This window comes from Solenopsis invicta, chromosome 7 (assembly GCF_016802725.1).
Source record: "Solenopsis invicta isolate M01_SB chromosome 7, UNIL_Sinv_3.0, whole genome shotgun sequence".
Taxonomy (NCBI): Eukaryota; Metazoa; Arthropoda; class Insecta; order Hymenoptera; family Formicidae; genus Solenopsis; species Solenopsis invicta.
Genome location: NC_052670.1, coordinates 17,983,696 through 18,272,053, shown reverse-complemented (window position 1 = coordinate 18,272,053; position 288,358 = coordinate 17,983,696). Strand labels below are relative to the sequence as shown.

The window sequence follows — 288,358 nt, the reverse complement described above, 5'->3', positions numbered from 1 at the left end:
AGGTAAACACCGTATTTAATGGTGAATATGTTAATAATCATGATGAACGTAATATTAAAAATATCGCTACGAGGAACAATGAACTTTATCGATCGTCAAATTTGCGCGAGTGGTATCAGCAGAGTGTCATCGATGTCACGTTGGCGATGCTCGACGAGTTCCAAGAACGCGATAGTGGTTGGGCTCTTACGCGAATACTGAATTTAACGGTAAACATTAATAAACATAATCCCATGCACGCGGGATGTTGCATCGAATTGCCGCAGGGAATAAAGAATAAACGTGCCGTGATTAATGTGCAATCGAAAGACAATGCGTGTTTCGCGTGGTCGGTAGTGGCCGCTCTGTACCCTGTTGAAAGACATGCAGACCGGGAGTCGTCATATCCGCATTATTCGACTGTTTTAAATGTTAGTGACATAACATTTCTAATGAACATAAAAGACATTGGAAAATTTGAACGATTAAACGACGTGTCGGTAAATGTGTACGGTACCGAATTCGACAGAAAAGAAAAGAAACTAGGCGTATTCCCGATAAGGCTCACCAAGGATAAGAAGGAGAAGCATGCCAATCTACTGTACTTGGAAGATGAACGTGATAACAGCCTCGGCCACTTTGCGTGGATTAAGAACCTGTCACGACTAATCAGTTTACAGCTGAGCAAAAACGAACACAAGAAATTCATCTGTGATCGGTAAGTGTAATAATAAAATCTGTTAAAAAAAATATTTATCACTTATAAAAATTGTTTTAATTTTAAAAAATCGTCTTCTATTTTTTATAGTCGTCTGCATTACTTCAGCTCAGAAGAAAAGTTGCAGTCACACAAAGTGGATTGTCAGCAATTAAACGACTGCGCCGTTCTACTACCGAGCGAGGATAACAAGTGGCTTGAATTCGATAATTACAACAACAAGGAGCGTGTACCCTTTGTTGTTTATTCAGATTTGGAGTGCATACTGCGGAAGATTGACCCAGGAACAGAGAACACTTCAAATTTCCCGTATCAGCATCACGAGGTATTTAGTATAGCATATTATGTTAAGTGCGATGACGCGTTGTCAGAGTATCACTTTCGTCGCGATAACGATTGCGTCGTGTGGTTCGCGAAAGAACTCGAAAACCTGGCGCATAGCGTGAAAGCTAGAATATCCGCCAATGTTCCTATGGAATCATTAACTAAAGAGCAGCAAGAGGCATACAGTAACGCGAGGAATTGTCATATCTGTGAAAAACCGTTCGCACCGAATAGTATACGTGTGCGCGATCATTGCCATTTGACAGGGTCTTACCGTGGTCCAGCTCATTCAGATTGTAATTTAAATTACAAAAATTCATACGTTATTCCGATCGTATTTCATAATTTATCTGGTTACGATGCACATTTCATCATAAAAGAAATTGCCACTACGTTCGAAGGCAAAATCGATTTACTACCGATAAATAAAGAAAAATATATATCTTTTACCAAATATGTTGAAAATACTTGTGATAAAGACATAATTTTCAAAAATGCACGAAATTGTATACGGCTACGGTTCATCGATTCGTACAAGTTTTTAAGTTCAAGTCTTGACAAATTGGCATTGTTTTTAAGTCTTGATAAATTAAAAATTTTTCATTCGGAATTTTCCTCGTTATCAAACGAAGACTTTGAATTGTTGACACGCAAAGGTGTCTTTCCATACGAATACGTGGATAATGTTGACAAACTGTATGAAACGCAACTGCCACCGCGTGAATCATTTTATAGTTCTCTTACCAAGCAGACGGTATCACAGACAGATTATGCTCATGCTCAGAAAGTTTGGCAGCGGTTCTCAATCAAAACCCTGGGTGAATACAGCGATCTATATCTCAAGACCGATGTCTTATTATTGGCTGATATTTTTCAAAACTTCCGCGAAAGTAGCATTAATAGTTATGGTCTTGATCCCGTGCATTATTACACATTGCCAGGCTACACTTGGGATGCAATGTTGAAACTAACACGCGTAAGATTTGAGTTGCTCACCGATATAGACATGATCTTATTTATAGAACGCGGTATACGCGGTGGTTTGAGTCAATGCTCCGGTAGATATGCTAAAGCCAATAATAAGTACATGCGTTCTTACGATCCATCGAAACCATTGTCTTATCTAATGTATTTTGACATAAACAATATGTATGGTTTTGCGATGTGTCAACCATTACCATACGGTGAGTTTCAATGGATCGAAAACGTTGACAATTTTGACGTGAACGCGATCGCTTCGGATTCGCCCACTGGCTATGTGCTAGAAGTCGATCTCACATACGAGGTGTGTTCAAAAAGTATCGCGAATTTTGAATTTTCGCGGGTTACGTATATTCGAATTTCGATCTTTTTGTGGCGTTATGTTGGTACTCATGTCTCTCACTTATGCCGACAAGCTCGGCCATTTTGAATGTTCACTTAATTGTTGACAGCTGCTTTGCTTGCACGTGTTTTGGATCGTCTTCGATTTTTACCTATTCAAAAAAATGGATCAAAGAACCTGTATCAAATTTTGTGTGAAAAACGAAATTAAGTGCGCGGATGCATTCCGAATGTTGACTGTGGCATACGGAGAAGCTACCTTGGACCGAAGCAACGTTTATCGGTGGTACAAAATGTTCTCAGAAGGCCGAGAAGATGTGAACGACGAAGAGCGTGCCGGACGCCCGAGCACTTCAACAACAGACGAAAAAATTAATGAAGTGGAGAAAATGGTATTGGCCAATCGTCGAATCACCGTTAAAGAAGTTGCTGAGGACCTAAACATATCGATTGGCTCGTGCCATTCGATTTTTATCAATGATTTGGGCATGAGACGGGTCGCCGCGAAATTCGTACCAAAATTGCTCAATTGCGACCAAAAACAGCATCGCATGAACATTGCTAATGAGATGTTGGACTCTGTCCGCGACGACCCAAATTTGCTCCAGAGGGTCATAACTGGTGACGAATCGTGGGTTTATGGTTATGACGTGGAAACCAAAGCTCAATCATCTCAATGGAAGCTGCCGCACGAACCAAGACCGAAAAAAGCACGCCAAGTTCGGTCGAATGTGAAAGTTTTGCTGACAGTTTTCTTCGATTGCAGGGGCGTGATGCATCATGAGTTCTTGCCACAGGGTAGAACGGTCAATAAGGAATATTACCTGCAAGTTATGCGCAATTTGCGCGAAGCAATCCGCCAGAAACGCCCGGATTTGTGGAAGAACAAAAATTGGCTTTTGCACCACGATAACGCCCCTGCTCACACATCGTTGCTTGTGCGCGACTTTTTGGCCAAAAACAACACACTAATGATGCCGCAGCCACCGTATTCCCCAGATCTGGCCCCCTGTGACTTTTTCTTGTTCCGTAAACTGAAGAGGCCCATGAAAGGACGACGTTACGCTACGCTTGACGAGATAAAGATGGCATCGAAGGAGGAGCTGAACAAGATAAAAAAAAATGATTTTTTGAAGTGCTTCGAAGATTGGAAAAACCGTTGGCACAAGTGTATAATATCTCATGGGGATTACTTTGAAGGGGACAAAATAGATATTCATGAATAAATAAATAATTTTTGAAAAAACACAAAATTCGCGATACATTTTGAACACACCTCGTATCCACAATGTCTGCACGATCGACACACTGACTTACCTTTCTGTCCTACACACGATAAACCGCCAAGATCACGGCAGAAAAAACTTCTCGCAACGTTGTACGATAAAAAGCGGTATGTGATACATTACCGTTATTTGCAACAATGCACGCGCAATGGGCTTCGCGTAACAAAAATTCATCGCGTATTACAGTTTGCTCAATCTCCATGGCTTCGCGATTATATAGAATTGAACACAAAATTTAGAATGAATGCAAAAAATGATTTCGAAAAGAATTTGTACAAATTGATGAACAACGCCGTGTTTGGAAAAACTATGGAAAACGTACGTAATCACGTAGACGTAAAATTATTGACAACATGGGAAGGACGTTACGGTGCAGAGGCAATAATCGCTAAACCAAATTTTCACAGCCGCAGCGTCTTTGCGGAAAATTTAGTTGCCGTCGAACTGCGTAAACTCGAGGTGAAGTTTAACTATCGGCTAAGTAAGCCGATTTATGTGGGTATGTGCATACTTGACATATCAAAAATCTGCTTGTACGAATTTCATCACGAATATATGTTTCCGCTATATAAAGACAAGTGCAAATTGTTATATTCAGATACTGATAGTCTTGTTTATTTCCTCGAGTGCGATGATATTTATTCAACGATGAAACGTGATATAGCGAGATATGATACAAGCGATTATCCCGCAGACAACCCGTACGGTATGCCTCTCGCGAATAAAAAAGTCCTCGGTCTAATGAAAGATGAAAACAACGGTGCGATCATGACCGAATTTGTAGGGCTTAGAGCAAAGATGTACGCGATCAAAGTAGATGGTAAAAAGGATACCAAAAAAGCGAAAGGTGTGAAAAACAATGTAGTAGCGCGAACTATTACTTTTGAAGATTATATGCGATGTTTGAACGATGAAATAGAATTAACTCGTAGCCAATCGTGTATACGTTCGAAGCTGCATCAAGTGTTTACGGTTTCAGAATCCAAAGTGGCGCTCTTGCCATATGATGATAAAAGATACCTTGTTCCATCATCATTAACAAATACATTACCATGGGGACATTGGCAGATACAGTTATAATCATAAAATGTTCTCACATTTTTACAAATATTATGCATTTTAATCTTTTATTGTATTACATTTTTTTTATATTTCTTACACGTTTAATATACTAGTAATATTTTATATAACTACGTTATTTATACTTTATACTTTGTATACGTTTTATATTCTGTATGCTTCATTTTATACATCTTATGTATTGTTTCATATATGTTACACGCTTAATATATATTTGACGTTTTATGAATAAGATATTTTGATATTTTTTCAAATTTTAGATATACGTTTTTTAATAAAAATTTTTATATGACATTTTGTATTAATAAGGATAGAAGAAGAATAAAGACCTAAAAAATTGTTTGTATTCATTTTATATATTTTGTAAACGCTTATATGATATAAAATATACATACGAGGTGTGTTCAAAAAGTATCGCGAATTTTGTGTTTTTTCAAAAATTATTTATTTATTCATGAATATCTATTTTGTCCCCTTCAAAGTAATCCCCATGAGATATTATACACTTGTGCCAACGGTTTTTCCAATCTTCGAAGCACTTCAAAAAATCATTTTTTTTTTATCTTGTTCAGCTCCTCCTTCGATGCCGTCTTTATCTCGTCAAGCGTAGCGTAACGTCGTCCTTTCATGGGCCTCTTCAGTTTAGGGAACAAGAAAAAGTCACAGGGGGCCAGATCTGGGGAATACGGTGGCTGCGGCATCATTAGTGTGTTGTTTTTGGCCAAAAAGTCGCGCACAAGCAACGATGTGTGAGCAGGGGCGTTATCGTGGTGCAAAAGCCAATTTTTGTTCTTCCACAAATCCGGGCGTTTCTGGCGGATTGCTTCGCGCAAATTGCGCATAACTTGCAGGTAATATTCCTTATTGACCGTTCTACCCTGTGGCAAGAACTCATGATGCACCACGCCCCTGCAATCGAAGAAAACTGTCAGCAAAACTTTCACATTCGACCGAACTTGGCGCGCTTTTTTCGGTCTTGGTTCGTGCGGCAGCTTCCATTGAGATGATTGAGCTTTGGTTTCCACGTCATAACCATAAACCCACGATTCGTCACCAGTTATGACCCTCTGGAGCAAATTTGGGTCGTCGCGGACAGAGTCCAACATCTCATTAGCAATGTTCATGCGATGCTGTTTTTGGTCGCAATTGAGCAATTTTGGTACGAATTTCGCGGCGACCCGTCTCATGCCCAAATCATTGATAAAAATCGAATGGCACGAGCCAATCGATATGTTTAGGTCCTCAGCAACTTCTCTAACGGTGATTCGACGATTGGCCAATACCATTTTCTCCACTTCATTAATTTTTTCGTCTGTTGTTGAAGTGCTCGGGCGTCCGGCACGCTCTTCGTCGTTCACATCTTCTCGGCCTTCTGAGAACATTTTGTACCACCGATAAACGTTGCTTCGGTCCAAGGTAGCTTCTCCGTATGCCACAGTCAACATTCGGAATGCATCCGCGCACTTAATTTCGTTTTTCACACAAAATTTGATACAGGTTCTTTGATCCATTTTTTTGAATAGGTAAAAATCGAAGACGATCCAAAACACGTGCAAGCAAAGCAGCTGTCAACAATTAAGTGAACATTCAAAATGGCCGAGCTTGTCGGCATAAGTGAGAGACATGAGTACCAACATAACGCCACAAAAAGATCGAAATTCGAATATACGTAACCCGCGAAAATTCAAAATTCGCGATACTTTTTGAACACACCTCGTATACATATTTAATTGAAATAAATCAAATAACATCTTTTTTATTTATCTATGAGTTGTGCGAATCATCGAATCCCAGCCACTTGACGTAAACCTTGTTTCCTTTCTTCTTTATTATCTTCTCTACCAGGTATACATTTGGATGAGTCGTGCGATGCAACTCGTACTCATAGAAGGCACCCGCTATTTGTTTACCGCGATAATCTTCCAGGAGATAAGTTACGGGATTAGTGCTACTTTAACGATCTTAAACACCTCGGTGGTCCAATTGGGGGTGTACTCCTTAGAGAATGTCGTTTTGTGCTTGCTCACGCGCACCGAATCGTTTACTTTGAATTTCGCGGGTCCCATGATTTTTATGTGAGAGTATACAGTGCCCATGAGTTTTTCAGCAACTTCCGAATTAACGTCGACTGGTCGCATGCCGATAGTACGATGCCTGCGTTTGTTGTAATCCGACACCAGACGCGGCAGCTCGTTGACCCACTTGTGCGACCCGTTAAGTGTAAACATACGCCACATATCCTTCTTAAGTGTGCGATTCCATTTCTCTATTATCGATGCTTTTAAAACCGAATATGTAGAATAATGATTAATGTCATACTTTTTCAAGACTTTTTGCACATCGGCGTTATAAAATTCCTTTCTCATATCCGTTTGCAAATTTTTCGGACATCTTCCGCTCTCTCGAATTATCTTGGCGATTGCGTCAGCCGTCTCGCGCCCGGCCTTGCTCTTGAGCGGTACTGCCCAGGCGTATTTACTCAACGCATCGATGACGGTAAGTATGTAATTATGACCTCTATTGTACTTTGAATAGGGACGCATCTCGACGATATCAGCTTGCCAAAGATCGTTGAATCCTTTGATTATAACACGTCTTCTAGGAAAATTGCGTCTAGCTGACGCGTGTAATTCTTCGACGATTCGTTGCCTCTCGGAGCTTATTGTTTTCTTCGATGAACTCATATTTCGGCGCGTAAACGAATTGCATTACGACTGACTCGTTTAGCGGTTACACGATGTAATTTATAATGTCGGCATTGCAAAGTTCCTCTACTTTGTTTAAAAAAAAACGTTTTTTCTCCATTTATCAGTATTTTCTGTCTTCCTTTAATAACTTTTCTTTGTCTTCCGGTTGTCTGTCGATTAGATAATTTTTCATACTCATTCTTGACTCGATCTACAGCCATTCGATAACCATCTTTCACTCGTTCTTGTGTCTTTTCATAGCGATCCTGAGCCGATCGATAATTGTCTGACAACCGTTCTTGAAACGTCCGATTTTTATTTAAGAATCGTTCAAAGTCATTCGTTAAACGTTCGTAACCGTCTTTTCGACGTTCATTGCTGCTCATTTTTTGTCGTCTATCGCACATCCTTCTCAAACAAAATCAACCTCTCGTCTGACTCGTTTCGTGGGTATACGATTTAATTTATAATTATGCCAGCTTCACGAAGTTCTTCCACGATGGACAACATCTCGTTGCCGTGAGCGTCGTTGCCCGCTCGATGTGAAGCGTCTAGCAATCGTAGACGATCTACTAATTCGTTGGGATCGTCCCAGTGCACATAATTAATCGCGTTGTCGTTTAGTATCATAGCGCGAGGTAATCCCTTTCCGGATTTATTCGTTCTCTTTAGTGTAGATTTGATTGACATCAATGGTGCGATCACGTATCTATACTTGTATCCTTTGTTGCCTCGTAGTCGACTCTCCGCGGTGTAATTACGTCTATGTACGTTTGTAGTCAACAATATGCTCTTGTACTTTTGCAAATCGTCCTCCTTATAGAGAAAATCATCGGGGAGTCTCTCAAAAATCAACTCGTAAAGACCAGGTGTGCCAGCGTATCGCACGCCATCGATAATTATGTTATCATTGATGTCCACGTCAAACTTTTTATTACCAAGCATCATTCCATCCTTGTCGAGACGAACACCATACACGGTGTCTATAATTTTCTCTTTTCCACCACCGCTGAAGAAATCTCCGATGTACTTTTGACCGAGCGGGCCTAAATGCTCAGACAACGTTTTTCGACCTTCCAACGTTTGCATCTGATGTTGAACAGACGTTCCAAACGAATCGTCTGTGGTTTCGAAAACGTTCTCGAGAGCCTTGTTAGTTAATGTTGCAGGACCAATCATCGTACGCGGTGTTGACGTTATCGCTGGTGAATCCATTGCATCGTACGCTTGTTCAAAACGTTGCTTTTTGCTCGATGTTGCTTTCGACAATTCGTAAGATGCACCATCGTCGTCATCGTCGTCGCTCGGTCTTTTCTTAATTATTCTTTCTTCCTTGATTTCTTCTTTTCTTTTAATCGGCTGAGATTCCTCGACAATCTGTTTCAGAGGTGCGACGATGGGCTTGAAACGTCTCTCCATTGCAATTTCCTCCTCGATCCTGCCGGTTTTTCAAGCGCGATGTTTCTTGCGGATCGCATCGCTCGTTTTTTCAATCTCCCTCGCGAGTTGCTCACGCTTGCGTATATCTTTGTTATTTTCCGCCATGTTAACGTTCAACGTTGACGTATCGATAATGACTAATCGTTTTGCGGTACCGCGAACTCGTTAAATCCTTTTCTGTATCGTCCGTTACTAAGCGCGCTGTCCTTGTCTATCACTAGAAATCCATACTTTTGTTGCCAACAAGCACGGCACAAAGCACAAAATTCGTCGTACGACATGTCGGTGTTTACGTGATCGTTGTAAACGTGTTTGAGGTTGGTACCATCCTGTTTAAACAGAATTAGGAGATTGGCGTTATCACGTATCAGATGTTTAGGTATCCTCGCGTACGTTTGACAAAGATAAAAGCAGTCGACATTCGAGTGGCGGCCCATTGAAAAGTATTCTCTCACCGCATCCTGCTTATTGCACGCAACGTCGTCGAAGACGAAGATTGAATTCGGAAGCGCCTCGCTCGGTGGAATAACGTCGCTATTATTGGAGAACGTAAAGTAGCCGATTTCATCGATCGATTTCAACAGATTTTCGAGATATTGATATTTAGGCTGCTGCAGCGACTTGGAATAAATATAAACATTCTCGAAACGTACACCATGCGGACTCTCGAGCAGGCTTATCAGAACATTAGTTTTGCCGCACGAAGATGGTCCCGCAATTATTGCGCGGATGATACTCGGTAGCATTTCACCGTGTTTCCGCAACTGCGCGTTGTCCCCCATCATTCGCAATTTCTCGTCGCAGTTTGTGACGCGTATCGTCAGCGACTGCCGCACGAATTTCATGTTTCACACTAAACTCGCGTGACGCGTCGAGGGCCTATTTATAGATGTGTGAAATCTTGAGTAGCTCAGTATCAAAAATGTTTCTCGCGCTGTCACATCCCAGCGATATTCTGGACCTAAGCGCTGAGCAGTTGCAATATATACCTAAAGTCGTACTGTTACGCGTGTACGGTAATTACATCGACCACGTTTGGGAACGGCTTCCGAAACATATACAGGTGGACCCGGTAGTTCAAACTTATCGTCGCTGCGACGAGCATTATAATCAACCTTGGCAACGTACGCACATCGACGGCCCTGCACCGAGGATAAAAGATTGCAGCGAATGTCAGCGTCGAACAAAACCGGAAGTTTGCTGAATCGAGCGATAAACGCGCTTCCTTTCGAGTTACATATCCCCGGTTACCAGTTTTGCGGTCCGGGCACTCGGCTGAAGAAACGATTAGCCAGAGGCGACACGGGCGTAAATCCATTGGACGCAGCGTGCCGCGAACACGATATTGCGTATTCTAAGAGTAACGAACTCGTCGATAGACACGCTGCTGACGATATACTCGCAGCGTCAGCACGGAAACGCATTACCGCGAGAGACTCGACTTTGGGCGAGAGAGCCGCCGCTGCAGCCATCTGGGCAGCGATGAAGGCCAAGACCAAGATCGGCATGGGTATGAATGCAAAGACGAGAAAAAGGAAAATGACGACGACGAAAAAAAAAAAACGAGTACTTCCGTCGGCAAAACGAAGCGGCATGTTACCGATTCTACCAATGTTGGGCGTTCTAGGATCTTTGATCGGTGGAGCTGCAAATGTAGCGAAAGCGGTAAGCGCAAAGATGCGCGACGTCAACTTGAAGAACTGCAACGTCACAATCGCGCGATGGAACAAGGTCGCGGTCTATACTTGGCACCTTATAAATACGGACGAGGAATTTATCTCGGGCCGTATAAACGCGGACAGGGCGTATCAACTAAGAGAAAAAAAAAACGTCGAAAAGACGATAAAAATGCCTGCGGGCGTGACCACCGACGTGCAATTGAACCAGCTGGCGAGACGTATGCGCATACCGTATTTTAGAGGTGTGTACATGCGTAATGCTTTACCGACGAGTGGCGTACGTCGAAACGAGAGCGGTATCGTTAATTTGGACGATACCACGGGCCCTGGCACGCACTGGGTGGCTTACGCAAAGAGGGGCAACCGCGTTGTGTATTTCGACAGCTTTGGCAATCTTCGACCGCCTCGAGAGTTGGTGCGATATTTCGGAAGCAATGTTACGATAGAGTACAATCAAACGTCCTATCAGACGTACAATCAAAATTTCTGCGGACAAATGTGCCTGAGATTTTTACAAACTGTTGACTTTTAAAAAGATCGATGAGGTGTCGAAGAGTCTCAGTATTCGTTGAACGCTTTTTCCATCATGTCGTTTACGCTAACGCTAAGCGGAAAGAGCAGCGTTCTCGCTGCAAATTACTCTCCGGCGATAGATTTGACCGATGCCGAATACGAACTCGGTTTAACGCTTTTTGAAACTTACAACACGATACCGAACGTGAACGCCTCAAACAATAAATTTTATTTCGGCAAAGACGATGTGGAGATTACGATACCCGAGGGATCGTACGAGTTGCCGGCCATTAACGAATTTTTGAAACGCGCAATCTCGCAGAAACGTCCACGACGCAACGCGCCAGATGCCGGTGACACGCTAGTTGTCCGCGGCGATATCGGCATGATCAATGATGACAGCGAGGAAGCGATAGTGATTCGAGCTAATCATAACACGATGAAATGTGAAATTAAATGCGCTTACAAAATAAACTTTAACAAAGCCAACAGCATTGGATCGCTGCTGGGATTCTCGAAGCGTATACTGCATCCACGTAGATGGCACGAATCGGACAATTCAATTAATATTATGAACGTAAATATTATCCGCGTCGAATGTAGTATCACCGCAGGTGCATACAATAACGGTGCGCGTGTGCATACGATTCATGAATTTTCTTCGAGCGTGCCTTCAGGATATAAGCTCAGTGAAAGGCCTGCAACAGTCATTTACTTGCCAGTGATCATACGAAGCGTTACGGATCTTACCATACGCATTGTCGATCAAAACGGACGATTGCTGGATTTTCGAGGGGAGGAAATTACCGTCAGGTTGCACGTTTGAAAACGATAACGCGACACATGAGATGCTTGTGTTGAGTGGAGCTGAGCGAGCAAAGAGAGATAACGCATTCTTTACAAGACCGGTGACATCATCATCATCATCGATTGATAATCCGACTCGATCAACTGAGAAGCGAAAGAAGCTCAGTGTATCAAACGTTAAATTTTTACAATCACTGGGATTCGCGGTACGACAATCTTGATTAAAAAAGAAAAATGACTGATATTCTAAATATCGGAGACGAGCCAATCTTTGACGATCGAATTGTCAAGATTGAGACTCATGCTTATTCGCCGTATGCAAACACAACGTACGGGCACAGCGACGAGATAAGAATATCCATACAGCAACAGGATTTGTATACATTGCCGTACGAGAGCTTTCTATATGTCGAAGGGAGGCTGACAAAAAAGAAGAAACCTGAGGAGGTCAACGGTGACGTGGTTTTGGGAAATAATTGTGTTGCGTTTATGTTTGATGAGATAAGATATGAACTCGACGGTGTCGAGATTGATCGTAATAGAAACGTGGGTATAACTAGCTCACTCAAAAACTATGTAACGCTGTCATCCGACAAAAGCGTGATTTTGCGAAATGCTGGCTGGGAAGAACAGTTGACTACCGCTGATGGCTACTTCAACTTTTGCATTCCGCTTTACGTGCTGTTGGGATTCTGCGAGGATTACCGTCGAGTAGTGATCAACGCTCGTCACGAATTGATCTTGATACGAGCGCGCAACGATAACAATTGCCTAAAGGGCAATTCAGCGGTAGAGCCTGTGATAGAATTGTTTAAGATTCAGTGGCGAATGCCGCACGTAATACTGAATGAAATAAATAAACTTTCGATGCTGCGCACATTGGAGAGCGGACGATACCTCAGCATGGCTTTTCGCTCGTGGGATCTTTACGAGTATCCGCTTTTGCAACGTACGACTTGATAGCCCAAGCACTCGTAGGCTATCAAGACCGCTACTCAACTCGAGAAGCCGCGATATGTCATCTTTGCTCTGCAAACTGGTCGAAAAAACGTCATGTCCGAGGACACGAGCCGATTTGATCATTGCAATTTAATCAACGTGAAACTGTACTTGAACTCTGATAGTTATCCTTATGAAGATATGAATTTAGATATTAGTAAAAATAGATGGGCTATTCTGTACGACATGTATGCACGTTTCTGCAAAACTTATCTCGGATACGAGTATCTCGAGCCGAATCTCACAGTGACAAATTTTATACGTCACGGTCCTTTCGTAATAATAGATTGTAGTCGGCAAGTTGAATCAATCAAGAGCGCAACCGTTGACGTGCGATTGGAATTTGAGACAAAGGATAACGTACCAGAAAATACTAGTGCCTATTGCTTGATAATACACGATCGCGTGATTCAGTACAACCCGTTGACAAACATTGTGCGCAAAATCACTTAATTCCACGCATATATATATTATACGATACATCGACGTAGACCACAGTCTTCGTTTCGACCGCGACATGTCCGTGCCGACGTTCGTGGATCTGCAAGGTTTCCCCCTTGGACGATTGAGAGGTTTCGTCGTAAAAGAATTTGCTGCTCTTAGAGGGGGAAACGTTCTCGCGCATTATATCTTTGACAGCCCCGAGCCATGGGATTGGCTGATGAAATCCGAAAGATCTTGCGCCTCTTGGCTCACTGCCATGCATCATGGGCTAAGATGGGGCACCGACGGGGTGGTTCCGTACCGGAAAGCGAGACAAGTGATTACAACTGCAGTATTGGGTACTGAAAATTCTGACAACAAGGAGATTGTATACGTCAAAGGACATGAGAAACGAGAATGGCTGGGAGAATTGATTCTGGACAGTCGGCGAGAATACGCATACATCGAGAGCCTGGATGTGGATTACGAAGACGTGGATAATCTGAATAATCTAGATGATGCTAATACTTTTCAATGTGGGCAACACCGTACGAATAAACATTGTGCTTTACAAAATGTATTCAAACTTTACAATTGGTGGACACAATTGCAAAAATAAACATACGTAATATACGAGATACATTTTTTTTTTCCCCCTCCATTACATCTACGTTTCTCCAACGTTTTTTTCATGTTTCTCACGTTTAGTTTAACGTTTTTCATGTTTAATTTAACGTTATTTCATGTTTTTTTCACGTTTAGTTTAACGTTTTTCATGTTTAGATTAACGTTTTTTCATATTTCACGTTTCATGTACGTCATGTTTCATGTATGTCATGTTTTACGTTTCATGTACGTCACGTTTCATGTACGTCATGTTTCACGTTTCATGTACGTAACGTTTCACGTTTCATGTACGTAACGTTTCACGTTTCATGTTTCTCACGTTTAGTTTAACGTTTTTCACGTTTAGTTTAACGTTTTTCATGTTTTTTCACATTTAGTTTAACGTTTTTCATGTTTTTTCACGTTTAGTTTAACGTTTTTCATGTTTTTCACGTTTAGTTTAACGTTTTTCATGTTTAGATTAACGTTTTTTTTTCATGTTTCACGTTTCATGTACGTCATGTTTCATGTATGTCATGTTTTACGTTTCATGTACGTCATGTTTCATGTATGTCATGTTTCACGTTTCATGTACGTCATGTTTCATGTACGTCATGTTTCACGTTTCATGTACGTCACGTTTCATGTACGTCATGTTTCACGTTTCATGTACGTAACGTTTCATGTACGTCATGTTTCACGTTTCATGTACGTCATGTTTCACGTTTCATGTACGTCATGTTTCACGTTTCATGTATGTCATGTTTCACGTTTCATGTACGTCGTGTTTCACGTTTCATGTACGTCATGTTTCACGTTTCATGTACAACGTTGCCAGACCGCGAAAACGTGTCGTGACACGTTCGAGCGATAACGATGATGATGAAATTGTTTGATAGAGGGGAAAAGTATCCCCCACTTCTTTACAATTGCAGAAGCTTTAATCCTCCTACAAACGTCGCAATTTATAATCAGTTTTGAATCAGTCGCTCGTTTGAACGGTTCTGAGACAACGCATCTCTCTCTCGGTATAAACAATGGCAAACTATTACGTTCCAATCCAGACTGAAGCGTGCGAGAGATCGTAAGTATCTTTATATTTAAATTACGTTTTATACATTTATTGTACGTTTTACTTATCTCTCCGTTTTTTTCAGCACGTCTTTAGAATCGCGGTATACGCCGCGTATTTTGGGTAGAAGATTTGCGCTAACATCAACTTCCTACAAATGGATTGATGTAGCGATCAACGTTGGATCTGTTTCCTGCTCCGTGGAGATATCGCTCGGCGATACACGCGGCAACCGGATCGTTCTACCTTATAAAACGTGGAGAGCTCTGTTAGATAAACGTGCGGATTTCGAGCGATTCGTCCAGTCAACCGAAGCACCATCGTTACCGATTCGTGACCTTATCGTGCAACTCGTGAAACTGCGCGATGAAAATATTGTTAAATTATCGTTGCGCGATGCTTGTATTTACCTAAAACCTGCAACTATGTTATTTATATTCAACCTGGAACATTGTGTCGAGCACATGTATTATATGCTGCATCAAAGCATTGCAACTGCGACTGAGAAATTTAAACATTTTGTAACATTTTTGCGTCAAAACTTTGCCATGAACAAACCAGACGCGACAGAATTATTGCGCAAATTTTACGATAAGAGTTCGCAAATTGAGTGTGAATTAATAGCTTACGCTATTGATATTATTGTGAACGAAGCATTACATGAACAATAAAAAAGGATTTTAAAAAACTCTTTAAAATGTATTTGAAAATCTATCCTTATCCATTGTTTCCTATTTTCTTAGTAAATAATATGCGAGATAGTAGACATTAAGGAGGCGAAAGAAACAAGCGTGGCGAGGTGGGGGAGACTAAACGCGCAAGCACACGCTTGACCATGTACGAGAAAATTGAGCGCCAGCGGGTGGCAGCGGCGGCGGCGGCGGCGGCGGCGGGCCCCGCGGAAATAGCCGCGCACACCCCACAAAATATTCGCCATTATATCGCTTATCCCCCTCGTGATGACAGACATTTCCGATTTCAAAGTACAGTCATACACACCTCCTCGCGGTGTGATTTATTATGTTTATGTAAACAGAGTGACAAGTACATGGTCCATGTTTACATTAAATGGTCAGTAGTTGCCTCCACGCGACACATTTCAAAGGTGTCGGTCAAGAACATGGTCCTCGAATCGTTATCTCTGTTTAAATAAACATTGATTACGCAGAACCATTTCCGATTTCGAAGTACTGTCATACCCACCTCCTCGCGGTGTGATTTATTATGTTTATGTAAACAGAGTGACAAGTACATGGTCCATATTTACATTAAATGGCCAGTTGCCTCCACGCGACACATTTCAAAGGTGTCAAATTTATTTAAACATTGGCCAAGAACATGGTCCTCGAATCGTTATCACTGTTTATAAACATTGAATACGGAGAACTACCGGTTAGGTTTACACGTGTGACCCCGTTTTAAGCCCCCCCTCCTCCACCCGGTTTGGTCCACCCGCGGGATCTTATCGCCGGTTAGGTCCCCCCGCGCGACCCGAAATATTCCCCCCCCTTCCCCGCACCCCCCTGAGATCCCTGGGTTTGAACCGGCCTATACATTCTACTACTATGTAATAATAATATTAAAAAAGTGAGTAAAAACATTTTTTTATAGTATTTTTATATGCAACAGGATGAATCTCAATTCCTGTGTCAACGTTTTATCAAAAGATGACTTACTGACTTAATTTCAAGGTGATCAATTTGTATATATACAAACAAATTATAGCCGGTAAGTCATTTCTTATGGTTAAACATTGAGAAGGAATTCAGACTCACCCTGTATGTCGCGAAAATTTTTACATAAAGGCAAAGTGGAGAATAAATTAATATTTTACCTAATTGTTCAGATATTTTCTTCTCTTTTCTTAAATAGTTTGACGGAGGCAAAGTCTTCAACTTTTGTTTATTGCGTTTATCTTAAAAATATAAATACTTTATAATCAATCAATATTTGATATTTACTTTATTAATTAATTACGTAATTATTAATAATATTAATATTATACAATAAAAATATTATAAATATTTCTATATAACAATTTGGTCGATGTTGCACAAGTATACATGCATTCAGAAAAGTTGTATTCATATTAAAAAATGTGTACTTGAAGAAGATAAAAGAAATATTACGGAAATTATGAATTATTTATAGTTTTAAATTACATTATATTGTCAAATTGTATAATTGTTAGAATAAAATATTTATTTGTAACCAATAAATATTTTTTTCATATTTAAGTATATACACAGTTTTTTAAAGTAGTAGAGATAAATATTTTGACCGTTGCTGTATCAATACAAATTGAACAAGAATGCCATCTACAGTCGTAACTAGGTCTTCATGCTTGTATTGTTTGTGTGATTTTATATACTTTCCTCAAGTTCAATGAACTGCGCGCCGAATTAATTTTCAGTTATAACACAATTCTAAATTGAACAAGATTAAGTAATATCACGTATTATTAAATATTAATTCTTTTCCCCCTTGAAAAAACTGTAAAGAAATTATTGCGAAAAATATCATCTCAGTCACGGTTCAACCTGGGACCTCCCGAATCTCCGGTACGGGTGTCTTAGCCAACTCGACCACTGAGGCTGTGATGATATTTCTCGCAATAGTCGACTATAAGTTAGAACGCTTTCCAAGGCAACATGACTTTAAAGTAATAAAGAGAGAGATTTTGACCGTTGCTGTATCGGTACAAATTGAACAAGAATGCCTTCTACGGTCGCAGCTAAGTCTTCATGCTTGTATTGTTTATGTAATTTTATATACTTTCAGTTTTTTAATTTGTTATTAGGAGTATAAATAAGTTTCCGCCGTTTTTTATCAAAAATTGGGCATTTATTGTGAAAGAACGGTGCCTAATGTTTTATTCAAAGTATTGTCCATCGCTAGCCACTACTTTTTCCCATCTTTCTGGCAGCATACGGATACCGCGTAGGAAGAATGCTTCATCTTTTGAAGTTATCCACAAATCGACCCAATTTTTTGTATCTTCATATGATGTGAAGTGTTGCTCAGACAGGCCATGCGCCATCGATCGAAACAGGTAGTAATCAGAAAGAGCAATGTCTGGTGAATACGGCGGGTGGGGTAAAACTTCCCAATTGAGTGTTTCCAGGTAGGTTTTGACCGGCGCCGCAACATGTGGACGAGCATTATCATGCAGAAGAATAACTTTGTCGTGTCTGGAGTAGTAGTGGGCACATTTTTCCTTGAGTACTCGGCTCAATCTCATCAATTGTGTTCGGTAGAGAGCCCCAGTAATGGTTTCATTCGGTTTGAGCAACTCATAATACACGACACAAAGCTGATCCCACCAAATACACAACATGAGCTTTTTTCCATGAATGTTCGGCTTGGCTGTTGATGTTGAAGCATGGCCAGGTGGTCCCCATGATTTCCTCTTCTTTGGGTTATCGTAGTGGATCCATTTTTTATCAGTGACTATACGATGCAAAAAACCCTGTCGTTTATGCCTAGCAAGCAGCATTTCACATGTGAAAAATCGGCGTTGACCGTTTCTCGGCTTCAGTTCATATGGAACTCAGTTTCCTTGTTTTTGAGTCATTCCCAATGATTTTAAGCGATGTGAAATTGCTGGTTGAGTCACTCCTAATGTAAGTGCAAGTGCTTCTTGCGTTTGGCACGAATCTTCATCTAATAATGTTTCCAATTCCTTCGTACACTTTCGGCCTTCCGCTACGTTCTTTGTCTTCGACGTCAAATTCACCGTTCTTAAACTTGTGAAACCACTCACGGCAACTTCTCTCACTTAAGGCAGCCTCACCATATGCTTCTACAAGCAATCGATGCGCTTCGGCTGCAGATTTATTCAATTTAAAGAAGTAAATCAAAAGCTCCCGCAAATGACGCTTATTCTGCTCAAAACTCGACATTTTCGCATGAAAAAAGATATATGATGCTGATACAAAATCGCTAATATTTTAAGGTTATGTTGTTGCCAGATATCCAACCTTACGATATAACGTTTTACAACAGACAATTTCAACCATAACATACTAGTGGCGCCATTTTTTGTGAAACGGCGGAAACTTATTTATACTCCTAATATTTTTTTTAACGTTATACAGTTTAGGAATATAAGGAGCTGATAAGAAATGTTTGTAAGGAAATAGATAAAAACAAGGATATATAAAAATACCTGAGCTACAACTTTCTTCATCGCTACTTTCATTGGACAAAACTTTGCGAGATTGCTCACTCTTTTTACTAAAACTTTTGTACTAATATTTTCATCTGCCGTCGACCATTCTACGGAATCTCTCTCCGCTTGTTTTGCAGCAGCATAATTATCTACATAATTATATAATTAAGTTTAAAATATATGTTAACATCAATAAGGTGCACGTTTATTATACGTAATTTTATCCACTTTTTATCTCTATCTTACGAATAATGATATTAATTAATTTATTTTATTAATTGTTGCCAATAAAATAAATTAATCGATAATAATGCAAACTTCACGACTCTTATCATTGAAATCAGATATTAAATTTCTGTATGAAGACGGTCTACCCATACAGCACTAATGACTGTTTGTCGACTAGTAGTCGATTTTTTTCAGTCTACTCAACTTACACGACCTTCTAATTTTTGAAAACACGATATAAACGAAGTGCCGTAACAGTCGTGCTACGTGCTATAATATTTATTGTATGATTGTATATACTTTTTTAAGAGCGTTCACTAAACTGCACGCCAAATATATTTCTCATAACAGCTCTAAGTTGAATTAACAATATTATTACCTTATTTATTTGAAAATCAATTTAATAATTAATGATGCTCACTTGCATTAAAATTCAAAAACCTTTTCTCCGCCCTAAAAAGAAAACTGTAAAGAAATTATTGCAAAAAATAATATCTCAGTCAGGGGAAAAATCTATTCACGTCGCAAAAATCTATTCATCGCAGTTTAATGAATTTGAAAAGATATATAAACTCACACAATAAATATTTAGAAGCGCTGTCGCGTTTTGCGCTTATATTTTTCTCTCTCTGAATGAACGAAACAAGAGAGCCTCTTTTACGCGAGTCAGCGAGTTGATATTACGTCGAATATTTTGTATTTCTCAATGTATTTTTTAATGATCACATCAGACCTGATTTAACGAAAATTGTTCATGGATGTATTGGGTAGGACTAAAACTCGTGATTTTTAATTTTTACTCGGAAGTAGTAATCGTCGAAAAAATAGTTTTTAGTAACAGTCTATATAAATCGACTTACCATATGGTCCCCACAATTAATAAAATGAATACGTTGTCCAGTGCTCTTCGTACGGTGTACATTTAGCAATGGCTTTAGATAGATTTATAGTTTTTGGTGGCCACCAACACAGGCCTTCTTTTTTCCGTACCCATGAAGCAGGCACGGCAGACGTAGACTTTTCGAAAAAAAGTACAGAATACATCTAAAACGTTTTATAATACTAATTAAAACGTATTATAAAAAAAATTAAAACGTGTTACAAAGGAGTATTGTAGTTACTAACTCGTATTTAAACATATTTCATTAATTATGAATGTAATGTAGTAAAGGCATTATTACGAATTTGTCGCCAAAAGGAATGCGAAATGCCTTGTCTTTGACATATTTAATGGGCCATACGCATACGTCTGAGAAATCATTTTTGTTGACAACAAAAATGTTTAAATTTGCAAATTCGCATGGATAGTGTGGGAGTAAAGCCTTATGACGAAAATATTGACCTATGACAACAGGTTCATTATTTTCGTATGCAAAATGGTGCATGATAATAATACTCTCGTCTTTTAGGAAACCGCAATTATCGCTGTTATGAAGGTTGAAAGTGAAGTTTAAAAATAATAGTTTAGATTGTGGTCTCGTACAAGATAATGGCAATTCTTTATCAGGAAGTGGATTTGTCATATACGGAAAGTGAACATTGCTCTCTGGAGATGGACCCACATTCTCTTTATACTTGGAAATTCTACGATGAATTTGTTGCAATGGAAATTGAGATTTTCTTATCATTTTTTTTTTAGTTTTTGCATGTAATTCTCAAACGGGAATGCACTAAATGTGTCTAAAGAACCATATGTCAGAACATCATTAGAAAGATGAATTAAATTGTAAACGTTGTAGATCAAATTCTCTTCTCCGTATAAAGTTTTAAATTCTCGAACAAAGTATTTTAAGAGATTTTGTGCGTATTGATTGTTATGAAAACAGTTTACAGGATGGCACAAAATTCTCATAGTGCAGTTTAATGCATTAAAATGAACATAATAATGCAATGGCAAAATTGTTTTTAATGCTGCTGGTCCTATATACAACAAAAAAAGCCGAAATTCTGTTGCTTTTCAGCGCTCAAACTCTTCCAAACTTCTACATTTTCTTTGAAATTCTTGTGGTACCCATGTTGATAAAGTCACCAAAAAGTCTGATAGTTGTTTAATTTTTATTGCTGTTAGTCTGCAATCTTGTCGTCCACGTAACCACAATATGAACAACTTTTTCATTACCTCTAATCAACATAAATGCATATAGTCTAAGGGAAATTGCGTCACCATTTTTAAACCAATTAATTCAAATGGAGAGTTTTCAACATGATGTTCTTCATAGGTTCTTGAGCGAAAATGATCATCAGTCCGTTTAAAACTGTCTAGATCCATGAAAAGAACTCGATTGTGTAAATATTCGCCTTCTTGAATGCATAATCCACAACAAAAATGTGCATTATGACTTTTCACGCATTTTACGTACGATCGAGCTGGGGTATCGCAAATTACTGCATTTATTACAACTTTGTAATGTTTTTGTGCATATTGAAATCCTTCTTTTATCAATTTGTTACTTTCTGTAATGAAATTCTTCAAATATTCGCTAACTGAAGAAGGTTTCGCATTTCCATGATAAACACCTATAACAATAATGCGCGCATATAGTATTCCTTTTAATAGCTAGTAATATTAGACAGTAAAAAACGCAAAAGATCTCCGGTTAACAAAAATGCAGAAAAAGTACGTCTTACAAACTTTATGTTTATTTTATGCATTTTACGTATATATAATGAATTATGAAATATGTTAACATGTAAGATTAACATGTAAGCTGAATGTAAGGAAACGAAAGATTTGTAACCTTAAGGGGAATAAATAAAGCAATTATTATCTATTAAGTAATTAATTGTTAATTAATTATTAATATTAGCTTTTTTTAATGAATACAGGACTCAGCATAAGAAAAAAGGTGTTTTGAATAGACCCAGTCTCCCCTACCTTTTCAAGTTCACGAAATTGCGCACCGAATAACTTTCCAATCTTAAAACAGTTCTAAGTTGGACAAGAAATAATATTATTACGTTATTAAATTAAACATTAATTTAATAATAATTGATTTTCAATTTGATAACGTGATATTACTATTTCTTGTTCAACTTACAACTTAAAAAGAACTAAAATTATACAATATATATACAATATATATCAGCACTAAGATCTAGATATAACCGTCAGGGATTTTTGTTTAAATATAGAAAATATTGTGTAAATATATATAATACCTATGACAAATGGATTCCATTTAATAACTGTATTACTGATTCTCCCAAGAATAGGCCATAACTGGCTTTTTGAACCTTTTGCTGTAGGTAATCCATTAATTCCAATGTCTATATAAATTTTATCGAGAATTCCCGAATGATCCGTATGACTTCTCAATTGATCCATAATACTTTTTAATAAACCGTAATGAAAATAATTTCCCGGTGAAACCTTCCGTATTACGGTTTTTCGAGGAGTGCACAGTAAAGTGCGTGCATTCTTCGGTAATTGTTCATCAGGTAAATAAATTCCTAATATTATCAGCAAAGCCGATAAAGCTACATGGCTTATTCCAAATAAAAGTGCCCAATCGCACAGTTTTGCGGCTAAATTTTTTTCGTTACTAATATTAATAATGTTTTTCTCTATATTCATAATGTTGTCTATATCTACTCGTATATTAACATCTGTTCTGATTGGACGTTGATTATAATTTTGTTAGTGAGAAAAATGTTCCTAGCGAGCGTGGCGCTGTTAGCGTAACTTAGGGTACTATACTCTTAATGGTTCATGACCGATCTCTCTCTCTTCGCCTAGCTACGGACGTGTGTGCCACGAAAGAGCAAGCTCTCCTGTAAACTATAATAAAGCAAGTTGTAATCAACCCAAGAAGCCTACAAGATTAATTCGTCTAATCCCACGGCTTCACTACAGTCAAACACAATTAATTTACATGGTCCTTCGAGCCGGATCCCGGAAAAATAAAGCCGGGAAGAAGAAATCAACGAAACGTGCCGGGCGCAAAATGGGAAAAGCCCCGTGAAGAGACAAGCTTCGGACTTTCGTGCAAACCGCACAAGGCAGATACGCAGCAGTGGCCAAGGTATCAAGGAAGAGAGCTAGAAGGCACGGGTAGTGTTTCCAGCATTATTACAAGGAAAGAGAAGCGGTCTCCAAGCGGGCGAGTCCACCATTCCAAGCGACGAGTCCACCATTCCAAGCGGACGAGTCCATTATTCGCTGGAGGAAATCCGCCATCTTGAGCGTGAGTTCAACATTCACAAACGAGGCGACGAGCCTTCGTACAAGAAGGAACGCTCGGAAAACGAGGCGGCGAGTCCTCACATTGGAGGTTATTGGTTCTACCTGGCATAAGGCGGTGAGCAATATCCATAACAAATACGTAAGTGACGACGAGAGCACATACATACGTAGCAACGTACACACGTACGTGAAGGCGAGTGCGCATACATACGTAGCGGTGCGCACACGCATGCCTGACGACGAGTGCGCATACACAAGTAGCGACGTACACACGTACGTGACGACGAGTGCGCACACACACGTAGCGGCGAGCACACGCATGCGTGACGGCGAGTGCACATACAAGCGTGGCGGCATAGCTCTACACACGCAGCAGAGCAGCAAACATACAAGCGTGGCGGCGTAGCTCTACACACGCATACATCAGGAACAGCGAGTTCTTCACACAGAGCAGCGAGCATACACGTGGCGGCGAAGCTCTACGCACGTGACAGCAAGTCCTTCACACACGAGGCGGAGCCTTACTACAAGGGAGACGAGTTTCTTTTCTACAAACGAGGCGGCGAGTCTTCGTAAATAGCGATTAATTCGAATTTATTGAAGTAAGCGAGCAAATAGTCACAAAAAACGTAAGACACATAACCTCTTCCAGGTTAGGCACACGCAAATGCAAGTTTGTAAATTTCTTAATAATTGGTTGCGACAAAATATTTCTACGATATTCGGTAGTACTAGCGTTATTACAAATCTTAAGGTTACGCGAAAATTAAAGGTAAAATGGCCGAAAACGCCGACATACAAAGGCTAAAGGTAAAAAGAAGGATAGCGAAGGCTGGGTTCACGCGCACCGAAAATTTCATAAAATCAATGCAGCCTGATACAGTAGATATAGATGAATTAAGAATAAAATTGGACAAATTAGCAGAATTACGAAAATCAATAGAAGAATGCGTAATAGAGTTAGCAGTTTATGATATTGAGGCAACTGATGAACAAATTGATCAGCAAATAGCAAGTTATGAAGAAAAATATATAGGTTTAAAGTTAATGGGTGAGAGAGTGATAAAAGCGCGCGAGAAACCAGCTGCTGCATCAGATAGCAATCATCTCGAGCAAGTGATCGCGGGACCATCTCCGTTTGCATATAATACGAGAAATAGAACACAAGAAACGCATATTAGATTGCCAAAAATTGAGTTGCCTAACTTTAGCGGAGCTTACGAAGAATGGCATTCGTTTTTTGGTATTTTTGATTCACTGATTCATTCAAATGACTCGTTAAATAATATCCAAAAATTTCATTACCTAAAATCAGCTCTAAAAGGTGAGGCCGCGGAGATCATAGACTCATTAGAAATTACGGATGCGAATTACCGCGACGCTTGGTCGAGATTAAAAAACAGATATGATAATGAAAGAATCGCAATTCAAAATCATATCAAGGCTATATTTGAATTACCTGTAACAAAAAGAGAAAACGGCAATACGTTAAGAAACATATTAGATAGCACTTTAAAACACACTCGAGCTTTAGCAGCATTAAATCGTCCAGTAAACGAATGGGATGACTTGTTAATATATATAATAAGAAGTAGGTTAGATTATCTTACAATCAAGGAGTGGGAAAACAGTTTAGAAAGCAAACAAATGCTAAAGTTTAAGGAGTTCGTAGATTTTTTAACTAAAAGATGCGAAACTCTAGAAGCGGTAGCGAGACGGAGTCCAGCCATAGAATTTAATAGAACTCGTCAAAATTTCGGAAAAGTGACGACGGTTCACGCGGCAATAACAGGTGTTAAATGCGCTCATTGTAAGGGAGACCATCAGATTTATCAATGTAGGGAATTTAAAGAGTTACCAGTAGCGGATCGTTTAAGCAAGGTCAAATCCTTAAGATTATGTTTAAATTGTTTAAAAGGTAAACATACAGTAAAAGATTGCATTGCCAGTACTTGCAGAAAATGTACAAAAAGGCATAGCACGTTGCTTCACGACGATCGTTACTCTACAAAAGACGACAAAGAGGAAACGGTTAAATCGAATCGGGAAGACGAGACAAATAAAAAAGACAACACAATATGCATACATGCTCAATTAACAAGATTAAAAAATGCTACTCAGGCAATATTATCTACAGCAACAGTATTAGTTAAAGATAATAAAGGAAAATATATAGAAGGAAAGGCTCTGTTGGATAGCGGATCCCAATCCCACTTTGTCACGGAAGAATTTATCAAGAAATTAGGGCTAAAAACTAAAAATGATCTAATTAAAGTAAACGGTATAAATAAACAGGCGTCGCATGCCTTGAAATCTGTAGATTTACATGTAACCTCTCGTTTTGGTACGTTCAGTATGGACATGTCATATATAATATTGCCTAACATAGTAGAAAATTTACCCACAATCGAGTCAAGAGTAGCAGACTGGGATATTCCTAAAAATATTAAATTGGCCGACCCACAGTTCTATCGCTCAAGTAAAATAGACATATTATTAGGAACAGAAAAGTTCTGGGAGTTATTGTGTATAGGTCAAATCAAATTAGGAAAAAACAAGCCTATTATTCAAAAAACACTACTAGGATGGGTGGTTTCAGGTACTGTTGACATAAGTAATTCAGATAGAAATGGTCAAACTAGCTGTAATCTCAGTACAATGGAAATTTTAAATCAAACGGTTCAAAAATTTTGGGAGATAGAGGGTTTTCAAAATGATAAGAAGCTCACCTCAGAAGAGAAATATTGCGAGGAATTATTTAATTCTAGTTATAAACGGCAAACAGATGGCAGATTTATAGTTAAATATAAAAAAGAAGTGCTACCTTTATTAAATGACTCAAGAGAAATAGCGTTAAAGCGTTTTTTATCACTAGAGCGAAAACTCAGTAAACAACCTACATTCAAAGAAGAATACGTTGCATTCATGAGAGAATATCAGCAATTAGGACATATGACACGAGTAAATACAAATAAAGAAAACAAGTTTAGAGTTTTTCTTCCGCATCACGCGGTAATAAAAGAAACTAGCACAACGACCAAGACCAGAGTGGTCTTTGATGCTTCTAGCCAATCTTCTCAAGGCCGATCGCTAAATGATGCTATGTATAAAGGTCCTGTATTACAATCGGATTTATTCTCTTTAATAATTCAATTCAGATGTTTCAAATACGTGTTATGTGCTGACATTGAAAAAATGTACAGACAAATATTAATAAGTGATGAACAAAGAGCACTGCATAGCATCCTTTGGCGTGAAGATCCAAAAGAAGAAATACAGGAATTTGAGTTGAATACTGTAACTTATGGCACTAAATCAGCTTCTTTTCTAGCAGTTAGATGTTTAATACAATTAGCAGAATCTGAAAGTGATAATTTTCCGAAAGCTGCGGAAGTCATTCGTAACCAGTTCTACATGGATGATTTGCTAACAGGGGGTAATACTGAAACAGAAATTATAAAACTAAAAGAGGATTTAACTAAATTATTAGCTAAAGGAGGTTTTAGATTGCACAAATGGAAAACCAACTATCATAAGTCCTACGAAAATAATCAGTCAGTAGACAGCACAGACAGTAACAAGGATTGCGTAGATATTGTTAAAGAGAAAGAATCAAAATTGCTTGGCGTATTATGGAATCCACATCATGACACATTTCACTACGAAATAACTCAAGGGGACCACGAGCCTCGGGTAACAAAGCGAGTAGTACTGTCGCAGGTGTGCAAGTTATTTGATCCGTTGGGTTTGGTAGGGCCAGTGGTGACATCTGCCAAAATATTGATGCAGGAATTATGGAGTTTAAAAATTAACTGGGATGAATCGATACCTATGCACTTATACAAAAGTTGGTGTCAAATAAGATCACAATTAACTTTGCTAAACGAATTACGAATACCGAGACTAATAATTTCCAAAAAGAATGAGTCAGTAATACAATTACACGGTTTTTGTGACGCAAGTCAGAAAGCATATGGCGCCTGTGTTTACATTCGCGAAAGAGATAAACAGGGAAATATTAAGGTTACATTAATTTGCTCTAAATCACGTGTAGCGCCAATGAAAATCTTGTCATTACCAAGGTTAGAATTGTGTGGGGCAGTCCTATTGGTAAATCTGATGAGTCGTGTACTAGGCAGTCTAAAATTTGAATTAGAACAAAGATTTTACTGGACCGATTCAAAGATAGTACTTGCATGGATAGGCTCCCTCTCACGAAGATGGCATGTGTTTGTCGCGAATCGCGTTAGCGAGATACACAGCAATTCGTCACCTTCTCAGTGGAAACATGTGGGATCTAAAGATAATCCTGCTGACCTTATATCAAGGGGTACAACCCCAGAACAATTAATAAACTGTGACATTTGGTGGAATGGACCACACTGGTTGAGGCAAGAGGTTGAAGTTTGGCCGCGGGAAGGTGAAGAGTTGTTAAAAGACATTCCCGAAGAAAAGAAACAATCGATTGTAGCATCGGCTACTAATTGCGAAACAATCATAGAATATAACCGATTTTCTTCTCTTTACAAATTGTTTAGAGTAAGCGCGTACGTTTTAAGATTCATTTATAACATTAGAAATAATAAGAAAGATCGAATAGAAGGCGCGATAAATGCGAAGGATCTCAAAAGGGCAAAATTAACAATAGTTAAATTAGTGCAAGCGGAAGAGTTCAAAGAAGACATAAGAAGACTAAAAACGGATAATAAACTGCAACGAAGTTCAAGACTGATATCACTCTTACCGTTCCTCGATGACAAAGGAATACTACGAGTAGGTGGCAGATTGAGGCATGCTACCATACCAGAAGAGGCTAAACATCCTGCCATACTCCCCTCTCGTCATCATGTTACCAGACTGCTGATAGTGCATTATCACGAGAAGCTTTTTCATGCAGGAGTGCAAACTACTTTAAACTCGATACGAGAGGAATTCTGGCCAATCTTAGCGAGAAACAGCGTTAAGGAAATTATACATAAATGTGTTCAATGTCGAAAGGCGAGCCCGAAGGCTAGTTGGCAGTTGATGGGACAACTGCCGGATGTTTGAGTAAATGCTGCCAGACCATTCTACAATACAGGAGTAGACTACTGCGGACCCTTTTATGTAAGAGACCGTATCCGCCGTAATAGTAAGCAATACAAAGCTTATGTGTCAATCTTCGTGTGTATGGCAGTTAAGGCCGTACATATCGAACTGGTAGAGGACCTAACGACGGACTCATTTATTGCGGCTTTAAAGCGATTTGTGGCAAGAAGAGGTAAAGTAAAAAACATATATTCCGACAATGGAACAAACTTTGTTGGAGCGGATCGAGTATTGCAAAATACCCTGAAAGACAAGGAATTCAAGAAGGAGATCCAAGATTTTGCAACCAGAGAAATGATAAATTGGCACTTCATACCGGCCAGGTGTCCACACTATGGAGGTCTTTGGGAATCAGCAGTGCGGTTACTAAAGCTACATTTAAGACGCACTATAGGCGAATCATGTCTAACTGTTTCTGAAATGACGACTGTATTGGTACAAGTCGAAGCAGTTCTAAATTCCAGACCATTAACTCCGTTGTCAGAGGACCCAAATGATCTACATGCATTAACACCAGGTCATTTTTTAATTGGAGAAAATTCGCAAGTGTATCCTGACATTGACTTAAGAGATGTTCCAGAAAATCGATTAAGCAGACGGCAACATGTGGAGCAACTTAAGTAGCGATTTTGGTACAGATGGCAACGGGAATACCTAAATACATGTCAACAGAGAACCAAGTGGAAGTCTAAGGCCAAGGAGTCGTTCAAGGTTGGTCAGTTGGTTATGCTGAAGGAGGGTGAAAATAAACCATTAAAATGGATGTTAGCAAGGATCTTGGAGATACACCCTGGTTCAGACAATTTAGTGCGAACAGTTACCTTAAAAACCGAACGTGAAATTTATAAAAGATCTGTCGTTAACATAGCCCCACTACGCGATTAAACGATGCAATGTCATACGTTATATTAGTTATGTAAGAGTTTATAGTATATTTGTTTCAATTTTGGTGTTTAATTTAGAATAGATAGCGATCTCATAAATGGTAGAGTTACTTGAAGAATTTTATGTTGAAAATAAAAACAATTTTTTTATTTGTCAAGGGGGGCGGCGTGTTCTGATTGGACGTTGATTATAATTTTGTTAGTGAGAAAAATGTTCCTAGCGAGCGTGGCGCTGTTAGCGTAACTTAGGGTACTATACTCTTAATGGTTCATGACCGATCTCTCTCTCTTCGCCTAGCTACGGACGTGTGTGCCACGAAAGAGCAAGCTCTCCTGTAAACTATAATAAAGCAAGTTGTAATCAACCCAAGAAGCCTACAAGATTAATTCGTCTAATCCCACGGCTTCACTACAGTCAAACACAATTAATTTACAACATCGTTATCTTTTATCTCATCCAATCTTTCTTGTGACAAGCAACTTGCAGATGTTTCTCTAATACTTTCATACTCCGATTCTTCTGCAACTAATTCATCTTCGACATTACGGCTTTCAACATCAATGCCATCATTTGTTACATCGACATTAATGTCATGGTTTATTACATCGACCTCAGATAAAGAAGTAGAACTATCAGCATATGCTATGGCTGCAAGTCGTCTACGTTTCTGTCTCTCAGACAATTGCAGAAAAGGTTTACGCTTGTCCATTTTTTCTATTGTTTTCTAAATGTTTATTAAAAAGTTTTTAGATTTTATATTTGTTAATTATTTCAATCATATATGTAACAAATATTATAAATATTACAAATATTACGACGATACGACAAACCAATCAAACAAAAAAAAAACTATGTAATCCTTTCTTTGATTGCAGCGTGATAACATTATAATAATTATATTCTATGTGTGTATACATACATACATACATACATACATACATACATACATATATATATATATATATATATATATATATAGATAGATGGATAGATAGTTAGATATACAGGGTGTCCGTCCATAAATGTCCGAGCAAATATCTCGTAACTGGTTGAAGTTAGAAGAAAGTTTAATAAGGAAAATTTACATGGTTTTTAGTCGGCTACAAAATGCACGTAAAGAAATTTTTTTTACTCGTCACCTTTTTGAGTTATGAAGGTCAATGTAGGTTTTTTAAATGGGTACCTATAATTTTTTTTGCATATTTACATAGTAGAGGTAATTTTCAATCAAAATTATATTAGGAAAAAAATTGCTACGACGCATCGTTTACGAGATAATCGGCATGCAAAGTATTAAAGTAATAATTTGGATCGAGTATTGTTGAACAAATTTGGAATATCAAATAGGTTGAGAAAGTAAACATTGTTTTTTCATGAAATATTTATTAACAAATTAATTAAGAAATGGTTCGAAATTGTTACCATCATGATCGATACAGCATTCAACGCGTTTTATAATGTTTCTTATTGTTAACTGCAGCATTTCTGTTGTAATACTTTCAACAGCTCTAGTGATTTTATGTCGTAAATCTTCTTCATTTTCAGGAATAGTTGCATAAACAATATCCTTAATATACCCCCAACTTCTGTTGTAATACCACATCTCGAGCATATCACACTTTTCCGTAATTGTAAACATTGTTCTCACGCGCTCGTATGAAGTCTGTTATATCGAACAGGATCGCTGACCTTCAACTTTTCAAAATACACGACTGTTTGATTTGTAAATAAAGTATTTGTATAGCACGTAATATGAATTACAGGGTAGTATGAGTCTGTTAGTCAATCGTCTACATACGAGCGCGTGAGAACAATGTTTACAATTACGGAAAAGTGTGATATGCTCGAGATCTGGTATTTAAGTATGCGTAATGAAAATGAAGCACGATTACTTTGTCAACAAAAATATCCAGAACGAAGAATACCAAATAATCGTACATTTCGACGAATTGAAGATCAATTGCGTCAAACAGGATCGCTAACAAGACAACGACGTACAATCAAAACAGATGAAGAAAAAGAGACAGTCGTGTATTTTGAAAAGTTGAAGGTCAGCGATCCTGTTCGATATAACAGACTTCATACGAGCGCGTGAGAACAATGTTTACAATTACGGAAAAGTGTGATATGCTCGAGATGTGGTATTACAACAGAAGTTGGGGGTATATTAAGGATATTGTTTATGCAACTATTCCTGAAAATGAAGAAGATTTACGACATAAAATCACTAGAGCTGTTGAAAGTATTACAACAGAAATGCTGCAGTTAACAATAAGAAACATTATAAAACGCGTTGAATGCTGTATCGATCATGATGGTAACAATTTCGAACCATTTCTTAATTAATTTGTTAATAAATATTTCATGAAAAAACAATGTTTACTTTCTCAACCTATTTGATATTCCAAATTTGTTCAACAATACTCGATCCAAATTATTACTTTAATACTTTGCATGCCGATTATCTCGTAAACGATGCGTCGTAGCAATTTTTTTCCTAATATAATTTTGATTGAAAATTACCTCTACTATGTAAATATGCAAAAAAAATTATAGGTACCCATTTAAAAAACCTACATTGACCTTCATAACTCAAAAAGGTGACGAGTAAAAAAAATTTCTTTACGTGCATTTTGTAGCCGACTAAAAACCATGTAAATTTTCCTTATTAAACTTTCTTCTAACTTCAACCAGTTACGAGATATTTGCTCGGACATTTATGGACGGACACCCTGTATATTACTCAACAGCAAAATTAAAGGATTACCTATTTTGACTCCGGAAAATAGGTAATTCAAGAGAGTGTAACTTTGTCAAAAATAATCGTAAATAAATGTTAAAAAAAAATTATTTAAATCTTGAAATTTCTAACTTTGAGATTGATAAATTATTAAATGATTTACAGATTGTTTATGAAATAGTGCTGATTTAACTAGGGCTGCGACAAATCTTAAAATTTTTTACAAACTTTGCAAATCCCCACCACGTAAAATGAAAATTCCACAAAAATGTGGCTTACAACATTGAAAAGCTTGAACCTTTACCTTTAATTTGCGTGCTTGTTGACCGTTGTACGATTTTTATTCACTGAATTATTTAACATTGAAGCAAAAAAGGCCATTTTTGCTCCAGTGTTGCACAACTCAGTGAAAAAAAATCGCTCAACACTCAGCAAATACGCAAATTAAAGGTAATGATTTACTCTTTTAAATGCTGTAAATCGCATTTGTATGCAATTTTTATTTCACGTCGTGGAGCTTTGCAAAGTTTGTAAAAAATTTTGAGATTTGACGCAGCCCTATTTAAATCCGCGTAACTTCGTAAACAATCTGTAAATCCTATAATAACTTATCAATCTCAAAATTAGAGATTTCAAATTTTAAAATGTTTTTTTAACATTTTTTTACAATTATTTTTTATAAAGTTACACTGTCTTTAATTACGCCTATTTTTCGGAGTCAGAATAGGTGATCCTTTAATTTTGTTATTGTGTGTGTGTGTGTGTGTGCGTGTGCGCGCGCGCGCGTGTGTGTGTATACATATATACAGAGATTGCATTTCTACTAAATAATATCTATTTATTGTGATTATCAATTTTCAACTGAAGTGTGAAGTTAGTACTTCAACTTTACTTCTTAAGAATTATAATTAAAGTTTCCTATTTATTTCAAAAAGAGTAAGAGTTTCCTGTAGTTTATACTAAGAATTCTGTTCAAGAACGATATCAAATTTTAATTTGAAATATGTGTTGCTAACTTCTTTTCCAATTTAAAGACCAAATATTTTTGAGCTTAATAATTTATTTTTTATGAATGTCTGGAGTTTTTAATACGTAAAAATGTTTGTTTTAATAATACATAAAAAATTTGTAACAAAAATTTTAGATACAATAAGTTTCTTGTATTTTGATTGTTAATTTACTTATTTTGAAGAGTTATCGATTATTTAAAAAAAATTTCAAAGAACAGAAAAGTTCTGTCTTTTGTTTGGTCTTTAATTTCAAAAAGAAGTTAGCACCTCCTATTTTTTATATTTTAATTTGAAATAGTTACACAGCACGGGAAACTCCTAGAGAGCTCCTGGGGAGCTCATTAAATTTCTTTTATTGAACTTCAAAAGAACTCGCACAGAGTTCCCCGGGAACTCCTACGTATTTTATTCTATTAACATTGTTGTTATGCAACTATGTTTGTTGAGAAGTTACTTCTGATTATTAAAAAAATAAATAAATTCTCTAATGCATTAATGCTTCAAGGCACTGCAATCAGATATGACATCTGTTAAATCATAAATATTGAAGTGAAAATTGACAATAAAATTAAGATTTACTTACATTTACTTCTTCTAATTTTTCTTTATATGGATCGTTGGATTTTCAACTCCTCCGGAATTATGTTCCTTTGTGGGAAATGAACTTTGACCACATTCACTTCCATGGACCAGAAGACAATTCAAATGTTACCGGTTACCATGCACTGTTACTATGCTGGCTTGTCTCACACGCGCATGCGTGGAGTTCGCAAAAAAATGCGTTATGGCTCCTGCATACTGGCGCGATGCACGTAATACATGACGAGGAGTATCCAATAAGCGTATAGCTTTTCCGGAATACTAACACAATCATTGTACATCAAATAATAAGAACTGTATAAAATTGTAAAACGCGCAATACAGTGATTTAATATTGACCATTTTTTACTCTGTTACGTTGTAAAAGCAAAATAATTGCATTAGTACATACACGTGTGCGTATCACACATGCGGGTAACCTGAAGTTTTACCATGCAAACAATCATCGTGATAAATACACAATATATAACAATACTCGACGATAGAGTACAAAAAATGTTCTTTTCAAGTACTCATATATTTTTTCACGCATGTCATAGTCCCACGTTCACATACTACACAATATACATGTGTATATACATATATACTTACATGTGTGTGACTTACAAGCGAATTAGAGAATTGATAGGCTACAATGAGATTTTCGCGTCAAACATTTTTGAATACATATATATACATATATGTCTATATATAATTTTTATTGTATAAAAATCGTACAGTCCAAAGCAAAACAGGGAGTCATCACGACGTCAAAATAATGTCAAAGTTACTGCAAAATGATCATTAAAAGTCACTTTTCGATCAATTACGATTCACTTTGATGTCATTTTAATATAATTGTGTAACACTTTGATATCATGTAACGACCTGACTTTTTCCGCGCACGGGGCGGCGTGAATTCGGCGGACTAGGACGCGAATTGAGGTCGCCAAGAGAATTAGACAGTTCGTTGGGTGGTATGAAAGCAGCGAGTTTATTTCGCGTAATGTAACGTACAATGGAGTAGCGTGGTGTTTTAGCCACGGCGCGCGGACGGACGGATGGTGGTGACGCTCGGACGGACGTAACACAACTTAGACATTACGTGCGGACGGACAGACGGAAATCGGAGCGCGCGGACGGACGAACGGTATTTACACGCGAATTTCTTGACGCAGTATTGTACACGGATCTATTTACAATGTTTCGCGGGATTTCCGAGCCGAGATTCTCGGAACTCGGAATCCTTGTTGACGCGCGGGTACCTTGCCGAAGGCCGCGGCCACGGCCGTAGACGACGCGCGCGCGGTACAGCTGTACTGGGTCCCGATTCCGACGCGAGGCGGTTAATACCGCGATGTTCGGCGGTGGTGATCGACTCACACCAAGAGCTCTTGGTAGAGGCGCGGAACTCCACACCCCAGGTCGTGAGTCGATACCTAAACAGGACGGCGGATCGGGAAGTGCCGATTACTAGGATCTCCTGGTGGAGCCCAAGATGGACTTGAGCCCGTGAACCGGCGGTCTAGGAAGGCGGATGGCTCGGGTCAAGATCACTTGACGGAAGCTAAGGCGCTTAACTCCTTGTGAGCACTCGGGAGGCTTTCTTCTGCGGACGGGAGATCGGACGGAGAAGAAGAGAGCCACGACTCTCGGAGCGGCGGCGCTTATATACCCGAATCTCGATGGCAGGGATACGGAACGGTACGGAATCGGTGGGGGGGCCTCCCCGCCGCTCGAGATCGGTCCAGCGGTCGCCACTCCGGTCGAGCGCGTGCGCGCGGAGATCTGTCACGAAGATCTCACGTGCGGATGCGTCAACGCGCGCTACGCCGGTGTTATGTGTCTTATTGGCGCTACGCGCCGTGTTTTTCGCTGTCCGGCGGTTGTTCGGCCGGACAGCCCGGAACAGTGGACGATCCGAGGGGGGAGCGGAAAGGCGGTTTGTTACAGTCATTTTGACTTGTTGTTCTGCTTAGAGGTATTCCAACTCATATTTTGTCGAATTTTGGAAGTTTCCTGTGAGTTCAGCAATTTAAACTCCCTGGGAGCTTCTTTCGTCGAATTTTGGAAGTTCCCTGTAAGCTCAGTAATTTGAACTCCCTGGGAGCTTCTTTCGTCGAATTTTGGAAGTTCCTGTGAGCTCAGTAATTTGAACTCCCTGAGAACTTCTTTCGTCAAATTTTGGAAGCTTCCTGTGAGCTCAGCAATCTGAACTCCCTAGAAGCTTATTTCATAGAATTTTGGAAGCTTCCTGTGAGCTCAGCAATCTGAACTCCCTGGGAGCTTATTTCATCGAATTTTGGAAGTTCCCTGTGAGCTCAGCAATCTGAACTCCCTGGGAACTTAATCGGAGCTTTGTGCTGTGTGGGTATGTAATCTATAAATATAGAGGTCATATAACTTAATATCCGTGAAGGACCCTTACGGAAATGGACTATTGTAACTATTAGTAAAGCTATTAATAAAACTATTGTATTATTCATCATAGTTTTTTTGCGGATTATTGGGACAAACTATTACACAAAATTATTGAAAAATTATTTGAGCCCAATAGTCACTACAGTTTATATAGTCATATAAAATATGTATTGATAACTCAATAATTAAACGTAATAATTATAGTTTCTAAAAAAATAATTCTTCTTTTTTGTTCAAAAGGATTAAATAAAGATAAAATTAGAATTAAACATTTATATACAAGATTTAATAACAATACAAATTTTTATCTTTACATGTAAAAACATAAAATTTTATGTGGAACAGCGAACATACGCATCACATTTGAAAAAAAATGAGAGTGAAATTCGTCTCGAGGTTACAACAATTAGTTTACAAAAGTTTCACTGAAGTGCGATTTAGAAAGACGGTCACGGTGGCGCCTAGATATAATGCCTGTGGCCGCACTTGACACACGAGAAAATCCCCCGCGGCATGGCCACCTAGTGGAAGCCACGCAAGCCGCGAAAGCGCGAAGACTGGCGTCGCAAAAAAAGTTTTGAGACCATAGACATAGTACAAAGTCTATGTTTGAGACTCAAAACCAAAGCAAATTGCTCGATTTTTGAGAGCACCGTAATGTGTTTTTATGTGTAAAATAATTATTAATAATTGAATGTCTTGGATTTTAACCGTATTTGGTATTTCTGAAATGATTTATAAATGTTTTTCATTTGATAAATAATCCTGATAGCCATGCATGTTTTGCAAAATCAGGCAACTTAATGCTGAGCATGAATTTTCGACTAGTTGCTGTGTATTTGCTGAAAACGTAACGCATAGACCTACATATTCAACAACATGAGAGCAGATTTGAGACATTTTATGTCAGCAGATTCAAAGCAAACGGAGAGCAACTGTTGCTTATTCTGTTGCCAACAAAATGACTTCTATTCGTGGAAAACATTTTGCTTTATCAATCATTTTCAACAACATAAGAGCAACGTGATAATAAAAAAAAAGTCAATGATGCCGTGCTTTTTTTGTGTATTTGTTAAAAACATTAAATATATTAATTATTGTTTTATAGCCAAATAAAACGTCGAAAATGATTTGTGTATGTGTGCGCGCGTGTGCGTATGTGATTGTGTGTTTGCGCGAGCGTGTGTAACGTAATAAATAAACAAGAGTAAATTAATTATTTACTTGGCTATCAGATCGGATTGAAATGGATTTAACAAGTGAGTGCTGGCGTCACCGTTAGGCGGCCACGCCGCGGGAGATTTTCTCGTGAGTCGAGTGCGGCCACAGGCGTTATATCCCAAATAGCCAAACGTGAATATTCAATCTAAATAAAATAATTGCAGAAATTAAGTCGCTCGTCAATTGCTATTATGTTGCCTATAATTTAATGAAACAAAAATGTTTTTGTTAATTCAGTATTAATATGCTGAGTTTTATTGTCAAACAATGGTAGAACAATTGTTGCAACCAATGTTTATAGCAAGCTGATAGCAATATGTGAACAACGATTATCATTCATGAGTTGTGAGCAACGTGTCGGCAACCGAATGGTAATATAAAGTTAACAGAAACATGCGAGTATTACTTTTATTCATAAGTTGTGAGCAACATGTCGGCAAGCGAATAGCAACTCTACTATAATAATAATTGCTGAAAAGTTTTCAGCATTTAGTTGATAATAATGTGCATTATTATTAAGTGAGAGAAGTGCACGTAAACGCCAGTACCTAAGCGACCAACTGAAGCGAAGCATCCCAGATAACATTTCTTGCTGGCAAGTTTTGCGCGCGATGTGCATGCGAACTTTGTAACAGATTTGCGTTTTGTTCGTAGAACGTGTTACATCGTGTATATTGCTTACAAGTGGCTAGCTCATGTATTGTCCCATGTACTGGCAAATTACATGCAGATGGCTAACATATTGCTAGTCGTTTGCTCCCGAGATAACATTTTTTGCGCGCAAAGTTTGCGTGTCTTATGCATGTAAACTGTGCACGCGGTTTGCGTGAGTTTTGCCCCTCAAGTTGGTTAAGCTCATGTATTGTCCGATACACCAGCATATCACATGCAAATGGATACCATGTATCGGATAATTATATTTGCTTGTAAGTTGCTTGCACCCAAATAACATTTTTTGCGCGCAAAGTTTGCGCGTCTTATGCATGTAAACTGTGTACGCGGTTTGCGTGAGTTTTGCCCGCAAGCAGTGTTCTCAGATGGGACGGGATTTTTGCGCATGCGCGAGAATGTTTATGCGAAAACATCACTTAATTTCACTATTAAAAGATTCTAAAATTATGCGACATATTAAATTGATTAGACCACTTAACAAGGATACTCATACTACTCATTAATATATTTACTTAATGAAAATAAATACTTTACTGATGCTGAATCCACCGCGCATGCGCTAAAATCCCGTCCCATCTGAGAACACTGCCCGCAAGTTGAAATTCTGTAATTTCAGATTAAAATGGATTTAACAAGTGAGTGCTAACGCTACCGCTAGGCGGCCACGCCGCAGAAGATTTTCTCGTGAGTTGAGTGCAGCCACAGGCGTTATATCTAGGAACTACCGCCGCCGACTCGTCAGCTCATACTTCAGTGACACTTTTAGGACCTGTTTTTTGTAACCTCGAGGCGAATACTCGTTCTCATTTTTTTGAAACATGGCGTGTGTGTGAAACGTTGTTCCACATAAAATTTTATATTTTTACATGTAAATAACAATTTGTATTGTTATTTAATTTTGTACATAAATTAAATGTTTAATTCAAATTTAATTTTTTTTTAAATCTTTTTTAACAAAAAGAATACAAGAAATATTTTTTTTTTGTAAACTAAACATTTATTACGTTTACATTAATGTATTCTGTTTTAATAAATCTATCTGAGTTTGGATCTTATTTTTCAATCGATCTTAATACCGTATTTTCGGTGCAGAAATCCCGATTGATTCGAATTACCGATCTGCTCTATCTGTTGAACATAAGTCTTGATATGACACAGATTTTGTAACAAGATCTATACGGTATTTATAGAAGGGATATGAAAAGGATTAAAAATCTTTTTACCTGTTATTTATAACATGATGGCAATTTAAAAACACAATATGTTGCACGTCAGTTGTTCACAAATTGTTGAAAATCGTTGTCATCAGATTGCCGACAAGTTTTTTGCATTGTCTGCAATCTGAGGGCAACCTAACAGCAACACTTGTTTCCTACCCATTGTTTAGATTTTAAGGATTTCTGACGTGTTGTGCGCCAGTTGCCAGCAAGTTGCTGAAAACTGAGTTTAAAGTCTATTGCCAATAGATTGTTGGAAACTTGCCATTATTATATTTTGAAAATTGTTACTGACAAAAACATACAGAAAAGAGGATACCCTCTTCTGTTGCTTTGCTGACAACTTATGAGCGATATTTGTGACAAGTTGCCGACAATTTACAATCATTTGGCTATCTGGGATCTAGGTGCCACCGCGTCGGACACCCCAGCTCATACTTCCATAAGCTTTTAGGACTTGCTTGTTGTAAGTTCGAGACGAATACTCGCTCTCATTCTTTTCAAACGTGATGTGTGTGTAGAACATTGGTCCACATAAAATTTTATATTTTTATATGTAAATAACAATTTGTATTGTTATTTAATCTTGTACATAAATTAAATGTTTAATTTAAATTTAATTCTTTTTAATGAAAACGATACAAGAAATACTTTTTTGTAAACTAAACATTTATTACGTTTACATTAAGGGGATGCTAAAGTCGTCTTGTTTTACCGACCAAACGTTAATTTTCGGGCATGCCGTTCTTCTAATTGCATTTACAGATTTAAAAATCCTTTTCCACAGTTAAAGTATAGACAGTAATGTATAATGGACGCTATATAAGGATAATGAAAACGAAAAAAATTGGAAAATTATTCTCAATTTTTTTTGTTTTCCTTATCCTTATATAGTGTCCATTATACATTACTGTCTATACTTTTACTGTGGAAAAGGATTTTTAAATCTGTAAATGCAATTAGAAGAACAGCATGCCCGAAAATTAACGTTCGGTCGATAAAAAAGAACGACTTTAGCATCACCTTAATGTATTCTGTTTTAATACATCTATCTGAATTCCGATTTTATTTTCAATCGGTATTAACCCTTAAACATACCGATCCTGTAAAATACGGAAACACATTTTTGGGTCTGGGAGACTTTTTCAACTTTGAGAAGCTACCTATATCTTTGATTACAATCAATACTTTTCTACGATTTTTTTTTAAACAAAAGTTCGAAATCTCAGCAGTGTGACTGCACAATCGGCATTGGCGAAAAATAATTATTGTGAAGTTATAAAAGAAAAACCATTAAGCAAAAATGAGAAATTGGTCAAAAATCCACTTTTCCTTCAAAAAATCATATTTTTGCAACAAAAAACATTTAAGGACTTTCAAATACGGCGTTTTAAAACTAAAGAGTCACACTTTCAAAATAAAATTTAGCAAAGTCATTTCTTTTAAAAAGTATAATTATGTAACATGGAGAATATTTTGGGTATGTAAAAATCTACTTTTTTAAAAAAAATTATATCTTTGCAACAAAAAACTTTGAAGAACTTTACAATATGGCGTTTTAAAGCTAAAGATTCATACTTTCAAAAAGAAATTATATCATTGTCATTTCTATTAAAAAATGTACTTATGTTGTAATATTGTCGTTTTTCTCTCGCGCGGACTAGCTCGTCGGAGCGGTGCGATCAAAAGGGCTCGCACGGGAAGAGAGGAAAGAGTCGAGCGTGTATGAATGATGAGTCGGCGGTATGTGTATGATACAATCTACGTGGGTTTTTATTTATTAAGTTTGAACGAGTACAGACATTCGGTGCGCGCGGACGGACAAGAGACACGAATTCGGAACGGCGCGCGGACGGACAGATCTTTGTGAACGCGGCTATTTACAGTTCGGTATATACAGGTGATTCGCGAGGTGTCGCCAGGCGACGGAACGCGAGCGATGCTCGGATGCGGGCGCGGCTTTCCCGCGGTACGCGAAGGGCGGAGTTTCGCGACGCGATGTGGCGATGCGCGATTCGGTAGGGCGACTGCGGCCGCGTGCGTGCCGATGATGATGGCGGTTAGGACGCTCGGGCTCGCGAGGATGCGGAGGATGAGGAGCGGTGCGGAAATTGCGGAGTACCTCCGCCGTGGCCAAGCAAACTTCGACAACTTTTATTCCCAGGATTGTCAGACGCAGCGGATCAGCGGGTGATGCTGGCTGACGGGAAACAGGTGCCTCTATCGGAGCACGCGGCCCTATATATACCCGGCGACTCCGTTTGCCTCCGTCATTTTCGGCGCTTGACGGCGGGGTCGCCGGAGTGGGACGAACGCGTGCTCCTTCGTGTGCGCGTGCGCGCCGACTTGACGCGTGCGATGGCTCGACACGGTTTTACCGCGCGAGATTTTCATTATCTTTTACATTTGGGTGCTCGAGGCACCCCCGGTTATAGCCCGGCGGCTCTCTTTCTCCGGCTGTCGGTGGCCGGAGACGATGCATAACATTTTTCGGGGGTGTGCATCGTTACAATGTAACAAGGCAAATATGAGGTATTTTTGATTAAATTGTGTCTAAAATTGAAAATTGATGTGTTTCATGATATATTTCGGAAAAACTTCCTTTTCTACAGCATTTTATAGTATTCCAACTTTAAACAAAGTATATGCGAGTAACATTCGCAAACCGACCTGTTCGAACGTATTTTGTCCAGCTTTTTTATATAAAATACTTACAAAAAAAGTTTCACTTACACACTATATGGGTCGCATTGACCCTAACAAAACTTTGCTGACATGCCGTTCGAATTCTAGTTCACCAAAAAAGTTGATCAACCATATCAATCAAAAGAGGAGATTTCAAACTTTTTTTACGTCTTGGTCCGAACTTCCTATCTCATTCCGCTTCACATAGCAAGCGTTCAAAACTTCATTTAGGGTCTCTCAGACCCACTTACGTGTTTAAGGGTTAATATCGTATTTTTGGTGTAGAAATCTTCATCGATTCGGATTACTTTTTTTTAATCGGTTTTAACGCACATTTTTGGCTGGTGATAATTCAGCAGAAAGAAGAATTAACTTATTTATTTTTTATATATTTAAAAAAAATACAAAACATATATATAACCGTTTTTGACATGTTGTTGAATTTTTGCTGAAATTTATGACTCAGCACATATTGTTAGCAACTTGCTTTTACGTTGCTCTTTATGTATAGCGATAAACCGTTAACAGCAAATACACAGCATATTGGCAGCAAAACGTGCTGAATTCGTATGATGTCAAACCAAAGGCAATGAGACACTTTGTTCTAAATTTGCTGAAAACTAATGCCCTTTGTTTTCGGCAACATTACAGCAACAACACAGACAGATGGCTATCAGGGAATATACGTTTTCAATAAACCTTTAATTAGCTATACCAAATGTGTATAAAATACGTTTATTATTCGTTTAAACATTGCTGCAATAAAAACGTATAAATATAATTTACGCTTAAACTTTTATTAACATATTTAAAAAGTATATCATACCTAGATATTAAATCATATTTTTGATATATTATTTAAAGGGACAACTTTTACAAATCATAAACGTATTTAAGAAACGTTTAATTAGTATATGATAGTATTTTATAGTATTTTTATACGTGTTATAAACGTAAATACATTTCTGGCATTTTATAAATCATTTTTCAACGTATAAAATACGTTCCGTATTATATATACTTAATAATAAGAACGATTATTATAAACGTATATTGCACTAACGTATAAAAACCGTTTTACCTATATACATATCTGCCACATACCTATACCTGTTTTATATCATACTTGCGTTTAATAAACGTATAAAACAATTCAGTTTTTATTGGGTTTATTGTGAATAGTCGATTAATAATCATTTATATATTAACTATTAAAAGTAGTGCGCTGGTAATTATTCCAAATAACCTGATTATGAAATCAATAATTATTCCATAAAAGAACTATTGGGGAATGATTATTGCAAATAATCTCATTATAAAATCAATAATCACTCATTCAAAAACTATTAGGAAATGATTATTGAGAATAATTTAATCATTAGATGCTACATAATCACTATTGTAAGTTAATAGTGATTATAGCCTTTCCAATAGTTCATTTCCGTAAGGGAGGTTTACGACGATATTTGATTTTGTCAATCTCAAAAAAGCGTGGTCTACAATATACATTAATACTTACACGATTTGATGTATCCATTATTTTAATTTACGCCGAGAATCTAGCCTTCTCAATGTATCAGCACACACACAAATACATCTATAATAACGCGTAATACGCCAAAAGTAGAATTTGGCGCACCGTCTGGCGTAACGCGTACCGCGTAACGCCTCTGATTAGTTACGCGATACGCGTTATGCGAAAAATATCGTCCATGAGACCGCACCACTATACAAACGCATTAGCATAAAGTGTTCACAGATCATCACGAAGGATCCAGTTCGCAGCACTCGTAAAAGTTAAGTATCGTCCACCGCAGTCACAATTTGGATGGGTGACCGCTTGGGAAATTCCGAAAGAAAATTGCCAAATTCTTTTTTTTGCGAAAAATGTTTTTTAAAATGTTACAAAAATATTGTTTTGTTGATTGGAATTATATGATGTAATAATATTTATGTGAACATTTTGGAAAAATTCATAGAATTAAAAAGTCCTAAAAGCTATTTTAAGACATCCATCGGACATTCTCAAGATCAAATTTGATTATCCAAAGACATTCTGGGGATGTCTGAATTACGATACCTTAGAGCTCTACATAGCGGACATTCAGACATCCACAAGATATCCTTAGGACCTCTTAAGGTTATCTAAGCACATCCTCAGGATATTAGAAATCCCTTGTCATACATCCGCAGGATATCCCTGGGATCAATTTTTGTTATGTGAGATAGTTTGTTATGGCACAGTGAATGTTCCAGGATCGATAAAGTTGATTGGCTCAAGACAAAAAAACAACAAGCAACAATTAATAAGATTAGGCACATAAAATATGTAGCTAAGACACCTCACCTTTCTCAGGCTGCTTTAATTAACAATAACGTTTCTGAAACAACCTTTTTGTTTCAACAATTGGCACTTTGTGTTAATAAAGTTGTGCATAGCATTCAATTGATCCTTTGTGAGTTTAGTCATGAATCGCGTTTGAATACGTTACATATAACAACTGGCTCGTCAATTTGAGTGGTGCGGACATTCCTAAGTATCTGTTGCAATTAAGCGACCGCGTCGGTTTACCGATGTCGGATTCAAACAAGGAAAAGACACTATTAGAATTTATTACTTAGACCATATATAACTATAGACACGGCTGCAGATAACTGTCTTGAAGCAAAGATAAAAGTACATAGATTATCTACACAAAAGTACATAGATTATCTGACGACGTCACATGTGGACAAAATAAGATGGAAGATAAATGGATAAGTTTTACTTTCAAAACAATGTACAAATATGTAAACGCAATTTAATCAATAAGTTTGAAATATATATTTTATTTTATTAGTTTTTAAGTTTATTTATGCTTATAATTTTAATAATACTTATAACTTCCCTTACGGAAATGAACTATTGGAAAGGCAATAATCACTGTATTGACTTACGATAGTGATTATTCATTCTCTAATAGTGATTATGTAGCATCTAATGATTAGATTATTCGCAATAATCATTTCCTAATAGTTTTTGAATGAGTAATTATTAATTTCATAATCAGGTTATTTGGAATAATCACCAGCACACTACTTTTAATAGTTAATATATAAATGATTATTAGTCGACTATTCACAATAAACCTAATAAGAACTAAATTATTTTATATGTTTATTAAACGCAAGTATGGTATAAAACAGATATAGGTATGTGGCAGATATGTATATAGGTAAAACGGTTTTTATACGTTAGTGCAATATACGTTTATAATAATTGTTTTTATTACGTATATATAATACGGAAAGTATTTTATACGTTGAAAAATGGTTTATAAAATGCCAGAAATGTATTTACGTTTATAACACGTATAAAAATACTATAAAATACTATCATATACTAATTAAACGTTTCTTAAATACGTTTATGATTTGTCAAAGTTGTCCCTTTAAATAACCTATCAAAAATAGGATTTAATATTCAGGTATGATATACTTTTTAAATATGTTAATAAAAGTTTAAGCGTAAATTATATTTATAAGTTTTTATTGCAACAATATTTAAACAAATAATAAACGTATTTTATACACATTTTGTATAGCTAATTAAAGGTTTATTGAAAACGTATATATTATTTATGAAATGAAAAACATTTATAAATCATTTCAGAAATACCGAATACGGTTAAAATCCAAGACATTCAATTATTAATAGTTATTTTACACGTAAAAACATATTACGGTGCTTTCAAAAATCGAGCGATTTGCTTTGGTTTTGATTCTCAAACATAGACTTTGTACTATGTCTATGGTTTCAAAGCTTTTTCGCGACGCCAGTCTTCGCGCCTTCGCGGCTTGCGCGGCTTCCACTAGGTGGCCATGCCGCGGGGGATTTTCTTGTGAGTCGAGTGCGGCCACAGGCATTATATCTAGGCGCCACCGCGACCATCATTCTAAATCGCACTTCAGTGAAACTTTTAGGAACTAGTTGTTATAACCTCAAGACGAATTTTGCTCTCGTTTTTTTTCAAATGTGATGTGTATGTGGTTTGCTGTTCGACATAAAATTTTATATTTTTACATGTAAAAATAATAATTTGTATTATTATTAAATCTTATACATAAATGTTTAATTCAGCTTTAATCTTTATTTAATCCTTTTGAACGAAAAAAAAGAAATATTTTTTTGGAAACTATAATTTATTACGTTTAATTTATTGATTTATCAATACATATTTTATATAACTATATAAATTGCAGTGACTATTGGGCTCAAATAATTTTTCAATAGTTCTGTGTAATAGTTTGTCCCAATAATCCGCGAAAAAACTATGACGAATAATCCAATAGTTTTATTAATAGCTTTACTAATAGTTACAATAGTCCATTTCCGTAAGGGCTTAGACAGCACATATATCTAAAATACGTTCACATTACATCCTGAAGACATCCTATCTTTCCAAAAACATTTGCGGGATATTCTGTGAAAATCTGTGAATATGCTGTGCTGTCTTGGGCATATTTTAAATATTAATTAATATTATAAAATTGTAAATTAACAAAAACTTATTTAATTTAATAATATTCAAATTGTAATTATTTCTTTATATATCACTTTATTATAGTTTTTAATTAGATAAGTAAAATAAAAAGGACATGTCTACAGAAATATTAATTTATTAATAATTATTGATTGCAAAATAAAATAGTTTTGCTAAGCTTATTTCTTATTCTATTATGATTTGTTAAACAATTTCCTTTATAATATAATCGCATTACAATAATGAAAACTCATGAGTTTGATTAAATATATAATGTGATTAGACTCTATATTGTTATTATACAGATGTTCATGATATTCATTAAATACTGATGGACGAACATTGTTCATAATTGTTACAATTAACTTATATAATATATTTTTTGCAATAGTTTATCCATTCTCTCTCAAAGTCGTATTTCGGCTTTGGCAATTTTGCAAATGTGTATAACGTCAGTAGAAGGTATCGTTAGAGCTTGTTTTATATTCCTATATCTTTTTATATTTATAAAATTATTACATAAGTTATTTGACTGTATCGCTCTTAGACATATTTCACACAGTGCTTTTTACTCTTCGGACTACAAAGCCAGCAATATATTCAACAATATTTGATATATACAATGATAGATCTTTAGAATAACTTGCACTTGTAATACAATAATTATGCTCATTATTTTCATGAAACATTGCATTATTTTCAAAAGTTTCTGTTAACAGATTATCAATTGTCTTCATCTTATTTCCTTTTGAAGTACTTGTTGCTAAAATAATTGTTGGAACTTGTTCAATGCAATTAGCTTGTAAGGAACCAGAAACGCCAGTATGCATTAATAATTTTTTATAAGCAGCTTGAAAAAGTCTTGCAGTAGGATTATTATTATGTCTTCCCATACTTCTAATGGCACTGAAAAAAACTTCAAGGTCTTGAGAAAGTTTATATGACAGTAAGTATTTTAATTTACCATCAATTTGACTGTCAACATATTGATTGAATATCTGCATAAGTGATTGTAAACTAATGATAAATCCTAAAAATCCAATTTTTCTTTTACCTAAATGTAGTGGTTCTCTATGTGGCTCGCATGTTAAAGAAATAATGTATTTGATCACTTCATTGATTTTGTTAAATACACTTTCTTTATTGTACTGTTGTAAACCAGCTTTAAAATCCTTAGTTAACATGTTTCTGCTATTAAAAGTATCAAAAGCATCGTTCATGAAAATAATGAATCGCTCCGTTGCTTGACAATCTTCAAAATCTGGAGAATAGTTGGTTTCTCTTAAATATTGCAAGGTTTTCGCAATACTTAAACTAAAAGTTTGAGCAGCTAGCTTTACTTTCATTTTTTCTTTGAACCAATTAATATGCCGCTTTGTTATTATTGTTCCTAAATGTAATCCTTCTCTTTTTTGTACATCTACCAAGTGTGCAAAATGTTCCCATTTAATTGCGTTGTTATTATCATCATATAAAACTTTATAAGTTCCCAAAGTATTTCAAATAAGTTTCAACATATGCGGTAGGTCTAAAAGCAAATAAATAGGCTTCTCTGTACTTGGATGTAGAAAACATGGTGTTAAACAAGTGGAAGATAGTTGAACTCCAAGACACATTGCCATTACCATATTTGATGCAGCGCCATCGAAAGTTAAGCTACAAACTTTAACTCCAACTTCATTAAGTAATCTCAAGCACATCTGTACTAAGTTACATTATTGACTGCCTGATAACTCATCGATAAAAAAGTAGCCTACTGACAGTTTCCATCGGTCATTTACGCAGTTAATTAAAAATACAATTGCTTCTTTTGTTTCCAGTGTAGTATTACTTTCAATTTGTTTGTCGATGTCCACATAACTGCAACATATGTATTAATAGTTAAAAATTTATTTTGCAAGAAATCTTTTGTATATATTTTATATATATATATATATATATATACAGGGTGTTTCAGACCACCCGTACACCCCTTTTCTCTTCGCAGGATTAGGACCAATCAAAAATATGTTCAGACGAAAGTTGTAAGGTTTCAAAAGATCTATTCAACGATCTTATCAGTTTGACCTTGGATGGCGTCGCCAAGGTCAGATCGAAATCACATTAAGTTTTCTAAATGAAACACCCTATTTTTGATTCCAGAATCTAATAGCTGGTGTCAAGACCTTTCCAAAACACTACAAGAAAGTTTATTTTCGTTGACTACTTTCCGAGTTGTGCGGCTTGAAAGTTACACTACCGCCAACACCATGTAAATAACAATATAAAATCACGCGTTACGCAGAAAGCCGTGCAGCCGACACAAAGAAAGTAAACACGCGAGCCGGGCCAACAAAAACAGATCATGAAAAATCGTGAAAGTTAGCTGTCGCGACCGTAGATAGTCACATACATATGTATGTCATAATATTATGTAATTACATTATTACTTTAACGGTAGCACACGAGCAATAACGAGCGCGGCTTTCTGCGTAACGATGTCTAACTCGTGATTTTATACATATTGTTATTTGCATAGGATGTAGTAGAGATGTATTCACCACAACGCTATTGTGACTCAACTCAACACGAGTGACAATAACTCTCTCAAACTTGTCACCTACGTCTTCAATAACCGTCATATCAGTATCAATCGCGCAACAAAAATCCGACCCTCTCTATTTGTCTAGGTTTATTTAGCCATGTCCTATTCCAATGAAGAAGCATATGATATGCTGCTAATTTTAGGTGAGTGTCGAGGTACATTCATTGCAGCGGAAAGATTGTGGCGGGAACGTTATCCTGATCGGACTCCTCACTCGCGAAATGTTTTTTCACGTTTGGCTAAACGAATCAAAATTAAAGGTGTCGTTCAGCCTTAACATAACAAAGGTACACAAATTCGTCGTCCGATTATGGATGAAAGAACAGTGAAAATTCTTGCATCGACAGAATTGAACCCTTATGATTCTTTAAGACGATGAGAACAAGATTCTGGTGTTAGTAAAATCAGTGTTTGGCGCATTCTAAAAAATAACAAATTTCACCCTTACATAATGTCTGTTCATCAAGCGTTGAATTATAACGATATTAGACAGAGACTTGTATTTTGCAACTTTATAAGACAGCAACCACTTGATTTCCACTTGAAAATTTTATTTTCTGACGAATGTACACTTAAAAGTGATGGATCTGTTAATACTTGGAACTCTCGTTATTGGGCACAAAATAATCCTCACTGGTTGAGAGAAGTAGATCATCAAACCATTTGGAAAGTCAATGTTTGGTGTGGAATTATTGGAAGTCAAATCATAGGTCCTGTTTTCTTTGACGAAAATCTAAACGGTGATAGATATTCCGCCTTGATAATGACAGATCTTCCTGTCTTACTAGAAAATATTCCTCTGCAATTGCGCCTGAACATGTGGTTCCAACAAGATGCATGTCCGTCTCATACATCGAGAGTTGCTCGTGCGGCATTAAATACTATGTTCCCCGACAAGTGGATAGGCAAATACGGTCCAATCAATTATCTACCCCGATCACCAGATCTCACCGTCCTTGATTATTATTTCTGGGGAAGGATAAAAAACTTGGTCTATCATGAATGTCCGACTACGAGGGATAATATGATTCGTAGAATAAGTGAAGCAATTCGATCCTTACGTGCCGAGGAAATTCTTCGAGCAACCAATGATTTTCAAAATAGAGTTGATCCTTCATCGCAGAGATTGGTGCTCACTTTGAACATTTAGTCGCTTAACAAAACATACACTCATTCATTCCCGAACGTGAGAGGCAAGGGGACTCACGTGAATCAAGCACCCCAAACGTGAGAGGCAAGGGGACTCACGTGAATCAAGCACCCCAATGGGATGAAATTCTCGTCACGTCCACGTCGTTCATTCTGGATAATGCTAAGCACGGGAAAATGCATACAGTCAATCTGGACATGATTGATCATCAAACATAATCAATCCAGTTAATAAACAAAAGCAGAGTACATAAAACTTTGACTCCCCTTTTTCTCCCCCATACACATACGCATGCACGTATGCACACACCCACACACAAGATTAAATCCGACTAAGTAACCACCACATGGTACATCTTGAGTAATGCTGATGCTGACGGTAGTGTAACTTTCAAGCCGCACAACTCGGAAAGTAGTCAACGAAAATAAACATTCTTATAGTGTTTTGGAAAGGTCTTGACACCAGCTATTAGATTCTGGAATCAAAAATAGGGTGTTCCATTTAAAAAACTTAATGTGATTTCGATCTGACCTTGGCGACGCTATCCAAGGTCAAACTGATAAGATCATTGAATAGATCTTTTGAAACCCTACAACTTTCGTCTGAACATATTTTTGATTGGTCCTAATCCTGCGAAGAGAAAAGGGATGTACGGGTCTGAAACACCCTGTATATATATTTTTTTTTATATATTTTATAATTAACTTGTAAACCTACATGCGCTGCTGAAACATATTTGTGTTTTCCATTTAGCGATATAAACTGACACAAGCATCATATCTTTTATAGTTATAGGCTATTCAGACAAACTTGCATCGTCGCATCGTATGTATAAAAAAATTGATTCGTTCATTTTCTTATGCATTGGCTTATAGACCAATCAATTTATTTATGCACACGTTTATGCAATTATGCAAGTTTGTCTGGACAGGCCCTTACTGGCCTGGATGTTGGACAAAGATACACTGACGCTTGTGTCGACTTGTGTTGTTAAATAGAAAGCACCCTTCTTAAAACACACCCCATAAACTTTTTGCCATTCTACTCTATTTTCTTATGAATTGCCATTTCATCAATCATTAAAACACAGGCACAAGCTTTACCTTTACTTTTACACTCAGAAACCTTTATTTTAAAAGTATTTATGGATTCAGTATGAAAACCTGATTCACATGCAACTGATGTATATCACTTTTGCAAGGTTCGAGGATGAGGTAGAATATTATGAAATGTGTCTCTGATATAATTATATGCTCTTGGTGAATAAAAGTTTAAAGTGCAAAGCTTTTCAGCTCAGTAGGATATGTTATGGATTTAGATTGCATCATCTGTTTAAATAATGTTTTGGTGCCCAGATAGCACACAATATATATGATAAATATTAATAAACATTTATTATAAATATTTTTTATAAAGAAAATATATAGAAATATTTTATAAATATTTTATATATATGATGGAAAAGATTATAAAAATCTTTATCTAAAATATTGTTAAAATATTTATTAAATATTTTCCAAAATATTTATGATAAATGAAGAATAAATATTTACAAAAAATATTTATGTAAATATTTATGATAAATAAAAAATAAATATTTATAGTAATATTTTGTAAACATTTTTATAAATATTTTGTTCATTTATAATAAATATAAAAATTTATTCCGTTTTAATAATATGTTAATAATTTAATGATTTGTTGATTGGACTGTCACGTATTAATTCTTATAATAGAATGCAAAATAGTACTTTTGGCTGTGTATTTAACATATGTACATGTATATACATGTGCTGATATACACACAAATAAAATAATTAGTGGTATCGTTGCATAGCTTTTCTTATTCTTTTTTATACTGTTTCGATGTATGTATGTACTATCGGTTTCTCTTTACTGTTTCCTAGTTTACACCAACCACGCGTACTAACTATTATAGTAATTTTCTATTGAATTATCTTAATTTCGGCAATGAATCTAAAGAATAGTATACTAAACTGGTACAATATGAATCAAGATTATTAAATATATGTATCATGTATACACGCATGAAAGTAAGACTTAATAGAAAGAATTTAATAGAAAGTTACGATTTATAATATGCGTATCAAGTGCTCGATGTAAACTAGGCCACCATCGTAAGTTCCTGATCTGTTCTTTTCAACTGCATTTGAAGTGAAACTGAAAAGAACATACCAACAGCGTCACATGAACAATCTATGGTCGACCGACGACCGGCGACTGAGCAGCTACTTCCTGTTTTGAACCACATTAAGCGAGTCATGCCGAGGTGTGTGCAGTTGCGGGAAATTTTGAATTGGAGTAACTTTTGAGTAACCGATATAATATCCTAATATATAATTTTGTATTTTTACATTTGCTACATCTATATAATGATTTACAAATAAGCTAAAAATATTATTAAACTTGATCAAATTGTTTTCTTAGATTAAAAAGTGTGATCATCTTAAATATAAAAAAGAGTTATATTTTCTAGTAAATATTTTCTGCAAAAATAGATTAGTTAATTGAATTTTTTTTTTATTTACATTTTATTTAAAATTATTAAAATAAATAAATATATATTTCAAAAAATTTTTAACCCGACTGGAAGTAAATAAACTCTTGAATAGGGAAAGTTGACAGGTTAGAAGAAAGACGAGATGGAGGAAGGAAAGGAGGGAGGGAAGAAAAGGGATAGGGAAGTAGAGGAGGGGAAAGGGGAGGAGAAGAGGAAGGTGGGAAGACCGAGCAAAGCAGAAGGGATGAGGGATAGAGTATATAGTCTGTCGCTGATAGATGCGTTTAAGAGAGGAGAGAAAAGGAAGGAGATAAATGCATTACAGGCAGATATCTTTAAGAAAAGTATAAAGGTATTGAGATCGCCGGAAAAACAGCTGGAAAAGTAGCCGAAAAAGCAAGAAGAAGGGGGGTTGGATGAGATATTAAGGGAGGTGAGGGAGGAAAAGGAAATTTTTTTTTAATTTAATTTAATTTTATGGAAATTAAAGCGGAATTAAGAGAGGTAAAGGAGGGGAAAGCAGAGATGAGGGAATGGATGGAAGATATGAGGAAAAGATTAGACAGCTTAGAGAAAAGAGTGGAAGATATCGAGAAAGAGAGAGGGAGGAGAAAGAGGAAGGGGATGAGAAAGAGAAGCAGGAGGAAAAGGTAAAGCAGATAGAGAGAAGGAGGAAGGGAGAGATGAAGGAATTAAAAGAAAGGATGAAGAAAATAGAGTTAGAGGGGGAAAAGAGGAAAGGGGAAGAGAGGAAGAGAAATATAATAATAAAAGGAGTAATAGCAAAGGAGAAAGGGATAGAGGGGTTAAGAAAAGAGTGAGAAGAGATAGTGGGGGCAACGGGGGTGACAGCGAGAATGGAAGGGATAAGGAGTATAGGAAAGAAAGATAAGGAGGGAAGGGAAATGGTATGGGTAAGATTGACGAGTGTAGGAGAGAAAATTGAAGTGATGAAAGGAAAAGCGAAGCTGATGGAAAGAAGGGAGTGGATAGTAAATGATCTGACAGAAAAGGAGAGAAGGATAGAGTGGTGGATAAGGAAGGAAGCGGAAAGGATAAGGAAGGAAGGTAGAAAGATAAGAGTAGGATATATGAAAATATGGGTTGAGGAGAAATCGTGGGTATGGGATGAGATTAAGGATAAGTTGAGGGAATGGCAGGGAAAAAAGTAAGAGAATGGAAGGGGGGATAGAGGAGGGTAGAGGGGTGGAAAAAGAGAAAGAGGATTTTTAGTAGGGTGGTGGACGGAGAGAGAGGAAGAAGGGAAAAAAGAAGGAAATATAAAAAATAAGAAACATGGGAATAAGAGGAGAAATAAGAAAAAAAAAGATGATAAAAAGTATAACATAGGTTTTTGGAATGTGGCAGGCATGGAAAACAAAGAGAAAGATTTCAGGGAGGAATAAAAGAATGGGATGTGATGTTCCTGAGTAGACTTGGTTACAGAAGAAGAGATAGGAAAGAGTTCGAAAATGGTTGCCAAAAAGATACGTGTGGTAAGTGCAAAAGGCGGCAAAGAAGAATAAGAAAGGGAGGGCAATGGGAGGAATAATTATAGGGATAAGGGAAGGGATAAGGAGAGAAAAGGATGATAAGGAAAAAAAAGAGGAGAGATTACAAGCATTAAAAGTAAATTTAGGGGGAGAGTGGAGGCTAATAGGAGTGTATGTGAATGAAGATTTGGAGAAAAAAATGGGGCAGCTGAGAGAGTGGCTGGAAGATAGAGAGGAAGGGGTGAGGGTGTTAATAGGGGGGATTTCAATGCTAGGACGGGGAAAGAAAGGGGAAGAGTAAGTGAGGATAAAAAGGGAGGGGTAGAGCAGGGTAAGAGGAGCTCGAAGGATGAAAAAGTGAATAGAGAAGGAAAGAAACTATGTGGTTAATAGGAGAATTGGGATGGTCAATATTGAATGGGAGCGTAAAGGGGGAGGGAGAATGGACGTATACAGGAGGGAAGAGAGGGACCGTAATAGATTACGTGATTGGAAATGAGGAGACAAGAAGGAAGGTGAAAAAGACGAAGGTGGCGGATTGGGTGGACTCCGATCATCAGCCGATAACGGTATGGGTGGAGAGAGAAGGGCGGAGGGAAAAGAGGACCGGGAAAAGAAAAGGGAGAGGAAGAAGGGGGTTTGGACGGAGAAAGGAAAAAAGAAATTTGAGGAATACTTTGGGAAGAGGGATAGTAATGGTGAGGGGTAGGAGAGGTTTGGAGGAAAATGAAGAGAAAAGTAGAAGTGGCATTAGAGAGAGTAGAGAAGGAAGAGAAGAAGGAACGGAGAGGATGGTGGGATGAGGAATGTAGGGATAGGAAAAAAGAGGTTATGAAGGAATTAAGAAAGTGGAGGAAAAGAGGGGGGGAGGGGAAAAAATATAAAAAAATGAGAAGGAAGTACAGGGAACATTGTGAAGAGAAGAAGAAAAGGGAGAGGGAAAGATGGGAGAGGGAAATAGAAGGAATAAGATCCGAAAAGGATGTGTGGAAGGTAGTGAATAAAGGAAGGAGGAAGAGAAAGAGAGTCAGGGAAGGGATTAAAATGGGGGAGTGGGATAAACATTCTAGAGAGGTACTGGGGGGAGTGGAGTGGAGGATAAGAGGGGCGGTAATGGGGAGAGGGGTAAAGGAGAAAGAAGAGATTAGTAGAGAGGAAATTGGTAGGGCGATAATAAAATTAAAGGACAGAAAAGCGGCAGGAGGGGTTGGAATAATGAATGAAGTATGGAAATATGGGGGAAAAGAAAGAAGAGAATGGCTTTGGGAAATATGCAATAGAGTGTGGAAGGGAGAGGGATAGCCGGAAGAATGGAAAGAAGGGATAGTGGTACCGGTGGTGAAGAAGGGGGAGGGGAAAAGGTAGAAGACTATAGGGGGGTTACGCTTACGCAAACGGCGTATAAAGTGTACGCGGCGGTTTTGGCGGAGAGATTGAAGGAAGAAGTGGAAAATAAAGGGATATTACCATCCAGTCAAACAGGGTTTAGGAGAGGGGTAGGAACGATAGACCACATATACGTGTTAAATTATATAATAAATAAGAAAATAGCGGAAACAAAAGGCAAAATAGTAGTTATGTTTGTGGATATGAAAGCAGCGATTGACTTGGTGGGTAGGGAGATACTGGTACAAACAATGAGGAGGAAGGGAGTAAGAGAGAGTCTGGTGGTTAGATGTGAGGAAGTTTTGGAAGAGACAATAAGTAGAGTAAGGGTGGGGGAAAGGGAGAGGGACAACTTTTGGACAAGTAGAATAGTGAGACAGGGATGTCCGTTGAGCCCATGCATGTTCACACTACTGCTAGCGGATTTGGATGTGGAGTTAGAAAAGGGGGGATGGCGGGCAGTAAAGGTGAAGGGAAAAAGAATCTATTCCCTGGCGTAAGCGGATGATGTGGCGGTGGTGACAGAGGATGAAGCAGAAATGAAAGGGTTAATAAAAACCTTAGAAGGATATGTAGAACAGACAAGATGAGAGGTAAATGTGGAGAAAACAAAAGTGACGAGGTGTAGAAGAGGGGGTGGGAAACAGAAAAAGATAATATAGAAATAGAAAGGAAATGAAATAGAGGAAGTGAAAAGGTATAAATATCTGGGGTACATGATGATGGCAAATGGGGGACAGAAAGAGCATATAGAGGAGAGAATCAAAGAAGGAACGGTGGTGATGAGAGAGGTATGGGGAATAGGAAAGAGGAAATTCGGAAAGGACTGGGCTAGAAGGCTGTGGTTATTTGATTGGTTGTTGTAGACGGTGGTTGGTGCAAATTTGGGGGTGGAAAGAAAGGGAAGGGTAGGAAGGATACAGGACAGGTATTTGAAATAGGTAATAGGGGTGGGAAGGTACACACCGGGGTACATGGTAAGGGAGGCCGTGCAAAGGGAAACATTAAGGGGAAGGGCAGGAATGAGGGCATGGAGCTATGAAAAGAAACTGGGAGAAAGAGGAGGGGGGGAGTTGGCAAGGTTGTGTTGGGAAGAGGTAAGAGGTAGAGCAAGGAGGGAAAAGTGATGGAAAAATGGGAGGAAGAAAAGAGGTTTCTATGAAGAAAAAAGCTGGAATATCAAGGTAATAGAAAAGTTGTGAGAAGAGGGAGGGTTAAGGGGGGAAGAGTTGGTAGCAAGGGAAAGGAGGCGGCAGGAAGAGGAAAGGTGGGAAAGAATTAGGAGCTCGTGGTTCAACAGTTGGTATAATAGAGTGAAGGGGAAGATAGTGCCGGAATACTTGAAGAGGGATTGGAAGGAAGAAAGATGGAAAAAGTAAGCGAGGTTTAGGTTAAGAGACGGTACGAAAGGAGGTAGATACTGTGAAGAGAAAGAGAAAAGAAAGTGTAGGATATGTGGATGGGGAGAGGAAACATGGGAACGTATATGGGAGGAATGCACGGATGGGGGGACGGAAAGGGATGGCAAGAGATGGTGGATGAGGTTTTAGATGAGAGGGGGGAGGGAGAGGTTTGAATGAAGAAACTGGAGGAGATGAGGGAAGGAGGCTGACTATGAATGAGAGTGTGGAAGGAAGAGAGGAAAATGCGGCGAAAACGAAGGTCCAGAGAATGAGTGTGGAGGTATGAATGGATGAGTGATCTTTCTCTCTTTCTCTCTCTCCTTGTAAAGGATGCAAGAAATAAAATGTTGAAACTATGTAAGCGGAGCGGAGGTCCGCAGTGTACTCCACAAAGAATAAAGTACCTTTATATATATATATATTTAATAAAAAAAGAAAGTTTTACAAATCTTTATTATAATAATTAATAAACATTTTCAAAATATTTACCATAATATTTTTTATAATAATTAATAAACATTTTCAAAATATTTACCATAATATTTTTTATAATAATTAATAAACATTTTTAAAATATTTATCATACTATTTATGATAATAATTAATAAACGTGTTCAAAACATTTACCATATTATTTATCATAAATATTTTTGAAACGTTGATGATAAATATTATAATCAGTCCAATCTATGGCCATAAAAATATTTATTAAATGTTTATGATAAATGTTTATAAAATATTAAAATAAATATTATAAATATTTACTAAATACTTTATAAATATTTTGTGCTATTTGGGTGGAAACAGTTAAATTGTCCTACAGTGTGGACAAACAGGAAAAAATAAACAGTAAATTTACTATATATAAAAAATAGTAGGAAAAAAAAGTAATATTTACTAACATGTAACTAAATATGAAACATTCATGCGCATACCAAAAGTATACATACAGAAATATACATGCATAAGTATACATACAGAAAGTATTACAGATTCATCTTTAGTAATCATACGAGGTGTGTTCAAAAAGTATCGCGAATTTTGAATTTTCGCGGGTTACGTATATTCGAATTTCGATCTTTTTGTGGCGTTATGTTGGTACTCATGTCTCTCACTTATGCCGACAAGCTCGGCCATTTTGAATGTTCACTTAATTGTTGACAGCTGCTTTGCTTGCACGTGTTTTGGATCGTCTTCGATTTTTACCTATTCAAAAAAATGGATCAAAGGACTTGTATCAAATTTTGTGTGAAAAACGAAATTAAGTGCGCGGATGCATTCCGAATGTTGACTGTGGCATACGGAGAAGCTACCTTGGACCGAAGCAACGTTTATCGGTGGTACAAAATGTTCTCAGAAGGCCGAGAAGATGTGAACGACGAAGAGCGTGCCGGACGCCCGAGCACTTCAACAACAGACGAAAAAATTAATGAAATGGAGAAAATGGTATTGGCCAATCGTCGAATCACCGTTAGAGAAGTTGCTGAGGACCTAAACATATCGATTGGCTCGTGCCATTCGATTTTTATCAATGATTTGGGCATGAGACGGGTCGCCGCGAAATTCGTACCAAAATTGCTCAATTGCGACCAAAAACAGCATCGCATGAACATTGCTAATGAGATGTTGGACTCTGTCCGCGACGACCCAAATTTGCTCCAGAGGGTCATAACTGGTAACGAATCGTGGGTTTATGGTTATGACGTGGAAACCAAAGCTCAATCATCTCAATGGAAGCTGCCGCACGAACCAAGACCGAAAAAAGCGCGCCAAGTTCGGTCGAATGTGAAAGTTTTGCTGACAGTTTTCTTCGATTGCAGGGGCGTGGTGCATCATGAGTTCTTGCCACAGGGTAGAACGGTCAATAAGGAATATTACCTGCAAGTTATGCGCAATTTGCGCGAAGCAATCCGCCAGAAACGCCCGGATTTGTGGAAGAACAAAAATTGGCTTTTGCACCACGATAACGCCCCTGCTCACACATCGTTGCTTGTGCGCGACTTTTTGGCCAAAAACAACACACTAATGATGCCGCAGCCACCGTATTCCCCAGATCTGGCCCCCTGTGACTTTTTCTTGTTCCCTAAACTGAAGAGGCCCATGAAAGGACGACGTTACGCTACGCTTGACGAGATAAAGACGGCATCGAAGGAGGAGCTGAACAAGATAAAAAAAAATGATTTTTTGAAGTGCTTCGAAGATTGGAAAAACCGTTGGCACAAGTGTATAATATCTCATGGGGATTACTTTGAAGGGGACAAAATAGATATTCATGAATAAATAAATAATTTTTGAAAAAACACAAAATTCGCGATACTTTTTGAACACACCTCGTACGTTTGTTTTTCAAGTCATCCATTAACGAATGTAAATCTTCAATTTTTTTGTTAAGCCTTTTGTTTTTTTGCAATATTTTAATTTGTTTATTTCTTTTGCTATTGTTTTGTTAACAATCTGTACATAGTTTTCTTTCTTATTTATCCCATCTCATTCTTTGAAATCATCAACATAAACTTTTTTGCTTCTTTTTTAAAGGTTCCTCCAGTGTTATATTTTCTTTGTCAGTGATAGTGTGTAAACTGTAGTCATTTTAAAATTCATTGTTAAAGCTGAAAAAAATTATAGTAAAGTATATAATATAATTGTAGACTAAGTTTTAGCATTGATCATAAAAAGAGTTATACTCTGCAATTTTATCTTCCATTTCAATGCATGGAACATTGAGAATATCCGTTTCATGAATATGTTGCGTTTCAGATACATCAGATACAGTGAGTACAGCATCAGCTTTCAATATTCGCTTTGAATTCCAAGGACTTTTAACAAAACAATCACTTGCAAAATGTTTTGAACATTCTTGAATGAAGCAAAGGCTTAAAATTTTCACATTTTATTGCATTTATCCATTCTTGTCTTAAGTTTAGATTTTTTGGAAATCTGTAAATAAATTCTTTTAGAACTGTTACAAATAACTTTATCTGAGATGTATATTGATTATATCGATTATACGATATTATATTTAGCAAATACTAAATATTGAAAATAATTACTTACCGATGAAACGATATTTTAGTACCACTCTTTTGTCGTTCTTTGCATTTCTTAATGCAACATGTTTGCAGCATTTTAATAATATTCCAAAACACTTCCACATATATAGCGTAACATATTCTGCACTGCAGTCAGCCACTGTCTGCCATTTTAAATTATCTTATGACGTCACATGTGGGCAAAGATTCTCTGTTATCTTTGCTTCACTTTGACTCGTGGATTCAGAGCCGTGTCTATAGTTATATATGGTCTAAGATTTATTAAACATATTGAGCACATTTCTAAATACAGAGAAAACATACACGGAGCAATTAGAAACCAGTCGATATCGATCTTGGGTGATCTGTTCCGCAACGGACGTCCGGTAAGCCCTAACAACCAACTCATTTCCAATTAGTAGCGCACCACAAGAAAATTTATTAAAGAGCATCCGGATATCCTTTTCACCAGAGCTGATAAAGGGAATATAACTGTAGCCCTTGATAAAAAAGATTACATTTTGAGAATGGAAGGAATGCTCTCTGACGAATCTACTTACACACGCGTACAAAAAGATCCCGTCGCAAAATTAACCATAGAAGCGCGTTCTTTCCTCTCCAATTGGTTGAAAAATAATTATATTGAACAACAAACATATAGGAGTATTTTAACAATCGATAGAATGTTGCTGAGAGCCTACGGTTTACCAAAGATTACGGTTTACACAAGCAGGATAACTCACTTAGAATATCATCAATAAATAGTCCATTATATTCAATACCTAATTTTTTGCACTAAATTATTTACAATAGTATACCGGAAGCCCCTAGTTTTACAAAAAACAGCTGCCATTTAGTTAACAACTCAATGGTTTTAACTTGGAATCAGGTCATGTATTAGCATCTCTGGACGTCGTGTCTCTCTTCACTAATGTTTCAAAAGACTTAGCGGTGGAAAGCGTCACGTCGAGATGGGACTTGATTTCACAAAAGACTCTTATTTCTTTTGCTGAATTCCTTAAGGTACTTAATTTAAAATTAGACTCTACTTTCTTTAAGTTTAATAATGTTGTTTATAAACAGTTCTTTGGTTTACCAATGGGTTCTCTATTATCCCCCATTTTAGCAGATTTGGTCATGTAGGATTTGGAGTGTACTGCGATAAAAAACCTTCCGTTCCATCTATCGTTTTATTTTAGATACGTAGATGATATTATACTGGCAGCGTCCAAATATTCCTTATCCTGTATTCTTGATACTTTCAATTCCGTGCATGACCGCCTACAATTCATAATGGAAACAGAGAGAGAGAGGATAAAATCAGTTTTTTTGATGTATTATTAATAAAACGCAACAATGTGATTATTTTTGATCAGTATCATAAATCCACCTTTTCGGGAAGATACCTTAATTTCCTTTCGCATCACCCTTTGTGTCATAAAAAAGGTGTTGTTTTTGGTATGGTGGACAGAATAATTTCATTATCAAATCTACAGTTTTATCAAAAAAATTTCACATGAATCTAAGTAAGCCCGTACAAATCTTATGATTAATATCTTACTTGACACTAACTATCCTTTAAATTTTATCTTTGTCATAATTCATTTTAGATTAAAACACCTTTTTCATAAAAATAACACCGATGTGCCGGAAGGAGGTGCAAAAAGGTATTTCACGATCCCTTATATCAAATCGGTATCTGTTTATAAATTTTTGTCTTTTCTCAATAAGTATGACTGCAACGTAGCGTTTACAATCCCCTTTAAAGTTAATAAATTTATAACCGTGGGAAAAGACCACATTGACCGATTATCGTGCAATGATGTTTACAAAATTAATTGTAGAGATTATGAGTCTTCTTATGTGGGACAGACAAAACGTCAGCTTAAAACAAAAGTCACTGAAAGGATATCAGGAAATCCAGTTCTTCTTCCGTCATTACAAAACATTGCATCAATAATCATGGTTTTGATTGGGACGTAGAAATTTTAAATAAAGAACCATCCTTTTAAAAAAAAATCGATATCTGAAATGTTACACATAAAAAGACAACAAAAAAACAGCGATACCGAACTGCTTTCTGACGCGTATTTTCCTATTCTCCATCGTATTTCCCCTTCTTACGTCCGATCCTTTTACCCCCCACTCCCCTTTCCTACTTATATCGTTCTGTTTTCACAATTCTCTCACCTCATTATTTGTTTCACAACACTCTGTGATGTATATTTACATCAGCATCATATAGGATATAGTTTTCGGGATTCATAGGTATAATCTATACTATTCTTTTCATGATATCTATTTTATTTTACAATTTTATTATTGAACTTGTACAGCTTCTTATTTATTATTTTTTGTTGTTATATTTTGACTTTACATTAGTTTATTCCTTCTTACAATTTTATTATCTTGACTTGTACAGCTCTTTATCTATTATATTTATTACTATTTTTGTCTGTATTTATTTATTTTTTACATTCTGGCGTTGAATATTGTCTTTTTTCTCCTTTTTTTTGTATGGACTTACTTAGACTCATGTTCCGAAAACGATGTCCCTTTGCTTGTTTTTCAAAGATACATCTCGAACTAAGACGCTTTTCGATACATTTTGTTAAGCACGTTTCAATGTGGTACGTTTACGTAAGCTGATATCGCAGATATATCCGGTAAGATTTTAATTTATTGATTAATGTTGCGTTAAAATTGTGATATGATTTGCTATTTAATTGTTTCGATTTTATAGATTCAAACATTGTACTGAAGATGATTAGTTATTAAATAGTCGAAACGTTTACTTTATAATATTTATTTTGTATTGGCGCACAACACCCTGCACGGCCCTGAAGCTCTTCTTATCTCATTTGAGTTGTTATTCTTTAGGAGTGTTGCGGAACGCCGCAATTTCCAGCTTTTTTCCAAGTCATTGATTTTAAAGCCAAGAATGTTACAAAGGGCTGAAATATTTTTCAGTTTCAGGTAATCAATTCTTGGCTTTGGAATTAACGTGTTATTGTTTGCCGATCGGAGCGAAGCGGTGAACTCGGTCTACCGTCCGCGTAATCGCGCGCGTGGTCGAGCGATGCGCGCTGTAACCGACCAATTGGCATTCGGTGCGCGACGAACTCGCGTATTTGAACGGCTAAGCCCGGCACGATTTGTTTCCTGCGAAACCGCGAAAAGTTTCACGTGAAACCCTTGGGAACAGATTGTGTCGCAAGCTATATAGGCTGCCGCAAACAGCGGAAGCGCGCTTTTTTGCAGTCAGAGTTTGAGGAGCAAGCGTGTCATAGTTACTACTGAAAGCGAGTATCTTTGTTCAAAAATTAAAGTTCTATTTTTTTAAACGCCACAAGCACATTTAGTCAAATTTAACCGGCATCTTTATCCCGTCAAGTAGCATCAATGCAAATTCGCGCATCAGTGCCGCGCAACGAACATTCTGGTCCTTCGAGCCGGATCATTCCGCCGACGCGTGCAGTGCATCAGTGACACTCGTGGTGACTCCGTTCCTCAGTGCCTTTCGGAGTGTGACTACCTGTGAACTATACAGAAGAGATGAGCATGGATTTTGAGAGTGCCGTTCGACTGCAAGTCGAACTGCGTGGCCGTATGGCCAACACGGCGGAGAACGTGCGAAAACTCGGTGCTGCGAACATTACGGTCGATGTGATCGAGAACTGCCTCCAGTTCCTCGACAAAAACTGGGAAAGGTTCGAGGCCAGGCACGCAGAATTAAATAGCAAGTACTGGAATGATCACGAGGACAGCGATTATTTTTGCGACGGTTACGAAACCGAGGAAGTTTATTTGTCGCAACGCATCGCGCTTACCACGTTACGACGCTCGCTCGTCGGGAACACCGCGGGAATAGAATCGCGACCGCCCACGAACGAGCCTCCTCAGCTACCTTCGTACGCTCCTCAAACTACCTTGCCCAAGATTACCGTGCTGCATTTCTCGGGCAAGTTTGAGGATTGGCCGTCATTTCGCGATCTTTTTCGCTTGATCATCGGGAACGATCGGCACCTTTTCGATGTCGAGAAACACTATTTGCGGACGTGCATAGAGAGGGAGGCTGCTTCGTTCATTAAACCGCTGCCTATCGTCGGCGAAAACTCAACGCGCTTGGACTTGGCTTCAGGAGTACTACGAAAATAAGTGTCTGTTGGTTGGCTTGTGTTTTGCGAATTTTTCTTCACTCGGCAAGATGAAGAACGGTTCGGCGGGTGAGTTGCGAAGGCTTTATCTGGGAGTCACCAGAACGATTGACAATCTCGAGTGCATCGGCCGACCAATAACTAATTGCGAGGACCTTTTTGTTCACTCCGTGGTCGACCGATTCGAGCCGAGTTCGCGTCTCGATTGGAAGGAGCTGCTCCGAGATCGTACAGATCCGCCGTCATACGCGGAGTTGAAATTGTTTCTTGAGCAACGGTTACGAGTGCTGGAGGCCGTGCAACCGTCAAAGCCAGAAAGCGGCGGGACGAAGGCCGCTTCTGGCAAGGCAAAGGCGACACGCGTTCACCACGTGAAGGGCCAAGAGCAGAAGCGGAGCCGTTGTCTACTGTGTAAAATCGAGCATTTCCTGATGCAATGCGAGGCGTACCAGAAGAAGACTTCTCCAGAGCGCATGCAGTATGTGCAGGAGGGGAGCCTTTGTCGCAATTGCCTCAGGTCGCATCAGGCAAGCAAATGCCCATCAAAGAGATCATGCGCGGTGTGCGGGGAGCGTCATTATTCTTCATTGCACGATGCCTCTTGCGAAGTCGCGCTCGGAAGCACGTTGCATTACGCCGGCCGGCCGGCTAGCTCGTGGCTCACCCGCTGTGATGGTCGGGCCCTGACTGGCTGACAAAGGAGATGATTGGCCTCCCTCCGCCTTTCCTACGGACCTGGAGCTGCCCGAAGTGCGCCTTCGGTCCCATCACGTGGAGGTTGATCCTGAGGAGCCGGCCTGGGTGACCCGATTCTCCAGGCTAAATCGGCTGATCCGCGTCGCTACTTGGTGCCGACAGTGGCTGAGTGGCGTTCGGTCGGCTGCTGGGAATGGAGGGGCGTCACTCAACATGGATGAACTAGACACTGCTCGCCTGTCCTTAATACGGCTGACGCAGTCAGTCTGGTGGGGAAGGCAGCTGGGTGCGTTTGAGCGTGGTTAGGCGCTGCCAGGAAAGGGCTTTATGGTCAGGTTGAGCCCGTTCCTTGACGACCAGGGCATTCTGCAAATTGGCGGACGATTGAGACACTCGCTGTTGTCATACGACGAGAAGCATCCCGTGATTCTACCAAGGAAAACTCATTTGACGCGGCTCGTCATCGAGGACTGTCACCGCGCAGCGTTGCACGGTGGAATTCAGGCAACTTTGGGCCTGATCCGACAGCGGTATTGGATCTCTGGAGGGAGAGCGGCAGTTAAAGGCGCCATTGATTGTTGCCTGGTGGGACTGTGCGATGGTGGGCGGCGACGCCGACGCCGAGAAATGGCGATCTTTCGCGGCCTCGCGTGATTCTATCTTGACCCTTTCTACACACAGGGGTCGACTACGTGGGGCCAGTGATGCTGCGGATGAGCTGGGGACGGGGGCATAAGACGTACAAGACCTTCGTGGCCGTGTTTGTCTGCCTGAGCTCTCGCGCTGTTCACTTGAAAGTCGTTTTCGACTACTTGTCAGAGGCGTTCCTCGCAGCTTTGAAGCGCTTCACTTCTCGGCGAGGACTGTGCCATACCTTGTATTCTGACCGCGGTACTAATTTTGTAGGTGCCGATCGTCAATTGCGCAACCTCTTTGCAGACGGCACCATGGAAGATAGGCGAGTGGCGGACGGTTTGAGCAGCAAGTGAATACGGTGGCGCTTTAATTCATTTGCGACGCCTCACTTTGGTGGCCTCTGGAAGGTCGCTGTCAAATCTATGAAGCACCACCTCCGGCGGGTGCTAGGTGAGGCCACTCTCACCTTTGAAGAGATGACGACGCTTCTCGCACAGGTGGAGGCCTGCATAAATTCGAGGCCGTTGTAGGCCCTCTCGGATGACCCGGAAGACTTCGCGGCACTCACATGACCCCGGGCCACTTCCTCGTGTGATCGGCCATTAGCGCCGTGCGCCGTGCTGGAGCCATCCTTGCGGGACGAGCCCGCTGGCCGCCTTGGGGAATGGCAATTGGTACAACGTATGCGGGATCAGCTGTGGGATAGATGGTTCCAAGAGTACCTCTACACTCTCAGTCATCGACCAAAATGGTGGACGACCAACTCCGACATCGAAGTGGGTCGCCTGTGCCTGCTGAGGAGCGAGATTAACCCTCCGACAAAGTGGTTTCTTGCGCGAGTCATTAGCGTACGTCCGGGCGATGATGGCCGAAGCGCGTTGTAACAGTGCGTACGGCGACTTCCGAGCTGACTCGCCCCTGTCGCTAAGCTAGTACTCCTACCGCTGTCGTCCTCCGGCGATTGTGAGGCCGCCGCGGAGACCGGTTCCAACCACGCAAAGTGACCGGTGAAAAACTTGCAGTTAGACTTATAGAGTTAAGACTTGTGGAGTTCCGATCGTTGGTCGACGATCAACGCGCTTCTAAGATTAAACGTTTTTCCTAATTTTGTTGTTATTCATGTAGATTCCTAAGATTCCCTTACCTTTTAGTTGCATAATTCGTGCACTTGTAGTCTAGCCTTTCTGGCTGTAGTTCTTCGCTTGGCTACGCCGTCGGGGTTCATTGCCGCGGTTCTCAGTTTGCTTCACATCCGCCACTCGAAGAGACAACGCGTACTCAGGGGCGCAACTCGTCGCGCGACAGTTATGCGGACTTGTACGGACCAAATCAGTCGTTGACCACATCAACGACGGCGGGCGGAATGTTGCGGAACGCCGCAATTTCCAGCTTCTTTCCGAGTCATTGATTCTAAAGCCAAAAATGTTACGAAACGTTGAAATTATTATTTTTCAGTTTCAGGCGATCGATTCTTGGCTTTAGAATTAACGTGTTATTGTTTGCTGATCGGAGCGAAGCGGTAAGGTCCAACGCAAACAAGTGAGTGCTGGCGCCACCGCTAGGCGGCTACGCCGCGGAAAATCTTTTTGTGAATCGAATGCGTCCACAGGATGTGTTATATCTAGGCGCCACCGCGACCGACTCACCAGCTCAGTGAAAATAATCTTAATTAGGAGCTGTTCGATATAACCTCGAGATAAATACTCGCTCTCACTTTTTTTCAAATGTGAAGTTTATGTGGAATAGTGTTCCACATAAAATTTTACATTTTTACATCGTCAATATGCTGTTAAACGCGCAAACAGCAAATCGATGGCAACAGTTACTATCATACGTATCCCTGTCGCAAATTTACTTTAAAACATTATATAATAGAAAAAATGTCTATAGTTTTCGTATGTTCATTATCTTATTAAAAATTATAAAACTTGTATAAAGAGATTCCGTATATCCCCATTCCGTATATGCAATGTCTGTTTCCAAAAACACATTCAGAACTAAAGACATTTTTTCTATAGTGTTCTAAAGTAATTAAATTTGCGGCAGGAATAAAATTGTGATTTCTTTTATTACGATTTCCTTTAGTACGTAGTTGAAAAATCACTTAAAAATCATTTTATTATATCAAGAATTCATCACAAAATCATTATAAAAAGTGTATCGAATGACGTCATAATGATTTTTTCCAAAATGACTTATATTTGATGATATATTTGATCATGATCTTATAATGATTTTGTGTTCTGCCTGGGTTCAGTACGTTCAGTACGACCTAGAGGCATTCTGTAATAAGAGTCGCAACACAAGCCAACTTTTGTAGGCAGAGTAGTAGTTTATTCAAAAATCCATGAGGAGAGAAGGAAAATATATTAGACAGAGGGAAATATGTTGTATTTCTATGTTTAATATACACATCTCAGTCTATATTTACATCTCTTGCTCAAATATGTCGGACCAATCAAATGTAGTCCCCTTGTGTCGCGACGCTCATTAGAGGGTCTCTAATACGACCTAAGAATAAACGCGCATGAAAGGAAATAGAATGATACTATAAGTGATGTTCTAGCGATGGTCTTCGTATGCTTCGAATGAGACATATCAAAATGGAATGATGCGCAGAATATCATGTACTGTTAGAATATGTACTGTATGAATCTAAAATGGAACATTTTTTAAATAAAAATATTCTTTAACTTTAATTTCTTTTTTGTATCAATTTTCTATGATTTTTAAGAAAGTTATTATAGTTTTCAAAAATTACCCGCACTTGTCGTAACTTTGTTCACGTATTTGTCAAAATTACATTGTTTTACCAATTATTACTGACATTTCAAATTTTAATCGTATGCTAGAAAGTTGAAAATAAGTAAATTTACTATTGAAAAACATTGCATTACGGTGTACTTTTTAATAGAAGCGTTAAATGCGTCGTACGTACGTTAGTCTTTTTTTTCAGTCGTTAATGATACCTATTTCCTTTTCAAAATAGGGATGATACGACCATACTTGCAGTATGATTATTGCAATATATTTTCAGAATATATGCGAAATGCTAAGTCTTAATGATAAATTCTCGAAGTATACGCGGAATACAAAGTCTTGTAACAAATAAAAACTTGGATTGCGTCAGCAATCTCAACCGTGCTTTATTATGTTATTCAACATCACCTTTACTGACACACGGCTAGCGAATCTATACTACTGTCATAAATCCTGCTTGCTAAAAATGTCGTACATCCTATACAAGTGAGATGTATAATATCAAACTAAACAAAGAATATTAGAGATGTATCTTACTTGTATTCTATTCCTTTACTATTTCTCTACATTTACGTATCATAAATTAATCATTAAAAGGATGCTAAAGTAACACAAGAACTTCCTCGACGTCGGTCCTACTGCAGATTATTTTTCGAGTAAGACCAGGCTATTGCTCTTTGTCCATTGCATAGATCTGTCTTCGTTTTTTGATTATTTCGCCATCTACGAAAAGTCCTATTAACTACTGTTGACTACCATATTGCTCTATTTGTGACAGTTTAGCTTCGCTGAACGAAATACGCATGTGGTAAAAGCAAATTAATATATTTTTTTTTGTTAGGTGTTTAATCGTAATTTCACGCGGTCAGTGTTATTCGTGCATGTTTTCTAAAGTGCGCTCTACTATTATTTTGTATGTACAAGCTACACAACTTCTCTGTTAAAGTAAAGTTAATCTCAAGTGATGGCTATAGTGAATTTTTAATGATTTATAAACTTTTGTTCGATTTTCTTGTAAAATTAACTTCAGCGCACTTTCTTTTTACGCGTATTTTAATTCTAAAAAAAATTTTTGTGATTCTGTAACGCCAATTTGAAGATATTTAGTGCACTGTAAATGTCGATAATTCATGGTACTTTAGCATCCTCTTAAGGCTTTTACATTTCCTACAGTAATCATTTTATATAGCTCGTAATACAGATTGTGCTACTTACTACATGGAGAAATCAATTTAATTCATTATATTTTCGTTAATATTAATAATAATAAACTAAAATCACAACACAATACTAATATAGCATAAAAGCACATAACAAAATGGTTTCGAGCAAATTACTTTTACTATTTTTTCTGACTTTTTTGGTATAAATCACAGCGCAGTATAAATACCGACTTTACATATATATGAACGACTAGGATGTCTCCATATAAGTGATCTTCTTTTATCTCGTAAATTAAAAGCGATAGACTCAATAAAAATAATATCAAATTATACAATTTGGACTAAACTATATTGTGAGTAAAGTGGTCACTTAAATAAATTATTTATGTTAAGGAATAAAGAGACATGTATAACTTTTGCATAAAAAAGTTCTATCTTTATTAGTTTACGAGATAAAAGGGAGTGGTCACTTATACGGGAACATCCTGTATATACAAGAAAAGTTGTCAGGAAAAGTTTGCCCGTGCTCTCGTGGGTTAAAAGAGCAAGTCAAACTGAACAGAAAAGTCCTGTATCACTTTTCAAAATTCGCATTAGTTATCAAAATAAAAATTAGTGAATTCGGCGAATGAGCGCATACTTTTCCTACCTACCGCGCGCGGATACAGCCTAGCGGTCGCCTAGCCAGGAGTAGGCGGCGTGGCAAGGGAACAAGCAGCTCAGAGCGGGAATCTTACGCTGCTGGCCGGTAGATGCTTCTTTCTCTTCACCGCGCCGTCTGCCGCGGCTGCCGCTGGTTTGGCGACCGACAGGCGGTCCCCACATGCAGTAGGTAAGAGAAGTACGCGCTCATTCGCAGACTTTATTAATTTTTATCTTGTTAATTATTACGAATTTTGAAAAGTGTTATAGGCCCAAGCAGAACAATAAGTCAAAATGACATCAAAGTGATTTACAATTATGTCAAAATGACATCAAAGTGATTTACAGTTATGTCAAAATGACATCAAAGTGAATCAGAATTGATCAAAAAGTAACTTTTAATGATCATTTTGCAGTCACTTTAACATCATTTTAACGTCATGATAACTCCCTGTTCTGCTTGGAGAACTTTTCTGCTCAGTTTGACTTACTCTATCAATCCATGAGAACACGGGCAAACTTTTCCTGACACCTTATATTATTAAAGCGCCAAAGATATGAGTATTCCTACGGTCCGTCACTTTTAGTCTATCCTCCCTCTCTCCGCCTCCTCACTCTTTGCTTTCTCGCTGCCTCGAAGCGAATGCAAGAAGTGAGGAGGCAGGGGAAAGGACTAAAAATGGCGAACCATAGGAGTACATCTTTAGTACCTTAATATTATAGGTAGAGTGACCAACTCCAAAATTGAAAAGGGAGGGAATTTTTCGTTAAAAGGGTGGAAAATAGGTGAACATCAATTTTATTAGGTGATAACCGAAGGAAGACATTAAAACATTTTTTTACATTTTTTTTTAAATTATATTTAACAATTTAACTGAAAATAATATTTAATCACATATTTAATGTACTTTTTCGCAGTCTTTTAAACAAAAAATTAATTTAAAAAAAACATTTTTAAAATATCTTTTAAAATAAAAAGTCTTTTCAATATTTGTTTTCTTTCTTGTCTTTATATTTCGCTTTTGTCTTCCAAAGTCTAACAATGTTTTATTATTTACAACATTGCTGTAAAAGTCCTAACATTGCACATCCTTAAAATTGTATTGCATTATCAACACAGCCTTTACAGTATCAAGAAATTTCAATATTTCTTCATCCTAATTAGTCACTCAAAGTAACTCTACCCGACAAATACAATTTTTAAATGCAGCCCATCTAGATAAAAGAAAGCTATGACCGTGAGGCATCTATCTTTGTCACAACATTTTTGCTTGGTTAGCAAGGATTTTTATGTATTACAAAGCTAAACTAAAAAGATTTTCTCTGTTCTTTATTCTCAATTCATTGTTTTCATTTAATAATTTTGAAAAGAAAGGAATTTCTACGATTTTTATGGCAAATAGGAGGAAGAAAGTAATATGATTGAAAAGGAGGAATTTCCTTCCTTTTTCCTTTAGTTAGTCATCTTAATTATAGGACCTTATTTTTTCATAAATCTAATATTATTAGTCAACACATATTGGTAAATTAACAATAAAAAATGTGTTAAGTTCTACGATAGATGCAAATATCAAAAATATGGCGTACATAACGAGACAGATAATTCCAACTGTGCGATTTAATATGAATTTGTTAATAAATAAAGCCCCATATAAGATAATTAACGTAGAGAAAAGAGATACTGAGCTATAAACTAGACCTTGAGAATTAATCTGAATATAATACTGTCCAGCTACTTTTGGCAGTAGTGCTGCCTTGATGAACCATGGAAATCCGAGACACAGTAACACATCAAATACATTTGATCCGATCGAATTACTTATCCCCATAGCTCCATAACCTGGAAAATTATATAATTCTTATTCAGTGTACATTATAAAGCAAAGATGGGATTTAATTGTACATTTTGGACCGATTTCGTTGTCGACGCCTATTGTCTACAGAATATCATGTAAACCCATATAGCACAGAAGGCTGCAGAAATATTGTTGCAATATTGCTGCAATGTTGCAACAATATTGTTGCAAATTTTGTACTGTATGAGAATATTGTAATGCCTCTTATGTCGGACAAACTTGCAGATTATTAAAAACTAAAATTTCGAAATATAAAAATGACATCTGAAGAAACACAGTAAGTACTTAGTTATTTCGGAACATAGGATACATTATAATCATGACTTCAACGTTGAGATCCTGGATACGGAAAGGTTTCTCAGCAAAAGATTGATTTCTGAAATGTTATTTATCAAACTGCAGATCAACTCTTACAAAAAAGAACTATTGCCGGCCGTGTAATAATTACACGCGGCTGTGTGATTGTTATACGCGGTTGTGTGATTATTATTGGTGGCTCTGTAATTATAAAGGCGAATATTTCCAGCAAACATTTTTGTACGCAAAAGGATATCAAATTGGCACCAAATTCCGGCGGAATTTTGTACCAAAACCGTATCCTACTATGTCCGCATTAGGATGCCCAATGTAAATCAAATCTGACGATCATATCTGAAGTCAAATTGAAACCAATACCAAAACAAATTTGATAATAATAATGTGATGACAAAATGGCATCAAACACAAACCAAATCTGTTATCAAATGCGTTGACAAAATAATGTCAAATACAAACCAAATTTATTTTCAAACGTGCTGACAGAATGACACCAAATAAAGATCAAATCTGATGTTTCCGAGATCAACAAAAAAATTTATTTTTTTTAAACAGATTTTGTTATTCTTATAGCTTAATTTGTATCCATTGTTTCATATATAACATTTTAATTCACTTTTTACAATTATGCATTATTTTATAAATTTTTGAAAACGCATGTCGGTGCCGGCGGAATTCGAACTAAGATTTTGGAATAACAACCTAACACGCTAACACTGAGCTAATCGTATACATGTGATATCGTTAATAAAAAGTTATATTTGAAGTAAAGCTGAATTAAACCGAAAGAAACTTGCGTTTTGAATATTGCGCGAACACTATCACTAACCCTATGATTATTTAGCCTCAGATATTTTTAATATAAACTATATAAATAATTAAAATCTTTTCCTGGCCAGATCAGTCACAAAATAACAATTTAAAGTAGTATCAAAGCATAATAAAACATTATTGACGTAAAGAGCATGTTGCAAAAGTCAATTTTGCAATTAATTGTTATAAACAAATTGTTAAAAATGACTGTATAGGAAAACTGATTTCACCAATTGATTTACCGAAAAAAATTACTAAAGAAACATATATAACGCTTTCTTAATTGTTATAGTTGTTATAATTATTATAAACAAATTAGTCGCATAATTGTTTTGACAAAAAGATAATGGCCGAATTTCGCAAAGAGAGCATGATGTGTGTAATGTAACATTTTATCCTTGTTTAATCTTTGGTGATCAACAAGAATTAAGTCATGTGCATTATGCGTTTTACGGAACTCAACTAATGTTGCATTCTTATGTGATAAATGCTGACATTTTCGTAATAGCAAGCTTGCTTACTATCTGCCATCAATTTGTCAATCACACATACAACAGATCTGTCTACAATCAACTTCCAATCTATTGTGTATTTTGACAAAGGAATAATATTGCATTCTTGGGTGAAAATTGCTAACATTTTTGCAATAGCAAACTTGTTTAATATTTGTTATAAATTTTTCGTCAAAACTTTCAACAGATTTGCTTGCTTTTCAACGCCAATTTGTCATATACTCTGCCAACAAGGTTGTAGTATATTTGGTACAAATCTGCTAACAGTACCAAAAATACCAATGTATGCGGACCATATGCAGACCAAAATCTGTTATCAACCTTAGCAATTACAGAAATGGTTATAGGGGTTATTGCTTCTAAAATAATTACTAGCGACGGAATATAGACGGATATTATTTGGGTATCACTAAAAAGACTACTGCATATGTAAAAACTACTGCGACTTGGTTAGGTGGTGCGATGGCGTGCGGATGTGTACATGGAAATAGAGTGAGGCTGAGTATGAATGTTGTAGTATATTAGGAAGAATTAGGAAAGTAAAGAGGTATGGACTAGAGAAGTAGGAGGGTAGAAAAGACGAATTGGAAGCAGAATTAGAGGAAAAGGATTTGTGGTAATATTGGAAGATATAGGAGGAAGGAACAGGAATAGGTTAGGGCGGACAATGAGGCGGAAGACTCCAGGAGAACCGGTCATAAGATAGGAAAGTAACGGAATGAAACGAGGAAGGTATTAGGGAAAACGAAAAGGGTGACGGTGTGCAAATAGAAAGAGTGTTAGGAAAAATGTTAGAGAAATAAGATGGTAAAAAGAAAAGCAGAAACAGTTATAGAAAGAATAATGTGACAGGTAATGCACGGAATCTAGCAGAATGGTTAATGGAGAAAGGAGGACATATTGTAATTGAGAGAATAAATGAATGGAAGAAGATTGGAAGGAATGTATAGAGGTACGGAGACGATGAAAAAAATAATAGCATAGGAAAGAAACAGCGAAGGCAAATGTACGAGGTATGATCAAAAAGTAAGGTGACTTTTTGAACTTTGCGCGCTCTGTACACTCTAATTTCAAAATTTTTTTTTTGTGTTGGTACACTCGTCACGATCATATGTTCACAGTTTTGACTATATAGCATGTGTTGTTTTTATGTGAGAGGTACATATAAAGGTTAGACTCGTGTTTGCGTGCTCGGCGATTTTTTGTTGTTGAAAATAATGGAGCAGAGAGTTTGTATTAATTTTTGTTTAAAAAATGGTATTAAGTGTTCAAAAACTCTTGAAATGTTGACAGTGGCGTACGGTGAGTCAACTTTGAGCAAAAAAAATGTTTATAAATGGTATAAGTTATTCCAAGAGGGTCGAGAAAATGTTAACGATGAACCTCGCTCTGGACGCCCCAGCACGTCAAAAACCGACGAAAATGTTCAGGAAGTGAAAGAAATTGTGTTGAAAAATCGTCGAATCACGATTAGAGAAATAGCTGATGATCTTAACATATCGTTTGGCTCATGCCAATCAATTTTAACGGATGTTTTGGGTATGACACGTGTGTCAGCGAAATTCGTTCCAAAAGTGCTTAATTTTGATCAGAAGCAGCGTCGCATGAACAAGACATGTTGAACGACGTCAATGATGATCCTGATCTGCTCAAAAGGGTTATAACTGGTGACGAAACATGGGTATATGGTTCCTCAGGAGACCTCAATGCACACGCTGTGGATTGGGGCTGCCCCCGCACCGACACCATGGGCCGCCTGGCCCGGGACTTTGCGGCGGGGCTTGGCCTGGTACTTCTAAACCGGGGCCGGGTCAGCACGGGGTGCGCACGATTGGACACCGCACGATTGGACACCACCACTCACAGCGGCCGATACCTAGAGTCTTTCCGTTGGTTTGGTTAGATAAGTCAAGATCATTGGTTGGTGTCCAATCGTGCTGTGTCCAAAAGAGTGTCACCCGATTAAAGGATTGAAACTGGAGACCGGCTCCTTGAAAGTTGTCTCATCATAGACTTATCTCCATGGAGCTGGTCTCCTCCCCCCCCTCCCTCGCGGAGGAGCGTGAGCAATGCCGCCGCAGACAAGCTGAAAGACAATGGGTCCTGAAGAAACTCGACCCCGAAGCCCTCAAGGTCAGCCTCCTTGCCTCCACTTGGCCGGAGGGAAGAGCTGACCTTGGAGCCGAGGAGGAGGCGGAGCGCCTATGCGAGAAGATGTCGCAGGCGTGCGACGCCTCCATGCCCCGCAGCAGATCGATCGCGCGTCGTGCTGCCTACTGGTGGTCCGCGGAACTCGCCGAACTAAGGCAGGCTACCGTGGCTGCCAGGAGGGCGCACACGCGCGCCAAGCGGCGGGGCATTCGGAGGATGCGCTAAACAATGCTGCGGCGGTCCTCAGAGAAGCCAGGAAGGACCTGAGGACCGCCATAGCACGGGCAAAAGCCGCGCCATGGGATGACCTACTCTCCGAACTGGATTGCGACTCATGGGGGAGACCGTATCAAATTGTGACGAAGAGGCTCCGCCCCCAGTCTCGGAGACGCTGGACCCCCAGTTCCTCGGAGAGGTGGTGGACACCCTGTTCCCCACCAGGGGGGGGGACATTCCGGAGAAGACCGGCCCTCCTCCCGGATGGACCGAGGAGCTGGAGGTATCCAATCACGAGATGGCCGCGGTCTTTGCCCGAATAAGAGGCAGAGCAAAAGCGCTCGGGCCGGACGGAATACACACAAAAGTCTGGGCTCGGGCGTCTTCAATCGTTCGGGAGGTACTTCGTGTCACCTACACAAAGTGCCTTCGGGACGTTCCCCAGGAGGTGGAAGAGGTCCAGGCTTGTCCGCCTCAAAAAGGAGGGCAAGCCAGCGGAGAGTCCCTCCGCGTATAGGCCCTTGTGTATGCTGGATGATGCGGGCAAAATCTTTGAGCGAATCATCGCCAACCGCATCATCCGGCATGTGTCTCGGAAGGATCCCGATTTGTCCCCCGGACAATATGGATTCCGAGAGGCGAGATCGACTATAGATGGCATTAGGCAGGTCAGATCCCTCTCGGAGTCCATCACGGGGGACGGGGAGGTGGCGTTGGTGATATCCCTGGATATCGCCAACGCCTTCAACAGTATCCCATGGGGCGTGGTAGTGGCGGCGCTTAGCGAGCATTATCGCGTGCCGCCCTACCTCGTCGCCATCATACGGAACTACTTCCGAGACAGGGTGCTGGAGTTCCGGGATAAAACCGGACTCCAGGAGCGGAGGGACATGTCGTGCGGCGTTTCATAGGGGTCCGTGTTGGGCTCCTTGTTGTGGAACGCAGCGTACGACACCGTGCTCTGCGAAGTTCTCTCCTCTGGCTGCCACGTCGTCTGCTACGCAGACGACACGTTTGTGGTAGTCAGGGGCGCCTCTTAGGGAAGAGCAGTGGCCATTGGCAACTGGGCCGTGCCTTGTGTCCTCGGCTCCATCAAGAGCCTGGGTCTGAGGGTGGCCCAGAAGAAAACGGAAGCCATTTTCTTCCATGGCTGCTCCAGAATACCGCCAGAGGCCTTCGTCCTGATGGACAACATCCGAGTTTGAGTGGGGGCAACCCTAAAATATCTAGGGTTGCTATTGGACGGTCGCTGGTCCTTTGTCGAACACTTCGACAAACTGGCCCAGCGGTTGGGCTTGAGGACAAACACCCTCTTGGGGTTGATGCCCAACCTCCGGGGTCCGAGGATCAGTGCGAGGCGCGCGTATGCCTACGCGGTGATGGCTGGGGCTCTGTACGAAGACCCAGTCTGGTTCCGCGAGGCGCTGGCCAGCCGCCGCATACACGAAACGTTGCACGCTGTGCAGCGGCGGCTAGCACGTAGAATAGTGCGTATCGTACCGCTCCCAGCGCGGCGACAATGGTTTTGGCGGGACTTCCTCCGGCAGAATTCTGGCCTGGTGCTACGCCAGAGTGAAGGCCGTCCGCCTGCAGAGGGGAGTCGTCACCCCCAGGGTCGCCGCACTGCTACGGAAAAGAGTACGCCGGCGGGTGATGGACGCTTGGCGAGAGAGCCTCGCCAACGACCCGCCGGCGGCAGGATCTCGGATCTTGGAGGCCGTCCTACTCCACTTGGACGAATAGGTGGGACGCCCCTGGAGCGGCTTGTCCTACCGGACGACACAGGTGCTTACCGGACATGGGTGTTTCGGTGAGGGGAGGTTTCCAATAGCGCACATGCCGATAGCGCACCAACCAATCATCTTGATTTACCTAACCTAACCTATGGAAAATCTCTAGGCATCTGCCATTGTGAGTGGTTTGTGTGCTATCGGGATGTGCGCTATTGGGACCCACCGTTCGGTGAGTACCTGTGCAGGATAAGGAAGGAGCCGACACAGTGCCATTATTGTGACGGAGAACGGGACTTCGCGCAGCACACGCTGGAGGTCTGTTCAGCGTGGGAGGAGCTGCGCGGAGTTCTGAAAGAGGAGGTTGGAGACGACCTCTCCCTGCGGGCCATCATCACGCTGATGGTCCGCAGGGAGAGCGCATGGGTCGCGGTCTCCTTCTTCTGCGAGCAGGTTATGCGGCAGAAGGAGGAAGCCAAAAAGCAACGGAAAAAGAGGCCGGGGGGACGCATGCCTCCCGGCGACGACAACAACGACGACAGGGGCGGCAGGAGCGGGGGCCACGATCCACCTTGGCTCCCGCCCCAGCCGCCCAGAGGAAAAAGAAGAAAGTTTGCCCCCCGTTCCCCGGGCCTCTGTGGCCCGGTGGCCAAAAGGCGGAGGGGCAACAAAGCCGCAATCGCCCCCTCACTCCCCACCATACGGAGGAGGGGAGCGAGAACGAGGAGAGGATGTGTCCCTCCTTCCCCACGGCTGCTGCTGGTCTCGCTTTTGGGACGCGCCACGAGAGGAGGACCCCTCACTAGTGAGCCCAGCGAGGCAGATCCCACCTGACGGTCCGGGGGGAGCGACTCTGTGACATAACATTCAACCGCCGGGGGGGGGAGAGGGAAGGAATATTCTCTCTCTCCCCCAGGGTAGTAAGGTGGGCCGCGCCGCCGTCAGCGCGGCGCGAAGAGGCCCGGGCTTACGGTGGGGGCCGGATACCCCGGGCTTTACCCCCAAACATCAGAGGAAGAGGCGGGGGGGGGACGGTGTCCCCTTCTTCCGACCTGAGGCTGACCAGGCCAAAAGCCCTGCCAGGAGCGCCTAACGCTAAGGCGCCTCTGGCGAGTCGAATCGGCCATAGGCCGACCGTGTCCGGGGGGGCTCCGAAAGTATGCTGCACGCGTTCCCGGAGCTCCCCCCGCTAAGGACCAGGGTAAGACACCCGGGGGGAGGGGTTTTAGTGGGTAGGCCTCCGCCGGCACGTCGTCGGCGGGGGAAAGCACCACATAACCACCAGGCCTTTCCCAAGGCTTGGTATATGCGGTAACGCATTTCCCTTCCGTTACCAAAAAAAGAGTGTCCCAGTATAAGTGGCCACCCCTTTTTATCTCGTAAACTAACAGAGATAGACTCAATAAATATAATATCAAATTAAATGGTTCGAACTTTATTGTGAGCACAGTTACTTAAAGAAATTATCTATGTTAAAGAACAAAGAGACATGCACAACTTTTGCATGGTAAAGTGAATATTTTTATATGATAAAAGTTGTAGCGTTTTCTCTAATGAATACAATGATGTATGATTTATCAAAATTATATTATAAATTATAAAAGTGTCGGTTTAAAGTTTCGTGGGCGACTAATACCATTTCAGTTTTGCTTTTGCGGTGTGGCTAACTTCCAACTTCCGCTTTGGCGATTGACGTGTAACAAGTTAACATCTAATTATAATATTCGATGTACGTAAAATGTAAGTAATAAGAATACAAAAATCTACAGGTTATAATTAGATATCAATGTGTTACACGTCAATCGCCAAAACGGGAGTCGGAAGTTAGCCACACCGCAGAGGCAAAACTGAAATGGTATTAGTTGCCCGCAAAACTTGAAACCGACATAACTTCTATAATTTGTAAAATAATTTTATAAATCATACATTATTGTATTCATTAGAAAAAACGCTACAACTTTTATCATATAAAAATATTCACTTTACCATGCAAAAGTTGTGCGTGTCTCTTCGTTTTTTAACATAGATCATTTCTTTAAGTAACCACTGTGCTCACAATAAAGTTTAGTTCAAACCATTTAATTTAATATTATATTTATTGGGTCTATCTCTGCTAGTTTACGAGATAAAGGGGGATGGCCACTTATATTGGGACACCTTGTGTATATATATATACAAGGTGGGGGAAAAAGTACCGGAACAATAAAATATCTCGAAAACTAAGCATTTTAGAAAAAAGTGTAGGGTTTCAAAAGATCTATTTATTAATATTATTAGTTTGACCTTGGATAACGTCGCCAAGGTCAGATTAAAATTACATTAACTTTTTAAATGGAATACCCTATTTTTGATTCCAGAATCTAATAGTTGCTGTCAAGATCTTTCCAAAACTCTATAAGAAATTTTATTTTTGTTGAGTACTTTCCGAATTGTGAGGCTTGAAAGCTACAGTACACTGTAGATTTCAAGCTTTACAACTCGGAAAGTACTTAATAAAAAATAACTTTTTTATAGTGTTTTGAAAAAGTTTTTGAATCGACTACAAGAAAATGCAATAAAAAGTAGAGAATATTAAGGAAATACCGATATCTTTTAATTAGGGAACCGATACTAATATTGTATTTTGTATTACATTCTTATAGCTTATCTCGAGACTTTTCTGAAACACTACAAGAAAATTTATTTTTGGCTACGCTATCCAAGATCAACTGATAATATTAGTAAATAGATCTTTTGAAACTCTACAACTTTTATCTGAAACACTTTTTTCTAAAATGCTTAGTTTTTGAGATATTTTGCTGTTTCGGTACTTTTCCCCCATCCTGTATATTCATTTATTATTTTTGACTTGTATAAGTGACATTAAGACATTATACAGGAGAGACTTTTTGGTATAATTTCATTAGTTACTGATAAGACAACAATATTGTAGTAATATAATTTTCGGTTAATTTTTAAACAAAAATTATTGGACATAATCACTAATATATTTACCATTATTTCAGTGGTGAAAAAATAGCAATAATATATTTTGATCATTGTGTTTACTGATTTTTTATTTTAATTAACTGGAAATTATTATTAAAATATTGTTGTCTTATCAGTAACTACTAAAATTATTCCAAAAAATTTCTTTTATTTAGGCAGCAATATTTGGGCAGTAATATTTTGGTAGTAATATATTTCGGCAGTGGTACGAAATAATTATTGACTTCTATGTAATTGCTAATAATATTTTTTGTGATATTCTATAATATTTCCTGTGATATTCAGTAATATTTTTTGTAATATCCAATAATATTTTCTGTAATATCTAGTAATATACCTATGTAATTATCAGTAATATCCCAGTGAAAAAAATGTTATCAAAAAGAGTTCTTAAAGTATTCATGTTTGAGAGGTGGACGTCTTCTAACACTATCAGAATGATAACATAATGATATCATTATCTACTGCCCCGATTTTAGAGGAAAAAAAGACATCATATACAGGGTGATTCAGAACGACCCATGTGTCCCTGTAAAGACGTGTTCTTGGATAAATTCTGAGACAATTTTTCCTGTACGAAAATTTTGTCCGACGCTTACTTTTTGAATAATAAGAAGATAAAGTTAGCAAATCACGGGCCGTGTACACATGGTAGACAAAGGCGGCGCAACTCACCGTCCGACGCGGGCGCTTACCCGTATCGGACGGTGAGTTGTGCCGCCTTTGTCTACCATGTGTACACGGCTCGTGATTTGCTAACTTTATCTTCTTATTATTCAAAAAGTAAGCGTCGGACAAAATTTTCGTACAGGAAAAATCGACTCAGAATTTATCCAAGAACACGTCTTTACAGGGACACATGGGTCGTTCTGAATCACCCTGTATATGACATCTGAAAGAATACGGCAATCTGACTTCTTATAAATGTCATCTAAAGGAGCACTGCATTTTGACTTCTTTTAAATGCCAAGAAAATGTTACTATTAAAAATTTTTTACACTGAACAAATATTCTACTTTTTAATGGTACCATCTTGATGCTGAAGGATTTGCCTTTTATATACCACCTCGCCTTGAGAAATCTAAGTCTAAATATAAAGTCTAAAATGTAGAAGAATATCGAATAAGCATGGGAGGCTAGATTTAAGACAGTTCTCTTAATGCTAAAAAAAAATTCTTCTTTTAGCAAATAATGTGCAATAAAAATAATTTTTTTCAGTTTTTTAACAATTTATTATTTTTATAGCTTAATTCTGTATTGACTGTTTTGTATATAAGATTCCTCTATTTCACTAATTACAATTACGTATTATTTTACAATTTTTAAAAATGCGTTAGCGCCGGCGGGATTCAGATCTACGATTTTGGAATACTTAATACGCTAACACTGAGCTAATTGTACACTTGTAATATCTTGAATAAACAGTTATATTTAAAGTAAGGCTGATTTGAATAGGAAAGAACTTGCGTAATGAGTACTGCCCGAACACTAGTTTTTTGTGTATTATATTACCTGTAATTCTTTTTATGTTCTAATGATATTCGCCACATGTGATCAAACTAAGTTATGTTTTGTGAGAAATATCTTGCGAAAAGATATATCATTTTTAAGAAAACTTAATGAGATCTTTAAAAAGTCCTCTTAAAGATCTCTTTCCTCTGAGACTTCAGAGACATCTGTAAATAGACATCATAAAGAGCTCTTTTGAAAGACTTGAAAAAAGAGAATTTATTGATGTCATTTTGAAGAAAATTTAATAAAGTCTTAAAAAAGTTCTCTTAAAGAGATCTTTTGAAAAACATCAATACAAAGATAACTTATTGATATCATTTTCAAGAAAAATTAATGAAATCTTGGAAAAAAAACTCTTAAAGAACTCTTCCTCTCAATGATGCTCACTGGGATCTATGTGTAATCGGCAATAGTTCTTTTTCGTAAAGGAACAGCGTGCATTTACAGACAAATACGGAATTTTTACACAATGGTTATCTAGCGTTGTTAAATAAATTCAAGGACCAAGGTTAACGATACAAGCCCATAGTTTTGAAACATGATTCTGATATTGTCACATAAGATACCGATTATACATATATTGTTGTTTACTGTTGGGCGCAGGGCGAATTGCTTCTGCATGCTCAATACAGTTCGGTCTTTCAACCTGACATGTCATTGCGCGGAAGTATGACCGTTATAAATCAAATAATTTGTGTAATTCAAGTAGAATGAATATGACTAGTTTTTGTCAATTTTCTTCTCTGGTGAGTAATTTTACGATGGCGGGAGCGGTGGACACAATGTTTGACAAAAATTTCTAACCACAGACTAAACAGTCAACGTTAATGCTCTATACAATGGTCGGAAATTAATCTTCCCATGAAAATTGTTCGTGGCTCCTAACCGGTGAATTGCCCAGCCGAGGAGCATCTCTTAAAAACAAATGCATGTAACTGCGTTTAAGAAAAAAAGAACTGTGGTTGAAGATGACTCGAAGCTGAATCAAAACGTTTGTTTTTAAATTAATAAAATTGTCAATTCTACGCACCAACAACCGCAGTTACTCTTATTAGTCCATTAATAGTTGATTGCGTGACAATTTGAGAGTACTACACTTTGATACATGGTGGAAATATAACATAGTGTGCTTAATTTGGCTAAACCACGCCCCTTTTCACAGCAAAATATCTTTTATTTTAGAAGACTGCCAACTGTGAAAAAAATGAAATATTTAAAGTCGGAAAGAGTGCATTGCGTTCTTTTCTATTGTGATGTCAGCTGATGTGAACACCATTGCTCCAATTTTATGTGTTTTGAGGTTATTTTTTAAAAAGGTATTTTAAAATAAAGTGAAAATGGTACGTTACGTGGTGAAATCGTATATGAACTACAGCAAAAAGTACTTGCCGGATGAGCAAGCAAGCTTTTAGTGATTTCCGGAAAACGCAGCAATGCGTAAAGGCTGAATTCGGCGAATCGGAAAGTTATATGCCAAAAAATATTAAGACTGGTAAGTCTTATTAAATATTATTAGCTAATCTTTTGTAATGATGTTATTTCCATTACAACAAGAGATTAAGAGTTTTGTTTGCAAAATATGAACATTGCATAAGAACTTTTGTACGGCTTGTCTAGTCTTTCTTTCTTTAATTATAATAACTATTAAATAACTATACAGGGTGTCTCGTAACAAATATTTCAGAGAGCCAAAAAGGATGAAATTTTGAACTAAAAGTTTCTTTGCCAATTTTGGCTCAGATCATTATTTATTGATTTATTAACGGTTTTTGATCAATCAGATTGCGCTCAGCCGGAATGCCCAGAAGCGTAGCGTGCCGTGGGGCACCTCGCGCTTATTGTAAACATTCCCCCAATTAAAATTTCATTCTAATTCTTTATATTAATCAATCGATCAATCAATCAGTCAATTAATCAATTAATCAATATAAATAATCAAATAAATGTGTTGTTATGTTTAGCGCAAGATAACAATAATCACTCGCGTCGTCTATCTTTCACATGACAAAGAAGACTGGTTTATTGTGTAGAAAATGCAGAGACTGCCTTGGGCGCAGCTCTGTTACAAACTTCGAATTCGGCCATTACGGTCGAGAGAGAAGAAAGCAGTGAGAACAGATTACTAGAGAGAAAGAAAGAGAGGGGAAGAGTCCCTTGCCGGTAAGTCCGCGCCATCTCTCGGCCTCCTTAGCGTTGAATTTAGCTAGTGAGATTTCGTTGGGCGCCCGAATTCAAATCATAGTCTTAACATGCCGGCCGCCTTGGAAAGCTCAGCTTTTCAATGTATAAACAATCCTTGGAGTCTTATCAATAACTGAAACAAAACTAAAATAATAACGTTGTTCGTAAGCAGCTTAGCCTAACGATGATTAGCCAAATGATGAGAAACCAAAAATTGAAATCAAATGATTATTGCTTCAGAGGCAATAAACTTAATCGATTGCATGGCCGTTTAAAAACTCCCTTGGCCGTTTTAATTGTCACAGCTCGGACGACACCATCCGCGCCGGGATGACTTTCCTGAACCCGACCAAGAGGCCAACACAGGGGTGAGATATTGTCCTCTCGAATGAGTACCATGTCCCCGGGGGAAACATTGGTATCTTTGATTCGCCACTTTGTCCGCTGCTGTAGTTGATTTAGATAATCCTTGGACCATCTTTTCCATAGATGCTGACGCATCTGCTCTACTCGCTGCCATCTGGAAAGCTTATTTTCTTGTACGTCTAGCAACGTCGGTTCCGGGATGCTGGTAAGTGTGTCTCCGATGAGGAAATGCCCGGGAGATAGAAAGGATAAATCGTTGGGATCATTGGACATAACAGTGAGAGGACGAGAATTTAATATGGCCTCTATCTGTATAGCTAGGGTTTGCATTTCGTCTATTGTCAGCAAGGCTGTGCCGACTACTCTTTTGAAGTGAAATTTGAAAGATCGCACGGCGGCTTCCCAAATGCCACCAAAATTTGGAGCTCTTGGAGGTATAAAATGCCATTGAGTACCTTGGCTAGTTATACGAGGTGTGTTCAAAAAGTATCGCGAATTTTGAATTTTCGCGGGTTACGTATATTCGAATTTCGATCTTTTTGTGGCGTTATGTTGGTACTCATGTCTCTCACTTATGCCGACAAGCTCGGCCATTTTGAATGTTCACTTAATTGTTGACAGCTGCTTTGCTTGCACGTGTTTTGGATCGTCTTCGATTTTTACCTATTCAAAAAAATGGATCAAAGAACCTGTATCAAATTTTGTGTGAAAAACGAAATTAAGTGCGCGGATGCATTCCGAATGTTGACTGTGGCATACGGAGAAGCTACCTTGGACCGAAGCAACGTTTATCGGTGGTACAAAATGTTCTCAGAAGGCCGAGAAGATGTGAACGACGAAGAGCGTGCCGGGCGCCCGAGCACTTCAACAACAGACGAAAAAATTAATGAAGTGGAGAAAATGGTATTGGCCAATCGTCGAATCACCGTTAGAGAAGTTGCTGAGGACCTAAACATATCGATTGGCTCGTGCCATTCGATTTTTATCAATGATTTGGACATGAGACGGGTCGCCGCGAAATTCGTACCAAAATTGCTCAATTGCGACCAAAAACAGCATCGCATGAACATTGCTAATGAGATGTTGGACTCTGTCCGCGACGACCCAAATTTGCTCCAGAGGGTCATAACTGGTGACGAATCGTGGGTTTATGGTTATGACGTGGAAACCAAAGCTCAATCATCTCAATGGAAGCTGCCGCACGAACCAAAACCGAAAAAAGCGCGCCAAGTTCGGTCGAATGTGAAAGTTTTGCTGACAGTTTTCTTCGATTGCAGGGGCGTGGTGCATCATGAGTTCTTGCCACAGGGTAGAACGGTCAATAAGGAATATTACCTGCAAGTTATGCGCAATTTGCGCGAAGCAATCCGCCAGAAACGCCCGGATTTGTGGAAGAACAAAAATTGGCTTTTGCACCACGATAACGCCCCTGCTCACACATCGTTGCTTGTGCGCGACTTTTTGGCCAAAAACAACACACTAATGATGCCGCAGCCACCGTATTCCCCAGATCTGGCCCCCTGTGACTTTTTCTTGTTCCCTAAACTGAAGAGGCCCATGAAAGGACGACGTTACGCTACGCTTGACGAGATAAAGACGGCATCGAAGGAGGAGCTGAACAAGATAAAAAAAAATGATTTTTTGAAGTGCTTCGAAGATTGGAAAAACCGTTGGCACAAGTGTATAATATCTCATGGGGATTACTTTGAAGGGGACAAATAAAATAGATATTCATGAATAAATAAATAATTTTTGAAAAAACACAAAATTCGCGATACTTTTTGAACACACCTCGTATCATGAATTATTTTGTGTTTTTCCTTGATGAACATGTCCCGCAATTCCTTTAATTCTCGCTCCGCTCCCACGAAGTTAGTTGCGTTGTCAGAAAAAATGTTGCTGGGTATGCCTCTTCGTCCTATCAGGCGCTTAAGAACATGTATGAAACCTTCGGCGGATAAATCAAAAGCAATCTCTACGTGAACGGCCCTTGTAACCAAACATACAAAAATTGCAGCGTACGATTTCACAATTTTAGCGTTTCGTCGTTTAGATTCACGAAGTTGAAATGGGCCGCAAAAGTCGACTCCTACGTTCGCGAAAGCTCGTGCGACTTGGACTCTGTGTAATAGGAGATTGCCCATAATTGGCTGAGTAGCTACAGGCGCTGTGCGAAAGCATTTGATGCATCTTCTTATGATGTGGCGAACCGTGTTTCTTCCATCTAACGGCCAAAACTTCTGACGTATGGCTGCTAAAGTAGTTTGCGAGCCAGCGTGAAGTAATCTGGAGTGCTCATATTCTACTAACAATTTTGTGAAAGAATGCTTGGAAGGTAGCACCATTTGATGCTTTGCTGAATATGGTAGCTTGGCATTCTGAAGCCTTCCGCCTACTCGTAAAATTTCTTGCTCATCAAGAAACGGGCTGAGAGATAGGAGTTTGCTGTTTCTGGGTACTTGCTGTTGATTGCGCAGGCATTTGAGTTCATTCGTGAACGCAGACGATTGGATAATCTTAACTAAAGATTGTACAGAACCATTTATTTCTTTATTGGATAACCTTCCTTTGAACTTAGGCTTTCTGGAAAGACAATTGTTGATAATACGTAAAATATATGCATGTATTCGAATTAATTTATTAAAATTTGAGTATCTGTCGAACAACCATGGTGATTTTAGCTCGGTAGTCGTGATTGTCATCGTTTTTCGTTGCTTCGGAATTTCTTGATTTAGAGGCAATGCCTTGACAGGCCATTCAGCAGTGTCTCGTGAGAGCCACGGGGGACCCTTCCACCATAATTCCGACTTAAGTAGCAACGCTGGTGCCATCCCTTTTGAAATAATGTCTGCAGGATTGTGCAATGAGTCGACATGATACCAATCGTTTGGATCGGACGTATCCTGAATCGCACTGACGCGATTGGCAACAAAGGTGCTCCATTTTCTAGGAGGTGACTTTATCCAAGCAAGTGTTATGGTTGAATCTGACCAATAGCGTTTTCGCGCAAATTTGAAATCTACAGATTCCGTGACCTTGTGCATTAATTGAAACAGAAGTACTGCTCCACATAATTCCAGACGAGGCAATGACAGATTTTTTAACGGAGTTACCCTTGATTTTGCACACAATAAAGTTACCTCGTACTGAGTTTCTGCTAATTTGCTGCGAACATATACACAAGCGCCATATGCCCTTTCGCTGGCGTCTGAGAATCCGCATAGTTCCATGACCTCTGATTGCTGAGAAGCAACCGGTATCTGCGTGGTATCTGAAGATGATTCAAGGTGTGAAGTTCCGATTCGTAACGAGACCATTGAGTTTGTATATTGCTGGGAACAGTCTCGTCCCAATCAAACTTTAATTGCCACAGTCGTTGCATAATAATTTTTGCTGTGATTATAATTGGTCCCAAAATTCCTAAGGGATCGAAAATGCGTGCTATGGTAGATAATATGCTTCTCTTTGAGATTTTAGCATGCCTAAAGATCGTGATTTGGAATTGAAATGTATCGCTTGAAGAATTCCATTGTAAGCCAAGTGTAGGTGAGTTTGCATCCTCATTTATGTTCAAAATGCAACTGGAATGTGATCCTGATAAATCTTCTAATACCGCTTGCTCATTTGAAGCCCACTTGTGTAGAGAAAATCCCGCTTTATTCAGTATAGTATTGACTTCGTTTCGTATTGTTATGAGTTCCTGAATCGTGTTGGCACCTGTCAGAAGATCATCCACGTAGAAGTCAGTCAAGATTCTTGAAGCTCCTATCGGCATGTTATGTCGCTCTAGATTTGCAATCTCCTGTAAGGCGCGTACTGCAAGAAATGATGCGGATGCAGTACCGTATGTCACGGTAGCCAGTTCGAAGATCTTCACTTTTTTGTCATCATTGTCTCCCCACAAAATTCTCTGCAAGCTTTGTTGTGATTCGTCGACCAACACCTGTCTGTACATCTTGGCCACGTCCGCCGTAAGGACGAGCTGCCAGATGCGAAATTTGATTAAAATGAAAATGAGATCTTGCTGTAAGGTTGGTCCTACCATCAGAATGTCATTGAGTGATGTTCCTGTGTCCGTCTTACATGACGCGTCAAAGACGACATGGATCCTTGTAGTAGAACTGGTGGCCTTGAAGACGGCATGATGCGGCATGTAATATGCAGGGAATGTTCCCTTGGTTTCCAATGTGGCAAGATGCATGTGCTTGAGCTGACGGTATTCGTGTATGAATTGTGTGTATTCCCTTTTCATTTCAGGATTGCGATTTAATTTACGCTCTAGCGAATGGAAACGTTCAAAGCGGTTTCGTAGGAATGCCCTAATGTATTTAGCTTGTCTTCTTTAATCGGCAACTGTACGACAAATCTACCTAGTTCCGTTCGGCGATAGGTTTGCTTGAATTGCTTCTCACATTGCCGCTCCTCTGCGGTGAGCACTGGTTTGAGAGAAACCTGTTTTTGGAATTAATGCGTATACTTGGAATTAGGAAAACAAGAACGACTCCCTTACATCCTCAGTCTGATGGATAGGTAGAGCGCCAACATCAGACTATAATTAGTTATTTATCAAAATTTATTTCCGAGAATCAACAGGATTGGGATCATTGGGTTCCAATGTTTCTTCTAGCGTACAGATCTTCAAAACATGAAACCACTGGTGTAACTCCTGCTGAGTTATATTTTGCCCGGGTTCCGTTTGCCAGAACCTCTCAACTGCTTGTTCCAAATTATCATGACATGTTGAAAGATTGCATTGTACTGCCGTTTGATGAGGAGAGTTAATCGGATATCTACCACCTATTATCCATCCGAACAAGGTTTTTTGGAGCAGAGGATGATCTGATGCTTCCTTTATCTGTCCGACGCACAAAATCTTCCAAAACACCTCAGCGCCTAAAAGTATGTCCACGTCCGTAGAACAATAAAATGCTGGATCCGCTAATGCCAAATTCGATTGAATCTTGAAATGATTCTTGTCCATTGTGACGGTGGGTAGAGGATCTATGATTCGTTTTGAGACCAGACAGTCGATGGTGACCTTGTATTTGTAATGCCTTGAGCTGATCTGAATTTGAACTTGCTTCTGTGCTTTACTGAGTGTTTGATTGACTCCAGAGATAGAGATGTTAACTGATTTTGTTGTAAGGCCCAAACGTCGTACCAAATTCTCTGTTACGAGGTGAGACTGCGATCCTGGATCCAGAAGTATGTGACACGTTTGTCTCCTTCCTTGACAGTCTTTCGCGTCTGCCAAAACCGTTGACAAGAAAATTTGTGATGGTGAATTTGACATTGTTGCATGCGCGACGTTCGTCACAGAGGGATCTGCTTGTTGACGTGTTGGCTGCGCTGTGGATGCCGTTTCTGATTCATCCTTGTGCAATAATGTATTATGTCGCTTGCCGCAAGTCTTGCAGTTGGTTGATTTGCAAGTTCTCGCCGTGTGTGATGAGGCAATTCCAGCATAATTTGTTTTCCTTGACAACCTTTTGTCGCTCCTCTGGGGATAGCTTCAAAAATTGTTCGCATGCGTAGATTGGATGATTTCCCTTACACTTCTGACATGACGCCGTGTTAGAACTTACTAAAGATGAAACCCTTGCTTGAGTCAGTTTAACTTGTGAGTATGATGACGGCTGAATCTTCCTATTGATTGCCTGGAGCATATGACACCTGTGCTCTAAAAATTCTGTTAAGCGTTGCAAATTGGGAATGTCTGATTCTGTAATGCTATTTTCCCACTCTTTGTTTGTGATATGATCTAACTTACCCGTTATCAAATGTATAATAAGATCATACCATGACTCGGTCGGTCGACCGATAGCCTTTAAGGCCCTTATGTGTTTCAGTACGCCATCCAGTAAATGACGAAGACCCGCGTGATTCTCTTTGGTGACCGGTTGCAACTCGAATAAAGCCTTAATGTGTTTTTGTATGATGAGACGCTTGTTATCGTACCGCCTTTTTAACATCTGCCACGCTTCATTGTAATTTTCGGATGAAATCTCGAGCGATTGAATTATTTCAGCGGCTTCCCCCTTGAGAGAAGATTTTAAGTAGTGAAATTTCTGAATTTCGTTTATCGAAGTATCGCGATGAATGAGAGATTGAAATGTGTCGTGAAATGGATACCATTCTTCGTACACTCCCGAAAAGGACGGTAAATCGATTTTAGGAAGCCTTAGATTCCTAGCGGGCGTTTGATTATGATTTACTGCTACCGACTGTGCTTGAATTAACGGAACGTTAACCGCGTTATTGACAATAATCAAATCTTGAAATTTAGCCATAATATCATAATACGCCTCTTCAAAGTCTTTTCTTTCGTTCTCATGCGTGTCTGCGAATTCTGCGGAATCTTGCAATACTTCGATCTCTGATTGGACTTGATCAAATTGCGACCACGTTAATTGGACCTTTGCCTTACGTTCCGACAATTGCGTTAGGGACATATCATGCACCGCGTCCGATGTGAGAGTGCTAAGAGCTCTTGTGCATTGCGCTTTAATCTGACCTCTGCGCACTCTTAACCTTCTTAACTTGTCCTCGACACTCATTGTTACTAAATTATTGAGAGAAATGCAAAAGGTAAAATGGATAAGGAAATGGGCACTTCCGGAGACTTACCAAATCGTTGCCAGAAGTTTCGATAGGTTATGCAGCTCACTCACACTTATTATGGCGCGCTTTGTCGGCGACGCCCCCTTGAGCTGTAACGGCTGCTGTGACTTGCGAAATTCTGATTTTTCGCTGCTTCCTTGCATAGGTCTTGTTGCCTGGCGTTGGTGCGCGCCAGCCTCAAACCAGCCAGCCTTGTTTCGTGCTGGCCCACTGCGATATGCACGAGAACGTTCTCGACGTTCACGCGATCGCCACGTTGCAGAGAGACCTTGTGTCTCGTGTACTCACGAATCCGCGTATCCGGCCGATTCCACGGATCCGGTTCGAAGGACCAAAATTTATGTTATGTTTAGCGCAAGGTAACAATAATCACTCGCGTCGTCTATCTTTCACATGACAAAGAAGACTGGTTTATTGTGTAGAAAATGCAGAGACTGCCTTGGGCGCAGCTCTGTTACAAACTTCGAATTCGGCCATTACGGTCGAGAGAGAAGAAAGCAGTGAGAACAGATTACCAGAGAGAAAGAAAGAGAGGGGAAGAGTCCCTTGCCGGTAGGTCCGCGCCATCTCTCGGCCTCCTTAGCGTTGAATTTAGCTAGTGAGATTTCGTTGGGCGCCCGAATTCAAATCATAGTCTTAACATGTGTAAATGAGTAAGAATAAATTACAATTGAAAACTTATCCACTTTTTGATTATTTTTGATTCTTATTTATTATTTATTTATTTATTTATTTGTTTAATTCAATTATTTAATCTATTTGTTCATTCAGTTATTTAATTTCCATAGCTAATCTTATAGCGATGGGAAAAAATTAACTACGAGATGTTTGTCATGGGTATAAAAGAAGACTATTGGAAAAAAACATTATCAAAATAAATTGTATAATAATTGTAAATAATTTGTTAAACATCTTCAAAAAATGTTTTGTATCACGCGTGATTATTTTGTTTTATTGTCGTAGAAACTGAAGAAATGTGTTTCTACAATTTGTTTCCAAATTATGTCATTGCTATATTTTCTGTGTATTAATTTTTTACATAATATTTGTATTACTTTTTAACATATGTATTTATCTTTAATTTAATTTACAGAAAAATTTGGATGAACTGATACATAATAAAATATATATGTTAAATTTAACAAAAAATTGTTTACTGTGTAACGAAAAGATGAAAGTGACAATTACGAATTTAATTAATTGCGCATTTATAAATTTTAATTTCGATTTAAAATAATAACGTGATTGTAAGGAAAAAAGATAGAATTGTACGTTACATACCGATATTAAGATGCTAACAAGAAGTAATCAAAATAAATTGTTTACAAGCAATTTGTTGAATAGTTTCTCTTCAAACAAATTAAACAGTTTCTTAAAAAACTGATTTTAAATAAAAACGGATAGCTTTATCGGTTTCTACAGCAATAAAACGAAATAATCATGTGTGATACGTGTCAAAACATTTTTTGAGAAAGATGTTTAATAAATTATTTATTATATAATTTATTTTGATAATGTTTTTTTCCAATAATTTTCTTTTATACCCAAAACATCTTGTAGTTAATTTTTCCCTATCGCTACGAGGTTAATCATGGAAATTATATAATTGAATTAAACAAACAAATAAATAAATAAATAATAAATAAGAATTAAAAATAATCAGAAATTGGATAAATTTCCAATTGTAATTTATTCTTACTCATTTACTTATTTATTTGATTATTTATCTACATTTATTGATTGATTGATTGATTAATTTATTAATATGAAGAATTAGAATAAAATTTTAATCGGGAGAATGTTTACAGTAAGCGCAAGGAGCCCCACGGCACGCTATGCTTCTAGGCGCTCCGGGTGAGCGCAATCTGATTGATCAATTTTAACTGTTAATAACTCGGTAAATAATGATCTGAGCCCAAATTAGCAAAGAAACTTTGAGTTCAAAATTTTATCCTCTTTCGCTCCCTGAAATACTTGAAGCGTTACGGGACACCCTGTATACTTATATTATTTTGAAAATTATTTGTTTTACAGAATATCAACGAGATATTTGATGTAGTCAAGTAACAACTACCAGAAATATTATCTGCAATTGTGAAGGAACACCAAAGCAACCAAGCTGCAAAAAAAAAGAAAGGCAAGGTAATATGTTTATGTATATGTATATAAACTTTTTAATTCCGCACAAAATATAATTATTACAATCTCTGTAACATGTAAAATGATTTAACAGAGCAAAAACGAAAGGATGCAGTTCAGGTTGTGAGCAACTTGACACAACCTCTTGTTGATCATCTAAATGTTGGGTAAATAAAACTTTCGTTCATAATTTACTATAATTTATACGTATATTAATATAAGACTGTCGTTAATATTGTTTTTACAATGTAGCTCAAGCGTATACTTGAACGAGAAGAAACTAGATGGGGAAGCGAACTCCAGCATGGTACGATTAATTTTGCAAAAGCAGACGCAATTATGATTGAATTTGGTAGAACCCTTCTCAAATTCTTTAAAAGAAATTGGGAATACAAAAAAATTGAGCGTGGAGTATAGGAGACATAATTATAATAGCTACTTCCTTGGAATATTTATACAAAGGTAAAATACTTACATATTGCTATATACAGAGATTGGACAAAATAATATAAACACCTATTCTGACTCCGAAAAATAGGCGTAATTCAAGTGAGTGTAACTATGTTAAAAATGATCGTAAAAAAATTTAAAAAAAAGCATTTTAAACCTTGAAATCTTTAGTTTTGAAATTGATAAGTCATTAAACGATTTACAGATTGTTTACAAAATTACGCAAATTTAAATGGGGATGCGTCAAATCTCAAAATATTTTACAAACTTTGCAAAGCTCCACGACGCGAAATAAAAATTGTACGTAAATGCAGTTTACAGCATTTGAAAGCGTGGATCTTTACCTTTAATTTGCGTTTTTGATGAGCGTTGTATGATTTTTTTTCACTGAGTTAGGGATCACTAAAGCAAAAATGTCCTCTTTTTTTTTTATTTCTTCCTTTACTTCCTAGTGTAAAAGAATTTTGAGGACTTAAATCAACTTGAATAATCAAAAGATTTTGCCTTTTAAAATGAACCCTGGAAGATCGTTTTACACTTTTTTTTTTACGAAGTTCAAATATTGACTTCAGCAAAGATTAAGTGAGCGTTCAACAGCAAAATTAAAAAACCACCTACAGTTACTCTCCAAAAAAATGTATAAACTGATAAATCAACAAAAATAATAAATCAAATGTTTTAAAACGCATTTTACAGCTTAACGTTTCTACATACAATTTTAATATCAACTTTCAAAACGTATATTGATTTTTTACGGAGTTATATGGATAAAAATAAAGATGCGGCAAAATTTATTATGTATTTTGCGAGTTTATTTGACATGAATTAAAAATCGCACACAAATGCAGTTTACAGCATTCGAAAGCGTGAATTTTTACTTTAATTTACGTTTTTGTTTAGCGTTGTACGATTTTTATTCATTGAATTACAACATTGAAGCAAAAGAGGCCATTTTTGCTTCAGTGTTACCTAACTCAGTGAAAAAAAATCGAACAACGCTCATCAAAAACGTAAATTAAAGGTAAAGATCCACGCTTTTGAATGCTGTAAACCACATTTGCGTGCACTTTTTATTTTGCGACGTGGAGCTTTACAAAGTTTGTAAAATATTTTGAGATTTTATGCATCCCTATTTAAATCGGCGGAACTTCGTAAACAATCTGCAAATCGTTTAATGACTTATCAATTTCAAACTAGAGAATTCAAGCTTTAAAATAATTTAAAAAAAATTTTTTTTTACGATCATTTTTAACAAAGTTACACTCTCTTGAATTACGCCTATTTTTCGGAGTCAGAATAGGTGTTCATATTATTTTGTCCAACCCCTGTATATCTTTGTGTAACAAAATGTATCTAATATATTGTGTATTATTTTCAGCCACGCAAGAAAATCAAACGTGCTGACAATATTTAAAGGCATAAATGGGTAGAATGTCTACTGTTGTGAGTATAATCTGGTTATTGTCACAAACATTGTAAAAATTTTTTGTTTACAGTTTCATTATGTGAAAGAGAATGTGATTAAAATGTAGGAATAATGTAATTTAAATTATCAAAGAAAAATATTTTGTACATAATTTTTCATAAAGTTAAATGTATGATTTAATGTCTTGTTTTAATTAAAAAGAATTATTAAAATATTAGATATTTTATTTATTCCAAAATACATATTTATTTATTTTATTTTACATTTGTGTGTGTGTGTGTGTGGGTGTGAGTGTGGGTGTGGGTGTGAGTGTGGGTGTGGGTGTGAGTGTGGATGTGAGTGTGGGTGTGGGTGTGAGTGTGGGTGTGGGTGTGGGTGTGGGTGTGGGTGTGGGTGTGTGTGTGTGCGTGTGTGTGTGTGTGTGTGTGTGTGTGTGTGCGCATGCGTGCGTGCGTGCAAGTATATTGTTACGTCTAGCGACGTAACGATTCTTTTCTTTTGACAACGGATACACTATAAGACGGAAGCCGAGCAACGATGACCCATTTAATCTCACTTCGATTTCCGGGAATACAGTGAGACATAAAGTACGCCACTGAGGCGAGTGAGAAATGTCACAAAAATCAAAGCACCATAAATTATAAAGAAATGTCAAATAATAACGTCATCGCAAATCATCATATTAGCTGGACGAATAACTTGTTGACACAAAAAGTAATTTATGGGAGCCCTTCGAGGTTACACGTTGCTCGACCCCGGAAATGTATAAAACTCCATCGGCAAACATTAAAATCAGGAAGCCGAAAGGCACAAGTATACATCACTTTTGGCTTCCGGAAACTCAGCGCCCATAGAACATTAAATCAAAATCTGTCACAATTCTTAGTAATTAGATGACGGGTCACGCACGTTCTCATAACAATAATTACCGGGAAATATGGAAAAGAAGTGACGAGACCCGTTGAATGGACGGCGTAATTCGATGCCGGACACGTGTCCCGTAGGCAAAGGGTTAAGCCGCGCGTAGGCGTTTAGATAAATAAAATCGGTCCGCACGACCCCAAGAATCATTGGCCAAAACTAGTATAAATAAGCAGCTTTCCTAAGCAGGAGGGTCATTCTTTCATTTCATTTCATCCGTCGCACAGTTCGTGGCATCTTACATGCTTGAGTCTGTGTGATCGGATCTTCATTAACATTCATTGTCAGTTATTTGGTTGGCAACAAGTTCTACCAGTGCTAAGTGCCAAGACATTTAGTAGAAATTTTTACAAGTAACTTCTTCTCGCAAGTATCATGGCTAGACATCCTCCACATGATGGGCAATCAGCAATTCGTTGATCACTACCACCAAGCAGTAAGTCTACACTCTGCTTTTTCTCTTTATTTACTCTTTTATATAAGCGCCTACCTTTTCTCTCTCGCGAAGGTTTTTCTTCCATATATTAGTACATTTATAAGTATTAAGAATTAGTACTCTCTCCCCTTAATCCACTTCCTTTACTATTCTTTTTCTTTATTCTTTTTCTTATCCTAATTGAATTGAATTTATTTCAATTCGATTCTTAAAAGTTTCTACTTCTATTTTTTCTCTTATCCTGATTGAATTGAATTTATTTTAATTTGATTCCTAAACGTTCCTGTTTCTATTTCTCTTTCTATCCAGATTGAATTGAATTTATTCGAATTATTTTGATCCGATTTAAACGAATTTTTTCCACTCCTTTCTCTTCTCAGGTAAACCTTAAAATTTTAATTATACTGTTTCATCCAAACAACCAAAGAGAAACGGTTTCTCATTTATTGGACATTTTAGTGGACAAGGTTTTTCCGCTACACGAAAGATAGTAATTCACCATTCATTCATTTATTCTTTCTTTCTTTCTCCCCTCCCCTTTTTTCTAATAACTAAAAATTTATTAGAAGAAAAGAATTATTACAGAAGTTAATATCCCGTTTCTTTCCGATATATGAAATTAATAATAATCTAGCCAAATCGCCCTCGAAAATGTGTCATAATTATACATACGCTTACTTATATATATTTGGTAACAATTGTTTAATAATCTCTAAATTATAATTATTTGAGGAATGATGTAATAATCGAATAATATTATTTAGATTATATGCTTAGATTATGAACTGTCAAATATATAACGTTTGTGTTCTGTAGCATAACATTTTAAGTCGTGCACGACATAGGATCGCACAGGATCAAACAGGTCCAAACAAGTCAGGCACATGCACATACACACATACACTCACGCGCACACGCATTTACACAGCCGCCGATCCTTCACGGAGGATCGCGGCGAGACGGAAGCAACGCGATACGTTGCGTCTCTCGACGTTGCACCCAATCACGCGGCACGCAGACGGACTCGCCAAGGGATTCGCTATCAGCGAAGTGGTGGGATTTTGTAGCCCTTCGTGGGTATATAAGCGAGCGTTTATCGACCGATTAGCTCTCTCTTGATTCGTGATCTCTTGATCAGTTCATATCAAAAATTGTTCTGTGTGCGTGCGTTAAAACCGATCCTTGGCTCAGGGCGTACGATCGACCCTTAGGCGTTGCCATATCGATTTAGATCTAGACTCAGGGCATATGACAGCCCCCAGGCGTTTTCTAGATAAATTCGTATACGCGAAATTACTTTTATAAACATTTATATAATTTTCTTTAAGAAAATAAATTTATTTTAAATCGGAAACACGGAGTGACATTAACGTTGATCCCTTCGACTAAACAGTTTGCAATTAATCATCTCTTTTATTTACAATTTAATGAAAAAATTAATATTAAACCAATACATTCCTAGTAATAAATAAATGCGGCAAATTGTCAAATGTAAAATCTTTTTTTCTCTTTTATTGATATATAATAATTATACCATTATGTACGTTAGTTTTAAATATAAGTTATACTAGTTTTTATAAAGAATTGTAATTGTTAAAATTTATTTCGTTTCCTTCTCAAGTTAACCCGGCTCGTTGAACCCCTCCTCCTAGTAAAAGATCACGCGCAGTCCGATCCCTAGTTAAAGAGATTCGATTCTCTGACTCAAATAAGGACTGACAATTGCACGACTCTTGGAAGGGTGTCAAAACATGTCGTGCCACGGTGACCCAATTTCCAGAGTCATAAAAGTGCGTTCGCCTTCGTGCGTCCGTCCAGTACGACCACGAGTTTACAGATTCTGTTGCGTCCTTCCCTGTCTACCATAAATTGCAGATGGCCTTTCCTTAACCATCTTTCTTTAAAGGCTGAACGTAACAATATTTTATATAATAAATAGTTATTATTGTAAAATTAAATTTTAATAATAATAATTTCTATATAAATTTAATTTCATGTAAAGAGCTATAAAACAATAATTTAGAAAAATTTTTATAGCAAATTAAAAAAAAGTGTGGTTGAGTTCGGAGAAGTATATAAAATCACATAAATAAAAATAAAAGCACTAAGACCTAGCTACGACCGATGAAGGCTTTCTTACTATTATTGTGTTGTTACACTATTGGTCCAATAACATATTTGTAGTAAAAAAAAAGTCTTTAATCATTTTTATGTTATCACTTTTATAAAAATTCAATACTAAAATATAATAAAACATTAAAATATTACATTTCATTTTTTTAGGAAAGTAAAAAAAATTGTAAGAATGGAAAAAATCTAAAATATTTATTTTGACATTTTAAATTATTAAAATTACCGAAAAATTTATTACGATATTTATATTTGTAGTATTATTACAAATATTATTTTATTATTAAATACTATTAATCTTTATATTTTACACAAACTATTTATCTTTTATTAATTTTTAACAGTGAGCGCAGTTAGTCTCTCGTCATTTTTATTTAATGACATTCATTTTCGGCTCTATCCACAAGACAAAAGTTAGATTGAAAATAGAGAACGTTTGACAAGGACAGTTATATCAGTTGTACAGACTTTAGAAAATAAAGTAACTGTTCAACTGTTCACAGTTGGCAGCTCTCTGGAATAAGAGGCAAAAAAACGACAGAGAGCGCAGATTTCAGAGAAAGAAGGCTGCAAATTGAGCACACCATGCTATCCCTTCACCATGCTTCGGTGTCGTTTATTGCTATTTTTTTATTTTGGGAAATATTGATATAAACTATTAGGAACTATAGAACTATTGCGGGTGCAAACAGAATTTGTACAAAACCTTCTGGTGCAGAAAGTTGAAGTGCCAACTTCACACACACCGAAACATGGACCAAAGAATTAATTGGAAGCAGCATATGCTGGGCAAGAGGAATGACGAATTTGTCGTAAGGTGGAAGTCTTTTCAAGGTAGGTGCAGATCGAGTCACTTTATTTGAATTTGGTCATTCGTCTGTGATGTATTATTTGCATAACATTCAAGTAAAACAATGATGACGGCGGCAAACAGCTTTAACCCATAAAACCGATTTTATACGAAGATGAGCAAATGTAGTCGAAGTTAGTATTAAATCTCCTCTTATTATGATTTACCACCACCTCTGGGAAACATTTCGTGTAGTTAATTCCTTGGTGCATGAACCAAAATGTACAACCATGATGGAAATAAACATGATGTGCTTGTAACCATGGTATAAATACAAGTTTATACTCAAGTGTATTATAAAGCCTGACAACCAGTGAGAATAGAATTGCAGCCTGTCTACGCTATCATTACGCGACAAATTCGAAACGCAATTGATGAAATTAGTAATTACATGATGTATTGGAACTACTAATTATTTTGGTTTTTGTTACAAATGTAATTGGTAATTAGTAATGAAATGTTTTAAATACTTTAAAAAATGTAATTGATAATTAAATATTATTTAAATATTGGGTGATTTAAAAAGTATCCGCGGTTTTTTGTCATTAAATGTTGTTGATGGTCATATATCGGGCAACACTAATCCGATTGTATCAAACGAACGCGCGTCTGAAAGATGACATTTTAGGTTATATTTTTTGTAAACAAAGTTTTGTAATTCATCGATCATGTCAAAAGTTATATTGGTTTGACAATGAGTGAAATTTCTGAAGAAATACATTATATGATGCTTTTTTACAAAAAAGACACAAAAGGCAAAAACACAACTCAAACATGCAGAAAAATTTGTGAAGTTTACGGTGCTGATGCTGTGAATGAACATAGGACGCAGGAGTGGTTTGTTCGATTTCGTTCTAGAAATTTTGATGTCAAAGGTCGATCTCGCTCTGCTCGGCCAGTCACTGAAAAAGTTGATGAAGTTTTCTAACTGGTCGAGCAAGACCGGCATGCAATCTGTCAGGACATAGCCTAAAGGCAATGCACTAAGAATCAACCATGTGACAGTTGGAATCATTTGAAAAAGACTACGCAAAGAAACTCGATGTTTGGGTGCCACGCAGAAAAATGATAAGGTAAGTTCTTGTTTTATGATTGAACATAAAATTCTCAATAATAAAATTAAATGATGTTAGAACTATTGTTTTAAAGTAGGGGCGTGATTTGTAAAATCTCATGTAGAGACTATAATGTTTTCATACGTCGAGCAGACTAAATTAGGTACAAGATTAAACAATATAAAAACAATATAAAAATGGACCAATCAAGATCTAATGTAGTCACTAAATACACGATAGAATGCAATCATGTGTTTGAGAATAGTGGAAGAATAATATTAAAGTCTTGGAAACAAAAAATTATTTCCACATAAGACTAATTGCGAAGATGATACATATTAAAGAGCAGAACAACGATATCAATTATATGAAAAACACTGAATTGTTAGATAATTTATAATGGAACATTCTTGAGGAAATAAATTATAAACAATGTATGTATTATATAAATTCATTTCGCCGCTACGTGAAACAAATCAGTCGTGCCTTGACAGTCGGTCGAATTGGTACAAAATTTCTATTAATATTAAAGAAAACAAATAGAAGCATCTAGAATTCGTTAAGATTACCGGTGAATATCCATGCGGATTTTTCTACTTTTTTTTAATTTTTGTGAATCAGCCAAATGTTTTTACAGATTAAGTATTAAAAATGATTCTACAAGCTAATTTTTATTAGCACGTCAAATTTCAAAAATAATTGCTGTTAATATCTAAGAAATAACTTTTTTGCAATATTGAAGTTTTATGGAGAAAAAATTAATGTTATATCTTTAAATTCTTAGCTGGATAAAATATGGTTATCAGACTTTTGGAGTCACTTGGTATTCATGGTTGCCAAACATTGTGAACATTCTAAGTGTTCTTTCGCGAATTCGCAATTTCTTGTAGGTACCCCGTTGAAAATTCCAGTAAGGATTTCGTAAAAATCGTATCAGAGTTGTATGTAATCGTATAAGAATACTAGATGAACCTACATGACTATATGGGAACCTCATACAATTTGTACTTGAATCTTACACAATTTGAATATTAGGAATCTGGCATGAATCGTATACGACGATTGATATTGCGATGAAAAAAATCTTGTCTTAGCCTTGTAAAAAATTATGAACCATATGTGATTATGGTGAATTTCATATAGGATTATGTATGAGTCTTAAAAGACATAATTATAAAATAATTTATCTTACAAGATGGTACAGGAATCTAGCATGAATCATATACCTACGACGATAGCAATACCTTGTCTTAGTTTTGTAAGAAATTATAAATTATATATGATTCTGGTGTGTTTCATATAAAATCATGTATGAATCTTAAAAGTCATAGTTATAAAATAATTTATCTTGCAAGTTGGTGCAAGAATTTGGCATAAATCGTACACGCCGCGACGATTAATATCGCGAAGAAAAGATCTTGTCTTACAATTTATCTTGTAAGAAACTTCTAAGAAATAATAATTGTTTAAATTTACATCGCATATACGATCAAGTTATCTGCAATCATATCCCAGTAAATGAAATGGAATTACTAGATGAATAAAAACGTGATTGAACATATGAAATCAAAAAGAATTAATTTTTAGCAAAAATAAATTCCTTTACGTCTTATTCAATTCTATGTTTGTTCATCTAATTTTATTTTGTGAGATATATCCTTTTTAATCGGTTTTAAGCTGTTTTAATCGATTCAATCCACGAGCGGATTAAAAAGTAATTGGTTTTAATTCTATACGAACCGTAATTGATTTTAATATCGCCTTCGCGAATTATTTCTAATCCGAAATAATTACATTCTAATCCATACTGTTGTCAATCCAAATAAATTTAAATAATCAGATGGATATACATATAATCCAAAATAATCCGCTTAATTTTAGGTGAAAAACAGAAGTTTCATTTATTTTATAATATTTTATATTATAATCTTACATATAATTTATATACATATATTTTTTTTTAAATAAATTTAATAAACCTTGATGCTGTTAATAATTTCCAAACATTCAAGAAAATTTGAAAGATTTTATTTTTATAAAATGTTCAAGTGTAATGCATAAAAATTTTTAAAATTTTTAATTTAGTTGCATTAAAACTAAATACTCTCCTAAATACTCTCAGTGACCACGTTTAGGAATTCTGACGTTAGTAGCGAGAAATGATACGCTGAGACGCTGAAAATTCTTACGTGCTATTTTTAAATAAAATGCTATTTTGATAAAATAACCTTGTACATCATTTTAACTAATTTGTAAAATTGTTTTGAAAACTACTTTTTCCTTGACGGTTGTTTATTAACTGCCAGAAAAACATAGCTTTCAGACAATTTTACAAATTTGTTAACGTGATTTTCCCCTGGGCCACTGTACCTGGTGGTTCGACCAGCGTTTTACGTTCAGTCGTCTCGATTATTTCATTTCACTATCCAATTCGATGGAGGAGGGGAATTGAGGGATGATCTATATGGCAACGGTGATAGCAAACTATTGCTGAGCGAGATTCCAGGTTTGACCTTGGCGTGCCTATGCGCAGCGCTTCGGCTGCGGGCCGCTAGGGTTGCCATCCGTCCTCTTTTCCCCGGATACTATCCTCTTTTTTAAAGCGTCCGGGGACGTCCGGGAGGGTTTTCTGAATGCGACCGGAGTAATTATGTATGTCCGAGGTTTCAAGACATTTACTAAATTTGTAAATTTTGATAAAGTGCAAAGAAAAGATGCCAAATGATAAACTTATGCCAGACTGCAGACGTTTGCACGCTACGGCAGAGAAGAAGATGGTTGGGAATGGGATCTATCCCTTCCACTTCCACTTCTACTTCCACTTCCATTTCCACGTGCCGTAGCATGATGCAATTGTCTGTCACCATGTAGCATCTCTGAGTCCCAACACATAAATGACTGTTGTCGAGTGAACGCCGAGTCGCTAATGTCTTTTGTTTATTTGTTTAGTTCTCATTCGGTTTCACAGCAGTGCGACGTAACCTATATAATTTATAATATTTATATAGTTTACATTATTTGGTTTATTTATTTATTAAATTTTAATAAATAATAAATAATTCTATAATTTGTTTAACAATATTTAAACAAATAAACGTCTTAATCAAGAGTATAATTTATAAGAATGTAAGTAAAAAATAATGTACCATTATCTATAAATACATGAATAGTATTAATACTTTTGTACCTATATAAGATAATCGAAATATTTTGTTTCAACTTGATTCGCGTAACTTTTATTTCAGAACTGACAAGATGCCAAAAAGAAAATGTAAATTTAATGCAAAACTGCAAACTAAATATCCATTTATGAAACGTGGGCGTTTTGATTGGAAAGTAATTTCACCTTATGTTTATCAATTATTTCAATTGCAAATAAAGGCTCAAATGATATTGTCGAACATTTGTGGAACGATAAAGCATAAACAATAAAATTTTGTAAGTTAGAATTATTTTTTTTGTCACTTTACCGTTTCATCCGCATTCTCGCGATTATTATAATTCTTGTAATTCCCTCTCGGCTCTCACCTAGCGTTCTCGTTATTCCGCGCGTCACCGTGCGTTTACCGTTACCAACGCTCGCAATTCCGACCGCTCAGCGGCGATTGGTCGTACGCGACCACCGCGAACCAATCGCGTCCCCGCTAGGCTGGGTCCACTTGTCACGAGGCGTTAGATTCAATAAGCTATGCGACTACATGTAAATACCCCATCTAAATAAAGATTTAGTATTTTTTGTCAACTAAATACCGAGTGCGATTATTCTACCGAACCCGACCAATCCGGCGAGCCTATCCGCAACCATATCCTGACTCCCATCGCACCGCACGAAAACCACCAACGTTACATGGATAAAAATCAAGTTGGCACTTCAAAAATCGATAGTTTTTTTCCAAAATTGTTCGAAAATGAAAAAGTCCGCGCAGCAGAAGGAACTATTGCATATCATACAATATTTCATCATATGTCATTCATATCTCTCGATTGTATGATAAATTTAAATAAATTATTATTTCAAGATTCCGATATTGCTAGAACCGCTACTTGTAGTAGAACTAAAGCCACTGCAATATTTAAAAATGTGTTATCTCCACTATTAATTTCAATGAAGGAAATTGAAGAAGTGTCTTTCATAAGTGTTTCATGCGACACCAGTAATCACGGGGCAACAAAATTATTGCCCATACTTATTCAATACTACGACGTCCGTAATAGCAATATTACAACAAAAATTCTAGAAATATTAGAAATAACTGATGAAACTTTTGATACAATTAGTGATGTAATTTTAACTGAATTAGAAAAACATTTTAATGTCGAAATATGTGGCTTTCAGTGGCAACAACTGCAATACCAATTTTGGTGGTAAAAATAAAATAGGGAAAAACAATATTTACGCCAAATTAAAGAGTAAGCTTTAGAAACAAATAATTGGCATCGACCATCCAGCTCTTATTATTATCAACACAGTTTATAAAGGTTATGACATTTTTTCTATTGATATAGAATAGATTGTTATGAAAATTTTTAATCATTTTTCAATATACATATACTGTAAGAATAGAAGCTTTATAAAATTTTTGCCAACAATCTAAAATCAAATATTCTAAACTTTTATATCATTCAAAAACAAGATGGTTAAGCTCCTGCCATCGAACGTTTATTAAAATTATTTGTACCATTGAAGTGTTACGTCCTGCGGAGTAACGCTTCCTTTCCTTCGCAACCAGCGGATATCCTAATTAACGGGGCCAAGCAACAATGATTCATCTAATATTATAATTTCACCCCGATTCCAGGAATAATCAGATGTCACGAATTAAGAAATCATAAATTTGTCAATCATGGAGATTTAAGGTGACACCGTTGCTCGACTCCGGAAACACCAAAGATAGTAAAATCAGGGAGCTGGAAGATGCACGTGTGCACCCCTTCAAATTCTGAATGTCCGGCACCCGCATAGCAATAAATCGATAGAATTTTGACATGTTATGGTTTTTCGGAGTTCAATTGTCAAACCTGCCGCTTTCTCGGGATAACAATTACCACGGAATATAAAAAAATCGTAAAAACAAATATTGCACGTGCGTATATTAATGAATAAAGTGGTGCACACGGCCCTCGATGGAACAGAGGGAATCATAGACAAAAAATAGTATAAATAGGCGCGTCTTCTAGCGGAGCAAGTAGTCTTGATTCCTGATCAATACGAATCACAGTTCCATGGCATCTTGCATGTCTGAGTTCTGTGACTCTCGGATTTGCGGCCTTTAAACTCGTGCGGAGCACAAGTCTTGGTCGGTAAAGTGCCATAGTGAAACGGGCCTACTTTGGATTTGCCGACTATTCTCCCGCACCCGCAATCCCTTCGACTGAACTGTTCATCTCCCGCTGAGTGCGGCCCAGTTTGGAGGCCTGCGGCCCTGAGAGTATTACATTTGTCAACTCTAACTGTTCAATCAACAAGTAGTAAGTTCCAATCATCAGTTTATCTTTATACCCTCTTTTTTTGCTGACTAGCTTTTCTCTCTTACGAGTGATCTATACATATTCATATTATTAACTGTCACTGCCCCGCTGACCATTTCTGACTACCTTTACATTTTCTGGATTGAATCAAACTCCGTTCGATTTGATTCAAACTTAATTTCCATTTCTGGATTAAATCGAGTTTCGGCTCGATTTGATTCAAAGAAATTTATATCCTTACTTTTCTGGATTGAATAGAACTCAGTTCAATTTGATTCAAACTTAATTTCCATTTCTGGATTAAATCGAGTTTTGACTCGATTTGATTTAAAGAAATTTATGTCCTTATTTTTCTGGATTGAATCAAACTCCGTTCAATTTGATTCAAATTTAATTTCCATTTCTGAATTAAATTAAGTTTTGGCTCGATTTAATTCAAAGAAATTTATATCCTTATTTTTCTGGATTGAATCGAACTCCGTTCGATTTGATTCAAACTTAATTTCCATTTCTGGATTAATCAAGTTTTGGCTCAATTTGATTCAGATTTGCACTCTTTTGTAATTCAATTATCTTCCCATCCTTTTTCCCCAGTTAAATTCTTTTTTTTCCGTACATTAGAGAGAAAAGGGAGTCAAATTTTTATTTATTTCGTTCTAATAAATAATCGCATTCCACAAAAATAAGTGGAGTCTGCCAGCCTCGGAATCCTAGAAACCGGAAAGCGAGGAAGCTCGCTGCGTCACTCAATCTCCCCTCGGAAGTAATACCGATTATCTTTAATTTACTTAAATTATGAAACTTACATAACGAACAATTGAATATTTCTATAACTTCCGATAACTCATCCGCAAATTGTCCCCCTGAACTTTCTTACTTTCCGGTCCCTCTCAACGAAGAGAAACCGTCAACTACCTCCGAACACGTAAACTCACCTGCAAATTGTCTTCCCGAACCTTCTTACTTTCCGGTCTCTCTCGACGAAGAGGAACCGTCAACCCTCTCTGAACACGCAAACTTCCCCGCGTCTGCTTCGAGCCAACTCACGTACAGGATCTTCTCAAATTCCCCTATCTCCCTGTCTCCATCTCCAAACCCCGAGGTCCAGGACTTCGAAGAAGAGAGATTTCTGCAGAGATCTTCGACCTCCGAGCTCCACGATTTCGAAGAGGAGGAAGAAGTTTCCTTGGACCCTCCGATCCTCGGATCTCACGATCTTGAGGACGAACATCCTTCCCCTTCTCCTGCCCCCAGCGTGGAATATTTAGAAGAACTTCCACCACTCCCCCCTCGTTTGTTTTCGCCCCTGGCCCCCTCTAATCATTAGACGCTGTCCTGTCAGTCCTTCCGTTGTGCAATTCCTCCCTCCAGGTGCATTTTCAATTAGACCTGACCAGTTCGATTTGGAAACAGTTTGCGCCTACCTTTCCCACCTCCCTCCTGACGGAACTATTCCCGTCTTCCTCCCCCACACGTACCCAAATTATTACTTAGTCCCTAAAATAATATTCCTCAACCATTTTTGCCTCACTTCCGCTACTATAAGAGAAATTTGAGAATAGTACTTTTAGACAATATGGACACAATTATACATACACATACACGGATACGGATATCCTGTTCGTCACATAAGTATAAGATAGTATGAATGGGGGTGCGCACGATTGGACACCGCACGATTGGACACCACCACTTACAGCGGTCGATGCCTAGAGTTTTTCCGTTGGTTTGGTTAGATAAGTCAAGATGATTGATTGGTGTCCAATCGTTCTGTGTCCAAAAGAGTGTCACCCGTATGAATGTATGTATTGTGACGTGGCAGTTTTATCTGCCTCGCCACTTCGTCCTCCGCCTAAGCGTGGCGCGAGGAGGCGCGTACGACCGGGCCGGACACTCAGTGAGAGAGCGGAATCTCCGGCGGGACTGCGTTGCCTATTATTTTATTTATTCATTCGCGGCTTATTGCATGTGACCGCGGTCACCTCGACAAACGCCGCCTAAGGACCAGCAGCGGCGAGGGAGACGGACCGCGACAGGAAAAGGAGAGGGCAATCGTCCAGGGCCGGCGCACAGGAAAACGCCGACGGAGAGGAGAAGACAAGACGTGGCGACAGATAAACGCCACGCAAATGAGGTTCGCAAGTGGCATGGCTGATGGGCAGGCTGGGGCGGACGAACGGCCAGGACGAGGGCCGTCGAATGCCGGCTGTCCATCGAGGAGGGTAGCGGCAAGAAATCGTCGCAGGAAAATTTGGCTGCTGTCGTTCGCGAGGACGACGAGAGCGACAAGGATGTCGGATGCCGACGGGGACCGCGCGACACCTGCGGAGACCCGACACTGCGCTGTCGTGACATCACGGCTAGATAACGGCGGCCGCTGATAGGCCACGCCGCTAGCGCGCCAGGCGGCGGGGCATGGAGGAAGCGTTGACCAATGCCGCGGCGGTCCTCAGGGATGCCAGAAAGGCCCTGAGGACCGCCGTGGCTCGGGCTAAGGCCGCGACCTGGGAGGAAATGATCTCCGAGCTGGATCGCGACCCGTGGGGCAGGCCTTATCGTATTGTGATGAAAAGGCTTCGCCCATGGGCGCCTCCAGTCTCGGAAACGCTGGACCCCCAGTTGCTCCAAAGGGTGATGAACACACTGTTCCCCACCCGGGGGAGGGACATCCCGAAAAAATACGGCCCTCCCCCAGGATGGTCGGAGGAACTGGAGGTGTCCAGGCACGAAATGGTCGCGGCCTTTGCCCGTATCAGAAGCAAGAAGGCGAAGGCGCCCGGGCCGGATGGCATTCACGCCAAGATCTGGGCCCGGGCGTCGCCCATCGTAGGGGAGGCACTTCGTGCCATATACACGAAGTGCCTCCGAGAAGGCACGTTCCCCAGGAGGTGGAAGAGGGCCCGGTTTGTCCTCCTTAAAAAGGAGGGCAGACCCGCGGAGAGTCCCTCCGCGTACAGGCCCCTCTGTATGCTGGATGATGCGGGCAAGATTTTTGAGCGAATAATCGCTAACCGCATCATCCGGCATATGGCTCGGAATGGTCCTGAGCTGTCCCCCGAACAATACGGGTTCCGAGAGGCGCGATCGACAATTGACGCAATACGTCAAGTCCGGTCCCTCTCGGAGTCCCTAACGGGGGACGGGATGGTGGCGTTGGCGATATCCTTGGATATCGCCAACGCATTCAATAGTCTCCCATGGGGCGAGGTGGTGGCGGCGCTGAGTGAGCACTTTTGCTTGCCGCCCTACCTCGTCGCCATCGTTCGGGACTATTTCCGAGAGAGGGAGCTGGAGTTCCGCGATAAAGACGGACTCCAGCAGCGGAGGGACGTGTCTTGTGGCGTTCCGCAGGGGTCCGTGTTGGGCCCCCTGCTATGGAACGCCGCGTATGACAAAGTGCTCCGCACGGCTCTCCCCCCCCGCTGCTATGTCGTAGGCTACGCCGACGACACGTTCATAGTAGCGGGGGGGACCTCCTGGGGAAGAGCAGTCGCGAGTGGCGACTGGGCTGTGGCCTGTGTCGTCGGTGCCATTAAAGGCCTGGACCTGAGGGTGGCCCCGGAGAAGACAGAGGCCATCTTTTTTCATGATGGCTCCTCCGGGGTACCGCCCCAGGCCTTCGTCCTGGTGGACAACACCCGTGTTCAGGTAGGTGCAACCCTGAAATATCTTGGGTTGCACCTGGACGGTCGCTGGACTTTCGCTGGTCACTTTGACCAGCAGGCCCAGCGGTTGGGCAGGAGGGTGGATGCCCTCAACGGGTTGATGCCCAACCTCCGGGGTCCGAGGGTAGGTGCTAGACGCGCGTATGCCCTCGCGGTCATGTCCGGGGCACTGTATGGAGCCCCGGTGTGGTTCCGCGAGGCGCTGGCCAGCCGCCGCATTAAGAAGGTGTTGCACGATGTGCAGCGGCGGCTGGCACGGAGAGTCACGCGCGCGTTCAGCACCGCTCCCAACGCGGCAATCATGGCCCTGGCGGGGCTCCCCCCGGCGGAGTATACGGCCGATGCCCTGGCGTGGACTTACGCCAGGGCAAAAGCCATCCGCCTCGAGGGGGGGGTAGTTACCCCCAGGGCCGCTGCGTTGCTACGGGAGAGGGCCCGTCGGCGGGTGATGAGGGCATGGAAAAGGAGCCTCATTGACAACCCGCCGGCGGCCGGATCTCGGATCTTGGAGGCCGTCCTACCACACCTGGACGATTGGGTGGGCCGCCCGTTTGGCGGCTTGTCCTACAGGACGACACAGGTGCTCATCGGGCATGGCTGCTTCGGTGAGTACCTGTGCAGGATAAGGAAGGAACCGACGACACGGTGCCATCACTGTGGCGCCGCCCGGGACTCCGCGCAGCACACGCTGGAAGAGTGTCCAGCGTGGGAAGGGCTGCGCGGAGTCCTGAGGGCCGAAGTGGGAGATGACCTCACCCTGCCGGCCATCATTGGTCAGATGGTCGGCAGGGAGAGTGCCTGGAAAGCGGTCTCCTCCTTCTGCGAGCAAGTAATGCTGCAGAAGGAGGAGGCCGAGAAGGTGAGAGAGAGGCGGCCGGGGGGACGAATGCCCCCTGGCAACGCCAACAGTGGCAGGGGCGGCAGGGACGAGAGCCATGACCCAACTTGGCTCCCGCCCCGGCCGCCTAGGCGAAGAAAAACTGCCCCCCGTCCTCCGGGCCCTAGTGGCCCTGCTGTACGGAGGCGGAGGGGCAGAAGAGCCGTGGCGGTCGCCCCCACCCTCCCCATCATCTTGGAGGAGAGGGACGATGGCGACCGCCGCGAAAATGACGAAAGGGAGCGACCCTCCTCCCCTGCGGCTGCCGGCCCGGCTTTCGGAACGCGCAGCCGCGGGAGGAGGGCCCCCCGTGCTGCCATTGAGCCCGGCGAGGCGGATCTGACCTAACGGTCCGGGGGGGCGACCGCGCGTTACAACGCGCCATCGCTCCCCCGCAAGCGCCTCGCCGGGGTGAGGGGGAGAGAGGAGGCAATCCTCCCCCCCTCACGTGGGTGAAAACGCCCGCCGCGCCTGACAGATCAGGCGCGAAGGGGCCCGGGATGTCCGGCCGGGGGGCCGGACTCCCGGGCTTTACCCTTCTGTAAACATTCCAAGGGGAAGAGGCGGGGGAGGGCTGGTGTCCCTCTCCCCCGACCTGAGACCGGCTTGGTATCACGGCCCTGCCAGGGAACCCTCATCAGGGTGCCCCCGGCGTGCTGAGTCGGCCTCGACCGACTCGGTCCGGGGGGGCTCCGGAAGTATGCTGCACGCGTTCCTGGAGCCCCCCCAGTCAAGGACCAGGGCAGGACACCCGGAGAGGTTTTAGTGGGTATGTCCCCGTCGACACGTTAGTCGGCAGGGAAGAGCCCCACATAACCACCAGGCCTCCCCTGGGGTATGCGGTAACGCATTTCCTCTCTGTAAACAAAAAAAAAAAAAAAAAAGGCCACGCCGCTAAGCGCAAGGATATTGCGCACCCTGTGGGAGGGGTAGCGCTCATCGATCGCGCATCGAGCGCGATCCTCTCGGCTTTTGCGTGCAACCCGTTCGGCTGCGTGCGTGTGCTGTAAAGCGAGCTATCGGTTGGCTATCGGCGTGTCCGTTATCGGAAGGAGTGCCCGGCCTTGGCGAGCTTCGTCGGAGCGTGTAGAGGATCCACGAAGACCCTAGGACCCGGAGGAGGACCGTGCTGGAGTTGAGGTGACCCGTCTAACCGCTGTGTAAAGCCACGAGCTCCCGGTGTCGACCGGCTCGCGCTCTGAGGTGGAGCCATTAGGTTAGTGTGCGAGTGCGTCCGCCGCGTGGCGATTGAGCGTACCTTGCTTCTTAGTGTTTGGCTGGCTCTCCACCTCAAGCACGAGACCTCGTCGAGGCCCCCGGCTGTCGGCTGCCGCGAGTGTTTGAGCCGTCCCGCCGTAGAAGCTCGCGAACGACCGGCTTCCTGGGAAGCCGCAAAGCTTTCGCGCACGTGCGTGTGTCGTGTTACGGCCGTGATCATACGGCCGCCCGAGATATCGGTGACTGGGTGTATCGCGCGTGTTAATTTTGTAGTGCAGTTCAGGCGACTGCGTGTCGCCGGCGCAACTCTTTTTGCGGAGTGTACTTTGTCTCGGAATTGCTGGATTCGCCTAGCGAAGGCTCGGCGTTCAGATACTTGCCGCGCCGTTCAGAACGCGCGTGATTGGCTGCCGCGCTTCGCGCGGAGCCAGTCGTCGTGATCGGCGCGTGTGGCATAATTATGGTATGAGCTGAGATAATTCCCGCGTTCGGCTTATTAATTTCTTTTGTCAACTCCCTATCGCTCTGTCTTTCTTTCTTACGTTAACTGCTATTCTTTTTTTTTTTTACTTTATTGTATGCCGTCTCTATCATGCACTGCAATATATGTGATCTCTATCTGTTACATCGGCCTGATTTTACTTAATTTCTCGCCTACCCGTCTCCTCCCGTAAGAGAGCCGCTTCGTCCCTGTCTCCGCTACCCCGCCCCTCTGCCGGTTAAAGGAGCTAGCTGGCCGCGTGCGAGAGACGATTTCGCGTTTTGGCATGACGCATTCTCGCGTGTTGTGGATCCGTGTTTAGAGTTGAAAAGTGAACCCGGAGACGCGACCGGTATCATCGCGTCTGGCGCCCAATCTCGCGATTTGGTGCGAGCGTTTGGTGTTTCTCGGTTTGCTCGTCGCTCCCGCGCGTGTTTCGCGAGTTATTCCGTTGTTTGATCGTTGCATTTCGCCGTTGCTCTCCGGCGTCAGAAAAATACGTGACAATATATATAGATAAATATATAATTATTATTAATCTTCAACGTTGTATCACAAGTTTTGCAATTTTTTTGTTTTTACTAATTAATTACTAATTTTACTCTTTTGACAACTCTAAACTTGTAACGAATTACTTTCATATAGTATTATTATATTTTAATTTTTTTTTTTTTTTTTTCATTATTTTCTTTTAATAAACCGATGATTTGACTATAAGGAAACTTGATTGATTTCTCAACTTAATTCACTATCCCTCGCTCTAATAAGCCAAGCACTAGGTCCGATCCCGAGGAAAAGCAATTAAATTTGCTGCCTCAAAACAGGAGGGACGCGGAACGCCTGGATTTGTCGTTGGACCCCCGCTGTGGCCCCACTGACCCATATATTCTGGATTGTCGACGCGGTCTATTTGTGCCTCGTGTGCACGTTCTCAAGTTGTTACGTCTCTCCCTTCTCTCTCTATATCTTATCTATCCTTCCTTAACTCTAAACGTAAAAGAAGCATTACTTTTTAACTTTAGAAAATCCACCAAAAGTTTTAAAAAATTTTTTTGAAAACGATATTAGTGAAGCTTTTTTGTTTATAACATGGGAGTGTATAATACACCCAACCATGAACATAATGCATAGAAATATTGAGATACTTGAAAGAGTTGATAATTCTATTATTGAAGTAAGAAAAGTTTTGAAGGAAATTGTTCACAATTTGAATGAAAGAATTAATCAGAAGTTCATAATAAAATAAAAGCAATTTTAAGTACAATTAAAAATAGTGGAAAAGATACTGAAGAATTCATTAAAGAAGTACATAACTTTCAATGAAAGTAAGTCATAACTAACAATGAAAAATTACTTAGAATCTTGGATTGCACCCCTGGAAGAGCTAAATGTTTTTGAATAGATGAATTTTAATAAAGTTAAAGTATCACAATGGTCAGATTTGCAATCTTCACTGGAATTTTTTAATTTTCGCGATATACTAATTGATGAAGAAAAACTATTTAACGAATTTCTATGTTTTCATAAGTTTGTAAAAGATATATCTGAAGATGAAACTATCACTAATTGCAATCAAATGTGGTGCAATTTTTTTTCAAAAATATGAAGCTGGTAAAACTGCAACAAATTAAAAAGAATAGCACAATTCTTTTTTTGTTTGCCAGCTTACAATACAAATGTTGAAAGAGTATTTTCTTTGATACAAGCTCAGTGGAGTACAGAAAGAAATAAAGTGCAATCACAAACTATATCAGATATTATAAAAACTAAATAACATAATTATAAAATGACATATGAAGATTTCTATCAGTATCTTTTACATGATAATAAGGAAGTCCTAAAAAATATTGGAAGTTCAGAAAAATATATAGACAAAAACAAATAGAGTAGGGTTTTTTACAAATGTGTCATTATTTGTTGGATTTTCTCAATTGCAATTTAAAATAGTTTTTCTTGTTCCTTTTTGTTCCTATTATAGAAATCCTACAGAACTTTTTTATTATATGACATTAATGTGCACTTCTATATGATAAATTTATGTACGTTATTTTATATTACCAAAAATTATTTAGTTAAAATCTTATGTAGTTTTAACATAAAAATGTGATTCTTTTGATTTATAATGTGCAATTACTAAGTAAAAATTAGTAAACCATTTTTTGTTAATATATGTATAATATGTTCTTTAATGTTTTATATTTATGTACAATAAATGTTTTATATGTATGTTTCATATTTATTATGAACAATTACATGAAATAATTATTCATTGACTATTCTGACCAATTTTATTAACTTGCAATTGCATTTTTGTATGTGTCCGGGGTTATAAACAAAATTTCCGGAGTTTTTGGCCTGGAAGTTTTAAAATTTTAGATATGGTAACTCTAGCTGCGGCGCGGCGCTGAGTCAGCACATCGCTCTGGAGGAGTTCTGCGCAGCCAGTAGAGTGTCTAGAGAGAGTGTTTTGGCCCCTTCCAACCTTTCTTGCCTTAATTGGCCGGGAAGGGGATTCCCACCATGAGGAACCGCCTTGTCGTGGCGGTGGGGCTTATGCATGATATAAAAGACACGCACCTAAGCGTTCCTACCAGCCTACGTATAGTACTCCCGATGCCCTCCTGGCATCCAGCCGCCCACCATGACCTCTGCCTCCTTCGCTCTCAACCTGGTCATCAAAATATCTTTTTATTTAAAAATGGTACACAACAATTGTCAGTGTCTCAGCGTGTTACATCACATTAAAATTTGATTTAATTATAATTTATGAAATCCTGTAATGTTGGATTGAAATGAATTACAAGTAAGTGCAGGCGTCACCGCTAGACGGCCACGCCGCGGGGGATCTTCTCGTAAGTCGAGTGCAGCCAGAAGCGTTATATCTAGGCCTCACCGCGGCTGACTTCTCAACTCATACTTCAGTGAGCCTTTAAGATCTGCTTGTTATAACCTTGAGAAGAATAGTCGCTCTCATTCTTTTCAAACGTGACATGTGCAACGTTATTCCACATAAAATTTTATATTTTTACATGTAAAAATTTGTATTGTTATTTAATCTTGTACATAAATTACATGTTTAATTCAAATTTAATCTTTTTTTAATCTTTTTTAACGAAAAGAAAACAAGAAATTTTTTTTTGTAAACTAAACATTTATTACGTTTACATTAATATATTCTGTTTTAATTAATTTACCTGGGTTCCGATCTTATTTTCAATCAGTCTTAATACTGTATTTTCGGTGCAGAAGTCCCGATCGATTCGGATTACTTTTTTTTAAAATCGATTTAATCGCACATTTTCGGCAGGGATGTAAAACAATAAAATTAAATGGCTTATTTATATATAAATATGCTCAAATTTTTGTAATATGCAAGATTCATAGAAGACAACTTATAAGACACAAGACACTATGTAAGATTCATACAAGAAAAATATATAACCTATCCAGGTATCACGTATAATATAGGGCTTGTTTTTTATTCTTGCACTCGACTGCACTGGAACGTTTCTTCTTGCATTCACTAACTTTCAAATATTTATCTATTTCATTTTAAGTGCACTTTAATTCAGGGAGTTCAGGAATAGAAAACAAACGGATATTCTTACAAGATCTTGTATGTTCCTGTCTGAAATTCGTGAAATTGTTCTTACCAGATTTCACAAGAATTTTTTCTATAAGAATTTTCAATAGGATGTTTATTGTTTTTATTAAAGTTTTGGTAATGAGTGCTTGTGCAGCCCTGGTAAAAAGTTCCGATAGAGAAAAATTTTATTATTTTAAATATGGATTTTGGTTCAAGAATTCACTAATGTAAATCTTTTTTTATCAGTAAACAACAGAAAACGATTTATATTAATGAAATTTTTGATAGAAAATAATAGAATAATAATCTTATTAATATGGATTTTAGTTTGTGAATTTGTAAATTGTTTTCTATCGTTTTTTATTAAAAATTTTTACCAGGGAGTGAAAGAATGCAAAAATAGTAATTTTCGCTATCTTTATGTACAAAAAACCATTACATAATTAATTACATCAGAGCTTCGTTAATTAAATTAATACTATTAATTTTTATCAAATGTCATTAAAGTGTTATTTATCTCCTATAAAATACATTCTTTTTATTTTGGTATTTTACTTTTTAATCATGATATAAGAATTTAAATAGTTTTATTGAGATAGCAATTAACATGGGTCCCCGGTCATTCGGGGATCGAGGGCAACGAGGAAGCCGATCGGCTTGCCAGGGTCGCATCGAAGATGGAGATGGTTTGGACCAGGACCGGCGTTGGGAGTTCTTTTCTGCCTAGACAAGAGGAGAATGCGGGCCTGGCTACGGCGCGAGCACCTTGAATTCTAAAAGAACGATATGAGCACCAAATGTCGGTAGGCTAGGACTTTGCTGGGAGAAGCACCTAGCGAGGACCTGGCCGGAGACATTAGGTCTTTAAACAAGAAGGATGCCAGGTTAGTAGTGCAAATACTGACTGGCCATGGGACTTTTAATTACCACCCAGCTTAAGCTGGGCCAAACCGATACGGCCGAGTGGAGGGCACGCAAGGAGGAGGAGGAGACAAATCTTCATATTCTTTGTGACTGCCCAGCGGGGTTAAAACTAAAACTGCTGGGCTCGGCTTTTCCCGAGCAAGGGCAGATAAGCAAGCTACTGTTGAGGAACCTGAGTCTTTTCTGGAGAGAATCAGGGCTCCCCTAGGCCGCAGACAATTGGAGGGAGGAACAATGGACTGCAGTCTGCGTGCCACAGTCGGATCTTCAACTGTGAGGATCGCCCTCTCAGTTCTATTATTATTATTGAGATAGCAAACTTTGAGTGAGTACCAGTCTGGTCGGGAGAGCCACATCCATTGAGAGTCGCTTGTAGATCCAGGGAGTCCATAGCGGCTAAAGTAATGCATCCTAAGCGCGTTGAATGGGCAGTAAAAACCTTCAACTTTTACAAATTATTAGGGTCTGATGGAATTTACCCAGGTCTCCTTTAGAAGGGTTCTCTATTAGGCCTTTTGATCAAAATTTTTAGGATTATTGTCCTTAGACATGTCTCCCTCGTATGGAGGGGCACAAAAATAATTTTCTATCTGAGCCTAGCAGATATGGGCATATATTGGTCGAAGATTTTAGATCCATCAGTCTCACGTTTTTCCATTTAAAAACTGTGAAGAGACCGATAAACGGTTTTCTGAAAACCGACCCTTTAATCCTACATTAGCTAGCCTCGTCTCAGTAAGCGTATAGGGAGGGTAAATCAACGAATACGGCCCTACATTATTTAGTGAGCAGGGTAGAGACGCAGTAGCTAGCGGCGAGAGGTTAGGGTCCAAGTGATTTTTTGGACATTGAGGGTGTTTTTGATAGTACTTCTTACACAATTATTGCTGAGGCTATGATTAAAGCACGGTCCCAATGACATTGACCTTTTGCAAGTTGTCGGGCAAAATTCTGACCGTCAGTCACGCAGGTATGATCTCAAGAGGAATTCCAACCAGTAAGTGTCCGCGAGGGAGTATTGGCCCCCTTTATTATAGTATCTAGTGGTAAATAAGCTTCTAGTCAATTTGCAGAAAGCAGGCTTCCTCACTTATGTCTATACCGACGACGTGGCCATTGTAGTGAGAGACAACTTCCTCTCTACTCTTAAGGAACTTATGAACAAAGCACTTAAGATTAAGCAGGACTGGTGTTAGGCCAAAGATTTTAGATGAATTTGAATAAAACCAAAGCCAAGATTATCATAAGAAAATACAAGCCCGAACTCATACAAGCCCGAGCCATTAAAGCTTTGGGGCAAGAAGCTGACTTTAATTAAATATTTAGGAGTCCATCTTGACCCTAAACTAAGGTGGACACATGACCTGTTAGCCTAAAAAATCAAGTTCTACACTTCTATGTGGATATACAGAAAAACAATGGGAAGCATCTGGGACATTAAACCAAAGGTTGCTCTTTGACTTTAGAAAGCAATCTTATTGCCTAGACTTATATGTAGCGATCGCTTGATGGCTCAGAGTGAGAAGGGTGTTGTTTGTTAGCCTACTAAAAAGTCTTCAGCGTGGCTATCTGAGAGTTTTGGTAGATACCATCTATTGACTTTATAAGCACTTAAAGTTGCGTTATGTATTTCTACCTTGGACCGGGCTATTATCAGGTCAGTCAGACTTACTGCATATAGACTTAAATGTTAGGGAGAGTGGAGGCACTCCGGCATTGGTCATACCGATCTAGTGTTTTTCCATAACAACCATTTTATTTTGAAACAAGATAGAATACCCAGAAAATGCCAGGTAATGAAAACCTTCAAGTTCCGGATTCGTTTTAGAGACAACTAGTGTAAACCTGGCGTTCTATCATATTTGCATGTGGACGCGTGGTTCACAGACGGATCAAATCGTGTGTCCGATCAAGTTGGTGTGTAATCTAGGCTGTATCTAATTATATCCATGTCCGATCAAGAAATGCTCTCGTGTCCAACCGTTAATGTGAGCAATCAGACTTTACTTGCCTTTACTATCCAAGGACCGATTATAAGATAAGCATTCCAATAGACAAATTTGCCACGGTCTTTCAAACTGATGTCTTTGTCATTTTCGAATACGTGAACTTCTTAATCTCAAAAGATACTGGGAATAAAAAGATAGTTATATGCTATGACAATAGAGTAGCTCTGGGTCTCTAGCCAAGCCCATCAAATCTTTGGCGGTGTAGGATTATATGAGAGCCCTTAATAGGTTGGGTGAGCTAAATGAGCTTACCCTAATGTGGGCACCCAAACATCACGGTGCACAGAGCAATAAGATAGCAAAGCAGGACACGCAAGAAAACCCTGTCGAGCAAATCGTAGGTATCCTCTTCGCTGTGTGTGTTGATAAAAAAACACATCAGGGATCTTCTAGATCGGGGGCATTTTACTTTCTGGTCAGAGAGAAAAGGCTGCCATCAGGTGAGGCTTTTGATGCATCGACCCTCGCCAAGCAGAACTGTTAAGCTCTTGGCGACGAGTAAAAAGAGGCTCAAAATGAGTATTAACCTCCTAACAAGTTGCCTTAAAGGTACATTGTCTTAACCTTAAACTCAACACCGGTTCTGACGTGAGAAAAGGAAAAACAGCATACATATTTTATGCAATTGTGCTGCACTTGCATTAAGAAGATACAGATTTTTGGGATACATTGGGTTGGCAATTAAGTGATTGCGGATTTTGTCAATAGATGGTTTTAGCACATTCTTTTGTTTTGTCAACGTGTTCAAAGCACCTAACCTATATTGTTTTCTTTTTGTTTAGACTTCCGCCTTTAATTTGGTAAAAAAATTGTATCGATTAGTTATTTAGTTTTGTTTTCATCCCTATTTATAAATGGAAGAACAAGATGCGCATTTCAGACATATTTTATTGTATTATTTCCGAAAAAGTAAGAGCGCATTGTAAGCACAAAAAGTTATGTCTCGTATATGAGAATGAAGGCCTTGAAAAAAAGTGTCAAAATTGGTTTTGCCAAATTTTGTTCTGGTGATTTTTTGCTGAAAAATGCGCAACGATCTGGCCGTCCATTTGAAGTTGATGAGACCATATCAAGACCATTATTGATTCAAATCGTCATAGCCCAACACGTGAGATTGCAGAGAAGCTCAATATATCGCGTACATGCATTAAAAAAAAATTAAGACAGCTTGGCTATGTCAAGAAACTTGATTTATGTATCTCTCATCATCTTAAGGAAATTCATTTGACGCAACGCATTAGTATTTGCAATTCGCTTCTGAAACGCAACGAAATTGATCCATTTCTGAAACAACAGATAACTGGCGACGAAAAGTGAATAATTTATAACAACGTTAATCGGAAAAGATCGTAGGAAATGCAAGACAAATCAGCCCAGACGACACCAAAACCTGAGATTTACCAAAAAAAATGCTGTCAGTTTGGTGGGATTATTAAGGAATTTTGCACTTTAAACTTTTACCAAGAAACTAAACGATTAATTCAAACGTGTACGTTCAACAACTTGCCAAACTGAGCAATGCAGTTCAAGAAAAGCGGCCAGAATTAGCAAATTGTAAGGGTTTTTCAACAAATCGTTGTTTTCCAGCATGATAATGCAAAGCCCCACACATCTTTAGTTACTCGCCAAAAATTATTGGTACTAGGTTGGGATGTGTTGTCACATCCACCATATAACCCTGACCTTACGCCATCAAATTACCATTTATTTTGTTCTATGCAGAACTTCTTAAATGGTAAAATTTTTAACAATGTTGATGATGTAAAATCACATTTAATTTAGTTTTTTGCTGGCAAAAATCAGAAGTTTTATGAACATGGAATTATGACATTGCCTGAAAGATGGCAAAAAGACATCGACAAAAACGGACAATATCTAATTGAATAAAGTTATATTTTTATTCAAAAATTTAAAATTTTCTTTTTTATTTAAAATCCGCAATTACTTAGTTGCCAATCTAATATATTGTTGCTGAAGTCTGAGGACCTGCACGATATAAAGGTGTATGAGCTGTATAGTGGAAAACGCTGAGCTTGATTTATTTTTAAAGCCGACCTTATAGCATAGTGGGTAACCACCGCAAGGATTTAGGTGATGGTCCCGCCCACATCATTACTACTACAACCGCTACTACTGCCGCTACTACTGCTACTACTGCTATTACTACTACTACTTCTATTCAGATAGTAAACATGTACCAATATGCTCCTCCACCGTCCGCGCGCCTCCGTATCGTTTTGTGTAGCCGAACTCCGAGCGCGATGAGAAGCTATGTTACGCACAGCATGACCTCGCGGTGCAATCACGCGGCAGCACGCGCGCCGACCGTGGCGTTCCGCAACGCTCCCACTCCGGCTTGGCCGACCGAGCGTGCGGATTGGCGCACCCAATAGCGCGTTCAAATATATAAGCCGGCAGTGGGAACGCAGAGTTCAGATCTCTCCGGTTCTCCGATCTGTCCAGAACACGACCAAGCATTCTCGATCGCTCCCAGAAAACGAGCATTCTTGTTGCTATCACCGGCCGAGCATTCTCGACCAATCATCTTGTCCTCGAGTACCTTCGACGCCTCTAAACTCCGGGTTGTATTGTAACTTAGTAATCAGCAGGGCATCCGCATCCTGTTGATCGAGTGCCTTTTTTTGCCTGGGCGCGCTCAGGCGAATCGAGGAAACGAACAGACCGGCGGCGGGCCGCGCTCGCGACTTCCCGCATGCACGCGCCCACGCGACCGCGCTTAACAATCACGCTACGTTCCGCGATTCCCCCGACCATACGGACTAATAATCCACATAACCCACCGTAGCGTAACACACATATCCTATGAGTATTGCGTTAGTCAAGCATGAATTATTTAAGTATGTTCCTTTCAGTCAATATGCGCGTTATTATTATCAATTATTTTGATTGTGAATTATTATTTTCCGCCTAAGTGCGAGTTATTCTTGTGTATTCTCCACGATACCTGCGAACTGTTTTCTTTCTTTGTTTCTGTCAGCGTACTAAATTCTTTTTATTTGTAACTCGAATTACGCTTAATTATTTTGTCAATGACTGTAATTCATTTAATGAATAAATTATTTTCTTTTTTCTTTCACCTTAAACACTGGGTATGATTATTTCAAACACGTGACCAACCGACGAGCCTTATCCAGACCGATCCCGAAGTTCCCGCAACGTAACACCGAAACCGCGTACCGTTACAAACATTCTGCTTATGATAAATTCAAAAATTATTATTAAACATTTAATATTTATAGTTTAAGATTCTTAATAATTACATGCAGTATAATTTATCTTGATAGTTCATTAAATGTTTATTTATTTATAAGGTGTTTTATTTTAATTGCTCAATTTGAATTTTTCAAAACAATTGCATTTTTAAAAATTTTAGACAAAAGTTGCATGATTTAAAGGAGGACAAATAATGATAAATTCAATTTTTTCTCACTGCTTCTCGACGGATGAGCCGCTGATTGTGCGTACGATGCACAATTATACCTCAGAAGTAGTTCTCAGCTTTAATTTTTTCATAATATGATTACAAAACAAGATATCGAAAAAAATAATTGCATGTTACAGGAAATGAACAATACACATTCGTGACAAGCATAACATCTGATCAGAATTTCCAGATAATTAATCTTTTCTACAAAAAATTTATCAAAAATCACAGAAAGTTATTTTTTACACATTAAATCTCAATTATTTTGGACATGCTGATAAAATTTGTAGTATTTTAGCAGTCAAAAATCTTTAAGAAACATCTTATCTGATTTAAAATAATTTTTGGATGTAAACTCGTGTTATTAATGAAATAAGTATTAGTGATTATTTATATTTTTAATTACCTTATTTCATCAATTTAATATTTCCGAAGACGATATGATTTAAGAAATTATAAGTGTGCTTTAGACGTTAGTCGATTGATATTTTAAATCACACTTTTTCCAGCATATTTTTACAGTACATTATAGAAAATGTTATAACAAATTAATTTGTTTTTATTGAAAGTTTTAATATATGATAATAGATGCTGAAACATTGAGCTATAATTTCAAATTTTGATTTGCATCCAAAACAACAAATCTAAGTGCAAAATATAATAAAAAATAACTTAAGTGGCACAACGCATTTGGCAACTCTCTCCCCAACCAAGATAAAAAAAGGAATAAAGATATGGTTAGACAAAACATATGTGAATAATATCAACAAGTATGATATAAATTTTATAATTTAAAAATAGAAGTAAGGATAAAATTTTTGCAGTTTAGTTATTATACTTCCCATATAAAACCGAGTGCTGTGCAAAGTTTTCGAAGAATTTTTAATCTTTTACATTTCATGTGCAACACGTCTGAAAGGATTTTGTAAAACGTTATATAAAAGAACATTAAATGTCAAACTTTATATAAAAATTAACTAATAAAAGACTAATCTTTAATGGACTGTAATAAAATATGTGCAAGAGTATGCCATGTCTACTTGCATCATGTGTGTAACTAAATCCCAACTTTGTTTTAAAAGACGAAGTTTATGTTACATATTCATCATATTTCTTCGTCTTGTCACAATCTGACATGACAAACAATTATGCAGAAATTTTAATATTTATTATACCTTGATTGGCCACGATAACACTCGATACTGCTTCAGGTACACTCATTCCCGCTGCGAGAAATGTTAAACCCATAATAGAATCAGGAATCCCAAAGGTATCGCCTGAAACATGACATAAATATAAGCGGAAAGCGTCAGTAGTATCATGTAGCAGATTCTAAAAGAGTTGTCAGAGGAAATTAACCCAACCAGGCAAAAACATTTTTCTGCTTTTTCTGTGATATTTGTATCTTTGTAACTATATATATGTATATTTATTGCGGGAGAATTATAAGTAAGTGCGAGTGTGTGTCGCACGCGTGGTACAATTTGCACAATAAATGCCTTCCAATATGGTTGGACGCCACGTTCATTGATGAGTTACCTTCTTGGTCGTTTTTTACGTTCATGACCGCAGAGAACTTGCACATTTACGGCCAATCTAATCCGTGCGATTATAGTCACAAACGTGAAAACGACCTAGAATGTAACACGAAATACCAGGATTGAAAGGCATTTATTGCGCGAATTGTACATACAGTGTACGTATGTATCTAAATAGTAGACAATCTTTTCTTGACACTTCCAGCGGCGCCCTCCGCCGATTCGTTTCCAGGACACTGAATAGTACCAACTATTCATTCTCAATACACCACATTCCTTTTGTCCTAGTCGAGGACGCGTAATCTCTCAAGTAATTGGGAGGGTGGCGTTCTCTACGCAGTCTTATTATGGCCGGTTTCGGGAAATCCCTGTTAAGATTCGGAACCCCATGCTTTTTGGCAGGTTTGTATTGCAAAAAGAAATGTGTTCCGATTCCACACTGTCATCGTTATTTAGCGCTATTGCCTCCATTTTATCGTATACATGGAGATAAATATGTGTTTGCGCGCGTTTGTGCGTACATGCATATGTACGATCTATTTAAGATCAAATATGTCAATCATTTCTGAGTCACGGAAACAGCTCCATTACTAAATGTTGTTTTTATATTGCTCTTTCCTTATGATTTCTTGATGTCTGTATTCTGCTCTTTCCTTATGATTTCTTGATGTCTGTATTCTGTATTAATTTATTTCTATAGACAGTAAGCAATGCATACAAAAAGTAACATTCTATTTTGATGTATTAGAAAATATTTGCTGCTGACATTAATTTGTCATTTATTTGAATGCAATAAAATTTATATGGGCAATTAATCTGTAAATATCAACTCATGTGTGCAATGTGGCTTGAGTGCCACGTTGTCATATGTGCAAACGTGCTATAATTTTTTTATTTGTGCGTAACATAAACGGTAATCGATATGTAGGCAAAAATTTGTGTGCGCAATGCTACTTGTGCGCAAAATTTACTGTGTGTAAACATGCTTTTAGAAGGCAGAATTTTTTGTGCACAAACAATTTGTAGGCAAATTGGATGTTGGAAAACCATTTGTAGGAAATTGGGACCCTCCCCAAATGGCGCAGAAATATGTAATAAGTTGCACAGAAATTAGCTTTAACCGTTAAATATTTTTATTTTAAAATACTTATAAAATTTTAATTAAAAATTAATTAAATTTCAATGAAATTTTAAATTGTCTTTCATTTTCTTCCAATCTTTGGTTTAATCATGTAACTTTTTTCCTAAGGAAAACGTAAAAAGTGGAAAATTTCTCCATTAACTTTAATGGTAAAAAATTTATTTTTTATGTTTCTGCCTTAAAGAAAAAGTTACATAATTAACTCTCTGGTGTCTAAATTTAAAGATTGCTTTTCAAAAACCACTTTTGTCAAAAAAAAATTACATAATACTGCGTCTTATATTGTATTCTGTGATTTTTTTACTTGCGAGATGCAAAACTCCCGTGTCCACCTATTAGCAATGCTGCGTACTGTTTAAAAATCTTCCTTACATTTCTCTTTCTGCAAATAGATTTGCAGTGAAAATGCAAAAAAACTTTTTCTTAAATATTGTTGCACTTTCTCTTTTTTTTGCATTTATTCTATGATTGCATTAAGAATTTATCATTATTTTTTTCTCAATTTCTTTGGAGATGCATCTTGCAAAAAAAATTCCAAGAAGTTTCTCAACAATATTCTTTACAAGTTCTGCAAAAATTTGTCTGTGTTTCTTTGTAGTTTTGTTTTTGGTTTCTCTTAAATTTTTTTGCAAATATAATAGATTTTACAGAAAAAAATGCATTGTGACGTGACGCTCCGTAGCGCCGTCCCGGAGAGCGTTAAGGCCGTGGAGGATACCCTGGACTGCGCCTCTCTCCCCCCGGAAGGAAGAAGGGGACGCAAATACCCCGTTTAAGTAACGTGTCTTACCACTCTTTAATTTTAATTGTCCGCATGTTTTTTTTTGTAATGTAACGTATGTCTGATCAAGAGCGCTAGAGCGTATTAGAATCAGCGGAACCCGAGCGGACGGCAGTATTAATTGTGTGTGCTCGACGAAGATCCAAACGGAGACGTCGACGCGGAAGCCGAAGGAACGACGGAAGTCACATCACCGCTGACCCCGCGCCGAAAAGCTAAATCGCGGTTCCGCCTATTTATTACTACCGCCTATCTTCCCGAACGCCGCAGGTATTAACGCCATCTTTTATTGTAGCGAATCTTGCCGGAGGAGTCTCCAGACAGAACCAGCGGACTGCAGACCGCTAAGCCATCATCCCGTGAGAACGCCGTCAAAGGCCTGGCCAGCCCGATGACCGCAGAAGGGAACATAATTCGAACTTGGAGCGTCAACGCCGAGAAAGATTTCGGAACATTCCGTCCGTCCCGCCGACCGCTGAGTAGACGAGCGGCACCCACCGCACAATGTGACAACGGCGCGGAGCAACGAGGGAAAGCGAGAGGGCAAAATCGTGAGTACCGGAGCAAGGAAGAAGGACGCACTACCGACCGTTCAAAAAAGACGGAATACCGCTGGGAGCGAGAAGGATGCGCGTGGGAACGCGGACCAATCATCGGCGAAGAGGGACGTCGTGACATCACGAGAAAATTCGGGGAAGCCCGACGAGCCAGAAAGCGCGGATCGGCTCATCACTGTCGTGTGTGCCACAACAACAAGAGGTCCAACCCAGGAGCCGCAGATCATCGCCTACCGATCTACTATTGTAAGCCGCCGCTCCGGTAATCGTAAGTTTAAGTCCTTGAGTGAGAATCGATCTCCGAGCATTTCCTTTAATCAAACCGTTTCCTTTAATCAATCCGCACTTATGAGAGCGGAGCATCTCGCGAGTTATTAACTGTGCCGGAGTGAGGACACTTCTAGAGAGATCGACCGCAGCTCAAGTATCGTTAAATCCTTCTCGGGGTGCGGACACCGATAGTTGCGCGTACCGTCTAGTTTTAAGTAAAGTCGCGTATCGTTTTGTACCGCATCTAATAATTGTGAATTGTCGTCTCGTATCGAGCCGTATTATTAAGGATTATCGTACAGTATCGTACCGTACCGGGGTGATTTTGGAGCAAGATTGCGCTTCTGCCGAACTCGTCGTAGAGATTTTCGCAATAACGGGATCGCTCGGTGCGTGGAATTTGCGCGGTTCGATCTCGGCGAGTCGCGATATCGGTCGGTCTCCGCGAGATTCGCAACGTCGTGGCATTACCGCGAGAAACACCGACGATCGGAATTCCGCGAGATAATTGTCGGAATTATTAGTCGCGAGTGAGTCCTACCGTCAGGAGCGTGACGCCCGTGCGGATTTTGTATGCAAGAAAGTAGTATCTGTACCGTGCGAGTTTGCGTGATGATCAGTGTCGTGCCGCGTGTTTTTATGTTGTAGTAATTATCGTGCTACCTGTTTTGTAATTCGTTCCGTTCGACGTGTTCTTCGATTTAGTAATCTCTTGATTCTTTTTGGGACATTTCCGAATAACGAGAGTACGCCTCCGTTAGCTTCGCATACCGATCGCGTTACTCCGTCTCTTCCGTTAATTTACTATCTTCTAGATTATTCTAAGATTATCTACTACAGATTGTAATCGCGTAACTTTTGTAACCTCCTTGTACTCGTTAAACCGTGTCTCCGATTACCCTAAAATATATTATTTTTTATTATTTAAATTACCTCTAGCATTGTAATTGCGTTTCCCTCCCCTTCTCCGCTTCCCTTAACCCTTAAACACGTAAGTGGGTCTGAGAGACCCCATATGAAGCTTTGAACGCTTGCTATGTGAAGAGGGAATGAAATAGGAGGTTCGGACCAAGACGTAAAAATAGTTTAAAATCTCTTCTTTTGATTGATATGGTTGATTAACTTTTTTGGTCAACTAGAATTTGAACGGCACGGCAGCAAAGTTTTGTTAGGGTCAATGCGACCCATATACGAGGTGTGTTCAAAAAGTATCGCGAATTTTGTGTTTTTTCAAAAATTATTTATTTATTCATGAATATCTATTTTGTCCCCTTCAAAGTAATCCCCATGAGATATTATACACTTGTGCCAACGGTTTTTCCAATCTTCGAAGCACTTCAAAAAATCATTTTTTTTTATCTTGTTCAGCTCCTCCTTCGATGCCGTCTTTATCTCGTCAAGCGTAGCGTAACGTCGTCCTTTCATGGGCCTCTTCAGTTTAGGGAACAAGAAAAAGTCACAGGGGGCCAGATCTGGGGAATACGGTGGCTGCGGCATCATTAGTGTGTTGTTTTTGGCCAAAAAGTCGCGCACAAGCAACGATGTGTGAGCAGGGGCGTTATCGTGGTGCAAAAGCCAATTTTTGTTCTTCCACACATCCGGGCGTTTCTGGCGGATTGCTTCGCGCAAATTGCGCATAACTTGCAGGTAATATTCCTTATTGACCGTTCTACCCTGTGGCAAGAACTCATGATGCACCACGCCCCTGCAATCGAAGAAAACTGTCAGCAAAACTTTCACATTCGACCGAACTTGGCGCGCTTTTTTCGGTCTTGGTTCGTGCGGCAGCTTCCATTGAGATGATTGAGCTTTGGTTTCCACATCATAACCATAAACCCACGATTCGTCACCAGTTATGACCCTCTGGAGCAAATTTGGGTCGTCGCGGACAGAGTCCAACATCTCATTAGCAATGTTCATGCGATGCTGTTTTTGGTCGCAATTGAGCAATTTTGGTACGAATTTCGCGGCGACCCGTCTCATGCCCAAATCATTGATAAAAATCGAATGGCACGAGCCAATCGATATGTTTAGGTCCTCAGCAACTTCTCTAACGGTGATTCGACGATTGGCCAATACCATTTTCTCCACTTCATTAATTTTTTCGTCTGTTGTTGAAGTGCTCGGGCGTCCGGCACGCTCTTCGTCGTTCACATCTTCTCGGCCTTCTGAGAACATTTTGTACCACCGATAAACGTTGCTTCGGTCCAAGGTAGCTTCTCCGTATGCCACAGTCAACATTCGGAATGCATCCGCGCACTTAATTTCGTTTTTCACACAAAATTTGATACAGGTTCTTTGATCCATTTTTTTGACTAGGTAAAAATCGAAGACGATCCAAAACACGTGCAAGCAAAGCAGCTATCAACAATTAAGTGAACATTCAAAATGGCCGAGCTTGTCGGCATAAGTGAGAGACATGAGTACCAACATAACGTCACAAAAAGATCGAAATTCGAATGTACGTAACCCGCGAAAATTCAAAATTCGCGATACTTTTTGAACACACCTCGTAGTGTGTAAGTGAAAGTTTTTTTGTGAGTATTTTACATAAAAATACTGGACAAAATACGTTCGAACAGGTCGGTTTGCGGATGTTACTCGCATATACTTTGTCTAAAGTTGGAATACTATAAAATGTTGTAGAAAAGGGAGTTTTTCCGAAATATATCATAAAACATATCAATTTTCAATTTTAGACACGATTTAATCAAAAATACCTTATATTTGCCTTGTTACATGAGTACATTTTTTAATAGAAATGACAATGATATAATTTTTTTTTGAAAGTATGAATCTTTAGCTTTTAAACGCCGTATTGTAAAGTTCTTCAAAGTTTTTTATTGCAAAAATATGATTTTTTATTTTTAAATGAATTTTTAGATGTCCAAAATACCACATATTCTCCATGTTACATAACTATACTTTTTAAAAGGAATGATTTTGCCAACTTTTATTTTGAAAGTGTGACTCTTTAACTTTAAAACGCCGTATATAAAAGTCCTTAAACATTTTTTGTTGCATATGATTTTTTAAAAGAAAAGTGGATTTTTGACCAATTTCTAATTTTTGCTTAATGGTTTTTCTTTTATTACTTCACAATAAATTATTTTTCGGCATGCTGGTTGTGCAGTCACACTCCTCAGATTCTGAACTTTTGTTTAAAAAAAAAAATCGTAGAAAAATTGATTGTAATCAAAGTTATAGTTTCTCAAAGTTGAAAAAGTCTCCCAAACCCAAAAATGTGTTTCCGTATTTTACAGGATTGGTGTGCGTAAGGGTTAAGAACTAGGCCCCTCTGCCATTTGCGGAGCAAGCCGTGGGCAGCGACATCCGTCTTGCCGTGTCACGCATTTACCGTTCTTCGTGAAATGGTGCGAGAGATCGCGCCTGGCGCCCAATTACTAATTAAGCTTGAGAAATTTTTGTTTACCGCTCCTCCTCCTTTCCTTTTTTATTAGGCGTACTCTCCTGCACCTGGCGAGTGCAGGAAAAGTACGTCACAGCATAAAAATGTTCTTCCAATTTCTTTACAATATTGTAATCTGGAAATTTATCTGCATTTTCTCTTCAATATTGTCTGCAGTTTTTTGTCGATTTTTTTACTAATATGATATGGATAAATTGCTTTGATATTTTTTCACAAATCGTTTTTGCAAAATAACAGAAACAATAGAAGAATATTTTTGCCTGGGATTCTTGCACAAACAATATGATAATCACGTGTGAGGGCAATTGTGAGCCGTCGTCAATTGTTATCAGGATAATTACGAGTAATTCGTTACTTAATAATGAAGATAATTTATTCTCATATCTACACGGCTTATAGTACCACTTTTTCCTCTAGCTATTATAAAGTGAACACATAACTTGTGTTTACTGAGTTTGGCAATACGCACCGATAATAGTGATGACCCATCCAATAACGTAGGATGAAGACGCAATCCACATTACACACATGATGAATGTAAAAGGATACCAAGATTTCAGCTTGCTTCTTCTACAATCGGGAATAGTAACAAGTAATGCCAGATTAATGGGCCAAGTGATAACCCACCATATCTTTTCGCATATAGAGCTTGGCCAGGTTGTCATGTTCACAATATCGTCTATAAAAAAAAGATAACATACATATACCATATATATACACACACACACACACATACACACGCACACACGCACACCCTCACACATGCACACACCCAAACACGCACACACCCACACACGCACACACGCACACATGCGCACACGCACACACCCACACCCACCCACCCACACACACCGCGCGCGCGCGCACGCACACACCCAAACACGCACACACGCACGCACGCGCGCGCACGCGCACACACACACACACATACACAGGGTGTTCATTAATGGTTGTCCCACTTTTTACCATAGGAGCATGATTTACCGACGGATATGTATTTCTAACATATTACTATATTTGACATAACAAATGCGTGCTCCTATGGTGAAACATGGGGACAACCATTAATGAACACCCTGTGTGTGTGTGTGTGTGTGTGCGTGTGCGTGCGTGCATGCGTGCGTGCGTGTGCGTGCGTGCGTATGTGTGTGTGTGTGTGTGTGTGTGTGTAGCGCTTACCCGTGTTGAACGTTGAGTTGCGCCGTCTTTGTCTAACATATGTACACAGCCCGTGATTCGCTAACTTTATTCTCTAATTATTCAAAAAGTAAGCGTCGGACAAAATTTTCGTACAGGAAAGATCGTCTCAGAATTTATTTAAGAACATGTCTTTACAGCAGCACATGGGTCGTTCTGAATCACCCTGTATATATTGTGACGTGGCAGTTTTATCTGCCTCGCCACTTCGTCCTCCGCCTGAGCATAGCGCAAGGAGGCGCGTAAGACCGGGTCGGGCACTCATCGAGAGAGCGAAATCTCCGGCGGGACTGCGTTGCGTGTTATTTCCTTTATTTATTCGCGGCTTCTTTTATGTAACCGCGGGCATCTCGACAAGCGCTGCCGAAGGACCAGCCGCGGCGAGGGAGACGGACAGCGGCCGGGAAAGGAGAGGGCGATCGTCCAGGGCCGGCGCACCGGAAAACGCCGACGGAGAGGAGGAGATGAGACGTGGCGACAGCTAGGCGCCACGCAAGGGAGGCTCGCAAGTGGCACAGCTGGTGGACAGGCTGGGGCGGACGAACGGCCAGGACGAGGGCCGTCGAATGCCGGCTGTCCATCAAGGAGTGTAGCGGCGAAGAGTCGTCGCTGGGAAAATTCTGCGGCTGTCGTCCGCAGGGACGACGAGAACGACGAGGATGTCGGATGCCGACGGGGACCGCACGACACCTGCGGAGACCCGATACTGCGCTGCCGTGACGTCACGGCTAGATAAGGGCGGCCGCTGATAGGCCGCGCCGCTAGGCGCAAGGATATCGCGCACCCTGTAGGAGGGGTAGCGCTCATCGATCGCGCATCGAGCGCGATCCTCTCGGCTTTTGCGTGCGACCCGGCGATCCCTGCGGTACGTTGCGTTGGAGAGCGAGCGAGTGCGAGCTATCGGCCACAGCTATCGGCGGTGGCTATCGGGAAGATCGGCGAGAGTGTCCGGCCTGGCGAGAGCCTCCCGTGGAGGAGCCCCAAAGGACCCGAGGGACCCGGAGGAGGACCAGAGTCTGCGTCGAGGTGACCCTTTAACCTTCGTGTAAAGCCACGAGCTGTCGGTGTCGACCGGCTCGCGTTCTGAGGTGGAGCCCTTAGGTTCGAGTGCGAGTGCGTCCGCCGCGTGGCGATTGAACGCACCTTGCTTTTTAGTGTTTGGTCGGCTCTCCACCTCAAGCGTGAGACCTTGTCGGGGCACCCAGCTGTCGGCTGCCGCGTGTGTTCGGCTGTCCCGCCGTAGAAGCTCGCGGGCGACCGGCTTCCCGGGAAGCCGCAAAGCCCTCGCGCACGTGCGCGAGTCGGGTTACGGCCGTGATCACACGACCGTCCGCGTTATCGGTGCGTTGTCGTGTCGCGCGTCTTCGCGAGAATTGTGCATTGTGACCGCGACGACGGCATTGCCGTCACCGGGTATCTTGGATCGCATTGCGTTTGAATCAATTGCGGTCCGTTAGCGAAAGTTCGCCGAGTATGTTCTCGCCGCGCTGTTCCGAGCGCGCGTGATTGGCTGTCTCGTTCCGCGCGGGACCAACCGCCGTTGTTCGCGCCGCTAGCGTAAGCATTGTAGTACTTAAGTAAATTTTCGCGTTCCGCTTATTCGTTTTCGTTAACTCTCTTTATCTTTTCCGTTCTTTGCTTGCGTCGACTGATGATTTCGTTGCGTTTGATTCTACTCTGTCTCTGTCATATGCTACAATACAGGTTATCTCTGTCTGTTATATCGGCCTGATCGTGCTTAATTTCTCGCCTACCCGTCTCCTCCAGTAAGAGAGCCGCTTCGTCCCTGTCTCCGCTACCCCGCCCCTCTACCGGTTAGAGGAGCTAGCTGGCCGCGTGCGAGCGACGATTCCGCTTTTGTGTAACGAGTTATCGCGTGATACGAATTGGCGTTTAGCGTGGAAAAGTGAACCCGGCGACGCGACCGGCGTAATCGCGTCTGGCGCCCAATTTCGCGATCTGGTTGGAATCTAGCTGTCGGTATTCTCGTCGCTCTCGCGCGCGCTTTGTGTAGCGTCTCCGCTACCTTGTTTGATCGCGCACTTCGCCGTTGCTCTCCGGCGTCCGAAAAGTGCGTGACAATATATATATATATATATATATATATATATATATATACACACACACACGCGCACACACACGCACACGCACGCACGCACGCGCACACACACACACACACACACACACACACACACACACACACACACACACACACACACACACACATATAGGGTGTCCCGTTTTAAATGATCCAGCCAAATATCTCAAAAACTAAATCTAGTAGACAATAATATTTCAGATAAAAGTTGTATGATTTTGAGGGAGACATAGGATGGTGTCATTAACTTGACCTTGAATAGTTGCTTGAAGGTTACGTGAAAGTCAACTTCAATTTTTTTAATGGTACTGCCTATTTTTTATTACATATTCTTGTATCTTATCTCGAGACCTTTCCAAAACATTACAAAACAGTTCATTTTCGTTGAGTACTTTTCAAGTTGTGAGGCTTGAAGTCCACGGTATATTGTAATTTTCAAGCGTCATAACTTGAAAAATCTTTAACAAAAATAAACTTATTTAAAGTATTTTGGAAACCTCTCGAAATCGACTACAAGAAAATGCAATAAAAAATATAGAATGTTAGGGTAGTACCGATACCCTTGAATTAGGAAAATACCGATACTCTAATATTGTATCTTTTATTGCATATTCTTGTAATTTATTTTGAGACTTTTCCAAAGTACTACAAGAAAGATTATTTTCGTTAAGTACTTTCCGAGTTGTGACGCTTGAAAGTTGCAATACATTAGAACTTTTAAGTCCCACAACTCGGAAAGTACTCAACGAAAATAAACTTTCTTGTAAAGTTTTGGAAAGGTCTCGAGATAAGTTACAAGAATATGTAATAAAAAGTAGGCAGCCCTATTTAAAAAAATTGAAGGTGTTCTTTACATGACCTTCAAGCAACTATTCAAGGTCAAATTAATGACACCATCTTATGTCCCCCTCAAAATCATACAACTTTTGTCTCAAATATTTTTGTCTACTGAGTTTAATTTTCGACATATTTGACTGGATCATTTAAAATGGGACACCCTGTGTGTGTGTGTGTGTGTGTGTGTGTGTGTGTGTGTGTGTGTGTGTGTGTGTGTGTGTGTGTGTGTGTGTGTGTGTGTGTGTGTACACACAGGGTGTCTAGAAACTAGGAAACCTACCACTTTGAGAACATAGTGGAGACGGAAAAACACAAAATAGTCTTATACCATTTTGCGATATTCGCTATAATTACCAAACTATAAATTAAAACGTCTAAGCTAATGTGCGGTGACGCCGCGCCATTGCGCCTAGTTTATAATTAACGGCCTCCAATGGGAAAGCTGACGCATCGTTGTTTGAATTGGCACAGCGCGACGGTCTGAATTTGCCGCACCGCGTGTACACCCATAGAATTTGATTCTGTCCAAGGGGAAATTTTCTAAATTGAGACGTCACCACTTTCTACATACTCGCAGTTTATGATTAATGTAACGACTAGATTTTATTGATCGTTACGTTAATCATAAACTGTAAGTATGTAAAAAGATAGCGACTTCTTAGTTTGGGAAATTTCCCCATCGACAGAATCAAATTCCATGGGTGTACATACACTGCAAAAATCAAATGTGTTATTTTAGCTAAAGTTTCCCCTTACACATTTGATAAAAAACATATTTAATTTGTGCAGTGTTTGTACATGCGGTGCAGCTGATTCAGACTATCGCGCCGTGCAAAATCAAACAACGTCACTTGTCTCGCCGCGCGCACACACACACACACACACACACACACACACACACACACACATATGTGTGGTGGCCATAAAAATAAAGCCATCTATATAAAAATTAATAAATTTATTATTTTACCCGTTTGTTTCCATTTGTCGGTAATATAGTTTATTATACTGTTGTGCCCGGTGGTGGTCCAGTCACGTCAGTGGTTATTTCGGGACGTTTACAGCGCCTTAGGACTTAGGACTTTTAGGAAGAGCCGCTTAGTAGTCGAAGGTAAAACACTTGCTGTTCCAACGTTAATATAAATGTATATTTCTCCCAATGCTCCCAGTTACACTTGCTCAGTGTCGACTCGTACTCTTTCTTCCCGGACGACCTGGTATATATAGGTCGGCTTTTATCTCCGGACTGTTTTACAAGCTTACTCGACGTGTAAGTCACTCACGGCGAGTAACTCACCGAACAGCTGTTTGTTAGACTCTTCCGTCGCTTTCTGATTTTGTCGCGATATTTATGCAGAAATCTGTTATTTAGTTCGGCTAATCGTGTTCCTGCAGCATGCAGCTTCCACGTTTAGCCAAAATTCGAATACCGGAAAGCGACTTAGCAGTAGCTGGCGTAGCGCGATGGTATTTCGGGCCGGAAGCCCGACAGACCATCAGCGTTTTTCAATTCTTTTGCGTATGCGGAATTTGAATCCGCTGAGCGTATGCATAGCAATAAGAATCTTAATTTCTGTTGCTATGCGCGTTATTACCGTGGGTGTACTGGGTACAACCCTCTTCCCCCGCCGGGAAAAAAAACGGAGGCACGTAGTTTTCTATAACTATTTGTATTTTATAATATGTAAAATGTATTAGACTGGTTTATTATTTTGTAACGACCGTGTTTCGCGCACGGACGGTCGACGGTACAGGATCGGGCGCGAAAGGTCGCTTGGAGGAATTAGACGTTTCTTAACGATGGAAAATATCAACGTGTTTATTCTATTAGACGTCGTTACATTGACATCGGCGGTTGTACGGATGCGGTACAGAGACTTGTGTCTGATCGCGCGGGCGGACGCGATACAAACATTTAGAAACTTAAATCTACGAGACGCGCGGACGGACGCGGTACAAACTTAAATCTTCTAGACGCGCGGACGGACGCGATACAGATATCCAGAGTTAAATCGGTTAAGCGCGCGGACGGACGTGACATAGAAATTCGGCTCGGCGTAGTCTATATACACGGGAATCTATTTACAGGTTCACCTGTCGCGTGAGACGCGGTTCGTGGAATTTGGTCGCGTGTTTTTCTGCGAATCCCGGCGGCCTTGTTATTGTAGCCGTGACGTTCGGCGGTGGCGCGGCGCGGGGAGCGGTGAGCGCGGTGCATACACGGATCCGTGTATTCTCGGCGGTTCGTATGCGCGGCCCGTTGCGGTTAAGACCGCGAATGTTTGCCGGAGGACACCCCCTCACGCCAAGTGCGCTTGGTGGAGGCACGGAGCACCGTACCCCCGTACGTGAGGTGGCGTCGGACTCGGGAGGCGGGGCGGATGGAGAATCGCCTTCGTGTCAAGTGGCTTGACGGGGCCTAAGTTGTTCTTGAGCCCAGGTTGACGAGTCAGGAAGCGGTTCTAGAATCGGACTCGGAAGCGGTTGTTAGCTAAGTAACTTAGCAGAGACCGAGGCGCTCGATCTCAGTAACAACCTGGGGAAGCTTCTGTTCGGCGGACCGGCCAGAAACGGATCAGGTCTCTGCCTCCGGCGAACGTCGCCTTATATACCCGAGAATCGAGGCAAGGGGGATGCGCGGCGCGTTACGGCGGAGCGGTCCGGCGGCAGCATCCCCGCCACTCGATCTCGGGTCTCTCGCTTCGGACCACGCTCGCATAGCGTGGCTGTGGACGGCGCGGGAACGAGAGCGCGTGTGCGCGAAGATGAGAGTGCAGGAGCGATCGCTCGTTTGCTCCGATGTTCTAATATTTACTAGGCGCTATGCGCCGTTTAACTGCCGTCCGGCGGATGTTCGGCCGGACGGTTCGGACGGTTCGGCGGTCTGGGGGGGGGGGGAGTCGGAAGGCGGTTCGTTACAATTTTAAGGCCACTTTGTGGGTCTATTTTTTCAAAATTGTTGATTTTTCAAAAACATCATTTTCGAGTACCTTAAGTATGTAGAATTAGTATACAAATAGTTGTAAATTGATTATCGAAAGCCATCGGAAGAAATGCACTTGAAATCGCACAATTACGTGACCGCAATCGCATTCAAGCCGCGAACCGTCAAAGCCTCAATGCATCAAAAGAGCGAAGAACTGCCCTCAAAGACATGCAATCTGCCCAAAATGACTATTACGATGAGCAGGAAGGCATCATGTATGGAGCAGGCATCGCCGATTAATTCTCCTAATTTTTCATAATATATCCCTGGATAGTGAGTAAATTCTTCTACTTCATACGGCTTGTTGCTTGCTGATTTTTTTGTTTCTTCTGATAATACGGGATTTTGTTTCGCTCCCTATACGCTGGTCCATATGGTATATAACTTGTAATTATCAGGATTTTTATTTCATGTTATCATTTTTACTGATAATTATATTTTATTTAATAAAATTTATTCTCGGTTTGTTCGTCTTTTCGTCGCTGTTGCTTTTAAAAATATTTTTTTGTCTGCCGTTTATCGAGGTGATTGTGGAGGTTCATAGAGATTTTTCTATTAATGTTTAGGATAAATTCACTCTTTTCTCTGAATATTTTAAAGAACCTCTGGAACCAAGAAGGTTCTTGAAATTCTATTTTTGATGACTATCGGTCATCAAGTGACGTCTCTTTATTTGGCTATCAGGTTTACTACCTGGTGTTACTTTCTTCTAATGATTTTTTATTCTGCTGATGCAGCTTTTTGATTATCATTTTCTCTCTACAGCTTATGCTCATTATTTCTTCTCAGTCTCTTCCCGACTGTCTTACTGTTTGTTCATAAAAAATGTATTATTTAGTAACTTTCTACGACAAGGAATTGGAGACTGGTGATACTGGCGATCTTGGGGATCTCGGTATTGATGCTAAACTTCTTGAGCTACATTTTGCTGCCGAGATGTTTGTCAATGATGCTGATAGTAATCTTCGTCTCTCTAATGATGAATCGGAAGCTGATAAGGAGGTGCAGCGCCTAGACGCTCCGTTGCTGGAGGATATTGGAGCCATATTTGGCGATCTTGCCGGCAAAGATGTCGACGATATCGACGATTTTGAGAAGCTTCCTGAGGAGCCTGACTTATTTAATGGTGTTTTCTCTGATGAGGAGGCAAAGGACAATGACAATCCCTGGCTTGGGGTAGTGGTGCCTGAGGATGTCGACGCTATCCTTGAGAACTTTAATGTGTCGAGTGACGAAGATTCTGATTAGTTTGCTTTTGATAATATTTAGTTTTGTAGTTTAGTTTTAGTGTAGTTTTCAATTTGTGTTTTTTTTCCTTTACTGGATATTTGCATAGTGTTTTAACTATTTTTGTTTTATTTTACATTTCTGGTTCCACTTTGTTTGGACTATCAAATTATTTGTTCATCACTGGTGAGTTTTATTTAATTATAATATTCTTCTCTCTTATTTTGTATATTTGTTTACATGTAATTGTATATGTTTGTATTATATAATTACTTTTATTACTATTTCATTATATTATTATTAATGTTTTTATTGTTATTATATTTTTTATGTTATTATTTCGCGCGTATATATATATTTTTTATTTGTTTGCATTGTGTATTAATGACTTATTGTTATTGAATCTATTTGCGTATACGCGTATCTTTTTTTGGCTTCGCCTTATTGTATAATTTACATCGCTGTGTTTCTTGATTACAGTATATGGCTCTGTTTATTGAGAGTCAAGTTTTTTCGATCTTCCTCTTCGTAGGGTTTTATCGAATAGTACTTGATGTCTTATTCGAAATTTTTCCTCATTAGCTTTCTTGTTAAAATGGATTTTTGCCTTTTGTTTTTTGTTCTTCATTTTATCGTCTGATTGTGAGTTTCTGTTGTTTAACCTTGACTTTTTTATTTTTATAAGTTCTTTTAATTTCTCTTTCCTTCCGTGTATTTCTTCGACAAGTGTCTTGTCTCTTTATTTATTTCATCCTTTTCTTCAAATTTATTTATTGTTTGCTCCATTGCGCTGTTGTTTGTTATTTTTTCTATATTCACTTGTGGTGCTTGGATTTCTATTTCTTTTTTCGTGGTATTTAATGTATTCACGGGGCATGTGAACTTATTAGATTCGACCAGATAATATAAACTCCTGGTCTTATTTTTTCTGTTTTTGTTATTCTGGTTTTATTTCGATTTGTCGATATTTGCGCCATAGTTTCTCTTTGTGGTTCTAGCATCACTTTTTGATATGGAAATAATTTAAAGTTTGTTTTCCTTATGATTACTTTTCTCGATCTATAATCGCATATCATATTATATCTTTCTGGCGAAGTTGACTCCGAGTATTGTGTCATACTCTAAAGGCTCGTCTTTTATTACATATACTGGGTGGCTTATTTTTCCGTCTTGTACGTACACATGTATGTACGTTTTTCCAAGGGTAGTAATTGAATAGTCCGTTATCCCAGTTAATTCGATCTTTTTTTCTTTTATCATGGTCTCATCTCTTAATGTTTTTAATTTTATAATAGAGATAGTTGCTCCTATATTGAGCAAGAAAGTGATGCAATTTCTTTTAGCCTTTATTACAAGCAGAGATATCATATCCACCTTGGTATTTTCCTTCGGTGAGTGTCACAAATGTGACACTCGACACTCGGCGGCAGTGCGCAACGTTTCCTTAGTTTCTGCATCTCTGTCTTCTTCTTTATTGCTCGTCTTTTTTCCGCTTTATTACTGTTTCAGTAGGTTGAGGTGTCTTTTTGATTGTTTAACCACCATCATTCTTTGCGGGTGGCCTTTTTTTTGCAATGATTGCAAAACTTTTCAAATGTGTTTATATGAGAGCGATTTTCTGGTTTCGCTAATGAGAAGTATTTTGGCTACTACGGCAGTCTTACCCATAGTGCCCTGTTTTTCCGAATTTTCTGCATTGCGGTGTTTCATACGAGGGTATCCATTCTCGGAACTCAGATTTATTCATTTGATAGAAATTTGGATTGCGATTACTTGGCCCTTTTATTTTCTCTTTCGCGGTAGTGCCAGTTATCGCCTCTACTAGCGTTGAGAAACGCTGAGTACGTACGAGATGTTTAATATCCTCACGCAATCCCGTTTGATAATTATGCAAAACGTGTTCCTTTATGGTATCTAGGATGGCTTGCCTGGGTGTACTCTTTGCCCTTTTCTACCGATTCATATAGGTCATTTGCCAAGATTTTCAGTCGGCGACCAAAATCTTGCGCACTTTCATTATATTTCTGTTTTAGAGAGTTAAACTCTAATTGCAAGTGTCCAGTACTCCGCTTTCCTAGGTATTCTCTTTCTAATTCTCTCTTTAATTGCTCGTAATTCTGGATGTCTTGCGTTTGAAAGTCCGTCATGGCTTTTCCTTTGAATTTTGTACAAAGTACTGCCTCGAGTAGTGCATGTTCTTCCACAGGATGTACATTTTTCATCGCAAAGAAACTTGCGTTTAAAGATTTTTTCACGCGGTTCCGAGATGTCCCATCTATATCAAGAATTATATTACAAGCATCTTTTAGTATGAGGAAGCTGACAGTTGATCCTCTTTGATTTCTGATATTATGCATCGATCGTTTGTAGGAAAGATCGAGTGCATGTTTATGAAAGCTTACCGACTTTCGCATCGGTTCCTTAGGCGGAGCTCCTAATTCTGGCGCATTTTCTGTGAGCGATACCCGCAGTTCTTTTATTTCGCACAATAATTCATGCATTAAGTAGTTTTCCGTCATGGGCAAATTGTAAATTGTTCTTTGAGTTACTTCAGACTTAGTATATTGTTGAGTTGTATTTTTTGGGTTTTGCGTTGCACTCTCTGCTGCGTCGGCAATTAGATTTCTCGACGTTCCGACGGGAGAGCGTACCGTTAGGGCGTCGGTTTGTTGCGTCGAGGTACCGGCTTGTCCGTCCATGTTTAATAGACTAAAATCGTACAAATTTATCGAAAATTCTCTATTTGTTATAACGAAGTCTGTATTGTTTGTCTCGCTCGCCGTTTTGTTTAATACTCTATTAACTGTGTTGCGAAATTTTTCTAACGCGGTTGCCGCAATTTTTATCGAGGACGATGAAGAGTCTGACCTAACATCGTTTGTATGTCTGTCACTATGTGCCCCTTCAGGAATGCGTCTCCTTCTGGGCATTTACAAAAGAATTTTCTAACTTACAATAGAATCACCGTAATCGCTCGCATGTTGTCGAGTTGCACTGCTTATCTGCTTCTCCTCAGCTGGCTCAGCTTGCGGCGCGCTGACTGTTGAGGTAAGTCGGCGATCCTGATGTCTCGTTCTCGTTCTCGTTTTTTGTGGTACTAGGTTCTCTGCTTCTTGTTGTGGTCTCGCAGGTGATGTCTCCGTTGTCAGGCATGCTGCTTTCTGGCTCTTCAGCTCGGTTGTCGTCGTTACGACTTGCGGATGTACCGTCTTGTTGAGCGTGATCTCACCGCTGCCACCAAACTTCTGTCGTGCCCGGTGGTGGTCCAAACACGTCGGTAGGTATTTCGGGATCGTTTACAGCGCCTTAGGAGTTAGGACTCTTAGGAAGAGCTGCTTGGTGGTCGAAGGTAAAACATTTGCTGTTTCAACGTTAATATAAATGTATATTTCTCTTAATGCTTCCGGTTACACTTGCTCAGCGTCGAGGCATATTATTTGTACTCTTTCTTCCCGGACGGCCCGGTATATATAGGTCGGCTCTTATTTCCAGATTGTGTTACAAACTCGACGTGTAAGTCACGCACGGCAAGTAACACATCGGACAGCTGTTCGTTAGACTCTTCTGTCGCTTTCCGATTTTGCCGCAACATTTATGCAGAATCTATGCAGAAATCTGTCATTTGGTTCGGCCAATCGTATTCCTGCAGCATGCAGCTTCCACGCTTAGCCGAAATCCGGAAAGCGACTCAGTAGTAGCTGGCGTAGCGCGATGGTATTTTGGGCCGGAAGCCCAACAGACCATCAGCATCTTTCAATTGTTTTGCGTATGCGGAATTTGAATACGTTACGCGTATGCATAGTAATAGAAATCACAATTTCCTGTTGTTCTGCTTGTTATTACCGTGGTTGTACTGGGTATAACAGTACAAATAACAGCAATTTATAAAAAACATAACGAACTACTGCCGAAATAAGGTTCATGTCATATTGAGAAAATCCTAAAGTACTCTGTGCTATAAATAGTCTGGTCATAATAATAGAGTTAAATTATTAAGATAAGTTAATTAACATAAAAATAATTTGTTAAAATTATTAATGTGATTTAATAGATTAGGTATAGTAATACTGTAATGCAATGTAGTAAATTATTTCAAAATGCAGAGAAAATGGGACGAAATATTCATTGTAGAGCTGATGGGAGAATTGCAAAAATTATTGGTTGCTTTAGAAAAATGGTAGAAAATGTATTAAGACTAAAAAATAACGAAAAAACTCGAGATTTAAACCAAAAAACTACATCTGAAATTGATTGTAATATTGTACGTGTTTCTAAGATAGATTCATTCAAGTCATCAAATAAAATCAAAAATGAATTAAATTTTTCTATAAGTGCACGTAGAGTTTGATGAAGAATCCAAGAATATTACTTAAATGGTACAGCAGCTAGGAAAGTTCCATATTTAAGTTCTAAGAATGTGAAATGCAGATTTTACAATTTGCAAAAAATTGTGTGGAATAGAGTAGTCCAGAAGGAATTAAAAACTAGAGAAATGTTTTACGGTCAGACAAAACTAAAATAAATGTGATGAGATCTGATGGAAGATATTATGTGAGAAGGCCACCAAATCAAGAATTGCTACCAAAGTATACTATAAAGACTGTAAAACATGACGGTGGTAATATAAAGTTATGGAAAACATTTTCATGGTACGGAGTTGGTCCAATTTATTGGATTAAAAATACTATGAATCAAAATAAATATGTACGAATTCTTGAAACTATTAAACTGCTTTTTGTTAAGGGGAACATGACACTTATATAGAAATTTCAAAATTATAACGATCTCAAACACACTTTTAAGAAGGCAAAATAACTTTTTAAGGATCATAAAGTATGATACCATGGCCTTCTCAATCACCAGATCTCAACTCGCTTGATTTGTGGAGAGACTTAAAGATTACTATTTCTAAACATAAAGTTTGAAATTAAAATCAACTGTGGGAAAAAATACAAAGAAAATGGATGTCTATACCCGTTAAACAAAGTCGCAATCTTGTTGAGATTATGTCAAGGAATTGTAAGGTAATAATTAAAAATTGTAGTTACACGACAAAATATTAAATGTACAGAACTAATTTAATAACAAAATTCTATATCAACTAGTTTTAAATGTTTCAGTGCTATTTCCTTGTTATGACTTTATTTTTATGACCAACGAATTTGATGCATTTATATTAGTTTATTTTTTTTTTTTAAATATAGATTGCAATAAAATAAAAATTAGTTTTTAGTTTCTTATGTTTAAAATAAATGATATGATGAAATAAATTTAGTATAAATTTAAACTTCAGTATTTACTTTTCATCATTAATTCTTTTCTTTGTTAATGGCTCTATTTTCATGACCACCACTGTATGTATGTATGTATGTATATACAAGGGAGAGGGAGAAAGAGAGAAAGTGAGAGAGAGAGAAAAGGGGAGGGGAGAGAAAGGGGAGAGAAAAGGAGAGGAAAAGGGTGAGGGGGGGAGAGAGAGGGAGGGGACTGACTGACTAGGAGCATTTCCTCTAAGAATTTGCATACTAGAAATATAGCGAGATGTGTAAGATAGACAGAAAACTTAAGTAAATTAAAAATATAAAACAGAATGTATAAAGTGAAAGAAAAGAAAAATAATGCAAACTTATAACTGTAACAAAATTAAGAAATTTAATTAAAATTAAAGATAAAAACCAGAACCATATGTGCAGTAGTAGACGCGTAAAAAAAAAAGAAATAGAAGTGTAGAAGTATAGCGCAGAATAATAACCGTACCGAACATTGAAACGAGAACGAAACAGTATATATGCTCAAAGCGTAGTGATATTAGAAGAAGAGAAAGGGCGAGTGCTCTACAGCACTCGTGTGCTCGCGCTTAGATGCGTTGTGATTGAGGTTGAGGTTGGATCGCCCCCCTCCTCCGTAGATGACCGAAGAGTAGTTGCTTGAATTGCTTTAGCGAATTTGCAGCCTTTATGCGAGGTGGGAAAGAATTCCACCTCGTGCAGCTGGTGTAGATAAAAGAGTGTTGAGACGTGGAAATTTGGCAGGGTAGGATAGCAAGATCAGAGGGAGTGAAGGTGGAGCGAAGGTGGAAAAGGGAACAGAAGGAGGGCTGGAAGTTACAAGCGAGGAAAGGAGGAGAGCCTGAGTCGATGAACATATACTAGACTGCAGGTCAAACATTCTCTCCGGTCATCGGCGGTCAGCCATCCGAGTTGTTCGTAGAATGGGGATATATGATCGTCTCGTCGAAGATCAAAGATAAAACGGACACATACGTTCATGCGCTTAAGTTTAAGTTTCTGTTACCCGGTCAGATCTGTTAGCACGGCTGCGCAATAATCAAAAATGGGGAGTGGTAGTGATGTAATTAGCCTAAGATTCTAAGAAGCCATGAAAGACAGTTCTTGTGATATTTAAGGCGCCAGAGAACCCCGTTAACTCTGTTTGCAATACCACAAATTTGATCGGCTCAATTAAGGTTGCTAGTTAGGTACAGCCCTAAGTTGCGCACCGTATCATTAAATTTAATTCTCGAGTTATTCAGATATAATTCAATATCCGCGGTTGGAATATTGTGAATATATCTACCGCTGCCAAGGAGCATGGCCTTTGTTTTCGTGGCATTTAGCGTAAGATGGTTGGCTGTTGCCCAGCGTTCTATCGCCGCAATGTTTTCTCTGACAAGTGCGATTGTGTTCTCAAGAAAGAGAGGGGGGGGGGATAAAGTGTTGTCGAAAAAAATTGTTTCACGTTAACAAAGAAAATAGATACAAAAGTTTACAAAAAATAAAATTTTTATTTTTTATAGAAATAAGTACGCAATAGTATTATAAATTACAATATTTTCAAATCAAGTAATTGATGAAAGTAATATTTCATAAAAATTTGTTATTTAAAAAAAAGTGTAAAAATTTAAAAATTTTTTAAATGTTATTAGTATTAAGATTAAAAAAAAAATCAAAATATTTATTTATTTATAAAATAGCACAATTATTAATAAATAATAAAAATCTATCAAAATTTACACATTATAAGATTACCAAAATCTAAATCCAGATCTATTTTTAGTTTCATATAAAATATATATTACAATTTCTTATATAACAGCAGAAACAAAATTTGATTTGTTTTTACAATTTTAAAACCTATTGCAATTATAGCTAAATAATATTTTTATTTTTTCGAAAATTTGTAAAAACTTGTAACATTAAATAACCTATCTATTTAATTTGCTTATTAAATTTTTAAAATTGTAGATTTTTACAATTTACTACTTTCACCAATGATTTGAGAATATTGTATATTGTACAATATTATACTGTAAATATTTTTAAAAAGAATAAATATTTTTAGGGAAAACAAAATTTTTATAAAGTGTCTAGCAGTGTAAGCATGTGAAGTCTGCCACCGCACCTATTGAGCTTAAATTAGTGTCATTAGTTGGCACCCATGTAATACAAAACTTCTCAAAAATTAGCCATAAAATTGCATTTTTTTGAGAGTTATGAAAAAGAAAAAAATAAAGAGTAATTTTTCTCGAAAACGGCTCGACCGATTTTAATGAAAAAAATATGTGTTGTAAATATCGTTTAGGTAGAAGTAATGAGGTACTTTATTCCTTGCGGAGTACATTGCGGACTTCCGCTCCGCTTACATAGTTTCAACCTTTTTTATTCCTTGCAACCTTTACAATGCACGAGAGAGAGAGAGAGAAAATTCACTCATCCATTCATATCTTCACACTCATTCTTTGGACCTCCGTTTCCGCTGCTTTCTTCCACACTTTCCTCTCTTCCTTCCACACTCTCATTCATACCCAGCCACCCTCCTCCCTCCCTCATCTTCACCAGTTTTTTTATCCAAACCTCTCCCTCCCCTCTCTCACCTAAAACCTCTCCAACCATCTCCTGCCATCCCTTTTCCGTCCCCCAATCCGTGCATTCCTCCCATATATGTTCCCACGTTTCCTCTCCCCATCCACATATCCTACACTTTCTTTCCTCTTTCTCTTCTCAGTATCTACCTCCTCTCATACCATCTCCTAACCTAAATCTCGCAATCCTTTTCCATCTTTCCTCTTTCCAATCCCTCTTCAAGTACTCCGGCACTCCCTTTCCCTTCACTCTGTTATACCATCTGTTGAACCTAGAGCTCCTAATTTTTTCCCACTTTTCTTCTTCCTGCCGCCTCCTCTCTCTTGCTACCACCTCTTCCCCCCTTAACCCTCTCTCTTCTCACAACTTTTCTATCTCCTTGATATTCCAGCTCTTTTCTTCATAGAAACCTTTTCTTTCTTCCTCCCATTTTCCCATCACCTTTCCCTCCTTCGCTCTACTTCTTATCTCCTCCCAACACAACCTTACCAACTCCCCCCTCCTCCTTCTTCCAGTTTCTTTTCATAACTCCATGCCCTCATTCCTGCCCTTCCCCTTAATTTTTCCCTCTGCATCTCCTCTCTTACCATGTACCCCGGTATGTACCTTCCCACCCATTTCAAATACTTGTCCTGTATCCTCTCTACCCTTTCCCTTTCTTTCCACCCCCAAATTTCTGCCCCATAGCTAACCACCGTCCATACCAACCTATCAAATAACCACATCCTTCTAGCCCAGTCCTTTCCGAATTTCCTCTTTCTTATTCGCCATACTTCTCTCATCACCACCGCTCCTTTTTTGACTCTCTCCTCTATGTTTTTTCTGTCCCCCATTTGCCATCATCATGTAGCCCAGATATTTATACTTTTTCACTTTCTCTATTTCATTTCCTTTCCATTTCCATATTATCTTTTTCTGTCTCCCACCCCCTCTTATACACCTCATCACTTTTGTCTTCTCCACATTTACTACTAATCTTTTCTGTTCTACATATCCTTCTAATGTTTTTATTAACCCTTTCATCCCTGCTTCATCCTCTGCCACCACCGCCACATCATCCGCATACGCCAGGGAATAAATTTTTCTTCCCTTCACCTTTACTCCACTCCCCAACCCCCCTTTTCCAATTCCTCATCCAAATCCGCTAGCAGTAATGTGAACATGCATGGGCTCAACGGATATCCCTGTCTCAATCCTCTACCTGTCCAAAAGTTTCCCCCTTCCCTTTCCCCCACCCTTACTCTACTTATTGTCTCCTCCAAAACTTTCTCACACCTCACCACCAGACTCTCTCTCACTCTCTTCCTCCTCATTGTCTGTACCAGTATCTCCCTATCCACCGAGTCAAACGCTGCTTTTATATCCACAAACATAACTACTATTTTGCCTTTTGTTTCCGCTATTTTCTTATTTATTAAATAATTTAACACGTACCATATATGTGGTCTATCGTTCTTAGCCTTCTCCTAAACCCCGTTTGACTCGGTGGTAATATCTTTTTATTTTCCACTTCTTCCCTCAATCTCTCCGCCAAAACCGCCGCGTACACTTTATACGCCATTTGCGTAAGCGTAACCCCCCTATAGTCTTCTACCTTTTTCCCCTCCCCCTTTTTCACTATCGGTACCACTATCCTTTCTCTCCAATCTTCCGGCCATCCCTCTCCCTTCCACACTCTATTACATATCTCCCACAACCATTTCCTTATTTCTTTTCCCCCATATTTCCATACTTCATTCGTAATCCCATCCCCTTCTGCCGCTTTTCTGTCCTTCAATCTTCTTATTGCCCTACCTATTTCCTCTCTAATAATCTCTTCTTCCTCCTCTACCCCTCTTCCTACTACTTCCCCTCTTATCCTCCACTCCATTCCCCCCTCCACAGCACCCCTCTAAAGTGCTTTCCCCACTCCCGCATTTCAATCCCTTCACTGACTCTCTTTCTCCTTCCTTTATTCACTACTTTCCACACATCCTTTTCGGATCTTATTCCTTCTATTTCCCTCTCCTATTTTTCCCTCTCCTTCTTCTTCTTCTCCTCACAATGTTCCCTGTACCTCTTCCTCATTTCTTTATAGTTTTCCCTTCTCCCCCTCTCTTCCTCCACCATTTTAATTCCTCCATAACCTTTTTTTTCCTATCCCTACATACCTTATCTCACCATCCTCTCCGTTCCTTCTTCTCTTCCTTCTCTACTCTCTCTAATGCCACTTTTATTTTTCTCTTCATTTTCCTCCAAACCTCCCCTACCCCCTCACCATCATTATCCCTCTTCTCAAGGTATTCCTCAAATTTCTTTTTTTCCTTCTCCGTCCAAACCCCCCTTCTTCCTCTCCTTTTCCTTTTCCCGGTCGTCTCTTCCCTCCGGCCTCCTCCCTCCACCCATACGTTATCGGCTGATGATCGGAGTCTACCCAATCCTCCACCTTCATCTTTTTCATCCACCTTCCTTCTTGTCTCATCATTCCCGATCACATAATCTATTACGGTCCCTCCCTTCCCTCTTGTATACGTCCATTTCCCCTCCTCATCCCCCTTTACGCTTCCATTCAATATTGACCATCCCAATCCTCTTATATAACCACATAGCTTCGTTCCCTCTCTATTCACCTTTTCATCCTTCGAGCTCCTCTTTCCCTGTTCTACCCCTCCCTCTTCATCCTCACCTATTCTTCCCCCTTCTCTCTCCGTCCTAGCATTGAAATCCCCCCCTATTAACACCCTCACCCCTTCCTCTCTATCCTCCATCCACTCTCTCAGCTTTCCCATTTTTTCCTCCAGATCTCTATTTACATACACTCCTATTAGCCTCCACCACTCTCCGCCTAACTTTACTTTTACTGCTTGTAATCTCTCCTCTTTTCATTCCTTATTATCCTTTTCTCTCCCTTATTCCTTCCCTTATCCCCACAATCATTCTTCCCATTGCCCTCCCTTTTTTACTTTTCCTTACCGCCTCTTGCACTTCCCACACGTATCTCTTTGGCAGTCATTTTCGAACTCTTTCTCATCTCTTCTTCTGTAACCAAGTCTCACTCAGGAACATCACATTCTTTTAGTCTCTCCCTGAAATCCTTCTCTTTGTTTTCCATGCCTGCCACATTCCAAAAGCCTATTTTATACTTTTTGCCATCTTCTTTTTCTTTATTCCTCCTTTTTTTCCTATGCTTCTCATTTTCTATATTTCCTTCTATTTCCCCCTCTCTCTCTCCTTCCGTCCACCACCCTACTAAAAATCCTCTTTCTCTTTTTCCACCCTTCTACCCTTCTCCATCCCTCCCTTCCATTCTCTTATTTCTTTTCCGTGCTATTCCCTCAACTCATCCTTAATCTCATCCCATACCCATAATTTCTTCTCAACCCATATTTTCATATATCCTACTCTTACTTTCCAACCTTCCCTCCTTATCCTTTCCGCTTCATTCTTTATCCACCACTCTATCCTTCTCTCCTTTTTTGTCAGATCATCCACTATCCACTCCCTTCTTTCCCTCAGCTTTGCTTTTCCTTTCATCACTTCAATTTTCTCCCCTACACTCGCTAATCTTACCCATACCATTTCCCTGCCCTTTTTATCTTTCTTCCCTATACTTCTTATCCCTTCCACTCTCGCTGTCGCCCCCCTCCCCTATCTCTTCTATCTCTTTTCTTAACCCCTCTATCCCTTTCTCCTTTGCTTTCACCCCTTTTACGATTATATTTCTCTTCCTCTCTTCGCTTTTCCTCTTTTCCCCCTCTAACTCTATTCTCCTCATCCTTTTTTCTAATTCCTTCATCTCTCCCTTTCGCCTTCTCTCCATCTGCTTTACCCCTTCCTCTTCCTTCCTTTCCTCATCCCCTTCTTCTTCCTTCTCCTGCCCCCTTCTCCTTCTCGATCTCCTCTACTCTTTTCTCTAAACTGTCTAATCTTTTCCTCATATCTTCCATCCATTCCCTCATCTCTGCTTTCCCCTCCTTTACCTCTCTTAATTCCGCTTTAATTTCCTTAAAACCCTCTCTTACCTCCCTTAATATCTCACTCAAACCCCCCTTCTTCTTGCTTTTCCGGCTGTTTTTCCGGCTGCTTTTCTAGCTGTTTTTCCGGCGATCTCAATACCTTTATACTTTTCTTAAAGATATCTGCCTGTAATGCATCTATCTCTTTCCTTTTCTCTCCTCTCTTAAATGCATCTATCAGCGACAAACTATATACTCTATCCTTCATCTCCTCTGCTTTGCTCGGTCTTCCCAACTTCCTCTTCTCCTTTCCCCTCCTCTACTTCCCTTTCCCTCTCCTTCCTTCCCTCCTTTTCTTCCTCCATCTCGTCTTTCCTCTAACCTGCCAACTTTCCCTATTCAAGAGTTTATTTACTTGCAGTCGGGTTGTAAATAAAAGAAAAACAAAAATTTCTTTTTATTTTTTTATTTTTTTTTTAATTAAGTAATCTATTTTTTGTAGAAAATATTTACTAGAAAATATGACTCTTTTTATATTTAAGATGATCACACTTTTACTCTAAACAATTTAATCATGTTTAATAATATTTGTAGCTTATTTTTATTATTATATAGTTGTAGCAAATGTAAAAATATAAAATCATATATTAAGATATTATATCGGTTACTCAAACGTTACTCCAATTCAAAATTTCCCGCAACTGCACTTACTCTCTCCTACTATGCTTCTCACTTCTACCGCTCGTTGTCGCTACCCTCCCTCTTTTCTGCTTTCTCTCTACACTCTAAACCTGCTCTCCCGTCTAACCTCCAAATCCCGTCCCAACCCTACTATCCCTCCTGTCTCACTATTCCCTTACCACGGCCCTTTACCCTTATTCACCCTCTACCAGCCCCTTCCCTTTTCCTTCACCTCCTCGCACTCCACCACATCTCACCTTATCCCCTAATACCTGTTTATCACTCGCACTTTCCACACACACACATCAATCACTTTCGCTACCGGAAACGGACGTCCAAAATATCGTTTAGGTAAGTTTAACAAAATTTTTTATATATAATTTTTGTGATAAACAGAAAACCAATAAAAAATTTTTTGAAATATTTATGAATTTTTTTTTAATGATATTTTTTGGTGACCACTTTTATATTTTCAAAAAAACATTTTTAGACTCTTTATTTTAACATATAATTTTTCCAAATCAATCAAAGTGGTGGAACATAGTTAAAAATAATAATTATTTGCATAACATCGTGTTACGCTTCAAAGAATTTATAATTATTTTTTGTTTATAATTTTTTTTCAAAATTGTGTTACAGTTTTTGTATTTTTTATTTATTACATTTGAAGTAGATATCTCTGTAACATGATTATGGCTTACAAAACTGAAAATTTTGTACTTTTTATTAAGTAATGTAAACTCAACTTTAGTGTGAGAGACTTTGTGAATAGAACAAAGGTTATTTGAAACAACAACAAATATTTCGAAGTTTGTGATAGTTGACGATCGAGCAAACACGCATGTTTGTCCGATCATACAGAGATACGTACGCACAGAGTACGTATACGCTCAGATATTTGTATAACTCATCTTTGTACTCTTTACATAGGTCTCTTCTAATAAAGTCGAGTTTATATAACTTGGTAAAGGAAAAGTGAAAAATTTTCGGTTTTGTAAGCTGTAACCAGTACAGGTACGTATCATATTTATAATTTGCGTGTAATGATACTCAAAATTCTAATATTGAATTTAGTACAGAGAGATGTTTACTTCAAACAAAACGAATAAAAAATGCAAGAACTGTGATATGTTTTTGAAGAAAACTATTGGCAGAAAAAAATTATAAGTTCTCTTGATGAGGCAAAAAAATATGAATTATGTTTGAAAAAGTCTATAGCTGTTCATAATGTATTGTGCAATAAATACCGAATAATCATATATAGACAGGTACAGAAAAATATTAGTGATAGTGAAGAATCCGAAATAAGCTCCGAACAAGAATTTGATACAAACGTCACTTTTCAACATCAAGAATGCAACACATCTAATGCACAAACGGTTGTTGAGTTACCATTTAAAAGAGTCGTTTCTACGTATAAATATTGTTTAATATGTGGATGTATCTCAAATATTTATAAATTCCTTTTGAAGCACAAATACATGCTTTTGTTAAGAAACGAATTTACATTCCGAAAGGCGATCGATGTTGTTTAAAACATTTTTTTAAGAAACGGTTTTTTGATAATAAGTTGTAACATTTACGGGTTTATTCAAATACCAGTTTTTTGGAAATAAACAAAGTAGAATTATTTTTAAATCAATTGTCAATTGATGTCGATTCTACTGTGCAAAAAAAATAGGAAATTTTAATTTTCCAGAAGAAAAGATGCAAACTTTTACTGGCCTTAATTGGGAAAATATTATTCAACTTAAAGAAATGCTAACATCAATGCAGAATTCTGAATGTCGAAATATAATACAAGCGTTAGTAGTATTTTTATTTAAATTGCGGAGCGGAAATTTAAATAAAACAATAGCTACAATTTTAGGCTTGGATTATGAACAACAAGTATCATATTTTTGTGAACAAATTATTGATGCATTTGAAAGGGATATATTGCCACTCCATTTTGGATTTTTATCAGTGTCAAGAAAAAATCTCAATGAAAACCATACTGCATATGTTGCTAAAAAACTTTTAAATATTGAAGGCAATCAATTAGCATTAACATTTGATGGAACATATATTAGGCACGAAAAAAGTAACAAATAATGAATATCAACAAAAATCATATTTAGGCCAGAAGAAATAACATTTATGCAAACCGTTCACTACATGCACAACAGATGGATACATCGTTGATATATCAGGACCTTTTCTTGGAACCCAAAATGATGCAACAATTATGAAAATCCTACTTGAAGATAAAATAGTTGAATTAACAACTTTATTACGGTCAAATGACATTTGCATTGTTGACAAAAGTTTTCGAGATGTACAACAATATATGGAAGATAGGGCTATCAAGTTTTTATGCCAGCACTTAAAGGTAAACGTTTACAGTTAACTACAGATGAAACCAATCAATCTCGTATTGTAACAAAGATATGTTGGGTTGTTGAAACAGTTTATGGAGCAATAGCACAAAAATATCGTCTTTTACATCATATTTTTGATACTCAAGCTCTTCCAAAAATAATCGTACTGTCGAATAGCTGAGTTTCTACATAACATGTTCGGGATGCGATTAAATTCTAACAACAATCTAGCAGATAAAATTATAGATTATATGAAACATCGGAGAACTGTTTCAAATACATTAAGAGAAGAAGTTGAAACTTCAAGATAGAATCGCCGCAAAACAGTTGTAACGACCTGCCTTTTTCCGCTCACGGGGCGGCGTGGGTTCGGCGGACGAGGACGCGGACTGAAGTCGCCAAGAGAACTAGACTGGTGTTGTTGGATAAATAAGCGAATCTTTATTTTGCGTACGGTCGGTACAATACAAAAGCGTGGCGTTCTGGCCACGGCGCGCAGACGGACGGATGGCGGTGACGCTCGGACGGACGTAACAAAGCTTAGAATTTACGCGCGGACGGACAAACGAAAAGCAGAACGCGCGGACGGAAGGACGATATGTATACGCGAGATTCGAAACGGTCGGAGTTTAAACGCGGTATCTTACACGGTGTTTATTTACAGGTGCGCGGGATTCCGAGCCGAGATTCTCGGAATTTGGAATCCTTGTTGACGCGCGGGTACCGTGGCCTTGCCGAAGGCCGCGGCCACGACGCGCGCGCGGTACAGCTGCACTTCGGCCCGATCGCAACGCGCTGCGGTTAATACCGCGATGTTCGGCGGTGGTAATCGACTCACGCCAAGATCTCTTGGTGGAGGCGCGGAACTCCACACCCCAAGTCGTGAGTCGATACCGAGACGGGACGGCGAATCGGGGAAGTGCCGACTACCAGGATCTCCTGGTGGAGCCCAAGATGGACTTGAGCCCGTGAACCGGCGGTCTAGGAAGGCGGATGGCTCGCGTCAAGATCGCTTGACTGAAGCTAAGGCACTTAACTCCGTTGAGCACTCGGGATAGACTTCCTTCTCGGACGGGAGATTGGACGGAGAAGAAGAAGCTTCGCCTCTAGGAGCGGCGGCGCTTATATACCCGAGTCTCGAGGGCAGGGACGGTGCGGGGGTACGGAACGGTACGGGATCGGTGGGGGACTCCTCGCCGCTCGAGATCGGTCCAGCGGCCACCACTCCGGTCGAGCGCGTGCGCGCGGAGATCTGTCGATGCGCGGATGCAAAGACGCGCGCTACGCCGGTGTTAGAATTCTTATTGGCGCTGTGCGCCGTGTTTTTGCTGTCCGGCGGTTGTTCGGCCGGACAGCCTGAAACGGTGGACAGTCCAAGGGGGAAGCGGAAAGGCAATTTGTTACACCCCCGCCGTTCGAGTAGGCCTGAATCTAGAGGCCTAGAACGCATTCATCTTTTCTGCTGTCTTCGGTGGTGGGCCGGATCTCATTGCTGGATCGGAGTTGTCCAGCCCGGTCGAACCGCAGTCTCCAGCGGCGGTTTCTGACTCGCGCGGTGTAAGCGCGGCTGACGTGGACCGCAAAGTACGACACGTCCACGACGGTGCCGGGTGTGACCTCCACGGCAATCGGTGGCGGCAGTGCGGGGCCCATGACCCGATCGGGTTCAAGCGTCGGTCGCGACTGGTGTCTCCACGGTGCGTTGACCCACGGGACCGGCGGTGACGGTCCCCTGAGCCACGGTATCGTGACTGCTTCGGTCGTGAGGTTCAGCGATGTCATGCGGCTTGGACGGATGACGGCCACGGAGGCGTCCCCTCGGTCTGGTGGCGGTCTCGGAGTTGCCGGTTGCCCCATCCCAGGCCGTTCTGGATCGTACGGTTCCGGTGCTTCGCCTAAGAGCTCGGCGATTTTGGCGAGGATACCGTCTTGCTCCATTTCTCTTCCGAGAATGAGTCGGCTGGTTCCTGGTAGCAGCGCGCGTATTCTGGCTACCGGTGCGCGCGCTTGTTGGCCGTGTTTGTTCACGTGTCTCGGCCGTGACGCTGGGTCGTTCTTGCCGGGTCGTCGATCGGCTCGGCGGCCGAGTCACGAGCGCGCCGCATGCCGCGTCGTCGTCGTCGTCGTCGGTGTCGGATTCGGCTTCCCTTTCCTCGGTCGGCGCGGAGGGCCGGTTTGAGGTCCTGGACATGGATGTGCCGGTACCATTTGCCCCCCGCGCTTCGGAGATCGTAGATCACAGGCGAGATGACGCGGCGTACTTCCAGCGGCCCGATGTATCTTGGCGCGAGTTTCGCGTTGAACGCATCCGCGCGGCGGGAGAGGGGGTGGTTACGTTTCCACACTCAGTCTCCCCGTTTCGGACGCCATTCTCTCCGACGCAGATTGTAATATTGCTGCTGCCGTTGGAACGCGCGCGCTAGCTTGACGCGGACGAGTTCGTACGTTTCGCGCAACCGGCGTCGCAGCGCGTGCGGTTGTTGCGATGCGTCGGCTGGCGCGCGTTCCTCCGGCCGTCGCAGCTCGCGGCCGTGATTCAAAAATGCCGGCGTATGCCCCGTAGCGTCGTGAGTCGCGGTATTGTACGCAAACTGCAATTCGGCGAGGCGCTCGTCCTACTTACGATGGTCGCGGTTCAGGTACTGTCGTATCATGGTCTTTACGGTGCGGTTAGTGCGCTCGACCAGATTGCAGTGCGGGGCGTACGCCGGCGCGAGACGGTGGCGGATTTGCAGCGCTCGCAGCAGATCGGTCAGGGTCGCGGAGCGGAGCTGGGTACCATTATCGGATCAGATTTTCTCCGGGCATCCGTGTCGCAGTATTACGGCTTCGGTCAGCGCGGCGGTGACGTTCGTGGCAGTAGCGCGTCGGAGCGCTCGCATTTCCAGCCACTTCGTGAACCGGTCCTGCATGGTCAATAGCCAGGTGTGCCCTTTGGTCGATCGAGGAAGCGGCCCACCAGGTCTATCGTCACGTGTTGCCACGGGTGCGACACGTCGGTCGGGTGGAGCATTCCGGCCGGCCGCCGTTGCTTTGGTTTATGGGCCAGGCATGTTCGGCACTATCGCATGTAGCGCGAGATATCGCGGAACATGCCCGGTCTACTGGCATATTACTATAGTGGCGGGCAATGCGAGCGATCGTTTTCGCGGTCCCGAGATGCCCGGCGGTCGGTGCGTCGTGGTACCGGTGGAGGAGATCTGTGCGACTCTCGCGCGACACGCACTCCTTCCACTGCGTGTTGTTCGGCGTTTCGGAAAAATCTAGCGTATGGAGCACGTGTCGGTAGAGGCGACCGTCCGCTATACGGAAGTCAGGGGCGGCGTCCGGAGTGTTGGAGGTGATGCTCCATCACTTCCGGTACCATGCGCAGGCCGTGTTTGCGGCGGCGTTAACGGCCGTTTGCCGTGAGAGCGCGTCCGCGACTTTGTTTAATGCTCCTTTCCGATATTGCACCTTGAAGTCGAACTGTCGGAGTTCGAATGCCCATCGGCCTAGACGTCCGGTCGGTGAGTCTAGTTTTTGCAGCGTAGTAACTGATGGTCGGTGACTACCTTGAAGCGGTAACCTTCAAGATAGTCTTGCATTCGGCGGATTCCCCAGAGTACGGCGAGACACTCAAGCTCGGTCGCGCTATAGTTTCGCTCGGCGTTGTTGAGCGTTCGGCTCGCGTATGCGATAACGCGCTCGCCCTCAGGGAAGTACTGGGTGAGTACGGTGCCCAGTCCTGTCGTGCTCGCGTCCGTCTGCAACACGAACTGTCGCTCGAAATCCGGGCAGGCTAGGACGGGTGCGGACGTGAGCGTTTCCTTCAACGCGTTGAAAGCCGCTTGTTCGTGGTCCCCCCACGACCAGCGGGCGTTTTTTCGCGTGAGTGCGGTGAGCGGTGCGGCGACGGTCGCGTAGTCGCGAATGAAACGGCGGTACCAGGACGCGAGGCCAAGGAATTACCGTATCTGCCGCACGTTTTGCGGCGCTGGCCAGTTTATGATAGCCTCCGTTTTCTCCGGATCGGTCCGGATTCCATCGCGGTCGACCACGTGGCCTAGGTATTTTAGCCGTTCCGTGCAGAAACGGCATTTCTCGGTGTTCGGTCGGAGTCGTGCTTCGCGCAACCGGCGGAAAACCTCCCGCAGTGTGTCGAGGTGCTCGTCAAACGTCTTGGTGACGACAATGATATCGTCCAAGTAGACGAAAACCCGCGGTTCTAGTTCGAGTATGTTGTCGAGCAACCGCTGAAACGTGGCCGGCGCAGAGTGAAGCCCAAACGGCATCACTTTAAACTGCATTAATCCCCGGCCCGGCACGGTGAAAGCGATAACGGATCGGCTTGCCGGTGCCAGGGGTATCTGCCAATAGCCGCTCATTAGATCGAGCGTCGAGAGGTAACGCGCGCCTCTTAGTTTGTCGAGCATAGCCGGTATCTGCGGTAACGAGTAGGCGTTGCGTTCCGTAACCTCGTTCACGCGGCGGAAATCTATGCAGAACCGCGGTTTTCCGTCTTTCTTGCGCACGATCGGCGAGCTCCATGCGCTGCGGGACGGCTCGATAACACCTGCGCGTATCATTTCATCGACTTCTTGGTCAATGATTGCCTGCATCGCCGGATTTCAAGGACGGTAGCGCTGCTTGATTGGCGGATCGCCCTCGGATGACGTGTTCCGCGTGATCGGTCGGTCCGCGTACGCGGTCAAACATCGGTAGTTCCTCGGCGAGGAAAGCCTGCAACCGCGCGTTTTCCGCGGGTTCGGTGCTGGCGACGGTCGTCGTGCGAGCGGCGTCTCGCGGTGCGCGGTCGTCTTCCCGGTGTAGCAGCGGCGGAGAGATCGTTATCCGTGCTCGTGTTATGACATCGACGCCGATCAGCATATCGAGCCCGGGTAGTACGGAATTCGTGTCGGAACGAGCATGCCGGAAATACGACCGGCAGTACGAGGCAAGTCTCTACCGGCGTGCTGGAGCCATCCGCGAGGTAGATCCGGCCGGTGACAGGTAGCGTTGTGTACCCTTTCCCGCGGAGGCGTTCGGCGGCGTCGGCACTTACAAACGAGCCCTCGGAACCCGAGTCCAGCAGGGCTGTGAGTGTGGTGTCCCCGACGGGGACGTCGACGTGTGGCCGCGGATTATATTTTATTCGGAGGACCGGGGAGCGGTCTTGGTGCCCCCGGTCCTGGTGGCGTTTCCCGGCGGCGGATGACAGTCGCGGGTAAATATGTTGTCTTTCCCGCATTGGGAACAGAACTTTCGAGCCGCGCGGCGGCATTCGAATCGCGTGTGGCCGCGCTGCTTGCACCGCCAGGAGCATTCGTTTTTGTCGTAGGCGGTGGCAGCGGAATTCGCGGACGGTTTCGACGCGGGTTGACGTTTGCAGCATTGTGAGCTGATGTGCTCGAATTCCTCCGCTCGTCGCAGCAATTCGGTGACGCGGTGTATGTCGTCGCGACAGACGTATAATTTGTATTTGGGGTGCATATTGTCGTAGAGGAGGTCTAGCTGCTTCTCCTCTACGTAACCCCCGGCCCGACGCATCGTCGTGAGTACGTCGGTCGCGTACTTTCTGTACAGCTCGTCCAAAGCCTGCGTTCGGGCTTGAATGTCCCGTCGTAGCTGGGAAAAATAACGGCGCGACAGGTAGTACTCCCGGAATTCTCCGAGGAACTCCTGCCACGTCCCCCACGCGGCCCGGTTGTTACGATACCAGAGGAGCGCGTCTCCCCGTAGCATCTCTGATAGTCCGCGAAGGAGCAACGCGCCGTCGTATCCGTACTCGGCTTGTAACTCTTCGATACGTTCCAGGAAGGATACCGGGTTCTTCCAGTCAAAGTGACACCCCCATTTACGTATTTGATTCATCACTTTTGCGGGGGAGGGGGTCGCTTTCGGTCGGCGCGGTGGGTTTCGGTGCGGCAATGTTGATCGCGGGCAGGTCGAGCATGGTTTCGGCCGGTGCGTGTTCGGGGTGCAATACCAGAAATTCACTGAGCCGGCGGCGGAGCTCGTTGACGTTCCCGTCAGTAGTAAGATCGGCGTGGCGTAATTGACGAAGAAGTTGACGGCGCGCTACGCCGGTGTTAGAATTCTTATTGGCGCTGTGCGCCGTGTTTTCGCTGTCCGGCGGTTGTTCGGCGGACAGCCTGGAACGGTGGACGGTCTGTGGGGGGAGCGGAAAGGCGGTTTGTTACACAGTTTTTCGATCAATATCTGCGAGAGACGTACTAGATTATCCGGAACTAACTACAAGGGATCTTAAAATTTTATATAGAGGGTCTTATCAACTTTCTCAAGCAGTATCATATTTGCAGAGCTGATGACAGAAAACGATACCCCAAATATAAAATATTTAAAAGAAACTTCAAATATTATTAAAATGGAAATTCGATCACGGCATATTAATAGTAAAATGTATCATTGCTATATTGAATATAATCTAAATTGTAATAATTATAAGGTTATTAAACATTATACATGTGATTGTGCAAATGGTAATAGGACGTTAGGCTGTTGTTCTCATATAACAATAATAATATATTATTTATCACACAGTCGCTATTTGTCTCGAGCACTAAGGCCAGCAAAAATATTGTCTAAAATATTTTGAAAAGAAAATATTATCTCTGTTATAAACGATAACAGCGATGAGGATTAAAATAGAAAGATTTCCTTATATGAAATTATATAAATGTTATATTTACTTATATTTTCTATCTTGTACAATGTTGAATATTTTTATAAAATTAAATGATTATTTAACATTTTATTTTGTTACAAGAATTATGTTCTACCTATGTTCCACGTGTATCTAACTATGTTCCACCACATTGATTGATTTGGAAAAATTATATGTTAAAGTAAGGAGTCTAAAAATGTTTTTTTGAAAATATAAAAGCGGTCACTAAAAGATAATTATTATTAGATATTAAATTAGATATTAAAAAAAATTCTTAAAAAATTCAAAAATTTTTTTATTGGTTTTTTGTTTATCACAAAAATTATGAAAAATTTTGTTAAACTCATCTAAATGATATTTACAACATATATTTTTTCATTAAAATCGGTCGAGCCATTTTCAAGAAAAATTACTTTTTTTTCTTTCCCTCTTCATAACTTCAAAAAAAATGCAATTTTATGGTTAATTTTTGGAGAAGTTTTACATCTCATAGGTACCAACTAATGACACCAATTTGAGCTCGATAGGTGCAGGGGCAAATTTTACATGCTTATACTGCTAAACCCTTTCTATTTTTATTAGAATTTTGTATTTGTAGAACTAGTTTTTCACAAAACGTCCAAAAATATTAAATGTTTATTGCAGAAGTCGCTGAAATATATTGCATAGAAACACGTACAACCAAACAATCTTTTCTTAGAGCAAGAAAGCATTCTAAATAGTATTTTTATTGTTCTTTAAGCTGACTGCGCTGGCGTAGTGAATAATAGTGGGAATGGTACTGTCTCGTAGAAAGTATTTATGTAAAAGAAGCATGATTTTCGCGACATCCTGGGATAGTTAGTTACATGGCCGTTAATGGGCAATCTTTGGGAAGGGGATATTGCCATCTGTGGACGGCAAAATCAATATTCTCGTACGGTTCGCATGCGCAACCGTGCTTTTGTCAAGAAACAGTGAACGTCTTGTGGCGCATGCGCAACCGTGCTTTTGTCAAAATACTGTGAATGTTTTATGGCACATGCCCTGGGCGTAGGGTCGAATGCATGAGCGAAGGTAGTATACTGATCTCTCATAACCTATAACCGGGACAGGCAGTGATAGGAAAACGCGCTTGTTCTCTCTCGAATGCCGTACTTTCTTTGCATAAAATACCGTATGCAACATGGGGCCGAGCGCGTTCTCGACTTCGGACGCTGTTTTCAGCACTCGGCTGTGCTACGCGCGCTTCACGTGCGTAGCTACGCCTTGTACTGAAAACATTGTCCTCAGTCGAGAACAGAAAAGCTCGTCTCCATGTTGCATAATGTACACAAGCGGTCACTAATGCCTTCCTTAAGAAGATTAGGCGTGTTCCAAACATACGCATCGCATCTAGGTATTCATCACGCATGATTGTTAAATCTGACTTGCCAGATTGGTCAGATTTAACAATCACGTATGATGAAAACCTAGATGTGATGGATGTGTCTGGAAAGCGCTTAACCTCCTTAGGGAAGGCATTAATGACTTTTTGTGTACTAATGTGCTAAATCCATAGACATATGATCTCTAGCCTGAGCCAAGAGTGGGGATAAGGTAAAAAAAGGCGAACTGTATCTTAGGCCGTGCGTTCTCTCTCCTTTTGCGCATGCGTATAAAACGTATATTGCTGTCATAGAAGATTAAAGGGCCTCGCACATGAAATGCATAACAGAGGATAAGCGTAACATAAAGCCTCTGGACCAATGGAAATCTTATGTAAATCAATATGGCGACCTTATGCTGGATGCTCATTGGTCCATCGGTCTTTTGTTGTGCTTATGTTATGTTATGCATTTCATGTGCGAGGCCCTTAAAAGAGAATATTAAGCATTTTGATATTGAAATAATACTTGATACACGAATCGAAGTGTTCACTTGCACTTTGGTACATCTAGCGACTTTGATTCTGTCCCTGGGGAAATTTTCCAAACTAAGAAGTCGCTATCTTTCTACATACTTATAGTTTATGATTAACGTAACGACCACGGAACATATACTATGAGAAATGAAAGCTCTGTACTTAGCATGGGAAACAAAAAGCAAGACTCTGTTTTCTGGTAGTGAAGTTGGAAATTAAATGGACTATGAAAGAAGGTCTTCAGGGGGTCAATCATGTAATTTCACGTGGAACTTTTCACGTTTCACTTTTCACTTTTTATTTTTTCATTTTTCACTCGTAGAGAGTTCACATGAATCTTTGCACGCACAGCGATTATGTATGGATAATGCGCGGAAGTTTAGTTTGCGTTCCAAAATTCACCTTTAGAGGCTCTGTCATCGCAACTATCAAGCGGTCGTGAAAAAAGTTTCTACCTGCTTTTATAAAATAATTTTTACTGTAAAAATTTAATTATATAAAAAAAGAAATTGTAAAAAAATATATTCATAAATAAATAGCAATATTTCTTAGTTATATTGCATAAACTTAATTTACAAATATAATATGTATATTACATTTATTTTTGATGATCCATATATTGTAACAACTATTTTATTATGTAGTAATCTAATTCTAAAAATTACATTGTAATTTAATACAAACATTGTTTTTTAAAATTAACTTTAATTTAGTTTTTCATTTATGCAAATTTTAAAGTAAATTAATTTCATTAGTCATTAAATTTACTTTGTTTAATTAAAAATATTAAATAATTTAGAATACGGACCATTATCAAAATTGAATTCTCCGTTCACACATGTATTTTCCAAATTTATAAGTTATAAACACTTACATGATTGATTAATATTCTATTTCACAAGACACACTTTTCTTATATTATTGTGTATCAAAACGCGTTAAAGTATATTTTTATCTAAATTTCCATTTGATGAAGCCTCATTTTATATAATTATCAAAATATCAACTTGTCAAATATAAATATCAAACTTAATTACATCACAAAAACATTTTTATTTATGTATGTACATTAGCTTATCCTGTCAACGCAATGCAATACCAAAAAGGTTAACCTCTTTAATAATACCTCTTCAAACTGTTACCACACTGTTACCACACTTTTATTCTAATTTTGAAATACATACAATTTATTAATTCCCTAAATTTTTACCTTTTCGTTATCACGGCTGATGGCGAAAAAGTTCACGTAAAAAAGTTCATATTTTTGCTCATGAGTGAGTTACATGATCCCGTGGAATCGTACACCCAAGGACTTTGATTCTGTCCATGGGGAAATTTTTCAAACTGAGAAGTCGCTATCTTTCTACATACTTACAGTTCATGATTAACGTAACGACCAATAAACTCTAGTGGTTTCATTAATCATGAACTGCGAGTATGTAAAAAGTGGTGACTTCTCAGTTTGGAAAATTTCCCCATGGACAGAATCAAAGTCCTTGGGTGTACATGATCGTGCAATTCACATGAAACTTTTCACGTTTCCGCACTAGGAAAAATGTTACATGATCGACCCCCAGGAAAAAGAATATAGAAGTTTATTTATGCAGGCATTAGGTTTGTTCGAGTTGCTTGAAATCCCCAAAAATTTTTGCACTCGAGATGAGATAAATATATATTCGACCGTGAAAAAGAGAGAGACGACGAAGAAATTAATTCAAAAAGGGCAGCAACACGAACAGGCCTAATAACTTATGCCGAAACCGGTAAAGTTCATTATTAGGATTTTATTGCTTCTATTTATTGGGGTTTCAATAAACAGTAGCCTTGAAATTCTACTACTGAACTTTACCGGATCCTTACGCATAAATTAATTGTTATTGCCTGCACAAACCATCCTTTCCTCTGCATCGTTGAAGAAACCAGTTAATCAATGTTATCACACAAAATTGCACATAATTTGGATTAGGAGCAAATGCTCACTCTTGGCGGGTCCCGATAGCGCACATCCCGATAGAATACAAACCACTCAAAATGGCAGATGCCTAGAGATTTTCCATAGGTTGGGTTAGATAAGTCAAGATGATTGGTTGGTGGGCTATCGAAATGTGCGCTATCGGAACCCTCCCGCTCACTCTTACCTACTTACATCAAAACATTTTCTGATTGGTCATTTCAACTCCCACTTTCAAGTGGGCACCACTTTTTCCGTATTATCGGGTAGAGTCCTATATAAAGAGAGAAGCGACATTGATGTCCAAGGCTCTGATTGGTAATCTGATCGATACTTGATTGGCTAAGCGAGTAGCTATATTGTGACCACAGCTGTTTGTAGAATGATACGAATGGTGTTTGATGACGTTAGAGCGGTCCCAAAATGGCGGTGGAGGACTCAATTGGATACTGAAGGTTGTGGTGGGGGTTCGATGTCGCCTCTCTTTTTATATAGGACTCTATTACCGGGGGTGTATTCCGAAAGTTCTATCAAAAATATCCCTTTTAATAATAAAGTTGGTAATAACTTGTAACTAACTACGTTGTGTTCCGTAATAAAAGTTGAGTTTGTGATTTCATTAGCTTGCAGAGACTATCGGAGAAATTAGTTTAATTTCTTGTAATTTAATTATTTATAAAATAAATTTAATGATGTATTATTTATTTAAATAATTCTAATCATGTATTATTAAAATAATATTTACTAACAATTATTTTTATTTTAAAATAGGAATTAAGCAAAATGAATTTCCAAAAATTCTGTGAAGCTAAAAACCGCAAGTTTTGATTAATTTTAAATTATTAATTGTAAATAAATTAGATTATATTTGTTTGTGTGAACTAATAGTGCATGATAAAATTTATTCTGTTTAAGTAGTTGGAAAGGTTACAGTAGCTTAGCTGGCATGCTTATAAATGTTAGACCTTTATTATAATATTATTATAATATAATTTCATGCTTATTTCATATAAAATCAAATAAGTATAAGATCATAAAAAAATAATATCAATATTGATAATATCAAAAAATTTATCCTACAAACAAACATTGCAGTTAATTTTTAGTCTTTGGAAGTTCTTGTACTCTGCAATTCCTATTTTAAAATCAAAATTATTATCAGTTAATAATATTTTAATCAATAATACATGATTACAATTATTTTAAACAATTAAAATACAAGAAATTAAACTAACCTTTCTGCTCTTTGCAGAAAGCCAACGATAATCACAACTTTAATTTACATTACAGAACACAGCGTGGTTAGTTGCAATGCTTTCAACTTTATGATTAAAAAGACTATTTTCAATAGAACTTTCGAAATACACCCCGGAAACCACGATACTAGTTTCACCCCCGTGCGTAATGACCAATAAGCTCTAATCGTTACATTAATCATAAACTGCGAGCATGTAGAACGTGGTGACTTTTCAGTTTGGAAAAGTCCCCATGGACAGAATCAAACACCCTGAGGCTGAAGTCCCATGAATTGCTATTTTTCGCGTAACGCGTATCGCGTAACCAATCAACTTTATAAAAAAGCTCAACAAAAGACGCAGAACGCTTCTGATTAGTTACGCATTACGCGTTACGCGGAAAATATCAGTCCATGGGACTTTAGCATGAGTGTACATTCATGGAATTTGATTCTGTCCATGGGGAAATTTTCCAAACTAAGAAATCGCTATCTTTCTACATACTTACAGTTCGTGATTAACGTAACGATCAATAAGCTCTAGTCATTACATTAATCATAAACTGCGAGTATGTAGAAAGTGGTGACTTCTCAGTTTAGAAAATTTTCCCGTGGACAGAATCAAAGTCCTTGGGTGTACATACATGTATCAAATGCTTAAGAGGATACTAAAGAAACAAAAGAACTTCATTGACGTCGGTACTGCAGATCACTGTAGATTATTTTTTGAGCAAGACTAGGTTATCGCTTTGTCCATCGCATAGATTTGTCTTTGTTTTTAGAGTATTTCGCCATCTGCAAAAAGATCTATCAACTGTTGGATACCATACTGCTCTGTTTATGACAGTTTAGCTTTGTTAAGCAAAATATGCATGTGGTAAAAGCACATTAGAATATCTTTTTTGTTAGACGTTTAGTCGTAATTTCACACGGTCAGTGTTATTTGTGCATGTTTTTTGGGGGTCGATCATGAAACTTTTTCCCTAGGGCGGAAACGTGAAAAGTGAAAAATTTCTCCATTAACTTCAATGGTAAAGATTTTCACTTTTCACGTTTTCGCCCTAGGGAAAAAGTTTCATGATCGACCCCCCGAAGCCCACTCTACTATCATTTTGTACACCCATGGAATTTAATTCAGTCCATGGGGAAATTTTCCAAACTAAGAAGTCGCTATCTTTCTACATATTTACAGTTTGTGATTAACGACCAATAAGCTCTAGTCGATACATTAATCATAAACTGCAAGTATGTAGAAAGTGGTGACTTCTCAGTTTAGAAAATTTCCCCATGGACGGAATAAAATTTCATGGGTGTACGTACAAGCTACACAACTTCTGTATTAAGGTAAAATTAACTTCGGGCGACGACTATACGAGTGAATTTTAATGATTTATTAAATTTGTGTTCAATTTTTTTGTAAAATTCACCTCAGCGGGATTTCTTTCTACACGTATTTTAATTCTAAAAAAAATTTTTTTGATTGGGCGCATCCCGATACTATACAGAACCGATAGCACACCACCATTCACAGCAGCCGATGCCTAGAGTTTTTCCGTTGGTTGGGTTAGATAAATAAAGATAATTGGTTGGTGGGCTATCGCACTGTGCGCTATCGGATCCCGTCTTCTGTGATTCTGTAAAACCAATTCAAAGATATTTAGTGCACTATAAATGTCGATAATTCATGGTACTTTAGCAGATTTTTAATATTCTTTTTTAATCGTCTCTCACAGCAATGTACACCCATGGAATTTGATGGGTGACTCTTTTGGACACAGCACGATTGGACACCAACCAATCATCTTGACTTATCTAACCAAACCAACGGAAAAACTCTAGGCATCAGACGCTGTGAGTGGTGGTGTCCAATCGTGCGGTGTCCAATCGTGCGCACCCTGAATTTGATTCTGTCCATGGGGAAATTTTCCAAACTAAGAAGTCGCTATCTTTCTACATACTTACAGTTTCTGATTAACGTAACAACCAATAAAATCTAGTCGTTACATTAATCATAAACTGCGAGTATGTAGAAAGATAGTGACTTCTCAGTTTGGAAAATTTCCCCATGGACAGAATCAAAGTCTTTGGGTGTACACCCTTTGATTCTGTCCATGGGGAAATTTCCCAAACTGAGAAGACGGTATCTTTCTACATACTTACAGTTCGTGATTAACGTAACAACTAATAAGCTCTAGTTGTTTCATTAATCATGAACTGCAAGTATGTAGAAAGTGGTGATTTCTCAGTTTGGACAATTTCCCCATGAACAGAATCAAAGTCCTTGGGTGTACACCCAAGGACTTTGATTCTGTCCATGGTGAAATTTTCCAAACTGAGAAGTCACCACTTTCTACATACTCGCAGTTCATGATTAATAAAATGACTAGAGCTTATTGGTCGTTGCGTTAATCATGAACTGTAAGTATGTAGAAAAATAGCAACTTCTTAGCAAGGTCCGTGGATTGGCGTTGGAGGGGAAGGAAGGTCGTTGCATCCACTTCAACGATGTGGAACGAAAATGGCGGTGGCCATACTTTTACTGCACACTCGCTCACTCACACAACTAATAGCTGTAGTACCTTACTATCTACGTACATACACTAACACTGACTCGCTGTCTCGAAAATGGCGGCTATGCAACGACCTTCCTTCCCCTCCAACGCCAATCCACGGACCTTGCTTCTTAGTTTGGAAAATTTCCCCATGGACAGAATCAAAGTCCTTGGGTGTACATCCAGCGACTTTGATTCTCTCCATGGGAAAATTTCCCAAACTAAGAAGTCGCTACCCACATAGAATAAAAACCTCCAATGGACGTTTAATGGACGTCTGCCGAGGTTTGGAGCTTCCAGTGGACATCTCACGGACATCCAATGGACGGCCACTAGGCATCCATAGTTTCGCATTGCGCATGTCCAATGGACGGCCATTAGACGTTAACAATGGATGTTTATTAGACGTTCCGTGGATCATTAATAAATTCATAGAGCTTTACTGAATGACAAACCGACGTCACGTGAATCATTAATAGAGGCTTTATGGAATCTCAACAGACGTTACATGGATTATTAATGGTCGTCTACCGTGGAAGTTTAGACCTTCTAATGGTCGTCCAATGGACGGTAAAAAAAATTTCTTTTTTAAACAAATTTTATTATTTTTATAGCTTAATCGGTATTTACTGTTTCACATATAACATTTTAATTCACTAATTACAATTACGCATTATTTTATAAATTTTTGAAACACATCGACGCCGGCGGGATTCGAACCTAAGATCTTCGGAACGATAACCTAGCATCTTAATACTGAGCTAAACGTACACTTGTGAGATTGTTAATAAAAAGTTATATTTGAAGTATAGCTAATTTGAACAAGAAGAAATTGGCGTGTATCGCGCGAACACTCTTACTAACTTTTTGTTTATTTAGCCTTAGATATTTTTAATATAAATTATATAAATAATTAAAACGTGTTTTTGCCCATGGCCAAATCAGTCAAAAAACAACAATTAGAAATAGTATCAAAGCATGAAAAAACATTAATGACGTAAAGAGGCCATTGCCAAAATTAACTTTGCAATTAATTGTTATAAACAAATTGCCAATAAATGACTGTAGAGGAAAACTGATTGCGCCAAACAATTCACCGGGAAATATTACTAAAGAAACACATATGACGCTTTTTTAATTGTCATAGTTATTATAATTGTTATAAACAAATTAGTTGCATAATTGTTTTGGTAAAGAGTTTATGACCAAATTCCGTTAAGAGAGCGCATGATGTACATAATGTAACATTTTACCCTTCTTTAACTTTCGGTGATCAATAAGGATTACGTCATGCGCATTATACGCTTTACGGAATCCAAGGTCCGTGGATTGGCGTTGGAAGGGAAGGAAGGTCGTTGCATCCACTTCAACGAACGAAAATGGCGGCGGCCATAGAACAGCAACCTGGCATTGTACAGTGCGTTGCATTGATGCCTAGAGTACCGATTTTAAGAACCACGTTTCTTTCTTAGTTATTTTCACGTTTATGACCAAATGCTACCGTCAACGATCACCGCAGCATTCAATCGTGAACATAAAAATAATCAAGAAAGAAACGTGGTTCCTAAAATCAGTACACCAGGCATCAATGCAACGCACTGTACATAATTTTACTGCACACTCGCTCACTCACACAACTAATAGCTGTAGTACCTATGTACACTAACACTGACTCGCTGTCTCGAAAATGGCGGCTATGCAACGACCTTCCTTCCCCTCCAACGCTAATCCACGGACCTTGACGGAATCTATCTGACTTCTATGATAGAAGTAAAATCTCATGAAGCTATAGAAATTTTATGGACTTCTAATGGACGTCCATCTGACTTCCATAGTGGAAATGAAATCCCATGGAGCTATGGATGTTTCATGGACTTCTAATGAATGTGATCCATCTGACTTTCACCATGAACATAGACCTCCCATGGAACTATGGGAGAGTGATGGACATCCACTGGAGGTCAATTTCTATGTATCTTTTTACATACTCGCAGTTTATAATTAATGTAACGACTAGAGCTCATTGGTCGTTATGTTATCTATGAAATGTAAGTATGTAGAAAGATAGTGACTTCTCAGATTGGAAAATTTTCCCATGGACAGAATCAGAGTCGCTGGGTGTACGTTTTGTACGCATGTGCGAATGAAAGAGAAAGCACGGCCTAAGATACAGTACCCACAAGCTCCCAGCCAGCGACCTCTACAGTAATGAAACTTACAATACATGAAAAAAATCCGTTTAATTTGCTCCTTCATAATATGCATTTTTCATAATTTGCTCCATTTTACTTTTTTTATAAATAAATGATAAAGTTGATAACAATGTAAACGTTAATATAAGCGAAAATCATAGGATTTTGTATATTCGCAAGATACAGAAAAGGTGGAGTAAATTGAAACAAAAACGGAGCAATTTGTCTGTGCCTTGAGAATGTACAAATTGTAATTATTGATATCCTGCAAAATATACATAAAACGATAATTTTTATTCATATCCTAATAAATACTGTAAACAATTAGTTTTTAAAAATGGAGCAAATTGAAACAAGAACGGAGTAATTTGTCTGTGCCTTCAAAATGTACACCCACGGAATTTGATTCTGTCCATGGGGAAATTTTGCAAACTGAGAAGTCATCACTTTCTACATACTTACAGTTTATGATTAATGTAACGACTAGAGCTTATTGGTCGTTACGTTAATCATAAACTGTAAGTATGTAGAAAGATAGCGACTTTTTAGTTTGAAAAATTTCCCCATAGACAGCATCAAATTCCATGGGTGTAAAAATTGTAATGATTGATATCCCGCACAATATGCATAAAGCAATTTAAAGAAAAAATGAAAATTTTAAAAATGGCGCTTCCGATTTCTGTTGCGTAGGCGCTAAATACTTTTGCGCATGCGCACAATTTCTTGATAACCTTTAAACTGCAATTATTTACGTTTTTCTTAATAAATACTGTAGATAATTAGTTCATAAAGGTGGAGCAAATTCAAACGAAAAGGGAGCAATTTTTCTGTATCTTGCGAATATACAAATTCCTATGATTTTCGCTTATATTAAACTTTACATTGTTATCAATTTTATCATTTATTTATAAAAAAAAGTAGAATGGAGCAAATTATGAAAAATGCATATTATGAAGGAGCAAATTAAGCGGATTTTTTCATCGTAAGTTTCATTACTGTAGAGATCGCTGGCTGGGAGCTTGTGGGTAGATACATTTCGCCTTCTTCTATCCGAACCTTACTCCCACTTCTAAACCCGAGGATCGCTTAGTCTAGAGATCCTATGTCAATGGCTAAATCCAGCCCCCACCGACCAGCCCCCTCCGACTCGAGCTTTTGCCCGTTCCATGAATGACCAAAAAGTTGTAGGTGGCAATACTATTTAGTTGGCGGTGGGTCCGTGGTGGGGATATATTATTTTCTTATTATGGGATCGACTTTGTAACTTTTAAGAGCGGTGTCTTTATCGTTATCTTATTATTTTGAGTAATATACATAAATTAATTTATACAAAAACGTTAAACTACGCATCGATAACAACATTAATTAAGAATTACAGAATTAACTAATAAACAACTAAAGCGATAAATATCTTTTTGCAGGGATTTTGTTTAAAAAAATGGAAAAAGTAATAAAATAATGAAATAAAATAATAAAATAATATCGTAAAATATTATTGTAAGACGGTAATCTGTAACGTTTGTAAATATAAATTTGTTCATTTTCAAAAAAAGTTTTTAGGGAATGTATTTATGTAGATAATTTAAAACATAATTACCCAGATAGCACAGAGAATTTAAAAAGAATTAGGTCGTATGTCATTAATTCTGAGTTTATTTTCAGATACAAAAGAAATTTTCTGTAAAGCTTAGAAAAAAAATTCTTTTTTTATCTGGAAATTAATTTGAAATTGATGATGTACGACTTAATTTTTAAACAAATTTTTTTAACTTTTTGTACTATCTGGGAATACAATAAAATACACAACATATTTTTATTACAATTAATCTTTCATGTTTTACAAAATTTGGAAATTTTGTTTACGAGGTGTGATCAAAAAGTAAGGTGACTTTTTGAATTTTGCGCGCTGTGTACACTCTAATTTCAAATTTTTTTTTTGTGTTGGTACACTCGTCACGATCATATGTTCACAGTTTTGACTATATAGCATGTGTTGTTTTTATGTGAGAGGCATAAAGGTTAGACTCGTGTTTGCGTGCTCGGCGATTTTTTGCTGTTGAAAATAATGGAGCAGAGAGTTTATATTAATTTTTGTGTAAAAAATGGTATTAAGTGTTCAAAAACTCTTGAAATGTTGACAGTGGCGTACGGTGAGTCAACTTTGAGCAAAAAAAAAATGTTTATAAATGGTATAAGTTATTCCAAGAGGGCCAAGAAAATGTTAACGATGAACCTCGCTCTGGACGCCCCAGCATGTCAAAAACCGACGAAAATGTTCAGGAAGTGAAAGAAATTGTGTTGAAAAATCGTCGAATCACGATTAGAGAAATAGCTAATGATCTTAACATATCGTTTGGCTCATGCCAATAAATTTTAACGGATGTTTTGGGTATGACACGTGTGTCAGCGAAATTTGTTCCAAAACTGCTTAATTTTGATCAGAAGCAGCGTCGCATGGACATCGCCCAAGACATGTTGAACGACGTCAATGATGATTCTGATCTGCTCAAAAGGGTTATAACTGGTGACGAAACATGGGTATATGGTTATGACGTCGAAACCAAAGCCCAATCATCCCAGTGGAAGAGCCCAGGAGAGCCAAGACCGAAAAAGGCACGCCAAGTTCGTTCGAATGTGAAGGTTTTGCTCACAGTTTTTTGATTACCATGGCGTTGTGCATCAAGAATTCCTACCACAAGGTCGTACGGTCAACAAGGAGTATTACCTTGAGGTTATGCGGCGTTTGCGTGAATCAATAAGAAAAAAACGTCCGGAAGTGTGGAAAGAAAATTCATGGATTCTGCACCATGATAATGCACCTGCGCACACGTCGTTACTAATGAGTACTTTTTTGGCCAAAAACAATACTATCATCATGCCTCAGCCACTGTATTCACCAGACTTGGCCCCCTGCGACTTTTTCTCTTCCCAAAATTGAAAAGGCCTATGAAAGGACGAAGATTTGTGACGATTGAGGAGATTAAGGCTGCATCGCTGGAGGAGCTCAAGGCAATACCCAAAAGTGCATTTCAGAAATGTTTTGACGACTGGAAAAAGCGCTGGCCCAAATGCGTTGTATCAGAGGGGGATTATTTTGAAGGGGACATAATTATTAACATAATTTTGGATGAATAAATGAATATTTTTTTATAAAAATGAAAAGTCACCTTACTTTTGATCACACCTCGTATACACTGGTTATATTTTTTATTATTATTTAAATTGCAACAATATTATGTTAATCTTATTTGAAAATGATAAACAATATAAGAAATTACATCTATTTTATGAACTTTACAAGGAAAAGTCAATGTATTAGATTTAATAATATCGCAACCGGCAACTATACATTTCACTTTTTTTATTTTGGCCTATGCAAAATAAATTTCCTTTATTATTAATTTAATTTTTGTAAACCTCATCAACCTGTGGATTATGGTTAGCTGGTTGGGACCAACCTGTGTAATAGGTATGGGGCTTGTAAGTAGAAACGTTAGACAATAGAAAGAGAAAAAATATAAGAGGGCTAGAGTTGGTGTAAAGAGAGTTGTGACAATTACCCGAAAACCACCATTAAGGGGGAAAATATATAGCTACATAGCGGCAATTTCAAAATATGAGCAAGTAATACTGTGTAACACAGTGTATATACAGTTCAATGCTTTCCAATTTTGACACAATCATACAGAGCCGTTTTTTCATACACAGCGAACATTCTTAACCTCAGTTTCTGTACGATTTTGAAAACGATGTCAAATGATCTATATTATTTATTCATGAGAGGTCGAATATATCTAGCCTTGATAGAAGCAGTGCTTTAATTACGAGTTGATACTGTGTAATACTGTGTCACACAGTGTATGACTATGTTTCGTTACTGGAAAGCTCTCAATAACAATGAAATAAAATTTTAACTTTAAATAATCATTACTTTTTTTAAATATATATAAGTTTTTTACATTTTGAGTTCTGCGACTTATAATTAGAATTATATAATTTGAAAAGGTTATTTTAAGGAGATTTTTATTTTATGTAGCAGAAAGATTATGCTAAGATAAAATTAGTTTTATAAATATACCAGGATCAAATACTTAACTCAATCATCTTAAATTCCTCGTAAGTTGTTATACAAAAAAAATGTTTAAACGAAAAATTATATGTTAAAAAAAAATAATTATTACTTTAAAGTGTTTTGACATCCTTGTGCTGCACAATGTACCATCTCACTAAACAATGTGTACAGAAAGATTATTTAACATATTTTCTGTAATGTGATTTATTAGTTTACATATAAAATGACAATAATATTTGTAATAAATAAAATGTTAACAATAAGAAATAAATAATAAATAAATTTTTAAAACAATTTGAGATTATATTTGTATATCATTATTTTTATTACTTATTAAGAAATAGTTAACTTCTTGGTTTTAAAAAAATATTGACAAAAATTACACTTGTGTAATTAATATTTTTTTCAGAATTAATATTTTATCTAGAGTTTGCAAAAAGGTTGCAAAAGAGTTTGTTTCAACTGACACACGTAAACACCCTTGATTCAATCAAGAATGATTAGGCTGCGTTCGGGAATATACACCAAGTTCTTCCAAGTATCATTTTATCCTTGTTTAGTATTCAATGAACAACAAAGATAAAACGACACTCCAAGGCACTCGGTGTGTGTTCTCGAACGCAGCCCTATTTAATCTATCTAATCTAACTGATAGCTAACCGGAAATTTGCCCCTTAATGGCGGAGCCAATCAACATTAGGCACATACATTGTCGCAACTCTCTTTATACCAACTCTAGAGAGGGCCATCTTCATCTTTGTCTAATATTGGCGCTCATTGAGTTGAATGTGTACACCCATGGAATTTGATTCTGTCCATGGGGAAATTTTCTAAACTGAGACGTCACCACTTTCTACATACTCGCAGTTTATGATTAATGTAACGACTAGAGTTTATTGGTCGTTACGTTAATCATAAACTGTAAATATGTAGAAAGATAGCGACTTCTTAGTTTGGAAAATTTCCCCATGGACAGAATCAAATTCCATGGGTGTACACAAGCGGTCATTAATGCCTTCCCCAAGGAGATTAGGCGCGCATTAGGCGCGTTCCAGACATATGTGTCGCATCTAGGTTTTCATCACGCATGATTGTCAAATCTGACAACGTTATTGCTTCCTAATGTATCGTAACGCGCTAAATTCAAATTATGACAGGTTAAATTAATTTTTAATAATTTATTGAACGTTGAAGGCACATAAAAAACGAATATTTAAAATCTCAGTCAGAAAAGACAATTACGCCAGAAATAAATAAGCTAAATAAATAATCTAAACATTTTCATTAATAATTTTTTTTAGTTCAGTAAGATAATTTTTTTTTTAATTTATCTTACTGAACTAAAAGGAATTATTAATGTTTAGATTATTTATTGAGTTTATTTATTTCTGGCGTAATTGTCTTTTCTGACTGAGATTTTAAATATTCGTTTTTTATGTGCTTTCAACGTTCAATAAATTATTGAAAATAATAAAACTAAAAAGAAACAAAAATTCCACTTAGGATCCTTTTTGTCGAATCGCCATCTAGCCTCTGTACGCGTTTCTGTAATATATTTCTGTAGCAATAATTGACCTTTTCTGGTAAAATTATACTACATCTTTGGCGAAAAAAATTCTATACAAATTGAAGAAATGCATGTATAAAAAATGCTAAAATTGGTATACTTTTGTTAATTTTAATAATTACACATTTTTATGAACAAAAATATGTTATTATGAAAAAAGATATTTCTACGAAAAAACAAACATTTTTACGAAAAAATAAATAATAATTTTTACAAATTTCTATTTTTAGTAAGTTTTATTTACTTATTTATAAAAAATTTATCCTATCAAGGTACTTACAATTAATTTTATATACAAGATTTTTGATAAAATCTATTTATGCTTTCGTGGGTTGATAGAGTACATTAAACTGAGAAGAAAAGTTCCTTATTATTTTTTTAAAATTTGCAATAATTACCAAGATAAAAACTAATAAAGTCGGCAAATGAGTATGTATTTTCTCTATCCACCGCACGCGGAAACCACCCGTAGGTAGCCAAACCTGTAGCAGCCACGGTAGGCGGCGCGGTGAGGCGGGTAAGACAGCCATTGCTGTTTCTCCCTTTTCATCGCGCCGCCTGCCGCAGATGCCATTGGCTTGGCTACCGACGGGCGGTTTCCGCGTGCGGTGGGTAGGAAAAATACGTGCTCACTTGCTGATTTTATTAATTTTTATCTTGATATCTATTGCAAATTTTGAAAAATAGTAAAGGACTTTTCTTCTCAGTTTAACCTACTTTATCAACCCACCAGAGCATAAACAAGTTTTATCAAACAACTTGTATAATGTCAAAGTTCAAGGAAAAATTTATTTTTTTTCTCAAAAATAGCTGATTCTCTATCGTAAATTAAAAACAAATCTTTGTTAAATTTGTGCTGATATTTGTTGACTCTATTATGATACAAAAATTTTCAACTTGAAAAATCTATACCGATTATATGGAATATTTTTTTTTTGTAAAAAAAGAGTTTTATTTTCAGTTTAACGTCCTATTTTATTTTTGGGTCTGTCTCTGATTGAATAAAAAAATAAATAAAATAAAATAAAAAACAATAATATGTTAGTCCAAAAGATATGCCTTTATATTCTTGAAACATGCATCAAATTTTATTAAAATCATCTGCAGTTTATTAAATAATATTAAAATAATCTAGAATATTAAAACAATTTTAAAGCGAAATTTTTGCAGTTTTGTAATCTTATATCTTTAAAACTAGATTGGTTCGGACATATAATTATATAAAGTAATTTTAGAATATTTATAAATTACGCTGTGTATTATATGTGCATTTTGAAGAGAGAGAGAGAGAGAGAGAGAGAGAGAGAGAGAGAGAGAGAAGAGGTTCAGTGCATTAAGGTTACAGATACTACACGTGAATAAATAACATTTATAAATTGTCTCTTAGATTGACCGACATATGTGGCGTCGCAATTTTTACAAGATATTTTATAAACTATGTTGTTGTTTTTAATAAGCGGGATATTATCTTTATGAACTTTTACAATGTTGTTTAATTTGTTGAGACAGCGGTAACCTATCGAATGATTATGACCTAGTTCATAATTTTTTCTTTAAGTTTTTTTTACTAAATCTACGTTGATTAGGATAACGATACATGTAACCGTCTTTACGAAGCTCTTGTTTTCATCCAACTAATAGAGATGACATTATACGGACGACATCACATCAACGTTCCAACTATAGCGTTCCCATTCGCACCGCGAACGTTTTAATTATGTAAATAATTTTATGTTGATAAGGGGCAAGTTAGCCCAAAACGTCCAGCGTTTTTCATTTATGTAAATATCTAATTATAGAATTTTATTGACATCTTATCTATTCTCGCTCTTATTGAACTTTTTAATGATTAATGAATGTTTTTACACAAAAGAGCACGAACTAATTTATGAATTATTTATATTTTTGTGCTTATTATAAATACGTATACAATTGAACTCTGCAGTATATACATACCTGATTCGTCCTGATCACTCAAACTAAATCCATTCATCTCCGTTTCTTTGACGAGGTCTGTTCATTTTAGAATGAAAGATAGCCAAGTATGAGATTACATTTTTTACGAGTAGTTATCGAACACAATCCCTGCAAAGAGATACGCGAATTAAAAAGGATTGATAGGGGTTTATTTCGCTATAAATCTTTCAATTCACAAAGTCAAATATTGACTTTAAGAATTGGTGATTCTTCTGTGTGTTATTCTTTTCCTACTTATTCATCAATATTGTTTTGTTTGCTAATTTGTCCATTTATTCTAATACTTTTTGTATTAAATTTATTTGGATTAAATTGTAATAACGGAACTATTGAAAGGGAGATAAAACAACATTTGCTTTAGTAAAAATAAAAAGGGACTTAAAAATATTCAAAGCAAAGTCTGACTTCAATGAAGTTCAAATGTTAATATCACACAGAATGAAATTGTATCAATTCTTTTTAATTCACTCATTTTTGCAGAGAGTAATGAATTATAAAGTAATTAGTAGTGCTCTTACGATTTGGCAGAAGGGGACTCTCCTCGCAGATATTTCTGTATTTTTTTCTCCTAGACGTAATTCGTCTGATGAAATTGTTGATACGACGATTGAAACACATTGCTGAAAAATGTAAACGTCCTAATTATTGTAATCATTTAAGACAAATTTATAGTGATGCTACCCAGCTAGAAATGTTTAGTTGATACGACGTTGAATCAGCATTAAAAACCAAATGTCGAAATTCTGATTGATTTGGCATCGAAAGCGTAACAAATATCAATAACTATTCAACTATCGTTTCGACGTCGATTTAACGTCGAAATAACCCAATGGAAACGGGTAAGTGGAATCCACGTTTTTTTCATGTGGATCTAAATAGAATCTACGTGAGCAAAACAATATTTTTATAATATTAAAAAAAAAATTTCCCCCAAAAAATTTCATTCTTAGAAATTTTTTTTGGGAAATTCCTAAGCGATCACTCATCCAAGTCGTGACCCTGGTGAACATTGCTTAACCTTTGTGATCGTTGCAGACTGATTCCTCGTGATGACCTGTAAACACTTTGTGCTGATACATGTATACAGGGCAATCCATAATGGTTGGAACAACTATTTACCAGATGATTTACTGACTTCACTTTATATAAATTACATGGACCGCAGTTGATAAGTTATCTCTTATGGTAAATAGTTGTACCAACCATTATGGATCACCCTGTATAATTGGTAGATCAGGACAAGGTACGTTATTGAAAAAATAAAATATGTATAATTAAAGTACATTATTTATATAAACAAATTACAGTTTCTTTTTACTAATTTCACGGAATGCGGAATAGCATCTAGAATAACTTTTCTGTTATTTGTTTAAATAAGATTGCAATTAGAAAATATATGTCAATATAATACAATAATTAAATTAAATATGAAAATATTTTTATTAAAAAAGCATTTAAAAAACAATTAAAAAATATTGTTTGCTCATTAGAATGTAGATCAAGGTTTCATTTATTGACCTATTTTGTCTATCAATAATATTTATGTTTCTCAACAATACTGTGTTCAAGAAAGATCTTGAAAGGACTTCAAAATAAAAAAAACACAAGTATATGTTGTAAATAATCATTTCGGCGTTGAATCAATCTTGATTCAACATGCTTTGATAAGAAGCGATCGATATTGTAGGAATATCGATCTTTTTTTATTGACTCAACCAGCTGTTAATCATATCGACGTCGAATTAATCTTGAATCAAGGTTACCGTTCTGAGTGGGTATTAAATCTTTTGCATTTTTAAATTGTTTAAAATTGTTATAATCGTTGATACAAGTATAGTGCAATCCTTGTTTTGTGATTTGTTTGTGGCTCAAGATTCTTTTCAATAAAATACTATTGTATGTTGACTAACTCTTATACAGGGTGATTCAAAATAACCTCATGTCCTTGAAAAAACATATACCTGAGGTTATTCTGAAACAACTTTTCCTTTGGCAAAAACTTGTCCAAAGCATAGTTTTTAAATAATAAAAAGGACTAGTTATCTAATAACCGGGCACGAATAGCGGTGAAGTGGGACTGGCGCAACTCACCGTTCGATATCGGCAATTACATAAGGCAATCGCAGTGGTAAGCTGACAGCTCGAACATTGCTTTCTCTCCTTTCCCCCTTTCTCTCACTCTCTCTCCCGCTTTTTCAAAGCCTCTATCCCATTCTCATTCTCATTCTGTTAGTGAAAATAACTCGGTAGTATAAAGTATATATAGTTGGTAGAGTTACAAAGAGGTTTAAAAAGCACGCAGCATCGTGTGTATACGTGGATGCAAGAAGACGCGAAAAACGCAAGTGCGCAGATGCGCAGCGTAAGCAGATCGACCCATCGATCTAAGTTTCTAGGAAATAATGCCACCACAACTGACAACTACGGCGCGGAACATTTATCTCCAACACCTCCTCTTGTTCCCGATGTCATTTCCATTTTTTCAAGACATTTTGAAATTGTAGGCCAAGGTAGAGGCTTTGTAAGTAAATCTGCTACTTGATTGCTTGAAGATACATATGTGACATGAATCTTCCCAGCTTCCTGTTTCTGTTTGATGCGATAAAATCGAACCCCAATATGTTTGGTTCTTTTATGGAACTCCGGATTTCTTGACATTGCTATAGCTGCTTGATTGTCTATTTTCAATTCTGTTGACTTTGCTTGCTTTAATCAAAGAAATTCAATAAGTGATCTCAACCAAAGAAGTTCTTTTAATGCTTACGACATTGACATGTATTCCGTTTCCAATGAAGAGACTGTAATACGTTGTAGACTCAATGACCAAGCAATCGGTCCACCATGAATAAGAAAAACATATCCGGACGTGAATCTTCTCTCTTCCAGTTCACCGTAGTCGGAATCGCAATATCCAATCAATTCATCTGATAATTTTTTGTGGAAATACAATGAGACATTGATCGTGCCTTTGAGATACTTCATAACACGCTTCACTGCCTTCCAGTGAAGTTGCAGTGGATCATTAGAATATCGGGCAAGTTTGCTCACTACATACGAGATATCTGGTTCGACACTGTAGCAATATACTTCAAGCAGCCAATTGCTTCTCTGTAGGGAAAACGTTTTTCCTCATCTTTCGTTTCTTTGAGTACAGTTGATTCAATAGACGAATCCATTGGAGACTTTACAGATTTGTAGTTCTCCATTCCAAAACAATGCAACATACGTGAAATGTATCCTTGTTGGTTGATGCATAGTGTCCCTGTCTCTCGATTTCGAGTTATTTCCATTCCAACGTAACACTTCTGCTCATGACAGAAGCTTCAAATTCCGAGACCAACGATGAAACAAAGATGTGCAGTGTTCTCTTTCTATTGCATGCTATCAAGCCGTCATCAACATATATAGTTATAGTTTTAAAGGCTCAGAAAAAATCTGTTTTCTTCAATTTTTCCGCGGATTTTTTCGGTTTTTTTCCCAAGGTTAGAAAAATTTATCGAAAAATTTCAAAAAGGATTAAAGTTTTACGACATGATTTCTTAACTTTAGTTCGTCATACTTATTTTCGAATCCGTAGTTTGCCATACTCAATGCCATAGCTTAATTTTTCGTTTTATTACTTTCATACTAATTAAAGTTTTTAAGCTTGTATTATAAAAATTAAAAATATGTAGTCTAAATTTAATGTTCATAAGATAATAGTAGGTCGAAAAAATAATTTAAATTTAAAGTAATTACATTTATAACAAAATATGTAGGAAAAAATAAACTATAAAACGAGACTACACTTCAGGAGTTTATTAAACCGGAATATAGAGAACTAAAGTTAGAAATCTGTGTCAATGAGAAATAACTACAGAATGGTTCATACAAAATTAGATTGATGTTAGTCTTTGTCTTTAAGTTTTTCTCAGACAGCATAAGAGAAAGAACGTTGGCTCTATAAGCTTGTGCGAGCAGTCCGTAAGCCATCTTTTGTAATCTCTTCTGGTAAAATTTCTTATGGTAATTGGGAAAATTATGATTCACATGTCTAGAGCTAATGCTGAGTTCATTTTATATGTACATATTTTCACAATAACTGCTTGTGCAGAGAATATGTACAAAGTACAGTTATACATTTAAACTCTACTATGTTACTACTGGAAGTTTAGACTATGTTCTACTATAAAAATAGAAGAAAAAAAAAAATTTTAACAAAAAAATAAGATTACATAACTTCCAGGATTATATTAATGTGATGAAAGACATTAAAAATTAAGTAACATGTCATTTATATAGTAAAAGCAGCAATTTTTTTGCAAAAAAGCAATTTTTCCGAAAAAACGGAAATTTTTCCGGTTTTTTTCCAGCGATTTGAAAAAAGCGTTTTTTTTTAACTATAATATAGAGATAGTATCATCTAATCATCCGTATGAGCACTTTTCACGAAGACACACGGATCAGCTTCCGATTGCTTAAAACCATGAGACATAACAATATCGTTGAATCTATTATTCCAATTTTGGGGTGCTTGCTTGAGTCCATACAGTCCTTTCTTTAAGTGACAAACACGACTTGATCTTCATACCCCTCTGGCTGTTGCATATAGACATCTTCTTCCAATGGACTATTCAAAACAGCCGTCTTCACGTCAAACTGTACAAGTTCCATGTTGTATTTAGCTACTGTAGCTAAAATTGCTCTCACCGATTCATAACGTACTACCGGCGAAAAAGTTTCAAAATAATTTATGCCCTGAGTTTGGCTAAAGCGTCGAGCGACTAATCTCGCCTTATAACGTTTGATTGTTCCATCGGGCCGCAACTTCGATTTATAAACCCATCGACATAAAACTATAGATTGTCCATCTGGTAACGATTTAAGTTCCCAAGTGTTATTCTTACGTATGGACGCCATTTCATCATCCATCGCTTGCTTTCAGCACTCAGAATCATCTCTTGAGATTGCATCTTTGTAGGAGACTGGGTCCAGAGATACTTTCATTGCAACTATTCGTCCTATCTCGCAGTACTCGGTCTGATAGAGATACTGATTTTTGATAAAACCGTGACCTTACTGGTCGTGTTCTTTTTTTTTGAGGTTCAGGTGAAACTTGAATTACTTCTCCTTCGTCTGAATAGAATTTGTCGGTAGAGTCATTCTCTCTAGATAAATCTTCAAGAGTGTCTTTTTGCTTGAATAATTCCGTAGAAACCTCCTCTTGCTCTTCGAACATTAGCGGAAAAAGAATTTGCTCATTCGTATTTGTTACAACCTCTATTGTGACATCGACGACTCTTTCCACAATCTAGAAAGATATTCGATCGATACATGTAACATACAATTTAAATAAGAAAGCCTATTCGGTCATAGCTGGATCTCAGTGCTTTATGTATACGTGTGATTTTATATACTTTCTCAAACTCAAGCAAACTGTACGCCGTTACTTTCGGTCATATAACACAGTTGTAATCGAATAAGAGTTAGTAATATCACTTTTATTAAATTAAAATTAATTTAATAATACTTGATGCTTACTAGCATCTACCATATATTAACCCTTCCCCCCTCTGAAAAAACTGTAAAGAATTTATTGCAAAAAATATCACCTCAGCCAGGGTTCGAACCTGGGACCTCCCAAATCTCCAGTACAGTTGTCTTAGCTAACTCGACCAGGCTGTGATGATATTTCTCGCAATAACTGACTATGAGTTAGAACGCATGTGATGGCCGTATGATTTCAAATCCAGAGATTTGGAAGGTCCCAGGTTCGAACCCTGGCTGAGGTGATATTTTTTGCAATAAATTCTTTACAGTTTTTTCAGAGGGAAAAGAGTTAATATAGATGCACATCTAGTAAGCATCAAATATTATTAAATTAATTTTAATTTAATAAAAGTGATATTACTAACTCTTATTCGATTATAACTGTGTTATATGACCGAAAGTAACGGCGCGTAGTTTAGTTAAGTTTGAAAAAGTATATAAAATCACACGTATACATAAAGCACTGAGATCCAGCTATGACCGAATAGGTCTTCTTATTTAAAGTGTATCTTTCAACAATCTTCTTTTCAAGATCGAAGACCCGATAAATCTTGTCAGTATAACGATCACATCCAACAAATATCATCTTTTTTGTTTTAGATCCATCTTATGTCTTGTCGAGTTAAGAATACGAAAAAAAGCCCCAAAAACCCTCAAGTGAGTTACCTCAGGCTTCTTTCCATACCATTCACTATATGGAGTTGTAACTCTTCGGTTTGGTACCCGATTACGAAGGTATGCAGCCGTTCCAGCTTCGGTCCATAACAGATGACGATCCGTTTTCAAAGGTCAGCGTTAAATAACAGCGATCGAGCAGTATCACATAGTGTACAATTCTCTTGTTCTGCCATATCATTGCACTGTTTTACATTTGGTGGCGACAGTTCGTGTATAATGTTCAGTTACCGCAGGACTTCTTTCACCTTTTCATTTATGTACTCGGTTCTGTTATCAGTTCTCAACGAAATTGCTTTCCTTCCAGTTTTCTTCTCTGTTGCTAGTAAAAATATCTTCAGAATACTTGATACTCCTTCTTTTGATTTCATGAAGAAAACTCTGCAATAACCAGATGCCTTGTTCTTAAGTGTCAAGAAGTACGAGGTGTGTTCAAAAAGTATCGCGAATTTTGTGTTTTTTCAAAAATTATTTATTTATTCATGAATATCTATTTTGTCCCCTTCAAAGTAATCCCCATGAGATATTATACACTTGTGCCAACGGTTTTTCCAATCTTCGAAGCACTTCAAAAAATCATTTTTTTTTATCTTGTTCAGCTCCTCCTTCGATGCCGTCTTTATCTCGTCAAGCGTAGCGTAACGTCGTCCTTTCATGGGCCTCTTCAGTTTAGGGAACAAGAAAAAGTCACAGGGGGCCAGATCTGGGGAATACGGTGGCTGCGGCATCATTAGTGTGTTGTTTTTGGCCAAAAAGTCGCACACAAGCAACGATGTGTGAGCAGGGGCGTTATCGTGGTGCAAAAGCCAATTTTTGTTCTTCCACAAATCCGGGCGTTTCTGGCGGATTGCTTCGCGCAAATTGCGCATAACTTGCAGGTAATATTCCTTATTGACCGTTCTACCCTGTGGCAAGAACTCATGATGCACCACGCCCCTGCAATCGAAGAAAACTGTCAGCAAAACTTTCACATTCGACCGAACTTGGCGCGCTTTTTTCGGTCTTGGTTCGTGCGGCAGCTTCCATTGAGATGATTGAGCTTTGGTTTCCACGTCATAACCATAAACCCACGATTCGTCACCAGTTATGACCCTCTGGAGCAAATTTGGGTCGTCGCGGACAGAGTCCAACATCTCATTAGCAATGTTCATGCGATGCTGTTTTTGGTCGCAATTGAGCAATTTTGGTACGAATTTCGCGGCGACCCGTCTCATGCCCAAATCATTGATAAAAATCGAATGGCACGAGCCAATCGATATGTTTAGGTCCTCAGCAACTTCTCTAACGGTGATTCGACGATTGGCCAATACCATTTTCTCCACTTCATTAATTTTTTCGTCTGTTGTTGAAGTGCTCGGGCGTCCGGCACGCTCTTCGTCGTTCACATCTTCTCGGCCTTCTGAGAACATTTTGTACCACCGATAAACGTTGCTTCGGTCCAAGGTAGCTTCTCCGTATGCCACAGTCAACATTCGGAATGCATCCGCGCACTTAATTTCGTTTTTCACACAAAATTTGATACAGGTTCTTTGATCCATTTTTTTGAATAGGTAAAAGTCGAAGACGATCCAAAACACGTGCAAGCAAAGCAGCTGTCAACAATTAAGTGAACATTCAAAATGGCCGAGCTTGTCGGCATAAGTGAGAGACATGAGTACCAACATAACGCCACAAAAAGATCGAAATTCGAATATACGTAACCCGCGAAAATTCAAAATTTGCGATACTTTTTGAACACATCTCGTACTTGTAATTATTCCATGACGTAACTCCAACATGACACACATCTGAATGAAAACGTTGACCGAGTAAGCATTCACGTTTTTCTTGAGCGGGATGTGGACTTATTGTTTGTTTTCCAAAATGGCAGAAATCGCAATCATCTCGTTTCTTTAAAATTACATCAAGGCCATCAACAAAATTATTTTTCACCATTGCTCGTATCATATTGTCACTAACATGACCAAGGCGTTGATGCCATAGTTTAATTAATTGAGCAATTTTTACAGAAGCTGATGGCGGTACAACTTGAATAAAAGGTACATACTGACTGTTAATCCTTCTTCCATCGAGTATTGTCTTCCATCCATCCATTAACTGCATAGTTCCATTTCTGTGATAGAATTTATAACCTCTGGTTTTCTCCATAAATGTAGTTGAAAAGAGTGATTCACTACCTAATATCTTCACAGTAGTATTCCGTTTTCCATACTCGTTTTTCCCACTTTTTACCATCAATTGATTTTTCAATCCAAATATCACCAACGTGAGTAGCTTTTAATGTTTTACCATCGGCAATGTTTAATGTAAGTGGTACATCTATCTTTCTGAGTAGTGAAAACCATTCAACATCACCAGTAAGATGAACAAGCTTCAAGGATATCTCCGCTGACAAAATGGACCAGCTTGTAACAAAACTATTGAAATCGTTCGGCAGGCATTCTAGAATCTTTGCCATTATTTTTATTAAATCTATTTCCAAAATCTTTGGAATCTAGAGCTTCAATCTTACGTGCAATAGCTTTTAATCCTGATACGAACGTACCGACTGTGTCATTAGACTTCCATGAATAACGAAAGAACTCACGTAGCAATTCCAATAAAGCATTTAACGTCTTCGGCTCGAAAAACGTTTTGATCCTTTTCATAATGTCTGTTGACGTTTCGCAGTCGCATACCTGATCAAAAGTTGTGTCGTCGAGCGTTGATCAAATAACAGACCATGCCTTGCTGTCCTTCACTCTCCAGTCATCAATTTCCTTCACATTGGACATAACGACACCGTCCTTGGATCTCACCTCGCTTGGCTTAGTCGTCCTTCTAGTTGTAACTTCCAAAATTTGATAACTCTCTAGAGCATCACGGATCTCGATTTTCCAACGACTATACGTTGCTTTCCTGAGCTTGGTAGCTCGAATGTCTCTCAGTGTAGTTTCCGTAGCCATCGTTCCGTTACCGGCAATTCTCTTAACTCACTAGTCTCTAACCTCTTTTTAATCAGCACGGATTAAGTCTCATAATCCGTTAGTAAAAGTAACTCGGTAGTGCAGAGTGAGACACACAATTATTAGTACAAAGTATATATATTTGGTAATGTTACAAAGAGATTTAAAAAGCACGCAGCAGCGTGTGTATACGTGGATGCAAGAAGACGCGGAAAACGCAAGTGCGCAGACGCGCAGCATAAGCAGATCGACCCATCAATCTAAAGTATCTAAACCTCTAGGAAGTAATACCACCACAACTACGGCGCGGAACATTTATCTCCAATACATTTTTTTCTTATTTATTTATCAATTCATACACTAACACTGAAATAATGCTAGAATTAAAAACAATATTTAATTATTTGACGTCTTGCTTTAAATAATTTTGTACGTGTAAAAAAATATCTTTTTTAGTCAAAAATACCATATTTAAAATGTGATTGAAAAATAAAAATGCAGATTGAGAGAGAAAGAGAGAGAGAGAGACAAGTCGGATCAAATTTAAATGTATATACTCACTTATCATCCTGCACAGCAATCAGCCTTTATCTTTACAAAGATAAAATATCCATATTAAACTTGAGATTTTTCTTTTTTTTTTTTTAAATTACATCACTTGTGACATTTACTGCAATCATTCTTGTGATCGAAAAATACTAACGCATCACTTTATATAAATCACTATCGTTAATTACTATTAGTCACTATTAATCACGCGTGAAAATTACTCAAAAAATAAAACACGTGCATGTGACTGTGATCTTGAAGATTTCAAGATTATCCCGGTTTTGACGGCCGAAAGACTGAGTTTGATATGAGACAAGAGATAGTCGCTTGAGAAACATGAGTGCGCCACGGGTGCAATGTTTGGGGGCTCATCTGGGATAACCATGAAATCTTCGAGTACATGGTCACAGGTGCAATAGTATTTTTAATTTTTAATTATCGCGTTCTGACTTTTAGAACGTCAATCGCGCAATGATACCGCGAACAATAAAACTAGTCGACCGCTCGTTTGTGAAGCAAAGCTTATAACCTAACCCTTTTGTTGTAAACACGTGTCGTGTGTTCGTCGTGTAAACACGTGCTTTTTTTTAGTAATTCTCACGCGTGATTAGTAGTGACTAATAGTAATTGACGATAGTAATTTGTATAAAGTGATGCGTTAGTAATTTTCTATCAAGAGAATGATTGCAGTGAATGTGACAAGTGATATTGTTTAAGAAGAAAAGAGGAAAATCTTGAGTTTAATATGGATATTCTGTTTTCGTGAAAATAAAGCTGATTGCTGTGCAGGATGATAAGTGAGTATACACATTCAAATTTGATCGAACTCGTCTCTCTCTCTTTCTCTTTCACTCTGCATTTTTATTTGTCAATAACGCATTTTAAATATGCTATTTTTGACTTAAAGGAATATTTCTTTAATCGTACACAATTATTTAAAAAAAACTGTCAAATAATTAAATATCATTTTTAATTCTAGCATTATTTTAGTGTCAGTAAATGAATTGATAAATAAATAAGAAAAAAATGATAATGAGAATGGGATAGAGGTTTTGAAAAAGCGGGTGAGAGAGAGGAGGGGGGGGGGGAAAGCACTGTTCGAGCTGTCAACTGATCATTGCAATCGCCTCACGTCTATATCGAACGCTGAATTGTACCGACCCTGTCTCACCGTTATACGCGCCCGGTTATTCGATAAATATTTCCTTTTATAAATTATAAATTAAGCTTCGGACAAGTTTTTGCCAAAGAAAAAGTTGTTTTCGAATAACCTCAGGTTCTATGTCTCTTCAAGGACATAAGGTTATTCTGAATCACCCTGTATACGACGTTCTATTTAGTATATTGACTTAGGATGAATCACGCCACAGAACGTCCAAACTGGTGCTAAAAACTTCCATCTGTTTTGCAACAAATACATAGAGAAAAGTCTCTAATACTGGCACTTACTTTTTATACAATAAAAGGTAAATAAGGCTAATGAGAGTGCTGCGCGGTTATTTTTGCGCAAAAGTAAATAGTCAGTTATAGACTGAAAATTATTTAATTGAACGTTTCGACTCTCTTTGGAGTCATCATCAGCAAAAAGTTACAATAAAGAATGCATCTTTCTAACGAATTAATAGTCTACCTTGATAAAAGTTTCGGATAGAATTTTAATACAAACTTTCCCGAATTTTTACGAACAGTTCCGAAATCTGTGTCCGTTCTAAATCGAGATCATCCAAATCAAATTTGTAACCCTTTTCAATCCGTTCATCAATTCCAAATTCTATCCTATTAAATTCGTAATACATTAGGAAATCAATTTCAATCTGTACATTCTCTCTCTTCATCATTTTAATTCGAATGAATCTGAAGCAGTCATTCAATCTGTTAGAAAATATTTGAATAACACAAGTTGTAAAATTTCTAATATTAAATTATATCATAAAATACTTAAAATTCGACAAATTACATTAAATTAAAAAACTATAAATTTTAGTAGGTAACTGTTACTTATTCGTGTGCTATTACAAACAGGAATATTTATATTAATCACATGACAATTACGGCAGGGCAGCAGTTAGATGCCGTGCGCAATGGTAAAACTCATGTATTACATAAATATAAAAATAGTCAGTTTTCACAGCTTTGATATTACAACAGACTGTCGGATGAGACTCAATCTAATCTTAACTTACACAATAAAATGTATTCTCAAGTAAATTAAAGGAAAGGAACAAAATAAAAGCTGATACCTGAATTAGAATAAACGGGAAAATACAACTTTTTAGTCAAGTAACGTTATTAATTTTTGATTTTTCTCGATAGTTTTTTGTGTAAACTTCTGTCGATGTCTAGCCCGAGACGAGAACCTGGCACTCTTTTTCTTTCTTTCTTTGTCTAATCGGCAGCTCACGTCCGATCGTCCGAGCGGTTGCATGAATCGGCAATTGTACAGTTAGAAACGAGAACTCTATGTTCTCCCTTATTCTGCCAGAAAGGCACCTCACGCCCGAACGGCTATAGGAATCAGCAGGCATACAGCCAGAGACGAGAATCTCGTGTGCTCTCTCACTCCACGCCCAAATGGCTACACAAATCGGTAAGACTTTGGCTAAACACGAGAACCTTGTACTCTCTCTCATACTCCACGCCCGAATAGTTGTATAAATCGTATAAATAGTCGTATAGCAGAGAACTCTGTGTTCTCTCTCAGTGCCTCACAATGCAGATACACTCGTAAAAGGACTTTTTTCTTTATACGGCGATGCCACATCAGAAATAAAAGCAACTCAAATCTCGCTCGTCACCAACGACAACCGAAAGCGTTAATTTCGCCAACCTCCTTTCCCGCTACAACCAGCGCCGCCGTATAGGCTTACCAACAGATTATCTGAACGCACAGAACATGCCACGCGGGAGGTTTAAACACAATCTTTTTTAATCATTAAGTCTAATCCGAATGAATCTGAGGCTTATTCTAATAATCTCTTCAATCTTTCTTAATCTGTGAGTCCAATCCAAACGAATCTGAGGCTCACCCGAACAAGGTTTTCAATCCTTCTTAATCAATGCGGTTTCTCGAGGTTCATTCAGAATAAGTCCGAAACAAACTTTTGAACTTTTTCAATCCGTGCATCCAATCTAAATGATTCAGAAACTCATCCGGAAAAATTTTCAGCTTTCTCAATCCGTGAATTTAATCCAAATGAATCCAAGACTAGTCCAGTTAAGGTTTTTAATCTTTTTTAATCCGTGCGGTTTCTTGAGGTTCAATTGGAATGAATCCGACAACAATTCGAAATAAGCTTCCTAATTTTTTTAATCCGTGCTTTCAATCCGAATAATTCTAGAATATATATGATTTTATATATATATGGATATAAATGATATCCTTCAATTATATGTTTTATCTTTTTGATAACATGGTTTGTCCGTAAAGTAATAAGACTGGCCGTCGCGCGATGCTCTAGTCGCCAGCAGCGCGTTCCCTAGGATTTATGATGGGGAGTCTAAACTAAGCAATGCACCAGGCGGCAACCGCGTCCAAGCGTAGCCACATTAACCAAGGTAATCGGAAGCAGTTTTGCCCAGGTGAAAGCAAAATTTAATCACGTATCGCTACTCCAGCAAATGCTACATTTTTCTACCGCGACAAAAATTCAAAAACAGCTTTTGCACCATGCGTGATCCTCACTACGTCAGAGCTTGGACACGGCTGCCGTTTGGTGCGTTGCTTAGTTTAGACTCCCCATCACAAATCCCACCGACAGAAAACGCGCTACTGGCAACTGTAGCGTGACGGCTAGTCTTATTACTTTACGGACAAACCATGTATATTGATCTATCAGTTATATACAGGTATCAGTACAAAATGTTTACAAGTTATTATGAGGAATCAGTTCACGGCGATCACAGAAGTTAAGCAACGTTTACGGAGTTGCGACTTGGATGGGTGACTGCTTGCAACTTTCCAACGTGATATGAGAAAAGGCTTAATCACCTTATAATTGATGTTATGCAATAGTGACTTACATAAAAGAAAAGATTTGAGTAACTCACTATCAGAAATTGACGACGACCAACGAAGCCATGGATAACTTTATATATTCTTATGACCTTTGATTTACTTGCGGTTAATTCAATGAAGCTATGGATAAAACATTATAAGATCATTTATTCTTTGCGGCAAAGTTATTTAATTGTGTTTATTTTTTCTACAACTTATACTTATTGTTTTGGGTTGCCTGTTTGTATTTATTGAACTTATTTTATTATATGTAATGTACTTATGACGTATAAATTAGTTCATTTACTTATATTCATCTCAGTTTTAAATTTGGCCTCTTATTTTACAATTATATTAGTTTTAATTTTTGGCCTCTTTATTTATTAGTTCTAAACTGCAAACATCAATCTTATTTGTTTTTTCTTCCCATTCTATCTTGGACAATGTATATTCGACTTGCTTTGTGTTTATATGTAATGTTCAATCTCCTGTTAACTGTTTTATTGGAAACATCTTTTACTGACTGCGGCATTCTCAATACCGTTTTTAATAATTACAAGCGTTAAGCTCGTTATCCATCGTTATCGTCGTCGATTTTTGATTGTGAGTCACTCGAATATTTACTTTCCTGTAAGTTACTATTGCATAACATCAATTATAGGTTGATAAAGCATTCCCCCATATCACGTTTGAAAGTTGCACTTTGAATTCGGCAAACTGGCATAGTGACAACCATATTGGATCGACAATGACTAGACTATTAATTCATTAGAAAGATGCGTTCTTTATTATAACTTTTGCTGATGATGACTCCAAAGAAAGTCAAAACGGTCAATTAAATAATTTTCGGTCTATAACTGACTATTTACTTTCGCGCAAAAACAACCGCGCAGTACTTTCATTAACATTCTTTACCTTTTATTGTATTTAATCTTGAGAGTCTTTACTAATTTGTTGTTATTATTCTTTGTTTTTAGTAATATTTTTTAACCCTTAAACACACCGATCCTGTAAAATACGGAAACACATTTTTGAGTCTGGGAGATTTTTTTAACTTTGAGAAGCTATAACTTTGATTACAATCAATATTTTTTTACGATTCTTTTTTTAACAAAAGTTCAAAATCTCACAAGTGTGACTGCATAATCGGCATTGGTGAAAAATAATTTATTGTGAAGTTATAAAAGCAAAACCATTAAGCAAAAATGATAAATTGGTCAAAAATCCACTTTTCTTTAAAAAATCATATCTTCGCAACAAAAAACGTTTAAGAACTTTCAAATTCGGCGTTTTAAAGCTAAAGAGTCACACTTTCAAAATAAAATTTGGCAAAGTCATTTCTTTTAAAAAGTAATTATGTAACATGGAGAATATGAGGTATTTTTGGGCATCTAAAAATTCACTTTAAAAAAAAACATTATATTTTTGCAATAAAAAACTCTGAAAAACTTTACAATACGGCGTTTTAAAGCTAAAGATTCATACTTTCAAAAAAAAATTATATTATTGTCATTTCTATTAAAAATGTACTTATGTAACAAGGCAAATCTGAGATATTTTTGATTAAATCGTCTAAAATTGAAAATTGATGTGTTTTATGATATATTTCGGAAAAACTCTTTCTTCTACAATATTTTATAGTATTCTAACTTTAGACAGAGTATATGCGAATAACATCCGCAAATCGACCTGTTCGAACGTATTTTGTCCAGTTTTTTTATGTAAAATACTCACAAAAAAAGTTTCACTTACACACTATATGGTTCGCATTGACCCTAACAAAACTTTGCTGCCGTGCCGTTCGAATTTTAGTTGACTAAAAAAGTTGATCAACCATATCAATCGAAAGAGGAGATTTTAAACTTTTTTTACGTCTTGGTCCGAACCTCTTATCTCATTCAGTCTTCACATAACTTTCAAAACTTCATATGGGGTCTTTCAGACCCACTTATGTGTTCAAGGGTTAAACAAGAGCTAAAAATAAAATTTTATAAATATGAATACAAACAATTGAGAATTGCCTTTTGTAATAGTTTTAATAGTATTGTTTTGTATTTTGTAATAATTAATGTTTTCGCAATATAATACAAAAACAGCGTCTGAAAAATTGAGCCCTAAAACTGACACAGTGGGCAGTAATGGTGCAGTTCTATAGAGTCGGCGTACGGCGTATTGTTGTATGGCGTGAAGGAACTAAGTCAATCACACACCTTACGCTCGTTTTCGTTACGCCAGCACAAACATCGACTATGATGGTGCAGTCCCATGGAGTCGGCGTACACCCAAGGACTTTGATTCTGTCCATGGGGAAATTTTCCAAACTGAGAAGTCACCACTTTCTACATACTCGCAATTCATGATTAATGAAACGACTAGAGCTTATTGGTCGTTACGTTAATCATGAACTGTAAATATGTAGGAAGATAGCGACTTTTCAGTTTGGAAAATTTCCCCATGGACAGAATCAAAGTCCTTGGGTGTACGGCGTATGGCGTAAAGGAACTAGGCCAATCACAGACTTTAGGCTCGTTTTCATCGCTGACAAGAAAGCCACGCTGATTTTTGCAGCGTTCCAGCATTTACGTAACACATACACATAGACCTTGTGCTGAGACGTTGCCATTGATGCGAAGAATCGCATTTGGAATCTTTACCAAGTCTTGTTCACTAATCTTTTTTTATTAAAATTCAAGTGGAAACTATAAATATTATGTCCTACACAAAATGCGTATGATATGGAAACCATACTATCTCTGATAGCCATACTACTATCTGAAGATAAATATCACAAACAAATTTGAAGACGAGTGCGAGCAGAAATTGGCTCACAAATAACAAATTGTTTCTGTATATGTGGTAAAATAATATACAATAATTTTTTGAATGTTTCTGGTGTTAGTCGAAATAAAAAAAATTTTTCTTTATCTCCGTACATCATTTCTTGTACTAGATTGTGGCTAATCCCTTGTGCTAATCGTCTTTCAATATTAAAAAATGGTCTAACCGAAATCTTCGAGCATTGTGTTTAATTTTAAACACTCTTTTCTTTTCTTTGGCTCTCATTAATTCGTATATTATATATACTTAAATTAATTTTCGACGAATGTCTTTTTTGCTTGAATTACTATTTGAACATTTGTAAACTTTTAAAAATTTTATTAAATTGATTAATGCAAATTCAGACTTTTCTTAACAAAATTATGGAATTTGTTTTGACTTTATATATGTGAATGTATGTGTTAAAACATTACGCTGAAAATTTAATCGACTGTCCCTGGAGCGTATTTACGTCAACGTAATGATCAATAAGCCAACCACAAGATTCCTTTAATATCCATTTCAAAAATGAGTATTGTAAATTAACATTTGATTGGCTTATTAATCTTTACGCCGCGTAAATACGCTCCACGGGACAGTCGATGTTTGTGCTGGTGTAACGAAAACGAACGTAAAGTGTGTGATTAGCCTAGTTCCTTTACGCCATACGCCGATACGCCGTACGCCGATTCCATGGAACTGCACCACCATAGAGCATATTTATGCGGGGTAAAGATTAATAAGCTAATCAAATGTTAATTTACAATACCTATTTTTAAAATAGATATTGAAGGGATCTTGTAATTGGCTTATTTATCATTAAGCCGACGTAAATATGCTCCATGGGACAGTTGATAAAATTTTCAGCGTAATGTTTTAATACATACATTTACATATATAAGGTCGAAACAAATGTCCATAATTTCGTTAATAAAATGTTTGAATTTGGATTAATCAATTTTATAAAACTTTTAAAAGTTTACAAATGTTTAGTAATTTAAGCAAAAAAGACATTTGTCGAAAATTAATTCAAGTATACATAATCAGTACAAAATTACCTTTTTAATAAAAAGTAAAAAAGGCGCCAATGTATACGAGATCTGTTAGAAAAGTATCCAACGTTAATTTTTTTTTGCGAAAACCAGATAGATTTGAATCAAGCGCGCTTGCACGAACCGACCTTGAACCTTTGTGGGCATGCGTGAATTTTTTCCCATCTGTCAATAGCGTCAGTCGCTGACAAGCAGCGTTTAAGTGAGATTATGGCTACGTTCCGTTTTACGTATAACGCGCATGGCACATCATTTTATCCTTGTAATTCTCTAAATGTTAAACAAGGATGAAATGATACATCATGCGCATCACACGTAAAACGGAACGTAGCCTATGTGTAGTGCTCTCGTCGCAGCGTTGGTTTTTAGGTTTCGATACAATTGCGAAGGCTACTTAGAAAGTAAAGAAACGTACGTTAGCTGTGGTTGTACCTGAAAAGATATCTGAGATCAAGTAGCCTTCGCAATTGTATCGAGACCTAAAAACCGACGCTGCGACGAGAGCACTACACATAATCTCATTCAAACGCTGCTAGCCAGCGACTGACGCTATTGACAGGTGAGAAAAAATTCACGCATGCCCACGAAGGTTCAAGGTCGGCTCGTGCAAGCGCGCTTGATTCAAATCTATCAGGTTTTTGCAAAAAAAAAGTATAAGGTCGGATATGTTTATAACAGACCTCGTATATGTTCCCGTAGGGGTCTGGAGTCGTTTCGGGGCCTCCCGAGGCTCTGCAACGACTCCAGATACAGGAATTGGCGTTCCTGCGGTTCCCGAGCTCGCTAGGGGGTCTGCGGTCTCTCGTAGGCCGTAGATTCAGGGATCTCAGCGACCCTGGCGCCCGAGCTGGTATACCGTAATCCGTCACGTGCTGAAATTACGTGCGGGACGGACCGGTGGCCTGGGTCTCACCGCCCGGGCTGCGAGGAGTAAACCTCTATAAAAAATCCAAGGGTGGCGTCAGTGGCGCGGGGTGTCGTTCCGTGTAACAACGGGGCGGTGCTTCGTGTCTCGGACGCCAACGTTTTTAGTAGGTCGGCAGGTATGCTGCCGGGGTGGGGGTGCCGTTCCGGTGTGGTCCCGGGCGGGTGCTTGCGCCCGTCCGTGGCCTCGCTGGGCCGTCTCCCCCGCCTTGGTGGATCCGTCTGCCCATGGCGCCTCGGGCCGATGGTCCCCGGACATCGGCCTGAGTAGGCTCCGGGGCGAGGGTGGGGTTCCCCTCGTTAAATAAGACCCCTCTAATGGATAACATGGGCAGACGACATAAAAAGAAGGTGAACGGACACCCCAGGGCCGGCACGGGGGGGCTATTGTCCCGGGTCCCCCCCTGTCGTCATCGAACGACGGGCGGTCGTGCGGAGTGCCCGCAGGCTCCGACGACCACAGAGCGACTGTGGAGAATGTTACCGCTGCTAACCTCGAGTTAGCAGCGCACCCGGAGCTAACCCGGGAGAGCGTGACGTACCTTCGGCGTGAGACCAGAAGGGTTAAGCGTCGGATACGGGATAGGCGAAGGGCGATGGCCGCCTTGTACCCTGACGTCTACGTCCCTACGGACTCGGAGGAGGAGGAGATTTCCTCCTCCACCGAGGACGAAACCGGGGTGGAGCCGGCTCAACGAGCCGTGGTCCCCGCTACGGGAGTGGTCGGCCCGGGTGGGCGGCCCGGGATGGAGCCGGCCGATAAGGCCGAGGCCCCCGTGCCTTCCACTGGGGCTCAACCGTCGGTCCTGTCACCCGAGGGAAGCCGCGAGGCGGAAGTCGGGGGACGGGGCCCGGTTTGCGGGGTGCGTCGGACGCGTTCCTGTCTCCGGGCCGGCTGCTCGGCGGACGCCGCGAGGCGGATGCCGATCAGCCTGGCGGGGGCGGGGGCGACGCCGGTCGCGTTCGCGCTCGCCGATCCGCATCCGCGGGGGTGGCCGGGGGAGCGAGGGTGAGCCTAGCTCACCCGATGAGTCTCTTCCGGGCACCACCGTGGATGTGGACCGGCCCGAGGAAATGGAGGTTTCGACCTCCAGGGGCGCGACAGAGGCGGTCGCCCCTCCGCCTGAGCCTCCGGAGGAGGTGGTGGTCACCCCGGATATTCCGGGCGTGCCCCCCGAATCCGGGACTCAGCGCGGGAGGAAGCGGGCGCGTGGCCGTCCCCGACTCGATGGGAGCGGACCTTTCAGGTCTCCGTCTCCCCTCTCGGACGGGGCGGACATTGAGGACCGTCTCCACGGAGTGCCCATGGAGGGTTTCCGAGCACGGAGGCTCAGAGCCAACGTGATCCGAGACTCGTCCGAGGATGAAGAAGTGGCGGGGGGGTCAGATTCGCGGCCTAAGCAGCGGATCAAGATACCCCCGACGCTATTTACTCCCGAGCAGCGCCGAGAGCTAGATCGGGAGATCGGCGTCATCTCTCGCAGCACGACGACCGACCTGGCCGGCTTGGCCGACGGTTGGCTGCGAGAGGTGGAAATTGTCCGGACGAAGTGCACCAAGCTAGGGATGCATGGTGCTTTGTCCGGACAAATGAAGAAATGCACCCATCTCGCCCAAGAAGCGGTGATGACCCTGGCCTACAGGGCCATGGGCCGCCTCGGGCGGGATGAGGGGCAGGAAGACGTCGCGGCAGCGGTGCGCGAGGAGGAACTCAGATCCCTCCGCGCCGAGGTCGCGGAACTACGGGGGCAGCTGGGGGTGGCGAGACGAGCACTCGTGCTCGGATCGGGGCCCTCGGCTGCATCCCGGAGCGACGGGGTGGACTCATCCTGCCCCCCGCCGGCCCTGGCATCCGTCCCTGTCCCCGACCCCTCTTCTTTCGAGGAGAGGGTGCTTGGGCTGCTGGGGCGGATGTCTGGGTCGATGGGGGAGATGGAGAAGCGCCTGGCGCGGGTCGAGGATGAGGCGTACTATGCCTCCTCCTCGGCCGGCGCTGGAGCGAAAAGAGTGAGGGGTGGTCGTCGGGGGGACAGGGCTCCGCGGGAGGAGCCCCCTTCCCCCGAGCCACCCAGCGGCCCCGCGGACTCGCCCGCTCGAGCTCCGTCCACGGACGGACCGAGTTGGGCGACCGTGGTGGGCCGCAAGGAGAAGAGGAGGGCTGCTGCGGGGGGGGCGCCGACGAAGAAGTCGGCTCCCGCCCCCGCGCCCTCGAAGATCGGCCGTGGGCGCTCCCTTCCGCGGCCGGGCGTTGCCGGTTCGGGTGCCTCGGCGGGGGAGGTGCGGCATCGCCGCCCCCTCCTCCGCCGGGGTCGCGGCCCGGTAAAAAGAAGAAAAAGAAGGGGCCGAAGGGGGGTAAGCCTGGGGAGGGGACGTCCCGTGCGGCGTCCGCTGCCCCGGGTGCGGTGGGGAGGCGGATCCCGCGCTCCTCCGTGGTGGCAATCACGGTGGAGCCGGGGTGTGCTTCCTACACCGATATTATTAGGAGGTCCAGGGCGGTGATCAATCTGGGGGATATCCTCCCTCAGCCCGCCCTGAGCCTCAAATTCAGGGTTTCGCAGGCCGGGGGAGTCTTATTAGAGATCCCCGGCGCGGATAGTCGGCCGGCGGCGGAGCGCCTCGCGGCCGAAATGAGGCGGGTGGCTGGGGGCCCGGGGATCCGGATAACCTGCCCTATGCGTAGGGTGGGGGTCCGGGTGTCCGGGTTCCTGGACTCCACCGAGCCGGAGGAGGTGGCGGTGGCGCTGGCGTGCGCTGGAGCATGCAGCGCCACCGAAATTGTAGTCGGTCGAGTTACTCGCGGCCGCCGGGGCATGGGCTCTGTAATTGCGCAGTGCCCGGTCGCGGCGGCGGCGAGACTCGCCAAGGTGGGAAAAGTGGCCCTGGGCTGGGCGGCTGCGCGCGTGGAGGCGCTTAAGGCGCCTCCACAGCGATGCTATCGCTGCCTGGCTCAGGGCCACATGCAGCACCGGTGTCCCGGTTACTTTGACCGGTCCCGGTGCTGCTTCAACTGCGGCGGGGAGGGTCACACTCGGGCTCAGTGCGCGAATCCGCCGTTCTGTCCCGAGTGTGCCTCCCGCAACAGGGCAGCCGGCCACCGACCGGGTGGCGCGGGCTGCCCCAAAATACCCCCCATGCCTCGGAGAGCTGGGGGGCCTCCTCCCTCTTCCCCGGATCCGGGGAGAGAGGAGGATATGGAAATGGAGCGGCCTCCGTCGTCGCCGGACGCTGACGCTGCCCGCGGCGCTCAGGCCGTTGGGGGCGACGGTCCGGCGGTGGCCGAGGCCGCCAAGGGGGGTGCGTCTCCCGCGGGCGGGGTCCCAGTAGATGGGCCCCCGGCTGCGGTGGATGCTCGGCTGCCGGGGTCCACCTCGGACACTTCGGAGTCCGGGGAGGAGCCCCCGCCGCCAAAGACGCGCGCGGTCGTGGAGACCGACGCGTGTGACGCCGTCAGCGTGGTGAGCCACGCGTCTGGGGATAACCTCCCCGTGGCCCGGGTGGTTCTGTCCCCCCTCCCCCCCCAACTCCCGCAGAGGGAGCGGAGGGGGAGTAAGGCCACGAGGGAGGCGAGGCCCAAGGGAGGCGCGCCCAGTGCGCCCTCCCCGGGGCCGCCCGTCCTCGGCAAGGGGAAGCGGCGTTAAGTGCCGTTCCTCGGGTGCCCGTCCCTAGCTGCCCCTAGCGCTCGGGGGATGCGACGGGATGGGGCCCAGGCCGATGGGGCCCGACACTAGGCGGGATGTTCTCTCCCCTGGTGTCCGGCCCGGCCACGCGAGCGCCGTGGACGGGAGGTAGTGGGGCGGGCGGCGGCGACCGCTCGTCCCTGGGCGTGGGGCTCGCACCGGCGATATGTCGGGAGCGGCCCCATGGCCCTAAATGGGCGCGGGGGTGCGTGATGCCTCGCTCCGCATCCCCGGGGTCGGGTTAGGCCCTACTGGCTGACGTATCTCGGCTGGGCCAGCAAAGCCCGACTCCCAACCCGACGAACTGGCGCGTCGGGGAGCTTCATGCTCCGATCCCCAGTGGAGGGACGTTGGCGTATGTCTACAAACCCGGTCCCTCCACGCAACGGGGCGAGATGGGCTCGGTGGGTTTTTAGTGGGTAGGCGGGCCGGGCCTCGCCAACTTTCTGCCGCGCAAGCGGTCTGTGCCGGCGAAGGGTACCGCGTCCCGAGTCCCACACTCCCGTGGTCTAGCCAACCCGGGGTACTATGAGTATTTTCCCCCCGTTAAAAAAAAAAAAAAAAAAAAAAAAGGACCTCGTATATGTGCACGCACTTTATATAATTTAACCTAAGTATATTTTATCTAAAAAATAAATAAAATCTTTAAATTCCGCCAATTACAAAAAGAATATATTGCTTTTTGAAATAACTGCTGTATTTACTTAAAAATAAATATCTTAAATTTAATTCAATCTAAAAATATTTTTTCTAAAAAATGTATGAAATCTTTAAATTGCCCCAATTACAAAAAGAATATATTGCTGTTTGAAATAATTGCTGTACTACTTTTAACGAATAAAATGCAAGTGATAGTAGGGAAAGTTTGGGTAGCTCCGGACGGCGGGTATCCCCGGACACTCGAATTTCTTAACAATTAAGCCAAAAACAAAGCGTCACGTTGAAACATGCTCACAACGCGTAGAAACAAATGCAAATTAGTAGTGGCGTCAGCGTTACGCGAGTTACACTTTATAGTGAAATTGGTTATTGCCAATAATCTTTCGTTTGCTCCTATCAAACTTTACAAAAGGATTTCACATATAAAACGTTAGTATTATGACTTAACTTATTGATCACATTATTACATATATTTTACGATTATAAAAGCATTATTTGGTTCAATTTATACTTTTAAAGGTTATTAATAAAAATGTAAGATCTAGATTATCGGGTAGCCTCGGACGCAATCTGTCGGGTACCCTCGGACACTTTTCTTAGTTTTAAATTTAATAAGCAGAGAATAGTTTTTGTAAAATTAGCTTTATTTTAAAAAATCTATTAAAAATATTTTTATATTTACAGGAGCAATACAAAAATGCCAAAACTTAAAGGAAGAACCAGTAACAGAGGCAAATGGGATAAAAATAGAATGAAGGAAGCTATCAAATGTGTGTTAACGAAGGCAAGTTATCAATAAGATTAGCCGCTAATAGATATAATGTGCCACGAAGTTCTCTTTATGACCGTGATAAAGCAATGAACAGTGGCAAAGAAGTAATTCTTCAACCAAAATTAGGCCGTTTTGATTGCACATTTTCCGAATACCATGCAATGCAACTTTATAATCATATTAAAGAACTAGACAATCATCTAATGCCATTGACCAGACTGGAATTTTTAAAACTGGCGTTTGATTTAGCAGAAAATCTAAAAATTCCTCATCGTTTTAATAAAGAAAAGGGAATGGCAGGAAAAGACTTTTTTTACAATTTTACGAAGAAATATCCAGATGTTGTTCTAAGAACTCTTGAATCAACTAGCATATCGCGGGTTGTTGGATTTAATAAGCCAGAAGTTGACCGCTTTTATGATCTGCTTAATCAACTTCTAGAAAAATACAAATTTCCTGCCTCTCGGATTTACAATGCTGATGAAACAGGAATATCAAATGTACACAAAAATGATTAAGTTATGTCTACAAAAGGAAAAAAACAAGTCGGCAAATTAACTTCTGCGGAAAGAGGATGAAATATCACATTAATGTTAGCAATGAATGTTACTGGTCATTTCGTACCTCCTCTTTTCATTTTTTCTAGAAAAAAAATGAACAAAAACGGTCGTTTAATGATAGGAGCTCCACCTCAGAGTATCGCAATTCCACATGAGAGTGGATAGATGAATGGTGAGATTTTTTTACAATGGTTGCAACATTTCAAACAGCATGTGCAGCCTTCAAAGGAAAATCCTGTCCTCTTGACCTTAGACGGGCATGCTAGTCACAAAGAGTTAACAGTAATAGAATATGCTCGCAAGAATCATATTCATATGCTTAGTACGCCGCCACATACTACACATAAGCTACAGCCTCTCGATAGGACATTTTTCAAACCTTTCAAATCTGCGTATGCTTCGGCAAGTGCAATATGGATAAGACAAAATCCTGGAGCTAGGATTACTGATTACGATATTGCTGCACTTGTAGCTTCATCCTTTACTAAAGCAGCTAGGCTCGAAATAGCCCAAAATGGATTTAAATGTACTGGAATTTATCCTTTAGTTGTGAAATTTTCAGTGATATCGATTTTTTACCAGCTTCGATGACAAATATTACTCAGGAATTTATACCACTCACAGAAAATAATCCCAATCAACCTTCTACCAGCTGTGTCACACAGCCTTCTGAACCAGCACTTTCAATCAGCACAGTCGATTTATTAAAACAATTATCACCTTTTCCTGATGCATCTAAAGAGCGTCTTATAATGCGCTCTCGAAAAACGCAAAAAAGTGAAATTTTAACATCTTTACACAAGGATTCTGCAGCGAAAAATAAAGCCCTAAAGGAAAGGACTAAAGGAAAAAAGCTAAACAAGAAGAAAAACATTCAAACTGTTTCTCGTCAAAATCGTGATAAAGATACAGAATATATCATATGTGGGGAAACTTTTGAAGAAAACTGGATTCAATGCCATAAATGCAAAGATTGGGCTCATGAAGCTTGCGTTGACATTGATCCATCAAATATTTATTATTATTGTGATGTTTGCAAAGCCAAAAAACGCTTAGGCCATTGTTAATAAATATGTCCGGAGCTACCCTCCGTCTTTCCCATTGTCAAAAATTAGAGACTAACATTATTGTATTAAGTGTGAAAATAAATGTTAAAATCTGTTATTTGTATATTTTTTGTATATTTTTTGTATATTTTATTTAAATGTTCGGGGTTATCCGAACTTCCCCTATATTTATTTTTTAAATAAAACCCAAGTAGTGGTATCTATAATTCCTTTTTAAATAAAATTCAAGTGATACTGTCTGTGTTTTTATTGAAACATTTTTCTGTTCTAACCTAAGTGAATGTATTTAATTTAAAAAAGTTTCAATGAAATATGTAACATTTAGTCTCAAAGAATTAAAGAAGAAACAGAAATGAGAATGTTTTATTGAAATAAAAAATTTTGAAACTACAAAACTTGGCGCTGCTAGATAAGAAAAGCAATGAAAAGAATTGACATAAGAAAAAATGCAATAAATGTTTCACTTGTAAGATATGCGTTATAAAAGTAATTATGCAATACTTTGCGTAAATTAAAGATTAAGTTTCTTTAACATTTAAGTAACATTGTAAATCATTATAATTTTCTAAATTACTATAACTATTATATTTTACAACATTTTATTTAGATTATATTTAGACATCTAGCAGCGCCAAATTTTTGTAGTTTAAAAATTTTTTATTTTAATAAAACATTCTCATTTCTGTTTCCTCTTTCATTCTTTAAGATTAAATGCTACATATTTTATTAAAACTTTTTTAAATTAAGTACACTTAGGTTAGAACAGAAAAAATGTTTTAATAAAAATACACAGACAGTATCACTTGAATTTTATTTAAAAAGGAATTAAAGATACCACTACTTGGTTTTATTTAAAAAATTAAATATTACTTGCATTTTATTCGTTAAAAATAGTACATCAGTTAAACTGCAATATATTTTCTTTATATAATTAGCGCAATTTAAAGATTTCATACATTTTTTGAAAAAAATACATTTAGATTGGATTAAATTTAAGATATTTATTTTTAAGTAAATGCAGCAGTCATTTCAAAGAGCAACATATTCTTTTTATAGGCGGAATTTAAAGATTTCATTCATTTTTTAGAAAAAATACACTTAGGTGTAGGTTGAATTAAATGAGGTGCGCGCACACATATACATTAGTGCCTTTTTTTTACTTTTTATTGAAAAGGAAATTTTGTGCTGATATCACGTGTTTTGTAGTGTTAAGCAATATATATATATTTTTTGTGAGAATTCATGATTTCAAATTACAAGTAAGATTATAAAGAATTAGTGTGTGTGTGTGTGTGTGTGTGTGTGTGTGTGCGTGTGCGTGTGCGCGTGCGCGTGCGCGTGCGTGTGCGTGTGCGTCGTGTCGCGTGCGTGTGCGTGTGCTGTGTGCGTGTGTGTGCGTGTGTGCGTGTGTGTGTGCGTGTGTGCGTGTGTGCGTGTGTGCGTGTGTGCGTGTGCGTGTGCGTGTGCGTGTGCGTGTGCGTGTGCGTGTGCGTGTGCGTGTGCGTTTGTGTGTGTGTGCGTGTGTGTGTGTGTATACACCGGGTGAGCCATTTTAAAGTATTCCCTAGAATATTTCGAAAACTAAGCAAAAAAAAGTTTTAGACAAAAGTTATATGGTTTCGAGGGGGACATAGGTTGGTGTTATTAATTTGACCTTGAATAGTTGCTTGAAAGCCATGTGAAGGTCACTTTCAATTTTTTAAATGGAACGGCCTACATTTTATTACATATCTTGTAGCTTATCTCGAGACATTTCCAAAACACTATAAACCAATGTTTTTTTGTTAAGTATTTTTCGAGTTGTGAGGCTTGAAAGTTAATTTTTTAAGAAATACACTTTAGATAAAAAAATTTAAAAAAAAACAGGTGTTTAATATTTTTTAAAATGCTATGTAATAATGGCTATATTTTTTCATCATACCGCCGGCTTTACCGGCATTACCCGATGTACACTGCGAGGAGGTAGTACGGTCGGATTTTGTACATCATGTAGCCCTTAAAAGGGCTGATGTTATAATTGATCTTTTTAAGCAATAAAGTGCTCAAAAGTGGCACCATTAACCTGTTGACAAAACTAGATTTAGCATTGAAAATGAGTAACAGTATGCAGAAGTACTCAGAAGTCAGGAGTAGACTTCAAAAAGTTTTCATTGTTTTGAATTTGCTGTACTGCCCACTGACAAAACAATTGCCGTTCTTCGTGACCCTGCTCATTTAACGCTTGGTTCAAGGACACATGAGTGTTTACATTGTATCCACACTGTATCCACGTTACATCCAAGTAGTTACATCTGAACCTTAAAGTCAATAAAGTCTTTTGTTTTGTGTCTTCTTTGTGTATGAAAGTTTTCATTATCTGTTACTTCGATTTCTGAACAAATTGTTAGATTTTACATCATCTGAGAATCGGGCGGAATGAGTGATTACTCTCCAAATGAAATCGTGGATATTCTTCTTGTTCTAGGAGAATGCCACCGTTTTTATAAAAGAATAGCAGTATTGTATCGTAGACGATATTCTGTGCGACTGCATGACCCGAATGCTTCCGCAATTCGCAAAATTGAATCAAGAATTCGAAGAGGAAATATTCAGCGACAACGAAAACGATGTATGATCGACAATTATCGTATGCATGCGCGCTTTCTTACAGTTTTGGCGGTTTCATTTGAACCCTAACATATCAACGCGCCAATTCAAATTCAAATTGATATCCCAAGAGAGACTGCGCGAAGATACTTGAAAGTCGTGAAGTACCACCCATATCATTTGTCCTTGAATCAAGCGTTAAATGAGCAGGATCACGAAGAACGGCTATTGTTTTGTCAGTGGACAGTATAGCAAATTCAAAACGATGAAAACTTTTTCAAGTTTGTAATGTTCTCTGACGACGCCACATTTCACAGTGATGGATCATTGAATCGACACAACAGCCACTACTGGGCCCCCGTGAACCCACATTGGATGCAGCAAAGATCATCAACACCGCTAGACCGTCAATGTGTGGTGCAGAATTGTAAATGGCTACCTTATTGGTCCCTATTGTTTTGATAACACTGTCAACGTGAAAGTTACTTGCGACTGCTAAGAGACGATCTTTCATTTTTGCTACAAAACGTTGATCTGCATACAAGAATGAGAATGTGGTTTCAGCAAGATGGTGTTCCTCCACATTTTGCACATGTCGTGAGGAACTACCTTAATGAAACGTATCCTGAAAAGTGGATAGGCAGAGGAGGTCCAATTAAGTGGCCATCAAGGTCACCAGATTTAACTGCTCCTGACTTCTACTTGTGGGGCTTCCTCAAAGATTATGTCTATCGAGAAAGACCAACCACCAGAGCCGATATGATAGAAAGAATTCCAATAGCGTGCAATAATATCACACGCGATACTCTTCTGCATACTGTTACTCATTTTCAACGCCGAATCCAGCTTTGTCAACAGGTTAACGATGCCACTTTTGAACACCTTATTGCTTAAAAAGATCAATTATAACATCAATTATAACATCAGTGCTTTTAAGGGCTACATGATATACAAAATCCGACCGTGCTACCTCCTCGCGGTGTACATCGGGTAACGCTAAAACCGGCGGTATGATGAAAAAATATAGCCATTATTACATAGCATTAAAAAAAATATCAAACACCTGTTTTTTTTAATTTTTTGATCTAAAGTGTATTTCTTGAAAAATTAACTTTTAAGCTTCACAACTCGAAAAATACTTAACAAAAAAACATTTGTTTGGTGTTTTGGAAATGTCTCGAGATAAGCTACAAGAATATGTAATAGGCCGTTCCATTTAAAAAATTGAAAGTGACCTTTACATGGCCTTCAAGCAACTATTCAAAGTCAAATTAATAACACCAACTGATGTCCCCCTCAAAACCATATAACTTTTGTCTGAAACATTTTTGCTGAAATTGCTTAATTTTCGAAATATTCTAGGGGATACTTTAAAATGGGTAACCCGGTATATGTATATGTGTGTGTGTGTGTGTGTGTGTGTGTGTGTGTGTATATATATATATATATATACACATGTATATTGAAATTTTGCTTTGCTTTGACGTATATACAGGGTGATTATTAATGACTGTTTCCACGTTTTATCACAGGAACATGATTTATCGACGGATACGTATTTCTAAGATATTATTATATTAGAAAAAACAAATGCGTGCTCCTGTGGTAAAAAGTGGGAACAGTTATTAATAATCACCCTGTATATATACTACATGGGCTGAAAAGTCCTGGGATTTTTCAGTAGGTGGCGCCACTAGAAAATGAACATGATTTATTTCAAGAGGTTCATCTGTCACTAGTTTATGTGTGAAGTTTCATGACATTTCGTTTATTCGTTTACAAGCTACAGTTGTTTAAGTGTCGCTACCTTTGCCTTCGAAAAAAAAATGGAAAAACAGGAATATCGCATATTGATCAAATATTGTTTTTTAATGGGAAAAACTCCTGATTAATCACTGAAATGGTTGAAGAAATGTTATCCCGCATCTGCTCCTTCGAGAACAACAGTTTATCGATGGTTTAGTGAATTTAAAATGAGGCGTACAAGCACCGAAGACACACCTCGCTCTGGAAGACCAAAAGAAGCTACGAAACCGGAAATCGTAAGGAAAGTGTAAAAATCGTTTTGAGTGATCGTAAAATGAAATTGCGCGAGTTATCTGAGGCTGTTGGCATCTCAAAAGAACAGGTGGGATATACCCTATGATCAGAAAGTACCGGGAATTTTTAAATAAAACAAAATAGAGTTAAATTTCAGGCAAATTTATTTTATCTCCTTCAAAATATGATCCATCTGAAGCAACACACATGTGCCAACGCTTGACCCAGTCCTCCATGCATCCCTGGTAGGCCGACGAAGGGATGGCCTTTAGTTCCCTCGTCGCATTTTCTTTGATCTCCTCGATCGACTGAAATCTCTTTCCACGAAGTGGCAACTTCAACTTGGGGAACAAAAAAAAGTCGCACGGGGCCATATCAGGTGAATACGGTGCTTTCTTGATGGTATTTACTTGATGTTTGGTCAAATAATTCAGTACAATTCGGGCTCGGTGCGATGGTGCGTTATCATCATGCAAAATCCAAGAATTGTCGGCCCACATTTCCGGCCGTTTGCGACGTACAGCATCTCTCAAACGCTTCAAAACGGATAAATGATATTCTTTGTTGACTGTCTGGCCCGGTGGAAGGTACTCATAGTGCACAACGCCTTGGCAATCGAAGTAAACAGTCAACATAACCTTCACTTTTGAGCGGCTTTGACGCGGTTTTTTCGGTTTCGGCTGGTCTTCGAAGCGCCACTCGGACGATTGTTGCTTTGTTTCCATGTCAAATTCATAGACCCATGTCTCGTCGCCCGTAATTATCCGTTTCATGAAGGTTGGATCACTTTGGGCTTCAGAAATCATCTCTTCAGCAACTGTCTTTCGGTGGTGTTTTTGCAAGAAATTCAGATCCTTCGGAACGAGCCTGGCTGCCACGCGTCTCATACCCGAAACATCAACCACAATATGCTGTGCCGTTCCAAATGCAATGCCAAGTTCACTAGACATCTCTCTTAAGCTGGTATGACGATTTTCAAGCACCATTTCTTTCACTTTCTTCACGTTTTCATCGGTGTTCGACGTCGATGGACGTCCGGAACGAGGGAAATCTTCCACCACTGTCCGACCACTTTTAAAGTCTTTATACCACTCGTATGCTCTTGTTTTAGATAGAGCAGATTCGCAAAATGCTTTTTGCAACATTTTCAGTGCATCGGCACACGAAATTTCGTTCGCAACACAAAATTTCAAACAAACTCTTTGTTCAACAAAATTATTCATGGTAAAATGCGGCAAAATGAAAAAAGTTGACTGATGTAAACAAACGCCAGGCAGACACTAATGATCGGATGGCACTAAAACCTGACAGATGTGCGTCTTAAGGTCGTACCAACATAAGAAAAAAAAAATAAACCGGTTCCCGCATGCGCGGTACTTTTAAATAAAAAATTCCCGGTACTTTCTGATCATAGGGTATTTTGCGTGATGTTTTGGATATGAAAAAGCTATCTGCGCGATGGATGCCGCGTTTGCTGACCGTCGACCAAAAACAGCAACGCGTTGATGATTCAACGGCGGGTTTGTCGTTGCTGCAGCATAATCGAGCGAACTTTTTTCGACGTTTTGTGACGATGGATGAAACGTGGATCCATTATCATACACCTGAGTCCAATAGGCAGTTTGCAGAGTGGCTGCGAAAGCTACGAAAGCCGACCAAAGCGGCCAAAAGACCCGCTCGGCCGGGAAAGTTTTGGCTTCCGTTTTTTGGGATGCGCATGGCATAATTTTCATCGATTACCTGTAGAAGGGAGGAACAGTTACAGGAGAGTATTATGCAGCGTTATTGAACAAACTGAACGACGAAATAAAGAAAAAACGGCCCCATATGGCGAAGAAAAAAGTTCTGTACCATCACGATAACGCACCGTCACACACGTCCTTGAAAGCGATGGCCAAATTGGACCAATTACAATTCGAATTTGTTGCTCACCTGCCGTATTCTCCAGACTTGGCCCCCAGCGAATATTATCTGTTCCCAAACCTCAAGTGGTGGCTCCAGGGAAAGAGATTCACATCGAATGAGAAAGTCATTGCGGAAACCAAGGCGTATTTCAAAGGCTTAGACGTTTCGTACTACAGAAAGGGCATCAAAATGTTAGAAAATTGCTATACCAAGTGTATCGCACTCGAAGGCAACTATGTTGAGGAATAAATATAACTTTGCGCAAAAAATGCTTGTTTTCATTAAAAATCCCGGGATTTTTCAACCCATGCAGTGTATATAAGCAAAGCAAAATTTCAAAAACTGCTTACGTAAATATAACAATAAATTAACCTCAGCTCCATGCACAATAAATAATGTGTCTCTTTGTATAGACAAGGTCAAATATTATGCTCTTATGAGTGCCATAGATCACATTTTTCTAGCGTTATATCATACGATTTACAAAGTGCATATGAATATGCACTATGATAATGAAACAAAGTTAATTAGACCGGATGTTCCTTATTAAATCTTTTTTTTATCTTCCTATCTTCTTCTAATGCATATCTTTCTTACTTTTCTCAGCAAAAATGTGGTTTGCTTTCTTAGGTCTGCCTCTAAGTCATAATGTTTTAACTTTAGCGTTAATGTAAATGTATATTTTGAATGAATTGACGTTTGAAACAGGTGTAAAAGGATTGAATAAAGATATAAAAATGATTGTAATGTCTGTTGTATGTGTAATTTTACAAGTTGAGTCTCAGAAGCCTTAATGCTGCCTGTACTTTCTGGTTTCAGAAATTTGTAACTAGATTAATTAATAAGTATAGTAAGTACATTTTGAATCCTGTTTATTAAAGTTAACAAAGTTAAGTGCAGCTTTTACTATACAGGGTGTCCCAGACCAATGTATAAATATTACTACGATAAGGTAGAAGGGATCAAGATAAATCAAAAAGTCTAATAACAGTTTGCGATATTTGCAATAATTTTCGTGTAATAAAATATTAAGGTTAGCCGAATAAGAGCGCGCGGAGAGACAAACAGTTGGTCGCCTGAGCCGTAAGACCGCCCGGCTTGACACGGTGCGGTGCCAAGTTATCCTTTCCCTCGCCTCGCGCCACTTACCGTCGCCTACAATCGGGCAACAGTGGGCGGTCCTACGGCTCAGACGAGCAACTGCTTATCTCTCCGCGCGCTGTTATTCGGCTGACCTTAATATTTTATTACTCAAAAATTATTGCAAATATCGCAAAATGGTATTAGACTTTTTCATTTATCTCGATCCCTTCTACCTCATCGTGATAATCTTTATACATTGGTCTGGGACACCCTGTATATATATATATATATATATATATATATATATATATAGAGAGAGAGAGAGAGAGAGAGAGAGAGAGAGTTCTCTAAACTAATTAAAATAATACATGATATTAAATATGCTCGCTGTGCTACAAAATAAATAATTGTAAATAAATAATATGTGTGTTAATCTCGCTATGTTACCTGATGTTTAATAATATTTCTGAGCGTCTTATAAAAGATATTTTTTCTTATAAAAGATAATTCATTTTGTAATACAGCGAGCATATTTAATATCATATATTATTTTAACTAGTTTTTAATAAACTCTATATACATTATATAAATTACACTTACTTTATTAACTTTAATAAAGAGGATTTAAAATGTATTTGCCTTACTCATTAATTAATCCAGTTACAAAGTGAAACCAGAAAGTACAGGCAGGCTTCTGAGACTCTACTTGTAAAATTATACAACAGGCATTGGAATCATTTTTATATCTTTATTCAATCATTTGACACTTGTTTGAAACATCAATTTATTTAAAATATACATTTACATTAACGCTAGAATTAAAAAAGTATGACTTAGAGGCAGACCTGAGAAAGCGAATCACATTTTTGCTGAGAAAAGTAGATATGCATTGGAGGATGATAGAAAGATAAAAATAGGTTTAATAAGGTCTAATTAGCTTTGTTTTATTACCATATTCATATGCACTTTGTTAATCATATCTTATGACATTTGAAAAATTTGATATCTAGCATTCGTAGAAGTATGATATAATATTGACTCTAGTTAATGTAAAGTATATATTTTTAACTGCACATTTTTATTAATAATAGGCTTATTCAATGCGTTTTTGTACGAGATGATCGAATTCAGCAGAAAAAAGTGTCGTCTGCCTCGCAAACCGAGATATTATTGTGTTATTGACGATTCAGGTTAGGAGACCTGTCATATCGCAGCCACGTGATGCATTCAATGAGTAAAAAAACACAGGAGGGAGCATTTGGCGCAACAATTGGGGACGGAAGTAGCTATATAAAATGGACGTTTAAGATAGCTGCTTAAGGGCGCCAATTGACTTGATACCCACATAGCACGTAATATTTTTGTGATATCACAGAAATATTGCAATATCACAGAAATATTACATATTACTGTGAAATATTACAGAAATATTACTGTGATATTACACAGTGATAATGACATTGAAATATTCCACTGATATCACAGAAATATCACAAAAATATTACTGTGATATTTTTGAGTGATCACAGTGATAATAACATTAAAATATTCCAGTGATATCATTGCAATATATTGTTGCAATATTTAATTCCAAAGAACAAAGTAATGTCAAATAACTTTTTTATTATGTCTTATTAATGCAACGTCACTATCTCTTTGATTAATTTTGATATTTTCAATATCCATAATATTCTTGGTAATTTTGATATCCTATAGAAGAAATCAACTTACAAATAAAATAATTATGTCTTTGCCTTTTCGTGGAATAAAAGTTAAGGAAGTGAAAGTTAAGGAAGAAAAATTAATTAACTTTATTATTAGTTTAGATATTTACTTAGTTTATCCCTTAATCTGTATATACCCGCTAAACATGAAACCTTCAGGGAACGTTACGTTTTGACCCTAATTTAGTGAATTTGTAACGTTTTATATGTACAGATAATTAACAGATCCTGTAACGTTTAAAAGTAACGTTTTACTTGCGTTAGTTCGTGGAACGTGTCAGAAACATTGCATTTTTACCTTAAATGTGATCTTTTGGAACGTCACAAAATAAACGTTTTGTGACGTAACAGTAACGTTTCATATAAGCCGTTTCTTTTGCAACCTTAAAAACATTACCTTAACGTTACATGTACGATGTTTGTGAAACATTCATTTCGCTACGTTTCTTCAATGTTTTTTTTGAAACATTAATTTTTACGCATTCAAAAACATCACAGCAACGCAGCATATGCGACATTTTTAACTTTGGCATACTTTCCTGCATTAACGTTGTTACATCACTCAAAGGTTTAAATTTATTAACTACTCTATAGCAGCAATAATGTATTGTATTAAGACAGTCTTGAAATAAGAGTCGACTATAAATACCGGCCTTTGAGTCAATAATTATATTGTATTATACATTTAAGAAATAAATTTTTGAAAAAGTTTGTTTTAATTTTTAATCACGTATTATATATTTTTATTAAATATTTTTTAAGTATTTTTTTTTATAAAATACTTGTTTAAGAAAATTATTTCAATAAACATTTTTTAAATGTTTATTTAATATTTATTTATTGTGTATTATTGTGTATTCAACATTTAAACTATTTATATTTCAATTATTATTTATTTTAAAACATTTTTAAAAAAGTTTAAATTTTAATTTATTTTACAGAATTATTTGGAATAACGGTTTAAAATAAAACAATAAGAATTTTTTTATATTTAATTTAATTATTGTACTATTTTTTTTTTTTTATTGTATTCTTATTTAAACGAATATAACAGAAAAGTTCAGATGCTTATTTGTAAAAATCAGTAAAAAAACTGTATTCTTATATATGTTTATATAACTAATATGTTTTAATTATATGTGTTTCACCTTTTTAATAACGTATATTTACCTGATCTATCAGCGATATACATGTATTAACGCAAAGTGTTCAGGGATCATCGCTAGAGATCAGTTTGCAGCGATCATGGAGGTCAAGCAACGTTTACCGGAGTCGCGACTTGGATGGGTGACCACTTGAAATTTCCGAAAAAAGTTCTTAAAAAAAAACTTCTGCGAAGCTGGCACCTCCACAATTTAAAAAATTAGGAATAGAATTCTAATTTCTCACAGAAAAAACAATTCTCTTTTGATTTAAAAAACATACTTAAAATATTTTTACTTGCTTGGGTAACGTTTCCCTAACATTGTATTACAAGTTTTAAAAACGTCGCAGAAACGTTGGAAATGTGATGTCGCATATGTAAGGTAATTGAATCGGGACATTTTTGGTTGCTTGAACGTTACCGAAACGTTTATGCGACAAAACGCAAAACGTCGCATGGCTATAACGCAACGTTACAGAAACGTCGTTGCAACATGATTTTGTTTAGCGGGTACAAACTATAATGTACGCTATTCTATGTAATCTATCAATTTAATTATTGCTTTACAACTGGATCAATAATGATTTTATTATAAAATTACAGAAAAACATTTGTATTTGTCTTATTGCTATTTATAATTTTTACAGGAGCACAAAAACCGATTTTAATTTAAAAATTTTCATTATGAGGAATTTTTTTAAAGAAAATGTTTACAAAAAGTTTAGTCAATACACATTTATTATTCACTTGGCGATAAATATTTTAACGTATATTTAGAAGTTTTTGAAAAAATATATATTTTTACGTCGTTTAATATTTACTGCTTGGTACATTATTTTGTAAAATAGTTTATTCATTAATATTGATTAGACTATTATACACTACAGTAAAAGGTTTTTCAAGTTAATTAAAATATTAAATTTCCAACAAATTTTTCTTAAGATTTCACTTTTTTCTTAACTATTAAAAAATATGATTATATATATTCCATCATTAATTAGGTGTTTTACAATGTTAATTAATTATATGTATGTATATAACATTGCGGCTCGGTCACCGACCGTCACAACATACGACGAAACAAGCAAGCGCGTTCACAGCATAGACATAGAATCTATAGACCGAGCATTCGAGGAGTGGGGACGTGAAAAACTAGAAAAAGATAGCAAGCTTTAGACCACTCTTCTGTCTTTGTCTAATGACGCGCGTGGGGAATCTTCACTTGTTTTTTTTTTTTTTAACATTTTGACGTTTACAAACGTAATAAAGAAACTGATAAATTTAACATTAATAAAACTAAAAATAAATGATTTATTTACTGAAAAGAAACATGCTTTTAATCAAGCTCCATTGATGAATCATAGAAATCAATTAATTCGTATTCTCTTAGAAAAGTTTTTCACTCTTCGTATACATCATTATGCTGCTTCTAAGAATAACAAAATTAGACGAATAAGATCTAAATTCACAAAACTCATTTTATTTAAAAATCAATAACATATATATATATATATATATATATATATATATATATATATACAGGGTGCGAGAAAAGTTCCGGGACGGCGAAATATCTCGAAAACTAAGCATTTTAGGAAAAAGTGTTTCAGACAAAAGTTGTAGGGTTTAAAAAGATCTATTTACTGATCTTATCAGTTTGACCTTGGATGGCGTCGCCAAGGTCAGATCGAAATTACATTAACTTTTTTAAATGGAACACCTAACTTTTTATTGCATATTCTTGTAGCTTATCTCGAGACCTTTCCAAAACATTACAAGAAAGTTTATTTTCGTTGAGTACTTTCCGAGTTGTGAGGCTTGAAAGCTACAGTGTACTGTAGTGTGGGTCCAGCCACTCTTGCCTTAACTGGCCGGACACACGCCACACTTGCCTTAACTGGCCGGACACACGCCACACTTGCCTTAACCGGCCGGACACACGCCACACTTGCCTTAACTGGCCGGACCCACACGCCACTCTTGCCTTAACTGGCTTGTTAAAATGTTAAAAATATTGTAACGACTCTTGTTGTCGTTTAAATTTAGCTCTCTTATACAATCCTCAAAATGACTGACAGTTACGTGATCGAGGACCATTGACATCAAAGAAGCCGACAGCTACTGTCACTACTGTATATACTGCGGCTCAATCTTAAGTTTGGCCGTGTCAGCCATCAATAGTGCCAACACATCGGGCAAATAAATTATTTTTTCAAGTGTGGTACTGGTACATTTTAATCATGTTCAGTTATGTTTTGTCGCCTTAACATACAAAATTATAATTTGAACCTTTCGTTTCTTTATATGCTATATTTTTAAATTAGCACAACGGACTTATATTTTTACTGAAAATGTCTCGTGTTCAAAAATAACGTACCGGACCCAGAATTCTTAGATGTTAATCAATATTCATTATTTTTATTTAAAGAATTGTATAAGCCTAAGAAACAATGCATTCGTTGATTATTCATTATTCATATGTATTTCATTGGATTAATTTGCAAGTTTATTCTTTTGTCGGCATTGTAAAGAAGTTATTCCTACGTTGGATAATGTAAAATTCCTTCTTTAACGGGTCTGAATTTTCTACGGATAGACTTCTGATTCACTTCGAATCGGGTGACACTCTTTTGGACACAGTACAATTGGACACCAACCAATCATCTTGACTTATCTAACCAAAGCAACGGAAAAACTCTAGGCATTGGCCGCTGTGAGTGTCCAATCGTGCGGTGTCCAATCGTGCGCACTCCCTTCGAATCTGTGTTTTTTACTAAGTCAGTCTTTTACGCACTCTAGTGACCGTGTTTGGTAACTTATTTGTTCCAATTAGACTACAGAACTGTGTTACATTGTGTCTCTCTGTGTGACACTGTGTCACACTGTGGCACTCTTGTTGGAAAGCGCCCAATATGATGGATGTTCAGTTGAATGTTGCAATAATTCCTCATCAAAAGGGCAAAAAAGTTGGACGTAAAGATTAGGCGCCTACAAATAATTCGTATCTTTGTGAGGTTAAGTAACATATTTGTTATGACAAAATCATAAGAGAACTTTAAATATAAAAATTATGTCAACATATATTATTTAGATTAATATACAAAACAAGTTTGTAGTATTTTTTATAATATTTATTGATAAATATTACGTATGTTTAAAAGAAAAAAGTAATTACAGTTTCAATTTAAGCGGGAGTTGACGAAAAATTTCCCAATCAAAGTGACGAAAAATGCTCCAATCAAAAGTGGCCCCCTTGCTGGCCAGTCCCTTATTGCAGGGTCTCTAGATAGTGTAGTAGCGAGCGCTACCGGCCACTGTGTCATAAAAATGTACTGGACAAGATTCGCTTGGCGATGATAATGACAGCTGATAAAAACGTCAAGATTTGGACTTTGCGTCGCGATCTTTGCACGTAGGGCACGGAGAGAAAAAAATAAAAACACTTTTATTATGCTAATTTTCCCCAAGCTATCGATTGAGACTACTCAGAACTACTTGATCGGTTTAACCGTTACTCAGATCTGATAATCTCGTTATGCTTGAACTTGCTGACTCGTAAAAGAGAGTCGGTCTGCGACTCGCTTGCTTGCATTTTTTTTTTTTTTTGCTTGCATTGGCGCGAGACGCGACCGCGTCTTTTGATATATGAATTAATGAGAGCCGAAGAAAAGAAAAAAGTGTTTAAAATTAAACACAATGCTCGAAGATTTTGGGTTAGACAAATTTTTAATATCAAAAAACGCACAAGGGGCTGGCCATAATTTAGTACAAGAAATGATGTACGGAGATAAAGAAAAATTTTTTTAATTATTTTCGAGTACCAGAAACATTCGAAAAATTATTGTATATTGTTTCACCACATATACAGAAACAATTTGTTATTTGTGAGCCAATTTCTGCTCGCACTTGTCTTCAAATTTGTTTGTGATATTTATCTTCAAGAGATAGTATGGTTTCCATACCATACGCATTTCGTGTAAGACACAATATTTATAATTTCCACTTAAATTTTAATAAAAGAAGATTAGTGAACGAGTAAGATTCCAAATGCGACTCTTCACATCAATGGCATCAACGTCTCAGCACGAAGTCTATGTGTATGTGTTGCGTAAACGCTGGAACGCTGCAAAAAACAGCGCGGTTTTCTTACTAATGACAAAAACGAGCGTAAAGTCTGTGATTGGCGTAATTCCTTTACGACATATGTACACCCAAGGACTTTGATTCTGTCCATGGGGAAATTTTCCAAACTGAGAAGTCACCACTTTCTACATACTCGCAGTTTATGATTAATGAAACGACTAGAGCTTATTGGTCGTTACGTTAATCATGCACTGTAAGTATGTAGAAAGATAGCGACTTCTCAGTTTGGAAAATTTCCCCATGGACAGAATCAAATTCCATGGGTGAACACCTAAGGATTTTGAGGGTGTATTCCAAAAGTTCTATTGAAAATAGTTTTTCAATCATAAAGTTGGTAGCACTTTAACTAACTACGCTGTGTTCCGTTCTTAATGTAAGTTAAATTTGTGATTATCATTGGCTTGCAAAGATTAGCAAAAAGTTAGTTTAATTTCTTGTATTTTAATTATTTATAAAATAATTGTTATTATCTATTATTGATTAAAATATTATTTACTGACAATAATTTTGATTTTAAAGGAATTGAAGAGCACAAGAACTTCCAAAGACTGAAAATTAACTGCAAAGTTTGTAGGATAAATTTTTTTATATTGCAAATATTGATATTATTTTTTTATAATCTTACACTTATTTCATTTTGTATGAAATAAGTATGAAATGATATTATGATAATATTTAAAAGTCTAACATTTATAAACATGCCAGTTATAAGCTACTGTAGCTTCTCCAACTACTTAAACAGAATAAATGTTATCATGCACTATTAGTGCACACAAACGGATATAATCTGATTCACTTACAATTAGTAATTTAAAATTAATCAGAACTTGCGATTTTTAGCTTTACAGAATTTTTGAAAACCCATTTTTTGCTTAATTACTATTTTAAAATAAAAATTATTGTTAGTAAATATTATTTTAATAATACATGATTAGAATTATTTTAATAAATAATACGTCATTAAAATTATTTTATAAATAATTAAGACACAAGAAATTAAACTAACTTTTCCGATGGTCTCTGCAAGCTAACGAAATCACAAACTCAACTTTTATTACAGAACATAGCGTGATTCTGTCCATGGGGAAATTTTCCAAACTGAGAAGTCATCACTTTCTACATACTCGCAGTTTATGGTTAATGAAACGACTAGAGCTTATTGGTTGTTACGTTAATCATGAACTGTAAGTATGTGGAAAGATAACGACTTCTCAGTTTGAAAAATTTCTCCATCGACAGAATCAAAGTCCTTGGGTGTATACCCAGAGACTTTGATTCTGTCCATGGGGAAATTTTCCAAATTGAGAAGTTGCTATTTTTCTACATACTTACAATTCATGATTAACGTAACAACCAATAAGCTCTAGCACCGACGAGAGGCTATTAAAGACCGTCAACCCTGGGTAAATTTTCGAGGCCATCATTGGGGCCCCAGGGGCCCGGCGGTAATTGAAGAGCAATGACGTTATCGATTATATGATTGTTAATACAAATATTTAAGTAATACGTTATTAAAATCTGGATTTTTTTATTATACAAATACTTTATAAGCAAATATGCATACTTATATTTAATAATATCATTGTATATTGCTTTAAAATTGTAATTCTTTTTGATCAATTATTATCTCTATCGATAATCAAACTTGGATGTTAACATCAAAACTACAATTTTTAATAAAAATCGAGAATTTTCGGGTTACAAATACATAAGCATATCTATGAAACTTCAGGATAACAATAAATTATAAAATTAGTACTGTATTGTCAGTTTATTATTAAAAATTTAACAGTCACACAAACTCCCGTAAGGTTAGCGGTCTTTAATAGTCTCTCGTCGGTGGCTCTAATCATTTTATTAATTATGAACTGCGAGTATATAAAAAGTGGTGACTTCTCAATTTGAAAAATTTCTCCATAGACAAAATCATAGTCCTTGGGTGTATAGTCGTGAGCTAAAAGGTTGCAACACATTTTCTTTGATGATAGATAGTTCGATTCTTAATTGGTTGTATCCAGAGGTAAGAATCTATGACGCTCGCCGTTTGATAAGCAAGTCTACATTTCAAAAACAATCGAAGAAAATGTGTTGCAACCTTTTAGCTCACGACTATACACCCATGGAATTTGATACTGTCCATGGGGAAATTTTCTAAACAGAGAAGTCACCACTTTCTACATACTCGCAGTTTATGATTAATGTAACGACTAGATTTTATTGGTCGTTACGTTAATCATAAACTGTAAGTATGTAGAAAGATAGCGACTTCTTAGTTTGGAAAATTTCCCCATGGACAGAATCAAATTCCATGTGTGTACATCAATACGGCGTACACCCAAGGACTTTGATTCTGTCCATGGGGAAATTTTCCAAACTGAGAAGTTACCACTTTCTACATACTCGCAGTTCATGATTAATGAAACGACTAGAGCTTATTGGTCGTTATGTTAATCATGAACTGCAAATATGTAGAAAGTGGTGACTTCTCAGTTTGGAAAATTTCCCCATGGACAGAATCAAAGTCCTTGGGTGTACAGTCGTTCATTACAGTTGCGACACTTTTTCTTAGATGCGTCTCTGAAGACGCAACTATAACAAGAGCTGAGAACATGATTGGTTCTTACTTGTGTATCCAACCAATTACGTTCGCCACTCGATGAACAAGACTACATTCTAAAAACCATCGAAAAAAAAGTGTCGCAACTATAATGAACACGACTATACAGTTGTGCGACACTTTTTCTTCGATGGTTTTTTGTAATGTAACCTTGTTCATCAAGCGGCGAACGTAATTGGTTGGATCCACAAGAAAGAACCAATCATGTTCTCAGCTCTTGTTATAGTTGCGTGTTTAGAAAAGCATATAAGAAAAAGTGTCGCAACTATAATAAACACGACTTTACAGTCATGTTCATTATAGTTGCGACACTTTTTCTTTGATGGTTTTTGGAATGTAGCCTTGCTCATCGAGCGGCAAACGTAATTGGTTGGATCCATAAGTAAGAACCAATCATGTTCTCAGCTCTCGTTATAGTTGCGCGTTCATAAACGCATCGAAGAAAAAGTGTCGCAACTATAATGAACACGACTGTACAGTCACCTGCATTATAGTTACGATACTTATTTTTCGATGCGTTTCTCAATGCGCAATTATAACAAGAGCTGAGAACATGATTGGTTCTTACTTGTGGATCCAACCAATTACGTTTGCCGCTTGATGAGCAAGGCTGCATTCCAAAAACCATCGAAGAAAAAGTGTTGCAACTATAGAGTAAGAGAATAGGAGGCTAAACTCAGCACTCCAATTACGTTCTCGTTTCGTGTTCCCTATTGGGAGGATGGCCGCTGAAAAGAATAACTTCTTACGGATGAGCGCCATTTGTAATAGTTACCCTAATTTGACTTTTCATGTATTTTCATAGAGTTCAGTGTTTTTACCCGAATATTGAAATATTTATTTATTTGTAAACCAAAAAATCAAGCTGGAAATGAAATTAATAAACAAACGAATAAAAATTATAAAAAACAATAAACGTAATTTCTAAAAGTTCTATATTTTTTAAGTTTATGTTGTAACTCAAGTTTATGTTGTTACATAAATTTATGTTAATTTATGCATCTGTTAATGTATATGATAGTGATAAATAAAAAGGAAATGAACATAGAAACGGATATTTAATGAACCACTAAGTTTATATTCTCTTATAATGAAAATGTACAATCATTTAAAAAAGGTTGAATAGATATATCAAATAAACTTTTATCGTACAGCATTAAGTAATTATAAAGATTTAAAGTTATTTCGATACAAATTAAAATATGAATCTCAGACCTTGTATTAAACTATTTGATATCAGAGTAAATAAACAAATAGTCTTCAAAAATCAAAATTGATTGACCTAGTTTACACCGAACACTTGACACGCATACTAACAAGTAACTTTCTATTAAATTGTCTTAATTTCGACAATACGTGTAAATGTATACGTGATATCTATATTTAATTAATTATCTTGATTCATATTGTACCAGCTTAATACACTATTCATTAAATTTATTACTGAAATTAAGATAATTGAATAGAAAGTTACTAAATATTACGCGTATCAAGTATTCGGTGTAAACAAAGTCAGTATTGGTTTTCTTTAATGACTCGGTCGATTCCATTTCACTTGTCAAATTTAATTATCGATGTAAAATCCTTAATTTCCTTAATTTCCTTGGATGCACACTTATTTCATCCTTAAAATATATATACAATTACAAAGAGTATAAATATATATACCATAAATATATATACAGTTAAAAAAAGTATAAATTAAACAGTATCTAATGTTTTCAAAATTTCATTCAAATTATTAATATTCAATACTTTAAAATATCTTGAAAAAGGCATAATCTCATCATCGATATAAATATTAATATGTAAATTTGGAAAGATAACAATTCTTTTTCTTATGCTAAAATCACTTTCAACTTTCGTAAAACCAAAGAATTTGTCGCTTTCAGTCAAAAATCCCCAATCCGAAGAAGGCAGCTTCACTAAATTCAAGTTCTGTTGCAAATATTTAAATTTAATTTCATCTGATGCATGATATATTTCCGTGAAATTTCTTTCCATTATATCCCTAAAATGTAAGTTTTCGTATTAATTACTAATCAAATATTCTATTTCATAATTATTATGTACTTTTTCATAATATAACCTCTCTGTCGCTTGTTTGACGCAACTTCTATTTTCCATTTCCGATTATTGGACTCAGCTTGTAACACGATGTTCACAATTTACGATTAGTTCTCAATTAATATTACTGTTGTTAAAAATGTTGCAATAAAAATGATATTTTCCAACATTTTCTTTTAAAATCGAAGTAACAACTGGCAACTGGCATCTCGTATATGATCTCGTGTATGCGATGTATGCGTGATCGTGAATTCATCACATTTTGCATGTGGGAGAGGCTTTTAAAGATGGCGACCATCGGTAAGAAGTTATTCCGTTTAGCGTACTTCCTCCCAATAAGGTACAGTCGTGTTCATTATAGTTGCGACACTTTTTTTTCTATGGTTTTTGGAATGTAGCCTTGCTCATCGAGCGGCAAACGTAATTGGTTGGATCCACAAGTAAGAATCAATCATGTTCTCAGCTTGTGTTATAGTTGCGTGTTCAGAGACGCATCTAAGAAAAAGTGTCGCAACTATAATGAACACGACTGTACACCCAGGGTGTTTACGATAACTAATCGGATCTCGGATTGGATTGAACAATGGTACTCAACGTAGGTATAGAAAATTTCCCTAGGCTAATCGGATTGACGATTGCTGTCTCAAATGTAATCCGATTAATGACGAAAGCGTGGAGACCAAGAAGCATGCTTGAAAAGTAAGTCTCTTTATTTTTTTAAATAATAACACAAAAAATCAAAGATAAAGTTAAAAAGAATGATTTGAATTTAGATTTATTGTAATATTTTTTGTCTAAAAAAATTTCGTTTAAATTTCTATTTGTAAAAATTAATTAATTATTTAATAATAAAAATGACAAAAATTCAGGAATAAAAATTAAAAAGTGAAAAATTTTAACAAATTAAAATAAAGAAGTAATAGAAACTAAAAATTAAAAAAAACAATACTTAAAAAACAAACTTAAACATTATAAACAAAACTTAAACAAATTGAAAAACCAAAAATAAAAACTATAAAAAGTTGTTTTAAAAAGTTTGAAATAAGAATTAAACTCTCAGGAGTGCAAATGGAACCATCGTTTTTTATCAAAATTTGAGGATTGATTGTGGAAAAATGGTTACATACTTATTTTTGAAAGTATTGTCTATTGCTAGCCACAACTTTTCCTCATTTTTCTAGCATACGGATTCCGCGTCAAAAAAGCTGCTCGTCTTTTGAAACAATCCACGAATCGACCCAGTTTTGGCTTCTTCCGATCAATGACGCATGGCCTGGCTAAGCAGCAATTCCGTTCTTCGTAAGTACGGAATTGCTGCTTAGCCAGGCCATGCGTCATTGATCGGAACAAGTGGTAATCTTTAGGGGCGATGTCAGGAGAACACAGCGAGTGTGGTAGGACGTCTTATTGCAGTGTTTTCAGGTAGGTTTTAACGACCTGAGCAACATGTGGCCAAGCGTTGTGCAGCAAAATCACTTTTTTGTGTCTTTGCTTGTATTGTGACCGTTTTTTCTGCAATACTTGACTCAACCGGATTAGTTGTGTTCGGTAGCAAGCTCCTGTGATGGTTTCACCTCAGTACCCAAGCAACACAGTTAGTTTAAGAATACGTTTAATAAACGTTGAAAATCAATTTTATACGTATAAACTGAAAAATAAACGTTTAAAATTTGAGACGTTTTTTATACTAATTTAATAAACGTTATAAAAACGTTTTATAAGACAAATTTTAGACGTGTTATTTTTAAAATGTAATTATATAATTATAATGATTGAAACGTAAAAAGTATAATATAAATAAGATATTTCATTATATTTAAAGGTTAATAATCTAGGAGAGTTTACTATAAATTTTTTTATTTCGAACAAAGTATATATATATATATATATATATATATATTATATATATATATATATATATATATATATATATATATATATATACGTGCGCATGCGTCATTCCTAGCGTTATTAGCGCCTAGTGGTACTAGAAATGTAGCATGCCTCGGTATAGCGTGATGTGGAGGGAATGCGCATAAGAAGTTTTACATATATGCGTATAGATAGGCCTAGAAGCGCGCGCGGTTTTGCTTTCCGTCTAAATTTAATCTTTTTCTCATGTCCTTTTATCAATTTTTACTGTGTCGTTTTCGTTATTCCGTATCCTACACGTGTTGATAAAATATTTCTTTGCAACTCGTGCGCAACAGGTATGTATGTATATTTATTGTGGCAAAAAGAATAAAAGGTTCAACATCTTATTATATTCATATTATATTTATAGGCATTGATACTGTGCAATTAATACCTGTGCAATTTGGTACGTATTATTAAATTTAAGTACGGTGATAACTGTGACGGAATTAAGGTTACGTTGATATCATAAACATAACCACCCACATAGCACGTAATATTTCTGTGATATCACAGAATTATTGCAATATCACAGAAATATTACATATTACTGTGAAATATCACAGAAATATTACTGTGATATTACACAGTGATAATGACATTGAAATATTCCACTGATATCACAGAAATATCATAGAAATATTATTGTGATATTACACAGTGATAATAACATTAAAATATTCCAATGATATCAATATACCAATGATATGCAATATATTGTTGCAATATTTAATTTCAAAGAACAAGGTAATGTCAAACCACGTTTTTATTATGTCTTATTAATGCAACGTCACTATCTCTTTGATTAATTTCGATATTTTTAGTATCCTTAATATTCTTGGTAATTTCGGTATCCTATAGAAGAAATCAACTTACAAATAAAATAATAATGTCTTTGCCCTTTCGTGGAATAAAAGTAAATGTTAAGAAAAAAAATTAATTATAAATTTATTATTAGTTTAGATATTTACTTAGTTTATTCCTTAAACTGTATATATGTATAAACTATAATGTACGCTCTTCTATGTAATCTATCAATTTAATTGTTGCTTTACAACTCGATCAATAATGATTTTATTAAAAAATTACAGAAAAACCTTTGTATTTATCTTATTGTCATTTATAATTTTTACAGGAGCACAAAATTGATTTTAATTTTTAAAAATTTTTATCATGAGGAATTTAAAAAAAAAATGTTTACAAAAAGTTTTGTTAATACACATTTATTATTCACTTGGCAATAAATATTTCAAAGTATATTAAGAAGTTTTTAAAAAAATATACATTTTTACGTTATTTAATATTTACTGCTCGGTACATTATTTTGTGAAATAGTTTATTCATTAATATTGATTAGACTATTATACATCACAGTAAAAGGTTTTTCAAGTTAATTAAAATATTAAATTTCCAACAAACTTTTTTTTAGATTTCACTTTTTTTTCAACTCTATTAAAAAATATGATTATATATATTCTATCATTAATTAGGTATTTTACAATGTTCATTAATTATATGTATGTATATAATGTTGCGGCTCGGTCACCGACCGTCACAACATACGACGAAACAAGCGAGCACGTACACAGCCGCTATGCGGTCCCGCCGTGTGTATAAGACTCCACGCAAACAAGTGAGTGCTGGCACCACCGCTAGGTGGCCGCGCCGCTGGAGACCTTCTCGTGAGTCAAGTGCAGCCTCAGGTGTTATATCTAGACGCCACTGCGGCCGACCGGGCCGACTCACCACGACTCACTAGCTCACACTTCAGTGAGATTTTAAAGAAAATTGTTGCTTGTTGTAATTTGGAAACGAATACTTGTTCTAATTTTTTTCCAATGTAACGTAACCTAACCTAACGTCCCTTGAAAAAAAAGTTGATAAACTTGTTTCAATAAACTGATTACTGATCAGTAACTGATTATATTTTGTCAGTTACTGATCAGTAATCAGTTTATTGAAACAAGTTTATCAATTTTTTTTTTAAGGGGTACGTGTGGAATGCTGTTCCACATAAAATTTTATATTTTTACATGTAAATAATATTTTGTATTGTTATTTTATCTTGAACATAAATTAAAATTATAATTCAAATTGAATCTTTTTTAACAAAAATGAAAAAGGATACAAGAGATTTTTTTTGTAAATTAAACATTTATTACGTTTACATTATTGTATTCTGTTTTAATAAATATAATTATTTTTTTTATGTTTAATATATATTACATGTAACGATATGAAAATAATATTAAGAATAACAATAAAAATAAAATAAATTGAAATAATTTATTTATTTAATTTTTTGCAATATTATTTAAATATCACATAAACATCACAGAAATATTGTGAAATATCACAGTAATATTACTATGAAATATCACAGTAATATTACTGTGATGTGTTTTCGCGGACATTTTGATATTACTGTGATATCACAGTAATATTTCGTGATATTTCTGCAATATTTCATTTGTAATATTGCAATGTAAAAGTGATATTGCTATGATATCACTGCAATATTACGTGCTATTTGGGCAAGCTTTTGGCTTTGTGCTTTTATGTGAATATTTTTAAGATATAATATAAAATATACAAAAGGTTGTTACGTTATTTATATATTGTTTTAATAGTTTTATATAGAAAGTAAGACAAATTTTATTATGAATAACCTTTCAAAAAGACAAAAAAGTCGGCATTTTGCCAGACAAGCGAATGAAGAATTTAAGCAGCTAACATCTCTTTGTCGTAAAAGAAAAACTTATAATAGTGATTCTGATATCGAAACTGAAGGGAATAACATTCCAGTATTGAAAACATCAATAGAATGCTCTACTAAACATGTACTGGCAGAAGATTATTTAAGCATATCCTCGAACACTCAAGCAGATAGTGATTTACATAGCATTGTAAATAATTTTGATTGGAAAGAAAATGTACCTCTAGAAACTGATTCATTAGAAACTGATTTTTCAGAAGTAAAATTACCAAAAATGAAAGTTCCTAATAAGATGATACAATCTTTGGCTGAATGGGCTCTATTACACAATATAACTCATTCAGCATTAGATAATTTATTACTTCGCTTTAACGAATTTGTCGATGATCTACCTTTAAAGAGCAAAACTATACTTCGTACACCCAGACAAGTGAATAGTTTGAGTTTAGATAATGGTTCATACACACATTTTGGTATCGCAAAGAGTCTTTTAAAAATTTTAAATGATTTAAATGAAAATGTAATTCAAATTTTAAAGATTGATGTAAATATTGATGGTGTTCCAATTTATAAAAGTAGTGGAATATGTCTGTGGCCTATTCTTGTAAGATGTATAGATATAAGAAATAAAAATCCTTTTGTAGTTGGTATTTTTACAGGCACTGGAAAACCAAAACCTTTGGATCTGTATTTACACGAATTTTTATGTGAGCTAAATGTTCTATCAACAAATGGTTTTTTTTATAATGGACAACAAATAAAAATTAAATTAAATGCCTTTATATGTGATGCGCCAGCTCGAGCTTATTTAAAATGTTGTACTTCTCATAATGGCAAGTATGGTTGTGAAAAGTGCTCCGTTGAAGGAGTTAGTATCTCACATCGAATGATATACAAAAATATTTTTGCTTTATGAAGAACTGATCAATCATTCTATAATCAAATTGATGAAGATCATCATAAAGGCATTTCTCCTTTAGTAAATTACAATATTGGTGCAGTAACTCAATTTCCTTTGGATGCTATGCATCTTTTGTGTCTAGGAGTAATGAAAACTTTATTGTTTCGCTGGGTTGTCAATGGAAAACCACCTTATAAACTTTCCTTTCATTCAATTCAGAACTTTACGAGAAAAATGTTGTTCTTAAGACCATTTATTCCGAATGATTTTGCAAGAAAAACAAGATCTTTAACAGAATTAAGATGGAAGGCCACTGAATATAGGCTTTTTCTTTTATATGTTGGACCTGTAGTTTTAAAAGACATTTTAGATAATGCAATTTATAAGCATTTTATGCTTTTACATTGTGCAGTATTTATTTTATCTAGTGCTGAACTCGTTAGATATATAGATTATGCTGAAGAACTTTTAAAAAATTTTATCTTGCATGCTGAACATATTTATGGAAATCAAATTCTAGTTTATAATTTTCATAATCTCATTCATATTTGTGATGATATTAGAAAGTTTGGTTTGTTATGGGATTATTCTAGTTTTCCCTTTGAAAATTTTTTGGGCAAATTAAAAAAATTGATTCGAGGTCCATCTAATCCTCATCAACAAATTTGTTTACGCATTAATGAGTTGAATATGCTTAAATTATCTATTAAAGAAGATAGTGTGCGGATAGTACATTCTCACATTAACGGTCCTATACCAAGAGAATATAGATATACAAAACAATTTCGTAAAATAATCACACCATCGTATACTTTATCAATATCAGACAATAACAGTCATATAGATAACGGGACTATTGTTATAGTTAAAAATATTTTATTTGATGAAGTCCATACGAAGCATTATGTAGTTGTCAATGAATATAAAGAGATAAAAGACTTTTACAACTATCCATGTAATTCATCTATCCTTCATACTTTTAAAGTTTCTAATTTAAACCCAACACTTCATACATATGATTTAAAAAACGTGAAAAGAAAATTAGTTGCTTTACCAGATAATCAATCTGAAATTGATACATATATTATATTTCCATTATTACATCTTGATAATAAATAAAGTTTTTAAAATTAGATTTTTTGGATTTATACATAATTACTTTTGTTTTATATCTGTAATCGAATTATTATCTAAAAATGTATAAAATTGTTTAGTTGAGCATTAAATATATGTTGAGCAATAATAAGTTGCGTATAAAATTTTCACTAGCGGTGTTTATTATGAATTCTTAATATTATTAATATAAAGAAAGTTTAAAATATTGGAATTAAGTGATCAACTTGCTTTAATTAAGTTTTATTTATTAAATTTTAAGAAAAATATCAAAAGTAATTATTTTTTACATTTAATTAATAAAACATTTAATGTGGATTTAATATAATCGTTTTTATATATATTTGTATGATTATAATAGTATTTCTTTTAGAAATATGTATTGTGTGGCTGAATTTATTAAAACTGCAGAGACGGAAGTTGTACCAACAAAATGGGTTAATAAACAAGGTACTAAGTGTTTTTGGCCTTATTACAAAGGCACCGACCGAATTAAAAAAGCTATTTTATCAAGCGAAATTCCTGATCCAGAGAAGTGGGACGAGTATGATACCAGAATATTACATAAATATAGTGAGTACATTTGTGTAACAAATTTTATTAATTATTTTATTAATTTAACTTATTTGAAATCATATAAAATCTTTTAACTTGGAAATATATTTATATGTAACAAATTAAAAGAATTAAATCTGATAGGCAGACTTTATATTGCTAACGATAAATAGACAAAAGTAATAAATGACAATAATGTTTGGATAATGAAAGGATTTCTTGCTAAATAAACACACTTTTTTTATTTGACTCGAATGTAATTAAGAATAAACTGAAAAATTTCAAGAATAATACAATTTCATGATCGATATTGCCCATGTTCAGAAGATAGAGATCAGTAAGCGTTCAGTGATTCTTTTATATGATTGGTTGTTGCCTTTAAGTGAAGAATCATTAAATCTAATTATAAGTGTAAAAACAAATCATAATAAAAAGAATCACTGATTGTGAGTATTCACTGATCTGTTTCGTTTGAACGTAAGCATTGCTATTTACTTCTATATTTATCGGTTTATATTGAATTCACAGATGCCTACAGATATCTCTGGCTCTAACTAAAAAAACAAAACCAGGATCTTATTTAAAATATAAAAATAGAAACACAATATATCACATGATAAACTTTGCTTAATTGCAGATACATATCAAGAAGCTCGCTCTCACTTATCAAAAGCTGTATATACATTTCATTTGGATTCGGAAGAAGATAATGAATGTAGACGTAAAAGAAAAAGAATATCGAAAACTTGGTCTTCGAGTGAAGAAAGTGTTATTTTAAAGAAACAAAAACAAAACAAAAATAAAAGTAAAATAAGGTCCCCACCTACAATAAGATTTGATAAATGTACTTTAGATAAGGAAAACTTTGTAAACTCTCTAGCAGAGTTACCACGTGAAAGTTCGAGTTCCTCTATTATAGCTACTACTTCTATGAATGACGATAATAATGATAACGGTAATAATGGATATAGAGATAAAAGAAGAATGTCGGAGATTTATTCTTCAAGTGAAGACAGCTTTGTTTCAAAGAACTCAAAGCAAAACAAAAATAGAAGTGAAATAAAATCTCCTAAAATTACCTCATTTGATAAATCTACTTCAAATAGGGAAGACTCAACTTTAAATTCTAACTTTCAAGAGGAATCATGTGGAAGAAATTTTATGGAAAATGAAAATTTCAGTTCATTTATTATGCCTACTACTAGTTCCATGAACAATAACAAAAATGCAGGTTAGTTTTTTTTATAAAATTAAAATATTTAATAAATAATTATATTTAACCATAATTATAAGTTTAGAATGCACTTTTGATCATTAGACGGTTTTTGTATAATAGTCTATTTTTTTATTTCAGATTATTTTAAATATACATATATATATATATATATATATATATATATATATATATATATAATCTTAAGATGTGTCATAAACCAACTGTATTAGCATTAAAATATCACTTAAGACAGTTTTAAATTAAATCTATAATTCTATCTATATAAATATATTAGCCATTAACTTTTAAACTAAAATATATAAACGAAAAAAGTATAAAAGTTAAAAGAATAGAAATAGCTCTAATTTCATGATTTAGAAATTTTTTTCAATATTACATTTGAAAAATTTGCAACGGAACACATGCTGAATATGCATTAATACTTTATAAAAGTATTTGCAATTAAATGTAATTTATTATAGATCATTTAACATAATTAACAATATTAGTGATAGAGGATGAGTAAAAATCCTTAAAAATTATTGATACAATCGATCTTAATCAATCTCGTATTAAATATTCAAAATTCAGAATTAATTATATACAATTTATGATAGTTTTAATAACTTATTAGAGATAACGAAGAAATTATTGGTAAAAATATTATTTTCATTATAGCAATCCTAGTAAATTGCACTAAGTAGCAGTAATATATCATTAATTTTATAATTTCCTACTCAATAATGTAATTAACTGTTACGTACAAGGCATGTTACATTACAGTTATATTGTTGAGTGAGAAATTATAGCATTAATGTTACGTTATTATTACTTTGTGTTTACTGGGATATACTGACAAAAATTTGTCTATTTTTAATGTATTTTTTTAAATCATATATAGTCACAATCGTTCTTACAAGTAGAAATAAAACTTTTATTCTTTTTTTGATTACAGGTGAACCACTGCTATTGTTAATTTTGAAAAAACTTAGGAAACTCGATTATGTGCAAAACAATGTTATTATCCCTGATATACAAGAAGTATTAAACTATATAAAACCTCAACGATTGGAAGTTCAAGAAACAAATGTCCCAATAACACTGTCAATTGACAATGACACACAGCTTAATGAATTTGAGCAATATATTTCGACTACTGAAAATTATAGGATCATGGTAAGTGTTTCACTTTTTTAATCTAATTTGAATTCAGTGGATACTTCATTAATTTAATATTGTGTACATTTTTAGATATTGAAATTTAGTCATATTGGAGGTCATGGTACTGCAGGGATCACTAGAAAAATAATGAAAAACCTTATAACGTCTAAGTTTGCGATGAATTTTAATTGGGGAGGAAGAGCTCCAAAGAGGCCTTTTAAAGAACTTAAATCAAAGCATTTGCTTCTTGGTATGTTTTAAATTTATAATATAGATAAATAACTTTGTTTTATAATTTTATCTTATTTTTTTAATACTCTTAATTTAACTGGTTTTTCTTTATAGATTCTGTGCGTAAAGTAATTCCTTCGGCGTCAACGGAAGAAATTGAATCAGCCATTAAAGATTGGCTGAAACAAGCCAAGACAAGAGTTATGTCTCATCATTTCTAATCGTTTCTCCCAAAGACATATATTACACATATATATTTTTATTTTATTATTATTAAAAGACATATATTACACATATATATTTTTATTTTGTTATTAGTTAAAGACATATATTACACATTTAATTTTTATTTTATATACTAGTCTTTACTTTAAAAATATGTTTTATTTTGTGATTATCATTTATGCGAATACATAACTTTGTGTAATAACTTGTGTATAACTTCTGTTTCTGTAAAATTTAATATTTACTTTTCGATTATATTTGATTATATTCGATTTTTTATTATAACATATAATTAAGTAAACAATTATTTTAAATAAAATAAAATTTCATTAAAAAATTAATATTTTTTTAAATATTACGGTTGGACACCGCACGATTGGACACCACTACTCATAGCGGCCGATGCCTAGAGTTTTTCTACTGGTCAAGCGCTGTGAGTGGTGGTGTCCAATCGTGCTGTGTCCAAAACGGTGTCACCTTTTTTAAACAACGTTTATTTTACAACGTTTATTTTAACGTTTTTTAAACGTTTTTTTTACTAGTGTAAAATACCGTTTTTATACGAGACCGTTTTTATATTTCGACCGGTTAATAAACGTTTTTTTATACATCAAAAAAACGTTTCGGCTAAACGTTTATTAAACATTTATTAAACGTAACTGTGTTGCTTGGGTAATGCCTCCAATTCTGCGTCTTTAAACTTTTTCACCGGTTCGGGATGCTCCTTGTCTTCTACACCGAAATCACCACTTTTGTAGCGTTGAAACCATTCTTGACATGTTTTTTCATTAATGGAAGCTTCACTATAAGTTTTTACAATTATTCCACACGCTTCAGCAGCAGATTTTTTCGAATTGAAGATAAGAAGCAAAACTTCCCGCAAATGACGTTTATTTGGCACAAATTTCGACATTTTCCCGCACAAAAAAATATATGACGCCAATAAAAATTTACAAATACAATGATGAGGAGTTGTTGCCTAATCTTACATTTGACGTTTTTGATCTGACGTTTTCGACCAGCATTTATCGTTGGCGTTGTTTATATAAGAAAACAGCGGTTTTCTATTTGTACTCCTATTTGTACTAGTAATTATTGAATTAAACCAATAAAACTATATCAAATACAAATACTTGACATTTTAAATTTCATTATTTTTTATTATTTAATAATAAATTAGACTTAATTAGCAGTCGGGAGACGCCATGCTGAATGTTATAACTATAAAAGATAATATTATATCTGTCATTCAGGAAATTCATGTTTACATAAAATTCGTCACCTGTTCAATAAGTCACACGTGATAATGCGAGGTAATTTAATAGCGAAAGCCAGTGGCTGCCACGTAATGCGATGAATTAGAAGCTATTCAAGAACTATGTCGCATAGGGGAATATGCATAATTTGGTAATGATCTAGTTGTAACGATTGAGATTTGGCGATCTTGATTTGGCGTTGAATGTTCATAGGGCTAATATTTGGGAATTATTTACGTGACTCGTGCAACGTACGAGGGTTACTTAAAGGGAACGTTATAGTTTCGTGCAACATTTCAAACATCGCTTATATTGTGAACTCAGGGATCTTTTGTAAATATCGATAAAGATTATAATTATATTGTATATATAGGATATTTAATAATTAAATCATTGCATATTAGTAAAATGGACTAAACCGATTGTTAGATAATTTGAAAAAGATAATACTTTTTTTATCTAAGATAAAAATTAAAAAATAATATACATTTGAATAATCTAGATAAAGATTATATATATATATATATATATATATATATATATACACTACTATATAAAATAGCAGACTCATATATATATATATATATATATATATATATATATATATATATATATGAGTCTGCTATTAATTTCTGTTGCTAGAAAGGCAGTAGATTTCACACAGACTCTGCAATATCTGCGGTGTCAGCAAACTGCTGTCAGAAATAGGACAGAAACTGTTGGCATTTAATTCCGGCAGAAATCGAGCAAATAGTGTTGACAGTGCTGTTGTCAGATTGGCGGTAGAAATCAAGCACAACCTGCGCAACACAATCTGACGGCAGACTAGCAGCAGAAATCAAGCACCGCGTGCTGACAAGACCTGGCGTCAGATTGGCGGTAACAAACGAGCAGGATTAACGCGACAGACTGGCAGCACCACGCGAACACGCCATGTTGCCAGCACCTAATGTCAGATAGACGACAGAATTAGAGCAAGACCTGTACAATACAATCTGACGGCAGATTGTTAGTACAAATCGAGCACCCCGTGCTAACAGGATCTGACGTCATGCTGGCAGCAGAAATGAAGCAAACCGAGCTGTTTTGCATATTTTTAAAATGTGACGTGACTCTTCATGAATTTATTAAAGGCCTATTCAAACAAACTTGCATAATTGCATGCATAAATAACATATCCATAAAGAAAGTGACTGATCTATTTTCTTATGCATTTGCTTAATTATTGGATCAATCAATTCTTTTATGTATATTTTCTGTCTGTTTCTGTTTGCAATTTCTATCTGCACCTGTCCGCGATTACGAATAGGAATCCGTATCTATCTGCATGTATTGTGTCCAGATTTCTATCTGCATCTGCCCGCATATATAAATAATTAAAACCCATTCCTGGCCATGATCTGACTAACAAAAATAGACAAAAAAATTGGAATTGGAAATAGGACCAAAGCATAAAAAAATATTATTGACGTAAAAAGAACGTTTCAAAACTCAATTTTGCAATCAATTGGTATAAACAAATTATTAAAAATTTACTCTAAAAGAAGAACTGATTGCGCCAATCGATTCTACAGGAAAAATTACTAAAGAAACGTTGCAAAAAGAAATTTTGCAACCAATTTGTTTATAACAATTAAAAAAGCGTTATGCATGTTTCTTGATTCATTTTTAAAATGAAAAATTGGTTAGAGTAATCAGTTTTCCTCGACAATTAATTTTTAGTAATTTGTTTATAACAATTAGTTGCACAATTGATTTTTGCAATCGTACTTTTTACGCCAATGTTTTTTTTATACTCTAGTATTATTTCCAATTGCTGTTTTTTTGACTATATTACTTTGGGCAAAAACAGGTTTTAATTATTTATATAATTTATACAGTTTATATAGTTTATTTTAAAAATATTTAAAGCTAAATCATTAAAAGACTACTGAGAATGTTCGCGCGATACTCAACACGATAAATTTCTTCTTGTTAAATCAGCTTTACTTCAAATATAACTTTTTATTAACGATATCACAAGTGTATGATTAACTCAGTGTTAGCGTATCAGGTTATTGTCCTGAAATCTTAGGTTTGAATCCCGCCGGCTCACAATGCGTTTTTAAAATTTGTAAAATAATACGTAATTGTAATTAGTAAAATAGAATATATGCAAATTAGATTAACTCATAATAAAAATAAGAATAAAATCTGCAGGTAAACTAAAAAAAAAATTTTTATAATAAAATTTTTGAATAAAAATGCTTGACTTCTGCTGCCAGCGTGACAGCAGATCTTGTCAGCACGGGGTGCTCAATTTATGCTAGCAATTTGCCGTCAGATTGTGTTACGCATGTCATGTTCGAATTCTGCGTCATCTGGCGTCATGTGCTGGTAGCACGGCGTGCTCGCCTGGTGCTGTCATTTCACTTACATAAAATATCAACAGGTTCTGTCAACAAAACGTAGCAGAATTTGAGATCAGTTGAGTTCAGTCTGCCAACACGTCTTGATCGAATCTTAATCTACCGCCAGCCTGCCGACACAGTATTAACATTTTGTTGACTGGGAAGGTATGTTTCCCATTTGCGGTTTTTCTACTAACTAATCTGTTACCAACATTTGTAATTGCAGAAAACGTTATAAGGGATAATACAAGTTTCAATGTAATTTTAAATAATCTTACTATTATTCTGTGGAGAAAATGATTTTTAAAGAACAATATTTTCTATAACGTAGGTTTTTTGTAACGTACTTTTTCAGAACGAGAATGATGAAATAATCCGAAATTTTGTATGCAAATGTCTTGATAGCCATACTACGTGATTCGTTTATACACGCATACGAGTAAGCGCGCGAGTGCATCTCTTTCCCTCCCCCCCCCCACACACACAAAAACACACACACACTCATACACTTATACATATGGATCAGATCTCCGCTACGTCACATCTTGTACATTTATTCACGTTATTATGCATTTTTTCAAAGGTTTTTCCATTCTAGTCGTGATATTGGGTCCGCCATTTTGAATTTTTTAAAAGGCCCAGCGGCATCGAGAACTCGACATTTCAACGAAAATTTTAAGCCCTTATAGAACATTTTATCGCAAAAATTGAAATGGGCAGCAGAGGTGGCCTTTTTGACGGAGAATGCCTGTGTGTGTGTGTGTGTGTGTGTGTGTGTGTGTGTGTGTGCGCGTGCGTGCGTGCGCGCGCGTGTGCGCGCGTGTGTGTATACAGGGTGGGGAAAAAGTACCGGAACAACAAAATATCTCAAAAACAAAACATTTTAGATGAAAGTATTTCAGATAAAAGTTGTAGGGTTTTAAAAGATCTATTTACTAATATTATCAGTTTGACCTTGGATGGCGTCGCCAAGGTCAGATCGAAATCACATTAATTTTTTTAAATAAAACATTCTATATTTGATTACAGAATCTAATAGCTAGTGTCCAGACCTTCCCAAAATCTTACAAGAAAGTTTATTTTCCTTGAGTACTTTCCAAATTGTTAGGCTTGAAAGCTACAGTGTACTGTAACTTTCAAGCATTATAACTCGGAAAGTACTTAACAAAAATAAATTTTCTTGTAGTATTTTGGAAAAGTCTCTAGATAAGCTACAAGAATATGCAATAAAAAATACAATATTAGAGTATCAGTAGTTCCCTAATTTAAGGGTATCGGTATTTCCCTAATATTCTCTATCTTTTATTGCATTTTCTTGTAGTCGATTCGAAGACTTTTTCAAAACAATATAAAGAAGTTATTTTTCATTAAGTACTTTCGAGTTGTGAAGCTTGAAATCTACTTTGTACTGTAGCTCTCAAGCCTCACAACCGGTGCGGTGAGAAGGGAGAAGCAGCAATGGCTATCTTACCGCCTCACCATGCTGCCTGCCGTAACTGCTAATGATTAGGCGACGGACGGGCGGTCTCCGCGTGCGGTGGCTAGGGAAAATACGCACTCATTTGACGAACTTTACTAATTTTTATTTCGATAATTATTGCGAATAATGAAAAATGGTAAAAGACTTTTCTTCTCAGTATGACTTGCTCTATCAACTCACGAGACCATAAGTTTTAGTTTTCTGACACCTTGTGTGTGTGTGTGTGTGTGTGTATGTGTGTGTATGTGTGCGTGTGCGTGTGCGTGCGTGCGTGCGTGCGTGCGTGTGTGTGTGTGTGTGTGTGTGTGTGTGTGTGTGTGTGTGTGTGTGCGTGCGCGCGCGCGCGCGCGCGTGTGTGTGTGTGTGTATACAGTACTAGACAAAATAGATCATACACTTTATAAAAAATTGAATTTGTTACTGTAACTATTTTTTTAACAAGCAAATATATTATTAAATACAAGAAAATTAAAGCATTTCAAAGTATTTAAATAAAGGAAATAAAAAATAATCAAAATTGTTTTCAATTTTTTTGTAAAAAATTTATTATTTAATATTGTTACATTTTGCCCTGGACAAAATAAATCATACACTTTTAGAAGTAATAGTTAACAAACAAATAAAATTAATTCTAATGATGCTTGGTACTTGGTATGGCCACTTTTAGCTTTTAATATTGCTTCCAGTCGACAAGGCATACTTTCGACTAATTTCTTCAAGTATTCAGGATCAATTTCCTCCCAGGCCTTTTGGAGTGCTGCATAATATGATGTCTTGTGAGTTACATTTGTTTTATCTACGTTCCCGTCCAAATAAGCCCACAGATTTTCAATCGGGTTTAAATCTGGTGATTGAGGTGGCCATTCGAGGAATTTTACTTTATTGGATTTGAAAAAGGCAGTGGTTTTCTACGCCTTATGCTTTAGGTCGTTATCTTGCTGAAAGATAAAGTTGTTTTCTAAGTCCAATTTTAAAAGAGATTCTTCCAAATTCTCGCACAAAATATCGATATATTTTTTTGCCGTCATAATGTCTTCAATTTGAGCCAAATTAGCAATACCAGACCTGGCAAAGCGCTCCCATATCATAATATTATCACCTCCATGTTTTACAGTCTTCTGAATACTTACTTCTTTGAGAGCTTCACCAGGTTTTTGCCACACCCTAAACCGCCATTTTTGTTAAATAACTCAAACTTGCTCTTTTTCCAAAAACTTAGAGGCATATTTGCGTACTTCTTGGCAAACGTGAATTGCTTTTTCTTATTTAATTTATTGATGAAAGGACGCTTTGATGCAAACACGTTTTTCAGTCCAGAGTCCCTAAGTCTACGACGTACAGAGTGACTACTGACATTCAAGTTCATCGATTCCACAATGTTTCGCGATGATAATTTTGGATTTTGTTATACCATTTGAACGATTCTGGTATCATCACGAAAAGTTGTAGCCCGTTTTCGACCTTTTCCAGAATAGTTTTTCACAATCCCATGTGTTTTGTATTTTTTCCAAATGTACTGCACTGCTCCAACAGAGATTGAGTATTTATTAGCAATTATCCTAAAAGAATCACCACTCTGTCGGTCCACCCAAATTTCGGATATCAAGAGAAATTTGCTTCCGTAACATTGTTCTTGCTCGTTACAGTTACTCTAATTCACTAAACACGTAAATTCTAAGCGTAGATATAATGTAAACAAATAGTAGAATGACGAACAATAGCAGAAGGACGAAATGTAAACATTGGCAGTTCCCTACGTTAAACTATTTAAGTGTATGATTTATTTTGTCCAGGATAAAATGTAACAATATTAAATAATCAATTTTTTATAAAAAAGTTGAGAACAATTTTGATTATTTCATATTTTTTTTATTTAAATACTTTGAAATGCTTTGCTTTTCCTGTATTTAATAATTTATTTGTTTGTTAGAAAAGTAGTTACACTAACAAAATCAATTTTTTTAAAGGTGTATGATTTCTTTTGTTTAGTACTATATATATATATATATATATATATATATATATTTATATATTTATATATTTATATATTTATATATTACACGCACTATAAAAAAATTGAAGCACAATTAACCTTAAGCATTACTGATCGCTATTGTACATTAATCAAATGAACGAAATAATTTCGGACTTTCCGAAATGATTAGAATTGCTTTAATTATTGCTGATATATTACCTGATATATATAAAATGTAACAAGCGACGAGGATGAGTGCTTCGTACCATTCAACACGTCCATCCCACAGAGTCAGGATCAGGAGAAGTACTGTGAAGGCGTAAGCCAGTGAGTCGCGCGATACGGGCCACCACTCCAGATTCAGGACCTGCAAATGTAATAATTATATGCGATAAGAAGCGCCCGCGAAATTGAACGTAAAACTCTATAAAATTTTTCTTAAAAATTTTTGTATAACATTCTCGGAATTTTTTTGTAAAATTTAGTTGTATACTTTTTGTGTAACATTTTAGAAAATTTTTCAGAAGTTTTGTACGCTAATTAAAATTAAATAGAAATGAAAAATTCTGAAAAATTCTACACCTTTTTTAGGTCTTTTTATATACATTATACAGGGTGTTTCAGACCACCCGTACACCCCTTTTCTCTTCGCAGGATTAGGACCAATCAAAAATATGTTCAGACGAAAGTTGTAGGGTTTCAAAAGATCTATTCAATGATCTTATCAGTTTGACCTTGGATGGCGTCGCCAAGGTCAGATCGAAATCACATTAAGTTTTTTAAATGGAACACCCTATTTTTGATTCCAGAATCTAATAGCTGGTGTCAAGACCTTTCCAAAACACTACAAGAAAGTTTATTTTCGTTGACTACTTTCCGAGTTGTGCGGCTTGAAAGTTACACTACCGCCAACACCATGTAAATAACAATATAAAATCACGCGTTACGCAGAAAGCCGTGCAGCCGACACAAAGAAAGTAAACACGCGAGCCGGGCCAACAAAACCAGATCATGAAAAATCGTGAAAGTTAGCTGTCGCGACCGTAGATAGTCACATACATATGTATGTCATAATATTATGTAATTACATTATTACTTTAACGGTAGCACACGAGCAATAACGAGCGCGGCTTTCTGCGTAACGATGTCTAACTCGTGATTTTATACATATTGTTATTTGCATAGGATGTAGTAGAGATGTATTCACCACAACGCTATTGTGACTCAACTCAACACGAGTGACAATAACTCTCTCAAACTTGTCACCTACGTCTTCAATAACCGTCATATCAGTATCAATCGCGCAACAAAAATCCGACCCTCTTTATTAGTCTAGGTTTATTTAGCCATGTCCTATTCCAATGAAGAAGCATATGATATGCTGCTAATTTTAGGTGAGTGTCGAGGTACATTCATTGCAGCGGAAAGATTGTGGCGGGAACGTTATCCTGATCGGACTCCTCACTCGCGAAATGTTTTTTCACGTTTGGCTAAACGAATCAAAATTAAAGGTGTCGTTCAGCCTCAACATAACAAAGGTACACAAATTCGTCGTCCGATTATGGATGAAAGAACAGTGGAAATTCTTGCATCGACAGAATTGAACCCTTATGATTCTTTAAGACGACGAGAACAAGATTCTGGTGTTAGTAAAATCAGTGTTTGGCGCATTCTAAAAAATAACAAATTTCACCCTTACAGAATGTCTGTTCATCAAGCGTTGAATTATAACGATATTAGACAGAGACTTGTATTTTGCAACTTTATAAGACAGCAACCACTTGATTTCCACTTGAAAATTTTATTTTCTGACGAATGTACACTTAAAAGTGATGGATCTGTTAATACTTGGAACTCTCGTTATTGGGCACAAAATAATCCTCACTGGTTGAGAGAAGTAGATCATCAAACCATTTGGAAAGTCAATGTTTGGTGTGGAATTATTGGAAGTCAAATCATAGGTCGTTTTCTTTGACGAAAATCTAAACGGTGATAGATATTCCGCCTTGATAATGACAGATCTTCCTGTCTTACTAGAAAATATTCCTCTGCAATTGCGCCTGAACATGTGGTTCCAACAAGATGCATGTCCGTCTCATACATCGAGAGTTGCTCGTGCGGCATTAAATACTATGTTCCCCGACAAGTGGATAGGCAAATACGGTCCAATCAATTATCCACCCCGATCACCAGATCTCACCGTCCTTGATTATTATTTCTGGGGAAGGATAAAAAACTTGGTCTATCATGAACGTCCGACTACGAGGGATAATATGATTCGTAGAATAAATGAAGCAATTCGATCCTTACGTGCCGAGGAAATTCTTCGAGCAACCAATGATTTTCAAAATAGAGTTGATGCTTGCATCGCAGAGAATGGTGCTCACTTTGAACATTTAGTCGCTTAACAAAACATACACTCATTCATTCCCGAACGTGAGAGGCAAGGGGACTCACGTGAATCAAGCACCCCAAACGTGAGAGGCAAGGGGACTCACGTGAATCAAGCACCCCAAACGTGAGAGGCAAGGGGACTCACGTGAATCAAGCAGCCCAAACGTGAGAGGCAAGGGGACTCACGTGAATCAAGCACCCCAAACGTGAGAGGCAAGGGGACTCACGTGAATCAAGCACCCCAAACATGAGAGGCAAGGGGACTCACGTGAATCAAGCACCCCAAACGTGAGAGGCAAGGGGACTCACGTGAATCAAGCACCCCAAACGTGAGAGGCAAGGGGACTCACGTGAATCAAGCACCCCAAACGTGAGAGGCAAGGGGACTCACGTGAATCAAGCATCCCAAACGTGAGAGGCAAGGGGACTCACGTGAATCAAGCACCCCAATGGGATGAAATTCTCGTCACGTCCACGTCGTTCATTCTGGATAATGCTAAGCACGGGAAAATGCATACAGTCAATCTGGACATGATTGATCATCAAACATAATCAATCCAGTTAATAAACAAAAGCAGAGTACATAAAACTTTGACTCCCCTTTTCCTCCCCCATTATACACATACGCATGCACGTATGCACACACCCACACACAAGATTAAATCCGACTAAGTAACCACCACATGGTACATCTTGAGTAATGCTGATGCTGGCGGTAGTGTAACTTTCAAGCCGCACAACTCGGAAAGTAGTCAACGAAAATAAACATTCTTATAGTGTTTTGGAAAGGTCTTGACACCAGCTATTAGATTCTGGAATCAAAAATAGGGTGTTCCATTTAAAAAACTTAATGTGATTTCGATCTGACCTTGGCGACGCCATCCAAGGTCAAACTGATAAGATCATTGAATAGATCTTTTGAAACCCTACAACTTTCGTCTGAACATATTTTTGATTGGTCCTAATCCTGCGAAGAGAAAAGGGGTGTACGGGTGGTCTGAAACACCCTGTATATGTAAATTTTGAAAAAATCTAAGATCGCTAAGGTTTCTCATTCTATAAATTTCAAATAAAGCTTATAAAATCTGCATTTTAAATGATGCTTATTTGAACAATTTTTTAAATACAAATTTAATCAAAGTTGACAAATTTAAAATGGCGGTTTTAAAATAACAAATACCAAATTGAAAAATTTCGGGATGGTCAAAGAAATTTATGTATCGAATTTTATGTATAGAAGTCTTTCATGATGCTGATTATAAATCCGATGTCAAAATTGATAAATTCAAAATAAAGAATAAAAATTAAATCATGTCATTAAAATAAATGTAATTGAAAACTAGTTGGTAAGTGAATTGGAAAATCTCTGTCTTGTTGGTATATACGATCATGCGTGGTTACCCTAATAGCACAAGACGTCCAAGGGATGATTCTGAATTTGTCCTGGGATAATAATGGGACAGACTTAGGACATTATACTAAGATGAAAATTTCAGAATTTCCCAGAACAAGAAATGTTAAATAAACTAAAGGAATTCTATATACAGCCTACATTGTACCCACTGGACGTAATTTTAAGTCGCCCACACAGCACACTGTATCCAAAGGACGTCCTTGGGATGTCTAAGTCCTAAGCCAAGCCTAAGGACGTCCTTAGGTCGTTTAAGTCCTAAATTGATCCTAAAGATGTCCTTGGGACGTCTCAGTCCGAGCCTAAGGATGTCCTTAGGTCATTCAAATCCTAAGTCGATCCTAAGGACGTCCTTTGACCGTCTCTTTGTGTCATATGGCACAAACTAAGAAAGCTAAGGAAAAATAGAAAAATTCACGGTTATTGTTAGAATTACAAAGAATAAACCGTCTATCCTTTAATATCTCATTTATTTATTAACAACGATGGAAAATAGATCTGACATGCAGGACAACTTTTTTATATCTAAGAAGAACAAAAGAACTAAAATAAATGCTCCACGCGATATCTCGATATTAGATATTACATTTAATAAATCGCTTTGTAATATATAACATGTACTCTTACATTCTCCCCCTACAAATCGATTGCACTTATAAATAATATTTTAAATTAAATGCATTTCGTTACAACACCATTCGAGTTTATCTTTTGTTACACTTTTAGTGAAGCAATCAGCAATCATGTCATTTGTGTTAACATATAGAACATTCACAATATTATTTTCAACTTCGTCTCGTACAAAATAAAATTTCAAATTTACATGACGCGTTTTAGTAGATGATTTTGCATTCTTTAACCATTGAATTGTAGCTTGATTATCACAAAATATATTAGTTGGTTTACTAATATATTCAGAGCACTTTAATTCATTGAGCACATTCTGTAGCCACATAACATCTTTGACTATTTCTGAAACCGCAAATAATTCAACTTCACAAGTAGAATTTCCTACTGTTCTCTGTTTTCTACATTTCCAAGAAATGAGAGAATTACCAATAAATATGACTCCCCCTGAAAAAGATTTCCCATTTTCTGCATTTCCCCAGCTGGCGTCAGAATATGCTCTTAACATTCCATCCTTACGATCATAATGAAGTCGCTTATATTTAGTACCGCTTAAATATCGTAACACTCTTTTGCCTAATATATAATGACTCTTTTGTGGACAATGATTATACTGAGAAAGATAAGATGTTACAAATGCGATATCAGGCCTTGTTCTATTCGCCAAGTATAAAAGTTCTCCAATCAATTCTTGATATTTACTAATGTCATATTTTTCACTCTCATCTACCTGTATCTTATCTCCGCCTGTTACAATTGGAGTATTAACTGGTTTACATTCAATCATTCCATATTTATTCAGAAGTTTTTCAATATACTCTGTTTGACTCAAATAAACACCTGTATTATCACATTCTATTTTCATTCCTAAAAATGTCTTCGATTGAGTAGTTTCAATAATCTCAAATTCTTTCCGCAATGAATTGAAAATTTTCTCACATATATGACTATCATCATCTATCGTAGTAAAATCATCAACATACGAAGTGAATACAAAGAAGCATGTTTCATTATTATTTATAAAAATACAACTCTCTGACGCTAAAGGTTTAAGTCCATTTTTAAAAAGTTCTTCCTTTAATTTGTAATACCAATTCCTTCCAGATTGAGGTAAACCATATAAACTTCTTTTAAGTTTACATACTTTACCATCTTCAAATCTTTCTTCAAAACCTGGAGGAGGTTTTAAATAAACAGTTTCTTTTATTCTACCATGTAAATATGCAGTTTTAACATCAAAAAATCTTATATTTAAATTTTTCTTAACTGCTATTGCTATAATTGTTCTCCATGCTTCAATGCTTACAACTGGTGAATACGACTCATCATAATCCTGATTTTTTACTTGATTATATCCAGCTGCAACTAATCTAGCTTTATATTTTACTTTATTAATTCCATCTCTTTTAATGGAAAATACCCATTTACTTTTTACAATTTTAACACCCTTTGGACATTTACAAGTCTCCCATACATCATGTTTATTTAATGATGCTAACTCATTTTCCATTGCATCTTTCCAATTTTCCCAATTTTTGCTACTATGAGCTTCATTAAAATTACGCGGTACAGGAATATTTTCCACTAACTGAGCATGATGAACATTTTTTAGCCTAGCGGAGCGTCTTACCCCTTCCTCTCTTAGACGAGTTTCTCTTTCTGCTAAATATTCTTCTTTTCGTCTTAAGCTCTCTCCTGCCGTAAGACCTTTTGGTCTTCCTCTCCTAACTATTTCCCTATTCTGAACTCTATTTTCTTCTTCATTTTGATCATCTATGCTTTCTACATTATCTTGAATATCGTTATCATCTGAATCATTTATCGACTCTATTTCACTATTTTCTCTTTGATTATCAAATTCTACCTCTCTATCTGAATTATTATTATTGCTATTATCCGATTTATTATCGTCTAAAATATTAACAATATCTTCTATATTCCAATACTCATATTCTTTGTTTCTGTTAAATTCTTTTAAATAATAACTTCCCTTTTGAATTTCATCAAAGTTAACATTGCGTTCCTCTATAATTATTTTACTCTCAATATCAAATAAACGGTATCCTACGCGCTCTCGTGAATATCCTAGCATTATCGCTTTCTTTCCGCTTGGTTGTAATTTATTACGTAAGTTTTTAGGAACATGATAATACGCGATACAACCAAAAGTTCTTAAATAACTAATATTTGGTACTTTACCATTCCAAATTTCATATGGCGTTTTACTTTTATTCTTCCTCGGAGTTAAATTAACCGCATGAGTAACATAAGCAACAGCTTCCGCCCAAAATGACAATGGTAATCCGCTTTCATACAATAAAGTACGAGCTCGTTCTAAAATTACTCTGTTTCCTCTCTCTACTTTTCCGTTACTCTCCGGATTATAAGGAACAGTTTTTTGATGCTCAATACCCTTTTTGCCTGTAAACTCACGAAACTGATTATTACAAAATTCAGTACCATTGTCTGTACGTATACATTTAATGTTTTTGTCTAATACATTCTTGCATTTTTTATAGAATATTTGGAATAAAGATAAAGTCTCAGTCTTATTTTTAAGAAAATAAGTAAAATACATATCGCTGTAATCATCTATTATAAGTAATATATAACGCGAACCTCCCACAGATTCAACAGGCATAGGACCACAAATATCTAAATGTAGCAAATCTAATATTCTCTTACTTTGATCATGCATAACACTTTTATGTGTTTTTCTCGTTATTTTACATGTTTTACACGCTTTACAATTAGCATCCTTTATGTCATTATTAATTCCATACGCAAGTTTCTCTCTCGTAAGTCTCTGTATGTATTTATCATTTACATGACCTAGTCTACGATGCCATACATGTGTAAGATCTCTACTAAATTCATCATCTGTATCCCCAACTTCATTATTATATACATTATTACAATTGTTTTCTATTATAGGAATCATATGCGTCACAAAATGATTATCAATCCTTTCCCCAGTCGCAATTATTTGACCGTTTTCTTTGCATATTTTTACCTCATATTCAGCAAAATTTACTTTAAGACCACGTTCCATTAATTTCATAACTGATAGTAAATTTGAACGTAATTTAGGAACATATATGACATCATAAACCGTAACATAAATAATTTTACCCTTTTCATTTTGTATTTTAACTCGAAGTGATCCAATCCCACTAGATTCTAATACGTTATCTTTACCAGCTAAATAAACTTTACCTTTAATAGATTTAAAATCTAAAAAATATTTTCTTTCAAAAGTCATATGTGATGTGCATCCGCTATCAATTATCCATTTATTCTGATTTCTTAAACAATTACCACTATCAAAAACTTGAAAAGTAGCATAATCTAACCTGTCTTCAGATGCAAGGTTTACATTTCTCCTTTGGTTACCCTTGCCACTGTCTTTTTTATCCTTAAAATATCGTTCAGATGTCTCCTTCTCCGTTCGGTTCTTGCGATGATAACAGTCTTTTGCCAGATGATTCGTCTTCCCGCATATGAAGCACTTCCTCTTGTAATTCTTCTTGAATGGATTCTTGGTTGCGTACGCCGTCTCCAGACCACTGTTGTTACCTTTCTTCAGCGTTTCTCTCTCCTTTTCTCTAAGAATCTCAAGGATTTCATCCAGCTTCTTGTCACGCTGTGTTTTTAATATCTCACGGATTTGATCGTATTTTTTATGAAGTCCTCTAACGACGTTGTACACCAGTTGTCTTTCTGATACATTTAATCCTGCGGATACACATTTTACACCCAGACCCCGAGCACGGCTGATGTATTCGTTAACCGTTTCATTGTCGAGCATCTTGATGTTCTTTAACTCCTCTCCTGCGTCGATTGCTCTATCCTCTGCAGGCCCCGCATATGTATCATGGATTGCTTTCCATAATCTCTTCGCATTCTTCTCACTCGCAAATTGTAAAATTTGGCTATCACTTAGCGACAATCTGATGCAAGCTATGACGTCCGCATTCTTCTCGTCCCATTCTTCTTTTTCTTTTTTCTTATCATCTCCCGTAGGCCGGTCTAACGTGAGTACATTCACCAATCGCTTTAATTGTAATACTGATTCCATTTTTACGCGCCAATTAAAATAATTATCTCCAGTCAGCAACGGAATGGTGGGCAATGCTGTTTTCTCTGCCATTTTTGTATTACGTCTAATACGTTTTTTAATCCTGCTTTTTCCTCCGGATGTCGGTTTCACTTTATTATTTTTCTTCGTAAACCACGCTCTGCTACCAAGATGTTAGAATTACAAAGAATAAACCGTCTATCCTTTAATATCTCATTTATTTATTAACAACGATGGAAAATAGATCTGACATGCAGGACAACTTTTTTATATCTAAGAAGAACAAAAGAACTAAAATAAATGCTCCACGCGATATCTCGATATTAGATATTACATTTAATAAATCGCTTTGTAATATATAACATGTACTCTTACAGTTATACTTTTCCACATTCCTACATTATCAAATAACTAACCCCTAAAATTTTTATTTAATAAAAATTTGAATTTGAGCAAAGAAATTTGAGAATAAGAATTTTGATTCAAACAAAAAAGACCGAGACTGCCTACGGAGAGTTAATCCAGAATATATATATAATATGCAAGTATATAAAAAATTTAAGAAAGTTTTTATTATAAATCATACTTAAACATATAAAATTATTCTAATAAAAGAAAAAACGTTTGTATTGTATCAGAAAATTAAGTATATGTAAGATTTGTTTTTTATTACTGCATTGTACTGCACTAGCTTTTTCTTCTGCTTTCATCAAATTTCAAACATATATTTAAATATTATTTTTAACGTAGAATGTGCACTACTTCAACAATAAAAAACCAGCCTATAATACATATGACAACTACTCTGAATCATAAAGATCAACTTAAAATTATACATTGTTTTTAAATGATTAATCACATATTTAATCCCTTATGAATAAAAATAAAATAAAAAAATTTCTTTGACATATTGTATAATATAATTAAATGTTAATTTCAAACATATGAAGATTTAGAGTCGCTGCTCATATATCGTAAAAAATTGGCTGCGTCTAGCGGAAAATACAGCTTTGCAAGTGTTGTAAAATTCTTTAATATAAATGGTTATACATTCAAACAAGAAAAGTAAGGGCAAATATTAATCGTATCAATGAATTTTACAACGGTATCAATAGACAAAATAGATATATGAATGAAAAAACCTGAATCTACATCCCAATGAGCAGACAATATTTTTTAAACGTTTTTTTAATAAAAATTTTTTTGTATTTAATTTAATTATTCTATTATTTTGACATATTTTCTAGTTGCATTCTTATTTAAACAAATAATAACAGAAAAGTTATTCTAAATGCTAATCCGCATTTGTAAAAATTACTAGAAAAACTATAATTTTATATATATTTATATAAATAATATGGCTTAATTATACAAAAATTCATCTTTTCGATAATATAAATTTACTTAATCTATCAGTTACACATATTAGCATAAAGTGTTCACAGATCATCACGAGGGATCCAGTTCGCAGCGATCACGGAGGTCAAGCAACGTTCACCGGAGTCGCGACTTGGATGGGTGATCGCTTGGAAATTTCCGAGAAAAAATTTCCGATTTTTTTTTTGCGAAAAATGTTGTTTAAAATGTTATTAAAATATTGTTTTGCTTAATTGGAATTTTGTGGTGTAATAATATAATATATTTGTGCGGATATTTCTTAAATATCCTACAATAGTCCTGAAATGCGTATGTATAATACATCCCGAAGATTGCAAATGGACATCTTTAGGACTCCTGATGGGATGTCCACAGGATGTCCATGGGCAAAAATGAGGCGCTCATTGCTAGTCCTTAAGACGTCCCATGGACGTCCCTGTACTATTAGGGTAAGTATGATTGCATACATGTAAGCATGCATGGTTACATGTAATCGTGTATAATTCTTATCAATAGACGAAATAGGTCTATAAACGAAAAAACTTTGATGTACATTTCAATGAGTAAAATTATTTAAAAAAATTTTTTTAATATTTTTTTAATAAAAAAGTTTTTATACTTTATTTAATTATTGCATTATATTGACATTTTTTCTAGTTGCATTCTTATTTAAACAAACAACAGAAAAGTTATTCTAGATGCCTAGGAAAACATTTTTTATATATAATGATAATTATTATGTATAATTATGTTGTGACGTAGCAGTTTTCTCTTGGGGACGCCGAGGCAAGACGAGGCGACGACGGAGCGCCACGCGGGAGAGGCTAGATGGACAAACGGCCAGGACAAGAGCCGTCGGATGCCGGCTGTCCACCCGAGATGATTGCGACGGAGGAACGTCGCCTCGAGAGAAAGCAGCTGCCATCCGCGAGGACGGCGAGAGCGGCGAGGATATCGGATGTCGACGGGGATCGCACGACACCGGCAGAGACCCGACACTGCGCTACCGTGACGTCACGGCTAGATAAGAGCGGCCGCTGATAGGCCGCGCCGCTAGGCGCAAGGATATCGCGCATCCTGTGGGAGGGGTAGCGCCCATCGATCGCGCATCGAGCGCGATCCTCACGGCTTTTGCGTACGACCCGGCTTACGATAAGAACCGAGCGTTACTTTTGGCGAGCGAGCAAGATATCCGACGTGATATCGGCGAGGCGTGGAGAAGTGTCTGGCCCGGACGTGCGCTCTCCCGGCGATTCTCAGGACCGACGGACAAGGAGCAACGAGGCAGCGTCGTCGAGGTACCCTCCTATAATTCGTGTAAAGCCACGAGCTGCCGGTGCCGACTCTCTCGTGCTCTGCGGTGGATCCATTAGGTTAGTGTGCGAGTGCGTCCGTCGCGTGGCGATTAAACGCATTTTTTTCGTGTTTGGCTAGCTCTCCACTTCAAGCACGAGACCTTGTCGAGGCACCCAGCTGTCAGCTGCCGCGTGTGTGTTAGCTGTCCCGCCGTAGAAGCTCGCAAACGACCGGCTTCCCAGAAAGCCGCAAAGTCCTCGTGCACGTGCGTGAGTTGTGCCACGGTCGTGATTGCATGGCCGTCCGAGATATCGGCGCTTTGTCATACAGCGCGTTTTGGATAATCTTGTGGTTCGGTTGCGACGACGGAGTGTCGTCAACGCGTATCTTTTATTGTGCATCTTTTTGAATTAAGTGGCTCGTATTAGCGAAAGCTTGGCCATCGTGTTCTCGCCGCGCCGTTTAGAACGCGCGCGATTGGCTGCCGTGTTCTGCGTGGGATTAGCCACAAAAGTCTTTGTTTTTAGCGTCGTGTATAAATTAAGTTGACTCTCACGTTCTGTTTATTTTGCCGCCAACTTATTGTCTAATTTGATTGCTGTTTTCTTTTGCGTTTGCTTACTGTTTTTTTTCTTTTTTTTTTTGCTGCACAAGTTTCTATGATGCATTACAATATACGTTATTCTTCTTGCTTGTTATATCGACTCGACTCTGTTTAATTTCTCGCCTACCCGTTTTCTCCCACAGGAGAGCCGCTCCGTCGCTGTCTCCGCTACCCCGCCCTTCTACCGGTTAGAGGAGCTAGCCGGCCGCGTACGAGCGACGGTTTCGCATTTTTGGTTTGACTGTTTATCGTGCAGTATGAATTAGCGCTTAGTGTTAAAAATTAATTCTGGAGACGCGACCGACATAATCGTATCTGTCGCCCAACTTGGTGACCTAGCAAAACTTTGAATGTTGTAGCTCCCCGTTGTTGCCGCGCGTGTTTGCCTTAAACATCTTCGGTCTTTGTTTGATTGCGTATATCGCCGCGCTCTCCGGCAACTTAAAGAAAATACGTGACAATGTATAATTATATATAATATATGTCTATATGTATACAATTATATATAATTACATATTAGGAGTACAAATTGAAAACCGCCGTTTTCCAGTAGATGGCGCCAGCGATAAATGCTGGCGCCAAACGTTAGATCAAAAATTTTAAATGTAAGGTTGGGCATCTGGCAACAATTCCTTATCATTGCAGTTGTGAATTTTTATCGGCGTTATATATTTTTTTGTGATCGAAAATGTCGAAATTTGTGCCCAATAAGCGTCATTTGCGGGAAGTTTTGCTTTTTGCCTTCAATTCGAAAAAATCTGCGGCTGAGGCGCGTCGAATGATTGTAAAAACTTATAGTTAGGCTTCCATTAGTGAAAGAACGTGTCGAGAATGGTTCCAACGCTTCAAAAGTGGTGATTTCGGCGTAGAAGACAAGGAGCGTCCTGGACAGGTGAAAAAGTTTGAAGACGCACAATTGGAAACATTATTGAATGAAGATTCATCTCAAACGCAACAGGAGCTTGCAGATTCATTGGGCGTGACTCAACAAGCTATTTCACATCGTTTGAAAACCATGGGAATGATCCAAAAGCATGGACACTGGGTGCCATACGAATTAAAGCCGAGAGACGTCGAACGGCGTTTTTTCGCGTGCGAACAGCTGCTTCAACGGCAAAAACGGAAGGGTTTTCTGCATCGTATTGTAACCGACGATGAAAAGTGGATCCATTATGATAATCTAAAGCGAAAAAAATCGTGGGGCTACCGCGGCCATGCATCAACATCGACGGCCAAGCCAAACATCCATGGCTCGAAGCTCATGCTGTGTATTTGGTGGGACCAGCTCGGCGTGATTTATTATGAGCTGTTGCAACCGGGTGAAACCATCACAGGAGCTCGCTACCAAACACAACTAATGCGTTTGAGCCGAGCATTGCAGGAAGAACGGCCACAATACGAGCAAAGACACGAAAAAGTAATGTTGCTGCACGACAACGCTCGGCCACATGTTGCTCAGGTCGTTAAAACCTATCTGGAAACATTGAAATGGGACGTCTTACCTCATCCGCCGTATTCTCCTGACATCGCCCCTTCAGATTACCACTTGTTCTGATCAATGGCGCATGGCCTGGCTGAGCAGCACTTCCATTATTACGAAGAGGCCAAAAACTGAGTCGATTCGTGGATCGCCGCAAAAGACGAGCAGTTTTTTCGACGCGGGATTCGTATGCTGCCCGAAAGGTGGGAGAAAGTAGTGGTCAGCGATGGACAATACTTTCAAGAATAAGTATGTAACCATTTTTCAACAATCAATACTCAAATTTTGACAAAAAACGGCAGTTTTCAATTTGTACTCCTAATATAATCATATAAAATCATTTATATTCATTTATATGTAATTATACAGGGTATCTGACAATTAATGATAAATCATTCGCATGTTGGTGGAATGGATCAAACTGAGTCAAAAAGTCTTGTATCACTTTACAATCCTTGCAGTATTAATAAATTAATAAAACTTTTGAATTAATCCCGCCCACCGCCAAATGCAAGCGTACGATCAAGATTGCCAAGCGCGCAGAGCGGAGTGTTTACTACTTGCTGAGGGGAAACGGCAACAGCTACGCAGAAATGGCTAGGCCGCCGCTCTGGGACAAGCAGTAAACCCCGCCCTGCGCGCTTAGCAATCTCGATCGCGCGATTTGGATTTGGTAGGCGAGATTAATTCGGAATTTTAATTAATTTATAACTTGTTAACTGTTGCGAGGATCGCAAAGTGATACAGGACTTTTCGACTCAGTTTCCATTCTACCTACATGCAAGAAATTTATCATTAGTTATCAGACACCCTGTATATATCAAGAGGCGCGGACATGTCTCGAGCCAATACAGGTTATGATTACACTAGTCGACACCATTTTGGCCTTAAAATAAACAAAATTGTTTCTGATAGATTTTCATGTGCTGATTACGAATCTGGTCGCAAAAATGTTGTATCATGTCAAATTTTTGAGATATTCTAACTTAAAGGTGCAAAAAATGACGTTTTTTGCCATTTTCCACGACTTATAAAATGTCTAACAATTGTTTTTCAGCCTCCAGTTGGATGTCACATTAAAGTGTTATTCTTATTTTTTCCAACACATAATTGACTTTTTTTGCTGAAATAGAGCAAATTGAATTTTGTTTTTTTTTTTTTAGATTTTGATCCGTCGGCCATGATATTAGATCGGCCATTTTGAATTTGGAAAATCTGTCTTCAGATTTGTATTCAGTGACTCGAAGATACAAATGTTCAAAACAATCGGTTCGATACAAATAAATGTGACACAAAAAGTTAAAAAACAAAAAAAAATCAACTTGCTCTCTTTCAGCGAAAAAAATCGGATCATAGCAATCACATATGCGTTGGAAAGGGTAAGATTCACATTTTAATGTGACATCCAGCTGAATACTGAAAAAAATTGTTAGACATTTTATAAGTCATGGAAAATAGCCAAAAACATAATTTTTTGCATTTTTAAGTTAGAATATCTAAAAAACTTGACGTGATACGACATTTTTGCGGCCAAATTCATAATCAGCGCATCAAATCGGAAACAACTTTGTTTACTTTAAAGTCAAAAAAATGTTGAATTTTTGTTGACTAGTGTTATATATTTATTTATATATAAATATATATAATTATATACTTATTTATATATAAATATGTATAACTATATATATTCATATATGGACATATTTTATATATAAAATATTTTTTTCCGGGGTGCTATTCTGCATTTGTGAAAATAGAAAAAAACTATAATTTTATATATGTTTATATAAATAATGTGTTTTAATTATACATGTTTCATCTTTTCGATAACATATTGACCTGATCTCTCAGTTATATACACGTATCAGCACAATGTGTTCTCAGATCATCATGAAGAATCAGTTTTCAGCGGTCGCATAGGTTAAGCATCGTTAATCGGGCTCACGACTTGAATGAGAGGCCGCTTGGAAATTTCCGAAAAAGAATTCCTGAGAAAGGAATTTTTTATTGCAAAAAGTATTTTTTTAAATGTTACAAAAATATTGTTTGGCTCACGTAGATTCCACTTGGATGACCCATCAAAAAACGTACCTGTTCTCATTGAATATACAATTATGTATCAATCATGTATAGTTGTGCGTGAACAGATGTTATCGTTCAGAGACAAAATCTATGCCTAATTACATGTAGACTATTCATGTATAATCATGTATGAGTTGTATGTTTATAGAAGACCCTTTTATCCCGGGCGTGGTTTTAATGAAAAGATTTCTTGAAAGTAAGCCTCTATACTTTGACGAAAAGTTCTACAAAATTCTACACGAATTTAAGAAATGCTATAAATATCTATACAAAAATGTTAGAATTGAAACACTTTTCTAAATTTTTATAAATCTTTATATTTTTGTAGTGTATCGATTCTGCAACTTTTACGAATTTCTCGGTACAATCCAATATAAAACTACAACGAGTACTTACAACATTCTATACATTTTTAAGTAGTTTATTTGAGGTTGAAAAATTTCTATGGTCGACATTTATAGTCAATTTCTATATTTAAGATCATTTGAAATGCGGTTTTAAAATATTATCAACCAAGAGTCATGTTAGCATATTTTAAGATATTATTTATTACGGTCTCAAAATAAGATTCATTTATAAATACCAGCCTATGAATAAGTACAAAGTTTCACTAAAAATAGAAATTCGTAGAAATTATTTCCAGCAAACACAGTTGCATAACAGCAATGTTAATAGAATAAAATCGGAAGTAACACGCAATATAACATGCACGTTACATGTAATGTCCACATTAGTTGTAATTTCCCACTCATAAGAAAAATAACAGTTACATAACAGTTGTATCATATTTGTTATACAGGAGTCATATTAATAATTCAGTTTTATAACAGTTATATTATTAAAATAAAATGTTTGGTATATAAACCTAATAAATGGCAGTTATATGACTATTATAAGTTATGATGTTGTAATATCAAGAATTCAATTTTACGTAACTATAATATTGTTAGAATGTAAAAATTTGTTATATAACGTGACACACACAAATTATATAACTATTATTTTCTGTGTTTGCAGGATTTTTTTTTTTCTTAGAAATAACTTTTTTTGTAGAAATACATATTTAATTATTAAAATTAATCAATTTCAATTTTAGCATTTTTTGTAAATTTTTGTAGCATTTCTTAAATTTGTAGTTTTTCCGCTATGAGAAGTGGATTTCAAAATAAATAGTAAATGAAAATGTATTTTGACAAATACAATTTCATCCACAGAAAAAGTTTCTAGATTCAATGCTATTATTTCTGTACATACCATAAATAAAATTAATATGGAGATAATAATAATTATTGTTGGGAGCAGAATGTTATTTTATTCTTAAATAGAAGAATTTTTCTATCTATAGAATAGAATTAACTTGGTGTTGTCCCATTAGTTTTCTGAGACACATTTAACCCTTAAACACGTAAGTGGGTCTGAGAGACCTCATATGAAGTTTTGAACGCTTGCTATATGAAGACGGAATGAGATAGAAGGTTTGGACCAAGACGTAAAAAAAGTTTGAAATCTCCTTTTTCAATTGATATAGTTGATCAACTTTTTTGGTCAACTAGAATTTGAACGGCACGGCAGCAAAGTTTTGTTAGGGTCAATGCGACCCATATAGTGTGTAAGTGAAACTTCTTTTGTGAGTATTTTACATAAAAAACTGGACAAAATACGTTCGAACAGGTCGATTTGCAGATGTTACTCACATATACTCTGTTTAAAGTTGGAATACTATAAAATGTTGTAGAAAAAAAGAGTTTTTCCGAAATATATCATGAAACACATCAATTTTCAATTTTAGACACGATTTAATCAAAAATTCCTCATATTCGCTTTGTTACATAAATACATTTTTTAATAGAAATGACAATAATATAATATTTTTTTGAAAGTATGAATCTTTAGCTTTAAAACGCCGTATTGTAAAGTTCTTTAAAGTTTTTTGTTGCAAAGATATGATTTTTTTTAAAAGTGGATTTTTAGATGCCCAAAAATACCTCATATTCTCCATGTTACATAATTATACTTTTTAAAAGAAATGACTTTGCCAAATTTTATTTTGAAAGTGTGACTCTTTACCTTTAAAACGCCGTATTTGAAAGTCTTTAAACGTTTGTTGTTGCGAAGATACGATTTTTTGAAGGAAAAGTGGATTTTTGACCAATTTCTCATTTTTGCTTAATGGTTTTGCTTTTATAACTTAACAAATTATTTGTCGGCAATGCCGATTATGCAGTCACACTCCTGAGATTTTGAACTTTTGTTTAAAAAAAAAAAATTGTAAAAAAATATTGATTGTAATCAAAATTATAGCTTCTCAAAGTTGAAAAAGTCTCCCAGACCCAAAAATGTGTTTCCGTATTTTACAGGATCGGTGTGTTTGAGGGTTAAATTACAGAATAAAAATTTGTGATAAATTTTGTAATATTCTTAATTTGACAATACTTTGACTTGAGGGAAATTTGAAGAATTTTTGAATTTGAGTATGTACACTGAGGATGGCTCACAAAAGAGCTAAAACGTTCACAGATAACAATTCAATTTAAAATTTAAATTAAAAATCTGCGCACTACTTACTGCACAACTATTTCATCTATACCCTTTGCACACTTTGTTTTGAAGAACTTTTTTTTTTATAAAATATCATATAGCCCCCATAAGGAATTTGCTTGTTTCTTAAGTACTAAAAGTATCTTGTCCCAATTATTCCATATAGTCGAAAACTAGGTCTATAAGGACTTACGCTGTACATGTTAACAAAGGTTATTAGTTTCCGCATTAATTATTATATAATGCATCTCATTCGAATCTTTTTTACCGGAGACCGCTTGTTCGCACGATCTCCTATCGTGCGTGGTATTTCGAATTGTGTACGATTATTTATTGCGCACTATTACGAGCAAATATTACAAATATAAGAATATATTGTATAAGTTGAAATTTATATAAGTGTTTCTTTTGTCTTATAATAATAAGTTAATCTTATTTAATTCAATGAATGAGAATAGAAATTATAGATTTCATTTTAATGTTATTTTAATTTTATATTGCACAAGATTGCAATAAGATTAAGTAGAGGAGAAGTGGATAATATGGCATCCATTTTCATTTTATTGAATAACTTTGTTCATAATTAATAGTTTCTATTGAAACTTGAACGATTACATTCGTTAGAGTGTTGTTTGACAGATTCTAGACTCAAAGTATTAAAATATTTATTATCTAGCACGTGTTTTATAAAAATCTAATGCACTGCATAATCGGTGGAAGAAAAAATGTGGTTGTAATATGGCTATTCATAAAAATAATTTTAAAAAATTGGTTTAGTCTAAAAAAAAAACACAGTACCTTGTTACAAAATTATATATTTTTAATTTTTTATTGTTTAGAATTTTTCTGATTTAGAATTTTCTTGCGTTCAGAAACTTTAGAAATACCATTAGAAGTTTTATTAAAAATATCATTTTATCTCTGTTTAACATTCAATAACAAGCATGAAATGACATCTTGTTAATGTTTCTAAACACCGTTCTTTAGAATGACAATCGATTTATTGAAGAAATATTTTGATATAAAAATTTCGCTTAAAAAACCATATTAACAAAATTCTATGTTATTGTTTTAACTTTGTATACTCGAAATGTATATACGGCCGAATAAAAAGTTAAATAACAAAAAAACACTGAAGTGTATGTACCTTTGTGTGATAATACAAGTTTAAGTATAATGAGGAAGGGTATGTAATTGAAGGTTAAAAGTGTACCTTGAAAAAGTTTAGAAATGCTCAAAAGTAAAAATGCCTTATAACAAATGTCAGTCATTATGTATTGGCACATTAGCATCACTAAAAAACGGCGAGCTGTTAAACGAATAACTCCATAAGCAACTGTTAAAATACGTCCTCATAATGAAAATAATAGCCATATTGTTGACAGTAACCATAATACCCTCTTCTCTTCTATGTCAAGTTTACGCTTAATCTTGTCATTAAAAATTTATTTTGAGAGGATTTATTTAAAAATTAATTCAGAGACTTAGGTATTTCTGAGAAAATTATAATTTTTCACAATACACGGAATATTCTCTGAATATGTAACGATTATTCTATTTGTATTTTTTAAAAATTCTTGGAAGATTTACATTGAAGATATTTTGACTAATATATGAATATTGTTTGTACATTCCACATATTTCAGGATATAATTAGAATATTCTTAAACTGTTACTTTGGAATACACTAGGCAACAAAATTATCGCAACACTCATTTATACCAAAATTTTGTACAACTTCAAATAATCATAATTTCGTTAAAAATTATCGTTCTTGAAAAATTTATTTTTATTTTAAAGCTTAAAGTCTCTACTTTAAAGTGCATTTGGTCAATTTTGAATTTCAGTTTTCCTCCTTCCGCTGATTCTTTAAAAGTAGAGGAGAAGAGGGTATCATGGCTACTGTCTACAATATGATTACCCCTATTATCTCCGTTATTGGATGACGTATTATAACTTTGCTTATGGAATTATTCATGTAGTAACGCGTCGTTTTTTAGTGATGTTAATGTGACAATACATAATAAGTGACAATTGTTATAAGGCATTTTTACTTTAGAAGGCACTTCTAAACTTTTTCAAGGTTCATCTTTAACCTTTAATTACTCATATACTTTCTCATTATTCTTAAACTTGAGTATATTATCACACGAATGTACATATACTTGAGTGTTCTTTTTTTATTATTTTCCTTTTTATTCAGCTATACACATTTTAGGTTATACAAAGTTAAAACAATAACATGGAATTTTATTAATATGACCTTTTAAGCGAAATTTTTATATTGAAATATTTCTTCGATAAATCAATCGTCATTCTAGAGAGCGGTGTTTAGAAACATTAAAAACATTATTTTATGCTTGTTAAACTGGGATAAAATGATATTTCTAACTAAATTTTTAATGGTATTTTTAAAGTTACTGAACGCAAGAAAATTCTATATTAGGAAAATTCTAAACAATGGAAAATTAAAAATACATAATTTTCTAACAAGATACTGTATTTCTTCTAAACTAAACTAACTTTTTTAAATTATTCTTATAGATAGCCATATTACAACCACTTTTTTCTGCCACCGATTATGCAGAGCATTAAATTTGTATAAATCACATCCTAAGTAATAAATATCTCATTACTTTGAGCCTAGAATCTGTCAAACAACACTTTGACAAATGTAATCGTTCAAGTTTCAATAGAAAATATTAATTATAAATAAAATGATTTAATAAAATGAAAATGGGTGCCACTTTCATTTTATTACCCTCTTATTTTGTTACCCTCTTCTCCTCTAAGGACGTGTTTTGTTTCCAAACATTTGCATAGTTTGACGCACTACACGAGGTAGGATGAATTTTTTTTGCAAATGTCACGATAGCCATCATAAAATTTCGAGTTTTCCCTACAAATTGAAAAAAATAAGGTTTGTACGATTTTTTTTTAATGAGTTAGTATGTATCAAAGTTATGTATGCCTTTTTGTCAGTTACCGCCAGCATTACTCGGATTTCGATTTGTCTCATTGATGATGAGGCAATCTTCTCTAGCTGACGTTATTCGTCTTTGATCTTTTCGTCTTTTTCGACGAAATTTGCTTGTTTTTTATAACGAGCTCAAACTCAAAAGATAGAGGATCGGTAAACACCTATTTTTCTTGCAACATAACTTTGATACAATCCTTCCAAAAGAGCAATGATTTGCGTATATTGAATTTCGTTCAAACTAGGCATTGTTACGACTTTATCGTTTACTTCTTGAGTAATACAATAAAGAATAAGGTTACGCTTACGTAGAATTTTGGTGTTTACAATTTTTGCATGATTCAGATAAATGCTGTGGAATGTAGTGATTTACATTGATTACCATAAAAATTGTAAACACCAAAATTTTACATAAACCTAAACTTATTCTTTATTGTATTATTCAAGAAGCAAACGATAAAGTTGTAACAATGCCTCCTCAGTCGACACAATTTGTAACTGCCATATAATTTGGAAGTAACAGTTTATATAACAAATGTTTCATAATATTTACATCACAGCTATGTCTATCTATTGCATCTTTCTATATAATATAAATCTGCAATTGTTACATAGTATTAACATAACAAGTATGTAATGCACCAATATGTAGTCAATAATGCAACATGATATTGTAGCAATATAAAATCAATATAATTAATTAGTTACATGATAATACTATTATTATATAAAATTTAAATATTGGAACTATACAGACGTTTTATATTTTTATGATATAAAACGTCTATATAGTTCCAATAATTGAATTTTAGGTTTTGTATAGGTTTTCTAACCTATACAATCGCTATACACCTTAACGATGGATATCTCGGTTCGCAAGACAGAGCGACACTTTTTTCTGTTAGATTCAATGCAATATTGCATGAGATGTTGATACAATATTAATGCTGTATGGGTTATGATCTACGGTGATTTATTTCAACATAAACATGTCGTCACTGTTACTTACCTAAAAAGAGCGAAATTATAATATAACTACAATATTGCAGCAACTTTCACGTTATATAAAACGAGATATTGAAATATATAACTATTATATAGTGAACATACGAGTATAACTGTGTTGAGTGGGTAGTTTGAACAAAATCCATTGTGCGCAAATCATTGTTCTTTTGGAAGGACTGTATCAAAGTTATGTTGCAAGGAAAATAGATATTTATTGATCCTCTATCTTTCGAGTTTGGGTTCGTTATCAAGAAACTGGCAGATTTCAACGATGAAGAAGACAAGGTCGAAGAACAAATAACGTCAGCTAGAAAAGATCGCCTCATCATCAATGAGACAAATTGAAATTCGGGTAGCGCTGGCGGTAACTGACATAAATGCATACATAAATTTGATACAACCTAACTCTTTAAAAAAAAATTGTACAAACCTGATTTTTTTTCAATTTGCATGAAAAACTCGAAATTTTACGATGGCTATTGTGACATTTGCAAAAAAAATTTATTCTACCACGTGGAGTGCGTCAAACTATGCAAATGTTTGAAATCAAATCACGTCCTTACTTTTAAAGAATCATTGGAAGTAGGAAAGCCGAAATTCAAAACTGACTAAATGCACCTTGAAATAGAGAGTTTTAAAGTAAAAAAAAACTTTTAAGGTGCGATTTCACGTAGATATAATATCCAGATATTTACCCTCACTCTACCGAAATTATGGCTATTTATGGGGAATTATGGAAAATTATGGGAAATTTCGGTAGAGTAGGGGTAAATATCTGGATATCCTAGCTACGTGAAATTGCACCTTTAAGTATAATAATTTTTAACAAAGTTATAATTATTTAAAGTTGTGCAAAATTTTGATATAAATGAGTGGCGATAATTTTGTTGCTTACAATTAGTGTATTATAAGCATGAATATATGAATATGTCAGTAATATTTAATGTTAGCTAAGAACTTTTTTACCTCGTTTGCGAATAACGCACAGCACGCAGGCACGGCTAGTATGTTGAATACTGCAGAACCAACAATGGTGCCAACCCCCAAATCGCCTTCCGTTACGAAGGTACCAACGATGTTGATGAATAATTCCGGACTCGAACTCGCAGCCGCCATTACAGTAGCACCAGCCACATCTTCGGTGACATTAAGCTCTGCGGTAAGATGTTTTGTTTATTTACTCATTTGCGGATATTTATGTGCATAATAAGAAGGAAGACGAAATAAATGTAATAAACGCACGACATAATACACCAAACTGCAAGCGTCTTACGCTCGTCATAATGAAACGAAAGAAAAAAAGTCGCAGTTAGGTTACATTAAAACAGCCAACGAAAATGAATCAAAATGGATAAAAACAAATTTATTTTGACATTTTTGAGTTCGCGTTTCAGATTTTTCGAAACTATTTTAATTAAAAAATAATGTAAACATATCTGAATTGATCGTTGAATCCCATTTTGTATTTTAATTTATTTGAATCCAAAAATAATATGGGAACATAAATCCACCCAAATTCAAAATGATGAATAGCGTATTTCATATTTCGATCCATTTGAGTCTATTTGAATTCAAAAATACTTTGAAACTCGGATAAATTAAAAAAAAATTGAAATTTTTAATTCATTTGAATTTATTTTTATTTGTTGAGAAGGCAACGAGAAAACATTCTTCTTGTACTCACTCTCGCAAATTTTCTTAATAGAGGGAACGAAATAGTCGTCGCACACAATGGCAAGTAGTAAAAACAAATAAATAGCGATGATGAAATGGATTATTATGAATCCTGCACGTCTTTGTTGCCGCGTAAGACCGTCGGACGGAAATTCTTTGATCGCCGGCGATGTACAATTGTAACTGTCGTTTTTAAATTGCTCGAGCTCGCTCGATTGCAGTAATTTACGTCCTCCTGAAAAAGTTCAAACAAAAATGTAAAAAAAAACAGAAGAGGGAAAAATAAAGTTCTGTTCGCATAACAGTCGAACATTTTCAACAATCCTTCAAACGACCTTTCTTTTTACGCTAGCTCAAGCGGATGCCCAAAGAAGCGGAGAAAAGTGTTATTATTTTATATACTCACGCCAGTCTGCTGTATAATCCAAATTTGTCGTATTGTCAGAAAACAGTTCCATTATAGCGATGCAAGCAAAGTACATAACTGGTATAGCTGTAACGAAAAGTATCCGGTATCCGACCGTCTGTCTGCGCCGCCATACCATCCTTTATTACGTAAGGACGTGCGTAAAGTACTGGTCCTCTTCTCGAGTAATATACGTGAGAAATGAGACGACACGATGAGAGGCTCTTGATGCGACGTGAGTGGCTACCTGTCGTTTATTTGATACGTAGAGTTTGACCACACGCTTATATTTTTCGTTCGTCAGAAATTTATCACGACTTATAACGATGCTGATAAGATACTGTTTAAAGTAATCGCGTCTTATACTTTCCATTAAAAGACCGGAAAGTTTCCGTGAGAGACTGCTTCATCGTGATTTCTACGTCCGCCTCTTCTGAAACATGGAATTTTTACCGATTTACACGATCGTATATATCTACTGATATCTTTGCGAAAGGTTTATAATGCGTTTTTTTTTAATTGCTTACACGCTTTAAGCACTTGTAAGCATCATTTTATTCTTTTATTATTTTTTATTAAATTTTAAATTAGGACGAAAAATGTTTGCAAGCGTTGTAAGCGCCAAAGCGGTTAAAAAAAGTACGATCAATATTATCGATTTGTCGAAGAAACGTTTCCATCATTTCATTATTTTTTACTTTGAATTGGTCGCATAGCAAATTATCGAAAAAAACTGCTTTAAAGGTATAGGTCGTCAGTTTTATTAACTAAATTGATTTAAACTGGTCACACACGTTCAAATAAACTTGTCAAATCAAAATGTGTGTACCGTATTTGAAATAACTGTGCAATTTTGTCATCTAGACGTTTCGATAGACAAGCGTACTTGTGCAAACATATATACAGCTTAAAAGTAATTACATGAAGCATAAAACCAAAAGAATCTTTATCTAAAATTACAAATCTAACAATAGTATTTAAAAAGTGATCGAAAAGCAATTGTTTCACAAGAACAGATTTTTAAAAAAATTAATGTAAATAGAGTTATATGCTAAGTAAAAATTTGTGACTATTTTTGAGTAACAGCATTAATATTAATTAAATAGTATATTTATAGATATAGAAGGAGCAATTATAGAACAGTTTTGTGTGTATTTTAACGTAATTATTTTTAGAAATTAATCAGTCTCGTAAGATTAAAAATTCAACTTTAAGATACAGCCAGATATTAGTGCTAATTTTATTATAAACATATATTTAAAATATTCTAAAAATTTTGATCTCACGTTAGGTCATCTTTGGTGTTTTTAAGAAATCGTAAATCTTATAAAAAGAAAGTTGAATAATTGAAAACATTGTTACACTTTTTCGTCTTATGTTAAAATTGGTTGACCTCGTTTTTCAGTATTTCTTATGGACACACATACCTGGCGGGAAAAAGTTCAAAATATAAAATTGTAAAAAAAATTAAAAATATACAAAAATCTATACATATATGCTTACCTATAAATATCTATACATATAGAAACTTTTTAGTAAAACTACGTCAAACTATAACTAACATCCGGGTAAAAAAAGCTACGTCAAATTACAACCAATACGTACCCAGCTTTTTTTTGTCAAAAGCAGTTACGGTTCAATTCGACGTAGTCATCAGCGATGTTTGACTTCAAAGATTGTACATGAAGTGCCATTTCGTGATGATTCACGGATATTTGATGTTTATGAGTACATTTGTAGTAGATCAGTTCGGTAAATGTTGTCAAAAAGACGAAATATGTATAATTAAAATATAATTTTTTATAACTAAATATAGTTACAGTTTTACTGATTTTTACATACGCAAATTAGAATGTGGCATAACTTGTAAAAAGGCAATTTTTTACAATAACCATTTAATATTATATGGATGCGTATGATTTAATACAAAAATTTTTTTAATAAAATATATTTTATAAAATGTTCATGTAACCTTGTTTTGTGGCACTTATTGGTGTATGATATACAAATCTCAGATTTAAAAGATCATTAAATTGAAATTTTTTTACAATTAAAAGTGTTTTTTATGATATTAGATGATATTAGTTGTTAATATTCCATTTCCTTCTTGGTATTTTACAAATACATTTTTTCCTCTCTTCATTAAATGGTAAATTACATACGTTGTATATATGTGTACCTATGGAACGTAATTAAAAATTTGATGAACTTGTAGTATAGGATGATTAATAAAACTCTATGGCTAAGAAGTTACTGTTAATAAAAATTGTGTTGTATTAATATTTACTGAGCTATTTTAAAAACAAAATGTTCCACCATCACCTTCCTTTCTGTATTGAATTTTTATTTGTTTAATTACGATTTTTAAGTTTTTTATTGACACGAGAAGACTTCATTTATTATATCAAGATGTACAAAATAATAATGTGCAGTATTTCAAAAGCAGAAAATATATCATCTTTTTTTAATTTTTACAAAAAAATGAATTATATACCATAAAATTTTCCATATTTTAAATCTATTTCTCATATGCAACGATTTTTATTTTTTATTGTCATTTTAAATTATTAAATATTTCAATATATACGTTTTTATTCTTTTTATAAATAATAATATTTTAGAGAATAATGTTTATTTTACGTATTAGTTTAATAATTTTATTTTTATATTTTTTATTGTTTATGTGCAATAATTTTATTTTATTTTTTATGCAATAAAAATTTAAGTTATTTTTTACTGTTAGATTATTATCTTTTATTGTTTCGACCAGTTTGCATAAATAAATATGTTTGCACTTAATTTATTATGTTATTTATTACTATTTATGATATTTTATCCGTATATTCTATTTCTCAGGTCTTTTCCTATTTTTACACTTTCTATTTTTTTGTTGATACTGAATTTAAATTTTAGAGATTATTAATTGCGTATTATAGCTAAAATAATCTTCAAGAATTCTATGTAAATTAAAAGTCTTAATGCATTTATATTGGAGTAATGTTGATTAAAAATGGATATTTCATATTACCTGCTATTAAATTTGATCAAAATAGCTTTCTTGTTGCGATTAAGAATATGGATCTTGTGATATTACGCACGTAGATAATAATGATAAACTGATACTAATACAATGTATAGAACAAATGTTTACGTTATTATCGTAAATCGGTATCGTGTGTGTATTTTGATATAGACCGATTAATTGCTAGATTACGTCCAACTATGGAAACGACGTATAAAGAATTCGAAATTTGCAGTTCTAGATAAAACTAACTTGATATAGACTTTTGCAAAAGTTGTATAAGTGTTTCATCTTTTTCTCTTCAAGATTTATCTTGAGATAATTCCTTAGCAGTAGCGTAATTTTTAAATTTGGATGTAGGGACATGACTTAATACTGAGGAGAGTAGTTATAACACATTTTTCTTAGTAATTAGATTAGACTTAGGCGGTTCAAATATTATAAACTAAAAATCCAATATACATATATGCATATATACATATATATACATACATACATACATACATCCATATATATATATATATATATATATATATATATATATATATATATATATTTATATATTTATATATTTATATATTTATATATTTATATATTTATATGGTACTTGAGCCAAATAAGGCACAGTACTAAATAAGATCCACTTTTAAATTTACCATTTAAAAATGCACTTTATATTTAAAATATATGCTTAAAAGATGTGTCATAGAAAGTAGATAAAGAGGGACTAGAGAATTAATACCGGTAACAACACGTTTCTTCAGTGCAACAAAAGCTTGTAACAAAATGAGGAAATCAGCCGTTTTTATAAAAAACGTTGTTGTAAATTTAATAAGTATACATTATTTTATGATTTATTACAATATATTATAATATCATTTAACTTTCTAACTGTAGAAACAAAAAAAAATTATATATATATATATATAAGGTACCCGAGCTGAATAAGGCTCACCTAACTTATTTTATTTTTTATAAATTTTATTTACGAAGATATTGAAATGAACTGAATGAGAATAAACTGTTTATTTCACCCGGGAGAAAAAGTTTATATCTGATTGTATATAATTGTATACAATTATATCATATTACATATAATTATATATAATAAGATCTTTGCATATTGTTAATTATATACAATGATATCAAAATACATATACCTCCATATCAAATTATATAAAAATATTTTGAGAATCTTACAGGAGAAAAAAATTATATCTTATTAGATGTAATTATATCAAAATATTTATAACTCCATATCAAATTATGCAAAATTATTTTGAGAATCTTATCGGAGAAAAAATGATATCTTATTAGATGTAATTGTATCAAAATATTTATAACTCTATATCAAATTATGTAAAATTGTATTTCATATCAAAATATACAAAATTATATTAAAATCCTTTTCGGAGTTATACAAAAAGTTATATGTATAAAACTGCCAAATTCTATATAAATAATTTAGGTATAGATAAAATGGTTTTTTCGAGATATTAAAGGTTTAATAAATTGAATGCCATGATTACGCGTACCTTCACATACATTTGCGAACACATATATTTCAATGTAACATATTTAATAATATTTCTATTATAATTTATACACATTTTTTTCATTTTTTATACGATTATTAATTTAATCGTTCACATAACTTTATTTAATAAATTTGGCGTGTTACAAATATAATCATGTATTCTTATAACTTTACTCATTAACTTAATGTTCATTAAATTTAACATAATATATTGATTATCTGCTTCTACAGACAATATATGCTTCACTTGTTTCCGTAATTCTTGATGATAAAATATTTTAGTATGAATAATTTTAAACCGCCGAAAAACAATATACATTGTATCATTAGCTTTTATAAAAAATCTTATCGTGCCATACATTGTAGAATCAGAAGAATTGCTTATTATTTGTACCGTATAACTATTAGTTTTATTATGTCTATAATAAATTTCGGAAGTAAATGTCTCGTCTTTTACGTTTGCTCTTCCATAAATTAAATAATTTCTAACCAAATTTTGTTGTAAGAACCTTTTATCTTGCTCTGTCAGTAGCAAATCTAAAATATTTTTATTCAAACATTCAACGAATACTGTTTGCTTTTTATGAAAAGTAATTTTATTTTTTAAAATTGTCAATCCGTCAAGTATAGATAAATTATTAATAATTTTTTGACCGATATTCTTGGTTGCATGTGATAAACTTGCTATTTTTCCATTATAATCTTCGAATGGAAAGGCAGAAGTAGCCTATAAAGGACCCCAACGTTTAACACAAATATCAAGATGCAATAACTGATGCACATTATATCTAACTTCTCTATCATTATAAAGATCTAGAATTTGCTTTACAAATATTTTTAACATGTATTCTGCCTTCTCAATATCTAATAATTTTATTTCGCGTTTTAGTAAAATAAATATAGACGTAACAAGCAAAAGTCAATGTTGAAAATATTGTGTAGGCAAATAATTTTTTAAGGTCGGGATGAAATAATATAGAAGCCAATTATAATATTCCGAAGCTTTATAAAAATAAATTAAACAAAGACTTCTTGGTAATCGACTAAATGTATCTGGAGGTTTAATTTGTAGTAAATAATTATCCATTTCATTTAAATATTTCTTTATATTCCAAGATCCATCTTTATGTAACCATATATTTAAAAATTGTTTCACAATACCAAGTAATACAGAATGCATATATTCCGAAATTACACAAGTTCCAAGTTCTAAAAACGGAAGTGTAGAAATAATAGTTGATCCTTTTATACCTTTAATATTATCAATATTTTGTTTAAATGCTATTTAACTATGTTTAATCATTCTTTTATTAGTTCTCAATGTACTTTTATTTTCAATAAAAGGATAGATACGAACAGTTTTTTTGCCTTCAATTCTTAAGCATTTCTGTGTTTTAATTTCACAGATATTATAACCATACTCTCCGTTGAAATTATATGTATTTAATATTTGTGCCCTTGCAGGCGCGTCAGCTATTATTAATGGTACAACAATTTTTGTATTACAAACAACTTTTGTCTGAGAATGAAGCCAATTTATTCCATCTTTAAAACATTTGAGTAATTTCAAACAAAAAGGATGCAAAAAGGTATTTATTACTGGTTTTTTATTATCGTACCATAATCCACTTATAATGATAAACTGTTTTCTCAGATGTGGAAGTAATTCCATAATTTGAAACATTAGAGGCCAATAATTACTTTTTGAACTCTTGCTCAAAGATAAGCCATCCATATTTAACATGAGTGTGAGATCATATTCTCCTCTGTTTTGACGGACATTAATTCTTTTATATTCGGATCTATCTGTTATATCAGAAAAAATTTCAGATTCGCTATTTAAGTGACTTTTTTCAAATCGTTTTAACAAACTAGTTAAGTTTCTATATTCAAAAAGACATTTAATTTGTTCCATTATATCAATCTCAAAAAAATAAGAATTTTCATTTGTTGAACATGATTTACACGGCATTTCTACGGTATCTACGCCTTTATATAATATACATTTTTTACAATAAAAATGTTTAATAGCAATACAATGAGGAACACTATTTTTAACATAAGAAAATAATGAATGTAAAGTATTTGGCATAAAATTTGGCTGAGGAAGCATATTATTTATGACTATTAACATATCTTTCAAATTAGATTTTGTCATTCTATGTTTTACATAAAGATTTATTAAATTATAAACGGTTTCATCAATAGTTTGGGAACTACCATTAAATAAAATATTATTACTGTTAAAATTGCAAAATATATTTTCATTTAAGTTTGTAGAGAGAGAATGCTTATTATGAGTTATATATAAAAATTCCCGTAGGTTAATTGCATTATAATTTAACAAATTGTTATTATTTAACACCGCAATATTGTCTTCGTAATCTGCATTTATTAAATTATCAGAATGATTGTTTTCATAATCAGATATTTCATCTATATAAATATTACTACCACTTTTAGAACTTAAATGATCATCTTCATAGCTTATATTTGGAGATTATATAAAATTTTTTGCTTCATCTATTTTAGTAATTGTAAGTGCAACTTTTTTGTTCCATCGTTGACGATTTCTAACAGGAATTTATTTGCGTAAAAACAAATTAATTATATTTTACATGTAGCATATATAAAAGATATAAAAATAATTTTTATACACACCGGGACATTTATATTTTCTTTCCACAGTTTATATGATTTTTTTCGTGAAATATTTTCATTCGTCATTTTTTCTATCAGAAAACTATTGTTGGGTGCGTGTGCGCGTGTTACATTTAGCCACTGCTCGTCAGACGAGAATTGACGATCGTCGCATAACTCGTATGCGCGACACAGTGCATGGATACAGATCGTGCATGATCGTGCACGTGGACACAGAACTTGCGAGCCTTAGCATTTAGCAATAACGGCGTACGAGACTATTTCGACTTTTTAAACATATTCCGTGCAATCAGTTGAAAATGTTTCTCTTGTATTGTGATAGTGATAATTCCTACTGTTTAGTGGAAAATGAGAACGTGGTCTATGACGAGGACAATATCAAGAAAAAATGATGAAGTGATATTTACGTATAAGAATAAAGAATACACTGGAAAAGTGATGGAGCATTCAGGTAAAGATAAATTATTGTTATACGTTATGTAGAAATTGCTATGACTTAATTGCATGTTCCATAACGCTTTTGTAAATAAATAAATTTTATAGGTTAGAAAGTGATTTTATTGTTTTGTGCAATTTCTAATAATTAAGAAAAATTATTGCAGATAATAAATGTTACATGGAAAAACAATTAAATATGCTTAGATTAGAAAAAGCTAAAAAAGAAAAAAAAGTAAAGAAAAATAAATCATTTAATAAAACAGAAGTATCTCTTTGAAAAAGAAATGAATTAGGACCATCTAAAGTAATTAAAAGTTCTGCTAAAGATATATTACTAAAAAGAAAAATGATACAAAAACGGTAAATTATAATTTCAATTAAATATATGTAAATATATTTCTTATAATATTTATATTATAATTTATAAATTGTCAATTAAAATCTTAGGTTTTAAAAAAAATACAGAGGATATCAAATGCTGCAATTTTTGATTTATTAGATAAATATCCAACTTCAGAGTTATCTGATAATGCTAGTAATAGCCGAAAAAGTAGTCCAACAAAGGAAGAATTAAAAGAAATGCTGTATCAAACTAGAAAAAAGTTAGAAGAAAGATCGAGTAAGTTTGCTAAAATTTCTATAATGTAAATGATATAACTTGCATCAATATTTTTTCTATAGAAAACAGAATATGTGAATGATAATATCTATTTCATATTTCAGTATTTAAAAAAAAGATTGAAAAGAGAGAAAGATTGAAAAAGATTTCTGCGATTTAAATTTATCAGATGAAAATAATCTTAAAATAAATGTAGAAAATCCAAATAAAAACTCCATCAAAAATTCTGTAACAAGTATTGAAAATAATTTAGAAAATTTTGAGGACGAAAATGAAATAGAAGAATTAGAAGATGCAGACATTCAATTGTACGGAAAAGACTTCGAGCCTAAGGTAAATACTACATTCTAAATAGCATTTCATTATTTTATAAACATTTTAATTTCATATTATTAATATAAATCCAAAGATTGATAAATTCAAAGTTACACTGCAAATTATTAAACAAAAAAATTTGATTACAGATGATACATTTTGAGAACAACTTTTATTGCAGAAATGCAATGTTTTATTTAGCCATAGAAAATGCACACAGACCATTGCAACTTGTTAGGAGACTGTTAACAGGAATATTTAAAAAAGTAGCATTAATGAACGGTACTCTGACTGGACAAACTGCTAGAGCACAGGAAAGAGACCGGCAATGCGTAAAAATGACATGTCTACATCCCTTTGCCATTAATGCAATAGTTGGTGAGTAATAATATTTACATAATAATAATTTTAATCACAATAAATAGACATGTTTGTATTATAAAAAATATTTGTAATAGATATTTTTATTAGTTAATAAAATTACAAAAAATTTCCATAACATATATATAATATATTGCATTTTCAGGTTTTTCTATTGAGCATGGGATAAAACATAGTTGGATCCAGCAAACAAAGAAAGAGTTACATCGATCTATAACACAAAAAATTGTAGAGATAAAAAGAGAGTCAAGAAATGAGCTGTAAAGTAGCTCATTTCTTCTTGCTTCTTTTTTTATTTTTCTTGTTTAACGTAAGTCAAAACATTTACGTTTCTTTTTCCATGAATTAAATAATCCCAATTAGTAATATAATTTAGTAATAGTGTAATATTAAATTTCTGGTAATACTTGAATTTATTATAAATACAATTCACAGCCTTTTTTTTAGATTACTAACTAAAACTGTATATTAAGTATAAATTACATTAGACTATCTTGAAATCCGTGAACCATTTCGTAAGAAAATTTGTTTCAAATTCTAATTGTATTCGAATCAAAGATTCAATTTGATTCGATTAGACAAAAAGATTGTAGATTAGATTCAATTTGATTTCGAATATGTTATAAGAAACTCGATTTAATTTAATCTCACAAATTTGATTCATGTAACTCTAAAGTCCTTATATCTCTAAAGTTATATACTGCTTGAAAAAAAATCTTTAAATGTCTATTTTATTTTATTTACCGAGATTTTTTAATTCGTGAATTTCAAAACACCATATGTATATTTAATACAGTTAAAATATTAATAACTTTTATTCAAACAAAATCAGTATAATGACATAATACTTTATTAAATATTTACTTTTTATTAATGTCTTGACAAAAACTCTTTTTCGTTTTTGTATTTGTAAGATTGTTATTAAATATCGAATTAATAGCTATAATTGTCATTTAAAACAATTATAAGTACATAGTTGGCACCGAAAATGATTATATATTATAGTTAAATTGTAGTAATTGAAATTATTATTGTTTTTTTTAATAAGAAACATTTTTATTAAAAAAAATTTCTAGTAAGTTTTGAGTGAAAAAATTAAACTTTCTCATCTATTATTAACTTTAAAATACATATTCATTTTTTTTACATTTTTCGAGTTAGATACGCTACTAGTATAAACAATATATATGCGACATTAAATGAAGAATTAAATTTTATTATTTTATTGGGTTTCTTAAACTTTTTGACATATAAATTCTTATCTCAAATCGCATATGTTGTTCAACATTTTTATTAAATTACGTTGGTCAAGAAATTGCTTTGAGACATCAAGCAAGTGTCTTTGCGATTCAATATCGAGCGGTGTAGTGAGCATTCGGCACATAGATATATACCCCCAACCAAATATTGTTGTAAGAAATTTTATATATTAGCAGTGTAACTATGTAATATAATATTTATGTAATCTAATAAAATATTAAATACATAATCTTTCATTCATAAAAATATATGATTTTCCATATTTATTACCAAAATAAACTCATTAAAAATCTGATCTTTTTACGTATAAAAATATATAATTGTATCTAATTATGTACACATATAAAAATATATATAATGTGATCTATTTAGATACAATAAGAAACAATTTTATCTATTTATATGCAATTAGATCAGGTCAAAATCCATACATAATTATATCTACCAAATTATATTTATATGATTGTATACAATCAGATATAAACTTTTTCCGGGGCAACCACTTGCCAAAATAAAATTATCATGTATATAAAACGTTTTTAAATAAACAAAACAGAAATTTTTTTAAACTCTGATATTGGGCCTTATTAAATTCTTATGCTTTTAATAAGGCCCAAATTAAAAATAAATTGAAAATAACAAAAGAATTAAACGTATTTTCCAATTCACTGTTAAAATGATTATTAATTACAAATACGAAATCCTTTAAGATCTATTTTACTGTAAAACACCACAATTATTTTTAATTTTGTCTATAATTAATATTTTAACTTTAAGAAATTGTGGCTATTTTAGTGCAATTTTAGCTTATGGAAAGTTAGCGTCATTGAAAATCATTATTCTCTGTTGCAAGCCACATACATAATAAACAAATGGCTATAACAATAAATGTACAAGTGGGCCTTATTTAATAATACTGTTGCGTCCAGGCGTGGGTCGTAACATTGGTGGTTTTTGAATTTAAATATTTTATTTTAAGGTTTTATATATGTGTGCGTGCGTGCGTGCGTGCGTGCGTGCGTGCGTATGTGTGTGTGTACAGGGTGATTCAGAACGACCCATGTGTCCTTGTAAAGACGTTTTCTTGAATAAATTCTGAGACGATTTTTCGTGTACGAAAATTTTGTTCGACGCTTACTATTTGAATAATAAGAGGATAAAGTTAGCGAATCACGGGCCGTGTACACATGGTAGACAAAGGCGCAACTAACTGTCCAACGCGGCCGCTTACCCGTGTAGAACGGTGAGTTGCGCCGTCTTTGTCTACCATGTGTACACGGCCCGTGATTCGCTAACTTTATCCTCTTATTATTCAAATAGTAAGCGTCGAACAAAATTTTCGTACAGGAAAAATCGTCTCAGGATTTATTCAAGAACACGTCTTTACAGAGACACATGGGTCGTTCTGAATCACCCTGTATATATATCAGCGTGTCTAAAAAAAGGGTCATATATTTTGATAGCAGGTAGTATTGATCAAAGCAAGAAGAAAAGGTTTAATTAACATGGGTCCTAAAACTAATATTTTAAAAGATACAAGCTATTTTGTTATTTGAGCTCTTTTTCATTTTCTTATTAGTCGTGTCATCTTTAGAATGTGTCTCCTGATATTTACATTTGGTTCGCAATAAATACTAGTCAAACGACATTGCATAGGCCTTGACGAATGTGAGCAACTCTAGTATACAAAAGAGTGTTCACTACTGTTGCTATACGAGAGTTCGTCAGTACGAGATTAATCATCTGACTCGTAGTACACTACGTAGTACACTTTAGTTAGAGTGTGCAGTTTACTTAGTGAACAAACATAATGGAAGCCTATTATTCCACGCGAAAAATGGCAGATATGATATTTTGTTATGGGTTAGGTTAGGTTAGGTGTCGGCAACTTTCTGGCCAACCAGGTGTATTTGAAAGAGTGCGTGATTCTCTAAGATGTAGGGCTGAAACATGCGTGAGAGTGAATGGCATAAAACAACTCCTCTAATACTGGGTCAGCATTGAAATTTTTTGTTTTTTTAAAAAAAGGAGTTTTTATTTTGTTATCATATGTACATTCAGTTTCTTTATTTCAGTTTTTTTATAGAAGATTAATGATTACATTTTATAATAAAATAAAAATTGTTTCTTTATCTCTCTTTGTTTATTTTTTTATTTTTTAAGGCACCTAGAAAAAAGATATCCCCATTGTACCCCACTCTCCCCTACTCCTTTGTTCATTACATTCTAAAGATGACACGACTAATAAGAAAATGACAAAGCCCAGGAAAAAAGAATTAAATCTGACCGGATCAAATCATATCTCGGCAGATCAAATTATATCTGTCAATATATAAGCATATGTGGCATATATTGTACTCTTTGACAGCTTCAATCGGATCATATCTCTTCAGATCTGACAATATCTGCGATTCAATTTTTCTGGAATATCTCAGATCTAACATATCTGTTCATATCTGACAATATCTGTGATTCTGTATTTTTGAGAAAATCCCAGATCTGGCATATATGTTCATATCTGACAATATCTGTGATTCTATATTTTCGAGAATAATCCAGATCTGACATATCTGTTCAGATCTGACAATATCTATCATTGATTTTCAGCGAAACAGTCCAGATGACTGCAGTATCGCTACAAATCAATGATAGATATTAGCAGATCTATTTAGATATATTCATATTTAACAAATGCGACCCAAAATACTTTACGTCTGACCAATGGTCAGATATGGATATCTCGAAATATTATAAGTAGAAATGAGGTTGTATTTGATTAAAAGCTATTCAGATCTGAGCAGATTGATTTGATATCTGATCATATTTAATTATTATGATTAAATGTTTAATGATATTTGTCTAATTTCATATTTAACTCTTACTAGCCATCATGGGGTCATTTGCGTCCGAGCAAAATTTCCCGCGTTGTGTACTCCAGTCACTTCGGTACAGTAAGTGCTACAGGTGCCTGCACCCCTCCTATGATCAAAAACCGTCTCATTACGGAGTACTTTTTAATAGAAGCGTAAAACGCGAATAAATGCAATGGCGAGAAAAAATTATGGCAAGTGTTAAATATATAAACAGAAATTTATTTATACATAGCAAATTTAAAAAATTTAATTAAATATCTCTAATATATTACAATAAATCAATTATAATACAAACATAAATTGCTGATGACAAAGTACTTTTTAGAAATAAAAAACGTTAGTTATTTAGTATAATTTTATTTATCAATGTGCCTTATATCTAAATTACAAAAGACAATTGCAGAAGAATATAATTTAAATTATTTAGTACATAAGCTTATTAGGTGATAGTTAAAAAAAAGCAAAGAAATATCAATTTGATTATTTAATTTAAATTACATTAAAAATTTGAGTTGAAGTTGTTTGGAGATTTGCATAAATAATTGCCAACTCGAATAAAAATTATTAAAGATTTTATATTCTTAACTTTAATTAATAAAAACTGATTTATCTGTTGAATAGATATAATATATTTAATTTTCAAAGCTTTCTGACGATGAAACAACATTTTAGTAAATGTAACATTATAAAGTTGAAGAATAAAGTGTAAATCTATTTCCGAGAAAAATCTAATAGATCCATATTTAGTTTTATTGTCATTGGTCGTTACTTGTACATTAGAGCTATCATTTTTAGTAATTTTATATGGTTGTGAAGTATAAAGCTCATTTTTAATTTTAGCTCGAGCGTAAATAGATATATTATCAATGTGTAGGTCATTTAATGTTAATACTCTTCTCTCAATATCATTCATAAATTTCAATTCTTGAGGAGAACCAAGTAATTTGTAATCTTTTTCGATATTAGATGGATGATGGTTAGTCGTATGTTCGTCAGCAAATCACTGATTTTTTAAAATCGCTGCGCCTTGAGCTATCTTTAAATTATTAATAATCTCTTGACTCATATTCTTAGTCCCATGTACACAATTTGCTAGAAAATCATTAAAGTTGTCAAATGGGAATGCGATGTTGCCCATAGAGGACTCCATCGCCGAACACACAAACCGAGATGTAAAAGTTGATGCACATTGTAAGTGAGTTCTCTATCGCCGTACAAAACTTTTAATATCTTTCACGAATAATCTTAAGCAAATTTCCGCTTCTTCAAGCTCTAATTCTGTATTAATATTGTTTTAAAGTAGAATAAAGAAAGCAATAACTAGTAGCCTGTGTTGGAAATATTTATCAAGTAAAAAGTTAGACAAAATCGGAACAGAATAGAATAAAATCCAATTATAAATCTCAGAAGCTTTGTAAAAAGAATGGAGAGAAATACTTCGTGACATTCTATGAAATGAATGAAGTGGTCGAACGTTAGTAAAAAAATTACACAAGCACACAAAAAAACAAAAGCGTCATGTCCGAGAGGCTACACCTATGTATCCCTATGTATTTTGACGTCCTGAAATCGAATATGACCTCAGAATTGCTTCATCAGGTCAGGATTTTTTTACACTTAAAAAATTGCTAAACGTTCCTTAAAATTACACACTATTCAACCCGGTAAAAAAAATTCTGACTTGATGAAGCAATTCTGAAGTCATATTCAGTTTCAGGACGTCAAAATATATAGGGATACATAGGTATAGTCTCTCAGACATGACATTTTTGTTTTTTTGTGTGCCTGTGTAATTTTTTTTACTAATATGGATCTATTAGATTTTTCTTGGAAATAGATAAAAAAAAAAGAAATATGGATCTATTACATTTTTCTTGGAAATAGATAATAATTTATTTTTCAACCTTATAATGTTACATTTACTAAAATGTTCTTTTGTCGTCAGAAAGCTTTCAAAATTAAACATATACCTATTCAACACATAAATAAGTTTTTATTAATTAAAGTTAAGAATATAAAATCTTTGATAATTCTTATTCGAGTTGGTAATTACACAGGCAATCACAAAAAACAAATGTGTTATGTCCGAGAGACTATGTACCTATGTATTCCTATGTATTTTGATGCCCTGAAACCGAATATGACTTTAAAATTGCTCCCTTAGGTTAGGATTTTTTTTTACCGGATTAAATAGTGTGTAATTTTAAGGAACGTTTAGCAATTTTTTGAGTGTAAAAAAAATCTTGATCTGCTGGAACAATTCTGAAGTCATATTCGGTTTCAGTGCGTCAAAATGCATTGGGATACATAAGTGTAGTCTCTTGGACGTGACACTTTTGTTTTTTTGTGTGCTTGTTTTATCAATTTCCCTTAAGTATTGTACAATGTTCCATGCACTTTTTTTATGAAACCAAATATTAATGAATTGTTTGCCTATTCCTAACAAAACTGAATGCATGTATTTAGGCAAGAGACAAGTGAACAAATCTAAAAAAGGTAATAGAGAAACTACAGAGTAACTCTTGACAACTTTAATATCTCGTTCTTTTTTATTAATAATAGCTTTTTTAGCTTGATCTTCCATTTTTTCCGCTGTTCTTAGTTTCCTTTGTTTCTTTACATAATTATAAACACGAATGATTTTTTGCCCAAAAACTGGCTTGTATCTTTCTGTTTTTATCTCGTAGATGTTGCAACCGTACTTTCCATTAAAATTAACTATATCTTGTATTTGAGCTCTTGCTAGCACATTGGCTATAAATAACAGAGCCACAATTATTGAAATACGCACTTCGTTAGTATTCGTAATTTTTGACATCAAAATGACATCAAGTGACACGTTTGATGTTGTTTTGATGCCAAAACGACGACAAACAATAGCAGTGTGCTATAGGAGTTGTTAATTTTTGGTAGTCCCGATGTACAATAGCAATTATATTCAATTATTGTCTTCATATTCATCTGTGATTGGTTAATTTCGTAAGACTTAAGGCTTACTACTCCTATTGTAGACCGGGACTAAAGCCTAGTTATAAACGTAAGGCTGTGAAATTAGTCAATTTGTTAATTTACATTTTTTATTTATTATTAACAGTAAAAAAAATTTATGTTAATTTTTATTATAACATCTCTAACAAAAAAACCGTATTATTTTATGTTTTTAGATATGTTAAATTTTAGATACTTTGAATATCTGTATGTGTATGTGTATATATATATATATATATATATATGTATATACACATACATCTCATTTTCGTCCTAGAGACGATCTTCTTTTTCCATCAATCACTTCACATCGATCGACTCCAGCGAAACGCAAGAACAAGACCGAAGGACATGACAATATAGCATGGAACGGAAGGCTCAGATCAAAAATTGACTCAGGACTTTTCGACTTGGATTAGTGTCCTGTAACTCATGGTATACTCCAGGTCCCTTTGTTTTGTTACACCCTGTGTGTGTGTGTGTGTGTGTGTGTGTGTGTGTGTGTGTATATATATATATATATACACAGGGTGTAACAAACACCCTGTGTGTGTGTGTGTGTGTGTGTGTGTGTGTGTGTATATATATATATATATATATATATACACAGGGTGTAACAAAACAAAGGGACCTGGAGTATACCATGAGTTACAGGACACTAATCCAAGTCGAAAAGTCCTGAGTCAATTTTTGATCTGAGCCTTCTGTTCCATGCTATATTGTCATGTCCTTCGGTCTTGTTCTTGCGTTTCGCTGGAGTCGATCGATGTGAAGTGATTGACGGAAAAAGAAGATCGTCTTTAGGACGAAAATGTAAATAGTTTGACATATGAGTCCGATTTGGGCGCTTGAATGGTATTGACGTTTGTGCGAGCGATTCCGTTTTCTGTGCGAAATACCGTACACCATATTCTGTTTAACTGTGTTCTTAGTTTTGCATTAAAGCTTTTTCTTAAAAATCCGCGTTATTATTACGCGAGTGTCAAGTGAGACGGACATAACAATATGATGTTAAAGTTAGCAAATGAGCACCCGTCTATAGAAAGAAAGCAATGACGGACAATAGACGGGCGGAGCGGAGCTGACAAACTACGCGGCGGAAGAACAACGATGAGCAGCGAAACGGCTGTAATCAAAAACACACACACACACACACTCTCTCTCTCTCTCTCTCTCTCTCTCTCTCTTTCCCTCTCTCCACCTTGTTTTAAAAAAAAAATAAATAACTAAATAAATAAATAATTAATTCACATTGAATTGATAAATTACAACAGAGCTCGCAACGATCTGCACATTTCGGGCCGATTCCTGAAGCGACGCCCACTGGCCCCCCACTACCGCTCGAGGCTCGTCGGCCGAGCTGTCAATTGCGCGCCGAGCGCTGTGGCCTCAAAGACGTCCCCATCTCAGAAGTATGTTGAATATATGCCCTTCTACTAAAGTACATCAAGGGTAATGTGGAAAGCTTGTCTAAATTCTAATTACCGTACATAGCTTTCCACATCACCCATGAGGTACTATTATTGATGCGTTTTTTTTTATGTGGTTTCCTTAGTAGGCTTAGTCCACTAAAAAATCAAAGAAAATGAAATATGTACTGTATATGGGTGATATAGAAAGCTATTGTCTAAATTCTAATTACCGTACATTATTGTTATTATAAAAATTAAGTTAAAAAAAAATTTTCTTAAAAGGTACGCTACTAGCGTATTTTTAACTTAGGAACGCTCCTGAGGCAGAGCGCCGCTCGCGTGTTCGCGAGCTCGACCTTCGAGCAGCGAGCGGTAGCGGGGGGAAAAGTGGGCGTCGCTTCAGGAATCGGCCCAAAATGTGCAGATCGTTGCGAGCTCTGAATTACAATAACACCAAAACGTTTATTTTAGTTATGCACCTTAGGATCTTTAAGGTTTTTTTTAAACAAGGTGGAGAGAGGGGGAGAGAAAGAAAGAGAGAGAAAGTGTGTGTGTGTGTGTATGTGTGTGTGTGTGTGTGTGTGTGTGTGTGTGTGTGTGTGTGTGTGTGTGTGTGTGTGTCTGTGTGTGTTTTTGATTACAGCCGTTTTGCTGCTCATCGTTGTTCTCTCGCCGCAGTTTGTCAGCTCCGCTCCGCCCGTCTATTGTCCGTCACTGCTTTCTATAGACGGGCGCTCATTCGCTAACTTTAACATCAAATAGCATGGAACAGAAGGCTTAGATCAAAAAATGACTCAGGACTTTTCGACTTGAATTTGTGTCCTCTAACTCATGGTATACTCTAGGTTCCTTTGTTTTGTTACACCTTGTATATATACTCTAGTAGCATCACTTTCTGGCATTTTCTGCAGGACAGAATCTGCGTGCAGTTAATTGCAGTAGAATTGAGTCAGATGTGCAGAAGATTATTCCTTAAAGAAAAGAGCCATGCTGGCAGATTGCTAGCAGACTGCTTCAATATTCGTGCACTGTACTTGTATATGAACTGCTTGCAGAAACTTGGTACAGATATTGAACTATCTTGAAGCAGATTCTTCCCGCAACTGCAGTCTGTAAGCAGTCTAGCAAAGTTCTTCAGCAGAATGACATAAGATTTTTTTAACAGAAGTAGCGCGCAGATCTTGTGCAAATATTGCACAAATATGATCTGCAGATTTCTGTAAGTTTTTTACAACAGAAATGACGCGCAGATCTTGTGCAGATATTGTACAGATTTTGCTTAATCAGCGGCAGAAAGATCTGCTGCAAGGTTTATAACAATTTCGGAATGAAATGGATTTAACAAGTGAGGGCCAGTGCCACCGCTAGGTGGCCATGCCGCGGAAGATTTTCTCGTGAGTCGAATGCGGCCACAGGCGTTATATCTAGGCGCCATCGCAGCCAACTTCTTAGCTCATATGAGTTCATATTCCAGTGAGATTTTTATGAGCTCCGTGTTGTAATCTCGAGACGAATACTCGCTCTCATTTTTTTCAAACATGACGTGTGTGTGGAACGCTGTTCCACATAAAATTTTATATTTTTATATGTAAATAACAATTTGTATTGTTATTTAATCTTGTACATAAATGAAATGTTTAATTCAAATTTAATCTGTTTTTAATCCATTTTAAGACTATACTAAAATATTCTGGTGAAAGAATTTTACAAATCTTGCAGCAGATATATATACAAATTTCTCGCAAAAATTTGACTGCAAAATCTTTCAAAAGAATTGAACAGAATGAGGAAGTAGATTATAACATCCTATTGGTAGAATCTTTTAAGAATCTATTGCAAGATTTACAGCAGTCTTGCAAAAAATTGCTACTAGGGTATATATATATGTATATATCCGTGTTGCTATAAATATGCAGAATGCAGTTTCAAATTTTATAAATAAACTTTAAAAATATATAAAGACGTTCAAAAGAAACAAAAAAAACTTGTTATGTTTGTTTGAAATTTACAATATTTTTGCATAAAAAAATTTGATGCAAAAAAATTGTGAATTTACGTAACAATTTAAGCTTTTCTTTTTCTTGAATATTTTTATATATTCTCAAAGTTTATCCACTAAATTAGAAGTTTCTTGTATAAAATCATTATATGTATTTTGGTTAAATTTTTGTATAAGAATGAAAACTATTGTGTAATATATAATGTTCTGTTATTAATTAACATTGCTATTCTTTTTATTATTTTTTTTACTATTTATTTTTTTAAGGGTGTCAAATAAACAGATTTGCATTTTATACAGTAATGAGTAAATATTATTCGTATTTTGTTGTGAACATCTCAATCTTATATGTGTAATTGAAAGATTAAAAATATTACTTTTTACAATTGTAAACACAATACTGTCATATAAGATGAAATCAATATAATTCATTATTTACATGTTACATAATAATTATAGTTTATAGTTAATATTTTTTTTACAGTTAGGGAACAGAAAGCTCTGCGAAAGTATAAAATCAGGGCAAAAAATAGAATCCATGAAGCTTTTATTCGTTCAAAAGTGCAAGATACTGTATCTGACTTTAAACTTGATCACAGACTCGAATTTATTTAAAGTGAAACAAACCCTTTACTGAATTATTCTCCAGATGATGATATACATAATACTGTTTCAGAACAGTGTTCCATAAATTCCAACAACAACACTTTCTATTATAACAATATTAATTATTCAATTTTCGAAGTTAATAATATAAACACAAGTAATGACAGTTATAAAAGCATTTATTGCAATAGTTTTAAAAATAAAACTAAAACTTATATTTTTCAAAATAAGGAAGAAAAAAGAGTATATTTTGACAGGATTCAAAAATTGGGGACTTCGTAATGTACCTAAAAAAAAAGTGGACGCTATTTTAAAATTATTTAAACCTATTTTTCATTTTTACCTAAATCATATAAAACTCTTCTCAAAACTCCACGCAAAGTCCCCCTGCAAATTGTTGGTACAGGGCAAATGTGGTACAAAGGTATTAAACTTAATATTCAACAAAGAATAAATCAGCAATACTTGGCCATATACCATTAGATTGTTATGGATATGAATATAGACAGGATTCCTCTCGACAATGAGTCTAGTAAACAATTTTGGCCAATACTTGGAAAATTTGCACACCATAAATATTCATTTATTATTAGCATCTATTTTGGTAAAGAAAAACCAAGTGATTTAGAAGAATACTTTTATAATTACGTTACTGAAGTGGCAGAACATACTAAAGATGGTTTTGAATTTAATGGATCAATATTTCCATTTTGTGTTAGAAATTATATTTTGAACGCACAAGCTCGTAGTTTTATTAAACAGTGTGTACCATATAATTAATTCTCAGTTTGCTTTTGAAAAATGTGTAGTAGAAGGAAGATGGTATCAAAATAGAATTATATTTGAAAGTATAAACTGTGAGTTATGAACAGATGAAAGTTTCAGAATAAGACAAAATCCACGCCATCATAATGGCAATACTCCTCTAGAAAAAATTAACACAGGAATGGTGTCTCAATTTCGATTAGATCCTTTACATCTTATATATTTAGGAGTTTTTAAACGATTTTTATCTTTTCTTATTGAGAAACAAACAAACAGTAAACTTCCGAGAAACACTGTGATAAGAATTAATGACATTTAAATGAGATTGCTCAGTATTTTTCTAAAGAGTTTAATCGTAAACCTAGAAGCCTAGGAAATCGTGATAAAGAACAAAATGGAAAGGCACAGAATTTAGACGATGTTTGCTTTATAATGGAATCATAATTTCAAAAATTATCTTCCACAAAATATTTATCATATATTTTTATTGTTTCATTCAGCAGTATATACACTACTCAAAAGAAAATAGGGAACACTTTCCAGACACCAAAAATTAGGCTATTTTCAAATGACTGTAACTCGGTGAAAAATCATCGCAGATAAAAAATAAAACAAGCATTTTGAAGCTTGAAGATCCAACTTTAACGCTCTATCAGCAGATTTTCAAAATTCTTTTAACTTCCTTGTCTTATGCAGTAAAAAAGCACACCCTGTTTTGTTCCTTAAAATTTCGTATTTTTGACACTTTGCAGCTCGACCAACAAATTTTTTTCGAACAATTCAAGTAAAGCTTCATAAACTACAACATTTTGCCTACAAAATGCTTTTTTTAAAATTTCTCTACGATTTTTTTTGACCGAGTTACGCTACTTTGAAGCTAAACCTGCATTTTTTACAAATGATATCCGTACTCCGTGAAAAATCATCGTAGACAAAAAATCAAAAAACCATTTTAAAGCTCGAAGTTCCAGCTTTAACATGCTGTTAATGGTTTTCAAAAATTTTCTCAATTTCTTAGTACTATGCCCCAAAAAAGATACACTGTTTTTTCCTTAAAATAACGTATTTTTAACAGCCTGTAGCTCAATAAAAAATTTTTTCTCGACAAATCCAATGCAAGTGCCATAAAGTATGACATTTTCTCTACAAAATGCTTTTTTTAAAGTTTTCTCTACGATTTTTTTTGACCGAGTTACAAGACTTTGAAGATATACATTTTTTACAGTACATTTTTCCGAAAAATGACGTCTACCGCCGACATTAGCATTACCCAATGTGCACCACGTGGAGGTTGTCGGTCGGATTTTTGCACATCGTGTGTGTGTGTGTGTGTGTGTGTGTGTGTGTGTGTGTGTGTGTGTGTGTGTGTGTGTGTGTGTGTGTGTGTGTGTGTGTGTGTGTGTGATGTATCACAGCAGAGATAAGGACCCGCAGTTCGTCACTTCTGCAGTATTTAATGACTCCAAACCCTCTCTGCTGTGTGTGTATGCGCTCGCGCGCATGAGAGTTCAATAGTGTGTATTTCCTCCTCTCTGATCAATTACTGCTTGCAAGCGTTCTCGCATATTTATACATCTTGCAATACGATCTTGCGGAATGTTGTGCCAAATTTCCGTTAAAATTTCTCCCAATTCTTCTAAATTTCGCGGCTGTTCCTCGCGACGCCTTAATCGTCGTTCCATTTCATCTCAAATGTGCTCGATTGGATTTAAGTCCGGGCTATTGGCGGGATGATTTAACAGTCTAATTGCGTGTCGTTGAAAAAAACGTCGCGTTATATTCGCCGTATGAGATCGAGCGTTGTCCTGCATAAAAATAAAGTTCCGACAGGTTCGATTTAATAGCAAAACGTGTGGTCGTAGAATATCGTTGATATAACGAACACCCGTCATTGCCGGAGGTGGCAGGATCACTAGATCACTTCGTCTTGTAAGTGATATACACCCCCACACCATCACGGAACCGCCGTTGTAGGATCGTATTGGCATAACGCAACGTCGATCATAGCGTTCATTTCGTCGATGCCAAGTACGTATACGAGCATCATTGCCATAAAGGCAAAAACGTGATTCGTCGGAGAAATATACATTTCTCCAATCCCTAGCGGTCCAATTTATGTGATCGCGCGCAAATGTTTACATATGGTCATCTTTGTCTAAAAAGAGATTTTTTTTAGACTAAGACGACTATATGTTTACAGTTCACAGGATTGGAGAAATGTATATTTCTCCGACAAATCATGTTTTTGCCTTTATGGCAATGATGCTCGTATACGTACTTGGCATCGACGAAATGAACGCTATGATCGACGTTGCGTTATGCCAATACGATCCTACAACGGCGGTTCCGTGATGGTGTGGGGGTGTATATCACTTACAAGACGAAGTGATCTAGTGATCCTGCCACCTCCGGCAATGACGGGTGTTCGTTATATCAACGATATTCTACGACCACACGTTTTGCTATTAAATCGAACCTGTCGGAACTTTATTTTTATGCAGGACAACGCTCGACCTCATACGGCGAATATAACGCGACGTTTTTTTCAACGACACGCAATTAGACTGTTAAATCATCCCGCCAATAGCCCGGACTTAAATCCAATCGAGCACATTTGGGATGAAATGGAACGACGATTAAGGCGTCGCGAGGAACAGCCGCGAAATTTAGAAGAATTGGGAGAAATTTTAACGGAAATTTGGCACAACATTCCGCAAGATCGTATTGCAAGATGTATAAATATGCGAGAACGCTTGCAAGCAGTAATTGATCAGAGAGGAGGAAATACACACTATTGAACTCTCATGCGCGCGAGTGCATACACACACAGCAGAGAGGGTTTGGAGTCATTAAATACTGCAGAAGTGACGAACTGCGGGGTCCTTATCTCTGCTGTGATCATCATCACACACACACACACACTACACACACACACACACACACACACACACACACACACACTCACACACACACACGATGTGCAAAAATCCGACCGACAACCTCCACGTGGTGCACATTGGGTAATGCTAATGTCGGCGGTAGACGTCATTTTTCGGAAAAATGTACTGTAAAAAATGTATATCTTCAAAGTCTTGTAACTCGGTCAAAAAAAATCGTAGAGAAAACTTTAAAAAAAGCATTTTGTAGAGAAAATGTCATACTTTATGGCACTTGCATTGGATTTGTCGAGAAAAATTTTTTTATTGAGCTACAGGCTGTTAAAAATACGTTATTTTAAGGAAAAAACAGTGTATCTTTTTTGGGGCATAGTACTAAGAAATTGAGAAAATTTTTGAAAACCATTAACAGCATGTTAAAGCTGGAACTTCGAGCTTTAAAATGGTTTTTTGATTTTTTGTCTACGATGATTTTTCACGGAGTACGGATATCATTTGTAAAAAATGCAGGTTTAGCTTCAAAGTAGCGTAACTCGGTCAAAAAAAATCGTAGAGAAATTTTAAAAAAAGCATTTTGTAGGCAAAATGTTGTAGTTTATGAAGCTTTACTTGAATTGTTCGAAAAAAATTTGTTGGTCGAGCTGCAAAGTGTCAAAAATACGAAATTTTAAGGAACAAAACAGGGTGTGCTTTTTTACTGCATAAGACAAGGAAGTTAAAAGAATTTTGAAAATCTGCTGATAGAGCGTTAAAGTTGGATCTTCAAGCTTCAAAATGCTTTTTTTATTTTTTATCTACGATGATTTTTCACCGAGTTACAGTCATTTGAAAATAGCTTAATTTTTGGTGTCTGGAAAGTGTTCCCTATTTTCTTTTGAGTAGTGTATATTATCAAGTAGTTTTTATCATGATTTAAATTATGTTGCTGATTATTTATTGAAAGAGTTCATCAATCATGCAGCTTGTACTCTAGGTATTGAATTTCTTGTATATAATGTACATTCTCTTACTCATCTTGCTGAAGAATGTAAAAATGACTCTTTAGAAACATTTAGCGCTTTTCCCTACAAAAATTATTTAGATGTAATAAAAAAGTTGCTTCAGTCGAATTATAAACCACTTCAACAATTAGCTAGACGTGATTTGGAAACAAAAGGTATATTAATTGAAAATATTACACCTAATTCAAATCAACCTATCTTACGAGAATGGCATGAAAGACGTCCAGAAATTATTCAGAGCAAACAATACACAAAAATAATATGGAAAGGAATGATCTTCAGTAATGATGAGCTCAACAGATGTTTCTGTACTGTTTTTGAAGAAATTGTCCTGCTATCAAATATTGTGAATACTATATGGTACATGATGTGGTTCTAGTTGGAAAAAAAAATCAAACAATTACATGAATTTTATGATTTTCCTCTTCTATCATCTTCTGTATATCTTGGGATTTAT

At 37.1% G+C, this 288,358-nt stretch overlaps 7 protein-coding genes across 8 annotated transcripts; 5 read left to right on the top strand and 2 right to left on the bottom strand.

Annotated features, from left to right (window-relative positions):
- Positions 1 to 24,295: 24,295 nt before the first annotated feature.
- LOC105202933 lies at positions 24,296 to 28,567 on the top strand. Its single transcript, XM_011171626.2, has one exon. It carries the CDS (start codon positions 24,296 to 24,298, stop codon positions 28,565 to 28,567), a length of 4,272 nt encoding a protein of 1,423 aa, XP_011169928.2.
- Positions 28,568 to 28,687: 120 nt separating this feature from the next.
- LOC105202932 lies at positions 28,688 to 29,230 on the top strand. The gene has a single exon (XM_011171625.2). The coding sequence runs from the start codon at positions 28,688 to 28,690 to the stop codon at positions 29,228 to 29,230; it is 543 nt and encodes a 180-aa protein (XP_011169927.2).
- Positions 29,231 to 63,680: 34,450 nt separating this feature from the next.
- LOC105202931 lies at positions 63,681 to 64,283 on the top strand. The gene has a single exon (XM_011171624.1). The coding sequence runs from the start codon at positions 63,681 to 63,683 to the stop codon at positions 64,281 to 64,283; it is 603 nt and encodes a 200-aa protein (XP_011169926.1).
- A 6,886-nt stretch (positions 64,284 to 71,169) lies between these two features.
- On the bottom strand, positions 71,170 to 263,347 carry LOC105200671 (sodium/potassium/calcium exchanger 3). The gene is made up of 9 exons (XM_039451622.1): positions 263,128 to 263,347; positions 262,732 to 262,956; positions 262,014 to 262,201; positions 239,398 to 239,545; positions 178,034 to 178,135; positions 177,495 to 177,551; positions 130,708 to 130,917; positions 123,697 to 123,798; positions 71,170 to 72,019 (listed from the first exon to the last, which is right to left on the bottom strand). The coding sequence occupies exons 1-9, from the start codon at positions 263,264 to 263,266 to the stop codon at positions 71,685 to 71,687; spliced, it is 1,506 nt and encodes a 501-aa protein (XP_039307556.1). The 5' UTR covers positions 263,267 to 263,347; the 3' UTR covers positions 71,170 to 71,684.
- Positions 185,386 to 186,981, bottom strand: LOC120358218. Its single transcript, XM_039451625.1, has one exon. The coding sequence runs from the start codon at positions 186,662 to 186,664 to the stop codon at positions 186,428 to 186,430; it is 237 nt and encodes a 78-aa protein (XP_039307559.1). The 5' UTR covers positions 186,665 to 186,981; the 3' UTR covers positions 185,386 to 186,427.
- On the top strand, positions 224,282 to 232,091 carry LOC120358217 (rRNA methyltransferase 2, mitochondrial-like). 2 transcript variants are annotated; one of them, XM_039451623.1, is made up of 6 exons: positions 224,282 to 224,365; positions 229,063 to 229,262; positions 229,882 to 230,475; positions 231,416 to 231,636; positions 231,712 to 231,871; positions 231,967 to 232,091. In XM_039451623.1, exons 2-6 carry the CDS (start codon positions 229,067 to 229,069, stop codon positions 232,071 to 232,073), a joined length of 1,278 nt encoding a protein of 425 aa, XP_039307557.1. In that variant the 5' UTR covers positions 224,282 to 224,365; positions 229,063 to 229,066; the 3' UTR covers positions 232,074 to 232,091. The 2 variants fall into 2 exon arrangements, with proteins under 2 accessions (XP_039307557.1, XP_039307558.1); XM_039451624.1 differs by lacking the exon at positions 224,282 to 224,365 and adding an exon at positions 227,376 to 227,508.
- An 8,237-nt stretch (positions 263,348 to 271,584) lies between the features above and the next one.
- On the top strand, positions 271,585 to 273,054 carry LOC113005770. Its single transcript, XM_026141650.2, has 3 exons — positions 271,585 to 271,737; positions 271,869 to 272,097; positions 272,246 to 273,054. Exons 2-3 carry the CDS (start codon positions 271,869 to 271,871, stop codon positions 272,362 to 272,364), a joined length of 348 nt encoding a protein of 115 aa, XP_025997435.2. The 5' UTR covers positions 271,585 to 271,737; the 3' UTR covers positions 272,365 to 273,054.
- Positions 273,055 to 288,358: the final 15,304 nt, after the last annotated feature.

What these genes read in the sequence shown, in the direction of transcription:
- LOC105202933 (XM_011171626.2), top strand. Translation starts at nt 24,296, where the DNA reads ATGGCCGAAAACGCCGACATACAAAGGCTAAAGGTAAAAAGAAGGATA.
- LOC105202932 (XM_011171625.2), top strand. Translation starts at nt 28,688, where the DNA reads ATGGCAGTTAAGGCCGTACATATCGAACTGGTAGAGGACCTAACGACG.
- LOC105202931 (XM_011171624.1), top strand. Translation starts at nt 63,681, where the DNA reads ATGAGCATGGATTTTGAGAGTGCCGTTCGACTGCAAGTCGAACTGCGT.
- LOC120358218 (XM_039451625.1), bottom strand. Translation starts at nt 186,664, where the DNA reads ATGGCTACGGAAACTACACTGAGAGACATTCGAGCTACCAAGCTCAGG.
- LOC120358217 (XM_039451623.1), top strand. Translation starts at nt 229,067, where the DNA reads ATGTATTGTGTGGCTGAATTTATTAAAACTGCAGAGACGGAAGTTGTA. An exon ending in CAGAATATTACATAAATATA is followed by an intron (nt 229,263 to 229,881) that starts GTGAGTACATTT and finishes GCTTAATTGCAG; the next exon opens with ATACATATCAAGAAGCTCGC. An exon ending in CTGAAAATTATAGGATCATG is followed by an intron (nt 231,637 to 231,711) that starts GTAAGTGTTTCA and finishes GTACATTTTTAG; the next exon opens with ATATTGAAATTTAGTCATAT.
- LOC105200671 (XM_039451622.1), bottom strand. Translation starts at nt 263,266, where the DNA reads ATGGTATGGCGGCGCAGACAGACGGTCGGATACCGGATACTTTTCGTT. An exon ending in GGATTATACAGCAGACTGGC is followed by an intron (nt 262,957 to 263,127) that starts GTGAGTATATAA and finishes GAACTTTTTCAG; the next exon opens with GAGGACGTAAATTACTGCAA. An exon ending in GTGCGTTATTCGCAAACGAG is followed by an intron (nt 239,546 to 262,013) that starts GTAAAAAAGTTC and finishes TTACATTTGCAG; the next exon opens with GTCCTGAATCTGGAGTGGTG.
- LOC113005770 (XM_026141650.2), top strand. Translation starts at nt 271,869, where the DNA reads ATGATACATTTTGAGAACAACTTTTATTGCAGAAATGCAATGTTTTAT. An exon ending in TGCCATTAATGCAATAGTTG is followed by an intron (nt 272,098 to 272,245) that starts GTGAGTAATAAT and finishes TTGCATTTTCAG; the next exon opens with GTTTTTCTATTGAGCATGGG.